General features: G+C 46.4%; 1 protein-coding gene, 1 long non-coding RNA gene and 1 pseudogene across 2 annotated transcripts; 1 reads left to right on the top strand and 2 right to left on the bottom strand.

Moving 5' to 3' along the window:
• Nucleotides 1-5,096: 5,096 nt before the first annotated feature.
• Nucleotides 5,097-110,853, bottom strand: LOC144762372 (uncharacterized). The gene is made up of 3 exons (XR_013596082.1): nt 110,739-110,853; nt 76,662-76,798; nt 5,097-5,633 (listed from the first exon to the last, which is right to left on the bottom strand). It is a non-coding gene; the product is annotated as an uncharacterized LOC144762372 (long non-coding RNA).
• LOC144762371 (epoxide hydrolase 1-like) lies at nt 20,113-217,889 on the top strand. Its single transcript, XM_078647541.1, has 6 exons — nt 20,113-20,220; nt 112,487-112,674; nt 116,679-116,859; nt 193,831-193,939; nt 214,019-214,144; nt 217,217-217,889. Exons 2-6 carry the CDS (start codon nt 112,492-112,494, stop codon nt 217,416-217,418), a joined length of 801 nt encoding a protein of 266 aa, XP_078503667.1. The 5' UTR covers nt 20,113-20,220; nt 112,487-112,491; the 3' UTR covers nt 217,419-217,889.
• Nucleotides 178,288-178,786, bottom strand: LOC144761241 (secreted frizzled-related protein 5 pseudogene; annotated as a pseudogene).
• Nucleotides 217,890-243,793: the final 25,904 nt, after the last annotated feature.

Below are 243,793 nucleotides of genomic sequence, written 5' to 3'. Positions count from 1 at the left end.
TATTGGAGAACGTTAAAAAAAAATAGATCAGCATTTAGTAAGACACTCTTCTTACATCGTATTTCTATACTAACTCGTACTTGGGACAGTCACGAGAGCTGCTGAAGCGGGGAGTTGTCCGATTGCTGCCTGCAGACTTTGTCCCAGAGGAAGAAGTAGCGCTGAGAAGCAGCAGCAAGACACCCAGAACGCAGTACATTTTGTTTTCAGGCACAACTAAATAGCACGCAAACACGGCTCGGGCTTCTACAGAGCAGCAACAAAAATGCCTGTTAGTTGCTCTGTGCTGAATTTATAGGTTCCCTCCTCGGATGGTTGTATAATCAGGGAAAGGGTTCTACATACGCACGCATACCATATTTCAACAGTATACCAAACATTGAAACATTTCATCGTATACGATATGCGGAAGTCATTTTGCATGAAATACGTCTGGATGCGACTTTCATGCTTCTACTCTGAGTAAAAGCTGAATCAACCCTCAGGAAACATGGCTTTAATGTGAGATTACCAACCTTGTGGTAGGCAAGGCTAGAGCCCGTGCAGGAATGGAGACAAGTTTAACAAGAAGCGCAAGCAACAAGAGCGGCCGGGAAACTGAAAGTACGGCCGGCCACCGGCCAGCCATGAATAATTAGGGGAGGAGAAGCCGCAGAGCACACGCTGGGAGAAGCCCTTTGATGTGGTGGCGGCCGTGAACAAAATGCAATTAGGAGGGAGGGAGGCTGATGCGCGTGCTTGTTTGGTCATGTGATTCACGTGAACTCAAAGAAAACCGCACCAAAATGCCCTTGGTTTCAGGAGTATTTTGAGCACTTTAATTCTCTCCATTTCCCATTCCTTCGGAATGGAAAAGGCAAGACCTAAAAAAACGCATTAACAAAGTCAACTAGATCTCCGCGAGCTGTGTGGCTCTTAATTGTTTTTAGAGATGGCTTACAATAAATAAAAACAAAGCACTATGATGTAGCCAGCGATGGACGTAATAACACTTTGTCCCAAGGCGGGGGGTCGGAAAAGGACACAAGAGGTTGTCCGAGAGACAGTTACAACAAAGGAGGAGAGGTGGGAAGGACAGAGCAAACAACAAGGATGTGGCAGGGGGTGGGAAGGATGGGGAGCGTGGAGAGGGCATGCAAACACATGCACTCGTACGGAGTACTAGATTGAAAGAGAAAAACAAGACACGCGGCCGCGAGACAAGATCTGTGGTGGGGGAGGGGTGAGCAAGACAGAGGCGCGCAACAGCAAAAGTGAAAGCAGACTGGCGAGGGGTGTGCGATGTGCACGTACCATGACGAGAGGAAAGCAAGATGGCGCCTCTGCTCATCATTGTGCACATAACCGCACACTCTATGCCATCCCAAAACTGTGGTCGGACTTCTTAAAGCCTGTTTACTAAATGTCTGGCAGACAGCGTATGCGCTGGCTCAGGCGAGCCCTAAAAATAACTCACTATCATTTAGGGACCACGAAAAATGAGATTAGCACAATACAATATTTGGTCTAAATCTTTATTTTATAGTTTTTTTTAAAGTTTGGAGCGCGAGAGTGGTCATCCAAACTGTAGGACTATATTTTTAATGCCTTCAGTTTTTTGAGAACTTATTTTGTGACTGCTGTTTGCTCATCAGTAGCGGCTGCTAAGGGAAGGACAGGGAAATAAACTTAAGGATTTACCTGAAAAGGACAGGCAGCCCCCTCACCCTAGTCCTCTTCGTCTTTCGGTCCCAATCTCGGCAGCAGCAGCAGGAAGCACCTGCGCAGCAGGCTCTCCTGAGCCAATCACAACGCTGCAAAGCAGTGTTGTGATTGGTCTGACTTCTGAGCGCAGTGGTTCTCCCTGTCGCTTATCAGCAATCTGCCACAGTCTTTTGCGGACCATGGATTTTTTTTTTTTTAATTGACTGGAAATATATTTTACATTTTGCGCCAAAGCAATGTTACTGTCCCTTTTACTGTGACGTGTAGCGTTTTTACACACATTGATACAGTTGCTGCTGCAGTATCACAAAGATGCAGAGAAAGTTTCTTCCTTTTGGAAAGGAGATTGAGCTGGGAGAGGAGCGACTGTTTCAGGTCACCATGCAAGACAACGAAAACACTAAAAAGACCATTTGCATTGCCTTTTTGCAAGTATTGTTTCTAATTTTGCCGTAGGCGTCATTGGGGATATATACAGCACAGGCATTGTAGCTAAATTGTAAACAAACTTGTTGAGGAAAGGTTTCGAGGAGAAATTAAAGGCAGGCTGACCAGGAGGAGACAAAGAGAGGGTCGCCAAAAGAGGAATGTGGGGGCTGTAAACCTGACCCAACAAACCGATCCACAGACTGGAGAGGCAGCAGGCATCTGCAGGGTACAAGCTGGTGAAACTCACAAAGGAAAGTAAGTCGCAAGGTTGGTCTTCATTTCTCCTCCGCAGACAAAGTAATATTACACCCCTGCCCTGCTGGGTATCAGGTGCGCCCCCCTTGTCAAAGTGCATGGAGTCCCTGCGGTCTTTAGAACCGAATATTGTAATGTGTACAGGTCGAGTATTTAGTGTTCAGCTTACCAGAGTGCTGAAGATTCAGTATATATCTACACATCCATCCATCCAATGTTTGACAAGAGGGAGCCCAACTGTTTGGAGTTGGGTGCATGAAAGGCCGCATTGTGAACTATAGTTACTTGCTTCTAGAATGTTCACGAAAATAAGGAATCCTAATAGTAAAGCAGCATTTATAGCCATTAAAAAAGATTTGCAATTTTGAAGCACTTAAAGGAGCTAATATGATCACATCTCAGTCAAGCTGAATTGCTTTAGCATGTTCTGAGGTACTGTGTAGAGTCTTCTGAATGAAGGCAAGCACTGCATCACCCCCCTTCTTTACTCTAGTACGGTACCCGGTTTAACTCAATACCATAGCGCTGTGACCTTTCATCACTTCTTCCAAAAACAGTCCCCTTCACCGCTGGAAGTGACACCACTGTCTTTGCTTCTAGAATCTTCTGCCAATCACCTTGTTTCCACAGTATTGTCCCTTATTCACCGTTACTCCCAGTGGACCTCGTCTCGCCACCTGTGCTTATACAGTGATGTGCATAATCACGATTGTACCATCTTTGCCACCAACGTGCTCTGCCATTTTTACTTTTGCTCCAATAGCTTCACCTCTTCCAGACTACTTTACCTCCTCATTTTTGCTACCATAGGAATGTGCTCACACGTTACCCTCTTCAGTGCCTGCTCCAACTTCCTAGCAGCATACTGCATTCTCTTCAATGTTTGCTACTGCAGTACTATACCCCTCTCCGTTACAACTAGTGCTGTGCTGGCTCCACCTTACCCACCACAGCATCTTCATGTTTCCTAACAGAGTGGTTATTTTATTTTCCCTTGCAAGAATAGTTACTGTGCGTCACCCACAGCACTGTGCAATGCAGTTTTGCTACTGGAGTATCATGCCCCTTTCATTATTTAACAGTTGAGCCCCTTCTTCACCACCCAAGTGCCTGCTTCCATTGACCATTACCCTGTACATTTATGGGTAGGGTAAATCCGTGACCTTTCAGTACTTGCAAAATTATCCAGTATGTGACGCAATGTATTTTGGCTTTCACAGTCACATTTGCAAAATTCAGATACATTCAACCCAAAACCAAACATTGTTGCTGTATGCAAGACTCACTCTTGGAGTACTCCTAGCTTACACCCGACTTCCAAGCCAGAAGTATTGCAAGAGTAAGTCAGAACAACTTCTTTGTGCGATGGATCCATTGTCTTTGCTGTTGACAGTACGATTCATCCATTGGCAGAATCAAGCACTGGATTTCATGCCATTTCCTCTAAGGTCACACCAACAATATCGGAGCATCCACTGACAGATTTTAAGCGGAGGCTTAAAAATAAAAGTTGTTAAATGACGGACATGTGCATTAGGAGGGATCTTTTCTAAATTTAAGGTGCCCAAGCAATTGATTGACCTTCTTGTAGAGCTCATTTACTTGTTTTGACAGCTTTCCATCCTCCTCTGGTTTGTCCTGTGGAGCATAGATTCCCCACCATGCTTTTATCAGAATATTTGAAACCTTCCACTGCTTACATTTCGAAGAACTACTTTTAGTTCTTTCATCACTCCTAGGGAGTTGCATGAGTTTTCTTCCTCTCCCCTCCATGTGCTGCATCCCTCTTACATCGCTTCTTGGTCATCCGCCTCCAATACTCCAATGCTCTTGTTCTTCCTCCTAGCTGAACCAGTGCTACCATACCCGATGGTACTTTTTACAGTTTTTTCCTTCCTATGTACTCTCCTCGATTCAGCCACCATTTGCCCACACACACCATTTTGAAGTTTTTTTTGTACTTCAGAGGTTTCAACATCAGCCAGGTGCTGCTGGATTCTTCCTTTCTTCAGAAAGACTTATTGGCTTTGCCAATGCTTCTTTCTTTTACTTGCATAATACCTCACTAATGAATCACAGCTTAAAATGGCGAGCTTACCAACGTTCAGACCAATTTGAACCTAAGTCACTCATCCTTTTGCTGGTCACGGTAATTAAAACATTGAAATGCTCTCATTACTTTATTTAAAAAAAAATCCTACAATATAAAGTGAGCATAAAAATGCTTCTTTCAGACAAGGTTTTGGCACCTATTGGTCTGGAGATGAACAATGCACAATATTATCCTAACCATTTAAAGAGTGTTGAGTCGCGTATGTGTATGAATGTGCATTCTCCAGTGTTGCATATTTGCTTTAGTGGGCCGCCTCTTGGTGCATCTAAACTTCAACTGAATCTACACTTGCAAAATCCTATTATGATCACAAATTGAAATAGATTTGTTGTGGTTCTGTTTAAGAGCCCTTAAAACCAGCAAATAAATGTTCAAAATGGGCACACCATGCCATGAAAGTCTATTCTTAAAAAGTAAAACCTTTGGCGAGACTGCACTGTCGCATCTATTGAATAAACACTTAGGAAACTGGATTAAACGGCTTGCTTATGTATATTTCAATTTAAAAAAACACTAGTTACCCTCCAGGGCCACTGCATGACCTGAAACAGTCCTGGCGGTGGACAAGAAATGAGAATGAGCATAGCAGACTCACTTTAGGAATTTAGGTCATTTAATTGCAACAAAAACACGAAAATGTAACCCTGAAATCCAAGGGAAAATGTTACAAATAATGCAGACTCTTAGCTTCTTACTTCGTAATTACTCCATAAGAAAAATCCATTCAATCAGTTAAAAAAATCTTTACCGTGAAGGAATCCGACATCTTTTCATAGAGGTCTCTTCCCTATTTTTAAATGACATTTTCGAAAATAAATAGAAGCTTTCAAATGAAGCACATACTTTCTTCCTAGCTTTTAGAAGTGGCGTCTGAGGAAACGATTGGTACTCATCCGCTTCCGTAGTCCACTTAGTTATATACACCATCTTCTGTCCCATTACTTTTTTTAATTCCAAACGTTATTTTCCTCTGAGGAAACTTCAAACAATTGGCATATTTATTAGTTTTAGATCAGTCTGTTTCCATGGCAACATTGTGGGACTCCTTGGCTACCATAAGCCGCATCAGCTGACTGTGAAACTTCTCAATCTTCTTGACGTCCTGCGCTTGGTCGGTTTTATACTGTAAACACTGGAAAGAGTAAACACATTTACAATTAGGATTTAAACCATAATATTAAGATTAATAAAGCATTTGTGGTAAGCTTCGCTCCATATAATCCAAAAACATTGCAAACTTCAATAAAGCAAGTTTCTCTTTACTGCTTGGTGTCAATATTAGCATGTACCAGTGTACATGAAGATCAGTCTTGGGTAATTTATAGAAAATAAATACTAGCAGGCAATGATCTACACAGCTACGCTTCAGTTTAAGTTCTTCAGAACTGCCTTGTCTGGACCACGGGAATGTTGGCAATAGAGAAGACAGGAGTATGTACACTCCAACAACTTAAAGAGAAACATACAAAGATTTTAAATGAAGCGAGAGCTACGGTGATAATGCCCTGTATATGCTAACTGAGCCCAAGACGTTCGTGAGCCTGACAGACAACGCAAGTGAGATCAAATAATCTTAGTCTAATTTATGAAGCTGGCACTTGTGCTACCTCACCTCTTTTTTCCTTCTGCTATTCAATCAATCAACCATTCAACCTGAAAATAAACCCCGTCCATAATGTACTGTTACCTACTGGTAATCTTTTTTTCTCCATCAAGGAACTATTAATTGAAATCAAAACTATAATATCCCAACCCAAACATTTCACATCATACAATACTGGTATTCCGAATTAAAAAAAAATAGAAACATTTTAAAAAGTAAATGAATGTTACCGACATACCTCCAGGCTTTATATATGGACACCAAAAAAGTGCTTCTCAGTAAAATATCTAGTCAGTTCAAACTTAAAACTATTTAAAATTGCTTGAAGGAAATGGAGTGGATGTGCAGCAACTCAGTGAAGCTAAAACTTTAACACCGCCACTTTCAAGGACGCAGCCCCTCCTCTGCCCACAGCCTCGGTCAGCTGGTTGCTCTCAGTACCCCCCTCCCCTCGGGATGTGGATAGATAAAACAATTTAATCTAATAATTGTTTTAAAGCAGCGAAACCCGTTTTAATGGCGAATAAAAGTGGTTCTGTTTTGCTGACACTGTCCTTTCTAGATAGTGATCTAAACACTCTTCTTACATCTAGCGTTTGAAGTGACCACATAGTTCAGGGGTATTTTAAACTAAATGAATGACAATCATAGATTACTTGATTAAAAAAAAAAATAACGACCGAGTTCTCATAACTACCCTCTTTTCGTGTAAAGCACTCATGTTGCTTACAGCCAAGAGGTGACTTCCATTCAACTATCGAGCAGAAATCCTATCTATAAAACTATCTATCCAGAAATGTAAGGTCCTTGTCTGAAGCATCCTGAAGGTGCCTTGCTGCAGCGCAAGCACTCCTCCGACGACCTCAGCATCATCATTACTGCGGACTTATGAAAGGGAGATTTACCCTCTGCTTCTTATTAACGTGAACACAAATTCAATTCATTGAAATGGAAGAAAAATACGTATTTGTTAGAAAGGACATTTTGTAAGGTGCCCAGCCGGAAAATGTCTCTACTCTCCAATATCACTCCTCGATTGTTGTCTATGCTCTGATAGCATCCACTCGATTTACTTAACATTAGTTGAAATGTTCACTTGTTACTAGTAGATTAAATATTCAATATCTTAATGCGGCGGTTACCAAATTTCTGATGTTTAATTACTTTACAATAAGGAATAATTTAGCAAACATAGCACATAAAATTGCCTTGCTGCAGTACAATCATTCTGCTACCATAACCTGAAAAAACGTACGAAATAAAGGAAAACCAGCCAGATAGGCTGACAGTGGACGCTACTCATTTAGGTAGTCCGTACCCTCCACTACTATCTTGCCTTCTAGTGGTAGTTACTTTAGAGCCCCAGTTCTTATGATGGAATCTTACTGAGGATCCTAGGGAATCAACCAAATTCGTAGGGCTTTCTTTCTGGTAGCTTCAAGCCAGGGAGGAGAAGAGTTTTGAATTCAATGAAGAAAAAAAATAGAAAATGCTGAGGCGGAGTTAGCTCGCGACCAAGATGGCCGCTTGAGCAGAGTGCTCCGATAGTCCGCTGCATTATCCTTCAAATATCCTGCAGCTGCCATCATTATATTCCCCGGATTGAGAACGGGCGCACGTCTGAAGCCCTCCCGCAGCCCCCCGCAGAAAGAACAGGCCCCCTACCTGCTCCCGGTGCGGAGATCGACAGCTGGTACGGAGCCGCCTGCACTCCCGATTGAAGCGCTGGGCCTGGCTCTGCCCTGGAGCTCTCTCTCGCCTGCTTTCCGTGGGGCCGGTGTTGATTCGCGGCGGTGACTTTGCCCGGAGGCGGGTTTAGCTGTGCTTCCCGAAGCTTAGGCGTGGGCGTCCTGGTTGTGGCGTGGCAAGGATTGAGCACCGCCCGCTCCGGAGAGGTGTGAGGCCCGATTGGAGGCACGGGAGCGAAGACCCCTTGAGTCCGGAGCCTGGAGGCGGAGGCCCTGTGTGCTTGCTGACCGGCAGTGGGCCACCGCTGTGCACTTCTGAAAGAATCTGCGCTCTTGTTGCCCCCCCGGGCCTGCGACGACTGCTGTGAGTGCGGGGCGAGACGGCCAGTGCCCTGTGAAGTCCCACTCCCGTGGAGAAGTTGACTCATCGAAGGTGCTGTGCCCCACGCGGCTAGCGAGACGGGGATTACGCCCTGGACTGTAGTGCCACTATTAGAGGATTGCAAGGCCTGTGAGCACTATAGGCCGGGTAGCAGCACGAAGCAGTCCGCAGCCTCTGGCCGGATTGAACGTTCTGGATTTTCTGCGGCCTAACCAGGGCCTGGTCGCCGCCGCATCGCCCACGTTGAGTGCATGACCCCGCGAGCCGCCCGCCTTGCTGTTTGGAGGAGCCGGGGGCCGCTGTGTGACTCTTGCGAGATTGCCTGGTGGTACCACAGCAGTAAGTAGCCTCAAGTTACCACCCCGGGCGGGAGCATATACTGACATGACGGCGTGCCCCCCCCCCCCTCCTCCTCCCTGCCAACGATACCCAGGGGAGGCCGGCTTGGGAACACTGTCGGGGGGGAGCGGATTGCATGCCGACTGTCCTCCCCCTCTCCGGAACTAGAGTAGTGTGACGATACGGGAGGTGTGCTGACGACAAGGTTTGCGGCCATAGTTTGGATCTCGGACGGGCCCTGGGCCTTTAGACTACCTGTGGGTATCGGTGTGGTGAGTCCGCGGGTGGAGGAGTCTCGCTATTACCATACTAGTTGCGGACCCGGCCTGGGGTTCGGAAAACGCCATAGCCTTGTGGTGCTGCCTTACTGAGATTTCTACTGGACCGCGTTGTGATCCCCGTACCCCTGGGAGAATGGGGCGAGTAGACAGGACACAGCCTAAACTTTCGTTCAAGTCCAGGACGGGGGTTCCGCTCCCGAAGACAGCCTGGGTGACAAGGAACAAACCGCGGATGACCCGGGCCAGGATATCCGCGGCCTCTTAGTCAATATGGAAAAGAACCTGCAGGGCAGGATAACCTCCTTAGGCACCAAAATGGACGCTCTTACATATAGGATGGACCGCATGGCAGTGAGATTAGACAAACATGCCAAAAGGCTGGATATAGCTTTGAATTGGAAGGGTGCACAGCTTTTTTTTGATACCATTTAGGTGTTTTTGGTTATATTTTTAAGGTTCTCCACAAGTGACGTTATGACCCCTCAAACGTCCTTTAAGTAAACATATCAGTGGTTCCAGTGGTTCACTGGAACCATCCCTGCGGGAACTCAAAGTTCTCCTCTCAATCACAAGAGGATTCCACACAACTTTATCGTTTTTTAAATGCAGTTCAAATATTTATTTTTCAAAGTTCATCTTGTTATTCTTAATGTTTTCAACACATAAGGCATTATCAATATTGCTTCATATCGTGTATCGCATATTGCTGCACTTCATATAGTGGCGTCTTTTGAACCGGACACACATCGAGAGATTACCGCGAGGTGTTAAACCTCACTCACAAGCACATATGAATTAGGATCAAAGCAGTATCGTCCCTGATGAAGGGCAATGTGAATGCCCGAAATGCATTGGATATGAAGCAATATTGATAATGCCTTATGTGTTGAAAACATTAAGAATTTGTGGTGTGGGGCAGGGATTTCAATTTTACCAGACAGTCCACTATCAACAGGTCAGAAGGCCCGGACAGACTACCTTCGGCCTCTGCGAGGGTGGTGGTGACCACACTTTTGAGATATGACATGGAGGACATCTGGCGACACGGGCATCCACGACAGGGTGGCTTCACACACTACTCAGCACAATACAATATCCACACTAGGATAGATTACTGGTTTGCCTCCCGACACTTACTTCAGCATCTCCGTGCTTGCACGATTCTACCACGCACCTACTCTGAACATTCCCCAGTGCAAATCTCTGTTTTCCCCCAAAACACGCCTTCCCCCGATCTCATGGCGCTTCCCACCATATTCTCTCCTCTACAGTGTATTTAAAGAGGAATTGGCCCTATTCATTGAATCGTTCGAGACTAACGTGGGATCGGTGGACTCCTTCCAAACTGTCTGGGAGGCCTTTAAGGCATTTATCAGGGGGGTTACTATTTCAAAGCACTCCGGAGTAGTCAAGTCTATGTGTTCGGCTGGCAGCGCTGGAGTGCAAGCTAAAAGAACTAGAATCCACCCGTGAGGTTGAACAGAATACTGCTTTTGACGACGAGCTAACTCAGACTGCCAGAATGTACGGCAAGGGAGGAAGACAGCTATCCCAAATATGTACACGGAGCAAGGTCACTCTCCACTAACAGAGGCTCCGGTGGCGGAGAAGTTCAGGGTATATTATGCTGATCTCTATTTCTCGAGAGGTTCGGCCCCAGAGGAACATATCCTGGATTATGTGTCCCATATAGAGCTGCCATGACTGGCCAACCTGCATCGCAAGTTCCTAATGCGTCCGATCGAATGGGATGAGAATATTCTGGCTCTCTCAGGGATGAAGGCGGGGAGTGCCCCTGGCAGTGATGGCCTTATAAGGCGTTCCAAGACCTTTACTGCCTCACCTCCTCACATTATTTGAAGACATATGTACCTCAGGCACCATGCCGCAGACTATGCAGGAGGCGATTCTGGTTGCCATGCTTAAGCCGGGGAAGCCCTCGGATGATTGTGCGTCTTACAGGCCTTTATCCCCCATGAACGTCGATACGAAGATTTTTGCGAAGATACTCGCCAACTGTCTTAGCCCTCTAGTCACCACCCTAGTAGCCCCAGTGCAGGCAGGCTTTGAGCCCACCTGGAACCTGTCCTATAATTTAAGAACGGTATTTGCTGCTTTGCAGCACATATGCCCGGAGGTCCCTGCAATCGCGGTCTTGGACATGGAAAAGGCCTTCAACTCAGTCGAGTGGCCATTCATGAGACATGTCGTGAGTCGCATGGGTGTCGGGTCGGTATTTCTACAACTTCTGGCAACGTTATACCACAAGCCTTCAGCTCGTATCCAGATTGGTTCCCTGGTCACTAATCCCATACGTATACACAGAGGCCCAAGACAAGGGTGTCCCCTATACCCAATCCTCTATGCCCTAACGGCTGAACCTTTGGCTTACGCCCTGCGGGAATATCATGGACAGAGGGGCATCAGATTCCCAAATTACCGACTTATTGTGTCTATGTATGCCGACGACACCCTTCTATATGTCAGGGATACGGAGACTAATGTCTCGTCTGTGCTGCACGAGGTTATACTATTTGGTTTGCTTTTGGGCGTCAAAGTTAACTGGGGTTAAGTCCATCATGTTCCCCCTAACACCCACCACGGTTCGCTTTGAGCCAGAATACCCGCTACCAAGGACACTATTTGGGCATCCGGCTGCACACTGATTCAGAAATAGTACGGAGAGAAATTATGGGGTCGCCATCTCCAAATTAGAGGATGACAGACGGTTGGATTCGCCTTCCACCAGCACTAATGGGTAGGATATCCCTGATGAAAATTGTCGGACTGCCTAGTTTTCTCTTTCTCTTTACAAACATCCCTTTGGTCCTATCAAAAAACTTTTTTCAACGCTTACAGTCGCCGTGGTCCGCTTGGGCGGGCAAGCAGCCCAGGGTGGCCTGGAAAATATGGACCCTTCCATATGTGATGGGCGGTCTGAGCGCCCCAGACCTCGAGCTATACTACAGGGTAGCACAGGGCTCCCATGCACACCATTGGATACATGGCCCTATCGATACCCCGCACATACGGATTGAAACCATAGTAGCGGATCCCAAACCGCTTGCATCTCTTCTATTCACACCCAAAGACAGACGCACGGGTATATTAGATTCTCTGACCTCAGTCACCCATGCATGGCACAGTATACTTAACGCACTCGCCGGTAACCTATTATATTCCCCATTAGCTCGCCTCGACTGGTGCTATTGGTTGGCGCCATGCAGGGACAGAGGAGTCATTGCGGTACTCCGGTCGCTAAACGTGCATACCATGGGGGGACCTCTTTGAGGACGGTGTCGCCCGTACCGTACAGACGGAACTATCGGATGATAAATGGCGATACTGCTGTCAGAGTACAAAAAGAAGATCCCTCAACGGTCACATCGGTTAGTCCACTTTAAATATATAAATAGGGTGTATTACACACCTGAGTGGCTTCATCGTTCTGGTCTTCGGGAGAGTTCACAGTGCGATCGCTGCGGCACGCTGGTGGCCGATTTTTTCCACGTTGCTTGGTCCCGTCCTGGAATCGCTCGATTGTGGGAGGAGATTTTTCGCGAGTCGCGTGGCAGAGATAGAGTTGACCCCGGATGCGCTATATTGGGCTATTCAAAACCACTTCCTAAATAGCGCAGGCGTCTGGTTGATATGGCCTTCCTCCTGGCTAAACGATGCATCGCTATCTGTTGGATACGCGGCCCAACTCCCACAACGGTCCAGAGATATGTTGTTTTGTTTTACATAAGGACTGGTTAGCTAATTGGTAACAAAACTATGCAAGATACAATGCATTGGGAAATTGTCCCCTTTGTGGTTACAACTTCCACCCTTATATGGCCATATTTGAAAACTGAAGGGTATTTCTAATGTTCCTAATTTTGACAGGATCAAATACAGTGTGAGGCTGCTGTATTGAAAGTGCTTGAATCTAACTAACCCCACGCACACTGGCAACGGTGACCAAAAAAGCGGTCTTACATGAAAAATGATGGAAGGAAGCTTTATGTACAGATGCAAAAGGGATGTGGCAACACCAATTCTAATAAAAATCACATCACCAAGGAGGTCAGAGTTTCCGAACTGGAGAGAATTATTATTATTTTTTTAAAACATTATGAACATTTTCCATTAATTGGTACATATTACTGCATACTGTGGTATAGAAATAATGCATGTGATACAGATTAATCTTATACACATTGACTACATCTACATGTTCTTGAAGCACAGTTCCCCCCCCCCCCCCACGTTCATAGTGCCACTGCGATGTGAATTGGCGGAGACAGCATAGGCCCCTCACGTGTAGTAGATTCAATGGAGAATTTTAAGTTGCACTAACTTTAATTTATAGGGGATTGCTACCTCTATCGGGACGAAAGTGCTTCCTGCCAGTCTGTCTCGTCCAGTTCCCCAATGTATGTCTGCCATCTGTCCCCGAGGGTTTTTGTGTGGTCCGGTTGGTTATTTATAATTTTGCGGTATGTTTGAGAAAACGCTTTTTTTCGTCATGTGGTCCGTCAATATCTATCATTTAATTCCTATAACTTCCATTGATACTGCCTAACATGAACACAAGAATAAAACTTTCAAGTAACACCTAACCCAATACCTGAGCTCATGGAAGAATTTTGTGAACTGACTGGGACACGCTCTTCCAAATACCTGGCACACAGGTATATGATGCAATAGGTTGTTGCAATAGGGATAATCAGTTCATATTGAGATAGCCCAAAAAGAACGTATTTGTTCAGTAATGGCATGCCCAGACATGAACCCTGGCACACCATCTGACTTCGCTTAGCAGGGAGCCGTAGGTCAGTAATGGTGCTGCAGAGCTTAGGAAACGTCTGTTGATCGCTATCCACAGCGAAATTATCCAGAGCTTTGTAACCCACATTTCAGGTACACATCACTGGCTCAGGTATTGAATTGCCTGTCCTTCCCCCGTCCTTTGTTCCCAGATGAGCTCACCTGCCACACAAGTTCAATGCTAACAGAAAGATCTCCAGGTGTTTCAGGTGTATTATTTACAGTCATTTTGTGTTTGACTAACGTGATCCAATCTCCTGGTGGTAATAACCTTAGGTAAACTTTCCTCTTTCCAAAAATCTTATTTTTCAAATTTGTTTATAATCTACTTTTAATGTCCCATTTTTAGCATTATTCAGCAAACCTCGAGGTACTTCCTCCTGATGACATTTCCATCTTGGGCATGAAGCAAAGACACTGGATGATCCGCTTAATGTTAAAAACTTTTATATATATATATATGTGTTTCAAGGCTAACATTACAGTGAAAGGAGGTCTATCACTCTGTCACAAGGATGGTGTCATCAGTGATGTCATGAGTGATGTCACTGACCATGTCATGAGTGATGTAATATGTTACGTCATCAGCAGTGCATTGCACGCGCAAGTTATAGTGAGTCCAACTAACTATAACGTGGGAATTTCATTGGTTTTATGCGAGTAAAATTTCCAGCTAACTATAACTGATGTGAAACCTATGGTTTTTTCAGTGAATATATATATATGTATATGTGTGCGTATATGTATGTATATATATGTATATGTGTGCGTATATGTATGTATATATAGTTCTGTTAGGGCCTTGTTTGTTTATTATATATATATATATATATATATATATATATAGCTTCATACCACATCTGTCCATTCTAAGTGCAGGTGTCAATAGTTTGTCATTTAACAGTAATCGCTTCATCGACGTCAGACGAGAGTAAGCAGATTTGGCATTGCCACCCTACATCATCAGGGCACTATGAGGGTATGAGAGCGCATTTGCTTTGAGAACCCTTTTTGCATTTTGGCAACATTTCCATAGGAACCAAAGGCAAAAAGATGATTTTATTTCTTAACACTAATTTATGGTATTGGAATAAAATTCTGAACACCAGTGTTCATGAACAATAAATTGTTAGAGGTAACCAGGTATGAATTCAGGCGCACAGCAAAAGTAAAGGCTAAGTAATAACGTCCGTACAATGAGGTGCTGCCAAGCAAGAGGGAAAGGTTACCAAACTTTCACACAATCCCAAAGTGGAACTCTGGGTTTAACAATTGTTAAAATTTCTCACTGAGCACTCGTAAGTCAAAAAATATATAATGAAGCTGTATCAATTCAGTTGTAGTTCACTATATCCAATTGCCAGTAAAGTTCGTATTCTCCACAAAGTCTGTATGAGGTTGAAATCCACTCAATTATGGTTTTAAAGTAAAAAGACACCGGGGCTCAATGTTCAATCCTGGTAATATTTCAAAGTTTATTGATAGTTCATGACCTGTGCCAGGGGAAAACTTGCTTATAACAACCAAGACCGAAGAGAGCGCACAGCCATGCGCATCCTTCCCTTGATGGACTGGCTCTTTGCTGGCCAAGGACTTTGTTTTAGACGGCCCACGAAGCACCGTTGCCTTGTGACAGTGATTCTGAGTTTAGTTAGACATCCAGAAATGTAGAAGGGGTAAGTCACCCTTATAATAAGAGTGCCCCTTGTTTTAGATTAGATTCACTGACTTGTTTTACTTGCTGGAAGCTGCTTGTCACTTGGAGGCCTCTTAAAATATGTGAGTGAATGTGCCGTTTGATTACAGCTGCTAACATTCTAGTGCTGCTCTGGCCACGTGACCTCAGCTGCACAGACCTCTTCCTGTGATGTCACAGTGCAGCAACAAGGCAGTTTGAACTGTTTTAATGTGTGTGACCTTTGAGGAATGGAGGGGAAACAGAAGTTCAATGCTGTCATCCTGTCATTTTTGCTGAAGAGAAGGGCCCAAGCCCATAGAGGCTTTATTTTTGTTAATGGAGCATTGCGTTAGGAAGTAGACTCCTTAATCATACGATCCATTTTTGTGACGCTGACGAAATAATATCCAGACAGTTTCATTCATCTTCTATTGCTCCCATTTTATCCGCTCCCTCTGTCACTCTGCCTTCTCTCACCCACCCCCTGTTGAGTTAATTCCCATTTTAAATCGATCAGTTCTTCAAATTAACCATTTGATCCTTTCAGCCACCAGATCATCAAACCCCTGTACTTCTCTTATGTGCCATCCTGCCTGGTGTTTCACTTTAACTCTGGCACCTCTCTTTCTTGCTTCCAACCTGCAGTGGTGCTGCTCTCACTGAAAGACCCACTCCATCCCTAGCTAACTATGGGCCTGCCTCATTACTTCCAGTCTTCTAAAGAACATTACTTTTTAATGGAATGCCCCCTTCCTTAGTACACACAATCTGTTGTACCTCTTCAATCTAGATTCAGGGTTAGACAGTCCATGCAAAGCACTCTTACTCCTGTATCCAACTTCACAACCTCTGATCATTACAATCATCATTCTTTCATTCTTCTTCCACCTTTCTTCTCCTCCGAGCTACTGAGAGTTGACGTCTCAAGGCTCCGTCCTTGGTCCTCTTCACACTCTACACATCATCCCAGTGCAATATAATCACTTCTTTTTTGCCTTTACTGTCATCTTTGTGCAGAGGATACCTAAATCTCTCTTGTTTTTTACTTTCACGCCTCATCTCTTGACGCAAATCTCAAACTGCCATAACCAACCGCCACTGGTTGGTGGCAGCTCATGTACGCCGATTCAGCCTATCGTTTTGCAGCCCCTGACATTGACATTATCACTACAAAATCCTTTAGTAGAAACTTGGCATCAACTTCAACGCTGCAATGAATGTAGGATTGTTCACGAATAAAAGCGACATCTTCTAGATATCAGTTATTGAATATATGGAAATTTTGCTCATTCATACAAACAGGACACTGATTTCTTCACTTGTCATCAATGAATTTGACTACTGTAAGCCTTTACTGGTAGATCTCTTTTTATGTTTGTTTACTCCATTGGACTAAGCTTTTAATGTCATTACATGGCTCTCTACAGTCTTACCAGACTCACTCCAAGCTCTTAACTCTCTCTCACAGATAGTCGACTGTCCACATAAAAGATTACTACATGCTATAGGTCTTTAAAAAAAAAAAAAAGATTTTAAGCCGATAAACGACTCCTCCCTGAACCTCCCTGGGAAGTCCTAAATTGTTACAGGCCTACTTCAACCTAGATTCGGCCCACAAACTGTTTTTTTTAGCAACATCTGAAAATATATGTGCTCCATCCACATTCGCACCCTTTCAGTTGGGACCACTTATTTTTCGAACAGGCTTCGAAGGAGCTTCTCATGCAGCAAGAATTTTCTGAAACGATATCCCCACATTCTGCCTGGCTTTGAAAGTCTGCTAATGTATGTGAATTATGTATGCATGTACTCTCCTGTTCTTGTTCAGCCTCAGCCAGCCATCCAGTGTAATCAACTTCTCTTTGTACTCCACTCAGAACTGCTAATGCACGCTTGTCAAAATGCTTAGTTGTTCCTTGATAAATCAATATAATAAATGACTGATGGGATGGATCAAAGGCAGCGTGAAAGAGGTGTCTAATCTTTATTTGAGAACAATGAATCCCACATCTAGTGTTTGGGAGGGACACATTGTAGCCTCACAAATTCCCTGCACTGGGAAGGTGTACCCTCATACAAAGTGGGGTTCACTGTTAAGACGGACTCTGATCTTCCTACAGGGATTCTGTTCTTGAAGTCAAAACGATGGTTAGGTTATGGTGTGATCTTCGAGGAGCTCTGCAGTATAGGGAGCTTGTTAGTCATGTGCGTTCTTTTAAAACCATCTGGTGAACTTTGCTAAATATCACCATCTTTACAGTGATCTACATTCTATTAGAACATTGGAATGTTGGGAGCTCAATTGAAAATAATGGAATGCTCCTGGCTTCTAATGGCCAGTAGAAGCCCGGAGCTCCAACATTCCAACGTTGTCGTTCACAGCTGTTCCAGTGAACAAGAACCTTATGGAGCTCAAGGACATTTGGTTACAAAGGTTGGAACAGTTCAAAGTAAGTCCACTAGGCAAAGACTCCAGATCTCAATCCACTCAGGCTCCGTGAGGTCTTCCTTTTATTTGTTCTGCCCTCGAGTAGTGGATTGTTCTAATAGACTTATAGCCCTCTGTAGTTGGGCTATACTGTCATTAAAGTCCCGCTTCTTTGTTAAAGGCTTGAGCCTTTAAGGGCCGAACTAGCCTGCTACGGTGGGCTGCAAGGCTATATTAATGCAAGTTTACTGATGCTTAAATTCTGCACACTGCAGTGATGAAAATGCAAAGGGTGTACTACTATTGGTTTTAATTCCAATCATGTGATAATCAAAATGGTTTCAATAGCTAAGTAATCAATACGCTCTGACCTCACTAAATTGACCTAACAAGGCATAAGCGCTCACTTTGGCAAGCAAGCCCAATGCGTAACCCCCCCCCCCTTTTTTTTTAAAGAGTTTTAGCATAAAAGGTGACACATTCAGCTAAATTATCGTTTTCACAGATTCCCTGAGAAAATGCCACCGCTGAAGGAGCCGTATAGAAGTCTGGTCCTTGTTGATCTAAATTGAAGAAAGATACAGATTCACATGTGTAAGATAATGTTCCATTTGGATGCTCAACCTTCAGGAGTCCTGACCTGAATTGTCAATGCATCTGGCCAAAGCACAGTGGATTATTACTATTTACATGCTTCCATAAAAATGAGACTGCCCAGTTGATAACTGGAATATTGGCTAGGGTGCAATTCCATGGTTGACTTTGAGTAATAAACAGAATATTGTACACCAAACGTTTGAAATAGTTTTTTAAGATTTCTGTTTGTATTTTGGAAATTTGGAATGTCTCTGTCCATTTATTAGGGCTCGCCTGCAACAGAGCATACATACTCTGTTACTTGTGAAACATTTTGTGAGCTTAGAATCCCGCCCATTGCTTATCATTGGTTGGCTTCATCATCACTCATTTGCTTGCAGCGTGTGTGAACTTCACTTCCTCTTTTTGTGCTTGAACCTCCCCTGGAACACGTCCCAGTAATTTTGTCCTTACGCTGCTTGCATCTTGGAAGCTACTTTTGTTTATTTTTGTTGAAGCACCCCATGAGAGTGCATTTGTTTGTAAGCTGTCTCCCTCATGTGGTTCATCTCCCTTGTCCTTACGCTCCGGTCTGTATCACTCTCCTTTACCTGTGTACTTTTGTCCCCCAACCCAACCCCCCTTGTCGCGCTCTCCTGTGTGCCTTCGGCCCCAACCCATGTACTTCCGGGGTCCCCAAGTCAAAAAGCTGCTCTTGTTCACCTGTGCTTGCTTCTGTGTCCCCCGCTGTCCTCCATATTGCTCCCCTCCCCCACCATGCTGCAGCCCTCCCTGACCAGCTACAGGGCACCATTAACATGTTGCTTTCTCCTGCCCTTGTGCCTCTGTGCCACCACTTCCCAAGTTGATCTCGTTCGTCAGCATGTACTTCTGTGCCACCCTGCCCTTGCAAATGGCGATTTGCATTGGTCCGTAACAAAAAGCAGCACACCACAGCTTAATTCATTGCCTTGTGTTCTTTTCTGTAAGGGAGGCGTTCTTTAGGTGGTGCATGGGCGTTTGCATGTATTATCCGTGGATTTTGACGCAAAACCATATGTTCCAAGACTTACAGACATGGATTTATGCAAAATCCTGCGCCAGCTGCGGCTGGCGTAACATGGAGAAATCTCTTTAATACCCCTTGTGGGTTGTATTCTGCAGCACACATTCATAGAGGGAATAGTGTTAAAGCATAGTTTTTGAGCAAGGAGCCACTCCATCCTGCACAAAAACTATGCAGACCACAACGCAGACACCCCTGTTTGTGCAGCCTGTGTTGGCACTTGGCTTCACAAACTGCACCAGTGCATGGAGAGGCCAGAATTGCACCATTAAGTTCTGCTCTCTCTGGTTCACTTAACGCAGCGACTTTGCTTGCTGCCCTGTGTGTGGGAACTCTTAGTAAACCTAGGCCCGAGTCATTCATATAAAGAGTAGAATTAATCCAGTGTAGTAGTAACACTTTTTTTAAAACGTATTTCTTTATTGCCTTTGTTTTTATGCATCATACGTATGTGTATCATTTACAACATTGAAGTTTAGTAGTAACACTACATAAGTTTTTCTGTTGGTATCTTTTTATGATACCTTTCTAGGCAGTAAATGTCCAACTAGCATTAGAACAGTTGCCAGAACAAACACATTTCTTTATCACATGTTCAATAAAAGATCAAACCAAGCCCACGTGATTTGGTTACAAAGGTTGGAGCTGTTCAAAGTGGGTCCACCAGGCAGAGACTCCAAATCATTTTATCACTGTTCAACCTCCAGCATTTAGATAAAATTCCCATGCTTGACAACTCTTGTTAAGTTTGTGATAACACTATTGATCTGTCCACCCTTTTTTCCAGAGTCTGGGACAGAGTGAAGCCAGTCTTGAGCTGAGAAGGGGCGGCAGCGGGCTGTGTTTGTAGATCTCTGCTAGCCAGGGTAAGTCTTGTGGTGAGCATGGCTTGTGTGTAGTCTGATTTACATTGTATAATCATCTTGCGCGACCTCTTCTTGCTTAAGAACATCATCGGTTCATTGTGGATTTTGAGTACTTCATTCACAATACTTCGTTCTATGGAAATTCAAGTGTAAGATGTGAGTAAGCCATACCTACTCACAGAATAAGCTTTGTGTCTTGAACTTGCAATGTTTAAAATGTACTTCTGTTAAGTACATGCACAAGTTTTTTGGGGACTGTCATTATGATAATGAAACCCATATATGGAACTGTGAAACATTTTCCGGTTCGCTTGTAAATCTAGATTTTAATAACATTGTATTTTGTGTAATAAAAGCATCCAAACATGTAGTAAACATAACTGGGTAGTTGTAGTCAGGACCACATTTCCAAAGGAAATAGATTTTTTTTGGTTTGCTTGTGGCTTTGACAATCTTCAAAAAACTTTCCAAATAAATGTCTCCACTTCAGCTCTCTCCTGGAAAGTTTTGGGGGTGATCCGTCAAGCTGGGGTTGCAAAAAAGGGGGAAGTCCCACAAAGTGTTTGCCCCATGCAATTTTCCATAGGAAAATTAAAGATGGATACCGCAAAAACTACTGAACAGAATTTCACCAAATTTGGTAGGAAAATCTTGGTCCAGAAAGCATGCTTTGTGTTATTTGGTGTTAATCCATTCTGTAGTTTTTGAGAAATGTTGGTTAATAAAAATTGGATAGGCTTCGGCATGCGCTAACACCATACATTGCCGGACGGCCTGGGAGGCGGATGTTGGTCCCATGGACGAGGACGATTGGCGAGAGGCTCTGGAATCCCCACGAGGGACTGCCATCGCAATGAGGCTCAGGTTTATCCAATTTGAAATTCTCCACAGGGCTTATTTTACCAGTGAGCGCCTCTGGAAGGCTGGACTGATTGCATCGCCGGAATGCCTGCGTTGTGGGATGGAGGTGGGCTCGCTGCTTCATACGGTGTGGCTGTGTCCTAGAATAGCTGGCTTTTGGAGAGGTGTGTGGAATTGCCTGTCTGAAGTACTACACTGGGACCTGCCCCGCACTCATCATTTAGGATTGCTTCATATTCTTGAGGGAGTGGGGGGGAATAGTTATAAGCGCCATCTACTGTTATTGGGGCTTGTACTGGCCAAGAGAGACCTAGCACGGGCTTGGAAGGACGAACGGGCCCCTCCTCTGTGTGTATGGAAAGCAGGATTAGATTTTTGTATGGGTCTGGAGCGCCCGATCTTTGAAGCGCGAGGGTGCCCCCGCAAGCACTTTAGGATATGGAAAAGATGGGCCGGTTATAGGGACTTGCCACTGTATCCCCCAGTCGAACCCGAAGAGGAGCCCTAGGCTTCCCCCATTGCGTGGGCCTGTGTCTTGCGCCATGCCGGCTACACTGTACTCACACAACGCTGTTTCCTCTTCACACGTGCACAGGGTTAGGGAGGGACTACGGGGTGGGATTGGTTGAGGGTGGTGGGAAGTTGGGGTGGGGACGGGGTGGGGGTAGTTCCAAATAAATATGATTTGCAATGATTCTAGTTCGAATTCAGATCCTGCCATATGTAATGTATCCAAATGCTTAGTGGTCTCTCCTGATTGTGGGGTGCCACATTGATTGCCTTGCTTGATTTATTCAATAAAATCTGTTGTGGAAAAAAAAAAAAAAAATTGGACATTTCACCAGTGGTGGCTGCAGAAAATCTAAGGGGGGAGGGGGGTATTAGGGGAATAATAAAAATAAAATATACCTGTTGCTGGCGCTGCCGGTTGCCTTGCTACTCCTTTCCTCCTGTCAGTCACTGGGGCTCAAAGCACAGGCTCCCCACCCAATCCAGACGCAGCTCTCATGCTTTACCAAGGATGAGGGAAGCTCCAGGATTGGCCATAGTGGGCTGGTCTGATGCCTGCTCTGGCACAGGGAGCCTGTGCCACTTCTCCACCTGGCTGTGCACCACAGCTGGGTTGGAGAAATGCAAGTGTGCATGTCAGTTTAGCGGTCCTAAGATGGCCGGCCAAACCGGCATGTACACTTACAGTGCCCATCACTTATCGCTGCCATGGTCGGTCCCCGACCCACCCTCAATTCCAAGGCTCAGTCAGTGGAAAAAAAAATTATAATATCGTTTTGTCGTCATTTTATTTTTTGCTGACTGACTTAACAGTGAGACGGTGCTCCTCCACCATTATGTAGGAGCTGCCCCTGCCGCAGAGAATCCGTGGATCCAACAGATTTTGAGATAAGATCTGATTGACTGCCCCACATCAACAAAGATGTGGTGGCAGCCGTTTTAGGACTCAGGGACTCAGTTGCCTGTCCTGATAAAAAGTAAAAAATAAAAAAAAAGTAGAGGCAAGGTAGGGATACCATGCCCCCTTAGGATCAAAAATTGAATTTGTTTTGTGATCTGGGCCTCTTCCACAGATCCGTGAACTTGATCTAAAAGAAAATGGCAGGCTATGGCTCTCTCTAACATAAACCCATTAGGGTGGCCCAGGACCCGCGGGATTTACATACTTTATTTTATTTTGTTTGAGGGAAGGGGGGAGAGGAGTAAGACCCTCCCTCCCCCTCCCCCCCCCCCCCAAGCCCTGGGGACCCTATTGCTGGGCATGTTTTGAAATTTAACTAATGGGCATGCGTCCCGCATGGCCCCCGACTTGTATAAAACGTTTTTTAATGTGTGGGTGCCCCGGGTGGGTACCGAGGCACCCATGGCACAAGCTGAATTTTGCCCTCGTCATGCACTGCTAATTACCTCATATTTAATATCACTCATGAAATCCTTTATGACCTCATTGATAATATCACTACTACATATGAAATGACATAGTTGATGACAACACTGTGCATGGTTGGGGGCGCATTATAGTTACTTTAGGGCACAAGGTGTAGTTACTTGAGATAACTGTATATGGTGAATTTCAGTGGTTTTGTTTGTTTAAAACTGTATGCTTTAACTGACATTTTCACCTAAATGGAATGTCCCTTTAACCTTTGTTTTTCCATACACCTTAACCTTTGTTTTTGTGTGTGTGTATATATGTATGTGTATATATATATATATATATATATATATATATATATATATATATATATATATCTATATCCAGGGAAACAAAGTTCGTAATGCGCTCTCAGGAAAAAAGGAAAAGGAACCCGGTAGTAGGATTTGCAGTTTTAATTACACAACGCGTTTCAGCTAAACAGCCTTGTTCACGTGTACAAGGCTGTTTAGCTGAAACGCGTTGTGTAATTAAAACTGCAAATCCTACTACCGGGTTCCTTTGCCTTTTTCCTGAGAGCGCATTACGAACTTTGTTTCCCTGGATTAATTGATTAACCGGATTGCTTCGCTGGTATTTGCGCCACCTTTCTCGGGGCCCAGCACTCCAGAAGAAGCGTTTCTTGTTTGTGGATATATATATGTATATATATATATATATATATATATATATATATATATATATATATATATATCTCATTAAACCTCCTAGGGGTCCAATAGTATCCTTACATTAAAGCTTTTTAGAAAATACTGCGATTTCCATCAACACCTTTTTATTCCCTTTTGTGAAGACTCCCATAGTATTGTAAAGGACAGTGGGGATTTCCTGGCTAAAATCTATTGTTTGGTATGGGTGGGATTCTACTTGATGATTACATTAGATGTGGTCTCTCTTTATAGGAGTATTGACCATATCTTTGGAATGTATGCATGTGAAAGTTTTTTGAAAACAAGACCTGCCTGTTATTTGGAACATAACAGGATGTTGATTCACATGATTCAGACCAGCCTGAAGGAGAACATATTTGTGCAGGATAGTGTCTTTCATTGTCAGAAAGTTGATACTGCGATGGGCACCTGCTTCGCCCCCGGCTTTGCCAATTTAGTGATGGGCTGGTGGGAGAAGTAGGTGGGTTGGGCGGATGATCACCAGGAGTTTGTGCAAATGTTTTAATATGGACCCGTTACATTGACGACTTATTCCATTTGTGGAATGGCACACAATAAAAAGCATGCAAGTATGTGACTAGGCTGAATAATAACCCATACAATTTGAGATTTACGCTAAACATAAGTGCTGTTGAAATGACATTCCTGAATAGAACATTGAAGGTACAGGAAAGTAGAAATCATACCTCAGGTCATCAGAAAAGTACTAGTAATAGCAAATTAAACTTTAAAAGTCAACACCCAAAGAATTTGAAAGAGAGTATACCCTATTGGGAAACTTTGAAATTGAGAAAAATCTATAGTCTGGAGTCAGGCTTCATTAGTCAGATGTCACAAATAAAATGAATATTCAAAACCAGGGATTACATATCAAAGGTATTAAATATAGCAGCAAAAAAAGCTGAAGCTCTGACGAGAGACCAGCTCTTGTATCCCAATTGTAAACTGGAGAAAAAAGATCAAAAGATATGGCTTATCACATGTTATAATTCCATGTCACACAAAGTAAGAAATGTGATTTGCAACCATTGGGCTATTGTGGAGAGTAAGGCAGTAATGGGGTCAAGAACTACCTGCAACTCCCCTAATAACATACAGGCAAGGGCGGACTTTTAGTGTTGAATTAACACACAGCTATTACACTAGATCCTGCACACCAGATAAGTGACTCAAAGGCTAAAGGTTTTTTTTAATATGGCCTTTGTAAGGCTTGTAAAACTATCCCAACATGGTGTAATATAATACCTCAGATGGCTACCAAACAAAAATAGACATTTTTTACAACTGTGGCTCGGATCACCGTGTGTGTTAGTCTACCCATGTTCTCTAATGTGTGTAGGAAGCACTATTTTTCCCTTGCGTAAGCGGATATTGGAACACCAATGGGGAAATGAGAAGTGCTGATTTTACATACCCAGTAGTTAAACATTTTTATGAAACACATAACAGCGATCTGGGGAAGCTTGTATTTTTTGCTATAGATATGGTATCAATCAATGTGAGAGGTGGCGATAGAGTGATGCAACTGAGACTTTTAGAGTTGAGGTATATTGTGGATCTGCACACAAAGTTTCCAGCAGGACTGAATAGAGATGAGGAGATGGAAGTACATGTTGGGTGAAAACTTTGACCAAACATTCCCTTTTAGCACTGCAGTAACATTTGGTCGAGAAGTGATTTACCTGTGTGATTGATATATTAGTCATATTTACAAATGTTAGAGAAGGAATGAAGTAAAAAACTAATGGATGCCTTTGCACTCTATTTATATGTATTTCTACTGTAACTGTGATATTTGCTCAATATTTGCTGTTGTGGATAGACCAGGTGCATATGCACATGGTACATGTGCATATGGGATTGACCGATGCTGCTGCTATAATTGCGTTACTTGCACATTGTTGATGCTGCTGGGTGAAAAAATATATATGCGTTTTATATATCCATGCTGCTATAATGATTGCGATATTTGTACAAGTTTCGATTTTTGAATCTCACCTTGATTTCCATATTATATATTCTATGATGCGTGTTAGTGATATTGTTGTTACAATTGCGACATTTCCACATTACCTTCTGATGCTGGGTGAAATGTTGTATTTTCATTTAATATATCCATGCCATTGTGGCAATTGTGATATTTGCACATAACTGAAATTCTGAGTTCACCCCTTCCTAGTTTTGATTCTTTGAGTATTATGAAGTCCGAGTAACACTGAATTAAGGGTTCTCTCTAAAATTAAGAAAGGCATTTGGTGCTATATAATTGAGGGGCTGCACATGGAAACGAGCACTGCCCCGGTATTAAATTGTTATGCCTCTGCCACTCCGAGAAGTGGGTTAAAATGTCACCAGCAATTAACCACATCTCGAAGCATGAGTTGCACATTAGGTGCATGCAAGAGAGAATTTTTTAAAATGGCTGATTATATATATTATTTTGAAAAATTAAGGGAGTTTGACGTATTGGAGTATTTACCAATTATCTTTTTGGTTTTAGCCAGTGTTTTTGTAAAACCGTCTCCTTTTCATTTGTAACAATGTTTTTAAATAGTATGTAGTGTGGTTACCTTTAAGAATCTGTCTTCCAGCATTAAGCGGGAGACAAGATCTATGAAAGTATGTTCTCCATGACTATGTGGATCGCTATATATGTTTCTTCAGATGTGATGGGGCTTGTACACTTTGAGAAAGGCTTACGGAAGCTGAAACGCGTCAGTGTTTTAAATTTGCTGCAAATAAACGGAAACTTGATAAACACTTTATCTGGAGTGCCCGCTTTCTTCAGTTTGCGAGTGTGAGAGGATAAATATATAGATATGTCACTGCAAAAATTACAGTTAAAATGACGAAATGGTTCGTACTCAAACTTACAAACCCACTGAAATTCACCAATTATGGTTGGCAACACCATATCTTGTTCTCTTAATTGCTCTCTTGCTTGTTGTTGCACATTTGTCAAATTGTTGGTCTGAGCATGTGGACAGCATCAGTTGCAAACTCACCATGACTAGTGAGTTTCAGTGGTTTTGTACATATGAGTCAGAAACGTAACTCATTTTTCAACTTTTTTTAGGACCTACTTAAATTCCAGCCCCTGCATAGTCTTTGCACATGCATAAGTCGGGTTGGCTACAGGCACTAAACTTATTCCACCCTAGACAGCCTTCAGCTGTGTGCAGCAGGGGCTGGTTACAGGGAATGGCTAGGTCCCTCGCTAAACTCACCCCGATTGACCAACCCCTGCCGTACCTAGCCTTCAGCCCCTCTGAGGTGGTGGGCAGCTAACACCTGCTGCTTAATTTACACCCCCTGCTGTGCAGGGCCTATGACCGTGCACAGTAGGGCTGGTCAAAGGGTGGGGCCTTTGTCCTGACCTTTTCCCCAACCGACACTTGCAGCCAACCTCTGATGTTTTCATTCCAGTTTGTCTTTTAATGACCCACAAATTGTGGTTAACAGTGGGAATATTTCCTCAGATGTTCGGGCGGTCACCAAAACCAATGGCTGATGGCCCTTCTGGCAAAGCTCCGGCCAGATGGAGTCCAACTCTTACAAATGTTTTGAATTCAGCAAGTAATTCAGTTTTTCCAAAAAACTGACCAGGGTCATTTATTATCCTGATAATTAAAAAGGGTGATGGGGCAGGAGGGGTCAGAGATGCTACCTCCCCATTTCCCTGAGTCGCTCAATTGTAAAAATTGTTAGCCGTGTTATTATGGAGAGACTGGTTACTTGGGTGAAAGTAAAGAACCTTTTGGGGGAGAGACAGTATGGTTTTAGAGAAGGGCTTAGGATGAACCGTCTTAATTTACATCTATTGAATAGATACATTCACCGTGGCTACAGGTGGCTTCCTGTATTTATCATTTATGGACCTAAGCTAGACCTTTGTGTCAGAAGGTCCAAGCTGTGATCCATAATGGCAACAGTAGGCATTGACATCATATACTTACTGCTGCATCTCCACCTGAATGTATTTGCCAGCGTTTGGCATGGGGCAAATGGAGAATGTTCAGACAGGCTATGTCCTTGTCCCACTCCCTCTGCTTTTTACTTTACACCAATGGGCTAGAGAGGAATTTGAAAAATATGAATCTGGATACCCCAAAAATCTGCAATAAAGACAATCCAGTCCTACTTTGTAATGACACCGTACTTTATCAAGGACCGCAGGTGTCCTCCATAGAGCTTTGGGGGCTACGTCAGTTTCATGAAGGTTCTAGATCTAAATCTAAAAAACTACTTTTCAAAGTCCGACATTATGATGTTGGGCCCTTATAGATCAAGACCCAGACATTTCATTGTCCATAACCATAAAATAAGCAATGCCAAGTTTTTCAGCTATCTTGATCTTGGTTTTAATAGTTCGACACCTGTTCAGAATTGTTGAAAAACAGGAAAACTCAGTTTAAACTGGGCAACGAATCAATAAAGTTCCTTACTGACATTTACAATAGTAAGTTCATTTCCAAAGCTAGTTATGGCGCTGGCACCTGGGCCTATGAAGATGTCATCAGCCTGCAGATTGCTGAAAGTAAATTTGCAAGAACCTACTGGGTCTTGCTGAGGACATTTCATTATTGTTTCACAGTGAATTAGGTAAGACATTTTTGGAAGGACATCTCCGCGGTGCCCCTTTACTTGTCTGGATCTCGGTCTGGTGTTTCTTTGCAACTGAATTAAACAGGGAAATTATGAAGTACTATGTGAAGCTTGATGGATCTCTTAAATCCACTATTTTAAATTTGTAAGAAAGTTTTGCCATTATAGGGAGAGCGGAAATGTTCACACATCTCAGGACCCTTCAGTCCAAAGTTCGGTATAGGGTGCAAAAGGAATTAGATCTGTTTAACTCTGAATAGAGAAGATGATAAACTCACTACACCCCCTCTTAGGTCCCACTTGTTACTGAAGAGATTTCCTTGTCTGGACCCCTATTTTGTCTTTGCACCTCATAATTGTTGGTTATTATCAAGACTGAGGATGGGTTCTATGAACTTTCTTTTTTCTTTTCCTATGGGTTGGATGAAACTGGATGTTTTCAGTCCCTCTCCTTGTTTATCTATTCAAACGCCAAAGCACTTCCTTTTTCACTGCATTTTTTAAAATCTATTCCTACTACATTTTTAGGTTTCGTAACCTGGCGAGGGGCGAAGCCCCTCCCAGATCGAAATCTGTTGTTTTTAATAGTGAGGTTAGGACAGCCTCTGTTTCCAATTGGCTAGCTCCATAAATGGAGGCTAGCCATTGGGAGGCAGAGGCTGTCAATCGCGCTTTCTCTTGAAAACGCGATTCGGGGGCGTTTCTGGTGCTTTTTTTAAGCCCCGCCCCTTTGTCCCGGGCCGCGCTGCGATTGGCTGCCGGCCCGGGACACCCCCGTGACGTCATTCCCGGGCCGCGCTGTGATTGGCTGCCGGCCCGGGACACCCCCGTGACGTCAGCCAATCACAGCGCGGCCCGGGACCTGACTTGTTTGTTTGTTCTCTCCTTTATGAGGTAAGTTGTGCCCCTCCCGCCCGCTGTCCGTGTCTTTGCCCCCTCCCGCCCGCTGTCCGTGTCTTTGCCCCCTCCCGCCCGCTGTCCGTGTGTTTTTCACCCCCCTCCCGCCCGCTGTCCGTGTCTTTGCCCCCTCCCGCCCGCTGTCCGTGTCTTTTTCACCTCCCGCCCGCTGTCCGTGTCTTTGCCCCCTCCCGCCCGCTGTCCGTGTGTTTTTCACCCCCCTCCCGCCCGCTGTCAGTGTCTTTGCCCCCTCCCGCCCGCTGTCCGTGTCTTTGCCCCCTCCCGCCCGCTGTCCGTGTGTTTTTCACCCCCCTCCCGCCCGCTGTCAGTGTCTTTGCCCCCTCCCGCCCGCTGTCCGTGTCTTTTTCACCTCTCGCCCGCTGTCCGTGTCTTTTTCACCTCTCGCCCGCTGTCCGTGTCTTTGCCCCCTCCCGCCCGCTGTCCGTGTCTTTGCCCCCTCCCGCCCGCTGTCCGTGTGTTTTTCACCCCCCTCCCGCCCGCTGTCCGTGTCTTTGCCCCCTCCCGCCCGCTGTCCGTGTCTTTGCCCCCTCCCGCCCGCTGTCCGTGTCTTTTTCACCTCTCGCCCGCTGTCCGTGTCTTTTTCACCTCTCGCCCGCTGTCCGTGTCTTTGCCCCCTCCCGCCCGCTGTCCGTGTCTTTGCCCCCTCCCGCCCGCTGTCCGTGTCTTTTTCACCTCTCGCCCGCTGTCCGTGTCTTTGCCCCCTCCCGCCCGCTGTCCGTGTCTTTGCCCCCTCCCGCCCGCTGTCAGTGTCTTTGCCCCCTCCCGCCCGCTGTCAGTGTCTTTGCCCCCTCCCGCCCGCTGTCCGTGTCTTTGCCCCCTCCCGCCCGCTGTCCGTGTGTTTTTCACCCCCCTCCCGCCCGCTGTCAGTGTCTTTGCCCCCTCCCGCCCGCTGTCCGTGTCTTTTTCACCTCTCGCCCGCTGTCCGTGTCTTTTTCACCTCCCGCCCGCTGTCCGTGTCTTTGCCCCCTCCCGCCCGCTGTCCGTGTCTTTGCCCCCTCCCGCCCGCTGTCCGTGTGTTTTTCACCCCCCTCCCGCCCGCTGTCCGTGTCTTTGCCCCCTCCCGCCCGCTGTCCGTGTCTTTGCCCCCTCCCGCCCGCTGTCCGTGTGTTTTTCACCCCCCTCCCGCCCGCTGTCCGTGTCTTTTTCACCTCTCGCCCGCTGTCCGTGTCTTTTTCACCTCTCGCCCGCTGTCCGTGTCTTTGCCCCCTCCCGCCCGCTGTCCGTGTCTTTGCCCCCTCCCGCCCGCTGTCCGTGTGTTTTTCACCCCCCTCCCGCCCGCTGTCCGTGTCTTTGCCCCCTCCCGCCCGCTGTCCGTGTCTTTGCCCCCTCCCGCCCGCTGTCCGTGTGTTTTTCACCCCCCTCCCGCCCGCTGTCCGTGTGTTTTTCACCCCCCTGCTAAGCCCTGTTCATACACCTTTTTATCCCATTGTCTTTTGGTTTACCCTTAATTTATGAATTCTTTATTCTATTACCTTATTTGCTATTATCCTCCCTTCTTATTTTTATTTTCCTTATCTTTACATGCAATGTCACTGTTACCCACCTATCCATCTCACCACTCTAGCCACTTAGTCCGTCGTATATTTTTACCTCCGCCGCAACTTTTTCTCGTTAGTCCATCTTTCTTTTTTATTGCGCACACCCTAACCTATCACATGCGAGTTTATTAAATATATTACCGGCGATCGGCTCGTCACCTAACCTTCCAGGGGAATCACTCTTCACCTTCACGTACCCCGAATTCTAGCGAACAACGTTTTCTACTTCATGTAAGTGAAACCTCGAGTTAACATTCACGGCTACGCTAAGGAGCTCCGCTCCATTAGTGCACTTTGTTAAAGTCGATCTCCATCCCGTTTTTTTAGAATCACGTTAAAGCTGGCCCGTTTCGAGCCTACACCGTGAGTGTTCATCTAGCAGCTTCTTTATTAAACACCGCTACTATTAACCCACACGTTTGGTTTTTTTGCATGGTAGCTTTGTATTTTCACATGGTAGCTTTATTTTCTGACGCTTTACTTACGTTTCGATTTATGTCTTTGAGCACTTCACTCACCGCCAACTAAAACGGATATCACCCTGTACCCGGTGTTCACTATCCTGTGTTTTTCACCATCACTTCTTAGCACATATCACTCGTTTGCATCGTCCTCACATTTGTTTTGATTTTAGGCACCTCACTGTCAGTAAACCTTGAATGCACATACCCTCCATTTACGTCATAGTAATGGATATCCCATTCTTCTTCATCCCTTGTAGATACCCCTTGATAAAGGGCTCCGCCTGAAATGCATAGGGAGTGGAATTAATTAACCCACATGCAAGACGCTTGTGAACATTAAATGAACCTGATATGATGTGAATATCAAAAAAACTTTTTCTTCATGAAATAAAATGCAAAGAAACTATCATAAACTTGATTGGAGTCTAACTGTTTAGAACCCCACGGTGTGCCTCCATCCAGGGATGCACTCACATTAATGCGTGCACACAACTCCTTTGTACCTCTCAGCGTCATTGGACGGTGACGCCACCTGGGAGAGCACCCCACCCACCTACCAAACTTAAGCCTAAACTACTGATTATCCTAGTAGTGCACCTCCCAACCTTTGATTGATTTGCCCCCCTCCCGCCCGCTGTCCGTGTCTTTCTTTTCGCCCCCTCCAGCCCGCTGTCCGTGTCTTTGTTTTCGCCTGTACCTCTGGTGATGCAAAGGAGGAGTGTACTAACATGGGTAGCACTACACAAGAACATGGGAAATGACAAACTAATGGTAACTTCCAATCTAAGAAATGTGTTTGTAATTGGTGATTCTTGTTAATTAAGACCATCTTTAGTTTGTAGGTTTCGTTTGGGTGGAAGTCTTAAAGCAGCACATGCGGTTTATGTGCGGCGAACTGGTTGCACCTATTCAATGGACAGTTTTTCACCCCTGGACAGTTGTTGCTGGACACTTGCAAAACAGTGGTCTCCAGTCTGATTCACGTTTATGGAGAGAGTTGCTCGGAGCTGTCTAAAACTGCCTTACCTTTTGTGCTTTTTGCTTTCTAATGTAAGAAGTTGATTCGGTGTTCGGATGTGCGGGCAGTGCAAAATGTTTTGTTTGTTCGTTTTTTCCCCTCAAAGCACATTTCTGTAACGGGGAGGCTAGTGTTGGTAGCAGGTTTAAGGGAAATTCTGGTGCTCAGAAAATGCACGACAGGACCTTTTAGTATCAGTTTTCAAACGACTTGAAAACATAGCGTCTGAATTTGTCCTCACTTTTTTTTTACTCCAGAGGCTGCCTCCCCCAGTGGGAGTGTTGCCCGCTTCCCTCGCTGCTGTGCTGTGTTTTCATCCTCCTTTGAAGCAGGTCTCTCTGGGGGTTTCTCGGGTGACTGTCTTTTGGCCAGTCTTAGATGGTAAAGCTATTGGAACTTGTGCATTCTGTTTTTATTCACGTTTAACATGCCTGTTTTTCAGATCTCCTGGTCCCCTCGTTGTTTTCCGAGTCTTACTGAAACGTTATTTTTATGTGCAGCACTTAGATGCGTTTGTAATCAAACCAGACTTTCAAAATTCCCATGCGTGGGCATTTTCTTGCCTTACTTGTATGGAATTGTATATAGAAACGTGCAAGAAACTGGTATGAATTTAAAGGCCCGGTGTCCCTTATTCTGGCGTTTTTGAAGTGTGCACTGCCTATGTTTAATACTATGTGCTGCCCTGTGTTCTCACCGTAGCACGAGCCTCGGGGTGTAAACAGGCGGTCACAGGAGGAAGAAATACTGCTGGGTAGGTGCTCCGGACTCCTTTAAATAGAAATGAATCTCCCCCCAACCCTGGTGTCCGGTGTAAATACGTTCTCTTAAAGTGCCTGGTAGGTTCACGAGATTCATGTGGATGAACCAAAACTTGGGGATACATGTAACATGGTATGAAAAATGTATCGTGATATTCTGTCAATGCAAGTAGGAGGGCGGCTGTGGTACTGTTTATCAAGTAATGAGCATGGGCGGGAGGTTTTTAGGTTTCGGGTGTGTGTGTGTGTGACTGCTCCTGGGTGTGTGTGTGTGTGTGACTGCTCCTGGGGGTGTGTGTGTGTGACTGCTCTTGGGTGTGTGTGTATGTGACTGCTCCAGAGTATGTGCGTGTGTATGTGACTGCTCCAGAGTGTGTGTGTGTGTGTGTGTGTATGTGACTGCTCCAGTGTGTGTGTGTGTGTGACTGCTCCAGTGTGTGTGTGTGTGTGTGTGTGTGTGTGACTGCTCCAGTGTGTGTGTGTGACTGCTCCAGTGTGTGTGTGTGTGTGTGTGTGACTGCTCCAGTGTGTGTGACTGCTCCAGTGTGTGTGACTGCTCCAGTGTGTGTGTGTGACTGCTCCAGTGTGTGTGTGTGTGTGGTAGTAATTGCTGTCTGCTGAGGTCGTCCGTAGGGTACAATAGTTCTCACATTTGGGAGAGGTTAAACTATTGGCAATGTAAACTTCTCCAAAGGCGAAACCGTTGCATTGTAAATGCTTGTTATTTTCATTGTTGGGTTAAGAGTTGCAGACCAGTATTTTTATGTTCACAACTACTTGACAATCCATTAGTATGCTGATCTGTGGGCTGTGTGTTTTTGCTGCAGCCGGCAAGCACAGCAAGTCTTCTGGCACACTTGATTATGTATGATTCTACGAATATCTTTTTTATGTTATATTTTTACATTGTTGTCGTGTTTTTTGGTAATATGCTTTAACAGAATAAACTTATTTCTAAATCTTTTTGACCGGATTTACGATTTTCTGAATCAATATTTTAATTGGCAGAGATATCCAGAAGTGTTAACCTGCTAAAGCCTGCTTGTCAACCTTTTTAAATGCCTATATATGTGAAACTACTACACTAAACCAATAAAAGCACATGTTATGATCAAAGCTGTACTTTAATGCCACATTTGACATAAATCCGTTCAGCGTTTTGTACTTTAGGTGCAAGGGAAATTTCGTATGGGTGCTGAAATTGGAAATTACAACTGTTTTTCGTCCATCCCAACCCCCTTTACATCCCCCCCCCCCCCCCTGCCCTGCACAGAACTTTATAGAAATTGGCATGCCAGACCTTAGCTGACTCCAAGTGATTGTCAGTTTTGGTGGAAATCCGTCCATGGGCTCAAAAGTTATAGGCAAATCAAAAATATGTAGTTAACTCCGGTGACTATGAAAACACTCCAACAGAATTTATTTTTCTATGATTGCCAAGTTAGATGTGGCTCTCTGGCTTAACCGGCCTCATCTTTTTCTACACAACTGCTCTATTATAGGTCTGATGTGGGATGAGAGGAGGCCAAAACGTACTCGCTATTTAAGTTTGCCTTTTTCATTTAGTTTGTTGTTCAGCTGCTGAGATGTTCAAAGAATAAACTCTAAATTAATTTCTTCTCTCAATAGTAAAGGGAGAATACAAAATTGAAAATGTTTAAGTGCAACAAAGCAGAATGGGCCGTGATACCTGGCTGCATAGAAACTGAATTTCAACATAACAAGATTCCTTAGGAGCAAGATAATGAACTTTAGGAAGTCCGGATCTAATAGAAAGCCACCCTGCTGCTGAGGGCATAACATTAATTATAGGCCCTGAACCCGAATGATAGGCTCGATCTGCAGACATAAGGTCTATTCCAGTCATTATTGGCCCGAGACACTCAGTTCTTCAATGGAGCTCCCAACATTCCAGTATTCTAATATTAAGTAGGTGTTTTGCCTCCTGAAACCATGGCATATCTATTTTTTTCAACGTGTATGTCTGAGATAGCTTTTCCCAGCCCATCTCACTGAACACAGTTAGCATTTCCGTTTTTTGTTGTCACCTATTTTGAGTAGGTATTGTTAGTGTTGTAAGACAGTGTTTTACTTTGAGATTTCATTCTCCCTCAAGAGCACAAGTCAACCAACTCTGTATTTATCATGTTTGCTTTTCAGTAGTATGTGGAGTTGCTGGATTTCCCTGGTTGTGGGACTTTCCAGGTGAAAGGAGGCTGCAGGATCCTTTTCTAATGCACATTTTAACTGACCTAATTAACTAGGCTGCAGTTGTGGTACTCCTCAGTCCTGTACGCGATATTCACACGTGAGGGACAAATGTCACTAACTAACCGGCATAACTATCAACCTCTTGCGGATGAAGACCGGCGTTTAAGAGGGTAATCCCATTAAGGTGAATGGAGAGTGAATGCATTTTTTGAGTGATCAATAGAGTCATTAAAAACTCAAGCTTTCTATCCCTCACCATTCTTCACTACAATACACGATTAAATGCATTAACATACAACAAGATAAGTTCACCAGTCTAGTCGTACGTCAGCATGCACCAGCATAAAACTCCGTAATGGGATGCACAACTGGGCACGAAAAATATGGACTGCCAGTGAACCCCGTAGGAACATTCATAATGTAAGATGGTTATGTTGTAATGAGCCGCAAAGCCAGATGTACTTGAATAGGTCTTCAGCAGGTCTCAGTGGAGTGGGCTGTGCTCCTTAGACGTCTGTTAGCCTGATAAAGAGTTTCTGGGCATGGTTCGCCACTATATATTGGGGGGAGTACCCTATTGGTCAAATCCTCGGTCCACCTGCTCTTTTATGAGTCTGATGGACGGTCCAATTGTTTCCTGTCTAGGCCTGGTTTAAAGTATGCCAGTGTTTACTCTGTAAAGGTGGCGGGGACATTGCATCCTGATAGACAGAAGGACCGCAATATTTAGAGGTCACCGCCAGCCTTGCAGCGATCTCTGTACGTTCACAGGGGGGGTGGGGGGGGGGAAGAACTTAGTTTTCTTCTGTCCTAGACCACTGTGTTTTTTCTGGCTGTCCAGAACAGAAAAGAACAGACATCAAACGGCCTCCTCGAAATGGGGCAGGTAGTCCAATGATATTATAGCAACAGCCCCGACTCCATCAGACCGTCCCTGTAGGTTTCTGACCACCGTGCCAGTGGGAAAGGTCTACCCGACTCCTAATAATGCCGGTGGAGTGAGGCTTTGACGGGCAGGTAATTCTGCAACACCTGTGGCGGAGTGCAATGACGTCAGTAAATCTGACGTGAATGGTAGTGTGATGAGGCTGTAGTTGGGGCGGGTGGGGGAGGGGTTGTCACGTGGTGATAATGAGGACTCTTCTGCTCAGAAAATCTGGATAGGCTGATACTTCCACTGGCAGATTACACCTACAAATATGGAAATGTGCAAATGTATTTAGCCATAGAGTGACAAGTTGTTATGTGTTTTCATACGAGGCTAGGCAACGCAAATGTGATATGAACACCCACAGAAGTGTACATTGCACCATAAATTACCTTACCACACTTACTGCACTTTTAAATGCACAGCTAAAGTAAGTGCTGTAAAACCTCGGAGTTTTGAGGTGCTGTGTAGGAATTAATTTTTTGATATGCAAAAACATTTACTGTCCTAACAAAACAAGAGAATAAAGGAATCATGCAGTGCACTGTTTCCCTGACCCCACACGTGCGAATATTCCGTGGTTCAGCAGTAGTGTTAAGGACAGCAGACTTGTGCATAGAAATCTGTAGAAAAACCTCCATTTCCCCGTAGATGCGTGCAAACCATTCCTGACCAGGAAACATCTGAAGGGCAGAAGTGCTGGGCATGAGTCCACATGGGGGCTCGGTGAAACGAGGCCACGAGAGCAGGAAGTAAAAGCCCTCTGTGCACCCTTTCCACAGCTTGCAACTGTTTTTACACTTTTTAAGGCCATGCTTTTGAGAGAGCGCAAACTGACCTAAATGTATGAGTGCATCACACTTACCCGTAGTAAGCACAAATCATGAGGAGAAATGCCATGAGTGCTAGTAGTATCTGCAATTATATTCTGAATGTATAGCTAATGTAGAGATTTAAGTAGAAGTGGAACTAATACAGAAATGTGTGACACTATATGATTTTATTAGATGTGATTATTCCTGAATCCATGTCGTGTAGCTGCTAAAATGTAAGATGGCATGTGGTTAAACGCAGAATGTGGTAGGCCTCAGGGCCAGAGCTAGAAGGGAAGGGGAAGGTGTTTCTTTTCACGACATAGATTGCACTAATGTTTTGGTCATTGCATTAATGGGCCATGATTTATAGATGTGTTTACTGAATAATAGAATAAAAGTATTAACATGCTTTAATTAATGAAGAAGTTGAATGCTATAATCATTATGAGAAATGCTGTAGGCCTGAAATGTTTTAACATTGATTTACACGTACTGGTCTGGGCCGAGAAATGTTGCGAACCTTTTTGGAAGTCTATGAGAGTTGGGATCTTGGCTGCAGATGTCTGTCTGCAAGAGAAAAGGGGGGATCCAATTATAAATAATATGAATAGAGGTCTGTTCAGAAGACGGCCCAGACATGGAGGAGGGTTCCGGAATGTTTTAAGGGGTATCAGCGGGCCGGAGAAGAGTCTGAGAAGCAAGGTCAACTCCAACGTATGAGGCCCAACACAAAGCAGCATGGAAAAAGCCAGAAGCTACACCACGTGAGGGGCGTCTCACGAGGGGCGTCTCAAATGTTGTTGACTGTTTTGTATTAGGGACAGCACCCCTGGGTGGAGTTAGAGCAGATGCCTGAGGACCCTTTAGAGAGCGGATGGGTAGGCAGAGAGGGGTCATGACTGGAGAACTATAGGTTTTCACCAAGAGACTAAGAGTGAGTGACTTCCCTTGGGGGTCATTTACTGCTGACACCTTTTGTTAGGTTGAGACTTGGTTAAGTAGGGATACCATCTAGAGCAGGGTAGGGACAGCCTAACCTGTGTGTTTTTCCTCCAACTTAAATGAAGGAGAGATCTCAATATGCGTCAATGCTGATAGCTTTATTATTCTTAGAACTTGTGCTGGTAATTTCCGTTGCTCGTCTGAGGGCTTTCAGAGAGCACATGTATGTAGTTGGACCTGTGTATCTCGTGAATCTCATTCTGAGATGCCTGTATTTGCAGCTTATCCTAACCTTACAATAAACTTTTGAAAGCTAGAAGTTGTTTGTGATCTTTTGGAGCGGGGTCCTTTATTGGGTGAACTAACTTGGTAAGAGATGCACTTTCTTCCCTCAATGACAGGCAACAAAGGTTCAGTCGACCAGATCGAGGTTTAGATCAATAGTGATAAGGTATCGATCAAAATCTCGCCCTTCCACTTTGTAACAACATGGAGATTAGTGGCCGTGTGTTTGCCTTTGTTCCGTCCCGGCTGGCACCGCTTCCAGGGTGCGATGTGCTCGAGGCTGAGAGAACCTTCACCTCTGCCTGAACTCAGCTTGATGCATAAAGGGCCTTTTAAATCCGTGTAAACTGAGCTCCTCTGGCTGGAGTTAAAAAGCGGCGCTGCTAAACACGGTTTCCTGTGAGCAGAGAAGGTGTGGGTAGAGATGCTGGCACCTGGTGCAGTGGCCTCTCCTACACTGGCACTGTCTGAGCCTGGCGGAGAGGCGATTCACAACACATTTTCCAACGTGCTGTGGATTTTGGGCACTTGCCCGATTTTCCATAAATGCACAAAATGTGCAGCCCTGATGCATCAGGGGTACTTGTGTGTGCAGCGATCACCACTCGCACGTACGTGTTGTCCAAAATGTAGTGCACGCACTATGCTGCAGCTGTGTATTCCCTCCAGTTTGTGAGACCAGATGAAGCCCGGTGCAGCGGAATGCATAAGACCATATGCTAATCTTTAATCCGCAATAGTGCTCCGCAGTATTGCTAAACCTGTTCCCTGTACCAAGACATTTCAGAGGACGAGCACTTTGTGGCCCACATGTGCATCCCTAGTCCACTATGGTGGTGGTCTTCGTGGAATGTAGTCTTGTTGATAACAGAAGGCCTGCACCCTGCACCCTGTAGCGATGTGTGTGTTATGGACATTGGTGCATAACCATATATCTGATAGAGACTACTAGCCTCAGATTCCTTCACTTAGAATTATCCCTAGGCGTGAGACTGGATCTGGAAACTTTTTACCACAGCATCCCTGCGGCCGGGGGTGGGGCGGCATCATGCGACTCCTCCCAGGCGTCGTTCCGTACCTGACGTCAGCGAGGCCACATAAGCCCCACCCCAGCGCGCCTACATCAGTTTTTTCCTTTTCCACGTGCAACGCGAATCTGGTCTCTGTTACGGGCCTGTTGGGGGCGGGGGGGGCTTTTTTCTTCCCGATTGTCTAATTTTGGTGGAACAGTGTGCGAATGCCTTCGGGCCTCAAGACTCGCACGTCGTGTGGGCGTCTTATGTCGGCAATTGACCCTCACCTCATTTGTATGTGGTGTTTGGAGGAGGATCATGGCGCCACTGACTGTGAGGCGTGCCAACAGTTGACGGCTTCAGATATGACCGTTGTCGTCGTCCTCGTCCTTCTCCGATGTCGCGAGAGTGTCGCTCCCCAGTGGGTAAGTGTTGCAGTTGATTCCCGGGGGCTGGTGTTCGACCTGCCGGGGGCGTGGGTCCTCCGTGGGTGATGCGGCCCCGTGTGTCGACCTCCTATCCACCGTTTCCCGGTGATGGAGCTTCGAGAGTCCAGATGGAGACTTACGCGGCGGCTTTGCAGGCCAAGCTGGCGTCTCCTCCTCCTTCTCCTCCTGGGGTGTCAGCAGATCCCTTGCCTTGCGCTGGGCCCTCCGCTGCGCCGCCTGTGGCTCCAGCCCTGGCGCCGACTGGTTCGGATCTAGGCTTGGAGGATGTGGTACTGTTGGGGTGCGGCTCTTTGGGGGTACTTCCTTCAGACCACGGCGCCTCTGCCTCGCCGCAAACTCACGTGGGAGTCCCTGTGGTGTCGTGGGAGGTCGCCGGGCCTCGAGTCGCATCCCCGAGCCCCGCTCGGCCCTCTGGGCAGGCGAAGGCCTTGCCCATGGCTGAACTGACGCCGCCACGGCGCCAGCACCTGCTGGTCCGGGCGGCGCCACAGGGTTCTGTGGACCCTCCTTGTCCCACTCTGGGTCGAGGATGGATCGGGACCCCTCGTCCTGCTCTGGGCCTTTCTCGCCCCTACACGAAGGCGGCTTCCTCGTCGGAGGTTCAGTCGGCTCTGGCGGCGCCGCATGGCTCGCCGGGCCACCTCCAACGCATGCTAGGCCGAGGCTGGCAGAGGGTTACATGTCATTCCCCTGGTCCCTCTCGTACCTCCACGCAGGCGGCTGCCTCGGCGGAGGTCGAGCCGGCGCCGTTCAGGTGACGCCCCTTGGCCCCTTTGGATCTGGCCCTGCTCCGGTCCCCGGCTTCGAGGAGCCTTCTCCGGCATCCCCATCGACGCCAGATGGGGGCGATGTTCTGCCTCGGGCGGCGGACTCTACGGCTCCGCACAGATGTCGGGCCGCGGATTTGTCTGTGGACGCAGCCTCTTCTCCAGAGGTTGGCTGCATTTTGGTGTCATCCTCCCCGGAGACAGGCCAACACGCGGTGTCCTTATCACTGGCATCGTCGAAGGGCGGCTCCCCGCCCTTTTCGAGGCCGAGGTGTTCGTCAGAGGGGCGGCAGGTCCCCCATTCTTCGGTTCCTCCCGAATTCTAGGTCTGGACTTTGCCCGCCCCGCTTGGCTTCGGGACAGCCGCCTTAGTCTGCAGCAGTCGACCTCGGAGGAGCTGCTTTCTCCACCGCTGGGCCCTACGGAGGCGGGTGGGGCCTTCGCTCACGCGGTGTCCACGTCTGTGGGCTTTCTGCGCATGGGTGACCCGTTTGCTCACTTTCCGGCGGACCATCTTTTGGAGGTTCTCCACCAGGGCACTGGTGGGGGTAGATTTTGCCTTCTCTTTGAGGGTTCGCTCCTTTCTTCCCTGACGGGGGCTTGGAGGCACCCCGCCTCGGGGATCCGGTGCCTCACCACCTTTTGCACCGGCACCTCCCGGCGCAGCGTTACCCGGCGTGTATTTCCCTCAACCTCTCTGCCTCCAGTCCAGTTTTGCGGACTGCTTTTCCCTCCCTGCCGCCACTGTTGAGTCTGCCGTCCCGGGAGGCCCGCTGGCTGGACTCTTGGGGGCGCAACATGTTCGCCTCAACCAGCGCTGCCCTACGGGCCCTTAACACCGTATGTGTGTTGGCTAGGGCCTCCTCTTGTTTGTGAGACTCGGCTGAGTTTTTGGGATCTGCTGCTTCCCAAGAGATGGTTCGGGTGGATTTACGGCCTTATGCTCTGGATGGCCGGGAGCTAGCGGTGTTTATTCTCCGCTCTGCTATGGACATCTCGGAGCTGATGGGCTGGGCCATGGCTTCCTCGGTGGCCCTCCGTCGCCATGCTTGGCTCCAGGACGGCGTGTTCCCTGAAAATATCCGGGAGCGGCTGATTGATCTTCCGTTTGATGGCACCTTGTTATTCCATGCCCCGGCTGACTCTGCCATCCGAAGGTTCCTGGCGGGGCTCCCTCCTCCTCCTCTGCCCTCCTCCACCTCCCCCCTATCCTCCTCCACCTCCTTCCCCTCCTCAGGGACGGCTGAGTTGAGCTGGTTCTGGTCATTTCTGTGGGCCGGTTGCCCTTGCTCTGGACCGCGTTTTATGGCCATCTGCGTCCTTCTTGCTGGGACTGTGGCGTTGTTGGCTGCTGGATGACCCCTTGTGTGTGTGTGTGTTTGTGTTTTTGCAGGAGTTGTTGCGCGGACTTGGCTCTGAGATTAGGCCTTCTGTTCTGTCTTGGGCTGCTTAACAAGCCTTCCGTGGGGGTTTCTTTCCCCAAGGCTTTTTGTTTTTTTTCTCTGCTGCAGAAGTTCTTCCATTGAGGGTTCCCTTAACTTGGGACTTAGCGTACCCTATGTGGGGTAGTGGTAGCTGTTGAATAGCTTGCGCTCTGCTAGGAAGTTCTGGTTGCCTTCGGGTGCCGGTTCTCCATGGCGTTTATGTATGTTGCTTTGCTTCTTGAGGTTGTGTGCGCGGCCCCTCATAGTGGTGTGTCTAGGCATTTCCTCACCTTCTTGCTCCTGTCCTGAGGGCTGGTTTGATTCTGTGTACTCCCTTGTCAGGCGTCGCCTGCCCGGTCTTCCTGGGGCCCGGGCTGTTCTTCTTGCTTCTGGCGGCTTATGACTGCTGGTGCCATTCTAGCTGGCCTGTTGCCTTCTATCTGGAGGGGGCTTGACTTCCTTTACCTCGTTTCCCCGGGCCCTCTCAGCTTCTTCTTCCTCCTCTTCCTGTCTTGGCATTGGATGGAAGCTCTGTTGCCTTTTAGGGGAGTTGGGTGCTTGGCCTCTCTGGCCTTGCCCTTGGTTCCTCTGCTGTGAGTGTACGGGCCTCTTCAGTCTTTTTTCTTCCTCCTACATCCTCTTGGGGGTCGGTGATGTTCTGCTTGTGGGGGTTCCTCTGGCCTGGCAGGGATGAGGTTACCTACCTGGTCCGCAAATCTGGTCCTCCTGTGAGACCCTCTGTTCTGTCCAGGCTGGTGGGGTCCTTTCGCAGACCCTCATCCCCTGGGGTATTGCTAGGGTATCTGTTCTACTTGAAGGAATCTGCTGCTAGTAGTCTCTATCAGATGTATGAGTTACTTACCTTGGGTAACGGTGTATCTGATAGAGACGATTCTAGCCGCAGATTCCTTTATGGCTGCCCCTTACTCCCCGTTGTGCGAGGACCCTTGGGTTGGTCTTCGGTGCTCGCCTACCGGTGGGGGGCTGTGCCTCCTGTGAGTGCCTTCTTTTGCTCTTGACGGGTGGCTCCGTCTGGTTGCAATTCATTCCTCCTCTTGGTTCTTGGAGGATGGAGTTACGGTGCGCTTGTGCCCGGCTACTCCAGGTTGGGGGGGGGGTTTGCCTTCAATCTCTGTCCCTCCATCCCCTCCCTTCCCTTCCTCTTGCTGCTAGGGGTCCTAGCCCCTATGCTAACCTCTGAATAGGGGTCCCCTGGCCATGCCTTGCTCTTGTTTCTTGGAGGGGGGGGGGGGTTGCCCTCTATGCTTGGGTGGCTTGGAAGTTTGTTGTTCCTGTCTGTCTTGGGACTAGCTCCCCTTCCTTGTTTCTGGATGGGGGTGGTAGGCCTGCTACATGTGTCATGACTTTTTACGCATGTTCCTTGTTCCCGGGGCATGGGGGGGGAGGCAGTCTACGTACTGGCAGGGTGGCTGCTCAGGGCTCTGCTCTGTTTTTTCTTCTGCCCGTGCCTTTGGTCACTGCAGTGTTAAGCTGTTCCTTATGGTGTCGTTGTCTCCACTCTCTTTTTCTACTCTTTCGCACACTGTTCCCATGCTCCCACAGTTTTTTGTCTGGTGGCTCCGCGTTGTGGTGCGGAAAAGTTTGCCAAAGAAAACTGACGTAGGCGCACCGTTGTGGGGCTTATGTGACCTCGCTGACGTCACGTATGCGGACGACGCCTGGGCGGAGTCGTGTGATGCCGTGGCAAAAAGTTTCCGGATCCAGTCTCACGCCTGGGGATAATTCTACGTGAAGAAATCTGTGGCTAGAATCGTCTCTACCAGACACACCGTTACCAAAGGTAAGTAACTCGTACATCAGCACGTGCCCTGCACTTCTACTTGAAGAGCAGGCTATGCAATACATGCCCTCAACCCCAAGGTGTCAGACAGCGCACAGACTCAGTTTAATAATCCTGAACCTCCCTTGTTGCTTCTCTATCACAGATCTGCAGTGAGTACCTTGCATAATACATATTTGCAACCATGGGAACCAGAAGCGGCCCCTCGATAACTTATACCATCCATTGCACAACCCTATGCCACCTCTCAACACAAACCACGCATGCACCCGTGACACAAGGCTCAGAGAGGGCACCACAGGTAACTTCACCACTCCAGCACCATGACCAGCAGTGTTACACCAGCAGTCCTAGCCTGGTGGAGCAATTACAGTCATGTCCTGTTGATTGTAGACTCCTTATGCAGTCATGACCTGCAGAACATCCCCACATAACAAGCAATGGCCACACAACTGTGTAACCGCTCAGCCCTCCACAGTGCTTGGTCGCCCCACTCACTGCTGCCGCTCCTGCCTGCCTTTGCCGCCTCCTGCCTGCAGATTCCTTCGCTCGCTGCCCGCTGCTCCTGGGAATTTCCCGCTGCTCCTGGGAATTTCCCGCTGCTTCTTGGAATTTCCCGCCGCTGCCTCCCTGCGGCCCCGCCCCCCTGTGATTCCATTCGCCGCCCCGCTCCCGCCACCCAGCTGCTCCTCCCTCCCGGCTCCTTACTTATGACGCCCCCAGAGCGACCGCGCAGCGGCCTCGCGCAGCGGGAGCGCCGATTGAGCACCGAAGGTGCGCCAAAGGTAAGCCCGTCTGCGCTCGTCCGCGCCTGGCCCGCACCCAGCGCCAGGACCCCTGGCCCTCCCCGCCGAGGCAAGACGACCCGACTGACCTACGACGCCGCCACTCTCAACGCACTCAATGCTGGCCGGACCCACGCCTGCTGCCGAGCCACCCCGAGACGCACCCACGGACCCTTCACCTGCTGCACCTGCAAGTTCACCTGCCTCCGAACCTGCCCCGCACCCGCCAAGACAAACACCAGCAGCAACCACCTCAAGTGCATCCTGATCAACACCCGCTCCGTCCACAGACACGCCGTGGAACTCTGGAACCTCCTCGACGCTACATCACCGGACGTCGCCTTCCTCACGGAAACCTGGATGAACGCCTCCTCTGCACCCGACATCGCCATCGCCATCCCGGATGGGTACAAGATCATCCGGAGGGACCGCATCAACCAGACCGGAGGTGGCATCGCCATCGTCCACAGGAACACCATCCGCATCACGACCGACGCCAACGACTCCTTCGCCGCAGCCGAACATCTCCACTTCCAGATTCACACCGACCCTAAGACGACCCTCAGAGGCACCCTCGTCTACAGACCCCCGGGACCACGCACACAATTCAGCGAAGACATCACAGACTTGATCAACCCGCACGCCCTCCCCTCCACTGACTACATCCTCCTCGGGGACCTCAACTTCCACCTGTAGAACAACAAGGACCGCAACACCACCGCCCTGCTGGAAAACCTCGCCAACCTCGGACTCAAGCAACTGGTCAACACCCCCACCCACAACGCCGGCCACACGCTTGATCCCGTCTTCTCTTCCAGCAAGTACATCACCTTCAGCCACGCCACCGGACTCCACTGGACCGACCACAGCTGCGTCCACTTCAGCTTCAAAAGATCCACGACCCACCACCACCCGCAACAGGTACCTCACAGGAATTGGAGCAAGATCACCGCAGACCAGCTCACCACCTCCCTCAGCCAGAGCCCACCCGCCAACACAATGGACCCCAACGAAGCAGCCCGCAACTTCACACAGTGGCTGACCGCCTGCGCCGACGACCTCGCGTCACTAAAGAACCCTCCCAGCAGACCCAGAAGCAAGAAGGCATCCTGGTTCACCGACTACCTCAAGGACTCCAAGAAGACCTGCCGCACCCTCGAGAAAGCCTGGCTCCTCGACCGGACCACCGACAACATGACCGCCCTCAAACACGCTACCCGCAAGCACCACCAGCTCATCCGCACCACCAAGAAGAAATCCCTGAAGGAACGACTGGACAACAACGCCCACGACAGCAAAGAGCTCTTCACTATCGTCAAGGAGTTCTCCAACCCCAGCACCAGCACCAACGACATCACTCCATCACAAGACCTCTGCGACTCCCTCGCCTCGTTCTTCCACCGCAAGATCGCCGACATCCACAACAGCTTCGGCGCCCCACCCACGCACCTAACCGTCGAACCAATGCCCCCCACCGCCACCCTTCGCACCTGGACGACGGTGACCACCGAAGACGCAGCCCGCACGATGAACACCATCCACTCCGGATCACCGACCGACCCCTGCCCACACCACGTCTTCAACAAGGCCGACTCCACCATCGCACCCCAACTCCGGAACATCATCAACGCCTCCTTCAACACCGCCACCTTCCCGTAGAGCTGGAAGCACGCCGAGATCAGCGCCTTCCTGAAGAAACCTACAGCGAACCCCACCGATCTCAAAAACTTCCGCCCCATCTCGCTCCTCCCTTTTCCTGCTAAAGTCATCGAGAAGATCGTCAACAGACAGCTGACCGCCTTCCTCGAGACAAACGGATCCCTCGACCCTTCACAGTCCGGCTTCAGAGCCAACCACAGCACCGAGACCGCCCTCATCGCAGCCACCGACGACATCCGGACCCTGCTCGACAAGGGGGAAACAGTGGCCCTCATCCTCCTTGACCTCTCCGCTGCGTTCGACACGGTCTGCCACCGCACCCTAGTCCAGCGCCTCAGCAACATCGGTATCCAAGAGAAGGCACTGGAGTGGATCATCTCGTTCCTCGCCGGAAGAACACAGAGTCCGCCTCCCCCCGTTTCGCTCCGAGGCCACCAAAGTCATCTGCGGCGTCCCGCAAGGATCTTCACTCAGCCCCACCCTCTTCAACATCTACATGAAACCTCTCTCAGCCATCGCACGCCAGCACAACCTCAACATCATCTCTTACGCCGACGACACCCAGCTGATCCTCTCCCTCACCAGAGACCCCGACACCGCCAGAACCTGCCTACACGAAGGGATGAAAGACGTCGCTGAGTGGGTGAAGGACAGCCGCCTAAAACTGAACTCGGACAAGACGGAAGTCCTCATCCTGGGATCTTCGCCCTCCGCCTGGGACGACTCCTGGTGGACCCCAGCCCTGGGCACCGCACCCAAGCCAACCGACCACGCACACAACCTGGGCTTCATCCTGGACCCCTCCCTCTCGATGACCAGACAAGTCAACGCCGTCTCCTCATCGTGCTTCAACACCCTGCGTATGCTTCGCAAGATCTTCCGCTGGATCCCGACCGAGACCAGGAAGACTGTCACCCAGGCACTCGTCACCAGCCGACTGGACTACGGAAACGCCCTCTACGCCGGAACCACAGCCAAGCTACAGAAAAGACTCCAGCGCATCCAGAACGCCTCCGCCCGACTCATCCTGGATGTCCCCCGACGCAGCCACATCTCCAGCCACCTGAGGAAACTGCACTGGCTCCCCGTCGACAAGAGGATCACGTTCCGGCTCCTCACCCACGCACACAAGTCTCTCCACGACCTGGGCCCCAAGTACCTCAACGACCGCCTGACCTTCTATACGCCCACCCGCCAGCTACGGTCCACCAGCCTCGCCCTCGCAGCCGTACCACGCTTCCGAAGAGCCACCGCCGGAGGAAGATCCTTCTCTTACCTGGCTGCCAAGACTTGGAACTCCCTCCCCATCCACCTTCGGCTGACCCAGGACCATCTCGCCTTCAGGAAACAACTCAAGACCTGGCTGTTCGAGCAGTAGCATACCCCTCCCCCCCCCAAGCGCCTTGAGACCCTCCCGGGTGAGTAGTGCGCTATACAAATGGCATGATTGATTGAACTGCAAACCAGTGCTTTCAATCAGAGGGGAAGTCCTGAGAACAGCATTAGTCCGCAGGATGTTTTCTTTACTAGTGATTTGCCAACTACTGTTTTTACTTTCCCCGCCTAAATCCTTTGTGTTGTGATCTCCAGAGGGGACTGCTAAAGTCGAACTTAAAATATGTTTTTTGAACTTGTAAAGGTCAATTTGGCAGAACTGGTAATCTTCTCTTGTTTTTGTACCCAAAGCCATTTTCCTACAATTTCTGTGAGCAAGAACTTTCCCAGCAAGCAACAATTGCATCCGGCAGAGGGAGGCATCAGAATAGAGAGAAGGAGCGAGGGAGGGGGAGAGAAAGCGATCAGAAAAGGAGGAGAGAGTAGAGGATGGATGGATGGAGATTGTGTGTAGACATATCAGGAGTGGGGCTAGTTTGAGCATTTTCGCCAGGGGCTGCCTTTGGTCCTCCAATCTCTGGTGTGGTCGTTATGGACATTGTACATGAGTGAGGGGTATTCTGCCAGGGGACAGCCAACTCTGAACCAGGAAGAAGACTAGGCGGAAAGTCATGACCATGTTGACTATCAGCGACTTTCAGACTGAGTCTTGGGAGCCTTGAGACATGTAGCTCCGAAGATGTCAGTAGGAGGAGAGAGGCCCGTTATCATAGGGAAAGTTGCTGGGTACATAAAGCATGTTTATAGCAGACACTGTTTCAAAGCACAGCTCGTCTGTATGTGCCCTCGGAATAAAAACAAGCTTTTTATTTTTTTGACGGGGTTTTATATAGCGTGAACTTGACCTGAAGGTATCGGGTATCAGAGCGCTTTACATAGCACCAGTTGCGTAACATGAGGATACATTCATTAGGTCTTGCACCTGGCGATTACAGCGCGAAGCGCTGTCTCTCCGCGAGACCTATAGTTACCGGCTATGCTTGCAAGGAGACAGGAGATGGGCACGCACAGCATGCCGGAATCGGATCAGGTCGTGCGCGTGAACACGTGCTCCGATTCCGGCATGCTGTTCACAGTCACAATGGCACACACACAGACGCGCGCGCACACACGCGCGCACACACACACACGCGCACACACGCACACACACACGCACACGCACACACACACGCGCACACACACACACACGCACACACACACACACACACACACAAGCACACAGACCCACGTGCACACACACCCGTCCCCTCCCCCCCCACTCACCGGGCTCTTTCCGCGTGTCCCTCTCTCCCCTGGCAGCAGGTCAGTCTCGGCAGCAGGCGGGGCTCTCCACGAGCACGGGAGACCCGCTAGCTCACTTCCGGCTGGCTTCACGGGCACAGGAGTACAGGGTAGGCTCCCGTCTGCTTCCTGTCTTTTTGCGGCCCCGCCCCCGTCCCAACACAGGTTGGTTGGCTTCCTGTCCAAGCCGGGCGCGGCAGTGAATTTTTTCAATATGTGACTTATTATTTAGGTGTTAAAATTTTTTTTATCTTGAGTATTAATCATATTATTATTGCAATTATTGTTAACTCAAATTATTTTTATTATTGCTATTATTATCCTTATTGTTATCAGTGGCAGTAATAGATTTCCAGTTATTATTTTTGGTGCTTTCAATTGTATTATTCCAATGAAATATTTATAAATATCAGGATAGGAAAATAGTAAATTAAAATTATTAAACGGAGATAAAATACAAAATGAAGTACGCACCACTCCTATGAATGACCACTATAATAATAAATTATTATTATCAGCATCATCATCTAAAAATGCTGCGGAGGGACAATAAGTACACGTTTTCCTAAAACCACTATAGAGTGGGACGTTCTGGGAATATAATAGCATCTCGCCAAATGCCTTTTTTAAAATAAAGATTAAACGAATTATGGAATATAATCAACGATATTGTGGAATTGCGTACGAAAAAAGGACAGGACTGTGATTACTTGCCACACTGCTCCACTCGACAGCAATTGTCGTCAAATCTTTCTGTCTGAAAAGACGAAGCGCTTTATGCTACTCGCCCCCGAAAGGGTTTGCACTGAATCTTAAACACCTGCGCTAAACCGGCCCCCCGGCCACGGCCCTGCTCACCCCAAACACAGCAGCTTGTTCGAAGCGCTCCGCATCAGGCTCAAACATACAGGCAAAAAGGAGCGCATATTTGTGGAGGTGGGCGAGCCACTGAGAGCTCGGGACAGGCATAATTTTGAAGTATTTATTCAGCTGCGTAATTATTTTGGCAGTAAGGACACCTGTTATTTGTGCCCGCATACAGTCCAGTTGTCAGAGTTTGCTGTTTATACATTACAATTATTGTCACCAGCATTGCCGTGATTGTGCCCAATTGCCCCTTTCATTTGCCCCCACTCTTTTCAAGGACACCGTTTGTGTGCTTAGCTGAGGGGTCGATGGGGGAGGAGGACGGAATTGAAGCGTGGGGAGGGAGGGGGTAAACGGAAGGAGTGAGAGAAACCGTGGTGCGGGCAGCCTGCAAAAGGCAGGGGGGTAGCCAGGGGGGGGGGCGCTTGAGGGTGTGTGACTCGCGGTGAGAAGATTAAGTCTGTGTCCCTTGTTCCCTTTGTCTTGGAGCAGCCAGTGTGTTGTCAGAGGCTGTGAATAATACAGAGGGGTCCATATTGCATGTATTGGGGGAGGGAAGGGGCGAGATGCTGACACCGCCAGTTTGACAATGCGGAGTAATAGACAGTGACGGACTTGGCTGTGCAACAGGGCATGGGCGGGGCTTCCAGCTCCAATGTAGCACGAGGTTGTCAAAGGGGGCTGGGGCAGTTTGTGGCGGAAGGATGCCAGCGAACAGATAGAGGGCCCAACCTGACTCTTCTTACCAGGCACAGGCCATAGAGATGCAGGATGTCCGAGGTCCAACCATGCTCTCTTTTTAGGTCTGAGCCATACAGATGCAGGGAATGACGATCCTTCACCTATATGCTAGGGAAATCTAGGTTAAATTAAAGAAACAGAGCCTAGCAATATGCATAACTCTTTTAAGCAACATACTTTAAAGGAATCATAGAGAACTCTAAAAGCAAGAGTGTCTCTCAGCACACAACAGTGCTCTACATCGTTCCACAATCTTCCTGTTCCGCCGTCTGACGAGAGGCCAACTTTTATTTCTTCCACATAGGACTCGCTCAAATAACAACCTGCATATACCGCTCTTTGAAACAAGCATTTGCTATGCAATAGGTCTCGCATTTACGCAAGTTTAAGCTATTGACATTGTAAATGACAAAGCCTTTGATTTATGTTTTAAAACGAAAACAAAAATAAAAGGCATTGTTATTTGCAATGTGAATAGCTCAAACTTGCGTAAATGCGAGACCTATTGCATTGCCAATGCTTGTTTTTGTAAGGCACAGGGAGATTAAGTGATACCCAGAATCACAGGATGTTCACCGTCATTGCCAAGACTCGAACCCGGTTCCCCAGATTCGAGGTCGACCGCCCTAGCCGTTAGGCCAACTCCTTGCCCAAATTGCTTCCTTCCAATTGACACAAGATGATATGGAGCCGGTGTGCTAAGATTTTAGTCTGTAGGTGTAAGGACCATTTAGCTTGGGGCATGTTTCGTCTTGTGTCGAGTTTTTAGGGTGCTGGCACTGATGAAGCAAGAGCCCCTGGACGGTAGAATGACATCCTATTGCCATTTGATCATTTGAGTTAGTTGGGGTCTAGCATTGCAGCTTGATCTTGAGTCACACTGGTACACAGCGAGAAAGTAAAACGCTTCAGAGATAGGTGGGTCTGACGTGTGTGGAGGTGGGAATAGGTGCTGTGTGGGCAGTACATTCAAGGACCAGGCTGTTTAGTTTGTGCCTTGAAAGAGCAGGTCACTTGTGTTTGCGTCAGGCTGCAACCAGACGATCCAGAGAGAGATACTGTGATGGCGTGCCACATACAATAGCGAGGGGACTAAGGAGTCCGATAAAATTTGCAGAATGGAGAGTCAAGTCTGCAGCGGGGGGACATGCATCATGCATTTGGAGAGGTTACCCCTGGGGCACAGTTTGGGGGTACAAAAAGTCCTCTTGCAGGTGTGCAGGAGGGCAAGACAAGTACCAGCCATAAGCATGAAGTTTACCAAGTAGCGGGCTGTCTGGTGGAGTACATATTCTGCATAACCCCACCATTGGGGTGCGTTAACTGGAATAGAATATACTGTGCACTGTTGGACTAACCGGCATCAATATACAGAGAATTTGACGATTTAGCGACATGCCTGGTGGGTGGGAGGGTGGTTCTTTGGAGGGGGACTTTTAGTAGAGGAGCAGAACCCTGAGGAGATCCATGCCTAATAGTGCGCTTTACAAAGCACTACAGGACTAAGAACGAAGGGCTGCCTCAGAATTAGGATGAACCTTTATTTCCTTGCTCAAGAGCAGGACTATTGACTGTTTGCGGATGGACATCCTGAGATTACTATGTGTAACTACATTCTGATGTACAGTGGAACTCACACGTACTTACAATGTGGTGTATGTGATGCTTTTATATGTTTTTTACAAATTAATAAAAATCTGTTTTAAAAAAAAAATGAAGTTTACTAAGTAGAAGTAGAAGTCTGGGGCAACTGAGGGCAGGTGAGATCTTGTATTCACTCCCAGGATAAACTCGAAGGGGCCTTAGCGTTCTGAGCCAAATGTTTCTTAAGTAGACACCGGAGGATTTAGATTAACTGCCGGGAAGATACATTACGCTGAATTGGACTATGATATATACAGTTAGAAGCCAATAAATTGATGTAATGTCCTCCTGGGATTTTCATATCGCTGTGTTTTCAGAAGTAGAGCACACTGTACGCCTGGACCACTGCCTGTTTCTCCTACGCGTATAACCTGATTTAGAGTTTGGCGGGTTGATAACTCCAACACAAACATAGCAGATAGACCGTCCCCCTTAGTACAAGCGGAGTCTGGTGATTAGTGGATTAATGCGCCCACTGTAGGGGCCAGTGTTTAACCTCATGGTTACAGGTTCAAATCCTGGCGGGTTCACTCATCCTTTCATACTTCTGAGGTTGATAAAATGAGTAACTTTGAGTTGGGTAACAATAAACATATTGTTATTCAACACCAAGATGCCCACGGGTCAACGTGTGCTTTACAAATACATGTTATTATATCCTACGCCACCTGTAATAAGGCGCATGGGATATCTATCACTTTGTGGTGGAATAACCCGTCCACCAAACTCTAAATTGGACCCTTAGTGCACTTTGATCCATAGACTTGCTGTGGCAGCATACAGAGCAGCCAAAATAAACATTTTAGTTATGTGGTTTTCTTTTATGTCCGTAAATGAACTGTATACATTCAGCAGCTAGGACCGCCAAAATGAAACATTTGTTTTCTGTAATTCTGAAGTGTGACAGATACACAAATTATAATCGGCTCTAAGGAAATCACAACTTTTTTCTTGGTGATGCACAAATGCTAAATATTCAAAGAAAGCCGATTAGCGCGCAGTATCATTTGTTTGCTACAAAGTTTTATCATTAAAACTGTATGTGTGGGAAAAGGTAATGGCCATTTAAATGGAAAATTTGCTGTCTTTAAATGACAGTGAGAGTGAGCTACCACACGATGCTTTATTTGCATTCAAGAAGCACCCTTCCTCCTGTCCGTTACTTTTAGGTAGGTTGCGGAAGTATGTAGTTCTAAAAAGTGGGGTATGGGTCTAAAAAGTTTAGGAATCTCTGCTCTTTAGTATAAATCCTAGACTTGATACTACTGGCTCACCATTGTTCCTTAATGCGTGGCTGAGTGTCGCGCACAAGAGCCATTATTAGCGTGAGGGCCATCAACCACATTCCCGGTAGATGAACTTTGCTAAATTTGGAGCTCTGATGTATTTTGTCTGTTATGTGAATTATAGGAAATCTGGGCCTTAGTTTCAACTGTATTTGTTGTCATCTGTTGTCTAGTGTAACCTAAAGACTGTTTTAGGTCTTGCCTAGACAGCCTATGTGCAGTCTCTGCGAGACATTTTGTATGCATACAGTGGACTTGTAGCCTGCCCATTGCTTACCGTTGGCTTGCTTCAACGTCTCTCTCATTTGCTTCATTCCTGTTTGTTTATGACATGTTGCAAACACTGGTTAATCTTACCTTTCTTATTGTAAGGATTTTTATTAATTCAACAATAAAAATATATTGTATTGTTTATGACATGCTTACGTCATGTCCTTTTCTTGTGTTTAGCCCTCCCCTGGAGCATAGACCAAGTACTTGTGTCCCTCCACTGCTGACGTTTTTGGATCTACTTTTTTGTGTTAAAGCACTCCATATGAGTGCTTGTGTTTTAAGGCCGTCTCCCATATCAGCTTCTTAAATACCACTGCTTGTGCTTCTTCAAATATTGTTTTTTACCCTCCTACCCATCTCTGTCCATGTTGCCTCTTTTCCCTCTGACCTGCTCCTGCCCAGGTTGCTTCTTTTGATCCTCCACCCTCCATGCTGCTTCTTTTCCCTCCCACCCCTCTGCCCCAGTCCATTTCTTCACTCTCTCCCTTCCACCCCCAACCCGGTCCCTGTTTCAGTGCCTTGTACCTGCCCCATCAATAATTCTTCTTCAAGTCCGTTTCTTCTCCCTCCTTCCAACAGACAAAAGGGAAAAAAGCATTATGACACTACCACCACCTGTCTTCCGATTCACAACCGCCCCCACCTGACAAAGCAAATCGCTCGCTCACAGTTGACACCTATTGGCTTTGCTAATGCTTGTTTAAGAAGATCTTTTTCAGGATTTTGGCAACACAATATAGAGCCCGGTGGACAAAACAGGCTTCATCTACAGATTTTTTTTTTAAAACAGTAAATAATCGTATATGATTCTATCAAGCACTTCACAACACCAGAAAATGTATCTGTAAAAATCCACTTGCTGGTGGTCAAAATAAGTAAATCTAAAGTCTCTCTGGGTTGCCCCTCTCATAAGGAGACCACAGCGTGGCTCAGCAATAGACTACAACCCAGGCCTCGGCACAGCCCGCAGCTGTAACACAAGAGGCTGAGATGTTCGGGTACAAAACATCTCTTAAAGACTTCTTGTCTCAATAGCCTATCATTTCCTCCTCCACCATTCTTTTAACCTTTCTGCCTCTCTACCAGTCCAGCGGCAGATGTGTCCTAGCGGCCAGAGCTGCTGACTATGGTAACTGGCGTCGACTCCGCATCCTGTGGTTCTGAGACAATCATTTCATCTCCATGAGACTAAAAAAGGGAGAAACACGCCTCAATGCCCGTGGGCCGAGTTACCAGCACAAAGCCCCCCCCCCATCTCTTTTCTTTGGGGCTGCTCAATCCTACTGAAAAAATATGAATGTTCAATTCTCTTCACACCTTTCAGAGAAAGCAAGGCAGCCCCAGACAGCTGTGCTTGTATTCACTGTTAGGCGGAGGCATTTTAAATGAAGTTAGGAACATAATTATCTGCACAAATAGCAGTGTTCAATTCAGTGCATCTCTTCTACTTTTCATAAGGGTGGCTGCAGCTGCCTGGGAATTATGAATTTAATGATGTCATTTAAATGTTACTGTAGATCACGGGTACTCGTAGTACTGCCCGCGGGCCGCCAGCGGCTGGCAAGCCTTCCTTGGCTGCCCGCGGACCTTGCAGACATTGTACCTGTGTTTTGAAAAGAAAAAAATCAAGAGTGTCAGCAAACACCCCGGCAGCAGCGCGGACTCCGAGACACTCTGCTATATGGGGGCCGGGCGAATCACAACAAAGCCTCATTAACCAGTAAATGGTCTTTTAAAGATCTGTGAAGTACTGGGGTGTGGCTGTGTGTGTGCCCAGGAAGCTGGGGTGAGGTGACAGAGGGTGACTGACAGAGGGAGGGAGACCGAGAGAGGGAAACAGACAGAGTGAGTGAGACAGAGGGGGAGAGAGATAGAGGGAGGGAGACGGAGAGAGAGAGAGAGAGAGACAGAGAGCGACACAGACAGACAGGGATAGATACAGAGACAGGGGCAGACAGAGGCAGAGACAGGGACAGGGGCAGACAGATGGAGGCAGAGACCGACAGAGACAGAGAGATGGAGAGGGAGACAGAGGCAGGGAGACAGGGACAGACAGACAGACACATAGAGGCAGAGACTGAGACAGAGAGGCAAAGAGACCGAGAGACGGGGAGGGAGAGGGAGACGGGGAGACAGACGGAGGGAGACGGAGGGAGACAGAGACAGAGGGAGACAGAGAGAGAGAGAGAGAGAGACAGACCGAGGGAGGGAGACAGATAGAGCGAGACAGAGGGAGGGAAACAGACGGAGGGAGTAGAGAGGGAGAGGGAGAGGGAGGGAGAGGGAGACCGAGAGAGGAAGAGAGAGAGAGGGAGACCGAGAGAGAGATAGAAAGAGGGAGGGAGACAGAGGGAGGGAAACTGAGGGAGGGAGACGGAGGGAGAGAGAGAGAGGGGGGAGGGAGAGGGAGGGAGGGAGACAGAGAGAGGGAGGGAGACAGAGAGATAGAAAGAGGGAGGGAGACAGAGAGAGAGAGAGAAAGATGTGTGTATGCCGGGTCTGGTGGCTCAGTGGACGAAGGCGTCCGCTGCAGGGGCCTGTGTTCAACCTCCTGGTCACATTGTTTTTTGTTCTAGCCCCGCCCCTCTCCCCCACTGACCCCAACCCCACTGGTGCAGCCCTCTGCCACAAAGCACACTGTAAATTTGGCCCCCGAGAAAAAGTTTGTGAGTACCCATGCTGAAGATACTCAGTCTTGTAGACCCACCGCGTGTGTGTGGGATCCACAAAAGCCAGTGATTTAAATGGGCAGGTGCTGTCCGGTACCGAGTGCCTGCACTCCTTTAATTAGAAAAGGGAAAGTGCTTGCACTCCTTTAATTTGAAAGTGTGAGTACCTGCACTTCCCCAGTACATTTAATAGGAGAGTACCGGCACTTCTCAGAAGCAAGCGGATACTCTGAATAGTGAGTACCTGCACTTCTATAGTTCCATTTAAAGCACTGAACAAAGTCATCCCCTGTTGCAGAAACATGACATGGGGAGAAGTGGCATATATGTCTATACCTTTTGTATAATAAAAAAAAATCTTTAATTAAAATAGTGAGCATTTAAACATACGCTTGTGTCTGCTTTCTATGCAGAGCACAAATGCCCAACTCAAACAAGTACGTGGATGTTTCCACATCAGAATCTTGCTTTGTCCTTCAATGTATAATTTCGGTTCACCATAGATCATGGGTACTCGCAAACAGTATGGTTTGTGGTGTCACCGAGGGTCTCATTGATGCCAGCAGGGTGGCGGTTGGGGAGTGTAAGGTGGGCATGCAGGAAGCCTAGCATGCACATCTACTGGCTGATTTGCAAAATGTCAAACCAGAAAACTTAGGATCAATCCTGGCTTCTCCACTTGACCAAAGAGGTGTGAGGGAGAGGTGTGGCGCTGCGGCCAGGGCGACTGACGCTGGAATCTGGGGATCAGGGTTCGATCCCCGGCTCCGGCGGCAGGTTAGCCCAGCACCATGTGACTCTAGGCAATAGCTAGCTTAATCTCCCCAACGGCCCCCAGCGCCTAGAGACCCTTACGGGTGATTGTGCGCTATACAAATGTGGATTATTATTATTATTATTATTATTAAATTGTGTGATCCTGGCAATTGTTTAATTTCACTTTGCCTCCTTTTTCTTCATTATCACACATAAGAGGACCTTGAAATACATGACTTCAGGGTATGCGCTCTACAAATTTTTCTCTTGTGTTTCATTTAATGTACTATAATGTTGTTCATGAATAGGCTATTTGGTTTTAGGTTTCAACCTATATTAACTGATAAGACACCACTGAAAGGAAAATAGCCATCACTGGTGTAAACATATAAACACCAAAAAACACCTTTGCAACCACAAACTAAGTGCCATTAAAGCAAAGGAAAAGATGAGTGAAAGAGACATTTTTATTTCTTCCTGAAGGGGTCAATACAGTGTAACTTTTCTATACAAGGTAGCATCAAGAAAGGCTGGGCTACCATTATTCTGCTTGAGTTGTGTTGTTTAGGGATGTCACTAAAACATTGTCTCTTCTTCTTCCTGCTTTTTTCAGTATTGTGGTCTTTGGTCTAAAGATGCAGTGTTTAGAAGCATGTTTTAGGTCTTATTTAGTTATTTTATAAACTGTAGAGAGTCCTGAATCAAAATCAAATTTGATATTTTGACTACATTTGATTTTCACTTATAGGTAAAATGGCTGGTTTCATAAGAATCTTTCCTAATATGTTCCATCAAAACATTTAGCCACAGAGTGAAGGGTGAAATCCTTTGATACATCAGTCCCCTTTTCTAGGGAGTTAGTATTGATTGTAAGTGAATTACCAAACACCCCAAGCTTTAAACATTAAATGCAAGGTGTAGTAACATATATATGTGGAAAGAATGTTGTCACCAAGCTTCTGAGATACTGGTGAAAACATGACACCAGACGTTTGGTAAACCTGGAACGCAGTGTCATTTGGAATGCTGCTGAAAAAATATTCCTACCAAGTTCAATAAAGATTGGAGTGATATTGTTTGCATTTGCAGTAATTCAGCTACGAATGTGAAAAAGTTTTATGATGGTCTGTCAAAATTGATACCTGAGCTGAAGTGTAAGAGATCCTTGTCACTCGCTAGATGGTATGCTGAAAGCATTTTTACAATCTTCCGAGTTAATGAAGAATGCTATTGCCTTTGTAGTCCATTCTGGTGCAGTTAGAATGTATTTGGAGCTCATATACCCTGTGCACACGCTATCTATGCACATGCACTATCAGTGCAGAAAGCAAGCAATGATTAAAATTAAATTAAAATTAATTAAACACCGGAAAAACACTGTTTCTGTTGTCTTTAATGGTGCGAAAATGTGTAACCACTGATAACTACTTTTTTTTAAGGTTTTGAAAAAACTGGAGAGAAAAAACACCAGAATTTACCAAAAATAGAAACTGAAAACAGGAAAGCCATGCAAAACAACCAAAACCACCCAGAGGGTGCACATAACAACTGACATGTCTCTAAGTTTACTATTGGTATTGTCGGGCGTGCGGGGGGTGGGGTGGGATCGGGAAAGCATGAACGTTTCTAAAATCATGTTTGAAAACGATCACTTAAAAAAAATGACTTCCCAATGTACTGATATAACCTGATGTACTAAGAAGAAACGGTTCTGTATGTTAATGAAATATAATTTTTGAATTTTTTCGTGACTTTATATTTTTACGCTTTTGCTGCAAGAAGTCTTTATAAATGAAGTGTCAGACACTTTAGTTAATTCTTTTCTTTACCTTCATGTACATAAATGCATGCCTGTTTAACATCTTTCTGAATGTTAGTGCTCAGTCAAGTAAACTGCAGCCCAGTACTGCTGTTCACCAGGGCTCGCATGTGAAGGTCAGGAGGGTCGCAAGGGGCTCTGGGCGCACTCTGAGTATCACTCAATAGATGTGAGTGAATGTGTCATGCTGGAAGAATTTACTGCCTGTTTGAATGTTGGAAATCAAGGTCAGTGCGCTTTGTGGTTCTACAGAACGCGTTTTTGTTCTAAGCGCTCTGCACTTAAAAAAGATTGGACTTTCTCTGTAAAAACGGCTGCAAAACATGAACATAAATACCCAAAGGTACCAAAACAAAAAGGTCAAATTGTGACTTTTCTAAAGGTCGAGGGTCGAAGGAAAATTCGTCCAATATTGCAAGAAAGTTCTAAATCCAGAGCAGAATTCACCAAATTAGCTTTGCCTTTCTGTCCTTATTTATCAGGCTCACAAATGTATGTTTTTTGTTTTCCATCCAACCTTTTAAGTGTACCTATAAAGAGTTGCCAAGATACTCACAGCATGTGCGCCACCTTCTGCTACTTCTGGCCTTCTGACCCACTAGAATTTTGCATTCTGGGATTAGTAGTTTTTCTTTTCTTTTTCCAGTAAAGCATTGGCTTAAAAAAACCTAGTATGCATGGTATAGCTAAAAAAAGTTTCCCCACCAATGGCAGACGTTGCTCCAGGGCTCTCCATCAGGGCCGGACTGGGAAACAAAACCGGAGAGGAGGGGGGGGGGGGGTGCAGCCGAGCTGTTTGCCTCAGGCAGTTTCGGTAGATTTTGTTACATGGGGCCGATATTACAGCTATGCTACAAAACCCCCTCCCCCCCCCCCCCACCCCCCAAACCTCCAGGGGCCCAAAAGCACCTCCCACCCTGTAATCCCACCAGGGATATTCCCGGTGCCTGCTAAGCCCTGTCCGGCCCTGCTTTTCATCAGTCTGGCGCGGGGTACCTTAGAGCAATGATTTGTTTTTATGCTCCTTCCAGGCATTTGCGTTCTGCCAATTTTCTGGCCAAAATACCAAGGTTTTGGCGGTCCAGAGCGGGGGGGGCAGATCTTTTTCAGTCTTGGGACCTTCATCATGGAACAAACACCCTTTGGAGCTATGGGGCATTTGAGCTACCCCCCACCCCCCCTCCAGTTTTGGAAGAAACTGAAAACATGCCTTTTTAAGCAGGATTAGTGTTATCTCTTTCAGTCAGTTATCACTGGAGGTGCAGAGCGCCATGACGCTCCTTGGAGTAACGGAGCGCTATAAAAAAAGCCCTTTACATGACATTGAAGTTTATTGCCGTGTTGGTGTCTGTGCCTCCGCCCTACATTGTCCGAGTAAGGCAGTATGTTCGGTGAAATGCATTTGTAGCTACACAGCAGGTAGAAGTGGCCTAGTGCAAAACTCCTCAAACAGGAGTGTCCTCTGTAAGTCCAGAAGGTCAGATCCATTCTGGGTGCTGAGTGTTTACTACTAAGTAGGGCTCCCGGTTTTACGATATTTGTTTTTTGACATGTCCGTCTGTATTTATCCATATTTTTTTGTGCTCATTTTATATGTATTTATCCATATTTATGTTGTGCTTTTTCTAAACAATGACGCTGCAATGGGTCTATCTACACTTTTATGTAACCGACAAATGCTTGGTGCTTAAATGCTTATGGTTTGGCTATCCAGTGGGTTTTAGCCGTTTATAGTACAATAAACTCATTTGGAAACATTTACATTGTATTTATTTTTATTTATTTATTTTGCAATTTTTAAAGCGCATCAAATACCCATACGGGTGTCTCGGCGCTGCAGAACTAAGAACTCGCTACTGAAGACGAAGGGTTAGGAGGTAGAGAAAAGCCATGTTTTAAGGCTTCTTCGAAATTTAAGAAGCGTAGGGGCAGATTTGATATGGAATGGGAGAGTGTTCCATAATTTAGCTGTGGCAGTGGTGAAACATCTATCTCCCCAGGTGGCCTTTCTTGTACGAGGTACATTCAGCAAGAGGGCTGTGGAAGATCGTAGCGTCCTGAGTTGTTCCACTGGACGAAGAGCTTCTTTTAGATACTGGGGCCCTGGGTGGTTTAGGGATTTATAGGCTATACATAGGGCCTTGAATTTAATTCTGCTCCTAATTGGAAGCCAGTGGAGCCTTTTGATGTGGTGGGAAGTGGGAGTGAATTTAGGAATGGAAAGTAAGGTTCTAGCCGCCGCATTTTGCACGGTCTGCAACTTGTTGAGAACCCCTTCCTGCGCATTCAGAAGGAGTGAGTTGCAGTAGTCTGTTCTTGAAAAGACTAGTGTGCTGATGAGGGTTTTGCCGGCTGATTGAGGTAGATATGGCAGAAGCTTTTTGATTTTTTTTAGGGTAAAAAAGGCGGAAGATACGACAGCGTTAGCATGATGGTGAAAAGTCAGCTTATTGTCGAAGATGACTCCTAGGTTCCGGACTTTTTCCACTGGTTGGGGGGGGGAGCCCAACTCAGGTGGCCACCACTGTGGGGACCATGCTGGCTGCAAGCTCCCGAACAGAACAGAACACCTGCATTAGGAATTCGTTTAAAGTGTTTAACTGTCCTACTTGTCATTCTGCACAGCTAGTGACCTGGCGCTCATGATTTACAACGGTGAGAATCTTCCAACCGAAAACCTCTTCACTGCCTTTATCCATATTTAAAAAATAAATGAAGACTGTGCAATATTGTCTGTATTTATCTGTAGAAATCAGTTAAAACTAGCGGCCTTATACTAAAGGTACATTTAATCTAAATGGCAATCATTTACTGAGCCCTTAGTTAACCGGAAAGTCTTGCAGATAGGCTGGGCTAACAACTTAGCGAGGAACTTGGCAAGTTATGGCTTCATGGCGCGTGACAGCACTTTGCCCTACACGAGGCAGCCTATTTACAGTGTGACTAACCTCTCACACAGTGCACTCACCTGTGGATGGAAGGGCGTGAACAAAGGTCTGTCTTGTGTTATAGCAAAGTAAACTGAATATCTCATTGCTAATTTAGCACAGCAAAAAATACAAGGCACCAGTGGCCTGACTCAGCATGACAAGGTGTGCAAGCCCCCTACACTGAAGCGACTGCACCACACTCCACTGCCATAGGTGGAAATGAACAATGCATACTTTTGGAAACCACAAAGCTGGGGAACACTGACCGAAAGATAGCTTAGGATGTTAAGACACTTGATGCTGAGATCTATAAGTATTCCACAAGTCTCAAGGTGTAATGCAACCAAAACCGCTCGAGTGGTTACTGCACTTGCGGTACAGATCTGTGTACTCTGCCAGAGTTATCAGTTCTCATCAATTATCTTACATTTTTATCGTGCCTGATACAAAGCACTACATGTAACCTATAGGTCACAGGTTGGTGTGATCGTATGGTGGCTCAGTGGAGTTATGTTTTTGTTTCAGAAATCCTTGTATCAACCTGCTTGTCATAAGTTGCAATCCAGGTAAAATAGCTTAGTGGGCCCTGAGCGTGCTTCATACTGCTGCTTGTACAATACAAAGGCATAGGGTTGATCCGACAAGGCTTAATACAGTCCTTTGTTTTTCTAAGGTTGATACGATAATTTGATAATGGACAGAGATCAGATGCTGCTCCTTAAATGCCCAAACCCATGGACCCAGTGTACCATGGAAATCCCTGGGAGGGATCAAATACACACAGGGCCCTGAATTATGCATAAAACACTCATGTTAGTGTCATATGTAGCTTTAGATACACATGCTCTTATTGACCATCTAATATTTGGCTCAGACGCGTGCAACAGGTTTTTCTTCAAAGAAGTATTCGAGCCACGAGGCATAGCGACTCCATCTATAGCTGTAATGGGCATTGGCTCCATTGTTAGATTGTTTTTTTCCACTATCGGGATCGGACGTGTTCCATCGAGCTTGGGGTTGATGCCTCTTGTTTTCATCTTTGGGCCTCCTCTGTTTCTCTACACCTGCCAGTAAAATAATTGTTGTCTTTACCGTCTTGGTATTGGCGCGCTACCTGTCGGTTTCAACAACCGGGAGCTCTTCAATGTCTTATTCGGGCCTCACCCCTCTGGGGACTGCTCAGTTGTGTTCAGTGCAGATAAGGGCCCTTTTGTGATGGAAAGGACTCCTTTTCAACACTGCCCTCAGTGTCGAGACAAATATCCCTGATCCGACTATCACCAGGTGTTTAACCTTTGCCTCCCTCCAGAACACAATGAGGTCTCTTGTGCCGCCTGCCTCGCCTTCCAGTCCAAGAAAACCCTGTGTTACCATAAGGCTGAACTCCTCGCATCACAAAAAATGGTGCAGGTGCAAGGGGACAACACCCCCAATCTATTTGGTCACTGGGACATGGGATTGAACGTCAACTAGGGACTTCGACCGCTGAACCTCAGATCCTCCCTCCCAAGGCAATTCCAGCTTGGAATCCAAAGTCAAAGACCTTCAGTTGGCGCAGGTCCAGATAAAGACGATATCAGCCGGGAGTACAACACCTCACCCTCCTCCCTCTCTCCGTCACCAAATGGAGGCCGAGTCCCTCCCTCAAGAGGTTCAGGCATCAAACCCTGAAGCCCAGCACCACGCTTCCGGTCTGCCACTGCATCCAGGGCCCTGGTCGGCTCCAAAAACTGTCTTCTGTTCGAGAACTGAGCTACCTCACATCGCCAAAGCATATTCTGAAACCTCGGCTCTCAACGCCAACACCTCCTTCAGATCCATCATCGAAAACACCCTCCTGGCCATCTTCGGCTCCAAAGGCGCCTTTGGCGCTGAAATCTACCTCTGTCTCCGCTTCTTCGAAGCCTTCTTTGGCATTGAAATAAACCTTGGTGTCCGCGGAGCAAAAACCCTTTTCGGCTCCTAAACGCCCATTACTCCCTGCTATAGTGGGTGGAATAAAAAATGTGAATGAGACAACTACAGATAAATGGATGAAGATGGCTGATTGAAAGCCCCTTTACACGTGTGTGTGTGTGTGTGTGTATATATGTGTGTATATATATATATATATATATATATATATATATATATATATATATATATATATATATATATTTATTTATGACTAAAACTCACAGCAACTACGATCTCGCACTGTTTGGGGGGCGAAGCCTATCTCTCACCTCAATATTTGTGTGGGAGTCATCAATTGAAACAGTTACTTCTAGACCGGATGTTCCTTGAAGAGGAGGGTCTCCAGCTTCCTTAAGTTGATTGGTTCATGCAGCTGGTTTGCGTCCACTTCTTGATGATGTCGCCGTGCAAGGAGAGGTTGGTCACTAGGCATAAGCTGGAGAGGTTATTCGGATTAAGGCTGGCTTTTCTTTAATAAAAGACCTGACTGGGTGGAGTGTGTGGAGGAAGATGCCGTGCAGGAGGGAAGCACTGACTATGTTGAGTGACTCTCTGGTGGAAGGGATTCTGTTGACTCTAGCTTCTGGTCTTATGGTAGCTGGTCAACTCATCAGTGTTGAGTAGGCAGTATCTTCATTTGGGTGCAGTATGGGGCGGGTTAATCAGGCAGATTAGTCAACCGGCTATTGATGCCTCAGTGTTCTGAATAAGCTTATACTGATCTTGTATGTTTTCACCATGAAAGAGGTTGAACCCATTACAGTTGTCTGTGGAAAATTATGTTGAAGTTCTGGAGTGGGCTGAAGCAGTGAAGAGTGCTGTACCTCTATTGCTGGGTCCATGGCTGGTTTTAATGTAGAAGGTTGCTTTGGTTTTCCTGATGATGTTTCGGCATGGAGAGCTGATATTTTTAAGGACCTTCCCCATCACATCTATTGCATTTGGATGATGTGTCTGCTGTGTCGAGTTTCATATTGCGTGCACAAACATTAATTGCTCTAGAACTGGAACCCTGTACTTCAAATCTCAGCATTACAAATCAAACAGCAGAAGGGGAAATAACTTCTCTAGTACTTGTTACTTCTCTAGTTTTTCGATGACAATATTACAGTATATATATATATATATATATATATATATATATATATATATATATATATATATATATATATATATATCACATTCATGAGGAAACGCCACAGCAGCATCAAACTTTTCCTAGACCGCAAACAGCATAGCAGCATTGTAAATTCTGTTGCAAATGCATTCACTGACCAACAGTAAATATCATATTGTAGTTCAAGTTTATAAAGTCAGACAGTAAAGAATACCACACATTTATGAGTACACGAAACACAGCTCACAAATCTCCCGCAGAAGCCTGTAACAACCCGTATTTCAGCATTGCATGGGTTCTCAGTGACAAGCAGCGCTACCTGTTCCTTAACACACCTCCTTTGAGAGATGGCCGCTCTGCTGCAAGCCGCACCTATGTGCCCTGGAGGCACAGCGAACGCCAGGCAGGATTAGGCGTTACGTCCTCAAAGTGTCAGGCAGAATTCCTGTCACAATGGAAATAAAACAAGCAGCAGCTTTGTCTCAGTGTGAAAGAAAGGCGTGCCTGTGTACAGTGAAAGAAATGTGCACACACTTGAAAAGACAGCCAGAGGATTCCAGGAAACACTGTTCCTTTGTTCCAGTCCTGGGTCTGCATTTCACATTCAGAGCACCCTGGGACGTGTAGTCTTTCTTCAGTTTAATTGTGGTATCATACTAGCACCCCTCAAAATTATGATGTATCCAGAATTGGAAAAGCAGTAAATTGTGGCGTCTAGTGGCCACACCCACCGAGAAAGGGCCTTGCTGGTATAATATATCGCATGCAAATGCGAAACGTCTATGTTTACTATGCGATGCCACAGAGTTGAGTTGTAATTGGGTAATTTATACCCTCATATGAACTTTCTCCAAGTTCCCATATCGGTGCTGGGTTATACAGTACAATCAGGTTGGGACACGTCTTTTGTCACCCTTACATAGCTATGAACTGGCCTCCTCTCAAAAGGTTACTGTTGGCCCTTACTTTTTTTTCCCCAGGCAACAGCAGAAAGCCTCCTGAGAAATGTAACCTATTGGGGATTAGTATTATATTGTAATTGCATCTACATGTAGCGCTTACCAACTCTAACAAGGCGTTTAAGCCCTTTACGGCGAGTAGTACGCTTCCCCAAAACCCACTGTGTATGATTAGTCCAGTGAGTATTGTTGGTTATTGGCATTAGTCGTGTGCAGTTAAGGAAAACAAATCACCCCATGCATTTTCTCGAGTTTCTATGTGGTGGGTTAAATTAATAGGAGTTAGGTGGAATCATTAGTGGGGGCTATGTGGGTTCATGCAAATGGCTAGCGAGATCACGAGATAGGCTAGGAGATTAGGTGTTGTTAGGTTGTTGTGATAGCGATTTTAAAGAAGGAGAAGTTGATATTGATGAAGTGAGGTGTGAGCAATTTGCAGAAATACAATAATCGAGATTAAAGCATTCAGGCTTTACTCAGAAAGAGGAGTCTGCTGAGGATGGAAGGCAAGGAGAGGTTCACTGAAGAAAGAAAGAGATAGATCAATAGAGAGTTGTAATTCAAGGTCAGTGTTTCATGCAGGGTTTTAGGGGTACAGTGGGGCGTTCTGAGATGGCATGCAATCTGAGCCTATAAAACTGTAGAAAGAAGCAGCATTATATAGTGCTCTGTGTACAGGGCAGAGTGCTTAAAAATGTGAGTACACGTGTGCAAATCATTGAATTATGTTGAGCCCAAGCTTGCTGTGTGCACGTCTACGGCAGCCTTTTAAACATAGTCTGGAGTATCCCAAGCTTGGTGCAGGGTCTGGGTACTACACTAAGAAAGGTAGTGCAAACTCCTTCGTTACAAAACGTTTCATTAAATAATCTTCCCTCGCTATTAAAACGTAATGCGCTAAACATTGTTTTACTCACTAAAAATGAGCTATTGCGGGAGGCCCGCGGTCCCTGCAGGGGACCCCATAGGAGGGCAAACCCCGTAGTAGTGCGCAGGGAACCGCGGGCCCGCCTTGGGGAGGGTGGGTGGGCGGGGCCGGACATCCAGGCCACCCCCCTTTTCCTGCCTGACTATATGGGGCGCGCTCGCCCCTTGGCGCCCTCTTTGCTGCTGCTCCTGTCCCCGCTGGCCGCTCCCGGCTGTCCTCGCCAGCCCAACCTTAGGCCCGGAGCCCCCTCCGCTCCCCCTCTTCCCCCCCACAACGCCGGACGCGAGGCCCGCAAGCTCATTCGAATCTTGAGGTAAGGGACCATTTAAGGCCTCCCCCCCGAGCCCCCGTCCTCGGTAATAGCCGAGTCGACAGGGCTGCGTGGTTTAACATGGGGGAGCCCATGGCCCGATGTTCTTGTGTGGTAGCGTGCACGCGTCTTCAGCGCGGGGGCCAATGGCGCCGACGTGTTGAGGGTCGCGGAAGTGTTGGTGTGGCGCGAGGCGGGAGAATGTGATGCTGGGGCGGGGATCGGCTTGTGGGTCCGCCGTCGGGGATATGGTTATTAACGGGAGTTGAGTCGTAGTCGCTCCATTAGGTGATGTCACGATTTCGGCGGAAAAAGGGACTGCAGTGGCGGGGATCAGGCTGTTGTGGCTCCATTGTATGCGAGGTCCACACGCTCCATGGTGTATGAGGTCCACGATTACGGGGAGAAACGGGCAGCAGTGGCGGGGATCGGCGTGTGGGTCCGCCGCCATTGACAACCGCTTGAAACTTTTAATGGCTAATTGCATGCAAAGGTTAGGGTAAAACTTTAAGGCAATCACTGCTTTAACGTTGGGCCTTTGGGAAATATGGCTTGCCCACGCAGGCAAGGTTAGGACAGCGCTCTGCTGGGAATAACAGGCAGTAATGTGGGGCGGTTAAAAGATATGGCTTGCCATTAACCTCTGCAGGCAATCACCCCTGCACGCGGTCGCCCCGGCACGCGGCCGCCATTACCCCCTACACGCGGCCGCCATTAACCACGCGATGTGCGTTGATATGTTTAAATGGCATGAAAGTTAGGACGTCGCTTTATTGGTAATTACAATGTTAGGGTGGGGCATTTAGAAGATTGGCTTGCCATTACTCTGCAGGCCATTACCCCTGCACGCGGCCGCCATTACCTATCTGAACGCGGCCGCCATCACCCTCGGCACGCGGCTGGGAAATACGCCGCTGTAAGGCGTCATCGTCGTGGGGGGCGCGAACGACAGGCTGGTCAACAGAGTGCCAGTGCCGCTGAATACAGCGGCCGTTTTCAGCCCAACACCCCTCATGCGCCCAGGCCGCTTTGAGTCATAAAGTTTAGCCGCTTTACAGTTAGACGTGTAGCAGGGCGGCATCATGGCAACTTGAGTAGCCGCCTGATTGCAGCGCGCACTAGCAGCGCCTCATGCGCCACAAACCCACGCAGGACCCAGCCGCGGTCGGGCGCCTTCTCATGCGCCGTCACCCCTGCACGACCCGGTCGGGTCTAGCGCTGACGGTCACACTAATTACAGTGCAGGGCGTGCAAGCACCGGCCGCCCCTTTCAAGCGCGATCAATCACATCCCCCCCCCCCCCCCCCCCCCCGCACAACCTGGCTTGTGATCTGGTTACAAGCTAGCGCCGATGGTGAACAACAGCAGCAGTGATTAGCGGCAGTGTAGGGCACATGGGGTCGGTGGCTACACAAGCTGTGTGCAGCAGGAGTTACGCTAGCACTGCGCGTAAGGTTAAATAAGTCACATCCTACCTTAGGGAGAGGTCACGGGTCATGCGGATGCGCCAGTAGTTGCCACGGTGGAAAATATAATAGTGGCGAATGGTACACTCAAAGTTAGTTAATCAATATGTGTACTGGAAAGGGGGGGGAATGTCAGGAAGACTTGTTATACTGCGGCATGTTGTAATTGCGTTTCCCCCAATTCCAGGCACTTTAAGGATCGGGACAAAGCGTGACGGGAGTACAGTGAACGCCCCCACCCCCTCCCAAAAGCGGAAGGTAAGAGCGTCATGGGGGGCTGGCCATGTAGGGGGAGGGTTATGCATCCTAGGGGGCCGGTGTTCATTGTCCGGTCCTCCTAGTCTTAGTTGTGCGTGACGGTGGCACGGCCGGGATCGGTGCTCTATTCAGGTCGACAAGCTCCCAGTTCAAACAGTTGGGGCTAACATGAATGTTTATATCGATATTTACAGGGCCAGGACACTTGGCAGGTATCGATTCGTTGCGTCGCAGTCAAGGAACAGCGTGCCCTCGCCTCGGTTACTAAGGCTAACTCGAAGTAAGTATTGGAAAGTGATAGAGCGTAATGTCGAAGGTTAAGGTGGCTCACTGTTACTTCGCAGGGGCTTGAGTGTGTTTGGACCGGGGAAAAAACCCAGCTGGCCAAATCATAGAGGTCAGGCCCATTAGTCACGACGTTTTTTCTTTCAGAAAGCGGCACGATGTCAGGAGCAGGGACGGCCGTCACCGAGGCGCAGGCGGCGCACGCGGCGATTTTTCTCCAGTTAGTCGAGACGAATGGGGTGGCGTGGGCCACCAATTTACTGAAGGTTAACCCGGTGAATTCAAGTGTGAACAGTGACATTATTGTGGTGGAAGATGAGGATAACAATAGTACAGGACACGTGAGGGCGTCCAAAAGAGCTAAAGTGCCCACGAATAAAGACTTCCCGCCACCGCCTAAAAAGAAGGCCACTGTTAGCACGGCAGTAGCTGTTGTGCATGACGTACCGGCCGCTTCCTATGCGTCATCCAGGGCCCAGGAGTCCCCTGGCCCTTCGAGCTTGCCAGTTAACATCCCCCCGGTGGCGGAGTATGCTACCAGAAGTGATCTGGGTAAGATGATGTCCACACTGGAGATATTCATGAAAGAAATGAGGGAAAGTGTGAGGTCTGGACCTAGCGGGGGGGGGAGTTCTACCAGCCAATGTGTGGGGAGCCGGTGTTAAACACATTACATCAGGTGAGACTGGGAGGGGGCGAGAAGGCACCGGCCCACCCAGCGCACCACCGGCATATCCGACACACCCAGTTGACGCCCGGGGTCCGCTAGTCACGCCAGCAACTACGGCGGTGCCGGCACCCCTGCCACCGCAGGCACCAGACTCGATAGCCCCTCCCCCAGCGGCGCCAGCTTCCCCTCCTGACACAGTGATACCTGACCCCACGCCAACACCCCCCTCCCCAGCGCTGCCAGGCGAGGACGATGTTCAATTTGATGCCCCCTTACTATCAGGGCGCTCTTGTCTGTCCTGGGAAGTACCACAGGCAGCAAAGGAGTTAATGTGGAGGCGAGAATTTTTAGATATCTTCTCTTTACTGATGCTGGGTCAGCAGGGTGCAGATGCACGCAAGGCTGGGGCAAAAGAGGATGAGAAAAAGGTGAGATACCAGCCTTGGCCAGAAAAGAGTATTGATAATTGGTTGGAAGCCTTTGCTATCCTGTCATCGGTCATTATGGAAAAGTTTAGCGAACAAGGTCCAGCACTGGTACAGTATGGGAGGCTCATACACAACGAGGCAAAAAAGTGGGGAGGTGTAGGCTGGTTGGAGTATGATAGGGAATTCAGAAAAAAGATGTCTAGATCCCCGAACATGCGTTGGGACCATAAAGAGGTCCAGTTGTGGATGGACCATATGGGGTCTAGGGCGCTCCAAGGGGTGACGACTAACAGTAAGACACAGGAAAGCCAGGCGTCACCCAACGACAAGACTAGCTCCACAACCCAGCAAGAGCATAAGATGCCGCCCTTTCGAGGGGGCCACAGGGGGAGAGGTCAGAAGAGGGGAAGCGGGAAACCTCCATCAGGAACATCCACGGGGTCTTCCACTGGGTCATGTAGACTGTTCAATAGTGGACATTGCCATTGGGGGAGTTCCTGTAGATTCACGCACACGTGTAGCAATTGCGGGGGACAGCATCAGGCGGGGTCTTGTAGGTCCAATAAAGGACAAAGACCAGGCAATCACCACGGGGGCAGGGGTGGACAGTACAAGTAACTCCCTCCCATCTTCAGCGCGTCCAACCCCCCCCCCCCCGGTACCCTTTGTTCCCCCTCACCCCCCCCGCTAGGCATTCTGCGACTTAGCGAAGCACCCGCGGCAGGCGCAGCCCTTGTATGTCCGCTAGTTACACCAGTGTTAAGCGCTGTGAAAGGGCCCTTCTCGATTAAATTGGAAAGAATGATGCCATTGCTGAACAGATACCCCAACAAAATTGATGGGAGATTGCTCTTGGGGGGCTTTGCAGAAGGTTTCATTATCCCACATGTAGGACCCCCAGCTGCCAGGGACGCGGACAACTTGAAGTCGGCCAGGGACAACCCGGGGGTAGTAAGAGCGAAAGGAAGGAACTGGAGCTGGGGAGGGTTGCTGGCCCTTTCCCGCTACCTCCACTAGAGAACTTCGTGGTATCTCCACTGGGAATAGTTCCAAAGAAAGAGCCAGGAGCCTTCAGGCTGATACACCACCTGTCATACCCAGAAGGGGAGTCAATTAATCACAACCTGGAAGAAGGGGTATGCTCTGTCTCATATTGTTCATTCGATGTGGCCATGGACCTCGTGCGCAGGGCCGGGAAAGGGGCCTGGCTAGCAAAGGCTGATATTGAGTCTGCGTTCCGGCTCCTGCCTGTACACCCCTGCAGCCAGAACTTACTGGGGTTCCGGGTGGGCAACGAGTACTATTACGACAGATGCATGCCCATGGGTTGCTCCATTTCCTGTGCTTTCTTTGAGGCCTTCAGCACGTTCTTACAATGGGTACTGCAAAGCGTGGAAGGTGTACTAGGCGTCACCCATTACTTGGATGACTTCCTGTTCGTAGGCGGTGCGGAGTCAAAGGACTGCGCAGAGGCATTGGAAAAATTCCAGAGTATGACAAGGTACCTAGGAGTGCCCCTGGCGCCAGGGAAGACCGTGGGTCCAGCGCAGGCATTAGTGTTCCTGGGGATAGAAATTGACACGCTATCAGGCGAGGCCAGGCTTCCGGCAGATAAGGTCACAGAGCTAGCGGCACAAATTGAGCAGGTGCTAGGGCAGGACAAGGTATCACTAGATGACATCCAGAGCCTGCACGGGAGGCTCAGCTTCGCTACAAAGGTGATTCCCGCGGGCAGGGCCTTCGCGCGCAGGTTGGCGAGGACGGCAGCAAAGATCAAGCGCAGGCACCACCAGGTGCAGTTGAGTTTTGGGGTCAAGGAGGATCTTAAGGTGTGGGGGGAGTTCCTCGGGCACTTCAATGGATCAGTGATATGGAGGGAACCCTGGACTAGCAGCCAGGAACTGACGTTGTTTACTGACGCGTCAGGAAGGGATGGCTTTGGGGCAATTCTGGACAGAGATTGGTGCGCAGCAGGGTGGCCTAATGCTTGGAGGAAGAAGAAGATCACCTCCAACATAACGGTCTTAGAACTTTTCCCGATTGTGGTGGCTTTCCACCTCTGGCCGGCCTTACTGTCTGCAAAGAGAGTGGTCTTATGGTCCGATAATATGGCGGTAGTCCAAGCCATCAATACCCAGTCAGCATCATGTGCACTTGTGTTATGTCTATTAAGGGAACTGGTCAAAGTTTGTTTATATAACAATGTAGAATGCAAGGCTAAGCACATCCCGGGAGCATTAAACACGGCTGCTGACGCACTTTCCCGTTTCCATTGGCAGCGGTTCCGAGAGGCGTGGCCCAGGGCGAGGGAAGAGATGACGCCTTTCCCGGCTCGACTATGGCTCCTGCTGCGGTGGCGCAGCGCATCAGGGAGCTAGGCGAGATGTCAGTAGCACCTAGCACGATGAGGAGATACCAAACATGCGTGAGGACATTCTGTGAAGCCATGGGCCCTTGGGAGCGGGATGAATTTAGGCAGTGCAAGAAAGTGCAAGCGTTCATGGTCTGGGCGAAAGATGAAGGGAAGAGCCACTCCTGGATGGCCGGGCACTTGTCCGCCATCGGGCACCACGCTCGCCTGTCAGGTCAGAAGGACCCCACGACGGAGTTCACAACCAGGGCGGCACTCAAGGGCTGGGCTAGGGTCATGCCCACACTGGCAGACCAGAGGGCCCCCATTGACTACGACACCCTGAAAAGCATGATAGATGCCTTGCCGGCAGTTACGAGCTCCACCTATGAGGCAGCCCTCTTTGCATTAACGTTTAGTCTAGCATTCTTCGGTGCATTTAGGATCAGCGAACTGGTGGCACGGTCGAAAAAAGAGTCCAACTCCAGGGCCATCTCGTTTAGGAGCACCCGCGCTACAGCAGAGTCAGTTGAGATATTCCTGCATTCCTCCAAGACAGACCAAACAGGCAAGGGCAGGACCATCACTTTGCAGCGCCTGGGGAATGACAGTGACTGCCCAGTGGCTCTGCTGGCCGCGTTCCTTCCGCTCCGCCCTCAGTCAGAGGGCCTGCTACTCATACACTCTGATTGCTCCCCAGTCACCAAGTATCAAGTGGACAACGTGATGCAAGGGTGCTTGTTCTTGGCGGGATACATAATTGAAGGGGCAAAGTTTAGCACACATTCATTTAGGATAGGCGCGGCCACAACGGCCTTCAGGGCAGGCCTCCCTGATGAAAGGATTAAAAAAGTGGGTCGCTGGGACTCCAACTGCTACAGGAGGTATGTCCGACCACTGAATGTGATACACCCGGTGAGCAGACAGGTGGTTAATAATGCGACATAATGTAAATAATGTAAATATCAATAATCATGCCTTAAGTAATATGGTGGTTCACAATTTGGAGCCACGTGGTGTGTGTTGCCAATACAATGCCTTTTTGAAGTATGTCAATAAAATACAATTTTCAACACACTGTGTTTTATTGCAGGGAAAGAGGTGTGGGTGTTGGGGCACTCCTATGTCACGAGAATGGCGAGATGGGTGAATGCTACCACATGGAGGCACGGGCTCACCAACACCGAGATATCATGGTTCGGCTTCCCTGGGATGCACTGGGTTGCACTGCTAGGGACGCTGCGTAGATTAGTGAAGGAGCACAAGCGGAGGCCGAGCATTCTAGTGGTACACCTGGGGGGGAACGACCTGGTCTCATTAGGCAAAAGGCGTCTGTTAGACATAATGAGGAAAGACTTGAGCACCCTGAGTGGCGAGCTAGGACAGTGCAGCATCTACTGGTCAGAGATTTCCCCCAGACCAATCTGGCATGGGGCAGTATCACGGGAAGCACTGGAAATATCACGCAGGCGCGTAAACGCGGCAATGCGCAAATTTAGCGAACAAAGAGGCATAGGTTTCATCCGGCATGGCCTGCTGCATGCCAAGTCCATTGGTTGCTGGGAATCCGATGGGGTTCACTTGTCCAAAGTGGGGATGGCGATTTTCCTATTAGATTTGGGGGAAGCGCTAGAAAGAGCTGGATGTAGGTAGAGAGGGACCTAAGGGCTAGGTAGTGGGGGCTCTGGGCGCAGCGGGTGCCACGCCCAGGGCTGTGGAAAAAGAGAAGGCGACCCCCATACAGGACAGGCGCAGGAACAGGACCTGAAGCCGCAGTGCGAGAGGCACCACACTGAGTCATACATAGCCAAGGGGCCCTTCTTGGGGACTTGGTTCAACGGCACCCCGTTAGTCCTTAGGGCGGTTGTAACCTGAACAACCGGGGGTTTGCTAATAACGCCCCTCCTAGCTGGGCAAGGTGTGAGTTGACTCTCCCTTGTTCAGAGGTGGGCGGGGCAGGTGGACGATAGGTCCACCGGGGGGAGGCTTGCCTCCCCGGTCGACACGTGGCCAGGGGCCACTAGTGTCTGCTTCTTTGGCTCTACTTCAGGCGCCCTGCAACAAGGGGTTGCGGGGTGGAGGGGTCGCCTGTCAGTTAACCCGCTCTGTTATTTGTATCACAAATAAACCTGCAACTTTTTATTCCCAAACATACTTGTCTGAGTATTATTTGGGTGGAGGGTTGTGGGGCAAGGGTACCGATGCAACTACTATGCGGGAGGCCCGCGGTCCCTGCAGGGGACCCCATAGGAGGGCAAACCCCGTAGTAGTGCGCAGGGAACCGCGGGCCCGCCTTGGGGAGGGTGGGTGGGTGGGGCCGGATATCCAGGCCACCCCCCTTTTCCTGCCTGACTATATGGGGCGCGCTCGCCCCTTGGCGCCCTCTTTGCTGCTGCTCCTGTCCCCGCTGGCCGCTCCCGGCTGTCCTCGCCAGCCCAACCTTAGGCCCTGAGCCCCCTCCGCTCCCCCTCTTCCCCCCCACAACGCCGGACGCGAGGCCCGCAAGCTCATTCCCCTCCCTACCGCTCACCCGATGGAAGGGGGGGAAGTGGGGAGGGGGCAATAGAAATGTTGTTTTTGTCTTCCAGGTTGCAGGAGGAGTTACATGGCGACCCCCATACAGGACAGGCGCAGGAACAGGACCTGAAGCCGCAGTGCGAGAGGCACCACACTGAGTCATACATAGCCAAGGGGCCCTTCTTGGGGACTTGGTTCAACGGCACCCCGTTAGTCCTTAGGGCGGTTGTAACCTGAACAACCGGGGGTTTGCAATAACGCCCCTCCTAGCTGGGCAAGGTGTGAGTTGACTCTCCCTTGTTCAGAGGTGGGCGGGGCAGGTGGACGATAGGTCCACCGGGGGGAGGCTTGCCTCCCCGGTCGACACGTGGCCAGGGGCCACTAGTGTCTGCTTCTTTGGCTCTACTTCAGGCGCCCTGCAACAAGGGGTTGCGGGGTGGAGGGGTCGCCTGTCAGTTAACCCGCTCTGTTATTTGTATCACAAATAAACCTGCAACTTTTTATTCCCAAACATACTTGTCTGTGTATTATTTGGGTGGAGGGTTGTGGGGCAAGGGTACCGATGCAACTACTATAGGCACTGTCTGAGACATTCTTGGAGCCCATGGATTTGCACCTCCTGTTACCCTATCTCATTGGAGGCGGATTATTCATCACAGCCGGAGATACACTTGGGATGTTAGCGGTGGGGTCCTTTTGTATGTTGTGCATATTTGTGCATGGAATCTGCATGGTACACGCACTGTGTGTATGGGTGAGCCGGAGTAATCCAGCCCTGTGGGTTCTGTTTTGGACGCCCCGGCCTGGTCTTGTGCACAAGGTGAGGGTTGTTTTCCGAGGCAGTGGAAGTGTATTGCTGACATGGCTGAAGCTGTAGGGAGGAGACCTAGCCATTGGAGTGGGTACAAAAGGAACAAGGTACCTTTAGAAGTTCAAATCACCCTTTTGCTGAGAGGAGAGGCTGATTCATCTTTCTGTAGCATGGTGGGGATGAAGGGTGGGACTACAGTCTCAGCTGTTGAATCCCTGAGGTGAGGCCTGCCCTCTATCTTTCCCCAGATCACTCTTCAGTTGCTGATGACAGCCAGGTGCAGAAAGCTCACACCTCAGTGTGCCTCCGTTGTGAGTACTCCAGGCTGGAAAGTACCATCCTGGGAGCTACAGCATGCATTCACCTGTGGGTGCCTAGGAGTCAATAACAATGTTTAGTGCTCCCCAAATCACTGGCACTCATTTTATCAAGCTCATGAGGATGAAAGCCTGGGAGGATACTCGTGTATCTGAACCTGTGAGTACAGCGTCAAACACAGGTCCTTATCATTAATACATCAGTCCAATGAGCCGCAGTCCTGGAAATGGTAGGTGCATACCTTTTTAATTAGAAAGGTTAAAATACAGGTCCCAGCATGGTTATTGAACTTTGGGGCGCTAGTTGTGGCTAGGAGTCAGCGAGTCGGTCAAAAGAAGTCTATTGCGGCTTGATAACCCACAAAACATACTATTCATTTACAGACCCGCAGTTAAGAAAGGAACATTTTAGAATATAAACATTAGGATCACCATCGGAATTAATGCCGAGGGCCTTATTAGCAAACTGTACTGTGTAGTGCATTTTATAGCACTACAAAACGTACTACAAAGCAATATTCACAAACTTCTCTTTTGTAGTAACTTACCATTTTGTGTAAGTTTACTCCGTTTTGGTAGCCACAAACTGCACTTTTGTAGTAACTTGCGCTCTTGTAGTAAGTCCCTGCATCCATTATTTTCTATGGGAAGGTGTTGCAACAGTTGTGGTTGTCCCTGTGTAGTGCTGGATTTACAAAAAAAAAGTGTAAGTTACTACAAACGTGCAGTTTGAGTTTGTGAATAGCGTTACGTAGTAAACCTAATCATAAGTGTAATTTTTTTTTAATGTGTAAGTTAAGGCGATTAACCAGGCCCTTCGAGATCATTCTAAAAAGAGGATAATTCTAGTTAACACAACAAGAAAGGTTAAATTCATGTTCATTATTGCAGTACATATCAGGGAGCACCACACATATGAAACGACTGTCAACCCAGGAAAAAAAATCTGCACGTTTTTTTCTGTGTTTTTCTAAATATTCCAGAGTGAAAGGAGGACTCTTTCCCCCCCCCCCCCCCCCCCCTCTTCCCCCAGTGTTAAATGCCATAGCAGATGATCTTGTCAAACTAACCTATTGGGGAGCTATAGTTATCCAAAGATAAACCATCTAAATGACATTTAATGTAAAATAACATTGCCACAAAGGTTTTTATCCCAAATACATCATCTTCCAGTTTGGGTAACCAGCAATGGGAAAGCCATTAGGTCTGGTTTTACTGTGCTAACACAAGCAGCATTAGCCATTGAGACCAAGACACACCACACCGAAGGGAGCCGGCAGAAGCAGAGAGAACGTTATAAAGTAGTCCCTTGCTGGGGTCCGATACCTCTAAACTAGCGTTATCTGATAAGTGAACAATCTACTGGGCTGAGACCAGAATTAATTGACATAGTCTCAAGCCTAATGCTGAAAATAGCTCATCAAAGAGAGCCAATGATTGAAAGGGCCAAACTCAAATCCCAAACGTTGTATATTGTAAGGAGTAGGTCTGGTTGACAGCTGCGGTAACAATACCTAGACCTAAAAAAGCACAGGTCTGTCAACCATTTTTGGAATGTTTAAACCGGACCTATGTTCAACATTAGATTTTTGGGCAGAATATCCTGTTAAGTAATACTCCTTTGGTTCTGCTGGTATTTTCAAGGCTTAGCACTGCTATGGTTGTGCAAGATATGAGAGAACCAGGGTAGAAAAGCTGCCAGTTTTATGCAGAGTATATCCTTTGCAGCTTTCCTATAACTTGCTGGCTAATCCCTTTATCTAAACCAAAAGAAGATAGGAATTAAGTGGACTTCTTCCTCACAAACAAGACCCAGATTAAAGTGAAAGTAGACAATGAGGATGCTAGATGACAAATTGAGGTAACTCATAAGGATGTGGTTCTGTACCCCTTAATTAGCTTATTTTTCCAGACCCCAGGTTTCTGCCCCGTAAAGAACAACACATCAGACTTCGGCTGCATAAACATCCAGGATAGGTGCTGTCGCTGGTCCTCCATATTTGAAACCAGACTTGCTGAGAGCAAAAATGAACAAATAGTTTTCATTAAACTTCACACCCCAGTAAAATAGGGGACCTTCTACCTTTTTCATTTCATTTAGGAAATTTATAGAGAGCATGGTTACGCGCACCGGCGTGTCCCCGCGCTAAGAGTCTACAGGTAAGAAGACGAGAGTTTACAGCAGTGCTTGGCGGAAGAGATGGGTCTTAAGGGCTTTACGGAATTTGGTTTCCGAGGGTTCAAGCCGTAGTTCGGAGGGCAGCATATTCCAGTTCTTGGCTGCTAGGAGCCTGAATGATCTGCCCCCCATTCGGGCTTTGTGTATTTTGGGGACAACAGCCAGACCCGTGCCCGAGGATCGGAGCATTCGCTCTGGTCTGTAAAGGGTGATGAGGCTGTTCAGAGGGCTGGGTGCTCTACCTCCAAAGATGCGATGACACATGCCTAAGGCTTTAAAAGTAATCCTTTCACGGATTGGAAGCCAGTGGAGGGACTTTAGCGCAGCTTTGGATGGTGCTCTCCTGGGAAGCCTCAGCACCAGGCGGGCTGTGGCATTTTGCAATACCTGGAGACGATTAAGATTTTTGGCCGTAATACCTAAGTAGAGTAGGTTGGCATAATCAAGTCTCGATGTGACCAAGGCATGCACAAGCGTTTGTCTGGCACCCACTGGAAGCATATCAAGAACTTTGCGTAGGCTTTTAAGTATCCCGAAACAGATGCCAACCACCCTGTTAACTTGAGGGGTAAAAGACAGGTCAGAATCAAATAGAACCCCAAGGTTCTTAGCCTGTTGACCTGGTACGGGAACAGGACCGAGGCAGTCCGGCCACCATGCCGAGGTCCACACAGAGGGGCCCCCCCCCATCACAAGCACTTCCGTTTTGGAGCCGTTCAACTTCAGGCAGTTGTTAGACATCCAGGAGGCAAGCTCCTGCATGCAGGCACTGAAGTTGAGTGCCGCAATTTCGGGTGCCCGTGATAGAGAGATGACCAGTTGTGTGTCGTCGGCGTAAGATACCAGTTGGATGCCGTATCTTTCAACAATGGTGGCTACAGGGGAGGCGTAAAGGTAATTTTTGAAATTCATTGTAAGGATTTCCATAACTGGTGACCGTCTCAAGCAGTATCAATAGGGACCCCATATCTCTGTGTGAGCCTCAAAGAATTCAATTAGAGTTTTATCCAGACCTAGGGTTGTGCCTAATGTTTGGCTTGAAATAACATGATATCCTTGGTGCTTATTTAGTAAGAACCAAAAACAAGCATTGGTAAAGCCAATGGGTCTTGCCCTTTGGACCGATTTGCATTGCCATTGCGGTTTGCAAAGTGTAATATCCTAATTTCCCCACCTCTGTCTGTCGGTTGTCCTTTAATTCTTTCAATTCCTTTCTTTCTGTTCAACCTTCTAGAATCTTTCCCTCTGAGAGATTCATTCTATTCTTGAACTTCGCTCGGAGCAGTTCCTTCAGCTGTGGGTCCTTATACTTTGTATCTTATTGGTATCCTGCAAATAAAAGAAACTCCTGGATTCTACTCATTCCGTCTCCAGCCTCCTTCGCCGTCGCTACACAAAGACTGTACAGCAGTAGCAACAAGCAAAATATTTTTTCTCTATTCTACACAGCATCAGCAAAAAACAGAAGCAGGGGAAAAAGGTGCAATGAAACGACTACTGTTGCTGGCCGTGCCACGCGTGACTACAGAATGACATAGACGCCCACTTGTTTTATTTAGTGATCCAAGATGGCAGGCAGTTCCATCTTTCATGGCTTTTATTGGTAAATAAAAATATATATTTTCCATGCAAAAGCACAAAATGAAAATAAAAAAGGACCGAGGGCCTGTGAGGGCCAACGGAAAGGCCAGATGAAGGAGGACGGACAAAGCAGTGTATGAGGGAGAGCACATCACAGGCTGCGGAGGGACGACACATGAAGGGGAGACAACAACAGAGTGCGGGGGAAGGGGGGTTTGGTGGGGGAGATACACTTGAGAGTGAGAGGGCAGTATATGATCAGAGTACAACATGGGCCGGGAAGAAGTACATTTGGGACGTAGCAACACAGTGCGGGGGGACTTGAGAGGGGGGAGCACACGAGAGAGAGAGAGAGCAACACGGACCACAGGGTGGGTATTTGGCAAGTCTAGAAGCACACAAGGGAGAGAGCTGGAAAGCACATGCACTCTTATGGCGTACTTAGCCAAAAAGGCCAAGAATTGGCAAAGCCAAGAGGTCTTGCCTATGTAAGAGCTCTGCGCTTTGTCACTGTCTTTTAGCCATTTTATACAGCAGTGCGACTGAAAGTAAATAAAATAAAAGCACTCAAGCTTTTGCACTATATCAGATGGAAGCGACTTAAAAGTCAGAAATGCAATAGCATGAAAAAGAAAGTAACACTTTATTAGAAACGCACTTAAAATCTTGTCACCGGTACGGCACTGCTGTAAGAAATACTGCCTAGGAACTGGCTTCAACAACGATCCACCTTACACAACAGCATATCAAAGGAATGTGAACAGCTGCAGATAAAGAAAGAACAGGACAAACAGTCTCCAACCTACAGATTCTGAAAGAAACAATGTCTCAAGAGCAGCTTTGCCTTGCACCAAATAACATCAAAAACTTGAATGCTGGATTGCGCGCCCTTGTACAGCCAGCATGCTTATGAGTAAAAACTCTCAAACATGCAAGTCCTCTCTGTTTCCGCGCAATGACACTAAATAGTAATGTATATCCTTCAGGGTGCTCTTTGCAGCGTTGTTAACCAACCAGGCTCTGATTTCTTACAAATCTGGTAAGAATATTCCAAGTTACTATAATAACATGTTACTAACGCATATTTCGTAATTGTAACCTGTATAAATGTACCAAATAGGCTGCTTACATCTGTGTAAGGCCTGCAGTTCCTCAGTTTCTCAACACACTAGGCCAACTAAAGGATTTCACATTCATACGTTGATAAATTGATTGCGTGCCATTAGACAGGAAAGAAACAACACTACAACTGGTGGGGGGGAGGTAGGAAGATGCAGCACTGACAAAGGGGGTGGGAGACAGAGAGCAACTTGGACTCAAGGATGATGGAGGGAAGAAGCAACACGGACAACAAGGACGTTGGAGGGAAGAAGCAACACGGACAACAAGGACGTTGGAGGGAAGAGCAACCAGGACAACAAGGAAGAAGAAAGAAACATAGTTGCTTTATCGCAGCTCAAGCAGTCGGACACTGATCAAAATGAAACAATCAGTATTTGGCCCATGCTCCACACAAAAGAAGAGGAAGTAAAGCTAGCACACACTGGCCAATTAGGAGGCAGCAAATAAGAGTGACAGTGAGGCCTACAAATGGTAAGCAATGGGAGGGCTCCAAGACCCTTGTAGTAAACAATACTGCTTGCAAGCAACAGTGCATGCGCACTATTTGGGCAAGACTTAAAAATGAGTTCTTTAAAAGTAAGTGATGGAAGGATACGAGTCAGCCAATCAGAAGGGTGGTATAGAGACTACTCCTAGGGAGGTAAAATACAAGAAGAGAAAGGCAATCCATGGAATAAGAGGCACGCAATTAAAACAACAATTAAGTCAAATGGTTGTAAGCAGTGCAGGGGCTTTAAGCCCACTGTAAGTTCTTAATTGATTTTTTGCAGCAAGTCCGCTTACGCAGTGTGGCAGGCAAGATCTAATAAGTACAAGGGCCCAAAATTGTCATTAGGAGCCCGCTTCACTACTGCGGACTACATAGGTACTAATTTGCAGCGACGCAATGCACCTGCGCAAATCAAACACAATTTAATTTGCAATGAATCATGCTACATGCAGAACTAAGATTCCACTGCCCATTTCGTATCATGTTCGGCCCGGTTTCCTTCTCCCACTCCATTATCATCCTCACAGTCAAGCTTCCAAATATAGATTAAAAGCCAGAACTATTGAATTTGTTTCTGCATGTTCTTAATGTTTCAACTTGGTTTGTGCAGTCATTAAATCTAGTTTATAACTGCCACAAGATTGCAATCATCATTTGCCTGCATTCCAGGGCTCGTGAGTGTACCTGCACTGTCCTACATAATGATGCCTCCACAATTCTCGTGCGAACTGTGGTGAGCTTCCCGAATATTCCAGTACGTCACTGACATTCTTAGGTCTGATGCTGAATGTGGGCTTCGAGGGCCTGTCTACCTCTGTGGTGTTCGCTTTTTGTTTGAACGTTTATTTGCCGTTGCCGCCAGAGCTGCTCGCTGCATTTCCCCTCCCTTCCTGCCGACTGTGGAGAAAGCAGCTTTGGGCGCCATGTTGTAATGTTGGGCTGCCTCATTCTGACTGGAAAAACAAATGATGAAACCTCTTTCCGAGAGCAGAGCGAACCAAAAGAGAGACAAACGCAGCTTTGTTTATCGTTTTTAACACACGCATCCCTTAAAAGGGTGGCTTTCACGCTACAGTAGAACATTTATTTTATGAGGTCACCGCAGTGGGACTTTCCAATTCTAGGAGTTATTGCATTGGACTGCTTGGATCAGATTATTTAGGTACAGGCTGGCTGGAATAGGCTGAGCAGGTGGAGGGGGGTGTGATGCAGAGATGCCAGACTGAGATAGGCCTGGATGTGGTCTCTGAGCCAAAAAGGGTTCTTATTGGCTCAAAATGACAAAATATAAGCCCATTTCTCAGACTGTGAGGCAATAATAGATACATTTTTACTGATAGTTGAGATCAGAGGACATGTTTGGCTCTGTGACCAGCTTATGGTTATAACCTTTGACCTGGAAGTGCTCATAAAAGGATGCTGCGACGTAATTATAAAACCTATTATTTTGCACAGCAAATATTCCCACTAATTTTTCTGAAACGAAACTGTACATACTGTTCTTTGCAAAGCATCATTTTTCATGGTTTTCCTCCTCGTTTCAAAATTGCCCAACAGGGTGAGAGGAGCTGTAAAATATCCAGCAGTGGTGCCTGCCACTAACAAAGGGTGGTGGGGTGGGCGGGGAGAGCAGGGTGGGGGGAGGGAAGGAAGAAAAATAATAATTTTTAAAAAACGTACCTGACTCCACCTCTCGCGTTGCTACTGCCGGCTTCTTCCTGGTCCCAGTCCCAGCAGCCCTTGGGACAGACTCCCATCCAATCTTCATGCTGCAGGCCAGCGCGGGGATTGGCCTAAGCGGGCAGGAAAGACGCTCTGCTCTGGTCAGGGAGTTTGTGGGGTTTCTCCAGCCCGGCTGGATACCAAAGTGCCATGTGTGTTTTGATTGGCCTGAGACGGTCAGCCAAACACATATGCATACTTTGCAAAAGCACTCCTCCCATGCCCCGCCGCTCCATGCACAAGCTGTCTCAGAGCTGGCAAATGAAAAATAAAATGAGGCTCTGCGGCAGGCAGTGAGGCGAATCTCATCCGCCATTGCAGAGGAGCCGCCACTGATATCCGGTAACTGTATATGGGTATTTCAGTGCCCGTCTATATTACAGCATTCTTGGTAATTACCGTCACACTTCACGGTATTAATATCAATGTTTTTAGTCCTAAGTCTCTATGGTTTCAAGTCTCGACTGATGCATATGGACAAGGGAGTACCCCAGGAATTGTGCCGAGCCCTACTATGTTTAACCTCTATTTGTGGCGCCATTAGCCCGAATCATTGGAGCCTGCAGTGTGGAGATCGTATCATATGCAGATGATACTCAACTACTATTCTCCTTCAGTCCTTTTCCTGACAAGGTAAAGTGTACATTTGCAAACTTCACGATGGAAGTCGCTGTTTGGGTGAGTAACAACTGTCTCCAATTAAACAGCAACAAGACCGAGATCATGCTATTTGACAAAGTAACCAATTTATGGGCAGCCGATTTTGGCCCACACAACTCTGCTCGGCCCTTGCACCTGAGCGGGTAGTAAAAACTCTTGGTGTGAAGTTGGATCCATCTCTTTCCATGAAAGATCAAGTTAGCGCCACTTGTTGCATCTGCTTTAAAAAAAAAAAAGCCCTTCCGTGGCTTCCTGATACTGCTAGGAAGACTCTTGTCTTGGCTCTCATCACCAGTCGCCAGGATTATGGGAACACCCTGCTGACCTCCATAAATGACACTTTGCTGTCGAACTTCAGGTGGTCCACAACACTTCAGCTCGGCTAATTTGTAATCTTCCCTCTCGCTCATTTTCCACCCCGATCCTTAGAAAGCTTCATTGGCTGCCTATTAGGAAGGGTGTTATCTTTAAACTCTGTCTGACACACAAAGCACTTCACAAGTCTCTGCCCACTTATTTGTCTTCTCAACTAAATCTATACCTTCCTTCAAGATGTCTGAGTTCTTCGGACAAGGCGCGTTTGGTGATCCCTCGTATCCGAACCTCGAGAAATTGGGGCAGATCTTTCTCTTATCACTGGAATAAACTCCCTCTCTGCCTTCGCTCTTACCCAGATTTCCCCTCCTTTAAGAAGGGGCTTAAGACTTGGCTGTTTTAGATTCCCTCCATTTCTCTTCTTGTGCAGCGTAGCACCGAGATACTCCTCCGGTAGCGAGTAGTGTGTGATATCAAATGACCAAGTAATAATAATATTGTGCTTTCCTCAATATGGAAAATGGCTGGGTCAGCAACGTGGAAGGGGAGAGGTTCCTTGGTGGTGTGGTCCTTTTTGACTGCTTTCAATATTTCCTATAGTTGTGGATTGTTAGCTATGGTGCCCACCTGGTGCCTACTGTTTTACTTGAGTTGTGGAGCAGAAACAGTGATCCTAGCATGATGTTATGGAGTGCTGGAAAGTAGGGGTTTTGTGATGGATCCTGGTGCTGGCAGTTATTTCCGCTACTATCAAGGAGGCCACCCGTTAGACCATATAGGCACCCGGGAATACAAACTAGACTTTTACAGAGTGATGCCTATGGTACTAATTATCTAAATCTTTTTTAAGACCGATACCATGAATTAACTATCTTAGGTTTTCTAACCAATATTTCAAGAGTTAATCTCAATATCCCTCTATTTTGCTTCATCCATTCGCTATCTGATCCACTCAATAAATCATTTACAACAAAACTTGTTTTTTCAACTTATTTTAGTCAACCAATTCTTTGTAAAAAAATGAATTTTTCTCTTATTATGCTTCTCGTTTCATTTTGCAGTTATTTCTGGGCCGGATCTGGCCAACAAAGGGAAATATCCTGAATTTGTCCTGGTGCAATTTCGGACTGGGACATAATTCAGTGGCTCCCACGTGTTGTCTGCTTTCTCTTTGGAACAGTATCCTGCAGGCAGCACTGGGACTTTCTTATTTTCACTTCCAGCCGGGGACTTATAAAGGCCTGATTTAAGGCACCATCAGCCCTACTTTTAGTTCAAGTATTGTCCTGGCTGGAAGCCATCTAGAGCCTAACACTTAGATGCCAATATTATTGAAGAAAACAAAGGTGCTTAACTTATCACTTTAGTACTAAGAAACTGTGACAAGCAGGAGGCAGGTTTTGACTTTATTCAACCCACCCCTCACACCTTCTCTCCACATGTAAGAGATGTGCATACAATGCACCTACTAATGTATTTTCTGTTTTGTTCTTTCATAATATTATTCATCGTAGTGTGGGGTGTCAGAGCGCTCTACATCACACACACATTGACACAAATCATAAGTGGTAAATCCATGTACAAGAAATGTTACTTAAGACAATGAGGGTAAGAAAGTGTAGGAAGCATGCATCAGCCATACTTAATCCGTGAACCGTCGGGAGAAACACTCAGTCAGGATATAAAACATAACGCAGTGATTAAGAACAGATTGAGGAAAAAAAACATAAGAATTTAAACCCATGACTTGCAATTTCCATGCAGCTCCTTGATGCCAGTAAATAGATCAGTGTGCTACTTTAAGATTGCAACGTGAAAAGTGGAAGTAACAAAATGATCTGTGTCAAAAGCAGTGGCCTGCTTATTTATCATCATAACATTAAAATCTTGGACTTGCATGGGACATGGCGTGCTCTGCAGCAGGCACATAAGCCCTCCGTGCTACTTTATGAACCAGAATTGTGACTGGACAAAAGAGACAACTCTCCCAGAACTGCTTGAACCACTAGAGTTCTCTTACTGTTATTAAAATCCCATCAGAAGTGCTGGGCAAACAAATATCTCTGCAGCAGGTGTTTTAACCCTGTAAGATATTTTAAAATGCAGCCTCTTTGTGACCCATTAAGTAATCTAGAACAGATTTGCTGTCACCCTTTGTCCTTGTTGCCAATTTCCTTGCAGCAGATTTAAAAAATAAATAAATGTAGAAGTTGACTGTCAGATCCTACTTTTCAAACTCTGCCCCTCATGGCTTTGCCCCTTCCCTCTGTCGCACTTTGACCTCCAATGTATGGGTTCCTGCAGTAATATTTTTTCAAATTCCAGCACTGATGTTCCACTCCTGGTCTGGCGTTGAAGTGGGAGTAGGCATAGTGGGGCTATCTTGAAAGGGGGCGTGGGCTACTTTTGGCTGAAGGTAATGGCTGAGTCTGTTGTTTTTGGTGATCTCGGGGAGTTCTTGTTTTATTTTGTGTGCTGCATGTAGACAGTGTCTTTTGCTCGGTTCTCTTTGCGCCATGCGTAAGCCTGCAATTTTCTAATGCTAACCTCTGAAAGTAGGAGGTCCCTCGTGGGGTTGCATCCATAAGACATTTTATGGGATCTGTGTATTCTTGAGATCATTCAGAGGCCTAGAGTCTCTGACTTATAGAGGGCCCATGTATTTCCTGTGGCCCTTCCGGGGCCTTGCGTTAGTGACCAGACCAGATGATGTAGTTTCAGATTTCTGACGCAACTGCAGGCCTTGCTTCCCCTGGCCGCATGCGTGCTGTGTGATTCTAGGCTGTTGTTGGCTAGCGCTTCAGCATGGCTTCTGTTTTTATAGTAACTTCATAGGAAGTGCGTCACAGGTGCCTGCCTTGCGGCCAGCAGTCATTTTGTGCAGTGGTCCAGTAGACTGAGCCGCGGGGCACTGCAGGATGAGAGTGAGGCTGTGGGGAATAGTGTGGCAAACCTTGGGTCTGCGTTTGTTGAGGTGCTTAGCCTGCCTGCCGATATCCCTGGCGTGCCTTGTGTGTGTGGAGCTTGCTGGTGGTGGACTGTTGGCTCTCAGTGACGTCTGCAGTGCGGTTTCATTGATGTGGATTAGCCCATTTGTGTGCCAGCAGGAGGTGTCTGAACTTCACCATCACCTCTATCGAGCTGGTCTGGGGTGTGCTGTCAATAGGGCGCCTAGGGAGGCTCAGGTGGACTCGCGGTGTGCGGTGCATTCGTGTAGCTACATCCGTGCAAGACCGTGTACTTTTCACCAGTGATTGCATGTTCAGGGGAGTGTGATGTGTCCAGGAACAAGAAATCCTTCTCCAGGGCTGTGGCAGCCGGGCAGATGGAGGGTCATTTGTATAGCAGGACTGTTCTACGAAGGGGGAAGAGCCGCTGCAACAGCAGACAATGGTTGCACACTTAGGCCTGATTTAGAGTTCAGCGGACAGCATGCTCCATCACAAATACAACTGCTGTCCAGTCTGCCGTATTACAAGTGCCATTGGATATAATGAGGCTCTGAATCAAGTCGAGTTCAGTTTTGAAATCCAGCCTGTTTCTGATAAGTTTATCCTGTATCTTCTAAGAGCACAACCTCTCTTTCACTCCCTAGTAGTAGAAGTGGTATAAGGGAAATGTAATCTGCCAAGACCAGACTTTTCAGATCTGCTTTATTTATGGAGAGTGTGTTTAATAAAAGCTAATCTCTGGCAGCCTCAGAAGTACAGAGGCAGTCATACTGGTGCAAGTGCTTTCTTGCATTATTTACTCTCCGCTGTCGGCACATCACTCAGTAGCGGGACCCCTAGGACTGCGCTGAAAACACATGCAGAATCGCATTGACTTTGCCTGTTTCGCCCAGAGGCAGATATGACAGGAACAGAAATGTTATGGCAAAACAAGGGAAGCATTGTTGAAAAATAAAAATGTCCCACCTTAAACATGACATAGGTTCAAGCCTTGTATGCTATTAAATAAAACCCAGAGATAAGGTCTCGTAGCATGCGGAGCCGCAAATCCTTGTACAAATCTGCTTCCATTTCTCACCTGCTCTGAGCAGTTAGTAAATAAAGGTGGGGTGGAGAGGGCGCCTAGGGACAGCCCTGGCTCTGGGCTGTTCAAGGCTCCACCGACGCCAAGAAAGGGGGTTGGCCTGGGGCCAAGTCCAGGCTGCGCTTCCAGCCCGCCAGGTAAAATAATGTGTGTTCCCACATCAGAGAAATCTGGGTGCGGCCACACCGGGCTGGTTATAGATGGGCAGAGCAGTATTCCACCCCGGATACTGCTCCACCCAATTTATAATCATGCCCTAATTGTAGATTTGATCATCTCAGCATGCAAAATCCTTTTATTCATCCGTTCATGGTGGTTTTGCTGTGTCCCCAGTGCCATGGCGTATCTTGGCAGCTGTTCATGTGTGCCTGCGCATGTGCTGTCTGCTTTTGTGTGTGCGCCACATCACTGTCTGTGCGCTGTGTTCATAGGTGGCGGTCGGTACTTGTGTTGTCTCTGTATGGGAGCCTGTACAAGTATTGTCTTTTTCATGATTTGATTTTTCAATTTATATAGCGCGCGAATGCCAAGAGGCGTCTTGGCGCTGAGATTCCCACTGACTCCTAAGTATGTAGTTAGAGCTGTTTAGCAAAAAGCCATGTTTTGACTCCCTTTCTGAAGGTTTTCAGGGATGGGCTGTTTTTTAATTCCAGCGGTAATTGGTTCCACATTTTTGCCGTCTGCACTAGGAAGCTTCTGCCTCCCCAGTTTGTTCTTCTGTATCTGGGTACTTTTATGAGTTTCCTTTGTCCGGATCTCAGAAGTCTATTTGGCTCATACAGTTGTAGGTGTGTTTTTAGAAATTTTGATCCCGTTCCATTTATTGCTTTATATGCCAAGCATAATGACTTAAATTCTATCCTACTTGCGATCGGGAGCCAGTGCAAACTTTTAAGTTTGTGGCTTACTCTTTCGTACTTTGGAATTTCCAATATCAGCCTCGCTGCTGCATTCTGCAGGCGTTGTAATTTAAGAAGAATTTTCTTCCTTGCTCCGACATATAGACCATTTCCATAATCCAATCGGGACAAGGCCAATGCTGTCACCACTGTTTTCCGAGAGTCATACGGTATATAAGGTAGTATTTTTCTTATCATTTTTAGGATGTACCAGAGTGATGAAGCTAGTTTGCTTGCTTGAGCGTCAAATGAGAGGTTATTATCTAGCATTATTCCTAGGTTTTTTACCTTTTCCGACGAATCTGGGCATCTTCCCATATCTGTGGGCCACCATGAAGGTGACCATATGTTTGTGTCACCACCTAGTATCAGTACTTCACTCTTGTCGCCGTTTAATTTCAAGCAATTCATTTGCATCCATTGGCTAATTTTTGTCATGCAGCATTGGAATTTTGCTGCTGTGTCTTGTACCTCTTTGTTTATTGACACCACAATTTGAGTGTCGTCGGCGTAGGATATAGGGGTGAATCCCTCACTTCTTATTATTTGCGCGAGTGGGGCTACATATAAATTAAAAAGCGTGGGGCTCATCGATGATCCCTGCGGAACTCCGCATGGCAAGCTGAACAGATTAGACTTTGCTTCTCCTGATTCAACTGAGAAGGTTCTATTTTCCAGATATGAGGCTATAAGAGCACAGGTTGACTCATGAATGTTTGCTGTTTTTAGCCGTGTTATGAGGATTTCGTGGTTAACCGTATCGAAGGCCGCCGATAGGTCAAGTAATATCAATGCGGCCTTCGATCCGTTATCCATTATTGTCCTGAGTTCCTCCACTGCTGTGATCAAGGCTGTCTCCGTTCCATGCTCCGCCCTAAAACAGAATTGTGAATGGTCCAGCCATTCTCCGTCCATCAGATGTTGGGATAGTTGTTTATTTAGCAGTTTCTCCAGAATTTTAGCAGCAAAAGGGATCCTGGCTATTGGTCTATAGTTGTTGGGATTTTCGCCGTCCAGGTTGGGTTTTTTTAACAGTGGCCTAATGGATATCATTTTCCATTCGTCGGGGAAGGTGTTGGTAATGATAATCTTGGAGAAAAGTTTTTCCAACACCAGGCTTAGTTCAATGGAGCAAGCCTGCATTATTCGGGGTGGGCAGGGGTCTGTTGGGCTACCTGAGTTGCAGGTGAGGAATTCTTTCTGTATCTGCTCAGCTGTAGGGGGTGTGAAGCTAAAGGCTGGTATTAGGTCTTGTTGAGTTTCTGAATTAATTGAGTATGATATATCTTTTTCCAGAGTTTCACTGTTCTGATTTTTAAAGGAGTTGTATACTGATGAGACTTTGCTAACAAAGAAGTCACCAAGTATATTGCAGAATTCCGATGACAGTGCTTCCTGATTATTGTTTTCAAACTTTGAAAGTTTTTTGACAGTGTCAAAAAGAGTTTTGCTGCAATTTTTTGACTCATTAATTTTATTAGTGAAGTATCTACCTTTTTCTTCAATTATTAATTTTTTATAATTATTTAAGGTGACGTTATATTCTTGTCTGAGGTGGGCGTCGCATTTAGTTCTCCATTTTTTCTCTGCTTTTCTGCAAATTTGTTTTTGTGTTCTTAGCGCATCTGAGAACCAGGGTTGTGATGGGGTTTTTCTTTTCATAGTTACCTTTTTTGGAGGGACAGCCGAATTGACTGCCTTGTCTATCCACTCATTAAATTGTTTACAGGCTGTATTACAGTTATCGTCCAATGTGGGGTAGGATGTTTGGAGTTTCTCCTTGAACGCCTGGTTGTCAATTTTAGACCAGTCCTGATATGTTACCTGCCTGATAATGTCCACTGGTCTTCCCGTCTCCTTTTTAACTTCTAGCATAAAAGTTACTATTTTATGATCTGTCCATGGAGTAGGGAGAGTCTCTACGTTGTGTAGGTTCTGACACGACGAGAAAATCCCGTCTAGTGTATGTCCAGCATTATGAGTTTCGACGTTGACTTTATTTTCCAGGTCAAAGTTAGCCATAGCATCAATAAATGCTGCTATCTTAGGGTCAGATTTTTTCTCTAAGTGTAGATTAAAATCACCTAGGATGGTATAGTCGGGACATGTCACACTTGATTCAAGAAAGGCGCTTAGTAAGTCGATTAAGGGGGCTTTCGCACTGGGTGGTCTATATATTAGTATTCCATTAAAAGTGTAATTATCTGTGATCTTTATTTGGAATGACAATGTTTCACAGTCTGCGGTATTACCTTTATCTGAGGTTTTTATCTTCAATGAATCCTTAGCTATAATAATATATATTCATGCCTCTGTGTATTGTTTTTTGTACAAATGGAAGCATTTCACAGTCTGCTCTTCTGCCTGTGTGTGTGTATATGTTAGGTGTGCACCTATAGCTCCTGGACAGCTAGATCCACGCCAGATTTTGAGGATAACCACTATCTGTGGAAATGATTTCCATTCAGATGCATTTTATGTCTATTATCTTTTTTGTCCAACCTGGGAAATTGGCCTTTCTGAACATATAGTGGACACCCCTGATGTATGTATACATATGTCATTTGATATTCTATGCTTCTGTGCGGCTGTTGTATGCAAAAGTCAAGCCTGCTGCCTTTTACTGTGGTTTTTGTAAATGTTCACTGATGCACCTCTGTGCCAAGATGCAGGAGCTCAGGTCAATTTTATAAAACACTGTTGTCCTACTACAGCCACCGTACATGCATGTCGCCACAAGAGAGGAGGGTTTTGTATTTTCAGTCCTGTGGATAATACATCAGCAGTATTTTCCATGGAAGGGCGGTGTATTGGCCTGGAGTCAGGCCAGTCACCACCGTCAATATCTACTTGGAAGTGCTCTACTCCCTGGATAATATTGGTATTGTACATGAAACCTTTACAATCTAGGTGAAATGTACAAAATGTTTGTTAGATTGTGTTTTTTTCCTGGTGATATTTAGGTGGAAGGGTCAAAGAGTATACCTGTTGGATTTTTGTTTTGGTGATTAGGCGTCGCCATTTTGTCCTAATGAGATGCATCGCAGTGGACACCTGCTTTGAGGATCTCCGAAAGGATCACATCGAAAGGGTGACAACATATTTTAGCTAAAAATGGGTTTAGCTCCAAATGGGTTGCTGTTTGGACAGAATATTTTTATTTTTACTTCTCTCTTCTTGTCACTAGTTGCACCCCCTTGGGGAAACGTGCACTGGCTTCAAAGTCATTTTTATTGTTAGTCAAGTATACGGAGTTGATAAAACATGCTTAATTATATATTTGTTGCCAATATATACAATACATACTGCTTCTGTGTTTACCTAATGAACAACTAGTTCCAAAGGTAAATAATAAAAAAAAATGTAAGTAGCATTGTAAATCAGACAGAACTGTGTGGTAAATATTTTAAATTAGTGAAAGCTGTCATGGCTATTTGCTTTTCAGAGTGGGAACACTTTAAACATGTAATACAAACAGCTGGAAGGAGTGTGTTTGGGGCTCATTTACTTCTGGAACTTGTAGCAGTAGAGATGGCCTTTTTCATGTACATATTCATTCTTCTATAAAGAAAAGTGAATGATTCAAGAGCTATCTTCCCTAGCAACATGTCTCCCAGTGCAGGGCCTTTCAGCAAGCTAGGCGAGCACTCTAGTTCTTTATGTTATCCGGAGGCAGCTGTTCGAGGAGGAAGGGGCAGTGATATGTGGGTGGTTGCTTTGTTTTTAGCCCAGAAATGGACTCACCCTGCACTGCAATAACTGTATAAACCCACTGCCCATTAAAGCTCTTTCACTCTTAAAAAAAGCAGCTACCCGCCCAACCACACATTGACTGTTTCTTTTTCTTTGTTCCTGTACATGCACTGCTTGGCCAAATGTTACATGGACAATTATTCTCGGACAAAGGATTTTTTTTCTGTGGAGTACAGGGCTCCTGCCCCGCCATGGATGCTTTTCAGGCTGCTTTTATATCTCTAGCCACATGACCTTACAACCCTTGATCTGAATGATTTCCTACAGCACATTCTCCTAAAAGGACCTCTGATGCTGAATGTTCCTCAGATTGTTGTACTTGAAGTGGCTTTTTTGACCTAATGTCTTGCTTGGTGGAGGCAATTGGCTTATTCGCATAAAACACGGCCTTTACTATCACTCCCTGCATAATCAAACCACCCTGCCATGCGCAACAGGATCTCTGGGGTCCCGTGAAGGGAAACTGAATAAACAGGCATTGGCACTTCCAGTAGGTTTAGCTTTTATATGGCGAATGCACACTCAGACACACAACATGCATACACACATGGATGAACCACGTACACAGAGCATCAATGCATAAACAGATCAACCACAACCACCCATGCACACAAACCTACAGGCACTTGTACACACAGGCCAACATAATATACCCACAACCATGCCGAAAGGCCAGCCCACCAACACTTCTGGAATAGCGTGCCTCTCTAAATGTGGAGTCCTGGTATTGGGTCCTTCTGCCAAAACGCTGTGCATGCAGGTACCTTTAAGGTGCATTTCATATTTAACCGGGGTCCTCCGGACATGTAGAATTGTAGCGTGGAGCTCCATGGCTCCTTTGGGTGTTCACGCGGGATACACTATTCCCCATATATCACTAATGACCCTCTTGCATGCATATGCTGCTTAGCTTTCTAGCAGTCAGTAACCGAGCCTGGCGTGCCTTCCACTTCTGCTCTGTGTGTCTCATGCAGGAAAGGGCAAACCTCTCTTCCAGAGACTCTGCCATCATTGGGGCTTGGAAACATAGCACATGCACCAAAGAATGTTTTGTTGACTCCAGAAAAGATCCCTTCCACCACATTGGGTTAAGATTAGTACACAGAGCTTAAGTTCAGACCCACACACATTTGCTCCCTACACACACGTTGGCATCACCCGGGTAAGGCAGTGTAAGCGAATGTAGGGCACAGTAACCCACGCCTTTTACTTGGTGTTGCTGGAATATTGGATTTGCTGCCACTGAAATTCTTCAAGCGCTCTGAGCCCACTGCTCGCGGTACCCGCTGCGCGGGTCCCGCTTCGTGCAAGGCGGACTTTTAAAATTAACATCCTGTGACCATTGGGGAAGTTTGACACAGCAGGGCTGCGAGCGCGTTGCCTGTGCAGGACTACCAGTCCCAGGAGCACGAGCAACCACCCCCAATCAGCACCAGCTGGGGCGCTCTCCCTGCCGGCCCCTCCCCCGCCGGAACTTGCATTATAATCCTTCACTGAGGCTGACCAGCGGATTCCTTTTACTTGGTGTTGCTGGAATATTGGATTTGCTGCCACTGAAATTCTTCAAGCGCTCTGAGCCCACTGCTCGCGGTACCCGCTGCGCGGGTCCCGCTTCGTGCAAGGCGGACTTTTAAAATTAACATCTTGTGACCATTGGGGAAGTTTGACACAGCAGGGCTGCGAGCGCGTTGCCTGTGCAGGACTACCAGTCCCAGGAGCACGAGCAACCACCCCCAATCAGCACCAGCTGGGGCGCTCTCCCTGCCGGCCCCTCCCCCGCCGGAACTTGCATTATAATCCTTCACTGAGGCTGACCAGCGGATTCCTTTTATTTGGTGTTGCTGGAATATTGGATTTGCTGCCACTGAAATTCTTCAAGCGCTCTGAGCCCACTGCTCGCGGTACCCGCTGCGCGGGTCCCGCTTCGTGCAAGGCGGACTTTTAAAATTAACATCCTGTGACCATTGGGGAAGTTTGACACAGCAGGGCTGCGAGCGCGTTGCCTGTGCAGGACTACCAGTCCCAGGAGCACGAGCAACCACCCCCAATCAGCACCAGCTGGGGCGCTCTCCCTGCCGGCCCCTCCCCCGCCGGAACTTGCATTATAATCCTTCACTGAGGCTGACCAGCGGATTCCTTTTACTTGGTGTTGCTGGAATATTGGATTTGCTGCCACTGAAATTCTTCAAGCGCTCTGAGCCCACTGCTCGCGGTACCCGCTGCGCGGGTCCCGCTTCGTGCAAGGCGGACTTTTAAAATTAACATCTTGTGACCATTGGGGAAGTTTGACACAGCAGGGCTGCGAGCGCGTTGCCTGTGCAGGACTACCAGTCCCAGGAGCACGAGCAACCACCCCCAATCAGCACCAGCTGGGGCGCTCTCCCTGCCGGCCCCTCCCCCGCCGGAACTTGCATTATAATCCTTCACTGAGGCTGACCAGCGGATTCCTTTTATTTGGTGTTGCTGGAATATTGGATTTGCTGCCACTGAAATTCTTCAAGCGCTCTGAGCCCACTGCTCGCGGTACCCGCTGCGCGGGTCCCGCTTCGTGCAAGGCGGACTTTTAAAATTAACATCTTGTGACCATTGGGGAAGTTTGACACAGCAGGGCTGCGAGCGCGTTGCCTGTGCAGGACTACCAGTCCCAGGAGCACGAGCAACCACCCCCAATCAGCCTACAGCTGGGGCGCTCTCCCTGCCGGCCCCTCCCCCGTCAGCCCTTTTAGCCTATTAGCAGGTGATAGGTCCCGCTGCGCGGGAGAAGCCCGGGACAAGGGCGGGACCGTCTGTGGCCGTCCGGGGCCGACAGAGGCCGGGCCGGGCCACCCTATTTCCACCACCGCATCGGATCCCAGGTTACACTGCAACAAAAACTGCACATCTTGAAAAAAGGTTACGGTAAGCACTAATAACAATACAGTGCCTTTGTTATAGGTACAGATACAGAGAATAGCCACTAGCCCTTACGTCTTCAAATATCTTCACCCTTCTGACTAGAGGATACGTGCGCAACCTCCATGGCACTAAAAAAGCTACGATCACGCACAATATTCATGCGCCGAATGGGCACTGAGGAAGCAGTTAGGAAATCTTCCGATACTGCATTGAAGCACGGCCAAATAACCAAAACTCCGGCTATTAGCAAATATTTCTCTGCATTATCATCGCAAATACATTTATCTACTACCATCTCTGAAGCGGTAAACAACTCAGCTCTTATGGATCCTAAGGAGGAAAAATTGTCTCCTACTCCAAATCAACAACAGGCATTGAACTTTAGCGCCTTAGATCCCCAGGGTGACCACAAGGAAAATCTAATATCTGAGTACTCACAAAGATTGGATCATGAAGCATCCCACTCTACACCTTTAAAACGGACAAAACCAACATGCAATCCAACCAGCCTTGATGTATTTCCGTGTAATAATTCGATATCACTAATTGATAAATCGGATTTACCGCTAACTCAAGTAAACCTAACTAAAAGTTCTTCTGAAAAATTACTTCATCAACTCTCAGTGCACAACAGTTTTCCGGATGCGTTTTATCCAAATCTAAACTGTGCAAACCCAATAACACCCACGTCAAAAGCACTTTTTACTTTGCAGGAGATATTGGAATCTGTACTCCCTCATCTTGGCCATATCTTAGCAAACTCGGATGACACCCTCGATGTTCAAACCGGAATACTTAAATTTTTAGTAGAGGAAAAAAGGAAAAAAGACTTACACAAAGTAACTAAAAAACCACAAGAACACGTTGCATCGACAAATCTGGAAAGACAATTAACAAATAGTACCATCAATACACAGACTCCAACTAAATGTGATATAAGCACTCAAACTTCGGAAATAGTAAGAAATGGTAAAAAACTAAAAGAAACAAAAAGGAAAATTAGATCACCTCCTACGTATTCACTCAAGAAACTATTCAGAGAAGAATCGAAAAATAATGCTAATTTTTACTCCATTTTTTCCAAATCTACTCAAAAATCAGATTTACATCAAACCGGTTTAATAAGTAATCTTCAGACAACAAACACACAAAATGACACTGAAGAAAACCACAAGGATGTAATCCCAAAAACAATTGGAAACCTAAACGCAAAAGCGAATAAAAGGAAAAAGAAGCCACTCAGAAGAATTCATAAAAAAAAGGAGCGCAAACTCAAGTTTCAACCACCAATTATCTTGGCAAATACTGCAGATGAAAAAGATGTTGAAAAAAATGATAATATTTTAAATTTTGGAGTACCAATAAGAAGTCAAACTACTGTGAATACGAAATCACTGAACCCAAAAGCAGACCCTTATCTCCCGGTAACATCAATTAACAATACTGGGCAGATAAGCAATGGAATGGGAGAAAAAGACATCAGTAAACCTTCACTGAGGGAAGGAACCTCATCAAAGCATATAATAATTGAAGAACTCTTCCCCTCTGACAATATGCCACTGAATCGAGGAAGAATAATTAATTTGCTCCAACAGTTACCCTCCCTACATCTACTTACAAGCAATGAAATAGATCTGGTGACTTTTCCAAAAAAAGAAAACAACAAAATCGCTCTGGTATCCTTCTGGTCACCAGTACTCCCAGGGATAATCCTTAGAGAGAAGGAAACCCTACACAAAAACGGTTATGATGTAATTTTAAGGTCAGAACCTAGGTTATTCACATACAACAAAGGAATCAATGGTCCTTTTAATATCGCTATACAAAGCAAAAAGCAGCATAACAATTTAACAACTTGGGAAGAATTTGTGCCTCGTGCTATGGGAAATGACACCTTAAAAATTGAAGTGAATAGAGGCGAAAGGACTGTATGGAGTGACGACTCTGAAGGAAGAAATATTAAAAACCCAATAACATCCTGGGCTTGGTTATCAGAGACATTAAACAGCAAAAAATCCTTCAACCCTCAGCAAAATACTGTTTAGAAATGGCTTGCGCATCACATCATGGAATATGGCCGGAAAAACCAACAACAAGATGACCGAAGCCATAAAAAATCATCCTGACATCCTGGCTCTTCAGGAAACTTGGGCAACCAAAACCTTCTGCCAGAAAGGTTATTACGTCTATGACATCCCGGCAACGAAATCTAATCGTGGTCACGCCAAGGGTGGCCTAGCAATATTACTGAGCGAGGAATACCTATGGTCTCAAAAAATCTTAGAGACAAAGTCAGAAAATCTGCAGTGCATTAAGGTGGCCCTGAAAACACAATCCACAACTCCCTGCAACGTTATATTGCTTTTTAATATATACGCCCCCCCAGGTAAAAATCATGATGTTCTCTTTGATGAGATAATGGAATCAATCAGCCTTATTCTTGATGACAGTATCCAAACGCCATACTTAATCATGGGAGACCTGAATGGCAAAGTTTCAAACAGCGAAATTAGAAAATGGGCCAATCTAACCAAAGAAGAATCCCTGGAAATATCCTTCCCAAAATTTCCTAAAGGCAACAAATCGGATAGGAGAGGAAGGTCGCTTCTATCTTTTCTTCCAAGCATAAATGGAACAATTCTCAACGGTAATATGGAAGGAGACATACCGGCATCATTTACCAGACGGGGAAATGGAATCTCTTCTACTCTGGATTATTTAATCTGTGGGATAGCTACTAAGGAGTCGATTATCCACCTACAAACCCACTTTACAGAAGAAAGTGACCACGCTCTCTTACATTTAACCACCCTGTGGATACCCTTTACCTCCTTTGCTAAACAGCCAATATTTCAAGATTCCTCAACTGAAGTCCACTTCAAACAGAGGCGGATCTTCTGGAATTCCTCCACACTGGATAATATTTCATCACTGCTCATTCATACTAATCTACTTACTAATATTCACTCAGAGAACCTTATCACGAACTTCGAAGAAATAATCAATAAACTCAAATACGCTCTCTTAAACATATCACAAAGGGTCAGCTATGGGAAAAACAAAACCTTCAACAAAAACAAAGATCGGAATTCGCTTGCTGCAAAAAAACTAAACAGACTCATTCGTGCACAACACCTGAACTTTTCCATAACAACTAAAGCAGAAATTAACAAGTTAAAAAATCAAATTCGAAGAGAGAAAAATAAGCATAAAAAACTGCTGCAGGATAGAAATTAGGCTGACATCCAAATAGCTGCCAAAGATCCTAATCAGCGCAAATATTGGTCTCTGATTGCTAAAATGACTGGATCAACGAAAAAACTCGAAGCTATCCCAGTCTCGCCAGAGGACTGGGAAAGTTACCTGCATGAATTATATAAACCAAATTCATCTCCCGCTGAAAGAAAGGCCTGCGGTCTAATCGATGAAATGAACAACATCAAAATTACTAAGATTTCATCAATTTCCATCGAAATCCATATTATAAAAGCGAGAAGTACGGGCGCTTCAGGCCCCGACCAAATTCCCATTAAGGTCCTTCAAACTAACCCCAAGGAGTGGAGCCAGATGCTTTCTCCTCTCTTCAATCACATCCTTGAGTCTGGTGAAATACCGAGATCTTGGCTAGGAAGCATCATCATTCCAATTTATAAAAAGGGGAATAAAAATACAGCCAGTAACTATCGGCAAATAGCTCTAATGGATGCCACTGGAAAAATCTTCGCTGCTGAAGTTTTAGATCGTTTAAAAACATGGGCTTTCTCGCAGGGTCTTATACCTATGTTTCAGGCAGGATTTCGACCTAACCATTCCGTCATTGACAATATAGCAATATTACAATCCATTCTCGACAAATACATAGAGGAGAGATCACAATCAATTTATGCAGCTTTCATAGACTACTCCACTGCTTTTGATCGGGTGGACAGACCCACTTTATGGTCCAAACTGAGGAGCTTGGGTATCCCCGAACAATTGCTCCAGGTCGTAATTAATCTTCACAACAACACATGGTGCCAAGTTCAGATGGGGAGAGAAAAAGGCCTGACCAACACAATCCGCACGTCCAACGGCCTCAAGCAGGGATGCCTCCTTGCACCGATCCTTTTTTCATTATATTTAAGTGACCTACCACTTCACTTGCAACAAGGCTCCAGTCTGCCCCCAAAGCTTGCTACACAAAGCATACATGCATTACTATATGCAGACGACATAGTAATGTTGGATCAAACGCCCTTTGGATTACAAAATCTACTTGACACCCTGCAAAAATACTCCAAAGATAACTTCTTAATTCCCAACCTAAATAAAACAAAAGTGGTTGCATTCTCCAAAAAGAAAAAAAGAGTAAAATATCGCTGGAGGTTGGGCGGAGAACATATAGAAGAGGTCGAGGAATACATATACTTGGGAAGGATCTTTTCACGGAATCTAAAAAACAACAAACAAATTAATCACCTCAAAAAGAAATCAGAGCTACATGCTGCTGCTCTGATGAGACTGTATACGGCAACTGGGAACAGGCCCTTTTCCACACTATTAAAAGTATATAGAGCAAAGATATCTCCGGTCCTATCGTATGCCTCCGAACATATAGCCATAAAACAGTGGTCCTACATGGACCTAAAAGAAGGAAAAATATTAAAGAAAATCTTGAAAGTCTCACCAGCAACACCAGTACAAGCACTAAGACTAGAATTTTCTATCACTAGCGCCTATGCCATAGCGGTTGCCAATATAATTAGGTGGGCATATAACCTTCTCCAGGCCAAAAATGGTACTTTGCGCTTTCTGCTAAAAACTGAGACTTTCGATCAAGGACCTACATATTCAACATTTTCTAGAAATATGTTAGCAGTTTTTCAATTGGCTAAAATTAATTCTGAAATTTTGCGGACCTGGACACCTTTACAACTTAAGCTTTTTCTAAAATGTTATACACCCAAATTGAGCTTTGATCTAGATTGCTCTCACTGTAGTAATTTATCTCACTACAAACCCTATACGGAGTCACTGAAGTATAAGCAAGAACGGTTATACTTGGGGTTTTCTCTCACACACGGCGCAAGAAGATCTTACAATGTTACGTTTGGGAATTCTGCCAGTCGCATCTTTCACCTCAAGGTGGTCTCCAGGCAGATCCCCGCTATGTGCTCTCTGTCGTGGAGGAGATCAGAATATCGAACATCTCTTATTCGTATGCCCACATCCTAATGTGGTAACAGCACGGTCAAAATATCTAGACCCTATATATCGCATTTGCAAAATTATCACAGTAAAAGAATTATTATCTGCATGTAAACAGCCTCCCAATGAATTGGTCTGTTATAATTTGTATACATTTTTAAAAATATTCCTGGCATTATATTGAAATGTAATTGTGTTTTATATATTTGTGGTCCTCAGTTGAGTACCAAATCAAATAAAAACTTTTGACTTGACTTTGTAACCCACGCCTCCTTTCGTTGTCCTATGAAATATGTTGCCAGATAAGACATCAACGGTAGTTACTAACCCTTTTGTTTTTATAGTTACAGAAGACAATAATAAAACATAGGTATGTTCTACCATGCACATATATATTATTTTTTTTGGGAGGGGGGGGGGATTTTTTTCAACACCTTTAAAATGACAGCGAATGTGCTGGACTCTTATGAACTCAATATCCAACCTACTGGGTTAAAGTGACTAAAATTGTTTTGCTCTGTCCTCACTAAGGAGCCCACCTCCAGAATACAACGTAATATTCGGGGGAGGTTTAGGCCCGAGGATGACACATGCCACCTTTTGTTAGTGAGTGAATAACTTCAGATACGGGATATGGGACACTTAGGAACAAATGTGTCCCTTCTGTGTCATACAGTCCCTCGGCTCTTGCAACTTTCTTGTAATACATATAACCAGTATCAATCATGAAGCGATGAGTGGGGTTGCCACCATCTCTCTTCCTTTCCGCACAACAAGGTTCCATTTGGTGTTTCTTCTGGGCTTATTCTGGTCTCTCAGTTTGACATTATAGATTGCCACCTCAACTGCAGGTGAAGATTAAGGGCTGTGGTCTGCCTTTCTTGGCTGTTCATAGGTTTGTTGATAAATTGGACACACCTAGGCAGGCGTGGCAGACCAGAATAGAGTTGGTTGTTAGTCCAGGGCAAAGTTGCCTTTAAGTGGGAAAGGGATGGGGATGCCCCAGATTATGGCATTGCAACCCCCTAGACTTCAAACTGCCAACCTATAATGTCCAACAGGCCCTTGCTGCTCCACAGTGATTGGTTCATACCCAATGCCTGGCGCCACAGCTTTGCCTGGTGAAACGGGGGTTGCCATCACCTACTAAGGAATCAAATCTTGAAGGGATTTTTAAAAGTTTAATGGACTTCACAAAAGGACCGGTAGGAGTTGCAGTTATTCGGATGTCTGATTGTACATGCATCTGCACATACACCGTAAATTGGTAGATTGTCCACCAGCAGACATTCCATTCAAAGAAAGGTATGCATATAAAACTGTGGATTCTGTAGCTTTCTCTACATAACCAAATATACCTTTACACCTAGACAGGTAAGTGGTTGCTACTGAGGCCCAGTGTGGGTATCCAGATGTGTGCAGGTGGTCGAACCTTTGCGTTGTGCACTCTAAAGGAGCATTGCAAAAGTAGCCATTGCATGGATTAGTCATTCCTATTGGCTTTCAGTCGCGAACTGGCTGGTGGGTCCAGAGTAAAGGTCTAGGTCACTCAGCTCTCCAACATCAAACTAGCCAGAAACTAACCCGAAAAAGATTATAAACCTCACAGGATGCCCAGATACACAATAATGCTAGATGGATCTTTTCCTCTGATTTATAGGGCACACGCGTCCGCCAACAATGTTCAAGGCAAATATTTGCTTTCAAACAAAACATATCTTACACCTACAGGATCTTTACCTGGAACAGGATTTCTGGTGAATGCATGCATGCAGACTTCACGGCTGCACTACAGAATACTTCAAGAATAGCTTCCAGCTGTATAGTTCTATACGTAATCCTTGGCAGAACCGAGCTGAGTAATGAGAACCACGCGCGTCTCCTCTCTCGTTAGGAGCCGTCTTTTCGAGGGGACTTTAAATGAAGGACCCAGTCTTAGTATACCATTCTTTTCTCGAGGTCTAAATACTTTGCAAAAATGGCTCCAGATTTGCAATGTTCTCTATGTTCTCAATGTATTCAACCTTCTCCAAGTCACATACATGTTTACCTTTATCTCTCTTATTGTAGTTCAGCAGATTGCCCACACCTCATTTCAAAGATCACAACCTCTCCTTTTAGATACCCCTGCAAGCTAACACTAGTTAATCTTCTCTAGCTCATCTGTTAAACCCATCAATCATCTGCATGAACTTGCATATTCCCCTTTCCCCCAGTCATGATCATTCCTGGCTCCTATTACTTTAATCTAGTAAGACGAGACTGGAGTGAATGCATGGAATAGTTTGCTTAAGAGCACAACACTAATCCCAGTAATCAGCAATCACCTGAAGCACCTGATTAACCACTAACCGTGGGCTCCGGAGCAGCGTGCTGACTGGCGTTGAAGCGCATCAACACCTCGTCAGGAGTGGAAAGCGCTGTATAAATGGAAAACACAGTACAATGCAATTATATAAGAAGGGTGTGCAGCGTGTCTGGTAACGCCCGCTATGATTCTATCGGCCCAGAGGAGCCCTCAACCTGCAGATGCCACTGTGTTAACCTGAGACAACAGACAGGGTCAGGATGCTTTAGGCTTTACAAAACAGCCAGACGTAACATATGTGGCCTCTTACCAGGGGTTAGCTATGTCCGAGGGGGGTGGCAGCAGTTGGCAGAACAAAGGGCCACCTTCATTCCCCCTCTTTTGAGTTGTTAATGTCAAATGGGCCTGGCAGGATCAGCCCCCTTCACCCGCGGATTTTGATCCGACAAAGGGGCGGGAAATAGTTAAGGGAGGAACAGAGGGATAATCATCTTGGATTTAGAGTTTCTTGGGGGGGGGGTGTTAAAGTAAAACAACAAGAAAGTGCTGCAGAAACAGGCAAGAGTAATGCACAAAAATAGTTAGGATTTGGTGCTGGGAATTTTCCAGCCAGTGAGTAGTGCACAGAATAAGATTGGCACTTCACCCCTCCTCAGAACATTCATGAACTTGGCAAGACAACATCTGGAGAAAGATGCCCCTGCTGGATTAAAAGGATACAGGATTCCCGTCTCCTGCTGACATTCAAGCATTAGAACTTCTCTCCAAGGGTAAAGTGGGAGACTGCCTCTGTGCTTTCTTCAGGGACACAAAAAGTAGGACTTGTGACTCCAACAAGTACCAGCTAACCACTGCGGAGTGCACCCTGCAGTAGCCCGGGCTGGAAGGAAACCTGGTGCTTGGAGCCTGCCCTGGAGATCTTGGTCTGAAGGAGCGGCTAAAAAGGATCTTGAGCTGAAGGAGTGGCCAAAAAGAACTTTTCTAGCAGTTGGAGAAAGGTTTTTTTTTCCATCACAAGAGAGGTCGAACCCTAAGCAGAGAAGAAAATCCGGTAAAGGTATCCAGTCTGTTAGAGCCCTGCCCAGCTACAGCTTCAAGCCTTGCCTTGCTGGTGGATTTTGAGAACCCAAAAAAGTGATGAAGTAAAAGTTTGAACCGGGCTGCGGCCGCAATCCTACGCCAGCAGCTAAGCAACCTTTGCTGCTATGAAATCCAGTTTTGTCTCAATTAAAGCTTTTGACACCAAAGCCACCAGCTTTAGTGAGCGCCAGTACCTACCAGACTTCAGAGGACCCTTACTGACTACAAAATAGACATGGGGTTGATTTAGTCCACGGTGGTCTTTCCTCTGCCCGTCAGAGTTGCAAAGGAAGTTGCATCCTCCACCGTGACGGACAGAACACCACCGTATTTTAAGTTCACCACCAGCCCGGCAGTGATCTGTGTGTGTTCATGAAAATTGCAATTCTGTGTGTGTTCATGGCAGCTGAAAAATTGGGGTGCGGCCACTGTCTTTTTAAAGCAGCTGCACCCCAAACTTTTATGTTTTCCAGAAACAAGCTCCCAAAGCAGGAGTTTGTTCTGAAGAATAAAATGATAATGGTCGCCATACCGTGAGAGTTTTCTCCAATGTTGTGTGGACCATTATATATATTTTTTTATTGTTGACTGACATAAAATAGTACCTAAGACAGTCCATGCTAAATGGGGAGGGTGGTCTCATGCCCCTACTCCCGTGGTCCCCAGCCCAGTGGAGTAAGTTTTGCAACAGCAAAGCCTGAGTTGCCACTGCCATTGGAACATTGATGCTCTGCCCACCTCATCATAAAGCGGATGGACAGAAGGTGTGGCAAACGGGCACTCCGTAAACCTCTGTGAGGCAGAACCCTGTCACCAAACTTTAAATTCAGGGCCAGGGTTAATACTTTGACCATTGACTGCTTGCTTTATCTGACCTCTGCTCGATTGCGGTTAGCCAGAATTCACGTCTAGATCCGAGTCGGCCACAAACCAATATTTGTCATTGAAGTTTACATTTTCTAGATGCTTTTTGCCTTAAAACTCTAAGAATGCAAATCTCTGGTTCTTCTTTTCCAGTTTAACAGTTGTTGTGTCTTTTTTTCCTACTACATTTTTAGGTCTCGTTGGTAAACTGCATCCGAAGGATGCGTGTCCAGCTGGAGACGTATAGTTGCCTGTCTCGGGGGAAGGAAGGACAAGAGGGTGCCACGCGCTTCTCTTGTCCTGGATTTCACTGCGTGCACGCGCACCCACACTCATGCATGCGCACATCACAGCCACACGCATACACAGCCACAGGCATACACAGGCATACACAGGCACCCCGCCCCCGCACCTACACACACACTAGCGCACCTACACGCACACACAGAGACCCCCCCACACACACACCAGCGCACCTACACTCACGCACGCACACATACAAAGACCCCCCGCCGCCGCCGCCATCGCACACATACACATACACACACACACACACAAGCGCACCCCCCTCCCCCCTAGAACTAACCCACACTTACCGCCATTCGGGACTTCTGTAGCCGGGGCTCTCCCTCGGGCATGGGAGCCCCGCTTTCAGGCACTCCGTGGGCGCGTGCGCGGGACTTCCGAAGACGGAAGTCCCGCCCGCCCAAAGGAACTCACAGGCTCAAACGCGCATGCGCAGTGACGAGACATGTATTACCGACTGACCTACAGAAGAACGATTAATGAAACATCTAGGATGTCCGGGCTTTCCTGGTCTTCTACATATCGGTTTCCTAACGAAAGGAGATGTGTAGCGAATTCCCCAGTGCGCCAGCAGGAACCGAGGCAGCATGGGTGAGTGCATAAGCGTGAGGGTGGATTGCATTGGAATGGAGAGATCATATTTGTTGTGAATACTTGCGTGGTGTTGGGAAGCGAGTGGTGAAGGTGGGTGGGCCGTTCTTTCTTCGCGTGTGTTATTTTTGCATTGCAATTTAATTTTGACCAGATTCTAACATTTTCAGAGGACGTTGGATTCATTTTACACACACGAGTGTCTACAGGAAGGAGCAGGAAAGCATTTTAATTCTGGGACAGAAACGCCGAGTTGCAATGTTACCAGCTGCCGTCTATGTCGTAGTCGACCCAGCCAGCCCCCGTGTTTCTAGACTCAGCACTCCCGTCACCAAGGCTCCCCCTCCCTCCTCTCCTAGGGGGCTCGTTCCACGGTTACCTTACTTCGAGCACAGGACCCGGGCGCCGAGCTCAGCTCCGGTGCGTCCATGCTCCTGAGCCCCGCACCTCGGGCCTGCGCCCGTCAGGTGTCAGTGGCTGCATGTTAACCACGCAGAGGAAGCGGTCAACGCCCCCTCCGGAGCGCGCGCGCGCCCACCCACACAGCGGTGAGGCCCCGCAGCCACTCCATGTGACATAGCTATGCGATGAGTCACCGGCTGTTTACAGCCTTCTGCAGCTCACATTCCCACAGACTCGGCGGGCATGCCCTCCCCGTGCACTGCCCAGGAATCCCAGACTGCGCCTCTGGAGGGGAGGGAGATGGGTGGGGAGGGGGACGAAAGTGCCAGAGGCAGGCAGGCTGGCGAAACTTTGGGAATTCGGATTACAGAAACGGTTCAAATACAAGGTTTATTTTAAATTACATAGCCCACAATGTGCCCAGATGCAAAGCGCCAAAGGTATTCAAGGACTGCCTGTCGTGTGCCCCTATTATCTGTTTTTACGCTCGCGCTAACGCAGCCCCCAATTTCTAGTTCGCTTTGTGAATATACTTTTACACGATGACAGTCTGTAATGGGTGGTAAAGCCAAACGTCCACTATTACAAGTGGACAAAAACGTCGTACTCCTGCCAATCACAAGACATTTCCCAAACGCTCCAGCATCATCTCCAATTAAATTATCTGTATTCCATTGTTTATTTCCCTCTGTTTTTCTCTCAAAATTGGACAGACGTTCCCTGCACTACACATCTACCTCCCTTATAATCATTTTACACAAGTGTCCTTGTGTACCGTAACTGTTGCTCCTGTAAAGCGCGTCAATACCTTCGGGACGATTTTTGCATAAATCTGCAAAAATAAAAAAAGAATCTTCAAAGCATCTCGCAAAACAACCCTTTTTAGGTCGAGCTGGAGTTAGCATGCGAAGGATGCGTCCAGTCTCGACATCTTTAGTGATCAGTCTGGGGGGGAATGAGGGACAAGAGGGTGTTACGAGCTTTTCTCCAGGATTTGGGTGCGCGAACGCGCACGTCGGCTCCGTCCACGCGTGCGCACACAGCCAGCCACCACACAGACTGAAACACACGCACGCTGGTTACTTTCACTTTCCATCACCCCACCAGTCATCGGCTCTTTTTACACACGCACGCATGCATGCATGCATACATACACACACACACAGACACACGCAGGGCCGTTTCTAGGTGTTTTGCTGCCCTAGGCGAGGGTTGAAAAATGCCCCCCTCCCTTTAACTACCATCACTCTCTCCCTCTATCATCCAGGCTAGAAGAATTAATGCATTAGATATAAAAGAACTTGGGCCTCATTTATGAAAAGTGACGCATCGCTGCGTGAAAACAGTGATGCGTCACTTTTCATTGCGCCCTCTTTGCGACACCAATGATGCGTCATATTTACAGTATGACGCATCATGGCGCAAGGAGTTACAGATACGTTAGTATTTCTGATGTATTTGTATGGAGCAAAAGTGACGCATTGCTGGAGTGCGTCACAAAAGTGACGCAACTCCAGCAATGTTTTCTTTCACATGGGGCAAGCCCCATGTGAAAGGGCCTGCGTCAGTCTTACGCCTGCTGTGAGGCAGGCGTAAGAAATTGACGCATTTACGTCCTAGAAGTGGTGCAGTGAAATCTTATAGATTTCACTGCGTCACTTCTATGACCCTTTCTTGCATCAATACACCCCCTGCATACATTATACTTGGCGCAGGTATAATGTAGCGCAGGGGTTTACAAAGTGACGCATCTACCTAGATGCGTCACTTTGTAAATATGGTGCAACAAGGCACATTTTTTACGCCACTGGTGCGTCACAAAAAGTGACGCACCGGCGGCGTTAAAAGTGACGCATGGCCTCATAAATGAGGCCCCTTGTATTCAAGCGCTGTTTAAGGTTGCACCACCTCAGCATTTAGGTTTTCGCTTTGAGGGATAAATGTTCATAGTTTAGGATTGTTGGCACAATTTGTATGAACTTTGTTTTACTCTTATGTATGTATTCATAAAGGCTCGGATGTCCTTTCCTTAAACTCCTTTCAAAATTATTAATATTTGATACAAACATGTGTTATTACTTATGTGATGAAAAAGGTACTCTTGCTATTTTTATTTGTGTTTGTTCAATAATACTTTGCCAAATTTCTTTTCAGAAAAAAATGTGCTCTCTGCTTTCCAGCAAACTCACTTTAAATACTTACTTGCAATACTTATTTATACAGGTTTTAAACAGTTAAGTTAGCTTTTTAGGAAACATTTACTCTAGGCTTATGCTCCCATTCACATTGTAAACATTTCCTGCAAAAATAGTGTTTAAAGGTGCTGCTGTTGTCACGTATTTGACTATCTCGACATGAAAAGCAGTAATTGTAGTGCATTATGGGTGCCATTGTTTACTGCCGAAGCGCTAGCCTAGTTTTCTGCCTTTTTTAAAATAATTAATACAACATTAAATAAAATGTCAGCATTAGGCCACTTTTTAAATATATTCATTTTTATTGTTAAACGCATTTTTGAATACATTCTTGGTACAAAACCTCAGCACTCCACCTAGTTACTACCCGAGTTGCTACACTTGCATATCTATTAGTACTCTTCAGTATGTTTATGGCAAACCCTACTTAGTAAAACTACATTTTGTCAAGGTCCCTCAAATGCAATTAGCAGCTAAAATGTTTAATAGTGAACACAGTATCCTGCTGGCCTAGCATGTAAGAAGTTAGGGGAAATTTGTAGGTAAAACCAAAGCTAGCAGAACAAACATGATAGTTAATGGTACAAGCCATGGAAGTTCCATACCTCGCAGACTACAGACAGGCCCAGTCTTAGGGGGTCTCTGATGGACAGGCACTGGGGGGGATAAGCCCTCATTTCCCCAAACCTCGCAGACCTGGCTCTACACCTACCACAAGTCAAATCCTCCCCTGACAGTACCTGCCTTGAAGTGACTGTTCTTCATTTTAGACTTTTGTGAGGAGACAACATTCTGCTTACGTGTATTGACTGTATACGTCGCCCTTAAAATCAGGCATTTTCAATATCAGACATTATATATATATATATATATATATATATATATATATATATATATATATATATATATATATATGTGTGTATATGTGTGTGTGTTAGCTTTACCCTATAATATAACTGACCCATTTCGGGGTTTCCCCTGTTATATTAAACACGTAGGCCGGAAATATTCTCTAAGACGTTGCAACTTTAAATGCCTGGCACCTCTGTCGAGAGTCTTTCCAAATAGTTGTGACATGTTGATGGGGACTTTCTCGGTTACTTCAATGATTTTCCGGGAGCTCACACCATAAATGTCATATATTGACGAGTTTTTCAAATCTATTGCGTTATTTTTAATAACGTGTATGATGACATGCAACATTTTTATGCAGTATGCTGCTTTGGGGGAGGACGTTTCTCCGTTGTGCGGCAGCGTCTAAAGAATGTACCTTTTTCAAAAGACAAGGAGTTGACAAGACGGACAACCCCAGATGTCTGCTCTCGTTAGCAAGACGTTGTAGGGGCCTTCTCACAACTGTCACGGTTTATAGGGACACTTCTTAACTCGGGCTGGGTTGTTTGGGGGGCTGCCACTGATATAAAACACAATGTGTGGGACATGCCCCCTAATGTATTGCCTAATGGCGTGGAGCAAGCAGAACACCAGAATTAAAAGCGTTGCAGATTGTGTGACAGGCAAGGGGGGGCACGGCCATAGGGACTCTTTTCGCAGAGGTTTCCTCTCCTGTTTGTCTGGGTATGTCGATCCGTTCTGCTGCCGCACAGGTAATTTGCAGGGCTGTATTAACTAATGCAGCGCCCAGGTTTGCAGGGCTTAGGGCCTTCCAGGACACGACCCGATTTACAGGTTTCTTTCCAACAAAATTATTGGCGAAACGTGCATGAGCACGGCGCCACATCTTGTCCCGATTTGTAAAACTACAGCAGCGCACTAAAGCGCTTCGTGTCCAATCACTAGTGCACGCTAGTAAACACTAGAGTGAAATCGGAAGATGCACACATGTTTTTTTTGCCGCCCTCCCTAGGCGGCCGCCTAGTTTTGCCTTATGGTAGAAACGGCCCTGGACACACGCGCACACACAGGCACACGCGCACACACAGGCACAAACACACACACACACACAGACACAGACAAACTCGCACACACACACACACACGTGCGCGCGCACACATCCCCCCCCCCCTCACACCCCACTCACCGAGTTCTTTTCGTGTGTCCCCCTCTCCCTCGGCAGGCAGAGGGTCATCCTCAGCAGCAGGCGGGGCTCTCCACGAGCACGGGAGTCCCGCTAGCTGACACGCAAATCTTCCGGCTGACGGGCACAGGAGCGCTTCAGCACAGGAGCGCGGGGTAGGCTCCCGTCAGCTTCCTGTCTTTTTGCGGCCCCGCCCCGCCCCTGTCCCAACACAGGTTGCCTGGCTTCCTGTTCAAGCCGGGCAAACCGTTGTAAGTTATTTCTAATACAACAGCATTTGCTTTGATAGCGTGTTTCTTGCTCCATTTGAAAACGCAAAAGATAAACGTAAAGCGCCCCACACGTATTTCTGACCGTGTTTGTGAATTTAATTAAATAATAAATCTAATTAAATAATAAATCTACACTAGCATATTGGCGTAAATCTGTGAGTTTGTGTGCTTGTGGAGTGGGGCAATCTTAGTCTTTGTAGTACACAACCCACACTTGAAAGCGTGATACTGCTGTCAACAGCTGCTCACAAAATACACGTTAAAAAAAACCTTTAAAAACACTTGTAAAACATGATTTGATATTTAGATTTACGCTAATTGTAGTCTGCTATACACATGAGAAGAAATACTGCTGAACAGAGCTGCTCAAGTAACTTTTTTAGAGCACGATATAGTGGAGAGTTTATACTTTGCACAACATTTTGGAGTTGCAGCAGTTATGGCTTAAGGAGGGCTTGAGTTCAAGTCAACAAACAACTGAATATAATGATTTCCACTACTTAATGCAATAGGTAGGTTTTGCAAAGTTTGCACAATATGTTTGTGATGTTTACAATTACCTCGTTTGGAAATCGCATGTACATATCAAATTTATTTCTATCTATCATTAAAATTTGATACTTTTGTACAAGCCATATTTTATATGCTCCTTTTTATACAAACAAAACTTAACTACTGCATAAATAAAAAGACATTGCCATTTACAATACTAAAAGCTCAAACTTTCCTAATGCAAGACCTATTGCATTGCAAATACTTGTTTGGTCTATTTTTCTAAATTAGTTTGGGACTTTTTCAATGTTTTCTTTACATTAAAGTTGTACTGTTTGAAATTAACAATTTTTCTGGGGAATTGCTTGCTGCTCATGCTGTAGCTGCCAGTGTGTGAGCAGTTTCACTGAGACTTGTGTTCAGACCTAATTATGGCGTCTTTATTAAATTGGTAAGAGACCCCTTCTTCCCAGATTAATAGTCCAACTTGTGACGTTAGCGTAGTGCTGAAGGTGACATGGTATAGAACATGGCCAATGTGATGGTTGAGTTTAAGACAATCTGCTAATATGTGCCAGTGATGACCCGCGTTTGTCATTTAACTCCAGCATATTTAACTCTTGAAACATTTTGCTGAATTGTTCAAGCAAATTCGGTCTCCATGTTTTCACAATTTCGCAGCACAGTTAGGTAATTCTTTGACAAAAATGTTATTTCTGCAAAATTCTAATCATATCTGTAGAGACTAATGTTTCTAATGTCCAAGTGCATTGCTTTCGTTTAAAAAAAGTTCCTCAATCACTTTGGGGGCCGCGTGATTTGCACAGATTCCATTATGAGGACAATGAATGGGTGCGTGGAATGCATGCAACACCGCTGGGCTTTTTCTGAAATGAATGAATTGATCGATGCATGCATTGGTGTTAGTCCAACATTTGCTTGAATAGATTAACCTTTACTTACCTAGATCTTGTCCATTAATTGCAGCCATCATGTTGCTTGAAATTGCCTTGGCCCTGGTGTTGGGGGCCCTCATCTACCATTATATTTTCAAAAAGAAGGAGGAAACGATGGAAATGGAGGACGGATGGTGGGGAGCAGGGGAGGAACCGGAAACGGAAGAAGATAAATCCGTGCGCCCTTTTAAAATCGAAGCATCGGAAGAGATGTTAAAAGTAAGTTGTAGCAGAAAGAAAGATTAAAAGCAAATTCTATGTCTGACGACTTTAAAAAACATCAAGTAGACTATAAAAAGCTTGACACCTTTATTTTTTGTGTGATTTTTTTTCTTAATAAATATTTTATTAAATTTTACTTTACACGACTACAGGCCATATGTATGATAAATAACACGTGTCACCTTCATTTTGAACTTTGTTCCACTTATACTAGGCACATTTTCATAACTATAGCTCTCTTAACAGTTCTGCGAACTTGGCGTAATAATATTTATTGTAAACGAAGATAATCATTCCCTCTGACTTTAACCATCGATAGACATAGAAACGACACAATAAAATACAAACAGACGTCATCAAGGTCAGTTTTTATCAACTCCCTACCTGACCATGAAGCTCGGATACTACATAGCATCTCGGACAACGATGGGTCTACACCAAGGGTGCTCTTCGTTTGCTTCTTAACAGCGAATGTTCCTCTTTCAGGTCTAATTTCAATAACCAAACAAGGTCCTCATCAAGAGTTGGCCATTATTGGATGCAATAATTATCAATATTTACAAGGCGCTATAATTATCGCCAATCATGAGTTTTTGGGGTATAACATGCACATATTAGTGCTTACATACCAAAAGCTGCATGTTCTCTATTAACCAGGCATTTACTCTTTGATAAATATCAGCTTGTTTGACCTGCCGATATTGATTACAAACTCATCATTTCGATATTTGCAGTAACAGGAGTTTTCACAGATAAAGGAGTTGGTGTGTTGTATTTTTTACACTTTCTTTAGGCACTTTGTTACTGTGGTACAGCTCTAACGTTCACCTCAGCTAGGTTTTCCAGATGAAGTGTTAAGGATATCTTCGCTACAATAGATGAGTTCAACCTCTGTACATTCGCAGGAGTTCTGGAATAATGCAAACTCGCATACATATGAAGTAGATTACTTTCAACCCTCAAGCCAGCTACGTTCGGACAATTTTAACACCCCCTTTTATTGAGTGTGCGGGTCAAATAGTAAACTCAGTGAACACTTTTAAGCGGGGCTAGCCCAGTTGTAGCATCGGTCAATTGTGTTTTCTGTTTAGGTAATAAAATCCCTGGTTTAAAAGCAGTCTCGACTGGTGCTGGGGCAAATTAGCTGGGAGGGGGGGGGGGGGGGACAAAACAAATCAACAACAAAAAACATACCTGAATGCCCATCGCATCTCTGCTCGTTTGGCTCCACTGCAGGCACAAGATCCCAGACTTCCCTGCGGCCAATCCTAATGCTGCTCTCATTCATGACAGCAGTGTCAGGATTGGCCTGAGCAGCCTGGATTTGCACACCCAGAGACACTGGGAGCCTGTGCCTTGCTGTCTTCAACCCAACAACGGAACTAAGGTTGGAGACCGCTTCAGTGCGCATGTCGGTTTGGCCGTCCTCAGACTGCTATTACACCCACATGTGCACTGACAACAGTGCACCTACCACCTCCCCCTAATGCCTGTCAGCTCCATGACCCCACCCCCTAGGACGAACCACCGCTGTTTAAAAGACAGCATCCTCTTGACAGTCTCTATTTTAGCTTGGCTCTTAACCCCTCAGCTCAGCTCGTCATCAGCCACGGTGCTCGTGTGCTGATGACGAGCTGAGCTCGTCATGGCCATTAGAATGCTCGCACGCTGGGATAATTCCCTTGCTATGCTGAGCGTTTTGAGGAAACGGGTGTGGCCATGACGAGCTCAGCTCGTCATGAGCACAAGAGCACTGTAGCTCATGACGAGCTGAACTCGTCATGAGCACCGGGGCGCGCCCCCCAGCACAGCAGGAAATTTATCCCAGCAGCCAAGGGGTTAAAGAGAATAACCTCAAATTCGACAGATGAAAATGATCGAGATTCTGGCACTATTCAAAAGCAAGACATTTCTTAGTTATAAAACAAAAATCTAGAAGTCTTTGTTTTGAATTCTATGTTCCCCCTCATCCTTTTAAAAAGAGCTGTAGTTTTCTGAAAATACCCTTTGCCTGCACAATGCCTGTCCTTTTACAGTCCTTTCAAGTAATGTACATTTGCAGTCAGAATTTCCCAAGCTACTGCTCCATTTCTGAGGTTAAATAATTATTACTGGGCTCTTGGAGCTTTTCTGATTTGGCGATGGCTGTCATCGCACCATCTTGCAAAGTGGTTCAAACACATCTTTCAAGTGGTCCCGTTAAGCCAGTAAGCTTTTTGTATCAGAAAACCAAACCTAAGTAAGCTGACTTAATTTAGTATGCAAGAAACCTGATTCATGGCATTGCTGAGTGCTCTTTCGTTGAGCTAGGGTTGCACGTTTCAAGTCACATGTCACGGTTGCCTTAGTTTAGGGCCCCATTTGTCATGACATCCCCCTCCCCCAATGCTTTCTGAAATTGCCTATTGAATTACTCAAAAGTGTATGGCTCCTCTGTAACGACAGGGAACTCCTTCCATTGAGCAAAACTGCTGAATTGTCTCCGTGTGCTACTATGCCTTAAATCTGGACCGTTCAGTCCACTCCTAGTTCTGACATTATACACTGAATGATGATTTTAGTGACCTTTATCTAGGAGTCTAGGGACAGTTTTTGTTATCTAGGTCTGTAGGGAGGAAAATCTAGCTGTTGCCTGGTATATAAAGATGCCTTATGTATCTGGTGTGATCAAAAATACAGCTGCAAGTAGGAAGATAACAAATCGATTTACTTTACTAAGAAAAGCTATAATGCTAAACTACAATCTACTTAGTTACAATCTGGGGATTGGAATTTCAAGGGGAATTCATTTGAAGGATTATCTCTTGTTAAATCACTCAAACGCCTCGCTTAGAAATACAAACCAAATGAAAATGGTTTGTGAGCCGCGCAAACCTAGAAAAAAGGACAGCTAAAATTAAATTTTGGTAAGATAAAGATGTTTAAGATATCTTTTTTCAGAATTATTAATTATATTTCATGAAATGATGGGCATCTGACATCAAATATCAGAACCTTTGCACTAGTTTCATTGACTGGCTTTACCACTCGAAGAGGAACACATTTTAACATCACTTGTTGCAGAAGAAGAGTTTAAAGAATGCATCAAAAATGGTAAAGAGAACAGGACATTTGCTCTAGGTACTCCATTACTAAAATCCTCACTCAGCCCAAGGAGTATGTGACCTGGTCCCTTCAGGTGTTAAAAAGGAGGAGTTGACCTTCCAGCTGTAATGAAGAAATCCCTGTTGGAACAGGAGAACCGCGCGTGCCAATTTATCCCTGTTGCACCCCGAGGTGAACTCCCTTTTCTGTTGTTCAGTCTCCTCTAAAGTATTTCCTAACAGTTGTGACACCCTCTTAAGGCGTGAGCGTGTACATGATAGACCACACAACCGGTGTGATATCCTTCAACATCTTGCCAGACAGGATGGACATCTATCGAAGTGAGCAGGCATTGGGACTGAGAAGACTAGAAAAATCACCTCTTCAGAAAACCTCCAAAACATGTTCCCACCCTCAGAAGAATGTATTGAGAGCAGGAAAACGTCCTTGGGTTCACACGCATCGCCAATTAATTTCCCCCACCCTAAATGCATACTGAGAACTACTCCAGAAATGTTGAAATAAATATACTGTGAGAGAGTTTGACTTCCCAAAACATGTTCACATCTTCAGAGGGTGTGGGCTAAGGGATTTCTCCTTAATTAAAATATTTTCCATGTGGAGAAAATAACGAGAAAAAAATAAATGTACACCTGCACTTTTTCCCCTAAATCTGTTTACCACCGGCTTGTAATGTGCAGAAGTATGACTAAAAAAGAAGAATTCAAATGCCTGGAGTTTCCTTAATTTCTATATATTTCCAGAGAAAATTTGTCATTAAAATTTTTTTTTAAAAATACAGTTTGTAGGTCTACTCCCTTGTTATCGGAACCTGTTTCTGAATGATGGAAGATGCTGAGCCATAACATTTCACCTTTCCACTTCTTCTTTAAATCCCTTTTTTCTATTTTACTTAGGATCTCCATGCACGAATTGACCAGACCAGATGGACCGCGCCGCTGGAGGACATCCGCTTCCACTACGGGTTTAACTTGACTTACCTCCAAAAAGTGGCTTCATATTGGCGAAATCAGTACAGCTGGCAAAAACAAGTGGAAATTCTCAACAAGTACCCACATTTTAAAACAAAAATAGAAGGTATGACTCACACACTAACACATCCTTAAAAGAGAATAGCCAACATTTTGTTTAGAGGCTACAGTAGTTGGATGAAACACTTGGTGCACACTAAATATGGAAAATCCCTTCTGTTCAGAAATAATTGGTCATGAAAACAGTGACTGAAGTCTGTGTCTTACTCTTGCCAGACACTAGCACTGAGTTCTTCACCGAGAACTCTGACGTTCACACATCTGTGAGAGTCATTCTGGTGGGTTTTAGTGACCAGCAAAAAGTAGGTGGGTCCATAGATCTGTGAAGGGCCGAAAAGGCTGTGTGGGTGCTTTAGAAAAGTAGTAAATATTAAAAATGAAATAGCCAGAAAATAGCGTTCTGACCAGTCAGTACTATTTGTGTAAGGCACTAGATTTTGTGAGGAGTCTCATAAGGGTAGATGGACCGAGTAACAGCCAAATGTTATTTATAACACTGACCCATTAAGACCAGAGTTTCAGACTCTGTCCTTCCAAAGTTACTGTATTATAATCTCTCTCTCTCTCTCTTTCTGTCATGCACGTACCTGTTGTCTCGGAAGTGTCCTGGAGTCACGAAGCTTTACACCCTGCCTCCCCCCCGTCACCTCCCGGGAGTCAGGAAGAAACGCTAACACCCGACAAGTAACCAGGGGGAAAACAGGGGAACAAAACAAGGGTAGGAAGGGGAGAAAAAATGGCACTCCACAATCTTCTTCCACTCAGAGGATGTTCTATCTTCTGTTAAAAGGCACTGCAATAAGACACAAGAATAATGAGTGAAAACAATCCCCTCCCTTGATGTTCCCAATGGAAGGAGTGTAATGTACTGTATCTTTACCTTGTGGAATGTGGAGGGAAATGATAAGGAAATAAAGTAGAAACTTCTGGAACACTTTATGTATATGGTCTATCCAATGTAGCCGAAAATCTAAATTCAAAGTAACACAATAAGTGAAGCGTAATGAACACTTTGACTAAGATTTCTCTTCTATGTATGAAACTCACCACTTCTATGACTTGAGAACTCCGTAAAATATATCTTTGAACGTTCACACGGAACGGTATAGCAATCTCAACAGAAAACACCACTCTGACCTAAGTGGCAGTAACACTGGTGAACACACCTGGACTGCTGAAAACGAAATAGCAAGTACAACCGCTATAAATCCTCAGCGGTTTAAAGGATATAAAGAAAACTAGAATATAACAATCTCCTAGAAGCAAGCCGCTACTAGGGACTTACGATATCATAAACGGGCTCGAAAACGCGGGAAGACACGAACTTCAACCACCACGAACCGCTAGCTCCTCGGACGCCGACGCCGTGACCCGGAACGAGAGGGGTAACCATCTGGCTAAACGCGAAGCATTTCCTGATTGTGCGGGGCGGGTTTAAGACTTGAAACACTATACTTATGCGCGTAAACTGTGCATGCTCCAAAAGCCCGTGTGAGTACTTTTTCCAACCATTGCCAATCACGTCTTTTCTGTAGTTGTACACACAGAACGTTCATAGAGCACTGAAACTAAAGCTAGGTTTTATTGAGTGTTATTCTCCTAGTACACGACAGGCATGACACTTTCTCTGATATATGTGTGTGTGTTTTTGATCTTGAGATGGCAGTTCCAGTATATATATATTGTTGGAAAACGAGGCAGCATCTGTGAGGCCTGCATAAATAACATGACTACATTTAGCCTTCACTGGGAACCAAACACCCAATTGTATCGCCTGACTCTCAGAGGGTAGCGTTGCAGAGCAGTCTGAGTCTTACTCAAGGGAGGTGGTGTGGGCTAGTAATCACCATTTTCAGGTTCGCAGAAATAACACTCAATAATTGATTGTCCAGTCTGTACTTTGCTTTATAAAAGTAAGAGTACATTTATTAAACACACACACTACTCAATACTATGCACCAATTTACAAATATACATAAGCTGTTGGAATTGCTTTGTGACATTGCATAATATCTCCACCCCTCCCATTGGGGGGTGGGGTCTAGTACCACCACTCCAATGTTTGCACATCGTCTTGCCCCCAATGCAGCTTGTTGAACATAACCTGTAGCGAGGGCCCTGCGCACTGGCACCATCCCAGTGGAGAACCCTCCCCTCCCCCCCCCATTATCTCAGCAAGCATTTAAAATAGGTAACCCTGCCTTGGTGACACACAACCCTGACTGAGCATTTCAACTGACCAGGAAGTATACACCTCTACATCTTAAGGGCTAGCAGTCTGGGTTCTTCACCTAAGCGCAGCAGCAAGACTACATGTTTAAGCATCACTTTATCATGACAGTACTTATCACATTTATGGATCATTAGAATGCATTGCAGTTACAGCCCCTAAAGGCATCACAGATAAAACCACAGGATTACACATATACAGCCAGTCACCCTAGCAGGAATGTCTAGCAACATAACCCCACTTTGCTTATGACATCACCTTACATAGGTATTTCACATTATGTATGTGACCTTCAGCCCCTCTAAAAGAAATAACGCTAGTAAAAGCAGACATCCCCAACTCAGTCCTTCACTCCATGATGCACTTCTCAATACACCCTCGGCTGTAGAACAAAAGTTCCAGCCCAGAAGGTGTTTAATGCTGGCTGAGCCCTTGAGGGGTTATTTTTTTCAAGTCCCCATGTGACTTAGGGAGGGACGCCTCTTCATGCTGGGGGTGGGGTGGGGGGGGGGGAGGACTGCGCTTCTCCAGCAGCTGTACCCATCACCTTTTTTTACCATTGAGGGTGACCCCCCCCCTCCTCTGGGGGCCACCAGGCACCAACAACGATCATTTCCCATTGCCTTGCAAGGCATTATGGGGCGCTTCAGGCCCCTTCTTATGAATATTTGAGTAGCGGCTCCCCCGCTGTGTAGGGGAGAGCCGCGCTGCCATTTGGCCTGGCGCTTCGTGCTGCATCCAGTTCCTTGTTGGGGGGCCTGGTCCAACCCGGACCCCCAGGTAGGTTTTCTCAGCTCGGGCAGCCCACCCCCAGCCGCGTCTCCCTTAACGGAGGCCCGGTCCCACCCCGGCTTCCCGCCGTGCAGTAGCGTTGGAGGGCAGCCCGGGGAGCCCACCCCTGGCTGCCCACCCCGGCTCCCCTCCCGGCCAGCACCCTTGCATGCTGCTGCGGGAGCCGGCACATCTATTCTGGTCTGCCAGCTTCGTGGGCAGACACGAGGCTCCCGGCGGGTCCTCGAGCCCTCCCCGCCTTCCTCCCGTCACGGGGAGTGCGGTGGCACTGCCCCAGTCTCTGCCAACTCTTCAGGGCACGGAGATGGGGTCCCGGGCCCCTAGGGCATATTTTAACGGGATTGCGCACCCCGACTCTGGCGGGGCCCAGAGTTGTGGTCCCGTGCCCCTTCCCCGCACACCTTCACTGGAAGCTCAACGGCGCTCCCCGACTTGATCTTCGGTGGGGCCAGGGTGGGCTCCTGGCACCCCACATGGCACCTTCACGGGTTCCAGCACCTTCTGCCTCCGCAGACCACACCCCAGAGAGCGCTTCTCTTCCTGTGCAAGCACTTTTTAAAAGTTGAGTAGGGGGCTGGCAGTAAGTCTCTGCTTGTCTTATCAAACAGCGACACATCACTTCCCTGCCCCTGCTCCCTCATACTTGTCCAGCCTCTGGGTTTGTTCAAAAAGGCATCGTCCAGGCTCTCTTGCCACATGATCTCTGAAAAAGCCCCTTCCCCCGTGCTGCCTTCCCTCCTTGGTATACATATATCTGAGGGGTACACCCAACTCACCCTCCGGTATTTGGGTAAAGGACACAATCCTACATAAAAGAGCAATGATACGGAGGAATAGATATGCAATTTTTAGGTCGAAGCACGACCTGCATTCAATGCGTAAGCATTGATTGCAGTGCTTCGACAACTATTGCCACCCGTTTTTGGGAATGTGGACACGAGAGGGTGCACGAGCGCAGATTTGCTCAGTTTTGACCTCGTGAGCGCGCACGGCGCCGTGCCCCTCTCGTGTCTCATTCCCTTGCGCAAACACACTCCACACTCACGCATGCGCACATACACAGGCACACACACACTGCATACACACACGCACACACGCACACACACAGACACACGCACAGACACATTCGAACACAGACACACGAGCGTACACCCCCCCACCACCCCCCACCACTTACCGGGCTCTTTCGGCGTGTTCCGTGTCTCCTCTGCAGCGCTGGTCGGGCACTCACCGGGCTGTTGCTGGGGATCGGGCTCCTCTCTGCGGCAGTCTCGTGGCGGCACCAGGGGGCAGCCCGGGGCTCCCTCCAGCACCTGGGAGCCCCGGGCAGCACCTGGGAGCCCCGGGCTGCGGAGAGGCCATCAGTCGGCCAGCTTCATTTCTTCCTCGGCGGCGGCGGCGGGCTGGACTTCCTGCCGGATTGCCGGCCCCGCCCCCGTCTCAGCCAAAAGTGCCTGACTTCCGGTTTTCACGGAGCAGGGCTGCGGCGGTGATTTCTTTTTTTTTCTATTTATTTTTAGTGCTGGATTTAAATAAACAGTGTCTAGTTTTGCGTAATCTGCCGGCTCCTTTTCTCCTTTATGGGCATGAAGCCTGCCTAAGTGGTGGAGCCGTATTAATTGCTGTTCATGTGAAGTGCTGGGCGGAGGGGGCGTCTTTCTTGCAGGCTCTCTCTCCCTCTGCCGGCGGTGGCAGCCGCTTTCACGGCGTTGCTCTCTGCGTCCACAGCTCTTGTTCGCCGTGCGTGGCCTGCGAATGCCGATGATCCAGGGCTTGGGAAATGCCTATTGACGTTTACACAGCGCTCCAAAACCAACCAGCCTTTGAGATTTGTACAGACAACAAAGTAGACGCCGAAAACAGTAATTACGTTCCCGAACTACTCAGGCGTGCAAGAATGGAGCCTGGTGTGCTCCTAATCACGTTAATGATACGTCTGCCGGGTCTGTTTTCCCTGCACAGCGCTCTCGATTTCGGTCTGTGTTGTCAACCACCAAAGAGAATTCCAGCGCATCGTTCCTCACTTGGCGCCAGTTCTCTTACATTTTATACCTCCAAAGTGATGTTCAGCCGGTCTTCAGGCCACTTACTTTCCTCCCTTGGCGCTATTTCTATTAGCGTTGTATAGCGCCATCCTTAGGCCATATCAGTACTCGGCCATGTCCTCCCCCCCCCCCCTTTGGTGCTGTTGGTGTTTGTCCGGAGATCCGCTCAGTGCGCCTCTACGAGGCTTGTCCTCGTAGGTTGCACGTTCTTCACTCTATTTGTTTCCCGACGATTATATTGTATGCCACAGGGCCTTCCATTGCGTCCTTTCTTTGCACTACTTGTTCTGGAGTTGCAATCCGTGCTTTCTACTTCTGTATACGTTGCATTGCTTGCTTTACCTCTACAACAGTTGTGTGGCAGGTTTCGCAAGAAATGCGTTTTCCCTGTTTGTGAGGTACATTTCATAACCCAAGCTCTTCTGGATCATTAGTCGCAATCAATACTATATCGAAACAATGGCATTTTTTTCTCGAGGCAAAGCAAGGGAATACAAGAGCCAGAAATGTCAGCATCCACCTGCATGATTCCTTTGCCCATAAATCACAGCCACTTGAATTAAAGAGGTCGGTGGTTTAAACACCTGCTGCAGGAACGTAGATGTAGCTTGCAAGTTATTTGTGTGTTCTGTAGTCGGGTGTACCTTATGCCACTAAATGTAGTTCATCTGTCTTTTGGTGTGCCTGCTCATCCTTTAGCACGGTCACTTTCCAGCAAACTCTGCAGATTGGACTCACGTGTGCCATGGGTCAGGTGCTACAGCTACTTAGCAGATCTCACAATGTCCGTACTTAACGGACATGCACAGACCACATCAGACAGTGTGAGATCTGCTAAGTAGCACCTGGCACCATCGACCATGGCACACTTGAGTCCAATCTGCAGGGTGTGCTTGAAAGGGAAGTTGTAAAAGAGCTGGGACAGGGACACCAAAGACAGAAACGATACAGTGATAGAAGGGACACCAGTAGAGAGAGCACATAGCTTATGTAGTGCTGTTCTCCACAGCAGATATCTTATAAGATATTGAAAGCGCAGTTTCAGTGTAATACTTTTATGTTGCACTCAAATTGCAACAGTGGCCTGCTGCTGTGCCTGATGCCGCGGGAGGCTCACCGTGCTAAGGGAGTGATTGTTTTAGCGGCCAGGAGTCTGACGTGACAGGCGGGGCGGCTGGCCATTGAATTGCTGCGGCAAGCCTCGCAAGTAAGTGACAGTGCCACTGAGACTCGGTGCCAGCCGAGTGTTCGCTTTTAAACTGCAGCGCGATCAGCTGATTGCGGGTCGGTGCCTTGCATTGAGTCTCGTTTTCTGTTTTACATGAACGATACACAGAAAATGAGACTTCTGTACACTATATTGAAGTAAAATTGAAGTACTTCTATTTTTGGGAAATGTCACTTTTTTTGCCCGAAAATTCTGGTCACCCTATGTCATTGCTTCATTTTGCTCGCGAGAAAGTGTCACTCAGTCATTGAAATGTCACTCGTTAGAACACAGAAATTATGAAAGTGTCACACTTAGCAATCTGAAACCTTGGCAGCTATGAGAAAAATGTTTTTAAGTGCTACTGCTCTCCCCAAAACAGTAACAGTCACGCATGCTGGCGGAAATAAAAAAGATACCTCCTATTCTTTCCTTGTCTTGGTATGAGATACACATTAAGATGTAGAGAAGAGAAAAACTCCTCATAAAAGAACCAGGTAGACGGTTGTAAGTCACACTAATTCTGTTAAGCATATACAATGCATTCCAACCCAATCCCAATATATTCCAACAGCAGTCTACACTCCTATGAACTCCGTTGCAGAGACCACCCAACCGGCCTTCTAAACCTTCTACCCAAAAGCACTGTCCCCTACCTCTCCCGGCACAGTATTTTCCTTTTTCTCGTTGGCTTCTGACGAACTTCTTTTCTTAGTAGCCGGGCCAAAGAAAGAGTGAATAGTTTTCTGACCAATCATTGTCCCTATTGTTCTTTTAATTTTGATAAATGACAGTACTACCTTAAATCCCGCGCAATGCAGGTAAGCCCCGATGTGTACCTAAAGCTAGATGAGCGAATTTGGCGCGGAAAGATCACACATGCGCATTACACTAGTTGATTTGACGGGGGTTTGAGCTGGATCTGACTGGAAGTAAAAAGAGGACTAACGGAATGTCAGTTGAGCCACTAAATTGTTATTTGTAATATCAATACATCTAAGTCACGTAAATACAACACATATTGCATTACAAATGCACTAGGTGTCACATTTGCGAAAGTTGAAACTATTGGCATTGCAAATGACAAAGCTATTAATTTAGCTATTTTCAAAACCAACACATAAATAAAAAAAAATCATTTACAATACCAATATCTCAAACTTTCCTAATGGGAGACCTGTTGCATTGCAAATGCTTGTTATTAAAGTGTAGGGAACAATCAATTACCTTCACTAGTAGTTCAACAGTCCTATAAATCTAAATTGCCTAAGTTGATCTGGGGCACACATACATAATGAGACTGATCTTCAACTGAAGATAATAAACAATTATACATAAAGACAAATAATACATACATCAAAAAAACATATAAATGAACACAACATAATGTTACCAATACCCTAAAGTCTATTTCGTGTCTGCCTACTCATTTAAGGCAGTCCACTGAAGGTAGCCCAAAGGTATGTGCACAGAGGCAACACGACTCTATTTCAGCTCTCTAGTGTCACACAATGTACTTTGTAAAAAACTTTTTAATTTACAAGAAGGACTCCTCCATAGAAGTATTGACGACGCGGACGCGTTTCAGCCTCTGTAAATTTATCGGCCTCCTCAGGACGAGGGCAAAGGAACAATACTAAAGCAAGCCATACAAATAAATATACATTAATATTATCATTCAAAAACATATCTCGTCTCTTATTTGAATAACGCATGCCGTGGAGACACCCAATATCCATGCACCCTAGTGCAAACAACTGGAAAGGTGAAGGGGGCGTGACATAGTGCACAGCACGTGTCCTCTAGGTGTTTTCCTCACAAAAGTGGAAATTCCATATAGTGGCGCACCAAGACCAACCACCAGCTGCAGATTATTAAACAAACAAGTGCAGTATTAAAAAATGTGTGGTGCACTGGAAAACTACTCCAAAACAATCACAAAAAGAAATCCTTCCCACTCACATCCTCTGGTTCGGTCACGGTCTTCTAACTAAAAGACCTCTAGCTGCGCCTCAATGGCGCCTGATGGGCGCTAAGCTCGAAATGGACTCCCCTACAAAAATAAGATACATCAATTTAATTCAAAGTATATCAAAAAGTTCTCTCCATATAAACGGGGCCAATCTACCCTCGCACGCCAACACAACCTCAACATCATCTCCTACGCCGACGACACCCATCTGATCCTCTCCCTCACCAGAGACCCCAACACAGCCAGAACCAGCCTCCACGAAGGGATGAAAGACGTCGCCGAGTGGATAAAGAACAGTCTCCTGAAACTGAACTCAGACAAGACGGAAGTCCTCATCCTTGGACCATCACCCTCCGCCTGGGACGACTCCTGGTGGCCCCCAGCCCTGGGCACCGCCCCAAGCCGACAGACCACGCACGCAACCTGGGCTTCATCCTGGACTCCTCCCTCTCGATGACCAGACAAGTCAACGCCGTCTCCTCTTCATGCTTTCACACCCTCCGCATGCTCCGCAAGATCTTCCGATGGATCCCAATCGAAACCAGGAAGACGGTCACCCAGGCCCTCGTCAACAGCCGGCTGGACTACGGAAACACCCTCTACGCTGGAACCACAGTCAAGCTACAGAAAAGACTACAACGCATCCAGAACGCCTCCGCCCGACTCATCCTGGACATCCCTCGACGCAGCCACATCTCCGGCCACCTGAGGAACCTGCACTGGCTCCCCGTCAACAAGAGGATCACGTTCAGGCTCCTCACCCACGCACACAAGTCTCTCCACAACCTGGGCCCCAAGTACCTCAACGACCGCCTGACCTTCCACACGCCCGCCCGCCAGCTACGGTCCGCCAGCCTCGCCCTCGTTCCACGCATCCGAAGAGCCACCGCCGGAGGCAGATCCTTCTCCTACCTGGCGGCCAAGACATGGAACTCCCTCCCCATCCACCTTCGGCTGACCCAGGACCACCTCGCCTTCAGGAGACAACTCAAGACCTGGCTGTTCGAGCAGTAGCGACCCCCTTCCCTCAAGCGCCTTGAGACCCTTCCGGGTGAGTAGCGCGCTATACAAGTGTTATGATTGATTGACCCTACTTGTGAGGTTCATATAATACTCACTTATATGAACCTCACAAGTAGGGTAGATTGGCCCCGTTTATACTTCACTCTCGTGATTGTCAGTCTTTCCCAGTGGAAGTGTATTTCAAAGGTAACAACCGCCTCCCTGTAGAACAAATAACACTTACTAAACCCTCTAAACCATGCTAAAAAACGTCCCACACGCACAAATGCTCTTGTACGTAATGTGTTTGTGGAAGATATACTTACTGGTCAGTTGTCAAAAGTCTGAGTCAATCAAATATACTGGTCCCTTTTTCCAATATTCCGCGTGTGCAAACCGTGTCTCCTCTCGTCTCTGTTTTAAAAATAACTTGAACGCCTCATAACGTGCGCTTGCACGTGGCGTCCCTAACACAGACCTAAACGACGGACTCTATCATAAGCGAGTTAAAAGATCAAGAAAGGACTCTATGTCGTTTTTTAACCGTCATCTGTGTTCAGACGGCTCCTAATAAGGGTACACTGCACACGAGTACCACACTGCATTGGAACCAGGTACCTCTGTTCAGATGTCCATCAATAATGGCCCTAAACTCTATCATGCGTGAATTACAAGGAATGGCTTTGTACAATATATCTAGCATTGTTTGTGTTCTGATGACTCCCAATATAATTACATAGAGCCCAGACACTACAAGGAATCCGAATCAAAACACGCGCCTTAATTCCATTGTCCATCAAAAGTGACACTGGACTAGTGCTGCCTATAAGGGACAAACAAATTCCCATGCATACCAAAATAGACCTGCCCCTCAGCGTCTAGATGTCCCTTCTATGATTAGCAAAAAAAAAGCGAATCCTCTCTAATCCATAGGAATAAACTAGTGTATGTGGGAACCAATGTAGATCTATAATGTCTGTATACAAGGATAGTGGACGTGTGCAAGGGGTAATTTATGGGTGTATCGCATGCTATTACACAAATAGAGACTTACATTCTAAAAGAAAAACAATCAATATATACAAATATACATTATAGTACAATACAACGTGGTTTGTTCTCAAGAAATGGTTAGGCACAAAGTCACAAAATGCATAAGTATGTAAAAAGGTCCACTCAATAGAATTGCACAAATATATACATACATAGTGTTCAGCAGGGGACCTCATTCCTGCAGTACAAATGAACAAGGGGAACAGCAACACATATATATACATGAATACATACATAATTCAGCTCAATAAAGTCAAATGAAGATGTACATGATTCTACTCATTCACAAAAAACTCCCAAATATTACAAAATACACATATTATCTGTGTCTGGAATCAGATTAAGGCCCAAATTTCATCCCGGTCATTGAGACCTTCTGTCACTGTATGGTACCTTTCTATCATCCGTGCTTCAAGGCGGTTTAAGCTCATTTGGAGCATCGTTTTATTGACAGCCTTCACAACCAGCAATACTGACCAGCAGAAATCATTTTCACTGTGCCCATATTCCTCCTAATGCTCAACTAATGGGGCTCCCTGTGTTTTACACCTTAGCCGCGATTTGTGTTGCAATATTCTCATTTTGATTGCTTGGGTAGTCTGACTAATATATGCTTTTCCGCAAGGGCATATTACCGAATATACCATATTTTTGGTTTTACAATTGGAGAAACCCAATTGAGTGTGTTTTCAGTTATTAATCGATACAGAAAAGGGGGTGGTGATGAACAGAGTGTCTGAATTAAGCAGACCACTCTTACCCAGTCCAAAGATCAGGGCTTGATCCATCACCGTTATTTATCTCACTGCCCCATCCCAGCTCAGAACCTGGCTATATGCAAATTAGTCTGTCCCTGGCCCAGTGCATCATGGGAACAGGGCAGACCAAACTACCAAGCCAATTCTTCACCAGAAAGGAGACAAGCTACCGGGGACCGGTTTCAGTTATTAATCATCACTGACTTTGAGTCGCAAGTTTGTGGGCATACAGAACAGTTGTTGCATCTGTAATGGCCTGCTAGTGCTGGTAAACCTAATAGGCTTCTCAAGTCTTTGGTAACTGGTGGACAACGGGCGGCTTTTACAAGATGTTGTGTAAGATTTTTGCCCCTTCTGAAAGCAAACATCGTTTTCGCAATATTCGGATGTTCTATCAGCCACCAGTTAGGAGCAATGATCTGTTTCACCTTGTTTGCTTTCGGATTAAAGGTGAGAACACAGGTTAACTGTGCAGAATCTTCTTTTGTTTTTGGTGTGAGGAGATGTTCGCGTTGGGTATACCATGCCCTCTTAAGTGCCCCTCTCACCAACTTTCTTGGGTATCCTCTCTTGCACAATTTGTTTTATATGATTTGGGTAATTATTCTTCGAATTTCATGGTCCTGAATGTTCAGTCTGATACTACTCCAGATTTACCTGCTATTTCAGTACTACCAGTCAAAGGCGAATTATGTGTCCGAAAGAATGGTTCCGCACATGTAGGACATAGTGATTGTACTACTATTGTAGAGTATAGTGACAGTGGGAAATCTATTTTCAAAGCCTCACGTCATTCTTATTTTGTTTGTGGTCAGACCGCATATGTTCGTCTGCCCCTCGATTGGGATGGAACATGTTACATTGCCTTCCTACTGCCACCAGTTTTTCTAGCCCCATCTGATTATCACAGAAACACACATTTAGTACACGTCAGACCTAGAAGGGAGATCGAGTCCCCAATTGTCGATCAAACTGAAACTACTCTAGAACAGTATCAAGACTTTAATAAAGGTTTCTTCTTCTTTATAGGCCCTGTCCAGAATAGTAAGCTAATACGTAGACTTACCAGAACCCTTGAAGCAGTAGTGAATGAGACTACTTCTGCTCTAGGTAACTTAACCGAAGAGCAATCTGCTATGAGATTTGTCGTGCTCCAAAATCGTCTCGTTCTTGACGTCATACTGGCCGATAGAGGAGGAGCATGTAGAGTCATCGGATCTAGTTGCTGCATTTTCATTCCTAATAACGCGCCGTCTGTTTATTCAGCTATAACCAGACTTCATAAAATTGCCCATCAGTTACACCAGAATCCAGGCACCTGGACATGGTCCGGTTGGCTCTGGAGTATTATATCTGCCTGGGGATGGAAAGTATTGTCATTCCTAGGTATTGCAGTAATGATCATATTCAGTTGCTGCCTCTGTATACAATGTGGCCCTGCGATTTGCGGCATTTGTGCTACCTCTTGTATTCCTAGTCCTAAATCCCGTTCCAAGACAATTCGAGACGAGCAAATGATGCTATATGAAATGATAGCTGGTATCATGAATATTGATGTTTCCTGATGGAAACGTAGGGCACAAGGAGGGAATGTGGAAAAGTAAATTTTGCCATGTTATATGTGCCTACGTGTTTCCCATCTTATGTTATACGTGCATGATTAATATGCATATGTATTCCTCTCTGATCGATTAAAGACGCAATTACAGTTGTGTCCAGTTCTAGTATGTCAGTTTCCAGTCTTCGTGAAAGCTACGAGTATCAGGCCTATGTAAACCTACGTTGCCACGTTTTTCAGTGTGCACGTTAATTTATTGAAAAGTCCCCGTTTCTAGGCCTCAAAAGGGCCCGGACACCAGATTCAGCTCCTGTCTCCTGAACCCTCTCCGAGGAGCGATACAGCCCCCACCTGTATCCCTGACCCTTCACTTACTTCCTGCCTTACAGTGCCCGGCTCGGCCTGGCTCTGCCTCCTAGTCTGCCAAGAGTATGTTATGCTTCCAGTTATCAGTCCAGCCCTCCTTCTCTGCATTCCTAAGCTACTGAATCGCATCAATAGTTTCTGTCATGGTCTAGCCTTTATGTCTCCATGTAAGAGAAATACTGTATTATATTCATAGAATATTCCTCGCACCCGCACTACATGTAGAATAATGCATGCACCAGTCTTAGAGTCTGTTAGCCTTTACCCTGATAACTTTTGGATTCTATCAACATGTTCTCTAAACACCAGATACTAGATAGGCTTTAGGTACATGTCGCTCTGACACTCCAGACTTTCGTCTCCTCTTCTAGTGCAGAAGTCATAGCCCCCAGTTCCTCCTAGTAACACGTCATTGCCAGTTTGCGCGCACCACTAGGTTAAAGGTCCCAGCTCCTCAGGTAGCCCCCTCCATGTTTCCGCCCCGTTCATGACATATTCTGTTACGTTTACACCACATGTCTATGTATACGCCCTATACACGCCTCTTGTTACACCCACTTTATGCCTTATCTTTCGCGACTGCTACGAACCCCGCCTACTGCTACGCCTACTGTATTGAATGTAATGTATTTTGTTTAACTATATATACTGTGCACTGTTATTAAAAGTTATCCCTTATTCCCAGATCCTGCCCCCGGCAGCTGCCATCCTATTCCCGTACAGGCTGTCCTGTTCCTGTCCTTTATGCCTGATTAAAGCCTGTAAACTCCAGCTACCTCGAATCTTGACTCTTATTTATTGAGCTATCTGTTTATATTGTATCCAGTCAAAAATAGATCCGGTAATTAATTATTTATTTACCACAACGGCACACTCTTAAAAACTGGCCGTATGGTAAATTATCTTTGAGGTTTCTAGGATGTCCTGATGTATATTCTAATAAGGTGTTCCGGTCCGTTGGCTTGGTATATAAACTAACCTCAAGTTTGTCTTCGTTTGCCATTATGCACACATCTAAAAAGTTGATTTTAACATTACTAGACCCATTCAATAATGTGCACTTTGAAGGGAATAGTTTCTTGAAAAATATATCTCACCTCGAAAAAGTCCATTACAAGGTTTGCTGTGTCGGGCGCAAAACAGCCCATGGTCACGCCCTTAACCTGTAAAAACAGGGCTTCCTTAAAGGCAAATAAGTTGTTTTTTAAACATATTATGGCCAATGCTAATAAAAAAATCGGAGGGTACCTGATGGGATCTTGGTCTTTTCTCGAATACATTCATCATCACCACTAATGCCTCGTCCTGTGGGATGTTGGTGTAGAAAGAGACCAACAATTGTTGATCCCTATCAAACATAAAATTTAAAATTTTTGAAATCAGATCCATAGTATCCCTAATGTATGCCCTTGTTTGGGCTACAAAAGGTTTTAGAAAAAAGTCAATGTACTTAGCAAGGGGTTCCAAGAATGACCCACAGGCCGAAATGATCGGTCTTCCTGGGGGTTGAAAAGCGTTTTAATGTACTTTGGGAAGTATTTCTATATTGTGTGTTTTCCCTCCTTGGTGCAGCCTGGTGCTGGCACCCAGTGATAGCTGCTGATGGATGATCCTGTAGCTCCACCCATCTTCTCTTCATGGAGAAGAGGCCTTAGCGTGTGGAAGAAAGGTTATCAATCCATCCTGCTGAGGGCAGCCCTCAGCCAGGGTCTGGTTATGGCTGGCTCAGAGAAATATGACAGTTCTGGATGACCCAAAAGCAGTACAAATATGACTTTGGACTCTGCAGAATACTCTGTCTCACATCCGTTACAGGGGATTTAAGTGCGTGTCTGGAATCTGTAGGCCTCATGAAAGTTTCTCTAGCCCATGGGCTCCACACCCCCATAGGGGAATAATGAAGTGAAAAACATTAAAGCCCACTGACTTTCCCTGGCATGTTCCTTCCCAGTGTATAAAGCCTATTCCATGTCACCTCCCAATTCTGCATACGTCCTGCCACACCATTCACTCTGTAGCTGCTCCTGGAGTGCGCAATCTAGGAATCTCCTCTACGCAGCCCCTACACGTGTGCACATGCATGTACACCTGTGTCTGCATGTAACCAGTCTGGTTTCCCTTACTCCAGCTGCGCAGTGGCCTGGTCAAGCCAGCGGGACACCAGTAAAATCCCCATGCAGTCTCCTTCATCCTGAGTTCCCTGTGGGTGAGTCCCTACTTATGAGGCTCCCCCACAGTAAAAGCTCAACAATTAGGTGCTCAAAAAGCAAAAAATCCGTACGGCCCATAGTGTCACGTAGTGGTACAATTTACAGATGCTTGGCAAAGCGCTTTAGAAACCCACAATCAATCAATCAATCAATCAATATATCCAGGACACCAAGGACTTCTTGATTAAGATCCAAGACCTAATATGGGAGCCACAATATCTGCTGATGGTGCTGGATATCACCAGCTTGTACACTTGTATAGAGCACGAACATGGTCTGGAAGCAGTCCAATATTTCCTGGACCAGCACCAGATGAGATTTGCGAAGCACAATGCAATGATTCTTGAGTTTGTTGAATTTTGTCTAACCCACAATATATTCTTATTCGAAGACCAGCTGTGCATACAAAGGTCAGGTACGGCGATGGGCACCTGCTTCGCTCCCAGCTATGCGAACTTATTCGTAGGCTGGTGGAAGGACCAGGTGCCCAGGAGCTGTGTGGTTGGACAAGATAGGGGGGAGACAGTGTGTTGGCTCCATTACATCGACGATTTATTGATCGTCTGGCACGGTGGGATGGACACAGCAGAGGAATACATCAGGTTACTCAACAACAATAACCTTAACCTGCATTTCTCGGGTTCAATTAGTCCGGTGGCAGCGGAGTACTTGGACCTGAGGGTGTTTGTTGAAGGAAACCACCTTCACACTGCACTCTACAGAAAGGAGACTGCTGGCAATTCAACACTCTTTGCCAGCAGCAGCCACCCTCCCCAACTTGTGAGGAGCATTCCTTACGGGGAACTTTTAAGGCTCCGAAGGAATTGCTCGAGGGACTCAGATTTCGAGGCGGCTGCCTCTGAATGTTTAGCGCGCTTTGCAATTAGGGGCTATGGCGAGGAACTGTTACAGAACACACTGAGGAAGGTGAGAAAAATTCAGAGAGGGACCCTACTCACTGCCAAAACCCAAGGTGGTGGCCGTGAGAAGAATGCAGCTACCAACAAGAGAAAATTTAGGTTGATCACCCCCTACTCATCAGGTGCTAACGATCTTAGAGCCATGCTGAAAAAGAACTGGCATATCTTGCAAACAGACAGTATATTAAAGGAAGATCTACCGGCATATCCATTGTTGACCTTCAGTAAAGCGAGGTCTTTAGGAGACATGTTAGTCACTAGTCATTTGGAGAAACCCATACCTAAAGTGAAGACTCTCAAAGAGATGAAAGGGTTCTTTCCCTGTGGGCGCTGCAAGGCCTGTGCCGGCAGCAAAAGAGTTCTGTCCTACACAATACCAGACACAGGGAGAACAATGGCCATCAAAAAGTTCATTACTTGTAGTTCACAATTTGCAGTTTATTGCTTGCTCTGCCCTTGCGGCCTTCGCTACATCGGCAGCACAATCAAGGAACTCAAATTGAGGATACTAGAACATCTGCGGGCCATCGAATAGGCGGATCCCGCCTACCCGGTGGGCCGGCATTTTGCCGAGGTACACGGTAGGGATCGAGACAAACTCCAATTTTTTGGGTTGGATATTGTCCCACCCAATGTCAGAGGAGGTGATCGCCTGAGAAGAGGATTGGAGTCGAGGTACATTCTAGATCTCTCCACTAAACATCCCAAAGGGCGTAATAGTGGAGAAGAGATGGCGTTCCATCTAGGAAAGTGATGTTACATCTCCTATTTATGTGCACCATCTCCGCAGGGATCACCCATACATATAGTGATGGTTTAGAGTTAACTTGGCATTTATGGGACTAACGAATCTTACAGCTTCTCCTGAGAAACATATATGAAATGGTATGTTTTGATATATACAGATAATATTTTTGTATATACGGATATCTCTTTGGTCTTTTCTTTGGTCTGATTTGCATTTATTTAACTACTTATTTGGTTGTCATCATGTTGGCCATGCCATGCCATGTGGATACTGTTATCCGAATTGGATCTCATGAATGACATCCTTAAACTGAATAAATTATATTTATTGATTGAACCAATTGATTACATGTATCATCAATGTATTTTGCAACTGCCCTTGCGATTTGATCAGCTTAAATGTTGAATCTTGATGAATCGGGATATATATTTTTCTCGGTATGTTTTAACTGTACTATAATCATGATGGGACAATGTTGACATAGGACATTAGCCGATCCACGGCTCTATTTTCTGTCGATAATTTCAGACATTTGTAATGAATAGACCCTCCAACCATGAACATGTAGTCCCAAATTGGGCACAGTGAGTCTTTTACATATGTAATCAGGCATCAAAAACACATTTAAACATGGCGCTCATGGTGTTATTCGAGGGGTGAGTCCTATGTCTGTGTCCATGATTTAGTGAAACTTTATTAACATGCTGACTGTCTGGTGTAAGTGACACACTGACGAAGGCAGTACGCCGAAACGTGTTTGTGCAGTTTCCCTGAATAAACCTTTGTGTGGTTTCTACATCCCTCCTTGAGTGCTGTGTCTTTTCTGCAAAGAAAAGAAAAGTTTGAGCGTGGGGATCCTACAGAAAATAAACCAAAGAATCTAACCTATGGAGCAGTGTGCGGCGTGTTTCTTTCTATATTGAAACAATTTTGCTGAATGATATATATATATATATATATATATATATATATACATATATATATATATATTTATATATTTTGAAGCTCGTTGGGGTGACCACAAAGCGGGACTTCGTTCCTTGGGGCCACGCATTGGCTTATTCAAAGCAGCTGAATGACAGCACGTGATGGGGTTAAAGATAAAAGGCGGATGTGGCCTGGTTTGCTTCTTTTGACTGCTGTGCCTCTGAGGAAGTGCAAAACGAAACTCGTCAGGCGGCAGTCATGCGCTTGATTGAACTGAGGAATGAAATCTTGCATACCAATTAAATGCTTTTACTGGGGAAAAGCTAACGCCGTGTTTGAGTGCTCCTCTATTTGTGGTCACCCCAACGAGAGAGAGAGAGAGAGAGAGAGAGTGTGTGTGTGTGTGTGTGTGTGTGTGTGTGTGTGTGTGTGTGTGTGTATGTATATGTATATATATATATGTATGTATATATATGTATGTATATATATGTATGTATATATATATATATATATATATATATATATTTTATTCTCTCTCTCCTTCTCTCTCTCTCCCTCCCTTTTTTGTAGTCCTGAGAAGAATAACAGAAGTGTTCTTATCAGGACTTAAATTAGGGGCCTATTACAGAAAGTGCCATGTACACCTGCTTTTTGCACCCTTGGGGCACTTTGGTATCACAGAGGGGGACGCGGATTTTGTGTGCCCCCTTCCGTAACACAGATCTTGCCAGAGCTAAATGTGTGCTGACACGATCTCAAGGGCCATTGCCTCATTCGTAAGGGTGTGTGACCCGATGCAAATGAACAAATCCTTTGCTTGTGAGCTCGCTCTATAATAAAGATGCACATGCCGATGGAAGGAGGTCATCAGGAGGCACACTGATAGTGCATCCCACAGGCACTGCTTGAAAGGGGGTCCCAAGGACCGCCTCCAAGCATCCCTTTGCAGGCGGGCGCAATCACTGACTGCACCTGCCAGGTGCTGCCTGCACAATACAAGGCGGGCTGCGGCTTCAAATAACCTACCCACCTCCCCCTAATGTGCTATCCCTCATGCCGGCATGGGTTCGCGTCTCCACTTGGAACAGCGCATTTACTGTGAAACAGAACTCCATGTAGGGGAAATAGCAGACTTTTTAAAAGTCATCTGACATCCTCAGTAGTACACCTGGCAATTTATGCCTGGGCTGTTTTCCAGGCATACTACCCTGGACCTTAGTGAATAGAAAATGAAAGGGAAAGTATGCTCAGGCGAAAGCATAAATCTCCTGGCCCCTTAGTATTTAAAGCCTGAGATGAAGCCTGAGATGATGCCATTGAAGTCGTGTGCATAACATTAGGAGGAATAGTTTTGTCTGTTGTGATCATGACTCCTATTCAATTTTGAACTATGAAATGTAGGTGGGTCTGCACACCGTCTTTAGTCAAACTGATGTAATGTGTGGACACAGTTTTATACTCTATTTGCGTGCAGTGTTGTAGGAGAGGGTACCTATCTCCTGGGTAAAATACTTGAATGTGAGTCCAGGGAAACCCAGGACTAAACCCTGTACAGCTTAATGGCACTAAGGCCTACATTTTATAAACAAACTATTCACAAGTAGTAAACTCAAGTGTTTTACTTCAGTAGTTTCACAAGAATCAAAGAGTAGTGAATAATTCAAATACATTTCAAAAAACTGATCTGATAAGTTTCACAGTATAAGAAAGTTAAACACATATATATTCTTTGTGAATTAACATCCCAAAAAAACATTCATCAACAACCCAATGCATTTCGGGTTCAATCTGAACCCTTCATCAGGGATATTCATGTTCCAAGAAACCTAGTATTAATTCAATTCGAAGTCTTCGGAGTCAGTCAGGTTGCGAATCTACAAAAAGAAGTTGCACTCGCCTCCGTTATAACAATAATGATGAAATACAATGCAGATAATAATCAGCAATAGTAATGTAGCTGTGGGTATTTACATTCTCAAAAACGACACCAAACAGAGGGAAATTAGCAATAGAAAAGATTGTGAAAACAAAGTCAAGAGCATAATAAACATAAACCGTGTCTCCAAAATTAACACTGTGTCAACTTGGAACAGCGCATTTACTGTGAAACAGAACTCCATGTAGGGGAAATAGCAGACTTTTTAAAAGTCATCTGACATCCTCAGTAGTACACCTGGCAATTTATGCCTGGGCTGTTTTCCAGGCATACTACCCTGGACCTTAGTGAATAGAAAATGAAAGGGATAGTATGCTCAGGCGAAAGTATAAATCTCCTGGCCCCTTAGTATTTAAAGCCTGAGTAAAGATGATGCCATTTTAGTCATGTGCATAGCATTAGGAGGAATAGTTTTGTCTGTTGTGATCATGACTCCTATTCAATTTTAGCATCCTTCTTTTCTTGTTATTCGCAGGCCTTGATATCCATTTCATCCATGTGAAGCCACCTCACTTACCTGCGGGACGCACTGCTAAGCCGCTGCTAATGGTCCATGGATGGCCAGGGTCATTCTATGAGTTTTACAAAATTATCCCTCTCCTAACGGATCCATCCAGCCATGGTCTGAGCGATGAGCACATCTTTGAGGTCATCTGTCCATCCATTCCTGGCTATGGCTTCTCAGAAGCTTCTCACAAGAAAGGTAAAGGTGGTGGGTCTTACACTGACTGGCCAGTTTAAGTCGCGCGGAAGGATGGAGTGAGTATCTTACATTTCTGTCCATCATTTAAACCCTGCTGGCCTTGCCTTATTAGATTTATGAAACGGCTGGTAAAACCCATCTTTTTGAGCCATGAAAATAAATGAACAAATGAGTGCTTGTGGCTGGCATTCTCATATAATTGATAATCATATCCATGAGTAAGAAGCAAAACAAACTAAAAAGCCTTGTATTGGATAATATGAACTTAAGTAGGAAGGAAATATATAAACTTCCATACATCTAACAATTAGACTTACGAGTTAATCAAAGTCAAAGGACTAGTCATATTGGAGTTGACAATCATATTGTGTAACTTTTTTCACCTGATATCTAACGCACACCAATGTCTCTGCGGTGATGTTCATAAAAATATATAGAAATAGAGGAATGCCTCTCTTTCAAGAAAATAATATCTGTAAACACTAATGCTGTGTCCCGTGCTCCACAATTGTCAGTGACCACATGCAATACCCAACTCTATCTGTGGCACAGTACATGCAAACATGAGCCATTTGCAAAGGAGCCATCGGACACCGAGTGAAGAAGTGTTGGACAACCGAGTTGCAAGAAGATCTAACAACCCTGTGGTCCTCCTTGCCAGCCTCGGTGACCTCATCATGAGGCAAAGACCGCCCTACGCCTACGAAGCCTCAAAAAGATGTAATGGTCTGTCTTGATTCATGGTTATAGCACTTGTGACTCCATAGTCAACAGAATCAACAGGTCTTGCCACAATAAGCCTAGTTTAAAAATCATTTATATTGACTTAAAGAGCAAGCCTGCGGGGTTACTAAAAAATTTAATAAAAACATTATTTCCAGAGAAAGGCAGTCTGATTCTCCACACCAGCGCAGTCTGTTGGTTACTGTGCAACTGTTTCTTCTTTTTCCAGGATGTGAATCCGTGGCGGTGGCCCGCATATTCTACAAAATGATGATGAGGCTTGGATTTCGTGAGTTTTATGCTCAAGGCGGAGACTGGGGATCCTTGATCTGCACCAATCTTTCCCAAATAGCCCCCAGGTAAGGAACATATTTCTTTTTCCCATGAGCATTTTACTTCAGTCAGCATGGCTTGATACAAGAGGATTTGTGAATCACTTTACATAAGGATATTCAGTGTTGTGCTGTTCAAGGCTGCTGTGCCCTGAAGACCACAGTTACCTCATTGCACTTGGACGTTTGCAGAAGCTTGTCTTCACAGTGCATGTGTTGCATTATTTGTCTTCTCCTGAAACTGAACTGTGAAATCAGAACACATGTCCTGCTCCTGTATGCTTATCCCCTAGTATGGATCCCTTCCATGTACTGTTGTATAACATTTTAGGACCCTATTGTAATTTTCCCGATTCATGCCCTTATATAGGTATAAATCACCATATCCTTATATAGGCATAAGAATCAACCATATTTAGACATAGCTCATGCAGTCCAAGTACGGCAGGGCTACTTCCACTAGTTCCGAAAATCTACAACGATTTCTTGGAAAACTCGGCTTCAGAAGCTAGGGACTTCCCCTTGCTCGAATACTGACTTGTCCAAGAACTCATGGAGTTTTCAAAGAACTAAGACTCTTTGATGACGTTATTATGTCCACCTTTACGTCAATCTCGGCACCTTCAAGGTGTAAATATGCCCACACTTGCCATAGCAAACACACGGTGGTTTGGAGCAGTTTGACTATCTACTTGCCCGACGCGCCCTGCTACTGCAAGTGCCGAAGGAAGCCGACCCTCCAGCAGATGCACTGAGAGAGACGCTGTCTTTTCTCCTGCCAAAAATCCAGCTACAGTGTTTCCAAGCTACCCTTGCAGGTTGTTGGGAAATCGAGTCCTGAGCCTGAACTTCTTCATTCCAAATCAAGGGACGGAGCTGGTTAGACCCTAAAAGAAATCTTGGACAGATTCTTGGCAAAGAATACTACATTTATGCTACACCTCACTTACTCCTTCCCTCGTACTAGGCTTAGGTAAGGTACACTGGGGTAGGCGTATCTCAGAAGCACCAGTTGAGTACTTTTTAGCCTCTGTTTTTTATGTATGTATTTATCTATGGTCTAGGAACCATACAATACTCTTACAGTATTATTTATTTCTACTCTTTTTACTGTATGCATTATATTTTGCAACCAGTTTTACGATTGTAGCAGTTCATTTCTTATGCTTGAGAAAGAAGACTGTTCAATAAATCCTTTTATTGAAAACGCCAGTCTCTCTATTTCTCTGCACCTCTGATAAAATGAAGCATGCACGATTGACTGAGTAAAATATCTATCTATTGTTTCCACGACTCTGAAGATCAGTTTTATCTTGGGGAAACAAGGTATGCGTTTGTCAGAAACTAAATCCCTTCTTGTGAACTCAAGAAGGTTTCTAGTGACCTCTGATGTAGCTGGCACTCACAATTAAGTCTAATATATTTCTATAGAGACCTAGTAGACCCAAGTCCTACGTCACATCTATAGGATATATTATTCCAATGCACAGAGCCTATTGGGAACATAGGAACTACACTACAGTACCAACACTTGGAGTATGGAGCAGACCTCTGTATCTGTACCAGCTGGCTTTTAATGGCGTTTCATCATGATGATCATCACATTATAAGCAAGGGCCACGCTTTTGTTGGCTTCTGGGATATGACTGGGTCATGAGTGCACAATCCACCACTACTGCTGATACACCTGTCTGAGTTTACATGCCTTTTTTGAACGAAGACACTTTTCTAAATTTCAGAAATTCTAACTTTGTGGGTTAACCAGTGAAAATCTCAGAATGCACAGAAAGGAAACCTTATATTTAAATGCATTTTATTAGCAGTGCTCCTAATTAGTTGACGCAATAAATTGCTTCGGTATGTAGGAGCAATGAAACTAAATTCCATCATTATTAAACAAAATCAGTGTGTGACAGTAGTGCCGTTTTTTGTTACAGATCTTCTTCAAACTTGGCATGATTTGTAAGATGCCCTTTGTTTGGATTTAGTGCCCAAGTGTTTTGCCTAAGTTGCTGAAACATTCTGCTTGTGGTCCTTGGTGTGCAAATCCTTCTTAGTTCATGTCTAGACAAATAAATGCCCTGATTACTTACTAGTAATCTTCGTAACTTCTAGTACTACTTGTCCTTGTCCGAGGCCTTACTTAGGAGGTGAATCCCACATCGAGACAGGAACAGTAGAAGAAATGCTGAAAATGTAACCCACCCACCCAGCTGTGTCTCATTAAAGCTGAATGCTGATCTATTGTGAGAATGATTGCGATTTATGCCATCAGCACCTGATTGGATCAGGAACTACATCTCCTAGCATGTCAGTGGTATAGTTTACCTGATTATCCAATCAGTGAGCCAGCACCACATGAATAGGAAGATAATGAAATCCACGTAATACGTCACAGGAAGTCACACAAATTTTTAAGGAGTCTGTTCTAGGACAGGCTGAGCCCGTATTCCCAACTCGAGGCATCGTGGAAGCAGCATAACCACTGGCGTCCTTATTCAGGAGTTCTACACCTAACCCACTAAAGATTCAGCGATACAACATGTAGCACTATAAAAGATCCCACTCTGGAGATCTGACTCCACACACCTATCCGAGAGGAGTTCTGTGGTAAACAAAGATCCCAGCTCCCACCAGATTGCTGAGAAGGACCTAATTCCAGTTGACAGAAGCACCTGCAATACCTTCTTGCCTGTCCCATGTAGTATAAGATATTTCAGTAGATATCTATGGGCCTGCATAAGCATCACACATTATCACAATAGTACTGAATGATTGATTGTAAATTTGGGGTTGTTTTCAATGGCGTGCTATTTTCTTCCAGCAAAACAATTCCCAGTTACAGCAAGTGTTCATGTGAGATCAGACCATGGGATAACACTCGTGATACGGTGGTGGGTCTGACACTTGAATTCATTACATTGAGATTAGACTGTCTATTATTGCAGTGCTATTTCCTTCTTCCCACCGTGATCAATGGCAAAGGATAGTAATTGATATGAGAAACTACATATGACTCCACAATTAACCAAAAAACAATAAGCATTGTACATATTAATCAAAACTGTCTGGTCTTTAATGCACTGTCCTGAGTAGCTTATGATGTCTTGCCCTGAGGTAACGGGTTTTTAGGAACCCGTTGGTGCCAGGGGATAACACCCGAAGACCTCTGAGTTCTCCCTTGTTCCGGACCAAAGAAACACGGAGTCTTCTAGTCGCAGTCAAAGATCAAGTTTTATTGGTAGCTACCAAGTAACACGTGTCCCAGAAGTACACCACACGGATAGTAGGTTCTCGGGAGACTGTTCGTTTTTACAGAACCAGCCTTCTCCTTATATACAAAAATAATAGCTTCGAGCAAGAATTCTTGAGTTTATGATATGGCTATACACATATTTCTACAATAATACAAAGAGCGAAGTCATGTAAGCAAGCCCACATTTTAGATGTCCAGTTCGTTGATAGATTACCCAGTTAGGCCCGGAACTCCCATCAGATATCGATGAAACCTCAATAAAGAAGGGCACCTCCTAGTCATAAAACTGGCCATAAACAAGGAACGTGGACAGGTGCATGTTTGCAGAAAGCATGGTCTGTATGTAGTGAATGGTTTGTGGAATGTTATGCATTGATGCTATCGTATTCGGCCACTGGGCGAGGAGCTGCCCAAACAGGTCTGGCTGAAGGCAGTGGAGTCAGTTGGGACAGGTCAGGGGGAAGTCAGGGAAGGTGGACATGTCCTTTTGGATCAAGCTCGACCTTTAATTGACTTATCATGAGGGCAAGGCACAAGATGGATGCTGCTTACAAAATGGAGTTTAAAGGGTCGGAACGGAAACTATGATTTAGGGGTGTTGTCAACCTCCGATCATGACGCAAATGCATAGGGATGATGTCCTAGTCATTATCGGTTCGTCGATACTAAATTCGTCATGGTATGTTGATGTTTTGTGACACGGGTATTGGACCTCGATATCGGGATAACAACAGGGTCCAGATTTTCAGAACCACAGACCCTCCTTTTGCCCTTATGTAAGGCAATAACTCACGTTAATCTGAGTCCAAATCGGTATGAAGAAATTCGTGGAGATGCTGCTGTAGCATCATTCTGTTACTCCGTTCGTCCCTTGACACAGGCTTCCGTACACACGAAGTAGCACAGAGGCCACATAGTGCAGGAGCGCACTGTACACATAGGCAGAACATAAACAGAAGTGCTAAGATCATCCCAGTGAAGATCAGTGTTTTCCATCCCCAGCCGGTGATCAGTTCCCAGAACCACCCCAGCAAGGACCAATCCCCTTTCTCAACGTGAAGGGAACCAAATATTTCATGTAGTTTAGAGATGGCCTGGTATTCTGTCGGTGCATTACCAGGGATGAATATACAACAACTGGATTGGATGACTCTACACACACCACCACGATCGGCGAGTATGATATCTAGGGCAATTCGGTTCTGAAGGGTCATAAGTCGATCCGACTGAAGCTCGGTTGTCAAATTGCCAAGGGCTTCGGCCGTTGTAATCACGGTGGATTCAACTATCCTCGATAACTGACGAATATTCCTGCTGTTCACCATAGGACCCCAAAATGGCAGAAAACCTTTGGCGAAGTCAGCGAATTCCTGACCCGCGGTGTCGTCTTTACTCACGACACCCCTAGCTGTCCTTGTCCGATGGTAATCTGCTCTGGCCGTGTAGGTGGGAGGCAGCAGAAATGAGATGAAACATGTACCTGAGAAGTCAGGGGGCAACCACGTGTAGGCTTGGTCGTGGCAGACGAAATACGTGCCTTTGGCTGCTAAGAGTATAGGGGAAGTTCGGGAAGCGAACACGTATGTTTCTGTGCAAATGCTCTTTCCTAACTGTGCTGTGGGATCCCTACCAATACCCTGTAAACATAAATGACCTCGGTGGGGCACTACCCAAACTGGGCGGGATTTCTTTGCTGCCTGGCTCTTGATCAGGTAAACCCCATGTTTGGTCACGTTCCAACGGGTGTAGGGACTGAGTTCATCTTTGGGGATTGTCAGATATGTGTCGATATCCCTACTCATATTTCTTATCCCTGCAATTAGTACCTTGTTACTGGAATCGCTCTCAGTGGAACGGGTCGGGTATGGTTCTAGGGCGAATAGGAACATGGTCTGGAAAGCCCACAGAGAACCATAATAACTGAATGGCAGAATGAAGTATGGGATCCCCTTATCGGTTGTGTGTGGCATGAGTCCGCATATCCAACAGTTCGAGGTGTTCATTATGGACTGGTGTTGGTGTAGAAGTTGAATGAAAGAGTTATTTACAAATTCGAGTCTTCGGGCAGACTCGTGTTCAGGTAGAGGGTGAAAGTAGTGTGGAGAAATAGTAGGAGGAGGTGGTGTCTGGGTGTCATTCAAAAAGGCAACTTTAAATACGAATAGAGTATAACCAGTCAAAAACACAACTATGCTACATAACATTAAAACACATATTATCAGGAATCTTCTTTTGGACAGTATCGTGCATAACTGTTTTTCAAAGTTCGTGAGTCTGATAGGTCTCTCTACCCTAGGAAACTCCATCCTCTAGTTGCTGCCCGCGGTGGTAGATTGATTCTTCCAGGGAGCGCGCTCTGTTCAGTCCGGGGTAACTCCCGTGGACCAACCAGAACCGTGGACCTAAAACTTCCCCAGTTGCACTCCCCAGACTTCAACCGCGACCCTAGCAGCAGAACCGGATGGCGGTTCGAAAATCAAAAATGAGCAAGTTCCCTGGGACGAGAGAGCTGAAAAATCAAAAATAGTTCTTAGGGGAAAAGAAATTCACATTAGTTTGCATTTTTATTAGTCTCTTTGTCTAGACCTTAGGTTGTACCGTCGTTTCCCAGGTACGGTGTGGTCTTCAAACAATGTCTCGGGTTCGGTAGTGTCCAATTGCATAGACGGTGACACAAGTCCTTGTAAAATATGATCACTCTCCTTTTCGGTACTAGTTTCTTTCAAACGTGCATCGCTGAAAGGGATGAAGCGAGGTACGGATTCTGTCTCGGAGTCGGCAAGTCCTTTATTGACCCACCGGTCGTATGGAAGGGGTAGGGGGACCCGTTTACAATGGGTCCCATGTACCCAGTTCTTTTTGCCTTCCACCCGAACAGCTGATCTCGTGGAAAGAAGCACCAGGTGTGGTCCGGTCCACCTCGGCTGTCCGTTGTTGGTGCGCTGGAAATTCCGCACCAGGACCCACGTGCCGGGTTCGATGAGGTGGCCTGGATCGTCAGAGGCTGGCGGAGAGGAACTGTGAACCTGTTGGTGTAAAACACGTAATTTAGTTGTTAATTCGCACAAAGTCAAGCAGTACGGGGTGTTCTATTTCGCGGAGTTTCTTTGGCCTTGGCACGCCCCAGACGTTGGCTGGGCGGCCAAACACTATTTCGTGGGGGCTAAGTCCTAATCTGGAATGCACAGTCATTCTGGTTGACAAGAGTGCTAGAGGCAAGGCGTCGGGCCATTTAAGACCTGTACTGGCTTGGATCTTGGCTAGTTTGAGTTTTAAAGTGCCATTGTAGCACTCTACTAATCCAGCTGATTGGGGGTGATTTGCGGCGTGGAATTTTTGGTGTATGCCTAGACACTCACACACTCTCTTCATCACGCATCCTACGAATTCACTTCCGTTATCACTCCAGACAATTCTAGGCATACCGAATCTCGGGAAGAACTCTTTGACAAGGGCTTTGGCAGTTGATAAGGCGGTATTGTCCTTAAGGGGGTACGCTTCCACCCACCTGGAGAAGGCGCAAACAACGACGAGCACATACTTCAGATTGTTGCACCTCTCCATGTGGATGAAATCGAGCTGCAAAACCTCGAACGGGTACGTTGGAGGCGCAAAATGACCAGCTGGAGTTGGGGTTCCCCTACCGGGATTGTACTTCAAACACACCATACACTTTCTGACCACATTCTCTGCATATTTTGGGATATTACTATTCTGCCATACTGGGGCCAATAGTTTACATATTCCTTTCGAACTGATGTGCGCAATTTCGTGAGCCATCGTTACTACTGCAAGTACGTATGCATTAGGTAATAGCCATCGCTGGTGTTCTGATAGTTCGACCCAACAACCATTCGCATCTAATCTACCTGTGCTTTCTCTCCATTCATTCACCTCGTTCTCAGTGGCCTCGGCTTGTATCGATTTCACGCTGTCAATGGTGTCCTCACACATTCCCACATCAGCAATCCATCTAGTGGGACCCACAACATACATTCGACTCATTGTGTTCCTTGCAGTTTCTTTCGCAACCTCGTCTGCAAATGCATTCCCGCGGCCAACATCATCCTGAATCTTTTTGTGTGCACTGCATTTTATGATGGCAACTTGTAGTGGCAAGGTCAGTGACTCAAGGAGCTCATTAACTAGCTGACCATGTTGTATCTTTGCACCATGTGACGTAAAGAACCCACGTTCACGCCACAATCTCCCAAAACTGTGAGCCACACCAAAGGCGTATTGGCTGTCAGTGTACACATTCACTCGCTTTCCTTTCGCCAACACACATGCTCTGGTAAGTGCAATAAGTTCTGCGGCTTGTGCAGAATTGTGGGAAATACGCGCGGTCTCTATAATGGTGTGTAATGTCGTTACGGCATATGCTGTAGTCGTATCACCATTCGCCAACTTGAAGCATGAACCATCAACCCATAAAGTATCGTTGCATTCGGGAAGGGGAGTGTCCTGTAAGTCTACTCTCCCTTTTGTCTCTTCTTCTGTCCTAAAGCAGCAATCATGGTTATCAATCTTGTCTGTGTCTGTTTCTGTCGGGATGGGAAGTAGCGTAGCGGGGTTGAGTGTATCACACCTCTTTATGTGGATGTGACTTGCTAGCAGTGTAAGTTCGTAACTGGATAGTCGAGCGCTAGTGAGGTGTTGTGTCTTTGTCCTATTTAGCAAAATGTCTACTGCATGCAGAACCATAACGATCAGAGTATTATTCATGACTAATCCAGCAGACTGTCAAATGCAGACAGCTGCTGCGGCGGTTGCTCTCAGACAACTTGGAAGGGCTTTAGCCACAGGATCTAGAGTTGCCGAAAAATACGCACATGGGCGCTGTTTGTCCCCAAAGTATTGCGTTAAGACTGATAATGCACAACCTTCCTTTTCGTGGACATATAATGTAAAAGGCTTACTGTAGTTGGGGTTTCCCAACACAGGAGCCGAACATAATGCATCACGCAACTCGTGGAAACTCGTCTGACAATTTTCAGACCAGGGCATAGGATTGGGCGTGTCCTTACAGAGTAGTGTCAGCAAGGGTTTAGCTAGTAATGAGAAATTCGGTATCCATTGTCTACAGTACGATGTAATGCCCAAGAAGGCTCGAACCTCTCTCTGTGTCCTTGGGGCACTTAGTTCTGCGATTGCCTGTATTCTTTCTGGTGTCAGTCTCCTTCCCTCCTTCGATAAGATGTGACCTAAGTAGGTTACATCTTGTCGACAAAATTGTAGTTTGGAAAGAGAGACTTTGTGCTTCATGTCACATAAGTGATGCAATAATGACAACATGGCTTGCTTGCAAATTTCTTCAGTGTCTGCAGCGATCAGCAGATCGTCTACGTACTGAATCAAAGTTGACCCATCTGGCAGCACAATTGCGTCTAGTTGTGTTTTCAGAGCCTGACTGAATATTGATGGGCTTTCGCAGTAGCCTTGAGGAGCGCACTTGAAGCGGAAGCTTCGTCCTCCTAAATTGAAGCCGAAAAGGTCTCTACTCTCCTCAGCAATCGGGATGCTGAAGAAAGCGTTCTTCAGGTCAATCACCGAGAACCAAGCTGCTGAAGCTGGAACCATGGTCAATAATGCAGTAATGTCGGGGACAACGGGAAACTGTGGGATAACTACCTTATTCACTTCTCTGAGGTCAATCACGAATCTGTATACAGGCGGTTGTGAAGGATCAGTGCGTTTTAAGACGGGCAAAACTGGACTGTTACAAACGTTACCTGTTGTTTCTTCGATAACATCTTTATCGATCAGATCATAAACGATCGTTAACAACGCCTTTTCGCATTCGCTAGATATTTTGTATTGGGGAATACGTGGCAACCTAACGTTGGCTTTCAAAGTTATGACATACGGTGCTATCTCCAAACGACCGACATCATTAGAACCATTAGCCCAAAGTATATCAGGAAGTGATAACAATTCAGTTGGAATATTTTCCTTTGACAAATACATTGGAGAAATGGCTTTCTTACCTAAAGTAAGTTGTACTCCCAAGGGGGAACAGTATAGAGTCGCATATAACCTTTTTAGCAAATCCAAACCTAACAAATTTTCACCGCAACCTGTCGTAAGAATGAGGGGTGCTTCCAACTCGCATGGGCCAACAGAAAGTAATATAGGACTAGAGATCGGATTTCTAACCGGGGCGCCAGAGAAACCTACTGAGACATTCATTTCGCCAGACAAAGGTGCGCCAGGAAGTTTCGAGTGCATAATAGAACTTTTTGTAGCACCAGTATCCAGCAGAAATGGCTCTGACACTCCTGATGTAATTACCTCGACATAAGGTCCATTCTGATCTACTGGAACTGAAACAACTCCCTCTCTTTGTCCATGGCTGTCCTAGCAATCGTTACCCTCATTTTCGTGTTCGGTGTAATAGTCGTCAGCATAGTACTGAGCTGACTTAGACGATGCATTATTCTGTTGGTCAAAGCTATTCATGGAATTCTGAGGCGGAAAAGAAGCTGTGTTCTGGGAGATATTTCCACGGCCCCTACCTCTAGGGGCATGTTGAACACCTCTCCCCCTTACACCTGAAACACCGTTCAAGCGTCGCGCAAGAGCCGGACAATTACTTTTGAAGTGACCCTCTTCCTTGCAATACGCACATTGATTCGGGCCATACGGAACACGCTGATGGGGAAACTCGTTTCCTTGCGCGTTTCTCGAATACTGCTGTTGTTGCTGATAATTGGGCTGACTAGCCATACGAGGCGGATAGGCCTGCTGGAGAAGAACTTTAGTTTTTAAATCTTTCGTCTTTTTGTCTGCCTTATCTAGCTCGTCTTTGCGCCTATTTCATAGTACTGGGCTGTTGCTAAAATCTGCGCTGACGTAGAGACAGCCCAAGCACTTTCTGAATCTTTTAGTTTAGTACACAGTTCAGGAAGCAAATTATGTACAAATTTGTCTACGAACAATCTTTGGCCACCCTCGGTAGCCATATCCTGACCACTATGGTCGGTGAAAGTTTCCTCAAATCTCGTGAAAAAGTCAGACACATTCTCATCTTTCTTTTGCTTGCACGCAGAGAGCTTGTCCCAGTTTACGCTTACTTCAGGCATTATTGTCTTCATGTACGCTATAATTCTACCGGGAAGTTCAGCTATTAACGGCTCAGGTTTAAAACCACCGACTTGTCTAGCATCTGTAGTTGTAATGTTCGCCCACGAGTCACCTAATTCTTGGTCATGATCCGTATGACGGATTTTACTCCATAAAGGATGGGGAACAACGTTCCCAAACAACATGTCTATATCCGCTAAATTCATTATACATGAGCTTGCAGTTTGCGACAACTCCTTATAATACCCAGTCGGGTTTTTACGGGGATCGGGTAGTGTCTGCTTGAGTGCTAAAACTTCGGATCTTTTCCAGGGGACATGTACCCATACACGCTGGAAATGAGGCGGAATTGGCGGTACTGCATTTGCATCGCCTTCCCTCCAAACCGGAGGAACCTCTCTCATGGGGTACTGTCTCGCTCTTTTCCTACTAGATGTACCACATTCAGATGATGACCCAGAATTACCACCCGTACTTCGATGTGATAATAATATCTCAACTGCTTTTTCAACATCGGGACCTACGATCATACCCTCCCCAAATTTAAATCGTACACTACACAACTCTTGCTGGTTGCTCTTCTGACCATTATCTTCCAAATCCTCACACAGAAAAACACACATCTGCTCAAAGACGTATCTTTGCGTTGGTTCATCCCATTGACGGAAGACGTTCATGACAGACTCTACATCATATCTCGCTGTATCCATAGCCCAATTCTGTGCTAACTTATTCAATGACTCCCTTTCCTGATAATCAGGCATTTGGCTTCGTAATTGTCTTCGTTCCGTATTAGGGGTCGTTTTAGGCGACCGAAAAAGTGGTGAAGGAAAGTTAGTAACAATGCTGGCCTTATGCCAGACGGAAGGCGAAAGTGGAGGAATAACTGGTGGTAGAACAGAGTCACGCAGAGCAGAAACAGAAACATTCGTAGAACGAGTATCAGAGAAAATAGAAGGTGCGCTAGGCGAAGTTGTAGAAGGAACAGTAGGAGAAGTAGATGTGATCGGTGAGCCTTGAGGAGGCTGCACCAGAGTAACCGGAGCCAGCTGAAGAACAGCTGGTGGGTGCTGTGAAGGAGCCGGTATAACAGCTACCAGAGGTGCAACTAAAGGTTGCGGAGGTGCTGTGGCATTTTGTGCATAGGGTGGTGGCGAATTTAATAAGTGGGACATTAATGGATCTTTCTCTGATCTTTCCTCTTGACCTTCTCCCTTATTTGGTAGCATCGGGTAACATTTATCTACTGCTAGTTTCTTTCTCCTAAGTGTTTGTTCGCTTTCCTGCTCTTCCTCGTTATCTCTGTATGCAATGGCAGCTTGTACCATTGACATTCCTCTTTTATTCTTTTTTGCTAATTTTATTTCTTTCTGTTTGGCTTCTTTGCGCCAAAAGTCAAACATCGCCGGCCGGGCTTTCTTCTTGAACAATTTGACCTCTAGGTGATCTAATATTTCTGGATCAAAACTACCATATTGGGGCCATTTTAAAACACCATCCTTGCGGGTGTATTTTATCCATGCTTCATTATATGTGATAGGACCTACGCCGTGCTTTACATAGAGCTCATATGTTGGAGTTCCAATTGGAGGAACCGGACAAGAATCCTCTAATCGGGAGTCCTTACTACAACCAAGACAAAACAAGTTTCCAAGTCTGCTAAAACCAGGCATCTTTGCTCACTAGTCTAGCTTCAAACTTCAAAGGATGATCTATTACGATACTTCTCGTGAATACACGAGTCTTTCGGCTTTGGGGCTTGCAAGTACCAAATCAAAGCGTATCTCAAGGATACCAAAAACTAAGGACAAACTAAGGACTGGGAGACGCTCCACTTATACTTAACTGAAGTATTTGAAGATCTGTGACGTCGCTAGAAGACTCGTCTATCGTTTCGCTCTACCAAGGATCACTGGGTCCAAAACAAGGCGATAGTCAGGGCAGCAGTCCTTCGTAGCCGTCGGGACGCGGGGAACCTCGCAGCAAAGACCTTCGGAACCACGTCGACATACAGGGGTCGCTGGAGTGGCTGGCCGTCCTCTGGAATTTTCACACGAAGCTCCTCACGAACATCTGGCTTGGACCGTCGCCGCTTGATACCGCCCCGAGTTGGGCGCCAACTGAGGTAACGGGTTTTTAGGAACCCGTTGGTGCCAGGGAATAACACCCGAAGACCTCTGAGTTCTCCCTTGTTCCGGACCACAGAAACACGGAGTCTTCTAGTCGCAGTCAAAGATCAAGTTTTATTGGTAGCTACCAAGTAACACGTGTCCCAGAAGTACACCACACGGATAGTAGGTTCTCGGGAGACTGTTCGTTTTTACAGAACCAGCCTTCTCCTTATATACAAAAATAATAGCTTCGAGCAAGAATTCTTGAGTTTATGATATGGCTATACACATATTTCTACAATAATACAAAGAGCGAAGTCATGTAAGCAAGCCCACATTTTAGATGTCCAGTTCGTTGATAGATTACCCAGTTAGGCCCGGAACTCCCATCAGATATCGATGAAACCTCAATAAAGAAGGGCACCTCCTAGTCATAAAACTGGCCATAAACAAGGAACGTGGACAGGTGCATGTTTGCAGAAAGCATGGTCTGTATGTAGTGAATGGTTTGTGGAATGTTATGCATTGATGCTATCGTATTCGGCCACTGGGCGAGGAGCTGCCCAAACAGGTCTGGCTGAAGGCAGTGGAGTCAGTTGGGACAGGTCAGGGGGAAGTCAGGGAAGGTGGACGTGTCCTTTTGGATCAAGCTCGACCTTTAATTGACTTATCATGAGGGCAAGGCACAAGATGGATGCTGCTTACAAAATGGAGTTTAAAGGGTCGGAACGGAAACTATGATTTAGGGGTGTTGGTAACCTCCGATCATGACGCAAATGCATAGGTATGATGTCCTAGTCATTATCGGTTCGTCGATACTAAATTCGTCATGGTATGTTGATGTTTTGTGACACGGGTATTGGACCTCGATATCGGGATAACAGGGTCCAGATTTTCAGAACCACAGCCCTGTGCACGACCTCACTTTGAATGTTCTCCGCCATAGGCGATCGCAATGCATTGGTACGTTAAGATTATGAGAACCGTAATAATATTGGCTGGACATTCGATTGCAAACCTGTTTTATGATTACTAGGGTACCCAGCCTTTCGAAAAAAAGAAAATAGTCCACTCCCCTCATCAGGGACCACATTGAAAGTGTGTTTTGCATTGTGATTCTCGTGATACTAATCATATTCAGGACATTTTTAATGGTGAATTTATGAAGAGCAAGTATTCATGATTATTATATGTTTGCATGTGTGACTATAGATACACATGCTTTGCATGCTCCCACCATCTAGTGTTAGATTCGGAGCTGTGCAAATAGTTTTTCTTCGAAGATGATGTTCGAGTCACGAGATCGAGTGACTCCTCCTCCCGGTGATATTGCGCATCAGCATCGACTCCTTTATTAGATTGTTTTGTCTCCGCTGTCCGGTTTGGACGTGTGTGCCTCTCCTCGATGTTCGACTCCTTTCAGGATGGGTCTTCAGTACTATCCTGTTTTCGATGGAATAGTTTGTCTTGATTGTGCTTTTCCCTTACTGTGCCGCTTTAAAACTTTGTCGGTTCAGGCACCAATTGATTGCCCTTCGGGCGTCACCCATCTCTGATCTACCATCTCACATGCACAGTCAGTGTAGAAGATGTGTTCCTGATTGAAAGGACACCAACTCTGACTCTCACCCGACCACCGCAAGGCCGACTGCTATGCCTGCAACTCTTTCCGTTCCAAAAAGACTCTCCATGACCGAATGGCTCATCAGTTGCAGATGTATCATCGGAGTAAAGACGACACTCCTGACATTTTCGGGAAGAAGAACTCCCAGGAGGAGACTGCTGCGGAAGACGAAGAATGGACTTTCTTTGTAGAAGAAGACACTGGCTCTGACATGTAGGAGGAATTAGAGTACACCCTGCCACTCGAGCAGCGCGTGGGTACTATCGATCCAGACCCTGCTCCACAACCCAAGCACACCTGAAAACACTTGCCCTTCCCAATACTAGAGGTCGCCAGACCACCACTGCTGTCTGGCCTTGGTGAGATCCCAAAAAACACTTTGGATGCCCCACCCTCGGGCCCGGCACTGAAAATTTTCACCAAGGTAAAGCCCTTTGTGTCGATTTCCTCGAATTGAGTGCATTCTTGGGTCGCAACCAAGGCTTCAAGACATACTTGGCAATGGAACACATCTACCTTGGTACCGAGCAAAAAACATTCATCTGTTCCGAAACCGTCAGAGACCAAAATCTCATAGCATTCCTCTTGTTTCAATGTTTCCTGTCGAGCCTATCCTTGAAACAATAGACAATCTACAACGCAAGATCTAAATTCAGGAAGGCACCTGGCAAATAATGGCCTCTCCTCCACCAAAGAGGCATTTAACCTTTGAGGATGCATTGGACGCTCCTGTTCTCCCCAAAAAAGAAAAAAGCTACCAGTCCTATCATCATCCTCCTCTGCTGCCGCCACACAACCTCCACCACCATAATCAAAACCTCTACCATCATCAAAACCTCCACCATCTCCTTCCCCCTACATCTCCACAACTCGACCCTCTCGATGCTACACCTCCAGGGTCACTAAGATCAAACACTAAGGGATCGGGAGAGCCATTAGGGGATCCTGACCCCCGGGATGCATATGACACAGGTCCCATGTTGCCTAATGATCCATATATTTATCCAGCCTACCTGAAAGAAACCGTTTGTTATAGATTCCTTACCTTAGAATTATCCCCATGATTCGAACAGGATCCATAAAGTTTTTTGTCAGCGGTACCCCTGCGCGTTTAAAGGTGGCATCGTGGTCGTGGGATGACGTCGTGGTTGCTACATAGATGCCGCCCTCGCGAGCTGACGTCAGTTCTTTCTTTTTCCGCGCCAGCAAGCGCAGATCTGGAGAGAGCAGTACCTCCAGTCACTTTTTGACTGACTTTGCGGGTGGTGCCCCTCCCACGGCTCCGCGTGCGGAGCTCGTAGGGTTGGCTCTGGGTTTCTCCCCCTTCCAAGGACCGGGAGCGACCCCTTTATTTATATTTTTTTTTACACTTGTGCTATGTGCATTATCACTAACATTCCAAAGAAAGGTTGAAGAGGGCAAATAATTCCAGAGTTCAGGAGCAAAAACTCAAAATGACATATTCAATAAACATGTTCATGTAACTTGAGTCTGATGCTCTAAATGGAGTGGGAGTGTGTATGAAGGAGGCCAGTCCGTATTCTGCGAACAAAGTTTCAAACTAATCACTGTTCACCTTCAGCGTATGGCATACTGATCAGTTATCAAACTGTGATTCACTGGACCTGCACATTAGTGTTCAGTTGAAACAGATCAACCAGACCATATTCCTCTTAAAGCAGACAAATGTGCATCAGGGTTGTCATCCACAAGATGAGGTTTGTTGCTGCCGCAGTGCAGCAGAGGGAGATAGGCTTTGCAATCACCATATGGGTAGACAAGAGGTGTACCAACTCTAGTTTGGATCATTATCTAGATACACTATGATCCTGAAAAGGTTTTCATTCACACATTTGCAAGTTCTCTAGTGATACAGGAAGCCTGAAGGAAGTAACAGCCTATACAGGGAACTTGTGGAAGTTGAGCAGTTAGTCATGAACTTACTTAGGGAAGGTAACCAGCTACCCAGGATAAATATTCAAGGTGACGATTTACATGTGGAGCCTGAAAATGTGAACCAGCTACACCAGAGCCTTGGGAGAAAGATCCAAATACATGGCAAGCCTGGTGAAACTAACCAGTCACAGAAGAAAACCTGAAAAATAAAACCAATCTCTACATGAGGACATGTGCAGATGTGAGGATCTGTGCTAGCAAGAGCTAACTGGAAGACGCTGGAGTTGCAGGTGCAACAATCAAAGTAGAGCAGCAGCCGGTACCAACTTCTTCTGACTCCTGACACATATTTTACTCCCATGCACCACTCATCGATTTTTCTCAATAGCTCCACTGATCTGCCATAGTTGGTTCTCAGCCAACAGTCTACGGGTTCTTCATTACAATGTAAACCACCACAAACAAAGATAGCCTTTATCATTAGCCTTAAGTCCGACTGTGACACACCTCCCACAAACTATCAAAGAACTTGTGTGGCCTGTGCTTACCACACTCAAGAGCAAATGTACGTAGCCCTTGCTCTGCCGGGATGTCACTTTTTGTGACCCTCTGGTGGTGCAAATCACAAACTCGTATCTATCGCTGTATTCTCAGGATGCATTCCATGTGCATTGCAGTGGGTTTTCCCACCCAACTACCATGGATTTTGATGCTGCCCCTGATTTACAAGAGCATGTAAATCTAGACAAGTACCAAATCCTTACGCCTCCTGAGGTGAAGCGTAACGAGGAGAAATTTCTATATTTCCCCTCATTATTACCTCTTTCTATGAGTGCTCCATTCTGCAGCACACATTGAAAGAGGAAAACGCCTCTTGCACAAAAATAATCTTGCAGACAACACAGGCAACCTTGCATATTGGTGCAAGGGTGCCTGCATAGGTCTAGGCAGCCGAAACGGTGCAAGCACAGGGAGAAAGGACAGGAATGCACCGTATTGCATTACTACGGTGCATTCATGCCCTTTCACTTGGGCGTAAGGAAGGCGCAGCAAGGAGTCCTGCTGCACTGCCCTACGCCAAAACATCGTCAGTGACTGGACTAACCAGGTTTTTAAACATATGCCTAACATTCAGCCACAGGCACGTCATTATAAGTCTGCAGTCACTTCAGCCATACACATGCCTCATTTGAAGGGTACAATGAGGGACTTTTGATGTGTTCGATGAATTATCGGAGGAATTTTCAATAGGCTGATGACGTAAGGTGTGTCTTGCACTGATCCACCCTCGGGTAGTTAATAAATATTTTCACTTATGGATATTTCAACTTCTCATGGATGAGCACATATGTATCCAAACATCCGCAGAATATCTCTAATAACCAGACATACAAAATCACATGCTGAAACGCACAGATCCACACACATACTGATAATTGCTCATGCCCACTGATATATAGACAGGCAGAGCCTGACACAGGAATACACAGACGCACACAATATCTCATTTTCATAAATAACACCACTGCTTCTCAGTCTGTTGGGGAAGATAGAGAGAGAGAGAGAGAGAGAGAGAGAGATTTCTCTGGCTTCTTCAGTGCCCGTGAAAACTTCATCAAAAAGCAATGCATGTTTTAAATCCTTCAAAAGTGATTTTATTGGAGGAGCGTTTAAAATGGCCAGGGACAAAGGACTGCCAAACTTCTTAGTACAAAATGCTGGTATCAGTGGCTGCCATATTAACATCTATACCTGCTGCTAGAGTCAAATGGTAAACACTTCCTTTTTTTGTGTTCAAAAACATTTATATTCTTTTTATAGATAATCCAGCATGAAATCTTAGATAGAAAGAAAAACGAAATGTTAAAAATGTACCATACATGAGGGCGGAATCCGTACAGTCCTTTGTAGAGTAAAAGCCATTATGCCCCAACAGAAGTGCAGTCTCTCGCCATTGAATATATATAATTCAACAACATAGTCCATAAACGGATGGCGCACCTGTACCGTGACCTAGACCTGTGAGGTTGAAACGCTTAGGGAGGAGGGAGATGGCTTGTTCAAAATGGCTTGCTAGATAAAGGAATTACAAAAAATCCCAGGAGAGTGCTGCGTTATTTCTGTTGTGGTGATATATATATATATATATTTGCATTAATACAAACAATATAATAGGCAGCAGTTATTATCCTTAACCAGCTGCTTAAATCCACTTTCTAGTTTGCCACAAGAGGGTTTAATGTTTTGATTATCTTTTTTGCAAAGGTTATATCATTTTCATAGCCTTTTCATGACTCTTTCTCCAGTATTACATTCATAAAAATCTACATGAGTCAAATACCATCTTAATACCGCACCTGTTCCCCTGTCACTGGTGCTGGTATTACATTATGATGTTATGTTCTCTGTTGCATAAGTAGGAATTGTCTCAATAGCGCTCAAACATTTTAGTCATGCAATGGCAAGTAATATGGACGTGTACATTTCAGTTGTATCACTACAAAACATTAAGGCCTAGATTTTCGAAAAATTCACACAATGCAGGCCATCAACCAAAGCTGCTGCACTTCATTGTGTGACAGGGAGAAAGCAGAACAGCACCATATCTACTAAGATAGAGCAATGTTTTCCTGTCTCCTTGCGCTGGCACACTAATGCGTGTTTTAAGTAAGAAATAGTTTTTGCACAGGAAGGGACCATTCCAGTACCAACAATATACTTTAACACTTATCCTGCTTTGTATGTGTGGTCTTCAGTGCAGTACGCATGCAAAGTAGGAAAAATTAGAAGAAATTAAATCAGTTTTCCTGCCTCGAGTCGGAAGCATACGTTTGTAGCTCAAATCGCCGTCTACAAATATTTGTAGATAGGGATTGGAGTCAAAACCCATGGGCGGTGGCATGGAAACACCCATGTACCAACATAAAACGTCACACTGCTGCAAAGTAAGGCAACACAGCACAACTTTACATACTTTGGGAAACTAACACAAATTCTGGTTTGCGTTGCTTACTAAATCCCAGCATAACACTTTGCATTGGGTTTGTGTTGCAACAATACCCAAAGCATTAGTTAAACTGTGCCTAGATCTTTAAACCATGTCTCCTCTGTCAGTGGGGGTCCCTTTCCCTCACAAATATCCACCCTACATGTAGCCATCAGTGGTGCCAATGTAGTGAAGCGCCTAACTGAAAACGGTATTTCCTTTAGGAAGGTGAGTAGTGTGACCAGCAGAGAGAAAGGTACTTAGTAGTCGGTAACTGCATTACATTTTTTCTTTAGTTTGGCCCAGTAGTTTGCTTCATCTGGGCAGTGCCTGCCATGTATAGTAGTTCTGCTCCAAAATATCTACATCTAATGGCCAGAACTGGGGACCTAGGAACCAGCTCCCAGCCCTGGCCTCAGCTCAACGTTATGTGATTGTATGCAAATCCCTTAATCTCCCTATGTGCAACCTAATTAGCTGCTCATGTAAAGTGCCCTCATGCCCTTGAACCAAGTTTGCATGACATAAAACTGAAGAGACAAAAACGTGTCTTCCATTCTTAGGTCAATTACATTTAGCCTTACTGGCATTTAATAGCGTTGTCCTATAAATTTAGTGCAGGAGGCTGTTCTTACCGTTTATGGAGGCTATAGGTATCTGAGGCCATGCAGTATTGCCACTGAATATTCATGAACTCTTCCTTAAAGACATATTAGCTATCTTATCTGTCTCAATGTCTAGGGGCTAACTGTCTGACCACACTAGGAGTGGATGCCACCACTTCTGGAATCTGAACCATAAATGGTTTTTAGAACTGCTAGTGCAACTGTAATGCTCTTGATCATTCACTCAGACATTCTGTACCCTACAGATGTCTGAGGTACATACACTCATGTGACAAATAGAAAACCTTTATACCCAACAACTCCCCAATTACATGATTATAAGAACAACTACAGAGGTCCATGCAAAAGATCCTGAGTGATCGTATTGTGAATTGAGGGGGATGCGTCACCCACCTATATCTTTCATTGGGCGTTCAGAATTCCAAAATGGATAAGATTGCTGAATTGGGTACAATTCCGAGGGTGACTTTCATCCCCAAGGACTGATGTCCATCCTGATCGACAATCTCGCCAACCTCCGACTCAGACAACTCGTCACAACACCCACCCACTCCGCCAGCCACACGCTTGACTCCATCTTCACCGCAAGCCCCCACGTCTCCTTCAACCACACCACCGAACTCCACTGGACCGACCATCGCTGCATCCACTTCACCTTCAGGAAACCCACCACGCACCACCGCACTCAACAGATCCCCCGCCGCTGCTGGAACAAAGTCACCAAAGACCAGCTAACCACCAGCCTCGCTCGGAGCCCACCGGCAGACCCGACTGACCCCGCCGCCGCCCGCAACCTCAGTCAGTGGATCGACCACTGCGCCAACATCCTTGCCCCGCTCAAGGAACCCTCCAACAGCCACACCAGAAAGAAAGCTAGCTGGTTCTCTAAAGACCTCCAGACCTCCAAGCCAACTTGCCGAAAGCTAGAGACGAACTGGATCCGTGAACGAACACCGGAAAGCTACACAGCCCACAAGAACGCCACCCGCAGACACCACCACCTCATCAGATCCGCCAAACGGGCCTCCTTCAAAGAACGCCTAGACAACAACGCACACAACACCAAAGAGCTCTTCAACATCGTGAAGGAACTCTCCAACCCCAGCTCCAACACTAACGACATCCCACCTTCGCAAGACCTGTGCGACTCGCTGGCCACCTTCTTCCACCGCAAGATCACAGACATCCAAGACAGCTTCAATGCCGCGACCGCCCTGGCAACCACCGAGACCCCTGCCCCCACGACCACCACCTGCACCAACCGCCTGATCTCCTAGACCAACATTAACGACAACGACACCATCAAGATCATGAACTCCGTCCACTCCGGATCCCTGTCAGACCCATGCCCACATCACATCTTCAACAAAGCCAGCACCACCATCGCACCCCTACTCTGGAAAGCCATCAACATCTCCTTCGAGACAGCAACCTTCCTGGAGAGCTGGAAGCACGCCGAGATCAACACCCTACTCAAGAAACCCAAGGCGGACCCCAAGAACTGCCGACCCATCTTGTGGTAAATAAATAAATAATACCTCTATTTTTGACTGGATATAACAATAACAGATAGCTCAATAAATAAGAGTCAAGATTCGAGGTAGTAGGAGTTTGCAGGTTTAATACAGCATAAAGGACAGGAACAGGACAACCTGCACGGGCAAGATCTGGGATGGCTAGCCAACTTTTAATAACAGTACACAAGTATATATACTAAAACAATTGCATTACAGTTCATACAGTAGGCGTGGCAGTGGGTGGGGTTCGTAGCAGTTCGCGAAAGATAAGGGTGAAAGTAGGTGTAACAAGAGGCGTGAACAGGGCGTATACATAGACATGTGATGTAAACGTAACAGAATATGTCATAAATGGGGCGGAAACATGGAGGGGGCTACCTAAGGAGCCGGGACCTCTAACCTAGTGGTGCGCGCAAGCTGGCAATGACGTGTTAGTAGGGAGAAACTGGGGGCTATGACTTCTGCGCTAGGAGCAGAGACGAAAGTCTGGAGAGTCAGAGCGACATGTACCTAAACACTATCTAGTATCTGATGTTTAGAGAACATGTTGATAGAATCCAAAAGTTATCAGGGTAAAGGCTAACAGACACTAAGACTGGTGCATGCATTATTCTACATGTAGTGTGTGTTGAGGAATATTAAATGACCATTAATACAGTATTTCTCTTACATGGAGACGTAAAGGCTAGACCATGACGGAAACTATTGATGCGATTCAGTAGCTTAGGAATGCAGAGAAGGAGGGCTAGACTGATAACTAGAATCATAACATACTCTTGGCAGACTGGAGGCAGAGCCAGGCCGAGCCGGGCACTGTGAGGCAGGAAGTAAGTGAAGGGTCAGGGATACAGGTGGGGGCTGTATCGCTCCTCAGCGAGGGTTCAGGAGACAGGAGCTGAATCTGAGTCCGGGCCCTTTTGAGGCCTAGAAACGGGGACTTTACAATGAAATAACGTGCACACTGTGAAACGTGGCAACGTAGCTTTACATAGGCCTAATATTCGTTGTATTCACGAAAACTGGGAACTGGCATACTAGAGTTGGACACAACTGTAATTGCGTCTTTAATCGATCATAAGGGAATACATATGCATATTAATCATGCACATATAACATAAGATGGGGAACACGTAGGGACACAGAACATGGCAAAATTTACATTTCCACAATCTCCCTGCTCCCGTTCCCGGCGAAGGTCATCAAGAATGCCGTCAACAAAGAACTGACCGGATTCCTCGAGGAGAAGAGCATCATGGACCTGTCCCAGTCTGGGTTCCGCAACAACCACAGCACCGAAACGGCCCTCCTCGCTGCCACCGACGACATTAGGACCCTCTAGACAACGGAGAAACCATGGCCCTCATCCTCCTGGACCTGTCAGCTGCCTTTGACGCGGTCTGCCACCGCACACTACGAACACGCCTCCATGACGCCGGGATCCAGGAGAAAGCCCTGGACTGGACCACTTCCTTCCTCTACGGCAGAACACAGAGCGTCCGCCTCTCTCCACCCCCCCCCCTCCCCCCTTCTGCTCCGAAGCCACCGAGATCATCTGCGACGTACCTTAGGGCTCATCTCTCAGCCCAACGCTGTTCAACATCTACATGGCACCGCTCGACCACCTGCACGACCTCAACATCGTCTCCTATGCCGATGACACCCAGCTTATTCTCTCCCTCACCCAAGACCTCCTGACCGCCAAAACAAACCTTCACGAAGGAATGAAGGCCGTCGCCGAATGGACGGGCAACAGCTGACTGAAGCTGAACTCGGACAAGACGGAGGTCCTCATCCTCGGATCCACACCCTCGGCCTGGGACGACTCCTGGTGGCCGACTGCACTAGGAACTGCTCCAACGCCCACCGACCACGCACGCAACCTAGGGTCATCCTCTACTCGACCCTCTCCATGACGAAGCAGGTCAACGCCGTCTCTTCCTCCTGCTTCAACACCCTCTGCATGCTCCATCAGATCTACAAGTGGATCCCCACCAAAACGAGAAGGACGTCACCCAGGCCCACATCAGCAGCAGACTGGACTACGGAAACGCCCTCTACGCAGGAGCCTCGACCAAAACTCCTGAAACGACTCCAACGCATCGAGAACACCTCTGCATTTCTGATCCTCGACATCCTTTGCCGCAGCCACATCACACCCCACCTGAGAGACCTGCACTGGCTCCCCGTCAACAAGAGGATAACCTTAAAGCTTCTCACCCACACACACAAGGCACGCCACAACACCAGTCCAGCATACCTCAACAGCCGACTCCGCTTCTACACTCCCACCCGCCAGCTCCACTCCGCCGACCACGCCCTCACCACTGTCCCCCATATCCGAAGAGTGACCACCGCCGGCAGATCATTCTCCCACCTCGCCGCCAAGACATGGAACACCCTCCCCATCCGCATACGGCAGACGCAAGACCTACTGACCTTCAGAAGACTCCTCAAGACCTGGCTTTTCGAACAGTAGCAGCATTCCCCCTCCCCTCAGCGCCTTGAGACCCTCACGGTTAAGTAGTGTCCTTTACAAATGATTGATTGATTGATTGATGTGCCGCTCTGCTATTCTGAGAATTTGCTTAAGTGTGCTTCAAAGCCTACCGGCGTCTCGGTGTATGTTGCTCCTATGCTGAAATGATTTATGGATCATATAGCTGGATTAATTTGCTGAACTGGTATATAACTCTGTTTTTTGACCGCTCAATCCGAACTTGAAAGTTTATCACCAGTTTATGGATTCTTTATTGGGTACAAATTAGGAAACATAGTTTTGCTTCTGTGTCATATGAGAGGTGTGGCGCCGCGGCCAGGGCGACTGACGCTGGAATCTGGGGATCAGGGCTCGATCCCCGGCTCCGGCGGCAGGTTAGCCCAGCACCATGTGACTCTGGGCAATAGCTCGCTTAATCTTCCCGACAGCCCCCAGCGCCTAGAGCCCCTTACGGGTGATTGTGCGCTTTACAAATGTGGATTATTATTATTATTATTATTAATTTGATTTTGTTTGTACAGGGTGTACATGTTCTTCAAAATAGTTTGTGAACTTACACAAATAAAGTTCAATCTATGGTTATGTTCTCACCTTAAGAAGCATTCTGCTACAATACTCAGACAGGCGCGATAATACTTTCACATCTGTGTAGTCCACAACTTTCATTACAACCTACACAAGGTTGAGGCCGCCAGACCTGGGAGAATCAAGATATTATGGCACTTAGTTGCTTTTCAGGATTTCTATTTTTTGTGTTTGAGACACACAAAACAATATTATGCAAATGTATGGGACAATTAAAATTCTTGACACTTTATGCTGTTCTCTGGGGAGCTTGAGTTTGCAAGAATTGGCATTGCACCAACAGAAATATCTGGCGGTGCCAAGACCCAATACATAGTTTATCTGGATGTCCTACTAGGCTAAGGAGATACAGCCATCTAAGTTATTATCAGCTGCCCAATGCACAACAGGCAAACACATGTATACCCTTCGCCAAATGTTATTGTTAGTATAGCGCACAGATGGCAGGCCCATGGCATTGCAGTGTGCACAGCCCATACACTAAGCAGATCACATATTTATGGGTAGGATCAGAGTATCGTGAAATGGTCAGGTGGGCAGCAGAAGTGCTCCTGCATGCATGTTTACTCCTTTGGAAAATATAGGTATGAATCTGCTCCCTCTGTCCATGTGGGTGGATAGCTGACTTGGATTGTTTCCTTGGGCAAATCCAAAAGAAGGGCTACTGAAAGACAGTCGGGCACCTGTGGCCCAAGTACGGAAACATACCTGTGGCCCAAAGTACGGAAACGCACCTTCGGCCATGTACGAACTCTATGTAATGAGTGGCATGGAATGACAAAGAAGGAAACCGCTGACTTGGAACTTGTATGAAAAAGGTAAATTTATTCTGAACAAAAGTCCTCATAAACCCGTTGTGTCGGTGCAACTGCTCCCACTGACTGACCACGAACACGACATCACCTCTTACCTAAGTACATTACAATGCCTCCACATTCCATTCTTATCAACACCGCACATTCTACTAATGCGTTCAGGAACAATACTCACGCCTGAATATCACATTACTTTTCCCCTTCCAATTAAAATAAACAAAACCTTAAATAACCTAATATAAAAGATAAATAACAATGTTACCAAACTAATATGAACTTAAACAAAAGTCACACAACCGCCATATGTTGACAATGCACAAAATCCTGCAAAATGGAAAATTAGACACGGACCAACTGTTACTTATATATAATGCGCAAGTAATACAGATACAATTCTAATCATAAAACCACTAGTTACATCCAAATCCTCCTCACCCTAGCATGGCGGCCGCGTTAATAGACACCACAATCAAATCAGAGACTACAAGAAATTCAGAGCGATGTCCTTTATCAGAACATTATCAGACCTTAATGGCCCCCCAAATTTTAAGTTATTTTAAATTCACCGTTTTAAAACTTCTATCACAGTCATTTCTATTATTCAATTTTGTCATGTTTTAAATTTTAAATGGTTTTCTAAACCAATCAATAAAGAGTATTATTATTACCACCAGTTACTTCCTGAATTTGAGAGGAACCTGCCTGGCGCTGCTGCTCCTGCGAACCAATGGGTTGACATCTGGTTCAGAAACAGAAGACCGTGCAGGAACTTGGTCAGGTGGTGCGGACACCTGTTCAGTCCCACCGTCACATTTGATGACCCTCCCTAGATTCCACTAGTGAGCACCATTAACTCTGATTGCATTCCCGCATACTTTGTCCACCACAAGAAGATCGGTACATTTTACTATTTTTTTTACATATGCCCCCTTTTTGATGCGAACCATATCCCCAGCTTCAATTTTGTTTTTCTTAACCTGGTTACACTCATCAAATGGTTCCTTTAGTCTAACTTTGCTTTGGCCTCAGCAACATTTTTCTTGACTTTGGTATCCTATTTATCCAATTGAATCCCAAATTTGACCCATCTGCTCATCCAACTTGGACAAACCTTTGTGGCTGACTTCCTTCCTCTAAACAACTCAAACGGGAACACTTCTGTGGTTGATTGGGATTTGTACGATAAAACCATTGAGTTAACCACATTCAAAATGACACATCTGTTGGCAATCACCCATTGGACATACTGAGCTAATACTTTGTTCATGTGCTTGTCTTGTCCATTTATTTGGGGGTGGTAAAGTGAAGTCCTAAGATGCCCGATGTCACCTGCTTTAAGAAACACATCAATTTCTCCACACGCAAACTGAACACTATTGTCTGATATACTGAACCTGTGAAAACTCACCCTGAGAATAATTTATTTTATAAACTCAGTAACTGCTTTCGTACTGGGTTCTGTGACAAACTTTACTTCAGACCACTTTGAATACTGATTCAGTGCAACCAGAGCATATCGTAAATGGCTCAGTAAACAGTAAAATGGCCCAACCAAATCAATGCTAATTTTCTCCTAAGCCTTAGAGGTACACTCGGTGGGTTGTAATAGAGGCTTCTTGACAACCAATCTCTTTTCCGCACTTAAACACACAACACACTTTCCCGCATACTGGAATATCTCTTTATCCATGGATGGCCATCACAATATTTGTCGGTTCCTGTGCTTGGTGAAGGTCTTCCCTCGATGTCCTTCATGGCCCATTTTGACCAACCTAAATCTGATACTTTCCGGTGGGACTAATTTATCCCCTGTTATCATCATGAACTTTCCTAAAGGGCTGACAGTGCAAATCTAAGGACGTCTCTGTTGGCCAACCTGATTTAACATAGGACATAACATTTTTAGCACCTTGTCTTGATCAACACTGAATTCTATTAATCCTCAGACACTGCACACATCTCTTCTAAATGCCTTGCAGCAATCAGACATTCTTCTTCTTCAGCCTCATTCTCATCATCTGTGTTACCATATGCTGCCACAAACCCAGACAAATAGTCAGGCTGCACATTCTTGGTACCTTTGATGTGTTCTATGGCAAATTAATATTGTAATAGCTTTGCAGTGAGCCTTGAAATTCTAGGGGTCTGTTTCTTTATTATTTCTCAAGCTAAAATTGCAACAAGTGGTTTATAAGTCACAATAGTAAATGTAGTTCCCCAAACATATGATTTAAACTTTTGTGTCCCTCACCAGCATGTCCAAAGTTCCTTTTCTATTGTGGAATAGTGTGTCTCTGACTCTCTCAAAACTCGGGAAGCATAACAGATGGTGTTCTCAACTTTACCATCAAATTGTGTGAGAATTGCCCCAGCCCTAAATTGGATGCATTAACTGTTATACAACATCGTAGACTCTGGCCAAGTGGTCTCAAAACCCCTTGAGCTGGCTAATTTTCTTTTTAACCCACTCAAAAGACTCATGGCATTAGGCGTCTCATTTGAAAATTGAATTCTTCAAGATGGTGGTCAGGGGTTTAATGTGGGACGCATACTCAGGGTTGACACGAGAATAAAACTCACATGCTTATGAACGACTACAGGCCAGTCTTACCAACAGGCGGTTGAGCATCGATGATGGTATTTACCAAACCTGGTTTTGGCTCAATGCCATCACCTGAAAACAAATATCCACGATACTCCACCCTGGGCTTGCCAATTTCACATTTCTCTATCTTTAACCTCTCCGATGCGTTTGACGGCTCCCGGCCATCCGACGTCACAGTGGGCATGCGGAGGACGGCCCCCGTCCGTTCCGCGCACGCGTTGAATTCTTGCGCACCGCGGGGGAATTCCAGCCGCGCCGAAGCGGGTATCACAATACCCCATTCTTGGAGAATGTTCTACGCTTGATCTAAAATTATATCATGGTCCCCCTTGTGGTCGCAAAAATTAACACATCTGAAAGAGACACGTTAGTGATAGATTCCTTACCTTAGAATATCCCCAGGCGTGAGACTGGATCTGGAAAGTTTTTCGTCAGCAGTACCCCTGCACATCGGTAGGCCTCGTCATACGGCTCCGCGTATGTCGATGGCATCGTAGTTGCCGAGATGACGTCGCTGAAGCTACTTAGACGCGCCCACTCGCGCTGACGTCAGTTCTTTCTTTTTCCACGCCAGCAAGCGCAGATCCGGAGTAAGTGGTACACCTAGTCACTTTTTGATTGAGTAATTTTTGGGACTTTTGTCTCCGTTTTTTTAGTCTTTGGCTCCTGGTGTATAGGAATGCCCAGTTTTAAGTCTTGCGCGGCTTGTCCCCACTCGATGTCAGTGATGGACCCGCACCGTGAGTGTCTTTACTGCCTGGGGCGGGACCACGACTCCGAGTCGTGCCCCCACTGCCGGGCCATGGCTCCGAAAACTTTGCGGAAGTGGTCTCGAGAGTGGCTGGAGGCCCGGGAGTCGGCTCCGTGCTGTTTCAGGTCCCGGTCCCGTGCGAGGTTGAGAGACCGGCCGCGGAGCCATCACCACCATTTGAAGTCTTCGCACTCGGAGTCAGGTAAGGCGAAGCATAAGAAGTCGAAGAAGCGTTGTTGCTCTTTGCCTGCCCCTTGCCGGTCATGCGACACTGCTGAGGGTGCAGGTGGCACCGCCCCTCCGGCTCTGGCGGAGCCTCCGCAGTTGCCGATGGCCTACCCACCTTTTCTGGGTCCATCGGCGACTCCGGCCCAGCTGCAGGAGTTCCTGTCAGCCATGGCACGTGTCTTCGGCCCGTCCGGCTCCCCCGGTGCGCCTTCGGGACCCGCGGGTCCGACTGGGTGCTGGTTCTTCGCCAGCTCCGGCCCGACATCGTCGACGACTTTGGTTTCGACGCCGAGAGACCCCCCTAGATCCACGCATGGATACCCGTCCATGGCGGTTGGCCCGGTAGGACCTCCACCGACGTCCCTGGCCTCCTCCCCGACGTGGAGCCAGTGCTGTATGGGTGTCGCTGACGCCGCAATTCCGACGCTGTCTGGGAATTTCTTTCCCTTTGTTCACCAACCTCCTTATGTTCCACCTGTATGGCAGGCTGTGGAGGACGGGGAGGACTGGGAGGGAGAGGACCCTCTTGCAGCACCATGCAAGTTAGACCCGGGCTGGGATGAGTATCTGGGGGATACAGGTGACCAGGATTACACTCCTGAACCTGGCTCACTGTCTTCTTCTACCGTGGCTACAAGGAGAGTGGTTTCTACTCTATGCCGAGGCTCTCCACCTTCCACCTCGAGCTCCCTACCATGGCCGTCAGGACTAACCTCCTGACAGAGGTGCTTCGGCTGGCGTCTTCTTCTACGGAGCCGCTGCTGCCCTTTAACGATGCACTCTTAGGCGTTCTTTTGGGCACCTGGTCCAGGCCCAACACAGGGGCTCCTGTGGATAAGAACGTGGCCCGACGCCATAGCCCGGACCCGGGTGACCCCATTTTCCTCTCCCAACACCCTACCCCTGAGAGCTTGGTTGTCCAAACCTCTGCTTCCCCAAGCGCGTTCCCTTCCGCACCTCCGGACAGGGAATCCAAGAAACTGTAGCAGTTTGGGAAGAAGATTTTTTCTTCCGACAGTTCAGGACTGCGGTCTGTGAACACCGCATGTCTCTTGTGCTGTTATTCCCATTCTGTGTGGGATACGGTTGCGCAGGTGCTGCCTCAGTGTCCCGTGGAGGCTAGGACAATACTCTCCCTAGCTATTGCTGAGGGGAGAGACGCAGCCTAGTTCAAGATCTGTTGTGTTCTCGACTCTGCTGACTCGCTGGGCAGGGCGATTTCCACGACAGTGGCGCTACGTCACCACGCCTAGCTGAGAACGACTGGCTTTTCTGGGGATGTCCAGAACACATTGATGGACATGCCCTTTGATGGCACTCGCCTGTTTGGCGATAAGGTGGATTGCGCGTTGGAGCGTTTTAAGGACTCGCGGGCTACGGCTAAGTCCTTAGGCCTTTTAGCCACATGCACTCCTTCCACTTCTGCTTTTTGCTCCTTTCGTGGTCAAGGAAGGGGTGGCCAAACACGTTCGTTTCAGAGCCACAGGCCTGCGCAGCAACAGTCTCAGCGCGAACGTGTGACCCATAGAGGCGGGGTCATGGGACCAGCGTGCGGGTCAGTCCTCCACCCCCCCCTACTGCGACTGCCTCCAAACCTTCCTAGTCTGGTGTTTCAGACCCACCAGGCGCCAGTAGGTGGCAGGAATCGCCATCACCTTCACCACTGGCACAACATCACATCGGGTAGGTGGGTTCTGCAAATTGTCTGAAGGGGTTACTCCCTTCCCTTCGAGACAACCCCCCCAGCCATGCCACCACAGTACCACTGCATGTCGGGGGATCACTTTGTACTTCTCCAGAAGGAAGTTATGGCCCTCTTGGCCAAGGGGGCCATCGAGCACGTTCCGACGCCAGAAGTAGGTCGTGGTTGTTACTCCCAGTACTTCTTGGTTCCAAAGAAGGAAAAAGGCCTGCGTCCCATCTTAGACCTTCGGAACGTCAATCGCTTCCTCCGGAAGGAGAAGTTCAAGACGCTCACACTTGCTCAGGTCTTGTCTGCCCTCGACCAGCAAGACTGGATGGTAGCGTTAGACCTGCAGGATGCGTATTTTCATGTCCCCGTCCTGCCGGCCCACCGGCGTTACCTGCGGTTTACGGTAGGCCACGAGCACTTTCAGTTCACCATGCTCCCTTTTGGCTTTACCTGCGCCCCACGGGTGTTCACGAAAGTGATGGCGGTGGTCGCAGCTCACCTGCGCAGATCAGGGGTTTCAGTCTTCCCCTATCTCGACAACTGGCTGCTGAAGACGGGCTCGCCCCAGGCAGTCGTCTCCCACCTCCAGACTTCAGGCGACGTCCTGCATTTGCTGGGGTTTTCCATCAACGTGCCGAAGTTGCACCTGATTACCTCTCAGAAGCTCCTCTTCATCGGAGCGGTTCTGTATCGGGCGCAGTTTCGGGTTTATCCTCCCGAACAGTGAGTCCGGGACTTTCGGGCTATGATTCCGATCTTTCAGCCCTTATCCTGGGTTTCGGTCAAGATGACCATGAGGCTGCTGGGCCTCATGGCCTCCTGCATCCTGCTGACAACCATGCCAGATGGCATATGCAGGCTTGCAGTGGGACCTGAAGTTCCAGTGGGCGCAGCATCAGGGGAACCTGTCCAACTTCGTCCAGATCTCGGAGGGAACTGCGCAATAATTGCAGTGGTGGCTCACGAATCGGCATTGGGTCAGCGGCAGATCCCTCTCCCTTCCCCAGCCGGAGCACACAGTGGTGACAGATGCGTCCCTCCTGGGATGGGGTGGCCACATGGGAGAGGCGGAGATCATAGGCATCTCTGGCCGAGTCCCGGCTCCAGATCAACCTTCTGGAGCTTCAGGCGATCCTTCTTGTGCTGAAAGCATTCCTTCCCTCTGTCAAGGGGAGGGTGGTGCAAGTGTTCACAGACAACACCACCGCCATGTGGTATTGCACCAAAGAGGGCTGGGTGGGCTTGTGGACCCTGTGTCAAGAGGCTCTGCACATCTGGACATGGCTGGAACGTCAAGACATTTCCATGACGGTTCAACACCTGGCAGGTTCTTTGAACTTCAAGACGGACTAACTCAGCCGCAGGTGCATGATGGATCACGAATGGCATCTTCACTCGGAGGTGGCGCAAGGTCTCTTTCAACAGTGGGGAGAGCCTTGGTTAGATCTATTCGCCACCGTAGAGAACGCGCAATGTCATCACTTCTGTGCATTGGAGTTTCCAAGGCGGCACTCACTCGGCCAAACTTTTCGTCACGTGTGGAGCTGCGTTCTATTGTACTCTTTTCCGCCTACACCACTTCTACCCAGAGTGCTGAAGAAGATCAGACGCAACCGGGCATGCGTGGAGATTGAGCGGCGGCAGTTGATTCCTTTTGACTTGCCTCCTGAAGTCTGTGATATCATTCTGGCAGCCAAGCGTCCCTCCACAAAATCGGTATACGCCTGCAGGTGGAACAAATTTGTCGCATGGTGCACAGCAAAGGCTGTGGATCCCCTTTCTGCCCCTCTTTCAGAAGTCTTTTTGTTCCTTCTTTCTCTGGCCCAGCAGAGCTCTGCTCTGGGCACTATTAAGGGCTATCCTTCTGCAATTTCGGCCTTTCTCTGGCTCCCTGATCAGCCCTCTTTTTTCAAGTCCCCTGTTGTAAATTGATTTCTCAAGGGCGTTACTCACCTTTTCCCTCCTATTCCGTTTGTAATGCAACAGTGGGACTTGAATCTTGTTCTTACCTATTTGATGTGTGCTCCCTTTGAGCCGCTACACAATTGTCCTCTTCGTTTATTAACTTTGAAAACTGCTTTCCTGGTTGCCATCACCTCCGCTAGGTGAGCTCCAGGCTCTTTCCTGTAAGCCTCCTTTTCTGTCGCTTCATCCGGACAAGGTTGTGGTTCGCACTCGTCCTTCCTACTTGCCAAAGGCTGTCACTGCCTTCCACATCGGGCAGACTATCACCATGCCCACTTTCTTTCCGCCTCCACACCCTTCCGGAGAGGAAGAGAGGCTCCACCGTCTGGAACCAAAACGTGCACTTTCATTTTACCTGAATCGCAGACCACAGTTCCGGGTGGATGACCAGCTCTTTGTTGGCTACGTAGGCGCCAAGAAAGGCCTGGCTGTACACAAGAGGACTATATCCCGCTGGGTCGTCTTGTGTATCAAGGCCTGTTATTCTCTGACTGAAAAGGAACATCCGGTGGGGTTGCGTACCCATTCTACTAGAGCAACAGCAGCTACTACTGCATTAGGACGTGGTGTCCTCCTGCAAGACATCTGTCAGGCAGCCAGGTGGGCTTCGCTGCACCTTTTTACCAAGCATTATTGCCTTGAAAGTCAAGTCCAGAGAGACGGCTTCTTTGGCCATTCTTTTCTCTGTGACTTTCTGGTGTGATCTTGGGGGCCGGGGTATCTATTTTAAGGTAAGGAATCTATCACTAACGTGTCTCTTTCAGATGCACAAGTTACTTACTTGTGTAACGATATATATCTGTAAGAGACATTAGTTAGTGATATATTCCTTACCGCCCCACCCATCCTCCCCGTTCTGCGAACTGATTTCTAGGGTTAAGGTCATCCTTTTAGGGCCCTAGTTTCAATGCGCCAGTGGTCAGTATCTTGCATGGCTCTGCGTTCCTGCCGCGGAAAGTCATGTACAGAATTGACGTCGGCACGCGTGGGCGCGTCTAAGAAGCTCGAGCAACGTCATCTCAGCGACTACGATGCCAACGACGTACGAGGAGGCGTATGATGGCGTATGACGACGCCTACCGACGCGCAGGGCTACTGCTGACGGAAAAATTTCCGGATCTAGTCTGACGCCTGGGGATATTCTAAGGTAAGGAATCTATCACTAACGAATGTCTCTTACAGATATATTGTTACACAAGTAAGTAACTTGTGCGTCGTCCTGAAAAGTGACAACCTCCATGAGAAGTTGATACATGTTTTGGTGAAAAACGGATGCCGCGGAGGCCAATCTGAACAGAACCCAGCAATACTGAAATGTTCCAATAGGTTACACAAAGGCTCTGTAATGCCTTGATTCAGGTTCCAAAATAATCTGGTGATAGGCGGACGCTAAATCAAGTTTTGAAAACCAACTTGCACCTGCCACTATAGCCAACAGATCGGAAATCCTAGGGAAAGGGTGGGCATCAACCCAAATGGCACTGTTGAGGCTCCGCAAATCAACGCAGACTCTCAAATCACTTTTTTCTTCTGCACCATTACAAGGAGAGAGACCCACAAGAATGGCTCTATGGGTTCAATTATGCCACTGTCACATAACTTCACCAGTTCCTTTTCCAAATCCACTTTTATTGAAAATGGGACACGCCGCATCTTATGCTTAATGGGGATTGCAGCTTCCTTGACCTTTATTTTATGCTGTAACCCTTTTATGGTATATTGCCGTGAACTTGGTATTGATATCACTCACCAGATCGTCTGTGACTACTGACACATGGATCAGAATAATCTTCAAAAAGGCCTTGGTGGGGCCAACCCAGGATACAGAATCCTTTCATTGCCACATAGACCTTCTAAAAAATCTTCCTGTCCCTGAAGACCAAAATATCCTCAAAATACCCATATAACTCAATTTGTCTCCCTTCATACGAGACTGGTGCATGATCCACTGGGTCCAGAATTCTCCCAGGCCCTGTTCATTGAACACCTCCTGGGGTCACCATTGTAATTCTGGCCCCAGAGTCCACCAACAGTCTGACAGACTTATTACTAACTAGCACATTTCCTATGGGTGTATGCAATCTACAGGATCCCCTGTGCAAATTTGTCCACCCAACAAATAGCACCATATCTTGGAGATCATCCTGTAGCTTCTGTAAATGAGCACAGTAATCATTCCCAACTTAATCAGCCACTACATTGGCCCTTTTGTCAGATTGGTTTGATGGTCTTTAATACACTTTAACAAAGTGTCCCATCTTACCACATTTTCTGCAAACAGCATTTTTGTCTGAACACTCTTCCCTGACTTAAAGTGAGTTACATTCCCACATCTAAAACAGACATTTGTCTGTTTGAAAAACCCCTTAGCTGTCCATGAGACGTTCTTATTCACTGCATATTCTTCGTTGTGTTTCTGCTTTTCAGACGCACATTTCGCACCAGGTCTGTTTTTTCTCCATGAGTTCTTTTACAGAAATTTGTGATGTCTCACTACTCTTTGCAATCTGCAAAATTTCTTCAAGGGACGGGTTGTTTAGAGAGACATTTGTGCTGAGTCTCTTTGTTAGTGCAATGGCAAATATATTGATTACACACCAGCTGATCTGTAAAGTTATCACAATTTCAATCCGCAACTAATCTTCTGAGTGACAATACATATGTATCCACCGCTTCTACTTTGAGCTATTTCCTCATTAGGAATTTGTATTGTAACACAGCAATGCTTGGTTGTACATCAAAATTCCTTTCCAGCTTCTTGATGGTCTCAGTGTAATCATCTACTGGTTCCTCTTTCGGGACTTCAATTTCCAAAAGATGTTTAAATATTGTGTGGCCCTCAAACCTCAAAGAGTGTAAAAAGGCATTTCTTTCTCTCTGGATGTAACCTCAAGGCACCAATTGCCCCAAGATATGTTTGAAATGTGTTGAACCAGTTTCTCCAACATACAGGTGGTTCACCTGGACATTCTAACAAGCATTTGCAATGCAATAGGTCTCGCATTATTAAAGTTTGAGCTATTGGCATTGCTAAATAATGCAACACCAATAGCTCCAACTTTAATAATGCGAGACCTGTTTCATTGCAAATGCTTGTTTTTTTTGTTTTGTTTTTTAAATCGGTGAATTAAAAGGTCAAGACTGCAACATGTTAGTAGTGATTGACAACAAGCACAATCGTCCAGCTAACAAAGCAAGCAAGAGATAAAGGCATACTTACTTCCAATATGGATGGGTAGTCAGACTTGTCCAGTCATATGAGCTGAAAGCAGCAACACAAGATAATGATTGGTGCCTTCCACTAGACCTATATCATGTTCCAGTGCCAACTGGAACTGTGAAGTTGAAAAAGCTGTAGTGTGCAAAAGGTCAAAGGTCGTGTGCAAAAAAAAGTAATATGCAAAAGTTCGGCAAAAAAGGCGGCATAAAAAAAAACTAAATCAGAACTCGCAAACAGCAAGGATAGACTTTATAATGACAAAATTGCATTTTTTACATGGACAGGCCCACATAAAGCATATGCAGATGTGCAAAATATGTTGTGGATTTACAGGTTGTGTTTTTTGCCCTACATAAGCCTCCAGCACAATATGTGCAATGAATGGGTTCGGATCTCGCCACATCAAAAAAATCACCAAGGAATGCAGAGGCATGTGTGCCTGTCGCATATCCTAATCCCCTAAAATGGTGAAGCAGCCAGAGTTGTGTATGACAAAAAGACTGACATTCAATATTCTGGCCAAAAGATCGTGAATCGAAGTACTATCCGATTATCGTGAAGGAAGCATATACTGATAATCAATGATATCTAGAATTTAAGCTAAGTAGTGTAAACCTATACTCACGTAACTTCACAATATTCGGTTAGTCCATATTCTGGTAACAATATTTCTCTGTGGTAATATTTAAAACTCAATATAATGGTGGGTCACCATCGCAGTCACTCATTAACTACATTAATTAACAACTATAAATAGCCTCCTATGTATGGTCTATCGGTGCTTTCAAATGCAAATTAATAATCAGACCGGATCTTGGGTGTTTTTGATGGTCCAGTTTAATTAATCTATCGACACGTTTGCACCATACTTTCATACCACACTGTTTATCCTGTAGTCTGCGCTGCAGACACCAGGCCGTAGCAGCTTTATACAAATGCTGAATGTTTTGATGCACTTAGTTCAATACATATTTACTTACGTTTTTATTTATTTATTTAACTGTTTTTTAAAATGCAAATCAGTATAGGATTCTCTGGAATTAACATGAATGACGGGTTTGTGCAGATTGTTAATTTTGACTGCAAAATCTCTCACAAGAACAAGTAAAACCATATTGAATATGAAAACTCTCTGGTCGCAGAATTGGGCATATTGTGACAAAAGATGGTGGCCACTTGCACGGTAGTGAACAGACTAAACATGTCCTTTATTAATACTTTTTGTAAAGTTATAGATTACCAGAAGGCCCTCGAGTCACCAACCTCAAAAGGATGAAAGGCCGTGTCGACCTGGTCAAGACTGGAATCACCAGCCACCAAAAAATGAAAGGCCACGTCTGTCCAGTTGAGGCTAGAACCGCTTACCCTGTTCAAGGCTAGAGCTTTTACCTTGAGCCCTCATGTCACCAACAGCCCAAGGATGAATGCCGCGTGGGCCCCGTCGAGGCTAGACCCCCCCCCCCCCCCCCCACCACCCGGAGATGATTTTTTAGTTATTTATTTATTTATGCATTTTTATATAGCGCGGACTTTACCCGAAGGTGTCAGAGCGCTTCACAAAAGGAACAGAAATGAAACATAATGAGAAACATTACAAAAGCATACGTTACGTTACATAAGGTAAAAGAGACATTAGTGATCAAACACAATACATGAGGTAATAAAAATTGTGAGCAACCAACAATATATGAGGTAGTAAAGGTAATAGTGACAATTGTGAGCAAACCGAATACATGAGGTAGTAAAAATTGTGAGCAACCAAAAATACATGAGGTAGTAACGGTAAAAGTGACAATTGTGAACAAACAGAATAATAAAAATTGTGAGCAGCCAAAAATACATGAGGTAGTAAAAGGTGCACAGGAGGAAAAAGTGACAAGTGTGCAGTTACAAGAGAAAACAAAGTATCATTTGAGGTATAATACTGCAAAAGGTGCTAGGCATTCGGGCACAAGAACAAGCGTTATGTAAGACAAGGAGGCACTTGTGCCAGAATCAAAGGTAAAAACATGTGAGAGGTAGCAAACCGTGTGTTTCAAGGGCAAAGTGGTGTGTGCATGTTACACAAGGGCACCAAACACAAGTACATGGAAAAAACTCCAAAGAGGCATCCACTCCAACCCCAGGAATACCCTGGGAAGGCACTTCCATGGTCGTGGAAAGTCTTCCTCCACATAACAAGAGGACGTGAATTACTTTTGGAGGTGTCTCTGGAGGAGGATGATGGTATAACCCTGGCTCTGTGGCCTGGAGTGAATGCACTCGATAGCTCCCCATCTGTCCTTTGTGCTGCAGGGCCCATGGTGGCACGGCTCAATGGTCTTCTGCATGACCTGTGCCCGGTACAGGGAAAGTGGCATCCACATGCCCAGGGCTCCGGTGGCGAAGGAGACCGTTGACGTGGCGAGGGAAGAGAACACGTAACTGCGGCTGGGGGGCGGGAGGGAAGGGGGAGCAGGAGAGCGAGAGAGAGAGAGAGAAGATATCAACATAAGTGCTTCGGCTCACAGTAAATGAAAGAGCAAGCGTGAAGCACTGGTGGCGCCACGCTCACTAGTGATGCACCAGGATCACACTGCTCACGCGCTGGTGATTAAGGGGGTTCTTGTAGCTTTTCATTAGCCTGAGACGTGTGCAGTCCTAAGGGTCGGCTCAAGGATGCTCTGCTGCGAGTGTTGCAGCTCATGAGCCAGTACAAGAGACAGTAGGGATGGGCAAAGAAGCACTGCTACCTGCAACCGTCCATCGGAGACAGTCCACTGAAGTGACACTCTGCATGCAAGAAACAGAGGTGGCTCTGGTGGAGGTTCGAGCAGGGAGAGCAGACAGCACTGAAGGAGTCAGACTGCTGGATAGAGAGAACAGAGGAGGCCTGACTGCGGGCAATGATCAGCCAGGGCGGCCAAAGTTCATGACCTCTCGTGAATACCCCTTTTCGACCACCATATGAGGACATTCTTGAGTGATTACGTCATAACAGTAGCACATCTAAAAACCAGGCTTCACAAACTTTGAAAAGTTTGCAATGTTAAAAAACGAGCCGAGCTTGGGTTATGAGATCGCGGATCATCGCACACCATTTAAAAGACGCCAGTGGTTGTTTTCTTTAGTTGCTTCGCCTTGAAATGAATAAAAAAAAAAACAAGAGAAGCAGACAGCACCGCCGCCCTCCAGGCCCCTGCGCCGATCGTTCAGCTGCAAAGTGCATTATTAGAACCGCCAGACAACGATGCAGACGTGGAAAGCTCATAACTTGGGTGGCAGGCAACGGTCGCGTGACGGCGCCCTCCGATTGTCACACTGATAATTAGTGTGATCTTGACAACGTCGATGCTTCCCTCCGCGTGCAGGGGTTTCACCCAAATGGAATGTTTAACACCAGAAAGCTGCCTCGCCACCGCCAACACGTCATGCAATTTATGAGTCACGGAATGATAATCTTATTGACAACACATGGTGGTAGGGCAGCAGCTGTCACATACTTAAGTGAAAGGAAAACACAACCAATCAGAAGAATGCTCTCCAGTCTGTAGGGTCACGGGTTCAAACCCTGGAGGACCCACGATGTGTTTATTATTTCCAGCGCTGGGGATCAACGACTTATTGCCTCAGAAAGATGCGTGGGGGTGTGCGTGACGTCATGAATTATGTCATCAGCACAAATATCCGAGTTGAACGAATATCATTTTTTTGTGTGACTTTTTTCGTTGTTTAGGTAAAATTTTCTCAGTGCGGTTGGGGCGACAGAAGGGTGGTTAGGAGAGTGCACAGCTGTGGATGTTAGCAGCACACCTCTGTGAGGAGAGATGCTGGTATGTAGAAAAGATTCTCTATTATGAAGTAACTATGTCCACCCTGTGCATTGCACTGCCTACTCTCTGATATCCGTAGTGACGTCATTAGTAGAGACATAGGAGACTTATGTAAGGAGCATGGTGCCCAATTATGTGCTATCCGCATTGCTCCACTGGGCAGCGACAAATAGCAGACCCGGCATTAGTAGTGTCCAACATGTAGGTGATAGAAAATGATAATAAAGTAAGGAATACAACCATTGCCATGTGTGATATCACTCCTTGCTTCCCACTGTGTCATGCCCTCTGTTCTGGTTTGTGAGTAACCTCATGTGTGGTGTCAGTTGTGATGCTATCAGAAGGCACGAAAGTGGAGTGTGCGTGTGACGTCATGTGACTGTGGCATCTGTGGCATCAACAGTGTGAATAAGCCGAATGTCTCAAAGTTTCCCGCTCCTGTCCAGCCTGATTCTATTGCCACATGAGCTGCCGCCTGTGCTGTCCCCTTTCAGACAGCGCGTGATGACAGGTGGTGATGTCACTTGTGAGGTCATAAGCACGATTGAAGGTCAAAACCTTAAACTTCCCTGCTGCTGCATTTATGTCACGTATGCCATTATTTTGTGTAATACCAAAGAAATAGCTCTCGGCTTTTCAATGAATCAAAATAGATCATATGAAATATAATGAATATTACTCGGAATTTAATTATGATTGCTCTTGTGATTTTGGGAAGAACTTCAGAGAGAGTCCCTAACTGGGGGCGGGGTGACCTGCTTGCTGCCAAACTGCACGGTGATGCACAGGTCGTTGTCCAAGGGGAACTTGCTGCAGCTGAGCATTTCCAGCCAGGGGAAGCTGTAGGACTCCATGACGGGCGCGCAGCTGTCCCGCACCACCTCGCAGAGGGAGCGGCAGGGGTAGATGGGCCACCCCAGGCAGACGGGCACGAAGAGCGAGCACGTGAAGACCTGCGTGTCCATGTGGCAGCGCTTGGCCAGCAAGGGCACCCAGCTGCCCGCCTGCTGCTTCACCTCGGGCATGCTCTCGTGCTCCAGCGGTTTGGGCAGGCGCATCTTCTTGTAGCCCACGTTGTGGCAGAGCTGCAGGTCGCTGGGGATGTCCACGCACTAGCTCTGCTTGCTGTAGTAGTCGTACTCGGCGGCGGCGCAGAGCAGCAGCCCCAGCAGCAGGGGGACCGGGTTCGCCCAAGGCCGCGAGGCTCAGTGGCCGCTGCATGGCTGGCACAGGCAGGGGGCGCAGGCCAGTCCTCTCGGCAGGCACCACAGAGATGCTCGTACCAAGAACTCGGGCTTCACTGATGCGAGCACCAATCTCTGTTCTTTTACTGTCTAAACCTGTTTATGCCGCAGCCTCCGTGCTTGCACATTACTCCGACAACACAGACAGATCTGCACAGGAAAAGTTGCACTTAACGAATGACACCTAACCAAAATTGAAACAAGTGGCGCACGCGTCACTGGGCACGATCATAGCTTCTCCCACGGCCTATTGGTGTCTATTACGCACTTGGTGTGCGTAATAGACACCAGTAGGCCATGGGAGGAGCTATGCGCGCGCCTCGGGCCAATTGCGTGCAGTGTTTTAGATTAAGACGCACACAAAGGCCAATGGGGGAGCTGAAAAGGAAACGCAGGAGCGTGTGCGATTCCTAGGTCAGCTTGATTTCCCCGTTTTCCACTCACTAAAGGTCTCGCGAAATGCGCGAGCACTGCTGCGCAGTGCAACACAGGTCGCGAGACCTAAAAAAGGAGGTGGTGGGTTAAAAACTGCATGGCTAAACCAAAACACTATGACAGTACAACATTGCTTTGTTTTATATATAAAACCCCTCCGGGCATTCAATATAATTGCTTGCAATAACATTAACAAAAGTGACTATAAAAATTGCTAGGTCCTTTCTACGATGTTCCACAAAATGTAGCAGGAATAATGTGGTGTGTGTGTCGCTGTGTTTTAATATCTCTTCACCCGTGAACCAATACTAGTGTGTGTATCGCTGCTGAATAATAAACAATGATACACTCACTTACAGCTTTGAAGGAATTTGTGTACCATTGTTTTGGAATACGGAATCTTCAATTACTTGAATCTGATATAAAGTATCACTGTGTATGCTCATGCATCTAATGTGTACTTGAGGGCCAATTATGTGGCTTGTGACCTTTATAGCATACAGGCCTTTGTGATGGAAGTGTCTTTGGAACGCAGGACCTTTATTTCTAAAATGGCTGCTATTGTTGACATGATTGGAACGCACGATGACTGTACAGTCTAGTGCTGGATGGATTGCAAGGCTCAGAGTGCATTGGAAAGCGGGCCATTTATTTATAAAATGTCTGCTATTGTGACGACTTTACTGGAACACACAATGAAAGTGTGCAGATGCTAAAATGTTGTTTTCGAGATCCGGGCCTTCTGAGGAATGATCAACCTCTTTCAAAATCATTCCAGAGCAGAGCTATAATAAAATTAACTTGTCGTTCGACCCCAATCTGCCGGCATAGGATTGTCCTGGTAGCTCCTGCTCCCCGTCATTGCCAAAGAAAATTGTAATGACTATCATGGAATGACAAAGGATAAAGCTGCAGACTCTGAACTCGCATGAAAACGGTACATTTATTTTGAACAGGGGCCACCATAAACACGTTGTGTCAGAACAACTGCTCCCACCTACTGACCACGAATGCGAAATCACCCCTTACCTAAGTACATCCCAATTCCTCCACATTTCACTTCTATCAATTACTCGCATTCTACTAATGCATTCAAACACAATACTCACGCCTGAATATATCACTTTTTCTTTTTCCCCGGTTGCTGCAAAACATTTCCTGACCTTCTGAGTGCATACAGTTCTTTGATGACAGTTAATAATTCACTGTTCTGTATTAGGATTTTAACTTATAAACTGCAAGTAACAAAAGGATGTCTCTCAGAAAAGCAGTAACCCACTCACCTTATTTACATTATATGCACTCTGTGATCTACAAGGTACACGTTCATTGCAGCAGGAATATTAACCTTCTGGGCTATTTTATGATCAGCCAAAACATCAACAAGACGAATCTCTGATCTCTGTCCAAGAAGGACCTTAATCACTGGAGTTATCTCAACATTTTTATTGTTGTCTAGAAATTGCTGGAGGCAAGGAACGCCGCAGCAAGTGCTTTTAAAACTAAAACAAACTTGCAAGATCGGGCTCCCTGAAGTCAGCACCCGTTGTGGTGGCACCCGTTGCACCACCCCTAGTGCCGACCCTGATTACACAGCAGACAACAAGCTCGAATTTCTTCCTTACTCACGGATGACTGCCACCACCCCCTCCCCCCTTCCTTCTCCTGGTTACAGACCCTGATAGATCAAACATGATCTCCAAACTGCACTGTCTATGCATGACTTTGAAACATACAACCGATGAGGGCTTGCCAGGATTGACCCCTCAAGGTCATCAATTTGTCCTAAGTGTCCATCCCCAGATGCATACTTCCCGCACCTGAAAGGAACCTGTCCAGTTATTGCGATGTACTGGGCGGAAGTGTTCGGTGCCCTATCCTGAATTATCCCTTTAGCACTGAGCCCCCTCACCTCTCATGGCATTTCTGGGCAATGTCTCACCCATCCATATAACACACTGCTGCTTTGCTGCCATTGCACTCTTGTTGGCAAAGCAAGAGATTGCACTTCGCTGGGGCAATGCTACACTTCCCACAGTCCAGGGTAGCTGCAAAGCAAGAGCTACTGTAATCTAACTAGCTAGGTTTATGCTTCATACAACTGCGCTCTGATCGGCCGAAAGAAATTTGGCAGCTTCTCCGTTCATATCTCCTCACTTTGGCCTCTGACTCCCCCGAGTCTACTCCGCTGGCACCAACACCCGTCTCGTTCTCAGGCTACACTAGCCAAAATACTGATGCTTAATTCTTCACCTACTGTATTTCCCTTTCTTGAAACAATCCCACTTTTCTTTGACAGTCGCCCCACTAGCGCTCTTTTTTGTTCCCCCAGTACGGTTCTAATGCAATCGTGATTTTTGTACTTGTAAACAAGTACGTACACACAAATGTTTCATTGTTTCGAATCCCACCTCCTTTTCTTTTTTTTCTCATGTACGGTAACTGATAAATGGTTAAATAAAGGCTTTAAAAAAAGAAGTTAGAGAAAGAAAAGTAAACACCAATCTCCTTCAGAAGACAGAGCCTGACATACGACCTTGGTCTTTGAATACACAGCAAACGTGACAAGATAAGAACAATAGTTACAGGTCTGTTTCCAGAAAGGTGCACTTGTGGAAGTAGACAAGGGGAGTTGGTGTGAAAAGGCTTTGCTCCTTGGGAAGTGTTAGACCTGGCACCATTGGCGTGGGTCTCCCTTCCATGTTTCGCTGTTGTCTACTCTGTTTTTGCTGGTATTAGATGCTCTGGGCGCTGTGCCACTGCCATTCAGTGCTACAGCGCGAATGCGCCCTGTGTAAATGTAACTGTGAATTGGTATATCCCTGATTGGCTTATTTGGGTTACCTGTTAGTCCCTTGTAGTGTGGCCTGTGTGTGCCCAGGGCTGGTAACCCCAATGCTGCTGGCGGGCCTGCAGCGCTGGTTTGCGCCACCCACAGAAGCAGTTTGTAAATGGTACCTCAGACCTGCCACTGCAGTGTTTGTGTACAGTCCGGAACTGCCATCTTGGCTGTGAAGTGCCCACACTTCCTAGCCCCAGAACCTTCCCTTGGCATCGTGTCAGTCACCCCTATGGTAGGTGCATTGTGTGTGTAAGGCAGGACATGGCTTGATATGTGTAGCATGTCCTGGTAGTGAATTACGCTCCAATTTGTTTTTCACTGCTGCAAGGCTACCTGTTCTCCATAGGTTAGAATGGGAAGTCTGGCTATTACATCTTATAGTCCTAACTGACTCAGGGAACATGGTAGAAATTAAAGTTTAGTATGTCTGAGGTCAGAATAATAAAATCCATCTTTTAGCAAAGTTGGTTTTAATATTCTGTGTTTGAAAATACCACTTTTAGAAAGTAGGTATTTTCTTGCCTAAGCCTTCAAGTGTGCTCTGCTGTTATGTGTATTGACTGTCTGGGTTTAGAAGGGCAAGGCAGGCTGAGTCAGACCTGGGTTGAATAGAGAGATCTGCATTGAGTACTGGGGAGGGGTAGCTCCTTGACCTGAATAGGACTGTGCCTGGCAAGGTGAATGCTGGCTCCACCTCCTACTGTGCGTCTGATGGCAGACCCCCTCTTTCTGAAAGGAAGGATGCAGCCTGGTAAACAAAGTGCTCCAGGCCTGAGCAGAACTGGTTCTGGCTGGGTTCCGTGACTAGAGATTTTGAGAACAAAGACTTTTGGGGTATAAATATCTGTGCCCAAACCCCGGATTTTTGTATTGCTCCTGGATGTCAAGAAGAACCTCTGTCTGTTTCACTGAAGGACTCTGCAGGAGAGGACTGTCCTTGTGCTTGTGTGCTATTTCTTGGATTGGCCTGCAGTAGTTTCCCCTGGACTTGGAAGATGAGGGAAAAGGACTTATGAGAGAACTTGTATTTTGCTAAAGCAATCACCCAAGGGCTAGACGAGAGCTAGCCTCCTGCTGGAGTCACAGGCACATCTGACTCCCCCCACCAGCCTTTTGATTCCTCCCTGCGAGGAGTACTATCTGAAGGTGAGCCCCCTGTGAGTTCCAGGGCCTCTATTTCAACTCCAGAGAAAAGAGTGCTGAAATTGTCGCTAACGCCCGTTTGTGAGCCGCCACAGCTGAACAGCGTCAGAAAAATCACAGCGCTGCTGCCGCAGAGTGCTTGCAAACCAAGAACCAAGCGATACAAAAGGGGATGATGGACGGAGCGTTTGAGCAAATCAAACACTCACCCCCAGTCAACTGGTCTGGGTTTAATCCATCACCATTCTTTAGCCCACTCAGCCACCCCATTTCAGACATGGCTATCAGTCTGACCCTGTGCCTCATGGGAACAGTCCAGCCCGAACTGCCAAGCCATGTCTTCCATGGACCGGAAACAAGCATCCTGGGACCGGTTTCGGATTCATAATCCTCATCAGCCAGGCTATCTTGAATCCAGTGGCCAAGTGAGCAAGGGACTCACGTCTGAGCATACCCTGCCACACTTAGGGCGAACAAAGCGATACAAAAGGGGATGATGGACGGAGCGTTTGAGCAAATCAAACACTCACCCCCAGTCAACTGATCTGGGTTTAATCCATCACCATTCTTTAGCCCACTAAGCCACCCCAGTCTCACCCCCTTTTGTACCGCTTTTGGCCGCCATAAGTGTGGCAGGGTATGCTCAGACGTGAGTCCCTTGCTCACTTTGCCACTGGATTCAAGCAAGCCGGGCTGAAACCAGTCCTCGGAAGCTTGTTTCCGGTCCAGGGAAGGCATGGTTTGGCAGTTAGGGCTGGACTGTTCCCATGAGGCACAGGGTCAGACTGATTTGCATATAGCCATGTCTGAACTGGGGTGGCAGAGTGGGCTAAAGAACGGTGATGGATTAAACCCAGATCTTTTGACTGGGTGTGAGTGTTTGATTGGTTCAGATGCTCCGTCCATCACCACCCCCTTTTGTACCGCTTTTGGCCGCCATAAGTGTGGCAGGGTATGCTCAGACGTGAGTCCCTTGCTCACTTTGCCACTGGATTCAAGCAAGCCGGGCTGAAGACGGCTGTAATGCCAGAAACCGGTCCTCGGAAGCTTGTTTCCGGTCCAGGGAAGGCATGGCTTGGCAGTTCGGGCTGGACTGTTCCCATGAGGCACAGGGTCAGACTGATTTGCATATAGCCATGTCTGAACTGGGGTGGCAGAGTGGGCTAAAGAACGGTGATGGATTAAACCCAGATCTTTTGACTGGGTGTGAGTGTTTGATTGGTTCAGATGCTCCTGCCATCACCACCCCCTTTTGTACTGCAAACCAAGAACCATTGCACGCTTGCGGGCCCCAAAGTGCACGCTACTCCGAAAGATCATCGCACGTTTGCGGGCCGCTGAGTACTTGCTAATCCTGGATCATCGCATCGAGATCATTGCATCGCAGTGCGGGCGCCGTGCGTCCGCCATTTTCCTCACATCACGCCCGGAGCGTCGCTCCCTCGCGGAGCGCCATTTCTACTCATCGCAACAAGGTCGCACACGCAACAGGCTCAGCCCATCATCCCCCCTTGCGGCAAAGGGTCAACGCATCGCTGGCCTAGCGTGAAGAAGTTTGTCGCTTTGTCCCGCACGCATCGGCAGACAGGCGCATCATCCTCCCTTGCGGCAAGGATTCAACGCATCGCCGGCCTCGCATGAAGAAAATCATTGCTACAGCTCGTTTGCGACATTTTGTTGGGTTTGCTACGAAATCCAGGTACTTTGTAAGTAAAGGGTCGCAGAGACCACTGCCTTGAACTGAACACCTATTTGCACACTGAACTATTTTTTACAGCCTTTCAAGACTAATCGTATTTTTTAACATTATTGGTCTTGTGTTAAGTCTATATATAAAGATACTTATTTGTATTCTTACTTGTGTGGTGTCCCTTTGTAGTGTTCCTCACTGTGTTACCGTGTATGGTCATAAATGCTTTACACACTGCCTCTGAGATAAGCCTAGCTGCTCGTGCTACGTTACCACAGGGTTGAGCATGGGTTGGTTATTAAGGGTGTAGCCCCCTTACTCTGACTTCATTAAGAAGGGTCCCTAGTTGGACAGTGGCCAGCCATTGCCAACTAGAGACCCCCATTTCTAACAGGAGGGAAGAACGCTCCCTGGATAGCCTAAAACAAATAAAGCCAGCAAATAAAAAGCCAGCAAATGTGAGATACAAAACCAAAAGCCTACGGTAAGCAACAGGTAGAATGCATTCCCAGGGAAACTTCCTGAGTGTCCCCAAGATGTCTTTACCAAACCAGACAGCTGCACAGTCTTGGTTTTGAGAATGTTTGGAGATTAAAAAAAAATGTAATTGTAGGTAATTAGGTCCAGCTTTGAGATGGGGTTCAGGGTATTGCACGTGGATTGTGCAGGAAGAATAATAAAAGTGTACAGTACTGATCAGGGTTTCAAGGAGCTTTTGCAACTTCTTTATAACGCCTTAATAAGCAAACATTTGTTTTAATATGGCTGTGGGTCGCATTACAAAGGTGGCAAGGCCTTTGAAGCTCCCCTGCCACAGATGGCTATTCCTGGCCTGGGGGAGGTGTGACTACTTCTGCCCAGTAAAGGCTTTGTTTCTGGGCTCAGGGAGCGAAGGCTCCCACCCCAGGGCCCCAGAAACATGCCTTGTGATGGCAGGCTGGTGTGTACCAGTTAGGGAACCCACCAGAGGCTGGTCGTTTTTCAGGGGGCATCTCTAAGATGCCCTCTGAGTGCATTTTTCATTAAATCCCACACCTGCATCAGTGTCGGTTTAATGAGCGGAGAAGTTTGAAACCAAACCTCCCAGTTTTTAGTAATGGTGCTGTGGAGTTCGTAATGACAAACTCCCAGCACGATATACTCTTAATGGCATTACTGCACTTACAATGTCTAAGAATTGGTTTAGACACTGTAGGGGTACATGACTCATGCACCTGTACCCTCACCACTGGTATAGTGCACCCAGCTAGAGGGGTGGCTGACCTATGCCAGGGAAGTGGGTTTTAGGCATGGCACACAGGGATGTGTGCCATGTCGACTCTTCACTTTGTTCTGCACCAAAACACACATCCTGTAAAGGCAGTGTGTGTGTGTAAAGGTACAGGGCCTCTAAGGGTGACACAATAAGTGCTGCAGCCCTTAGAGGCCTTTCCTGGCCACAGTGCCCTTGGTACCCATGGTACCTTTTACAAGGGACTGACAAGTGGCCAGAGAGGTGCCAATTGGGGGTACAAGGTACAGTTTTGGGAAACAACACAGGCCCTGGGAACCTGATTGGCAGGGACCCAAGGTACATATAGTCAAAGTGCATCAGTAGTCTGGCAAAAAGTAGGGGGTTACTGCAACAGAAACCCAGCTTCCTACACAGTGCACTGTACGGCAGTCGACTCTACAGTACGCCACTCCACGCTACTTCACTCTGTGCCACTCCAATACTCAACACTGCATGCCACTCCAGTCTGCAGCACTCCACAGCACTCTCCTCTACATCACTAACTTTTACCATGCTGAGTAGCAGCCACACTGGTGTACAACATGGCTAAAACACATGGGCAAAGCCATTAGCTCTTGTATAGGCGAGACCTATTGGCTTTGCCAATGCTTGTTAAGAAATGTATTGTATCTGGGCCACTGCCTGTTGGGAGGGAGGCCCACCCACGGAATGGCCCAACTATGATCTCTTACACTGTGGTTTTCCTTTATTTTTCAGCAAGTTCTAGTGCTGCGAAATTGTGGTCAAATAATAATCGGAGCTTCAAAACATCTTGATAAATAGATAATTCTAGTAATATCTTCAATAAAACTTCTTTGGCGAAAAACAGTTGCATAATGGCAAAGAGCAGCATTGCTATTTTAGCAGAGCTTTTCTAATGCGCTTAGAAAGAGTTTTACAAAGCCCTGCAAAGGGTTAAATCACGGCCCAATAACCAGCAGGACTCTTGGCTGAATTTCAACATACAGTCCATTGAAGAAAACCTTAATCTGCCCAGCTCGGGCATGCAATTACGCTAACCCCTGCAAAATGCAAGGGGCCTCGCTAAGCCTGGCACTGTTCACAGTTCACAGAGCAGATATTCGGCTGGAGACAGGAAAGTGGGACTTTCACAAAGTGTTGTGTTACCAGGCAGAACTTAGTCGCCAGCACCCCTTCCTGATCTCACGTGATTACCTCCCCTTGCTGCTCGGAGGGACAAGTACTTCCTGTGCTGTATTCATTTAATGCGATTTTATATAGCACGAACTTTACCCAAGGGTGTCAGAGCGCTTTACATAAGGACCAGTTACATTACATAAGGACTTAGGAGTACATGAGTGACATAAAAGATACAAACAGAAAAACTCTAAATTCACAAAAGAATGGTAGTAAGTGCATACGTCTACAACAGATACTAGAGGTTAGAGTTACATATATACAAGTTGCAAATCACTCAAGATTATATTTTAACCCGTTGCGTGCGTGCGTCGGCCAACGTCCGTCGCGAGCACTACCTCCATAGTGCTGCGCACATCCGTTGGCCGACGCGGCCCCGCCCGCGCACGGAAATGTCCGCACTGCGGCGGATTCTACGCCACGCTATAGGGATTAAAAAGCTATTAGGGTTGGAGAATTATACATTACATATTTACAGAGCATCACATTCTTGCCGTCGTTCAACCAGGTGTACAGATGGTGTTGCACTTGGGCGGTGGTCTTGGGTCTGTAGGGACCCTGAGGTGGAGGCAGTTCGATAAAGTTTCATATATGAGTGCCCCAGCACAGTTCCAGGAGGCAATGGCTGCTATATGATTTATTCAAAGTATAGATTTTTCCTGTCTGGTACAGTCGTTTATTAACGTGTCTTTGATTCTGTGGTTTTGTAGTGTCTGGACTCCAGGCCAGGGTATAGAGTGGGCCAGGCCCACCCAAGAAAGAGTCCTGACCCACCCAAGGTGGATCAGCACTTGAAAAACTGCTTTTTCTTTTTTCACTAATGTTACACAGGGGCCTGCAGTTCGATAGGCTCTGCCTAGATGTTAATTTTTATTAATAGCAACATTAACTTGGGCAATTTTCAGGTCTGGGGACAGGTTTGAAGGTAAGTTTGAGCTCAGCAGTGATGATAACCTGCTATCATGCACGAATGAACAGGTCTCCTGAACACTTTCGCTATAAAAATCCAGTATCAAAATCAGTGTTATGACAGAAATGCTCTGCAAATGATTTAGCCTTTTCTAAAATGTCCTGCTGTGAAGACATCCGTAAGTTGCACCACTAGCAGGGATAGAATGCTGGTTTGTGGAGGGACCGATGTTTAATCCGCAGGAAACCGGTTTAATCTCAGCAGGGCCTTCTCGGGATTTCATCATTCTGAGGCAGATACAAATGGTGTAACTTGGTTAATTAATAAGAACACTTTTTTGTTTGCAGTGCTACAAAATGGCGAATATATGCAGGAAGAGGTTCTACTTGAAACAAGCATTGGTAAAGCCAAACTCAGACTTGTTGATTAACGAGAAGTAGGAAGTTGGCACGCTAACCCACTTTTGCACAGTTGTAAGGGCCAGTCTGCGGAGGTGTCTTTGAGGCTGGGCTTTGTTATAACCTGCTCTACAAACTAATAAATGAATTTGGCTGCCACATTATTTTGTGTTCCTGGTGCAGATGTGACCAAGAACAAGTGGAGCTTTGATCCTCCGCTTACATGTAGAATAGCCTAGTCGGGTAAGTGTCTGCTGCCGTAATCTTTGGGAAACCTGCACCAGTTCTCAGTGTCAAATACTAGTCGGGGAGATGTTCATCTTTGTGAGGTAGATAAAATAAGAGCCTTTGAATTGAATAGATACACTATTGTGGAGAAGCGTGGCTCAGTGGTTAGAGGCGGCAGACCCGGAAGCTGAGATCGGCCGTGGACCAGGGTTCGATTCCCCGCCTCGGCGGGTCTCGGGCTCAAAAATTCCACGGACTCGACAATTCTCGCTCTGGTGCCTACTCGACTCACGGGGTCACACTCTGCGACTCTGGGCAATAGCTTGCTTAATCTCCACTACGGCCCCTCGCGGCGGGATGCCTGGCTTTCACCTTGTGGATAACCTGCTGGGGTATCTCACAGGGGAATACCAGGATGGGTTCCCTAAGCAAGCGCCTTGATGCCTTCGGGTGATACGTGCGCTATATAAGTCGCAATACATTGTCTAAACTACAATAATTCGCTTTGTGGTTTGCACTGCACACAAGGTGAATCCTTACAGTATGCATAGTTGCGCATAATAAACCGGATCACATGGCTGGGGTAATTCAGGCTGAAACCTGATCAACTCTTGGTCTTGGACTACCAAAACAAATAGCAATTCATGCCTGTAGTGATTATTTGGAGGAACCGTATGGCAGGAAATAAACAATGGTGCATGAAAATACTGTGTGGTATGGGAAGTGAGGCAATCCGGACAACGGATGGGAGGGAAGAAGCAAGACTAAAAACAAGGGGAAGAAGCAACACAGACAACAGAAGGGTGGAAGGTGGGAGGGAAGAAGCATCATGGGGGAAGAAGACATAAGCAACACTGAGGAAGACGAGAGAAAATATGTGGCGGGAGGGAAGAAGAAAGAAGCAACAAGGGGAAAAGAAAGATAATGAGAGGGAGGAAAGAAGCAACATGGACAACGGGAGGGTCAGAAGAAGCAGGGTAGGAAGAAGCAGCACGGGGAAAGAAGTACTTGCGCCATGCTCCAAATAAAAGAAGAGGATGTGAAGCAGCATGTGCCAGCCAATTAGAAGGGAGCAAATAAGAGTGACACTGAAACCAATGAATGGTAAGCAATGGGCAGGCTCGAAGCCCCTTTTAGTAAACAAAATATCTTGCAAGCTTGAACACATTCGCTGTCTCAGGCGAGAGCTAAAAACAAGTGATTATATAATTATTTTAAGATAAAACACCAATGTTCCAATAGATGTTAAAGTTACAAAAACAGCAGGCTACTACACATAAGGAACACAATCTAAAAACTATTAGAACAGTTGAGTTAAAAAAAATACATTATGACACGACACAAAATACCTTAATCATTCCTAGATCATGTTGGAAGGTGTATACTGTAATAGAGATAATCAGTCACAATCAGATAAGCATTTTTTATAGTGCTATTTTTTTTTCAGAAGCACTTTAACTTACTGATGTATTTCAATATAGTTATATGTTTTTCAGCTCATAGTGTGCACCCATTGTACTCTTATATACTGTTGATTTTTTTTTAATGAGTGGCTAAGCAGAGCAATTGAGTGCACAGTATGGTTCTCATGTTTGTTTATTACAGGCCACTGAAATATTGTTATCCTGAATTACTAAAGCGTCTTTATGCCGAGTTCAGTTGGTAAATGTTAAAAATTCACTTACACAATTGCAATCCGACTCTAGGTTACAAAACACGCATACATCAAAATACTAGCAGCTCAAGCATAGTACTTCTTGCATTAAGAGGCTGATGGTAAAGCTAGAAGTGCCACCCCAAGAAGTAAGATTATTAGAGGCTAGAACTGCAAAAAAAGACAATATTCCTGATATCCACAATGTTAATGGTCCACACACAAAAAACACTAGATGGCGTCAAAGCCAGGTGGAAAAAGACATACGCCCAATAGAAAATGGGTTATGATAGGAATCATGTGCATACACCCAGAGACTTATCAGCAAGATAGGGTTCCTGTTTGGTCCAATTGAAATCTCTCCATACAGTGTAAGATGCAAAGGTTCAGCTGTGGATATTTGGGTGAACTAATACTGAAATGTGCTTATGAGACTGTGGCCCAGAGGCTACGTTTATCCACGTGTTGTAGTGTGTCTCGTCATAGAGAAATACAGGAAGTAAATGGGTAGCAATCAGGAGGCCAAACTCTGGGTCTCTTATAACATAACATGTGTATTTGTAAAGCACACGTTCACCCTTGGGTATCTTGGCGCTGAATAACAGATGTTTATTGTTACCCAACTCAAAGGTACTCATTTTATAGACATCAGATGGATGAAAGGCTGAGTGGACCTGCCGGGATTTGAACCTGTGACCATGAGGTCAAACACAGGCCCCTGCAGTGGATGCTTTAGTCCACTGAGACTAATGCATTGGCCCTTACCAAGTAAAGATATAACACTATGATGGACCAGTCTATTACCATCACCCACTGAGGAATGGACCCAGAGTGTGAACTGGTGTATGTCATCGGATAAAGTGGAATGTAAAGGGAGGGGTTGTCTGAAGATATTTATAAAAAACTTGGAGTACCTGAGAAGAACATCATGGACTAGGTTAAGTGAGGACATCAAGTCAAGGAGAACAGGTAGCAATGTACCATAGAGCCACTAGCAAAGTGATTACTCCTTACAAGAACTCAAAAACTACCCTGTAACAAATATGTAGACAAAAAAGCTTCTAAGCGTACAGTTGGATTATGAAGCCATTGTGCCTCCATTAGTTACATATTTGGTGATAACTGTAATATGTTCATCTTGCAGGCTCAATGTTTCCTTTTGCAGTGTTGTCACGTGTGTTGTCACGTAAAGTTGCCAATTGTTTATATGAACATCCAAAAATGATACTTAATAATATATATATATATTTTTTAATTATCTTCATTCTATAAATCATTAAATCCTTAATCAAGGTTCACTTAACTTCGTTTCTGTAACCCCATGTGCACCCCAAAATGGTAACTGAAATTTGGTAAACTTTCTTCAAATATTTGAAAAGGTTAGCCAAAAATAGATTTGATTTTGAAGTATGAGCTGAAAAAGGGACTGAGTTGTATTTCTAGCCCAAATGCTGAAAAACCCCGATATTCATCAGTTATTTAACAACACCACAACCCGTGTTGTCTGCCATGTTTTTTATTTATTTTGATTTATAAAGTTTTATATAGCGCAAACTTGATCCCGAAGGATATCGGAGTGCTTTACAATTAAGGGAAAGGTCACAAATCAAAACATGAGTCTAACATGGGGAGTGCAATAGGTAGAGGGCCCTACTTTAAGCACCTCTATATCTACTACATTTACAAATTCCTACAGGAATGGAGTTTTTCTTGACAATTGAAATACCACTTGATCAGCTTTTTTAAATGACTACTTCAAATCAAAAGAATATCCGTGGTATTTTGAGCATGGTGGGTGTTGCGAGTTATGGCCTAAGTGTTACTAACCATATCTGATTATTTCATTGGTCTTTTGCATTTGAGCCAGAACCATAACTGTTTTTACAGTGCTGATGTGCGTAATAAAAAGAAAAGATAAATGATAGTCAACGGTGTATTACGGTATTAGACAGGGGTGTGCAAAATAGTTACAGGACTTAAACCATCACATTTTTAGGAGGAAATGCTTTTCAAAATGCTAAGCTGCCAAAGTGTTTTTTTTTAAAGTGAAATGCAAGAAAGGGATCCTGTCTGGCAGTGGGAACGTTTCTACTGTTGTATATGACAGTGAATCAGCATGCCGCAGCCCTTCTGCATCTTGGAATTCTTGCAACACGGAACGCAAAGTATGTAGCTCATTGTGTGGTGGCTATTGTGTTAAAAATGCCAACATTGGACAAAGGTGAGCACCTAAGATCTCAGATGACCAAAACGTGTTTTGTATTTTTAGCCACTGCCGTTCATCTTCATGGCCCACACATGCTTCCTCCTGGCCCTCAAATCCTCGAGCCGCGGCCTGCTGGACTCTTTGGCAATTGGGGTGATCGAGAGGGGTTGTAATTTGTATGTTGATGTACTTGTCCTAATGAAAAAAAAACCTATAACACAAGATGAACAATTCAAGGCATGGAATAAGAAGCGAGTTCATGTGGAGAAGCGTGGCTCAATGGTTAGAGCGTCAGACCCTGATGCAGAGGTCTGGCCCGGGACCAGGGTTCAATTCCTGCCTCGGCGGCTCTTGGGCTCAATTTCCTCGGACCTGATAATTCTCGCCTCGGTGTCTATTCTAATCATGGAGTCCCACTCTGCAACTCTGGGCAATAGCTTGCTTAATCTCCACAACGGCCCCAGCAGCGCTTGGATGCCTGGCTTTACCTTGGGGGTGCCCAGGAGTGGACATTTCACAGGAAAGCGAGGAAGGGTTCCACAGCGGTATGAATACAGCGCTACGAGACCTCAGGGTAGAAGGCGCTATATAAATACAAGCACATTACATTTACATTTATATTAGTGACAATAAAGCTAACCAGTGGTAAACAATGGGTGGGCTTTAAGTACATTCTTGTTGATCTGACAATAGTTATTTTGCAACCAGACGGCTTGTACTGATTGCTAGGCTCATCCTAAAAAGCATTAATGATACTCGGTTTAACTTTACTAAAGTACCTGACAGGAATGGAATTAGTAAATCGCAAGGGAGACTGCATCAAGGGTTTAATTCAGTACGCTATTTGTTGTATCCTAGCTATATTGTATTATATGTCATCTTTGAGGGTCCTCGTCACCATAAAATTGTAATAACTTGGTCCAGACTGGTAGTGGTATCTCAGTAGTATTTATTGTACAAGTTACATGTCCAAATGTTCAGACCCACCAGGAGCAGCCAGCATGGGCGGTATATACAACCAAAGTAATAAGTGGAAACTGAAGTTGTCTGGTACTGAAATTTTCCCTCCTGTTTTTTCTCCTAGGTATTGGGTTAAACAGCTCCCCGGTTGGACTAGCTGCGTACATTTTGGAAAAGTTTTCTACCTGGACCAATCCAGAGTTTCGTAATTTGGAGGACGGGGGGCTAGAACGGTATGTACTTGAGATGTGCGGCGTGATAGATCTTAACACCAAACACTGAAGTTGGATTCAATATACAGAGTTGTTGTCATGTATATTTAAACATTGAAGCTGAACTGGTAGCCTTTTTCTGCTAATAGCCACTGTTGGGTACTCTATCTTCTACTTTTATGTAGGCTCTTGAGTAGAGTATTTCTTATTCCGTTACCTTCACCACTTCTCACATGATAATATTTGCAACGTGTTTATTCATATCAGAGCCCTTGCCTCACAGTAAAATCTGGTGCCTGAGGTAAGTGCTCAATAGAGGCTCCAAGACTAGCTCAAATCTCCATTATGAGATCTTAGTAAGTAACTACAGTTTGCTATTTTAACTACTAGCCCTAGCTGTCTCTCGTCATTGGCCACTTTGAGTCCATATCAGTGTATCTCAAGTATACCATAATATCTTCCAAGCTGAACGCAAACGCTGATGACTGCATGTGCAAATCCAACATGCGTCCTGGTTCACATTTTCCGTCACAGCTGAAGCCATGAACTAGGCCCATATGCCCAGAGATATACTTCATTAGAAAAAGCCGTCATTGTAACTTAATCATTCTAAGATTCTTTTTATTTCTTAAAACACTGAATGATCAATGGCACTATAAAATTACACCCTTAAGCTTATTGTAACAATTGATCTGGAATTATACCGATGGCATCAGTACTTGGCAGCTTCTGTGTTGTAGTTGGCAATTGTATTTTAAGATTGTCACAATATGTTGCTATACACAACTACCAGGTTGGTTTTAGATCTTGCCGCAGCAAAGGGAAGTAACCAACCAGGCAGCGGGTAGGCATCCTATTTTAGGTCAAATCCACCGGGCAGTGCATCTGTCTAAGTTGCAAAAAACATTGTGTTCTTACCACTCGCTCCTCCTCACGGATAGAGCGGTCGCTCCCTGTGCCCCTGGCTGCAACCTGGTATCGTAGCGCTGCTCTGCTAAAGGATCTCTCTAATACTTGCAACTGCTTTCACCTGCTGTGTGCCTTGTATAGCGCTTTGCCTTATTAGCGCTATAGATATTCAATTTGGCTGTTTTAACATTGTCTGCGCGTTTGCCAATAGCGCTCCGATCTGCTCCTCCCCCCGCCTCCATTTTGTTTGTTTATTGTCCTCCTCGTGTGCCCGACCCGCCTCCCAGCTGAGACGCCCTCCCACTAGCTTAATACAGCGCTGCTCTGCTGTAAACGCTGTGACTCGCTCCTCCTCACGGATAGAGCGGTCGCTCCCTGTGCCCCTGGCTGCAACCTGGTATCGTAGCGCTGCTCTGCTAAAGGATCTCTCTAATACTTGCAACTGCTTTCACCTGCTGTGTGCCTTGTATAGCGCTTTGCCTTATTAGCGCTATAGATATTCAATTTGGCTGTTTTAACATTGTCTGCGCGTTTGCCAATAGCGCTCCGATCTGCTCCTCCCCCCGCCTCCATTTTGTTTGTTTATTGTCCTCCTCGTGTGCCCGACCCGCCTCCCAGCTGAGACGCCCTCCCACTAGCTTAATACAGCGCTGCTCTGCTGTAAACGCTGTGACTCGCTCCTCCTCACGGATAGAGCGGTCGCTCCCTGTGCCCCTGGCTGCAACCTGGTATCGTAGCGCTGCTCTGCTAAAGGATCTCTCTAATACTTGCAACTGCTTTCACCTGCTGTGTGCCTTGTATAGCGCTTTGCCTTATTAGCGCTATAGATATTCAATTTGGCTGTTTTAACATTGTCTGCGCGTTTGCCAATAGCGCTCCGATCTGCTCCTCCCCCCGCCTCCATTTTGTTTGTTTATTGTCCTCCTCGTGTGCCCGACCCGCCTCCCAGCTGAGACGCCCTCGCCCCTCCCCCTCCACTCTCCATATATGACAGTAGTTCCCGCGCGCAGCGTTCACGCGCAGCGACCGCGCCCAATCCGCGCCGAATGTGCGCCAAAGGTAAGCCCGTCTACGCCCGTCCGCGCCTGGACCGCGCCCAGCGCCAGACCCCCTGCCCCTCGCGCTGCCCAGCCCTCCCGCATTACCTACGATGCCGCCACCCTCCTAGCCCTTAACCCCGGTCGCGCCCCCAACTGCGCCCAAGCCGCTCCTGGACACACCCATGGACCCTTCTCTTGCTACTCCTGCAAGTTCATCGGCACTGTCAACATCTCCGCTACGACCACACCACAGATCCCCGACCCCAATCACCTTCAATGCATCCTTCTCAACACCCGATCAGTCCACAGGCACGCCATTGACCTATGGAATCTACTAGACACCATTTCTCCGGACATCGCCTTCCTAACGGAAACATGGATGAATGCTTCCTCCGCACCAGACATCACCATTGCCATCCCTGACGACTATAAGATCACTCGCAAAGACCGTACCGGCCACACAGGAGGAGGAATCGCTATCGTCCATAAGAAATCAATCCGCAACTCAACCAGCTCTGACGCCAACCTCGCCAACTCCGAACACCTCCACTTCCAGGTCCACATCGACCCCAAAACCACACTCAGAGGCACCCTCCTCTACAGACCACCAGGACCCCGCGCAAAATTCAGTGAAGACATCACGGACTTCATCACCCCACACACGCTCCCCTCCAAAGACTACATCCTTTTGGGAGACCTCAACTTTCACCTTGAAAAGATCAACGACCGCAACACCACCACCCTCTTGGACAACCTCGCCAACCTCTGACTTAAACAACTAGTCACTTCCCCCACCCACATCGCAGGTCACACACTCGACCCCATATTCACCTCCAGCAACCATGTCTCCTTCAGCCACACTACGGATCTCCTCTGGACCGACCACAGCTGCGTTCACTTCACCTACAACAAACCAAAACCCAACATCCACCTCCAACCTACCCTGCAAAGAAACTGGAACAAAATCACCACGGACCAAATCTCCGCATCGCTCCTTCAAAACTCCCCAGCCCTCTCCTCTAACGCTAACAAAGCCGCCGCCAACCTCACCCTATGGTTATCCAACACCGCCGACACCTTAGCTCCACTGAAAAAACGTCAAAGCAAACCTGGCAGCAAGAAAGCCTCATGGTTCAACGATGATCTCAAGAAGTCCAAGAAACTCTGCCGCTCCCTCGAAAAGGCCTGGAAAAAAGACCCAACCACCAGCACCAAGGACGCCTTCAAAAGCGCCACCCGCACTCACCACCAACTGATCCGAAAAGCCAAGAAAACAGCATTCAAGGATCGACTTGACAACAACGCCCACAACAGCAAGGAACTTTTCAACATCGTCAAGGAATTTTCCAATCCCTCGGCCAACTCCAACGACATCACCCCCTCTCAAACCCTCTGCGACTCCCTAGCCTCATTTTTCCACAACAAAATTGCAGACATCCACAACAGCTTTGACAACCAACCCGGAAACCAACCCACCCTACCACTTGCTGATCATCTTCCCCCCGTGAACACCCTTAACGACTGGAACCCAATTTCCACTGAGGACACCATCCGCCTGATGAATTCCATCCACTCAGGATCCCCCACAGACCCATGTCCCCACCACATCTTCAACAAAGCAGACTCCGTCATAGCACCGCACCTCCGAGACGTCATCAACTGCTCCTTCAACTCCGCCGCCTTCCCGGAAGACTGGAAACACGCTGAACTCACCGCCCTTCTGAAAAAACCAACAGCGGACCCCACCGAACTCAAAAATTACCGCCCCATCTCGCTTCTTCCATTCCCGGCCAAAGTCATCGAGAAAGCTGTCAACAACCAGCTCGCCGCATTCCTCGAAACCAACAAATCCCTCGACTCCTCACAGTCTGGCTTCCGAGCAAAACACAGCACTGAGACCGCCCTCATCGCAGCAACAGACGACATTCGAACTCTACTGGACAATGGAGACACAGTCGCCCTCATCCTCCTTGACCTCTCTGCAGCTTTCGACACAGTCTGCCACAGCACCCTTTTACAACGCCTCAATAACATCGGAATCCAAGGAAAAGCACTTGAATGGATCACCTCGTTCCTCACCGGAAGAACCCAGAGAGTCCGCCTTCCTCCATTCAAGTCCGAGGCCTCTGAAGTCATCTGCGGCGTACCACAAGGATCCTCACTCAGTCCCACCCTCTTCAACGTATACATGAGCCCCCTCGCGGCCATCGCCCGCCAACACAACCTCAACATCATCTCTTACGCGGACGACACTCAACTGATCCTTTCTCTCACCAATGACCCCAGCACCGCCAAAACTAACCTACACGAAGGAATGAAAGAAGTTGCCGAATGGATGAAACAAAGCCGTCTGAAACTGAACTCAGACAAAACAGAAGTCCTCATCTTAGGTACATCCCCCTCTGCATGGGACGACTCCTGGTGGCCGGAAGCCCTCGGAAAAGCACCCATCCCGACAGACCACGCACGTAACCTAGGCGTTATCCTGGACTCTTCACTCTCAATGAACAGACAAGTCAGCGCCGTATCCTCTTCCTGCTTCAACATTCTTCGCATGCTCAGGAAAACATTTAGCTGGATCCCCACCGATACAAGGAAAACAGTCACCCACGCTCTGGTCACGAGCCGACTGGACTACGGAAACACCCTCTACGCAGGTACTACCGTAAAACTCCAGAAGAAACTCCAACGAATCCAAAACGCCTCAGCCAGGATCATATTAGACATCCTGCGCAACGAACACATCTCTGGTCACCTTAAAGACCTCCACTGGCTACCCGTCAATAAGAGGATCACCTTCCGACTACTTACCCACGCACACAAATCACTCTACGACATCGGACCAGACTGCCTCAACTCACGACTATCCTTCTACACCCCCCCCCGCCAACTACGGTCTTCCAGCCAAGCCCTCGCCACTGTACCTCGCATCAACAGAACCACCATGGGAGGCAGATCCTTTTCATACCTGGCTGCTAAAACATGGAACTCACTCCCCGCTTACCTTCGCCTTACCCAGAACCACCTAGCATTCAGAAAGCAACTTAAAACGTGGATATTTGACAAGTAATCCTCCTCCCCTTCCTAAGCGCCTTGAAACCCCCTGGGTATGTAGTGCGCTATACAAATTATATGACTTGACTGACTTGACCAAGACTATATAAGGGTTTGGAACCCACCCATAGCTTACCATACCTGTCAACCTGTTTCTTCTTTGTGTTCCAGCTTGTCATTCTTTTGTTTGTCCCTCCCATGGAGCATAGCCTCTGTACCATCTATTTTTATTGACTGGCATCTATGCTTCCACTGCGTCCTTTTCAAGCACTACCTTCTTTTTGCTGAAGCAGTCCATGAGAATGCATTTGTTTTTCATATGTCTCCGTAGTGTACTCCTCTTCCCCTGCACTCTGGAGTGCTCTCTTGTCTCCTCTGTGCTTCACTCCACCCTCCTCCATGTTGTGCTCACTCTTGTGTCCTCTCCCCGGTTGCTTTCATGCCCTTGTGCTTTACCTTCCCACAACCCCACGTTACTTCCCTCAAACCCACCCTCTGTAGCTTCCTACACCCGCACTTCAAAAAAGAATTTCCATGCATTTTTTTTCATTTGCAGATCCCACTCTAATCTTAAAATATAAAAAAATAAGCAGCCATATCATAAGTTTTCTTATTTATCCATAATGCACACCATTAGGGATGCTCTACAGCATGCCTAAAACCCATTGTCTAAAGTGAGACCTATTGGCTTTGCCAATGGTTGCTATCACAGGCACTAGTGATAATCCAGTGTCCTGGTCCTCTGTTCTACTCAGCCATCCTTTACACTATAGACCATGCGACCTTCACCAACATCCTGGCTAGTTCCATGAGATTTACAGGTACCGGACTCCTATCTACCAAACTGACACCATCTTTGAAAGATGGGCAACTTTAGGTGCTTGTGGCTTCTGTCTCCCATTATCTTTAACCTCTAAAGGAAAGTTCTGAGTCCTTCTTGACCATCGCAATCCATAGACATGCCAAAGACAATCACCTCTGTCTGGAAGTCTCCATAGGTATGGGCCTTACTGATTCAAGAACCCTTCATTCTAATGCTAACCTGGGTGTCCAGGACCTACGTCCAGCTGAACCTAGCCAGAATTGAATTAATTCTCATGTCCAACAGTGCAAGATAAGCTCAGATGCAGGATTCTCTTTCCTACATGAAGCGGAGTGACACCGCAGTCTTGTGGATTCATCACCAACAGGAACCTCTAATTCAGGGCCTAGATTCTCAAGAAAACCCAGATGGCACAGCCTCTTGTGGTAATGTAGAATAACATGCTACCTCTGCTAATAAGGCTGCAGAATGACTCTTATCCTTTATGACCTCAACAGGGAGCAGGGCACTCCATCTTCTATGGACCTGTGCTGGTGGATGCCTGTTGATTCCCACATAATCTTGATGACTTGTTGCATCACCTGCAGAGCCACCAACATAACCCTTTAAAAACGAACCCCCTCAAGCAGTCAATGTTGCGCAATCAAGAAAGAAAAGAGCGGTTAACCAAGTGTTCTCACTCCAAAGCCTTCTGTCTCCGTGCATCTAGAACATCATTCCCGATAGAAGGTCCAAACAGTCATTCCAGCATTCAGAAAGAAGCTTAAAACTCCTCTCTTGAGAGCGACCCCTTCACTATCATCTTTAAAGACCCTCCCAGCCGCCTTCAACCCCAAACAAGATGTTACCCTTCCTCTACACTTTTACACAATCATGACTCCTTCCTTTTCCTCCTGGCAAAGTCTTGATGTAAACTTTGCTGCTTAGTACGATGATCGCTTGCTGTCATTTTGTGACTAGTGCTAAATACGTATCCTAGAATGAAGTGTATGGGTTAGAAAGTCCACAGAGACCCCACTATGATAGAAGAATGGAGCAAAACAAACAAACCTTTTCTTAGCTCCATCTGAGGGATTAAGACGAAGCTGCTCCATTGATCAGAAGAAGGCCTGGCCTTCGTGGCCAACTCCTCTTCTTCGACCCATTCTGACCACCTGTTTCACCAAAAGGTTTGACCAGGAGGAGTGGTCATGTTGGGAATGTGCTGGCTGCCTTCCTTACAGGATCTCCGGCTACCAATGCCCTCCAAAAAGCCTTAATTGATTGAACAATTGTCTTTGATGTTGCCTACTGTCCTTTATGAAAACGCTGGCCGGGTCACTTCTCGGCTGAACCAGCATAGCCTAATAATGGCACGATGACAGGGACCTTGAGGTGCATGTTTACTCCAGCATCACTGCAGACGAATACTGTGGAATGCAGAAACATCTGTTAGTGAATCCCAGGGCAATAAAATACTTATAATGGTGTTTTTTATGATGTGAATATATGTGGTTTCGTCACTGACCATTCAGGACCAGTGAGTGGGAACTGGGGTGGGCCCAGTGCATTCAAGTCAAGTCAAGTCAAGTCAAGTCAAGTCTGAAATTTGTATAGCGCACTACTCACCCAGAGGGTCTCAAGGCGCTTAAGGGAGAGGGGTTCGCTACTGATCGAACAGCCATGTTTTGAGTTGTTTTCTGAAGGAGAGGTGGTTCTGTGTGAGACGGAGGTGGGTGGGGAGGGAGTTCCATGTCTTGGCCGCCAAGTAGGAGAAGGATTTTCCTCCCATGGTGGCTCTTCGGATGCGTGGAATCGCGGCGAGGGCTTGGTTGGACGATCGTAGTTGGCGGGTGGGGGTGTAAAAGGTCAGGCGAGTGTTCAGGTACTTGGGTCCTAGGTCGTGGAGGGCTTTGTGTGCGTGGGTGAGGAGACGGAACGTGATTCTCTTGTTGACGGGGAGCCAGTGCAGGTCTCTCAGGTGACCGGATATGTGGTTGTGGCGAGGTATGTCTAGGATGAGTCGAGCGGAGGCGTTCTGAATGCGTTGAAGTCTTTTCTGCAGTTTGGCTGTGGTTCCGGCATAATGGGTGTTTCCGTAGTCCAGTCGGCTGGTAACGAGTGCTTGGGTGACCGTCTTCCTTGTTTCGGTTGGGATCCAACGGAAGATCTTTCGGAGCATGCGTGGGATGTTAAAACATGATGATGAGACGACGTTGACTTGTCTGGTCATCGAGAGGGAGGAGTCTAGGATGAATCCCAAGTTGCGAGCATGGTCCGTTGGTTTGGGTGCGATGCCCAGTGCCGGGGGCCACCATGAATCATCCCAGGCAGAGGGGGATGATCCTAGAAGGAGGACTTCCGTCTTGTCGGTGTTCAGTTTTAGGCGGCTGTTCTTCATCCATTCGGCTACGTCTTTCATCCCTTCGTGTAGGTTGGTTTTGGCGGTGGTTGGGTCTTTGGTGAGGGAGAGGATCAGCTGGGTGTCGTCTGCGTAAGAGATGATGTTGAGGTTGTGTTGGCGTGCGATGGATGCGAGGGGACTCATGTAGACATTGAAGAGGGTGGGGCTGAGTGATGATCCTTGTGGAACGCCGCATATGACTTCGGTGGCCTCTGATCTGAAAGGGGGGAGGCGGACTCTCTGGGTTCTTCCGGCGAGGAACGAGATGATCCAATCCAATGCTTTGTCTTGTATCCCGACGTTCCTGAGGCGTTGTACAAGTGTGCGGTGGCAGACAGTGTCGAATGCTGCGGAGAGGTCCAGGAGGATGAGGGCCGCTGTTTCCGCGTTGTCGAGCAGTGTTCGGATGTCGTCTGTGGCTGCGATGAGGGCGGTCTCGGTGCTGTGGTTGGCTGGGAAGCCGGACTGTGAGGGGTCGAGGGAACTGTTAGACTCAAGGAAGCCGGCGAGCTGACTGTTGACGGTCTTCTCTATGACTTTGGCGGGAAACGGGAGGAGCGAGATGGGGCGATAGTTCTTAAGTTCAGTGGGGTCAGCTGTGGTTTTTTTTCAGGAGGGCGCTGAACTCGGCATGTTTCCAGCTATCCGGGAAGGTAGCGGTGTTGAAGGAGCAGTTGATGATGTCCCGGAGTTGGGGTGCTATGACGGAGTCGGCCTTGTTGAAGATGTGATGGGGGCATGGGTCGGTTGGCGATCCGGAGTGGATGGAGTTCATCAAGCGGATGGTGTCGTCGGCGCTGATCGGGGTCCAGGCGCGGAGGGTGGTGGTGGGGGGCTTCGGTTCAGTGCTGAGGGGAGTAGGCTGGTCGCCAAAGCTGTTATGTATGTTTGCGATCTTGCTGTGGAAGAACGAGGCTAGAGAGTCGCAGAGGTCTTGAGAGGGAGTGATGTTGTTGTTGCCGGCGCTGGGATTGGTGAGTTCTTTGACAATGCTGAAGAGTTCCTTGCTGTTGTGGGCGTTGTTGTCTAGTCGATCCGTCTCGCACCCAATCCTTCTGCAGCGCCTAGAGGAGGCTGGGGTTACTGGTATCGCGCTCCAGTGGTTCCGGTCGTTCTTAACCAACCGGGCCTTTAGCGTGACCGTCCCACCTTACCAGTCCAAATTCCATCCGTTGAACCTGGGGGTTCCCCAAGGCTCCTCGCTGAGCCCTACGCTGTTCAATCTGTACGTAGGGCCGCTAGCTGAGGTTGTCAGGCAATGGGGTATGACGATGGTGTCATACGCCGATGACACCCAGCTAGCGGTCACGATCAGCGGGGATGCCGAAGTCGATGCCCCAGGTTTCAACAAGGACTGCGGGCGGTCGCCAGCTGGATGACGTCCAACTGTCTCCAGCTGAACGCTAGTAAGACCGAGGTCATGGTTTTTGGCAGACAGCCGGAGCTGTGGGGAGAGAGATGGTGGCCTGGGGATCTGGGTCCTGCTCCCATCCCAGTCGCCGAGCTTAAGAACCTCGGGGTCTGGCTGGACCCTGCCCTCACGTTTGTGTGCCATACCAAACGCACGGCCGCATGCTGCTTTGGCATCTTGCGCGGGCTCCGTCCTGTGCTTAAGTTTTTTGATGCCCCCACCAGGCAACTCATGATCCAAGCCACTGTCATCTCCAGGCTGGACTATGCGAGTTCTTTGCTGGTTGGTCTGAATCAGGCAGAGATCGGGCGCTTACAAAGGATTCAGAACGCCGCAGTTAGAGCGGTGGTAGGCCTCCCAAGATTCTGTCCTACCTCCAGTTCCCTGCTGTCGCTGCACTGGCTTCCGGTGGCCCAGCGGATCCAGTTTAAGGTCCTTTGCATCGCCTATAAAATTCTGAAGGGGTCCCCAGCAACGATTCTTATGGCCCTCCTTGCCAATTATACCCCAGCGCGACTCTTAAGATCTGCGGACCTAGAACTGGCTGTTGTGCCGCGCTTTAAGCGAACTAGAGCCGGAGGACGCTCGTTCCGAGTGCGTGCAGCGGTTCTATGGAACTCCCTGCCCCCGGCAATTCGCGCTATGAGAGACTTGCTTTCTTTTCGTCGCGCGGTGAAAACCTTTTTATTCCCTTAGTTTGTAACACTTGTTTGTTTTTTGGTTTAGTTGTGTTGTGCAGCTGCCTTGTCGGGCGCCAGGACGCTCCTTAGCTGGAGCATCTGTGCGGCAAATAAAAACGCATAACATAACATAACATAACAATGCTGATTTCTTGGTGGTGCGGATCAGCTGGTGGTGTTTGCGGGTGGCGTTCTTGAGGGTGGTCATGTTGACAGTGGTTGGGTTCCTTCGCCAGGCTTTCTCGAGGGTGCGGCAGTTCTTTTTGGAGTTCTTGAGGTCGTCGTTGAACCAGGAGGCTTTTTTGCTTCCTAGTTTGTTTGGACGGTTTTTCAAGGGTGCTAGTTCGTCGGCGCAATCCATTGTGCGAGATTGATGGCTGCTTGATTTGGGTCTGTAGATATGGCGGGAGGGTTTTGGTTCAGAGATGTGGTGAGTTGGTCGGTGGTGATTTTGTTCCAGCTTCTGCGGGGAACTTGTTGCGGGTGGTGGTGGGTCGTGGTCTTTCTGAAGCTAAAGTGGACGCAGCTGTGGTCAGTCCAGTGGAGTCCTGTGACGTGATTAAAGGAGATGTGCTTGCTGGAGGAGAAGATTGGGTCGAGCGTGTGTCCGGCGTACTGGGTGGGGGTGTTCACCAATTGTTTGAGTCCGAGATTGGCGAGGTTATCCAGCAGGGTGGTGGTGGTGGTGTTGTTGTCGTTGTTGTTTTCCAGGTGGAAGTTGAGGTCCCCTAGGAGAATGTAGTCATCGGAGGGGAGGGCGTGTGGGCTGACAAAGTCAGCAATGTCTTCGCTGAATTGTGTGCGGGGCCCTGGGGGTCTGTAGATGAGGGTGCCTCTGAGTGTGGTCTTGGGGTCGGTGTGTATCTGGAAGTGGAGGTGTTCGGTGGCTATGGGGGTGTCGTCAGAGTTAGTTGAGATGCGGATGGTTCTCTTGTGGACTATGGCGATGCCTCCTCCTGTTTGGTTGATGCGGTCCCTTCGGATGATCTTGTATCCATCCGGGATGGCTATGGCGATGTCGGGTGCTGATGAGGCGTTCATCCAGGTTTCCGTGAGAAAGGCGACGTCCGGTGAAGTGGTGTCGAGTAGGTTCCATAGTTCAATGGCGTGTCTGTGGACCGAGCGGGTGTTGAGCAGGATGCACTGCAGGTGGTTGTTGTTGGAGCTCTGATTGGCGTTTGTGGTTGTAGTGTGGGTCCTGATGCAGCAGAACTTGCAGGTTTGGCAGGTGAAGGGTCCATGGGTACTTCCTGGGGCGGCTCGGTGAAAGTCATGGGGGCGGCCGGTGTTGAGTGCGGCGAGGGTGGTGGCGTCGTACGTTCGGCGGGAGGGATGGCCTCTGCGGGGGCCAGGGGGTCTGGCGCTGGGCGCGATCCGGGCGTGGACGGGCGTAGACGGGCTTACCTTTGGCGCGCCTTCGGCGCGCATAAGGCGCGCTTGCTGCGCGTATGCCGCTCTGACATAAGTGGATAGTGGAGGGGGCGGAGCGAGGGAGGAGCAGCTGGGAGGCGGGAGCGGGGTGGCGAGTGGGGAGGGGATCTGTTGAAGATGCTGTAGGGAGCGGGGGTGGGGCCGCAGGGGAGCAGCGGCAGGGAGCGGGGAGGAGAGACGGGCTGGGTCGACAAAATGGCACCAAACAACAACAAAACAATGCAGGGCGAGATCGGGGGCACAGTCTGGCACAGATACTGGTTAAAGCAGTCTCAATATGATACTATATCACAGTCAGGCTCAAATACGATACCACACGCTATCACAGGATGCAGGGGAGATCGGGGGCACAGAATACGATATTACAGGAAGCAGGCGAGGTCGGGGGCACAGATTGGCAGAGATAGATCTCGAAGCAGATGCGAGGACGGCCAGGAGCGGGTGGAGCGACCGGTTCTGACTGGGTCAGGACGGTCACAGCTCTTCACCGCTCGGGTCCTTCCTTATGATCCAGTGGGAGGGAGGAGCAGCTGGGAGGCGGGAGCGGGGTGGGCAGTGGGGAGGGGGATCTGTTGAAGATGCTTTAGGGAGTGGGAGTGGGGGTGGGGCCGCAGGGGAGCAGCAGCGGGGAGGAGCGACGGGCTGGGTGAACAAAATGGCACCAAACAACAACAAAACAATGCAGGGCGAGATCGGGGGCACAGTCTGGCACAGATACTGGTTAAAGCAGTCTCAATATGATACGCTATCACAGTCAGGCTCAAATACGATACCAAGTAATGAGGGAGTTCTCTTGTCCCAGAGGGTATTCTGGGATGAGAAAGATCATCTGAGAGTTGCTGCCTGCAGCGCCTGCGACTAGAATCATGACCTGGAGCTGGGTGTGCATTATTCCTCTACTCTGTGGCGCCAACAGCCTGATCCATAAGCAGACTTAGATTTAATCTAAATTCTGGACTTCATTGATTTAAACCTATATTCTTTCCCTCTTCTGCCTCACTACTCAGTGATACAATGTTGTTGGTTCTTCCTGGATTTGTACACCTGTATAGCTCTCCATGACTCTGTAATCATGTTGGGCATTTATCTTGTTGTTATAGACCTGTCTCGACTGCCCTTTCGGTCGAGATTGCACTTCAGAATTACCCCATATCAAATAATAGGTTTCAGTGTGTTCCACCCAGGGGTGACAGAAGATTGACACGCGGAATCTGCTGGACACAGGCAGTCGGGATAAGTGCTGTTTAGATCTGAGTAGCCACAGTTTGCTCTGCTTGCAGTCGACCAGAGTAGATGCCCTCTATCGGTTGCTCTTTTAGGTTTCTTGTCTTTGTTGGTTTGAAATTCCAGAATTATTCAGCTGATTAGTTAAGGAAACGCCAGGACTTTACTTCCTCCCTGACTTTTCAATGGACTTGTATGTTTGTTGTTGTTGCTGGAAGCCGCGACATAGTGTTGCCACTTGTACAGGAAGTCAGGGTTCCACCTGCACTCATTGTCTTGTAACGGTGCACGGACAGCTGAGATGAAGGCCTAGGATGCAGTGTTCTGTGAATATGGTTGGAATTCGGCTTGGATGCCCACCTGGATGGTGCAGAGTGCCTTGAAGGTGGAATGAAGAGTGTGAAGCTCTCTGACGCCTGATACAAAAAGTCTGGGCCAGGGAAACCGTTTTTTCTTGTATGAGAGAGGCGAGCAGATGGAGGGGAAGAGCGCTGAAGCAAACCCCCAGCCATGCCTTGCCTCAAGAATCCTATTCAGTTCAGGGGATCAACTTGCCAACAGAGCCTTTGGGATTGAGACCACGTCAGTCCCTGTGCCGGTCTCTTGCAGCCCTGTGAGGGGGTCCAGTGTCCTGCGCCCCGCATTGCCTTGCAGCGCGAGTCCTCCCGGCGCCGCTCTTGCCATCTCAGCGGCCGCCGAGTGAAGGACTCGCTTTCCCATCAACCCCTGCGGCGGCGCACCTTGACGCCGTCATTGGAGCGCACGGAGGCGCATTTAAGCAGCAGTCACCCCCGGCGGAAGCGGGATCAACTTGCCAACAGAGCCTTTGGGATTGAGACCACGTCAGTCCCTGTGCCGGTCTCTCGCAGCCCTGTGAGGGGGTCCAGTGTCCTGCGCCCCGCATTGCCTTGCAGCGCGAGTCCTCCCGGCGCCGCTCTTGCCATCTCAGCGGCCGCCGAGTGAAGGACTCGCTTTCCCATCAACCCCTGCGGCGGCGCACCTTGACGCCGTCATTGGAGCGCACGGAGGCGCATTTAAGCAGCAGTCACCCCCGGCGGAAGCGGGATCAACTTGCCAAGAGAGCCTTTGGGATTGAGACCACGTCAGTCCCTGTGCCGGTCTCTCGCAGCCCTGTGAGGGGGTCCAGTGTCCTGCGCCCCGCATTGCCTTGCAGCGCGAGTCCTCCCGGCGCCGCTCTTGCCATCTCAGCGGCCGCCGAGTGAAGGACTCGCTTTCCCATCAACCCCTGCGGCGGCGCACCTTGACGCCGTCATTGGAGCGCACGGAGGCGCATTTAAGCAGCAGTCACCCCCCGCGTCGCGGGAGCGCCCGGGGCTAAGCCCGGGCAAAGGGCGGGCCGTCTGTGGCCGTCTGTGGCCGTCCGGGGACGACGAGGGATGGGACAGGCCACCCCCCTTGGTCTGCATGTCTATGATACCACACACAGGTACTGTATTCTGGCCATGGCGAATTAGCTTAGGGCAGTGGAGCCTTTGAAAGTTATTCGCTAGCACGCAGGAGGACTGGCAGTAACCAACGCCGATCATTGTTGTGGCAATAAGGAAGGAAACCACAGGGGAAGGATGTCCACTCACCCCAACACACGCTCGACCGGGATTAAGTCTTCTAAGAGAACAACCCCTAAGTCTACACGGGGGGAAATAAAGGAGGTAGTCCAAGCAAAGGGGAACAAACCTACAGCAATTGACCTAATGCTAAAAAAAGTTACCGGGGAAATTGAACGAATGGAACGGAGCTTATCCTCTTCGCCCAACCTCAATGCCATCACTCAAACACCCCCTAGAGACGCTTCTTTGATTATTAGCATAAACGCTCAGGGCAGTGTGTCACAAACAAACTATGATACAGGGGAGGTCCCTTGTGCTCAACTCTCAGGGCTAGAATCCCCTGAACTTATTGACACGGCCCCACGGAAAGCAAGGAAGCGAGTGGGGAGGAATAAGGGTCGGCAGAGGAAAGCACCCCCAAGATCCAATTCCCCAATAAGCCTTCAAGAATATAACTCATTAGAAAATAATTCCCGAGTGGATACTATTCCCCCAGGGTGGATCGAGCAAGTAGTAACAGATATTAAAAAACAGTTAGAATCCTTCATTTCGGCACAATTAAAACCCATCACAAGCAAGGTAGATAAATTGTTGTGTGAGTTCTCCAAACAAACCAAGGCATTAGAACACGCACTTGTAAAAACTTCCACTGACCAACCACAATCGACGGAGGAAATCACAAATGATAAGGCAAAATCAAAAAGGGCCCAAAATAACAACTGTGTTAGCCATGTCCAACAGGCTATAGTCCAGGTTCATGAGGCCCCCAACTCCGGCCAAAACCCCAAAGGGGGTACAAATGATAACTCTAGAGGGAGACAAAACCTTGGTGCGAATAACACTCAGAGGGAGAAACCTCCCATACATCCACTAATGCAATGGAGACAAGATAAGCGACCACAGAGAGAAGGGAATCACAATCACTGTTATACAGACTCAGGCACCACACTTAGATTTACCTCCCGAGGCGAATCCCTTTGTAGTAATCTTTGCAGGGGTTCCTGAAAATAGACCCAATGATAGAGAAACACACCCACAATTGCTTTCAAAAATTTCTAAATGGTTGAACATCCACAGACCCTTAAATAGCGGGGTAAGAGGAGAGATTCTAAGCGTAAGAAGGGTAAACTGGGTTGGGGGGAGAAAGAAAGATATTAGAGGAGACTGTATAGTCGCAAACTTCACGGACACTAGTCTGGTAGAGTACATCCTGAAGAATCCCAATATGAACCAAACTAGCATGATTTGTGCCCTCCCACTTGGATATTTTTACCCAAGGACACGAAACAACAATCGTGTGGAGGAGGAGGGAGGATGGACGCTGGTTAGATCACAGCGCACACATAGACCTAGACTAGCAAGCCACCTCGAACAGACCTATGCCCAGCGTGATTACCCTCAATGGAAAAACAGATATGCCCCATTTCAATCTTTAGAGGATATAGATTGACTCAATTTCACTCCACCCACTAAAAAGAACTCTACAGGAAGCCCAGACAGTAGTAGTCATCTTGGCCCACAAGCAGGGATTATAGGGGGGAGTGAGGAGATTATATCAACTAGGGGACTAGATTCACCCCGGCCGCAGAGGGAAAAGGAAAACACAACTAAATTGGATTTACCACCAGATGGGGTGGTGAGTGCAATTGAAACCCATAAGGCAAGAGGCACGGGAAAGCGGGAGGGCCTGAGCATTCTATCTTGGAACGTTGCAGGGTTGGAAGCCAAATTAAAAAACAAGGAATGGCTAGAATTTATTAAATGTTTTCATTTGATAGCGTTGCAGGAAACATGGGCAAGAGACTCGGTCCCATGTCAATTGGAGGGCTACAAATGTTTCTTTAAACCCGCACAGGGCACAAATTCGGGAAGAGCAAAGGGAGGCTTAGTTTTATACGCAGACTTAGACCTGAAAGGTTCCTGGTTATATACTGATCACCCCTCAGATAATGTACAAGCAGTTAGACTCACTCATCAGGGGGAGTGTCTACTGTTTGTGAATTTCTATAATTCCGGTCCGGTGGAGGGAAATTACCCAACCTTAGAGCAGCTGGAGAGCTGCCTATCTGGGGAATTAAATCAAAGGACGTCGGGATTGAACCAACTGTCCTGTTGATGGGGGATTTTAATTGCCATCTATGCCCCAAATTATTCCCCTTAACTCCCGATTGGTCAGCTTGCCCCCTAGAAAAGGGCCCCCACTTCTCACATACTAAAGAGGGCATATTATTGATGAAGTTACTAGACAACTTTGCCCTCACTAAGGTTATGGATCTAGCTGCTTATAAGGCAGGCGAATCCCCAATACCAACATTCAAGGGTAAAGGCGGGGGGTCTATAATAGATTACGTTATGATATCCACCTGGGCTAGGGAAAGGATCATAAATACCAGGACAGAGTGGAGTCCCTTTAGCGATCACATCCCTATTATAACAGAAATTAAAGGGAATGATTTTATTAAAAAAGTACCAGGGGTGATCCAACAAGCAGAAATCCAACCAACAGATCAAGGGAGACGCCTAAGGTGGTCAGTGATTAACCCCCAAGATTTTTATGTTAAATTAGTTAGTGAAGGGAAAGATCACATAGAGACCTGTCTAGATGTCACAATAGAGGGCAGAGGAGTAGTAGAGGCGTTTGAATCCTTAACTAAAATCACAGAGAAACTCCTGACAACTAAGAAGCCCGTAAACCTGCAACCCATGCCCAGATGGTTTGATGCCAACTGCTCTAAAGCGTTAAGAGACTTAAAACAGAGCCTGAAAATGATACCAAGGGACAAAAATGAAATCATTCGCTGTAGACTGAACTACAAAACCCAGCTTAAGACCAGAAAAAGCACCCTCCAAAAGGAAATATGGGCAGACTTAAGGGAGGCTGGTGAAAACAAGGACTACATCCAGTTCTGGAAAATTATAAATAAACCATGCTTTCACGATTCAAGTTCACCAGTCATCAGCTCGAACATTCTGCCGGAACAATGGATTGCCCATTTTAAATCCCTTTACAACCGGCAGGATGTAGACATTGGTGACGGAATATGGAGGGGGCCAAGGGCGGAAAAATTTGAATTATCCCTGGATGAAGTTCTTAAGGCAATCCTAGGGTTAACACGAAACAAAGCCCCGGGCCCAGAGGGAACCCCCCCTGGATTTATATCTCAGCAACACGGACCTTTGGGCCCCAATAGTAATGAGAGTATTGAATGCAGCTATCAAAATGGGCCTGCCGAGATCATGGTCCACTGCGGTGATTGTCCCGATCTACAAGAAAGGCTGTAGGGACAGCCCGCAGTGTTACAGACCAATCTCGCTTATCGACGTCTCTGCCAAGGTACTGGGGAGGGCACTTCTCAACCGCTTACTGGATTGGACTGACACCCATAACATCTTGGTGGACACTCAGTATGGGTTCAGAACGGGGAGGTCAACCACCGACCAGTGCATCAACCTGTACCTGCTTACTGCTAAGTATACGAAGGCGTCTGAAGGTACCATGTATATGGGGTTCATGGACTTAGCAGCGGCGTTTGACAATGTTAACAGAGCCAAATTATGGTCGATTTTGTTCAAACTGGGAATTGACCCGGATCTTATCAACATCCTGAGGGAACTTCACTGGAACACCACTGCCAAGGTCCGCTACAGTGCGGGGGGGGTGAGCACCGATCCCTTCCTGTGCTCGGGCGGGGTCAGGCAGGGGTGTATCCTTGCACCCTTTTTGTTTTCCCTCTATATAAACGGCCTGGAGAGTGACCTTATAGCATTGGGAACTGATTGCCCAAAGGTGGGCTCACGTCATCTGCCAGTACTTTTGTACGCCGATGACGCCGTCCTCTTAGCCCGGACGGCGGTCGGCCTGCAGCTCCTAATCAAGGGTTTCGCAGATTTCATGATGAAATTGGACTTATCTGTAAACATGACAAAATCCTTCATCATGATAGCGGGGAAGAAACCTCAGAAGAAATTCGTATTTAAACTGGGGGATCATGTCTTGGACAGTGTTAAAACATTCCCATATCTGGGTCTTTTATTCGACGAGAAGCTCAAGTTCGCCCCGCTGGTAGAGGAGAGGGCGAGGAGACTTGTCTCGGCTAATGAGCCATATTAAATTTTGCTCGTCGATTGGGAAGGTGGTCACCAGAGCAGGTGTTGACTTTGTACAGATCAGTCAGCACCTCAAAGACTATTTACGGAGCTGAAGTCTGGGGTTTCAGAGACGCTCAACTAATCCAAAGCGAGGAAGAGAAATTTCTAAAAAAATTGTTAAAACTCCCGCCGAGCACCTCCGCTGCAGTAACACATAAGGAGCTGGGAATAACATATATAGCGGACTTGATTAGACTGAGACCTATACTGGCCTGGATTAAAATTTGGTTAAATCCCAACGCGGAATTATCCAGACAGATTATCCAGGATTGTTTGACGAAAGAAAAATGCCTCCAAATCCCCTGGCTAAAATACATTAAAGATACTCTGGGGGAAATAGATGAACAAAGATTATTTTTGGACCCATCCCTGGTGAACATATACACCAGTAATTCGGTACAAGGGCAATTGCTGGACAAATTTAGTGGCAGGAGGAGCGAGCTTGATTCTATTAAATCCTCGGTAGTTGCTCACTCCTTAGTCTCGAATCAAGTTGGCATGGAACCTTACCTCTTTTTATTACATAGCCAGCATGAGAGGTTTTTAATGACTCGTTTTAGGCTCAATTTGTTGCACCACAAGTTAGCTCTTCCATCAGGGTTTACTGCAACAATTGAGCAGAAGGGTGCCTGCGGCTGCGACAATAGGTCTCCGCTGGACACCCTTCATTTTGTATTATTGTGTCCTTTTTTTAAAATACCTCGTCAAAGATTTTTAGTAGAGATTTTAAAAGACTCCAAAATAATCCATGCCAAATCTGCCTTATTGTTTCTGCAAAGAGCCACTGAAATGCGAACCCTATGTGCCATTATAAGCTTTCTTAAAACTGCTTTTAGATTGAGAAATACCAGGGGCTGTTGAAATTAGCAGGCAAGGGAGGTTTCTATTATGTGATTCGGGGCTTTTTGTATGTTTTTTGCACTTTGGTCCTATGACTCTCAAAAATTCTTCTTTTTTAAAGGTGATGCCCCCTTTCTTTTTTAATGATATGTTGTTGAGAAAGTTCGTGACCATGTATTTTACTGTGATGTATTTTCATGAAGGTTTTTAACTTTCGAAATAAATAAACAAACTGAAAACTGAAACTATTCAGTTCTCTTGTTCTTAAACTCTTTAACATGTTATCTCTCTGTGACCTGTAAAAAGTACATCAGTTGCACCACTAATACAATGATCAAAATATCTCATGACTTGATGACAACTGGATAAGGCCCAGCGTGTCCAAGACTGATTTCATCTTACATTTCCTTACAATGCTTGTTCAGATACTCCCTTGATAAGGCATCTACATCACTTTTATTTGGGCCACAAATTAGTTTTGGATGAAACAGATTACCTTCCTAAAGGCCTGTTTTTGAGAAAAGTACAGATAAATGTGCATACATGTTTCTTTAAGGTAATATATTCCAACGCTTTTTTTCTGTTAAGGAACTACTCTCTGGACGAACTTTTAACCTGTATTATGATATACTGGGTTTCGGGCTCCATCGTCTCCTCCATGCGTTTCTATAAGGAGAACCTGGGAGAAGGTCTTGGTCACAAGAAGCATGAGCGGTGAGTATGTCCGACAAATTTGTTTTTTTTTTAAATTTTCCTGTGTAGCCTTTCTCGTAGCTAAATGATAAGTTAAAAACAGGAACATCCATTTTAAAAATAGGTAACCCATTGGTTGGGGCATTGACCTTGCTCTGACTTCGCAAATAGTGTTGCCCAGTTTGGAAATTGATTGGCCATTGTCCATTATTTTATGATCAAGAATGATTAACCATAACATTTAGAATCCCAGTTTTACCCATGCTTGTGACGGTGTGGACCCAGGGAAATAGGAAAAATATTGTAGCCTTTCTAGGACTTTCATCAACAGCAGACATAACCGAGAAGCGTTTCCCCTATCCCACTGCCCACTTGATAGGGAGAGGACGATTGGCAAAGGGGCAACATAAAATAAGACCAGTAAGCATGAGAAAGCAATAAGAGTGTTGGCAGCGAGGAGGTAAGAAGCCTGACAGAGGCGAACTAACTAAAAAAAACCTGGTGGGGGAGTAGAGAGAGGTCGGCCTTAGGGGTATCATCTGTAAACTTACACCAGGAGCAAAATCAGTTCAAGTAGACGAATCGCCGCAAATCCCACAGGTGATCTAGGGGGTAGCACCAGTATCTGTGAAGGGAAACAAGACAGCAGACAGCCACAGGTCCCCAAATTTGTAGTGAACGGAACTGGGTGTCTATTTAGGCTAGAGAATAAATGGAAGTGTGTAGGAGAGGAAATAATTAACAATGGAGTAACCACCAGGAGGGGCAGAGGTCGTTGGTACATGGTCCTGTTGATGAAGTGTAAAAAGTGCACAGGCCTCAAATTGAGGGCCCTGGTAAACTAATCTTGGAAAAAAGCCCCCCACACCTGACTTTGCCACTGCTGATGACATACTGAAAACTCGAGGCATTTCCTAGCGGCCCATCGATCTCCAAACTGCACAGAAAATTGCATAAGATGAGTGACTGCATTGCAGGGAACAACAGAGGCCCAGAAAACATGGACATTGACTCACCACTAAAGTGCCCCGGCCTGCAGAAGTGGCATCATGCACTTTTGGTTCCCGATGACATCATAGAGGTGACACCTTGTCCCACTCTCAACTCAACAACCTCCTATTTCCTGCTGAGTCTTACTGGGAAGGACACACTGTGGAAACAACAGAGAGTTAACAAGACTTGTAGTGTGTTGTTTATTTTCTGTTCCTGCTGCTATTTTATGTCCCTTTAAACCATAGGTAGCGAGGACAGTGCCAGGAGTACCAGAGGTCAAGCAAGGGGTAGCCCAAGGTACCAGAATTGGTACCCATGACCCAAGAAATGGAAAAATAGATACAGTCAAGTTCTCAATGAGCAACAAGGGATAATCTATCTTGAAAGAACACAGAGCACTGACCTGTATAATAAAGCAGAAATGCTAGAATCCGTAAGACCGGTTAGGTTCATCGGCTGCAGCCCAGACAGAGTCGACAGACCTTTTTAACTGCATCATTTTCTAATAGATTCCTTTGACAGTGAAGATGACCTACCACATATAGAAATTTGCTGTCAATTGTAAATTAACTTAAACAAAACAACCCAGGAGGCAGATGGAGTACTTGGTATAAAAGTGGGTTGCGCAGACTATAAAAGGGCAAAAATAGAGCCCTAGAACCAAGCGAGGCTGAGACCTACTCAAGTCCCTGGTGATGCCTAAAGAAGATGTGAATTTATCTTTAACCTTGCTATCTCGCTACCGTGGTCAACCTGTTGTTCGGTCCTCCACACCTCTAGGGATGCACAGAGACTATAATAGACAGACCATGGCGAGAAAGGGTTTTGGGGTCTCTTCTAAGAGCACCTACTTTTAAAGTTTTCCACCTTTGAAACACCATTACGCGGGAACTCGCATTTTGTATGGAAAAGTAGCACCAACCTAACTAGTGGAGAGGGAAATAGTTTTTACAATCAAAACTTAGAAGAATTTGCTCACTAACCTGGTGCAGAGATTTCTCGGTCATCATTTATTTATTGAGACTTTCAAGAATAGCATAAGGCAATCGGTTCATCATCTTCTCTCTGCATCAAAGTGCTGTGTTCTACAAGAACAAACTTCTGATGTGGAAGATTGTTATTGCATAACAGTGGCCCAACATGCAGGTAGTTTGTTCCCTGAGCTTCTGGGCCATTATGTGGTCTCCCTGCCAGAGACCTCCAGGTCTCATATGAAGATTCCAGGTAGGGAATACAACTGACAGTCGGCCTGCCATAAATAATTCAGAGTGGCCATCACTATGACACAGCAGTCATGTGGGCGTTTTATTTCACTATTTGGACTTCCACAATTTTGAATTTCTATAACTTTGATGTAGTACGTACCTTATATGTTTGTTGGATTTTTGTATTTCAGTTTTTTAAAGTTTTTAATTGTTCTTATTCTATTAAGTTATAGCCATATTGAATGTTTACTTTTTAATATTTAAGTGTACATTTTCCCTTTAAATGTATATTTAGGAGTGTGATTCTATGCACATATATTTTCTCTCTCACATTGAAAATGTATTGCAAATGTAACTAAACAGGCAAAACTCTGCGCGACCATACTCAACCACTATCTTCCATCTGAAGGACTAGGATCCCACATCTGCTTCTGCTAATTCTTTACATATCAAATACATGTGACATGGAGTATAGCCATTACCAAGGAGCCAGACTTTAGGGCGCACTTCAACTAGGTATTTTGTGTAATCCCAAATTTCTGCAATTAAAAAGAACCTGCAGTGGAATAAAAAACCAAAAACTTTCACTTTTCAAGTGAAAGTTTGCACCTGTAGGCATAAATAACATTGTGTGCCCCTTAGATTGGTGGGCATGACCACTACCTAAATCGTGATGATTTCCATTTCTATAATAAACTAAACAAATATATCATTAATGATGAGAGATCAATGTACTGTTGGCCAGCGTCTTACTCCTATCTCAACTGTTGTTTCTCAAGAGTGCCTAGAAGCAAATACATTAGACAATGTGCACTGCATAAACAACGAAGGTACACAATGTATTGCATGGTCAGTGAGGAGTAATACTTACAGTTCCAATTATATTTGTTTGCAGAGTTAAAGTAAAAGTACCAACTGGAGTTGCATCGTTCCCTAAGGAACTGGTACACGCACCTCCCGCGTGGGCGGAGAAGAAATTCACGAATATCGTCTCATTCACCGACATGCCCCGTGGTGGACACTTCGCAGCTTTTGAGCAACCAGAAATTCTGGCCGCAGACATCCGGCAGTTTGTGGGGAAAGTGGAAAGAAAGTAACTTCTAAGATGAGAAGGGTGTTTCTGGTACACAGCTCAGCTGCCGTGCATCTAGCCAAGTGTGCCCAACCTCTGTACCGGGCCAGTCATTTAATCAACCAGCGCTGTAAGACAGGAAGTTTAAGAAGTTAGCAACTTTCAAACAGGAAATGTTTGGGGAACATTGAGGAGACTGTTTTGGAATATACTGTAATCATGTAATCTTACAAATACAATGTAAGGTAAAGAATGCATATTCTAGTGTAGACCAAATCACCATAGCAGACATTGATTCTAATGTAAATGTAGTTTCCTAACTTAGCAATATCCGTTTTAAGACTTTCTGCATCTCAAAAAACGATATCTATAGGCCTTGTATGTAATTCTTTTCTGTTCATTTACATTAATGTCCTCAGGAGAGATGTGCTTAGTTTAAAGCCTGCTTCAACAAGATCATTTTCTCTATGCAAAAATAAAGATTTGTCCTTTTCCAGCCTTTGTGTCTTATTGATTCTACTAATAGTTACAAAGATTACAACATATTTACTTTTTAAATACCTTTTGATGTGAATGTGTTTTATTGATTCTACTAAGAGTTACAAAAATTACAAAATATTTTTTTTTAAATACCTTTGATGTGAATTTAGTAATGTTCCACAAAGATTCTGACGCTTAGCAGAAGTTGCTTTCAGAACTACTGAAGATGGCTTCATAGTGCAAAGTAACCAGTGAGATGTTCCGCAGAGTATCCTTTAAACCATGTTTGATCGGTGTTGTATGGCCTGTTCTGAAGTTAACTATATAATTCAGCATACAGCAAGTATTAAACTACTAATGGAGAAGAACATTAAGCATGTGTAGTTTTAGGTCCAGGCAATGTAATTGCTTATTAAAAACAATAAACATTGAAAAAGCCAAACGGCTGGCTTCTTAATTAAGGAAATAAAATAAATGCTCTTAAGATTAGTGTGATCAGGTGTGGTTAATGTCTGGACGCATGTGTTCAGAAAGAACCACCATTCCAAAAAGAGGCACACAATGAACACAACAGTATTTGAAGTGGTAAAACATCTGGAGCTTATCACACTATTTTGTTGTGTTACTAATATTGGACATTTTGAGCAGGGTTAATTTCATTACATGAACTGTTTAGTGTTGGCAGTACTTGGATGGGATGGTAGTGAGAGTTGTTATAAATTGTGCAAAATGTTATTTATTGGAATGCCACTGGCAGCAACAAACAAATTATCTATGATAGTTTGCTAACATTTAGCGCTGCTCACCTTATTGCCAATAAATTAGATTCCCTGCACCGGCGTACATTTAAATATGGCCGACCTCAATCTGTCTACAATGTATGGCCAGTAATGTAGTCACAAAGTTCTTTTTGTAATCTAACCATGTCTCTTTTCACCATTCCTAGCTCAATTTGTTGTGAACGTATCTAGGACCCTATTTAAATATTCCCGATTTATGCCCTTATGTGATTATAACAAATCATATCCTTATAAAGGCATAAGAATCAAATCCATATTTAGTCATAGCCAATGCAGTCCAAATACGGCAAGGCTACTCCCATAGACTCCTAGAAAGTACAACGCATTCTTAAAACAAACAAAGCCTCCAGCAGCCCGGGAATTCCCCCTGCTTCTGTTTTGATTTGTCTAAGAACTCCTGGAGTCCTGAAAGAACTGCGAGTTCTTAGTGACGTCTTATGTCCAACCTTACGTCAAACTCGGCACCTTCCAGGTATAAATATACCAGCATCTGCCTTAGCAAAGACACGGTGGTTTGCAGCAGATCGGCTATCTACTTACCCGACGCCCTGCTGAAACAAGTGCTGAAGGAAGCCGACCCTCCCATTGACGCACTGAGAGAGACGCTGTCTTTTCTCCTGCCGAGAAATCCAGCTCCAGTGTTTTTCGGTCACCCTTGCGGGTTGCTGGGAGATCGAGTCCTGAGAGAGAGATACAAGACCTCCTTCATTCTATAACCAAGGTACGGAGCTGATTAGACCCTTAGAGAATTCTTGATTCAGATTCTTGGCAAAAACTATCTTAACTCAAACTACATCTCACTTACTCATTCCCACGTACTAGGCTTAGGTTAGGTACACCGGGGTAGGCGTATTTTAGAAACACCAGTTGAGTATGTTTAGTCAACTTTTATCATTGTATGTATTTTATCCGTTTTAAGTATCTTATGGCTTAGAAACCATATAAATGCTTTTACAGTATTATTTCATAATACTCCTTTTACTGTACGCACTTTACTTTATGACAAGTATTGCAATTGTGGCAATTCACTTCTCTTGAATGAGAAAGAAGACTGCTCAATAAATAACCACTTTCTATTGAAACGCCCGTCTCTCTATTTCTCTGCACTCCTGGTGAAACTAAGCATGCACGATTGACTGAGTGAAATAGCTATCTATTGTTTCCGCGACTCTGGAGATATACTCCTATTTCTGGAGGGAGCAAAGTTGTCATGTTTATGCGGTTGTCAGAAACTAATCCCTTCTTGTCTATTCAAGAAAGTTTCTAGTGACCTCTGAGCGAGCTGGCATTCATAATTAAGTCTAACATATTCAGTAGAGACCTAGTCGACCTCAGTCCTACATCTAAACTATCGTTTATGTTATTCCAATGTGCTGAGCCTATTGGGAATATAGGAACTACACTACAAATTTCATCAGTGGCTTTGGACTTTTTCGTCTGGGTGCCATCCAGAGCACTGGCAGATGGCTGGCTCCAAAGCAAAGCTTATTCCAAACTTTGAAGGCGTGGTGCTATTACATGCCTCATGGGCAGTTCTGTTTTAGTCAACTTATGTCTACTGTTTGCCCTCGTGCCTAAGCCACTACCTCTTGCAAGTTGATTTCTAAAGGACATTGTCAAGTCCTAGTTCTGTTCACTGTTGACACATCCCAGTTCAATACAGAAAGGGACAGTGACTCTTCCATTACAGCCATTGTCAAAGTGGTTTAGTCATAGCCCTTTGATGAACATTTAGTAAGCCGAGTCAAATACATATTTATTCACCCGTCAACAGCACATGGTTTAAAGTGACACATTTCGTCGGATATTTAACTGTTAAACTGTGGAAGAAAAAGAGCCTATATGTCACATCGTTGAAAGCCTTTGGATCAATAAACTTTGGAGACTTTGATTTTTACTTTGGAAAAAATTCTCGAATTTTATTCTTATAGCCTGCTGCAGAGGGATATACCAATTGCTAAAAGCTGTGAATTTTTACTTTGAAAAAAATGCTAGAATATTCATCCTTATAACCCGCTGCTGAAGGCTATACCAGTTGTTAAATGCCTTGAACCCGAGCTATAGGCCTGAGCCACAGGCGTTGGCCTATAATGAGGATGAAGGCCCTTAACCAGTATAGCCTGAGGCAGAAGGGCTATAAAGGCTATTGGAACATTCCATTCACTAAGGGTGGAATGTTCTAAATTAAAAAGGGAAACACAGAAAGACAGACATTGAAATGTTAGAGCAGAAGGCGTTTACCAGCCATTATAAGCCTGCAGGCACCCCTTTGTCTTCATTGAAGCTCTAAACATTCCAGTCTTCTAATGGACCTCATGTAATACTGTGGGGACAACATTCTACATTCAATGAAGAGAGACTCAAACATTAGCTGCTGACTCCAGACAGGTGTTGATGTCCTTCTACAACGAGGTAGATGGATAGTAAGAATGATGAACATATTATTTACAAGTGGCGCATCCTCAAATGTTTTTAGTATAATTATAATAGAATGCTTGGAATTTTGCAGTGAATTAAATTAATGAGTTTGAGCATTCTGGTTCTAGGCTGAATCTCTTGTGTGTTTTGTATCATAAAGAAAGGATAAGCATTGATTGTGAATTTGTAGGTGAGTGAAAAGTCATGATGACATCTACTTTAAGAAATTGTTTGGTAATCTTAATTTTTTCATTAACTATATTGTACAGTTGCTAGTCTGCTGCAAGTCCGCTACAACAGACTGCTCCAATCAGATCGGTTATAATTTTGAGATCAAAACATTGAGTAATAATGACATCGAGTTGATGACATATAAAATGCTATTTAACTTCGGTAGCTCATAATATTAGGTACAAAATCAAGATTTCTAAAACATTGTAAAACAGGATTTTAATTATCATACTCCTACAAGCAGCTTTTCTCAGACACCTTGCCTATAGAATGGGTAAACCCACTTCCAAGCTCCAATCCCCATGCCATACCATAAACCTCCAACCACTATTTGCATTGAACAGAGTCCCCATTACCCGCCCCACTGTAGCTCAAAACACCAATATTTTGTATAGGGGTGGCCTTCTGATGGTTGCTGCATTCTACAAATCCCCATACATATACATGCTTCATGTCTTCATTCAGAAGCTCCCATCCAATATATTTCCATGTTTTATCATCCAGGCTTGTGTGACCGGAATATTGGATGGTTGTATTTTGTGTTACACATGCGCGACAACTGTTAAGGACAATCTGGAACCTCACACTGATGACAAAAGTGTTGGTTAGTTATCTGGCTTCACCTTTCTGTGGATCCTCATTTCTGTAGCGGTGAGACAACACCAGGCACTTGCTAGCTTCCGACTGCAGTATTGGCATGGGAGCCACTCTGCACCCATCTTGGTACTCCCCAGGCTCACAACTCCTATGTCCTCTTCTGCTATTACTCACACTGTTACAGCAACAATGCTGAACTGCAACTCCTGCTGGTGTACATTCAGCACGGTTATGGGATCCTTCTCCAAAGGTTTATTGGAAACACCAGTGGCGAATGAGGGATTTTAAAAAAACAGTGGTCCAGCAATATCATGCTTCACTGTTAGGTTGTAAATATCATTTTATAGTCGAGATTGTAGATTCTCCACCTTGGAATTCCTAGGATTAACTGTGATTAATGGTGAATTTGATAGCCACTTTGTCCGGTTCTGTTGGTCAATTCTGGAGAATGTTTAAAAGCAAATTTGACGAGTACTTTGGTGCTTACCAGGTGGGTTAGCAGGCAGAGGGGGAATTTTTCCACAGAGTGGGAATTTTTCCCCAGAACATGCTGTTTTTGAGATCCCCCTAGTGCTGTCGCATATTTACCTTTACATTTTAAAATAAAGCTGCCGTCCTTATTAATGACGAAACCGCTAGCACAGTAATTCCTTCAGATGTCTAACTGCTGTGTTTTCGCTTTCCCTATAGTATTTATTTATTTATTTTATAGCTTGTAGAGCGCGCGGCTACCCCCATCGAAGGTGTCCCGGCACTAGCAGCGGATACAGAAAGTAAGGGGGGCGTTGTCGGGTGCCATAGGGTACTAAGGCAGACTAAAGAGCCAAGTCTTCAAGGATTTCTGGAAGGTAGATTCAGAGTTTCCCTTTCTGATGTGTTCAGGCATGGAGTTCCACATGGTTGCAGTTCTGACGGAGAAGGATCGTCCTCCAAGCCTGGCCTTAGCGAAGCGGGGAGTGACTAGGAGTTCAAGATGGTCAGACCTTAGGTTCCTTGTCTGGGGGGATTTCCGGAGTCTTTTCCTTAGATAGTGAGGGCCAATGTTGTTGACTACTGTGTTTACAAGAGTCAGTGCCTTGAATTATGTTCTTCTTTTCACAGGCAACCAGTGCAGACTACGTAAGTGCGGGGAAATGTGATGCCGTAGCAGGACATTTCTGATAAGCCTAGCGGCTGCATTCTGTATAGTCTCCAGTTTCCTGATCAGGTAGGCTGGCAAATCCAATTACAAATTATTGGCATAGTCCAGCTGCAATGTGATCAGCGCATGGACTATTGTTTGCCTGCAGTCCATGCGTAGGAGTTGAAGGAATTTCCGTATTGCATTTATTCTCTAGAAACAGGATGAGGAAACATGTCCTATCTTGGTCTTGCATGAGAGGGTAGTGTTGAATTTGAACCCTAGGTTCCTGGCCGAGGAGACAGGAAGAGGGGGAGGATTAAGCTTTGAAGGCCACCATAGGGCGGATTGTGGAGGGGAAGGCTGATTTAAAAAATAGTACCTCCGTTTTATCAGTATTCAGCGTTAGACAGTTGACCGTTGACATCCAGGCTGACATGTCCATGAGACACTGCTTGAAGTTTGTAAATGTCATCTCACAGTGATCTTTGGAGGAGAACACAAGCTGGGTATCATCAGCGTATGAGATAACACTTACACCATGTTGCTCTATAAGGGGGGCAAGATAAATATTTAAAAGAGTCCGGCTGAGGCCTGAGGGACTCCACAAATCAGGGGGCGCAGGGATGAAACGTGAGGATGCAACCCTATTCTCTGGGACCAGCCCTCAAGGAAGGAGCTGAACCAGGCTAAGATGGTCCCTGCCACTCCCAGCTGCCTGAGCCTGTCTTAAGAGGATTTTGTGAGACACCGTATCAAACGCCGCCGACTGGTCCAGCAGCACCAGCATTGCACAGCTACCCTTATCCATGGTCTCCCGGACTGTTTCAGCTACTTGAAGCAGCACTGTCTCTGTGCTATATCCAGATCTAAATCTGGACTGGGAGTCCTGGAGTAGTTTGTTAGACTAGAGGAAATTAGATAGCTGTTTCTGCACTTCTTTCTCAAGGATCTTGGCTGGTGCTGGCAGGAGGGAGATGGGTCTGAAATTTTTCAGTATTGCTGGATCTGCATCCTCCTTGAGGATAGGTTGAACGAGTGCAGTTTTCCAAATGGAACGGTAAATGCCTGTTTTAAGAGATGTGTTCCATAGCAGGTTTAATGAGGGGTTGAGCAGTGGGGCTAGTAATTTGAAAAACCTAGTTGGGCAGGGATCAATTGGAGATCCGGATTTCATTTTTTCCAATTGCGTGAGGGAGTTATCAGGGTTAAAAGGACTAAATTCCGACCATGTGTTTGCAGAGGAGGGGAAAGGCAAGGGTATGCTGGGTAGTTCGGTTCTGGTAAATGAAGCGTAAATGTCTTGTACACATTTTAAACTCTGAAACAGGTTCTCCCATATGAAAGGCTCCACTTTAGTCTGAAAGCAGAGCCTCGCAAGAACATCTGGCATGCCTGGATTTGTGTTTCCAAAGGGTTTGGGGGGAAATTAGTGAATTTTACAGCACATCAGGAAAGTAACGTTGCCTATCAGGATTGGATTCAAACCCGAGTGTGATTGACTACTGGGAGTCCACAAACCTTGTGTGTCATTTTCATGAAATAAATTCACTTCAGGCGACCAAATGGTTTGAGGGGAAGGAGTGTCTTTCCCTTAGGGTAGTTTTGTCGGTATGTTTGGCAACTTTTTAGTGATATATAGTTATTTTAGGACAGGAAGCTTACTGATTTGTATAAAAAAGCCGTTCACGCATGGGTAGACAGCACTACTTGTAGGGCAGAGGTTCAGTTACTTCTACAAGTAACATTTTGAAGGGGGGCCATTGAAGTGCTTTGTAAACTGATCCTGACCACTGTGATGCTTGTAGAAGAAGTCAGTCTTTTTAAAACTTAAGTTGGACACCGCTCTAAAGCATACATTTGTCTTCCATCTCTCAGCCCCCACTAGGAATTCTTTGCTAAGTATTGTAAATATTGTACACTAGGAATTCTCTGCGAAATATTGTACTTTACAGGCACCTTCATGATGCTCATTCCAAACCCATTCTCGTCCAGTCTCTTTGGGATCTAACCTTGACATGGTGGGATGGTTGGCATGGTCCCACAGTTCACCATCACTGCTGAGGAGGTGAGATTGGACATCCCCCTGCTTTTACGAAAGGGAGATCACTTCCGCGTGCTTGAAAGCCCGAGGCACCAGACCCTACTAAAGTGACTTGTTCAGCAGTGTTTGGGGAGAATTTTGCCTTAGACATGCCTTTCAAAATGCCGGAGAGCATGAGTCCTTATGTGAGCCCGATTTGACTTAATTTTGTAGTGCCACAAATCTAGCCTCATCGATGTCCAAGAAACAAATGAGAAAAGTGTCATTAGATTCCGCCTTCAACTCCAGACACAAAGTCAGACCATCAGACCAGATGCTGTTCCGGATCGTCTTCATTCTTTCTATAAATAAAAGATGAAGCTGTTCACATAGGTCTTGAGAAGCTTTCACCTTGGCGGTTAGCTTCTTCGAGGAAATGAGCTCATCTAGAATCAGGAAAGTTTCCTTCTGTCTATTGACGGCTTTCAAAATCAGTTCATTATAGTATTTGGATTTCACTAGTTATTTGATTATCTATTCCTTTTGTCCCGCTTTACATTTACTTTTGTACTTGACCAGATAGTCTTTGCACCACTGGTGCTCAATCTGACACAGTTTAAATGTAGCTTCCTGCAATCCCTTGTTAAACCATAGATATGGCCTGCTTTGCTCTCTTAACTATGTGTTGTATTTTAACAGGTGCAAACCGGCCTGCTGCAGCTTTTAGTCAGTGTGAATACTCTCTGCCTCTAACATGGAGTCCCCTAATATCGGGGTAGTTTGGGCAGACACAGCCTCCATCTCTATAGATGGATATTAACCTGATTCCATTTCTGAAGCTTAATAAACTCTGTAGCCTGGCTACATCAGTAAATCAAGCTAGGGGTTGAAAACTCAATCACATAATGATCAGCCAAATAAAAGGCTGTGTACTAAGATCTGTTAATTGTAAATGTAGGGGGAAGATGGTCTAACATTTTGGGTTGTGGTTGCGCCACGTTTATGGCGCAACCATGATGCAAAAAAAATGGTAGTAGATATTTACAAAGCCACTTGGCGATTTGCGCCGCTTTGTATCTATCTATCAATCAATCAATCAGGGGCTTTTTAAAGTGTGCTACTCACCCGTGAGGGTCTCAAGGCGCTAGTGGGACGGGGTCAGCCGAAAAGCCAGGTCTTGAGGCTCTTCCCAAAGGTGTGCAGGGTAGGGGAGCGTCTGATGTTGACCGGGAGCTTGTTCCAGGCTTTGGCTGCAACGTAGGAGAAGGCTCTTCCACCTGCTCTGGTTCAGCGGATGCGCTGGGTCTCTGCTACGACGAGGTTGGTGGAGCGGAGGTTTCTTTTGGGTGCGTGGAAAGAGATTCTTTCATTGAGGTATTTGGGTACAATGTTGTGGAGTGATTTGTAGGCGTAGGCGAGTAGCTTGAAAGTTACTCTCTTCTCGACTGGGAGCCAGTGGAGGTATCGCAGGTGTTGGGTCATGTGCTCATGTCGTGGAGTGGCAGGGACGAGTCTGTCTGCGGTGTTCTGGATGGTCTGGACTTAGTGTAGCAGGGGTTTGTTTATTCCTGCATAGAGGGCCTTTCCATAGTCCAGTCTGCTAATTACATGCAGTCTTGAATGACAGTCTTTCTGGCATCGGGGGGATCCACTTGAAGGTCTTCCAGAGGATGCAGACTGAGCTAAAACAGGTGGAGGCGACTGAGTTGATCTTGCGAGTCATGGTGAGGGAGGAGTCTCGAATGATGCCGAGGTTCTGGGCGTGGCCCTTCGGGTTGGGTTTCTGAGGGTGGAGGGCCACCAGGAGTTGTCCCAATCTCTGGGGGAGGGTCCTTGGAGGAGGATTTCTGTCTTCTCCGAGTTCAGCTTTAGGCGGCTGTTGCTAATCCAGGCTGCAACGTCTTTCATTTCTTCCTGGAAGCGGAGTCTGGTGTTTTTGTGGTCCTTCATGAGGGAGAGGATGAGCTGGGTGTCGTCAGCATAGGATACTATGCTGAGCCCATGCTGTCTGACTATGGTGGCGAGGGGGCCCTGTAGATGTTGAAGAGCGTGGGGCTGAGCGATGATCCTTGGAGTACTCCGTAGTTGATCTCTGTGAGTTCAGAGAGGAAGGGTGGGAGTCTGATCCTTTTGGGTTCTGCCAGCGAGAAAGGAGCGGATCCAGTCGAGGGCGGTTTCCCGTATGCCAGCGTTGTGGAGTCTGGCTGCAAGTGTGTGGTGGGAGATGGTGTCGAAGGCTGCGGAGAGGTCTAGCAGGATGAGGGCCGTGGTGTGTCCCTGTTTCAATAGCACGCGGATGTCGTCGCTGGCAGCGAGGAGGGCGGTCTTGGTGCTGTGCTTGCTGCGGAATCCAGATTGGGAGGAGTCGAGGATGGTGTTCTCTTTGATGAAGGTGGTCAGTTGGGAGTTGACTACTTTCTTGGTGACTTTGGCTGTGAAGGGAAGGAGAGAGATGGGCTGGTAGTTTTTCAGGTCCGTCTGGTCAGCTGAGGGCTTCTTGAGGAGGGGCTTGACCTCAGCCCGCTTCCAGTCATCGGGGAAGATGCTGGATTCAAAGGTAGCTTTGATGGTGCGGCATAGTTGGGGTGCAATAGCAGAAAATGTGAGGCGGGCAGGGGTCCGTGAGGGCTCCTGAGTGGGTGCTCTTCATGGTCATGGTGGTGTCTTCGGTGGTGACCGGTGTCCAGGTGGTGCTGGTGGTCTTTGCTGGAGGGGAAGAGTGGTCCGGGGAAGACATGGCTTGGCAGTTCGGGCTGGACTGTTCCCATGAGGCACAGGGTCAGACTGATTTGCATATGGCCATGTCTGAACTGGGGTGGCGGAGTGAGCTAAAGAATGATGATGGATTAAACCCAGATCCGTTGACTGGGGGTGAGTGCTTGCAATGTTCAACACTCCATCCATCATCCCCTTTGGTTTTGCTTTGTTCGCCCTAAGTTGGCATTGTATGCCCAGACGTGGTTCCCTTGCTCACTTTGCCACTGGATTCAAGCTAGCCTGGCTGATGACGGCTGATTAGCCAGAAATCGGTCCCAGGATGCTTGTTTCCGGTCCAGGGAAGACATGGCTTGGCAGTTTTGGTCAGACTGATTTACATATGGCCATGTCTGAACTTGGGTGGCGGAGTGAGCTAACCTCATCGCTGCTAGAGAGTTTCCTCTGCTGTGCTGGACAGCAATAAAAACGGGTGTGGTCATGACGAGCTCAGCTCGTCATGAGCACCTGAGCGGTATATGCCATGACGAGCTGAGCTCGTCATGAGCATGGAAGGGGTTAAAGAATGCTGATGGATTAAACCCAGATCCGTTGACTGGGGGTAAGTGCTTGCAATGTTCAACACTCCGTCCATCATCCCCTTTGGTTTTGCTGGGTGCTGTTCATGGGCATGTCTTTGGTGGTGACCGGTGTCCAGGTGGTGATGGTGGGCTGGCTGTCATTGCTGGAGGGGAAGAGTGGTTTCTGGAGACTGTTCACTGTAGTTGTCGTAGAGGGCCTTGATTTTCAGGTGGAAGTAGGAGCCATGCTTGTTGCAGAGGTCCCGGGACGATGTGATGTCCGTGGCTTCGCTGGTGATTTGGTGAACCGCTGGATGATGTTGAAGAATTCCTTTGAGTTGCTGGCATTAGTGAGGATTTTGTTCCGGATGAAAGTCCTCTTGGTTGCTCTTATGAGTTGGTGGTATTCTGTCATGGCATGCTTGTAGGTGGACTGGTCTTTGGTGGTTTTGCTGTTTCTACATAATTTCTCGAGACGTCTGCAGGAGCATCTGGCTTCTTGGAAGTCGGTGGGGAACCAGGTGGCCTTCAGAGGGCGTTGTTTGTTGGGGTGGCGGAGGGTAGCGAGTTTGTCGTTGCAGCTGGTGATACAGCGGTGTAGTTCCGTGGCTGCGAAGTTGGCGTTGGTCGTGGTGGAGGGGGGGTTGTGGATGAGAGTAGAGTTGAGGTGCTCCTCTGTAACCTTGCTACAGTTCCTTCGCAGCAAGATTATGTGTGGTGGTGGTGTTGAAAGTGAAGTGTACGCAGTGGTCTATCCAGAGGGGCTGCGAGGTGTTGCTGAAATGGAAGTTTGTCCCTCCTGTGAAGATGGGGTTGAGGAAATGTCCGGCCTTGTGGGTGGGGATGGTGATAGCTGCTTCAGTCCGAGGTTGACTAGGTTGTCCAGGAGGGGGGTGGATTAGGGGTCTCTGCAGATGTTGAGGTGGAAGTTCAGGTCTCCGATGAGTATCTAGTACGTGAAGGCATTGGCGTGTGGTGCAATGAGGTCGGCAATGGCAGTGGTGAAAGGAACGCGATGCCCAGGTGGTCTGTAAGTGATGGTGCAGCGCAGCGTGGTTCTGGGGCTGATCTGGAAGTGGAGGTGTTCCGTGTTGGAGAGGGAGTCGCTCGAGGTGGAGAGTTGGAGGAAGCTCTTGTGTGCAATGGCGAGTCTGCCTATTGGGTGGTGGGGGCAGTCCTTCCTCTGGATCTTGTAGCCGTCTGGAATGGCGGTGGCAATGTCGGGGGCTGAGGTAGCGTATGTCTAGGTTTCTGTGAAGAGGGAGACGTCTGGCGAGAGGGTGTCGAGGAGGTCCCAGATCTCTATGGCGTGTCTGTGCAGGGAGCGCACTTTGAGGAGGATGCCTTTCAGGGCTTCATTGGTGTGGGCATCTGGTGTGGGTATGAAGGTCATGGAGGTGCTGTGGATGGTGAAAGAATGTCAGTAGTGTCGGTAGGAGAACTGACTGTGGGTGATGTTCGGTGCCGACAACTGACGGTTGTTGTTCCTTCCGAGTTTGAGTGCGAGGATGGCAGCAGAGTTGTAGCGGTGGAAGGTTGGAGGTCCAGGGTCCCTGGCGCAGGTCGCGGTCGGGTCGCAGACGGGCTTGCCTTTGCAGCGCCGGTGTTGCGGCAGCTGGGCGGCCGCCATTAAGTAGGGAAGGGGGAGGAAATCGCAGTTAGGAGCGGGAAATCAGCAGGGTGGGTGGGGTGCAGGGGCAGCAGTGGAGGGAAGGGAAACAGGCAGGAAACATGGAAAACAGGAAAAAAAACAGAAACACAAAACTACAGGGGCAAATAACTGAAAAACAGGCACAGTTACAATACAGAAAACAAAGACAGAAAACGGGTACAATACATCACAGACCGCAGTGGAACCAGCAGAAGATCAAGGCTCTCATACTGGACCACCAGGGATGAGGCGCAGGCACAGGGGCGGCCTTAGGCATGTGCAAGCTGTGCGCCTGCACAGGGCCACCAAACCCCAGGGGCCACAACGCCAATATATATCCTTAATATAATAATCCTCTGAGTATGGATACATATTTGCGTGGCGGCCCCAGGCAGGGATTTGGCCTCCGGCTCTGTTCCACTTCTAAACACCTTCCTGAGCTCCGGTGCTCAGGAAGTTGCCTTGCTGCACTATGTTGTGTGAAAGGTTAGTAAATCTGGCCCCTAGTGTCCACACTAAGGGGCATATTTACAAGGAGCTAGCGCCGCCGCAGCATCATTTTATTTTATTCTGCAGCGGCGCAATCGGTGCTTCACACTGCTCCATATTTACAATTGATGCATTGGACCCACTGCGTCAATTTGTAGAGGCCTGCACCAGGTATAATGTATGCAGTATAGCCAATGTTTGTATAGGGATTTATAAAGAAAACAAATGAGCATCCTGGCACTGATACTAAACAGCAGTGTAAGCCCTTACCCTAGCCTAAAATGTGGTTTTAATGAGGGAGTGACGGAGCTCATCAGAGGCTTGAAACCGCCACGTCTTCAGGGTCTTTTTTAAAGCATCTTACGTGTTTATAAATCTGAGATGCATTGGCAATTGATTCCATACATTGGTGCATTTCACTGTGAGGGATTTTCCACTTCGAATCTTTAATCTAAAAGAGGGGTGCTTCAGCAGATTCGCGTTTGAGGATCTCAGAATTTTATAATGTCTGAATCTGGCAGTGAGATATTTGTCCTGTGGCCTTAAATGCCCTAAAGACTCACTAAGCAGTTCAAAAAGGAAAAATAAAATGATAACGCAACGTTATTATTTTATTTTAATGTTCTGGCTCATTTGGTTAGGGGGTGGGCAGTTCAAAGCTGGGGAAGGAGTGGTAGGGACTTTCTAAGTGCGCATGACAGTTTGGACGGCTGTCTTGGGCTGGCCAAACAATCCTGCGTACTTACCATGTTCTTCACCAGGCTGCATTGCACAGCCTGGGTGGAGAACCTGCACAACCTCCCAGCCCCTGTCTGAGCTTCGAACAACGGCCCTCAGACCAGTCACAACGCTGCTGTCACGCAGTGTTGTGATTTTTTAGAGGAGCCTGTGTTCTTCCCGCTGCTGGGAGAAGAGAAGAGGACGGAGGAAAGGCGGCAGCCGGCCGTTCCCAGGTAAGTGCTTTTATTTTCATTTTTTATTTGCCACCTTCACCCTACTCTCCCCGTTCGGTAGCAGCCGCTACTGAATTTGATCAGGTTGAAACACATCCCTGCTACTGCCACCACTTGGAGTTGAAAGGATTGTTCTGTGTCAAATTTAACTCCCCGATTCTTGGTGACTTTACCGTCTCTGGTGGAGGGGGGACAAACTTTGGGCACCAGCTTGCAGGAGAAAGGAGATTAGTTTTTCCAAAGAGGAGAATTTCCATTTTCTGAGTTGCATTGCAAGTGATTCTTTTGCAGCCATAAAACCACGCTTGAGAGGCATTTTTCTAAGTTCAATTCTGGACCAGTTGACCCCTTATCTAGAGAAAGGATCCACTAGGTGTCATCCGAAAATAATGTAGTAGCGATTTCGTAGGCCCCTTACCTAGCGAAAGGATCGACTGGGTGTCATCCACGTATGATGCAGTTGCGAATTTGTAGGAGTCAATTAGCGAGATAAGAGGAGCAATGTAGATATTAAAAAGGGCAGTGCTGAGGGAAGACCCCCTGTGGTACGACCCAGGTAATCTGTTTTTCTTTGGAAGAAAATTCAGCTAGGACCACCATTTGTCTCCTATCGGTTAAAAATGATATAGGCCAAGATAAGGCTTTGTGGGAGATCCCCACACCTTGGATTCGCTGGAGAAGAATGTCATGTGAAATGGTACTGTATCATTCCCAGCGTCATTTGAATAGTCTCTGTGACCTCAAGTAAGACCAACTCAGTAGAATGTTTGTGCCTAAACCCATTGGCGAGTGTGGACGGATTTGAAGCTTTCCCAAAAAGTAGTGAGTTGCTGGTTCAACATTTTTCCTAACATTTTGATTAGTACAGGTAGCAGGGAGATAGGCCTAAGATTGGTCAAAATGGTCAAGGGGCTTTTTTTTAGTAATGGTCTGACAACTTCCAAGCTTGAGAGACTTCAGCAGTAGATAAAGAGTTGTTCAAGATGTGGTTGATAAACGGATTTACAGTGTCAATAGCCTCATGAAGGCTAGCTGGTGGACAGAAATCATGGCGTGAGCCTGATTTACATGAAAGAATAGTTTGATGTGAAAATGACAGAGAAATATCTGCAAACGTGGTCAGACGAGCGTTAGTTTTATTGTCAGAGTTACTCATCACGGGTTCATGATGAGGGTGGAGGTGAATTCCTGCTGTATAGCCAGGATCTTTTCTTACAAAAATGTTGAGATCTGGTCACAGAGGGCTGGGGGGGGGGGGGAGCTCACTCGATAAGCGCCATTGGCTGCATACACATTTTTGATATAGTGTATATAGTTTTGGGGTCTTGGTTGGCCTCTTCCATTTTTTTGGTAAAATACAAAACAAATGTGGTTGTTTTAATCAGTTTGTGATGCTTTCTGGGCCTCTCTAAAAGAGAGCAAATCGTTTGCGCTGTAGAATAGGTGGCATTTACGTTTACGGTGTTTACGACAGCCCTTCTGTTCAATTAAAGCCGTAGAAAACCAAGGCTGAGAAGGATTCGACCAGCTGTTTCGAGGGCAAATGAGAAGTGCAAGGCCTAATGTTGTATCCAGGATTCATACACTAAAAGAATTAATCTCTCCCACCAAATTCCCTTAAAGGATAGGGGCAGTGGAAGACAGGTGTGAAGTCAATAATGATTTGATTCCATCGTTCCCCATTTCCGATGAGTGGGGGCTGATCAATCTGTTTTGCCAGGGGGGGAGGTTTGAGACATAATTGTTATGTTGAATGGAACCAGGCAGTGATCCGGCCATGATTGAGCAATGGATGTACCAGGTGTTAAACGTGAGTGGTTCGTGCAAATCCCGTAAAGGGTATGTCCCAGAAAATGGGTTGCATCACATATTACTTGCGGTAAGCCTTCTATTTTTAAGATATCTTGGAGGGCGTTGGCCTCGGAGTTATCCGAGTTGTCGAAATGGAGATAAAAGCCTCCTAACATAGTAAAATTAGCATAGCGGACTACCATAGGCGAAAGTGTCTCCCTTACCATGGTTAAAAAACGAGTGCCGGGGCACAGGTGGGCGATAGAGAAGACAGAAGGATTCATTTTGAAACCAAAGCCCAGGTATTCTGCACCCTTGAGAGTGTCCAAGTCGAAGGAGCTACATTGAAAGCTATCACGAAATATGAATGCTACTCCTCCGCCCCGACAAGCTATTCTGTCTTTGGGCATGATTGGGTACCCAGGAGGACCTGTTATGGCTACTACAACTGGATTACAGCAAACAAATGATGGATGGGATGCTGACAATGCAAAGGATCAAGACTGATTTGCATATGGCTGGGTCCAAACTGGGGTGGCGTAGTGGGCAAAACAACAATGGATTTAACCCAGATCTTTTGACTGGGGGAAAATGTTTGCATTGTCAGCATTCCGTCCATCATTTGTTTGCTATATCTGGATTACACAATGACTTTAACCAGATTTTCATGATAAACAAAAACTCCAATTTCTCTTCTATGATGAGACCAGTGAGATCCTGTGTGTGTCTACTCAGAGAGCACGCATTAATAAGCCCTCTGGCCAGGCAAGTTTTGGGAGCCTTTGGTACATGTAAAGGCCTCTAGGCACAGCTCTATGAAACAATCAAACTCGTTCCTGCCGCCAATACATGATACCGGGACCTTTCAGATGGGCTAGATCCCATCTATGGCAGTTAACAGAAGGTTCTCTCTTAAGATTAAGGAGAAATTCAGAAGAGAGAGATGTATCTGGTTGCAACCGGGCATAGTGGCTAGCGATGTTTGCGGACCGGATGCAGACGGGCGTGCCTTCAGCGTGTCCACTGCGTGCTCGCGCCGCCCTGGCATTTGTGGGTTTTGGAGCTCTTACTGACTCTGCCCCCCCCTGGCATCTGATTGAGAACGTTCCCACATTAAAAACCACATAGAACAGACGCAGTGAAATTTACAACTTTTCACTGCGTCACTCTACAATTTGACTGTGTCAAAATCCCTACACCTTCTCAAACCAGGCATAAGGATTGACACAGGGCTTTTAACATAGGACTCCGTCTGTGTTCTGATGCATTGCTGGCGTTGCATCAGTCTTATGACCAACTCCAGCAATGTGCCACTTTAGCGTCAAGAGATACATCAGAATTTATGACGCATTCGTGCATCCTTGCTCCATGGAGCACTGTATTGTAAATACAGCGCATCCATGGCATCATTAGGGTATTTGCGGCAGGTGTAAGAAATCTGATGCATCAAAGCCGATTCGTCAGTTTTTGTAAATCTGGCCCTATGGCTAATGAGTGACCCTTAGAATGGGTGGCATATGTAGTTGGATGAGTTCTGCTCGTGAATAAGTGAATCATTAAGCATTAAGACTGGCCCCAGCAGGTCGCAGAGAAGCTTGCCTTTGGCGTTCCCGTTGTGCAAACAGGTAAACATCCTTTAAAACAAAGCTGGAATCATGCTGTGCCTTTACAGCTCCGGCAATAGAACGAACGCGTCATTACCACATATTTGTTTAGCACACAATGTGTTACAACGACTTGCTTTAGGGGGAGAGTGGTGTTGGATTTTAAGTCCAACACCTTCCCTACTGTTGCGCAGACTGAAGTTCGAATAGTAAATGACTCTATTACCAAGGCCAACCCCCCCCCCCCCTCTCCCCCCCCCCAGGCTATGCGTACTAAAGCTACGCGTTGTAACAATGCTTTCATTCTAATGCCAGTATTGTGAAGGCATGTGTGATAAACGCATATGTGATTTCGTCATACATTTGTGCAGACTGCCCCTTCTATTAAGTAGCCCACCTGTTGTGTCTCGGCTCCCCAAAACACTAGAGCGCTAATCGTTTAATCCACTGAACCGAAAATGGGTGTAACTGCGGTGCTCCTTGTATGAAAAAAGTGCAAAAACAGTACCCAAGATTCCTGATAGCAACTTCAGTTCCAGATACTCCCTTCCCCTACTTAATGGCAGTGTGACCTCCTTAAAGCCTACAATTCAATCCAAGTTAATAACCTTCCTAGTCCATTAAGAGATGCAGTGTTGGAAAAAAAAAACGAAAGCAAATTTAAAGATTTAAAATTCGATCAGGCGCTATGGTTGTACAGTCCATCTATATATGTGCAGTCTCGCACCCACTTCCATTAAATAGCCCACCTATTGTGTCTCAATGGCTCTGTGGTTTGCGCCCAAAAATATTCCAACTTTCCAATACAAAATAAGTTTTCCATGATGTTTTCCTCAGCTCATATTACACAGTTGAAATCTGGCGCAGAGTGTTCTTTTATTTGGCAGAATTAGGGACCTCCGCTCTATCTGTGACTTTTTGAGGCTATGATACTGACCAAGCAACTAAAGGCATAACTTCCAGACAGATCCTGTCATGAATCACTCAATATTGTATTTTTCAAGGATTACAACCTCTAGTCAGTGCCCACCCACACATCTGATAGAAGTGACATGAGGTCCAGCCAATAAGTGGCAAAATGCCCCAAAATTGATAGCGGGAAAGAACATACCAGGAGTAACAGAGGGGCATATTACCAACAACTAGCGATATTTATCGCTAAATGGGCTTAGCGAGTTTTTTTTTTTGATCCCCAAGCATCGCCAGATATTATCGCAGGGATAACGTGCTATTAGCAACGTTTATCTCTAATGCAATAAAATATCCGGCGATAGCGGCGAAATGCGTGAATATCGCTGAGAATACAGCGATATTCACGCATTAACGCCAATAGGGTCTTAGCCATAATATCCACCTCCCATTGGATATAACGGCTAAGAACTGGTCTGAGCAGGCGTTAGCTTTTGGAGATATTCGCACTTAGTGCAAATATTTCCATTGCTACGCCTGCGTTGATAATAGGCGATAGCGATGTTAGCGACTGTTTTTAGTCGCTAACAGGTTGGGTACGCCCACTTTGCATGTCATTAGCGATAAATATCGCTGACATGCAAAGCGGGCCCCAAACCTCTCGCTATCGCCTACAAGCTGTCGCTAACTGCTGTTAGAGACAGCTTGCTAATAGGGCGATCGATTTATCGCCGCTTAGCAGCCGAAAATGGCCGCTAAAGTGGCGATAATCTCTTATCGCCCTCCTTGATAATATGCCCCAGAGTTCCTATTAAGGTAACGTCATCTTTTTCCACCCTCATCCCCTCCACCCCACACAATCTCTGCTTCGTCAAACACAACCATACAATCCAAGACATTTGCCAATGATTGTCATACTTTGCAGAAGAGAAAATGACTGGTTACACCATCTTTCTAAAGGAATGGAATTTGCTTTGCTGTAGCTAGACTGACATGGGAGAGCGGACTGAGGGTTGCCAGTTACACATTCATTGTAAACATTAAACAAGTCTTTTAACATCTGGTTACTTTACCATATACTACATGGATAGAAAACCGTGTCTCCCATTTCTCTTATACACACAAACACTGTACAGTGTTTTCTAGCCATAAGACTAATTTAACTTCCAGCTTCACCTCTTTATAAGGAAAACGCTAGTGATGCATTCTTTTGTCTCTTCAACGTTTCAAACTAAGGTGGTCTGCATCAGGGCAACTTCAATTCAATAAACAAAAAATATACGGTATTAGAACATTTTGCCCTCTGGGGTAGAATGTTCTAATAGCCTTAGAGACATCCTATCGGGCTCTACCAGCCATTAAAGGCTTACTTGCTTGTTAAATGCCCTCGCTGCTGGAGCGGGCCTTTAATGGCCGGTAGAGCCTGCTAGATCAGGCTGTAAGGCTATATTACAATTCAACACAACAAATGCATTGAAGCCTAAAGCAGTGGTTCATAACCTTTGTTGGACGCCCAAAGAATCACTATTGTAAGGCAGAAACAGTCCAAGATGAAGACCCTCAAGATCAAGTAATAAAAAATTGAGGGTTTTTTGGAAAACATTACAGGAAAGGAGCATTGAGTTCCTGGTTAGGAGAATTTTAGATTTTCAAAGTGTACCCTGGCATTTCTTCAAACAAGCAGCTTCATTTAACAAGGCAACATGCAGTAAAGTTAGTGCTTCGCAGTACTTTATTGTTGGGGAAGCTGGTGGTCCCTCAGTGATCTAAAATAAAAATGTTGGGCAAGAGAAAAAAAATGTTTTGGTCCTAAAAAATTCCCTCGCACTTAAAGAAACTACTCTGTGCGGATGTGCTTCTTGTAAAAGGAAAGAATGCAGTCAGTCGCAGTGAAGTTAGTGTGTGAAGTGGGCTTTCCCACTGCCGTATGATGTATAGAGCGGAAGAAAAATGGTAATGACACGAGAGACCAATTGATAAAGATGGCTAGCAATAGCATAAAGCCCCTACAAGCACATTCTACACATAATAAAATCAAGATCTTGCCTAACGCCAGACCTAAAAATGCAGAGGACATGCAAGCGTGCGGTGAATCTGCAGCGTCGGATTGGTAAGGCGGGCACTCGGGCAATGGACGAGAGGCCAGTATCCGAGTTCCAGCTGTGGGCCGTTTTTGGGCAGCCTGGGGCTGTTTGGATGCTGCCAGCGGCCCAGTAGGTGCCCGAGTGGCCTTTCTGGAGGCAGATGGGCAGAGGGGTCACTCCCTTTCTCTCACTGGGCTGGCCCATTAATGTATGCAGATTGAGTGGGGGGGGGTGGCTGAGCAGACATGGTCTCACTTGCATACATGTGTGGCGCAGCAGTGTGAACAAATCCACACTTTTTTTTTATCTAAGTGAAATTAAGAAAACATCCTGCTAATGTGGGCCACACTTTATTTTTTTTGCGTGCCCGGGCCTATTTTTTTTTATCCCAATCCAACCCTGTGAATGTGCAATGAAAACTACAGTTGTTCAGACTGCATTCGTACCGCACATTCTCAACTTTGAATGACTAGGAAGATTTTTTTTTCCCCTCTAGCCGCGCTTCTGTGTGTTCATGACATGCTTGGCCTGAAGAACCGGTTTGTATTATAGTAGGTCTATATTTTTTTTTAAGTAGGTTTATGTAATACCCCAAATATTTACTGTTCTGCTTTGACTGGGTGAAGAACACGAACATGGTATGTGTGTTTGAAAATAAACACTGAACGTCATTTGTTTACATGCATAGATAATTACTTTGTTTTTTGTAGGTACAAATAACAGGTGGGCCCAGGGTTGGACTGGGATTAGAAATCGGCCCGGGCATGCTACAAAAGCGGCCCACATTTGCATATTGCCTTTCCTCAAAACACTGCTTTAGGGAAGTTTTATAAACACCTGAAAACAAGTGAGGCCACTTCTGCTCAGGCCTTCTGTCCCGCGCAATATACATACATTTATGGGCCGGCCCAGCAAGAGAAAGGGAGTGACACCTCTGCCCGTTGATAAAAGGAAGATAATGGACGCCCATCTGCCTCCAGAAAGGCCACTCCTGGCCCCACTGGGCCGCTGGCGACATCTGAACACACCAGACACAGCCCAAATCGGCCCCAGGCTGGCGCTGCCCAAAAAGCAGCCCACAGCTGGACCTTCAAAACCGGCCCCTCGACCATTGCCCGAGTGCCCCCATACTAATCCGACACTGTGTGGGCCCAGTTATAAAGCAGGGCCTCGTTGCCGGTGCTGACCTGTGTAAAGGAGGGTGACACCTCTGTTGAGGCTTGCAGGCATCTGGAGGCAGGGAAACAGAAACCTGCACTGTCTCCAATCCGGAAGTCAAGTGATTTGAACTGAGGCGCGAGCAGCGGCAGCAAACAGGAAATGAAGCGAAGAACCGACCTGCTTCTTCCAATGGGTACAACTGAACACCGAGCAGGAGCACGGGCACAACAATCTCTCTGTCTCCCAATGTGTTGTACTGTACTGTAGCATTTGTATAGCACTTACTACCACTATTTGGGGGGCTCTGATGCTCTTTCTCACATGGATCATACAGTGTGGAGTGTGCGAGGGCCGGCCTTCACCATGTGCAACCTGGGCCCACAGGGGTGGAGGAGCTGCCTGTAGAAGCCTCGCTTTGACGAGGGACACAGATAATTCAAGAAGCTGAGTGGGAGGGGTGCCAAGTGTGGTTTCGCCCAGGGCGCTACCTGTCCTGGTTGTGTGTTTGGAAGGATGCGGTCGTTGCTTTCCATCTATGTGAGGAGTGGTTCCATGTGTGCGTAATGACCACTGATGTGTGGTTAAAGTGTTACGCAACGCATTGCATGTCGGTGTGGTGGATGAAAAAGTGTGAAAGATAGACCGGCATTTTATAATTTGTAGCTTGCTGGCAGCTCTGATTAGCTCTGCAGGTCCCTTTATTAGGTTTCGACCTGGCGAGGGCACGAAGTGCCCCTCCCAGATCGAAAACTTTTGTCAACAGTATGGATGTTGGCACCGCCTCTGTTTCTCGTTGGCTAGCTCCATAAATGGACGCTAGCCATTGGCAAACAGAGGCGTCCGTCATCCTTCGAGGCGACTCGTGGGCGTTCCTTGGATGTTTTTCTCATCCAGCCCCTTTGGACACGTCATGCGGCTGGGGGCGTGTTGTGTGGTTTTTTTTTTTGGGCCGCCTTTCATTTTATCATTTGCCCCGACCTCTGGTGAGTGCTTGCTGCTGTCCTGCCTTCCTCCGTGTCCCCCCTCCCGCCGTCCCCCCTCCCGCTCTCCGTGTGCCCGTCCCCCCTCCCGCTCTCCGTGAGCCTGTCCCCCCTCCCCCTCCCGCTCTCCGTGAGCCTGTCCCCCCTCCCCCCTCCCGATCTCCGTGAGCCTGTCCCAGATCGAGCGCTTGCAATTGTAGTTATGTATAGATCACTGTGATATATGCATAATTCGATTACGTTGCTAGCATATCTTTAACTTTTAAAATATCTTTAAAACGGTGTTTAAAATGTATGTATGTATGTATTTCGACTTATATAGCGCACAAATCACCCAGGGGTCTCAAGGCGCTTGCTTAGGGAACCCGTCCTGGTATTCCCCTGTGAGATACGAGGCGTGCACCAAGCCCCTTTAAAACTTAATGAAACATTTTCCCAGCCTATTCGACTTCATTGATAGCTTGCAGTGCGGCACAAACGTTTGCAAGAGATCGCTCTACTCTTCCTCATCAACTTTTTCACAACGTGTGTATAATCCCTGTCACGAGTCAAACACTCCTTTTATTCCCCTTTGAATTTTATATTTTACCTTACTCCTTCTTCAGATCTGTAATTGAATACTTCTAATCATTCAGTCATTGAAGGTAGTCGAGTCCACCAGGACTTCAGGAACTCTGGCAAATCATTGCAACACTTTATCCATTCCCCTGACCCCCCCCCACCCCCGATTTGTTCTACTTTTTTGTTTAGTTGGTACGGGTTTTAAAGCGTCTTTCAATCACGGTCTGGGTGCTGTGACTTATTGTGGAACTATGAGATTTGTTTATGGGGATCTGTGTTGTGTTTTTAAATATTGTATTTAGTACTTTTGTATGTCATTTTCTCATTTATGGAAAGACACAAGTTCGGGTAGTGCTGCGGATGCCATCTTGGTGTTTGGGATTTTCCAATGATGATCCACATTGGCAGATTGGTCCATATATGCACTTTGTGGGTAGTGGGCAGTGGAAATCGGGGTTCACCCTCCGATACCAAGGAGCTAAGGGTATTTGCTTTATGCCCATTGTATGCGGCAGTAGGCACTGGCTGAGCAACCTTGCTTGTGCACATTGCCTGGTTTTAAATGGTGACCTCTGGTACCATTGAGTTCCTTGTAGTGGCTGGGAGCGTTTCTTGAGACTGTTTCACTTCACCAGACTGGGGCAGGCTTAAGGTGGTAGTGTAAGGGCGCAATATTTAAACTCTGTGGTAATTCAATGATCCTTCTACCATGCCTCTGAAGGAGGATGATGCTGCTTCTAACTACGGTTGAACAATTTAGAAGTGGTACTAGTAGAGTTTGATGCGAATGAGTGTTAAAAGTGGAGCTGGATGCTAGAGAAGTTGATGGGTCGTTTGTAATACAAGAAGGGATTTGTCATATCGGTACTTGCGTTAACGGTCTAGTTCAGCATCATTACGGTTCCTTGCCATCCTGTGGTGTCTATAGAATCAGTGGCTTATCAGACTCTCTTTCTTGGGTGCTAAACCTTTTTGGAGCACAGATGGGCAGACTTACTGAGCACGCTAAGTTTGGTCTGAAACCACTACTAAAATGTGGTGTGTTCAAAGGTGAGAGTGCCCGCTCATCAGAGGGTCAGTGCTCACGGCGAGTTTAAGATTTCTCACGCATCTTAAACTCGCCGTGAGTACTGACCCTCTGATGAGCGGGCACTCTCACCTTTGAACACACCGGTTTCACCGAGCATCAGGTTAGTGGATTCTTTAAAACGAAGCCGTTACGCTGCATTTCACATACCGCGTTCACACACTTTAACACAACCCGCGTTTCTCTCTTTTTTGCAACAGCGCAACTACATTGGTTGAGCAGTCACCAAATCACTCAACAGACATGTGAGTTACTCATTTGCAGTTTTATTTGCATTTTGATTTACATTTCGAGTAATGTTTGTTGTACAACCGGATAGATATATGTTTTGAAAGCATAAGAGGAGTATTTGAATTGATCATGCAAGGTCACATGGAAGGTGGTGATATATAATGTTTTTCTTGTTACAGCATTATTCCCTGATGAAGGGCGTATTGTACAGCCCGAAATGCATTGGACACTCTGAACTATAATGATGTCTCATGAACTAATGTGTCACTCATGCTTATCAATGAGTGAAAACATGGACTAAACGAATATGCTTTGAATCAATATTTGATGAACTTTGATGAATAAAAAGAAAACTTGACGCATATAATATTGTGGAATCCTCTGTCTACAAGAGGAAAACAAGGTGTTCCCAAGGGGATGGTCCCAGTGCCTTTCTGGAATCACATTCTATGTTCATTATTGGCGTTTTTAGGGGTATCTACGCCACCCTAGGTGAACCCAACTGGATGAATCTGTACTTACAAGCTGTGCATCCATCCTACTATCAATTTCTGTTTACTTAATTTCAAACCTCACTTGGAAGGATAGCACGCACAAAACAATTAATCAACGTCGAACTCAGAGTACAATGAGTAATTATGAGGAAATCTCTCGGAGCACGGAGGCCAGGGCCTCTACCTTTGCTTTTAAACCAGAGGAGGCAGACAGAATATATGGTCTCATTAGGGAGGAACTATCACAGGAGTCCAACACACGCACTAAGGAGCAAAACATAAGACAATTAATATATCTATTCAAACGCAAGATTAACCAGCAAATGCATGCAAGCACATTGGTAAAATACCATAAGAATCAACGCATACCCCGCGGTCTCAGGATTGCCCTCAAACCGTCTCTCTGCAAGAACTCCAAAAAATTTCAAAACAGATGGTATGAAATATTAAACAAATGTTCGCTCGATCTTATTCTGTTGATTATCGAGGAATTATCAGAAATTTTGGAGGAATTGACCAAAGAAATAGTTGAAACGCAAAATGAACTATCTACACTATTAACTGAAGAGGAACTGACTACGATACTGGATGACATACATATTCAAATGGAGAAACATACTAAAGATCTTAATGAGAGAAAAATTAGAAAGTATAAAAGGGATACATTGGATTATCGCCTAGGGGAAGTGTACACGTGGGCCGAAATCTACTCAAGGAAGAGAGCCACTAAACCCTATACATCACAAACCGAAACATCTTCTTCTGACAGTGATTCAACCCAGAGAGCGAGACAACAACGAACAACAACCAAAACATCCGAGCCAACAACCAGTGGTGTTGTACAACAAGCTACTGATTCTGGACCCAATATACAACCGACCACCCAGGCTCAAACACAACAGAGTCATTTTTTAGACCAGGGTCAATCTCAAAAAGGAGACCCAGGAGAAGCCAGAACAAAAGAGCCAGAAAGAGAGAAAGAGAAGGAAGTACCAGCAACAAGGAGCACCACGGGCACCAAGAAAGATCTGAAGAAAACTCTAAAGACCAACTAGTGATTAACATCAGCCAGCATCAACTAAACCAGTATGAAATGCAATTGTTACAAAAAGGCACATCTTTTGTACCTACTTACACCACGGATCAATTGGAAGTAGAGGTGAGCTTCTACAAACTTATGCGTAAACTTCGGCTACGCCATTTTTTTGATAATGTCTTGCCCAAACCGACCACGCAAGAGAAGGATCAGCTACTAGGACTAAGACCAAGCAGCTCATTTCAAGCTCCCATTAGCCACAAAACGATTGACATGTTTGAGAAAATGGTGAAACAGGATCTCAACAAATTGAAATATCAACGACATACAAACAAGAACATCACTCAGAAGGACCTGGATACCCTGAAAAAATTATCACTTAATGATAGAATAATCTGTACCAAAGCAGACAAAGGTGGTGCAAT

This window comes from Lissotriton helveticus, chromosome 6, assembly GCF_964261635.1.
Source record: "Lissotriton helveticus chromosome 6, aLisHel1.1, whole genome shotgun sequence".
NCBI classification, from domain to species: Eukaryota; Metazoa; Chordata; class Amphibia; order Caudata; family Salamandridae; genus Lissotriton; species Lissotriton helveticus.
The sequence above is the reverse complement of the archived record's forward strand: the minus strand, read 5'-3'. Positions and strand labels throughout refer to the sequence as shown.

Coding starts and splice junctions, on each gene's coding strand:
- LOC144762371 (XM_078647541.1), top strand. CDS start 112,492: ATGTTGCTTGAAATTGCCTTGGCCCTGGTGTTGGGGGCCCTCATCTAC. Junction 112,675..116,678: donor CATCGGAAGAGATGTTAAAA/GTAAGTTGTAGC, acceptor TATTTTACTTAG/GATCTCCATGCACGAATTGA. Junction 193,940..214,018: donor GAGGACGGGGGGCTAGAACG/GTATGTACTTGA, acceptor TTTTCTGTTAAG/GAACTACTCTCTGGACGAAC.